This window comes from Balaenoptera musculus, chromosome X (genome assembly GCF_009873245.2).
Source record: "Balaenoptera musculus isolate JJ_BM4_2016_0621 chromosome X, mBalMus1.pri.v3, whole genome shotgun sequence".
Lineage (NCBI taxonomy): Eukaryota > Metazoa > Chordata > Mammalia > Artiodactyla > Balaenopteridae > Balaenoptera > Balaenoptera musculus.
In genome coordinates, this window is record NC_045806.1 from 11,981,778 (window position 1) to 12,221,348 (window position 239,571).

Sequence of the window (239,571 nt, forward strand, 5' to 3'; positions counted from 1 at the left end):
ACCCCCTAAGGGGAAAAATCACCCCTGGTTGAGAACCACTGGGCCAGTAGCTATTGCACTGAACAGCACGGTTCTAGAAGATGCCTGATATGTATAGGACATTTGGTTGAGAAAAGAACTGCCCACTGTCCTATACTAGGGCAGTGGTGGTCTTGTCATAAGAACAGGGAAGGTTAAAAAAAAATACAGTCAGACGTAGTCAAAGCAATGTCTTGCTTCTTTAATCTTCCTTCCCTTGTAGCAGAGATGGAGCCAGGAGAGTGATACTGGAAACTTCTGTCTCCCTCACAAGTCCCCAGGTTAGCAACAGAAAACCTACACTCGAATCTGGCTGTCTGTCCTCACTGGGGGTAATGGGACAAATTGACTTCCCTGAGTCTCAGGGTCTCACCTGGAGAAGGGGAGAGCATAGTACCCACCTGGTGGGGTTGCTGTGAGAGCTAAATTAGGTGAAGCGTAAAGTGTTCCCAGCTCAGTGCTTGGCACGTTCAACACCATAGTTATTATCTTAGCCACCCTCTTCCAGGCGGCAGGGGGCGGAGGGGTGTGGTGGAATTTTTCATGCCCTCCAACCAATAACACAAAAGTACCCAGTATGTTCCTTTACAAATAAAAATCTCCTTGAAAAAAAAAAAAAAAACTAGCCAAACTCTAATAAACCTGACTTTATTTTAAAATCCCAGTAGCCTCAACACTCGGTAACGTTTGTCTGTTGATTGTGATGCCATTCCCTTGACACATTTAAATGTGGAGGAGAAACCATTTCAGCTCCTCAGGGAGGCTGAGTCCGGTGATCTTATGATGCTGCTTGATCCCAAAGCACTTCCAAATTCTAAGGCGGCATAACTGCATCAAAGAAGGGGGACCTGGAGAAAGATGATAAGACAAGTCACCCATGGGTTTCACTGATCTAAGACTTTTCCCTTCCTTCGTTGAAAGCATACAAGCTATGACACTATTATAAGGCAATAATATGGTGCAGCTTAAGACCGTGTTCTGCTTTTTGCAGGAGGCATTTTTAGGCCATGTTCTCTCTTTTCTGGTATCTCACTGAAATGAGTTTGCTAGGTTTTGATTTAGAACAAAGACCTTCAAAGCTCAGTCTCACCAATGGAGGCTTATGGGAGCTAATTTTGGAATTACAAAAGTATGGAATTCCCAGCACTGACAAGAAAATCCATGTTTAATGCCTTTCTTCTCTTTACCTTTAAAAAAAATAAGGTCATATTTCTGGATGCAAATACTTTGATAAATTTAGCAGTTTTAAGATATTCAAATATAAGAAGCTATCAGTGAAGCATAAATGTTACCTGAAGTCATATTTATCTTGTTTTGTTCTTTTTTAACATCTTTACTGGAGTTTAATTGGAGTTTACAAAGGTGTGTTAGTTTCTGCTTTATAACAAAGTGAATCAGCTATACATATACATATATCCCCATATCCCCTCCCTCTTGCGTCTACCTCCCACCCCTCCCTATCCCACCCCTCTAGGTGGTCACAAAGCACTGAGCTGATCTCCCTGTGCTATGCAGCTGCTTCCCACTAGCTATCTATTTTACATTTGGTAGAGTATATATGTCCATGCCACTCTCTCACTTCGTCCCAGCTTACACTTCCCCCTCCCCGTGTCCTCAAGTCCATTCTCTACATCTGCATCTTTATTCCTGTCCTGCCCCTAGGTGCTTCAGAACCATTTTTTTTGTTTATTTAGATTCCATATATATGTGTTAGCATACGGTATTTGTTTTTCTCTTTCTGACTTACTTCACTCTGTATGACAGACTCTAGGTCCATCCACCTCACTACAAATAACTCAATTTCGTTTCTTTTTATGGCTGAGTAATATTCCATTGTATATATGTGCCACACCTTCTTTATCCATTCATGTGTCGATGGACACTTAGGTTGCTTCCATATCCTGGCTATTGTAAATAGAGCTGCAGTGAACATTGTGGTACATGACTCTTTTTGAATTACGGTTTTCTCAGGGTTTATGCCCAGTAGTGGGATTGCTGGGTCGTATGGTAGTTCTATTTTTAGTTTTTTAAGGAACCTCCATACTGTTCTCCATAGTGGCTGTATCAATTTACATTGCCACCAACAGTGCAAGAGGGTTCCCTTTTCTCCACACCCTCTCCAGCATTTATTGTTTGTAGATTTTTTGATGATGGCCATTCTGACCAGTGTGAGGTGATACCTCATTGTAGTTTTGATTTGCATTTCTCTAATGATTAGTGATGTTGAGCATCCTTTCATGTGTTTGTTGGCAATCCGTATATCTTCTTTGGAGAAATGTCTATTTAGGTCTTCTGCCCATTTTTGGATTGGGTTGTTTGTTTTTTTTGATATTGAGCTACATGAGCTGCTTGTAAATTTTGGAGATTAATCCTTTGTCAGTTGCTTCATTTGCAAATATTTTCTCCCATTCTGAGGGCTGTCTTTTCGTCTTGTTTATGGTTTCCTTTGCTGTGCAAAAGCTTTTAAGTTTCATTTGGTCCCATTTGTTTATTTTTGTTTTTACTTCCATTTCTCTAGGAGGTGGGTCAAAAAGGACCTTGCTGTGATTTATGTCATAGAGTGTTCTGCCTATGTTTTCCTCTAAGAGTTTTATAGTGTCTGGCCTTACATTTAGGTCTTTAATCCATTTTGAGTTTATTTTTGTGTATGGTGTTAGGGAGTGTTCTAATTTCATTCTTTTACATGTAGCTGTCCAGTTTTCCCAGCACCACTTATTGAAGAGGCTGTCTTTTCTCCACTGTATATGCTTGCCTCCTTTATCAAAGATAAGGTGACCATATGTGTGTGGGTTTATCTCTGGGCTTTCTATCCTGTTCCATTGATCTATATTTCTGTTTTTGTGCCAGTACCAAACTGTCTTGATTACTGTAGCTTTGTAATATAGTCTGAAGTCAGGGAGCCTGATTCCCCCAGCTCCATTTTTCGTTCTCAAGATTGCTTTGGCTATTCGGGGTCTTTTGTGTTTCCATACAAATTGTGAAATTTTTTGTTGTAGTTCTGTGAAAAATGCCTTTGGTAGTTTGATAGGGATTGCACTGAATCTGTAGATTGCTTTGGGTAGTAGAGTCATTTTCACAATGTTGATTCTTCCATTCCAAGAACATGGTATATCTCTCCATCTGTTTGTATCATCTTTAATTTCTTTCATCAGTGTCTTATAGTTTTCTGCATACAGGTCTTTTCATATTTGTTTTCATATTCTGCATTCAGAGTTGTCCCAGTGCTTCAACTCACAGGTGAAAAGTGAACTAGCACAAACCTTGCATAGGGATCCAGCCAAGTGTTCACATCTTAAGACAGTGATTCTCAAGGGGGGAGGGGAGTATTTTGCTCCCTAGGGACACTTGGCAATATCTAGAGCTAATTTTGTTTGTCACAACTTGCGGGGGGGGGCGGTGTTGCTATTACCATCTAGTGGGTGGATGACAAGGATGCTGCTAAACATCCTTCAGTGCACAGGACAGGATGGCCCCTGTCTGGCCCAAAATGTAAATAGTGCTGAGCTTGAAAAACCCTGTCATAGGGTAAAAAGATGGGAAATGATTTCCCATCCCCAGCCCCTGCACTAAATTGTAATGGGAATTCCCTTTTGGTTATTAAAAACTTTTTAAAAGGCAAAGCTGTATACCTTCAAGAATCCCATAAAGCAGTAGCCCTCAAGCCTGACTGGGGAGGGAGGGGCTGCGAGGGCTTTAAACTCCACCCCAGGGATGTTGCTTCAGTTACTGTCGGGTGGGCCTGTGCATCTGGCTTTTGTAAAGGCACGTGTCCCAGGTCATTGTATTGTGTGGCCAGGGTTGAGAATGCAACCAAAAGGGTACAGTGGCCTCTAACTTTGATACCAAGCAGGAACCTGTGGGGCTCCAGGGCACGAAAGCCCTTCCGTGTCCCCCATTTCTTGGTTACAGGAAATAGGCTTCATTCAGCCTCCCTGACCTTCCCTGAGTTCCAAGAAGCAGGTTCAAACCGATGCTAATTAGGGAAGGGAGGGGATAAGGAGACAAGGGAGGAACAGTCAAGAGAAACAACAGTGCAGCCTTGGGGCAGGGTCCTGGTTCCCCTCAAGGGACACACATAACAATATGTTTGAGCTGTTTTGCAGATGCTGAAGCCCCCACCAGGTGGGAGAAGTTAACTGCATGCTGACCACAAGCACGGAGACCCCAGACCAGTTGGAACCAGAAGGTTCCAAGTTCACCACCAACCAATCAGAAGAACGTCCAAGAGCTGATCACGCTCTCCTTGAACCATTACTATAAAACTCCTCACTACCCGCTCCAGGTCGGGACACAGTTTTGAGGGCATTAGCCTGCCGTGGCCCCCTTTGCCTGGCAAAGCAATAAAGCTATTCTTTTCTACTTCACCCAAAACTCTGTCTCCGAGATTTAATTCAGTGTCAGGGTACAGAGGCCGGATTCGGCTTCAATTTCCTATAGCATCACCGCAAGCTACAGGATAAACTGGGTTGCATACTTCTCAGGTGATGGAAAACAAGAGGTAGAAACAGACATATATACAAGGAAAGAAAGAAAGGAAATATTTTCAATCAGGTCCTCAGAGCACATTCAGAAGGTCCCTGTTGAAATTTAGGGCACCTTCCAGATATGTTCAATGTACTCAAGGCGTATATTAATGAAGGATTTCCCAGTGTGCTCAAAGCATTTATTAACGAGCTGCAAAAGGCATAGTGTGGGGCAACTGAACTTAATCTCCTCTCACTAAGGCACTTTGAAGGAAATTACTAATCACATGTGCTAGATACAATGTCAGGGATAAGTGCCAGTATAAAGATGAATATAACCCAGGTTGAGTTCTATTCATTTTTTTTCCTTCTGATTTTAAAAGAAATTAAAACATTTTTGCAGGCCCCTAAAAACATGGTGGACCCCACGCATTGTGCCATCTGTGCCTGCTGGAGAAATCGGCCCCATCTATAGAGATACAATTTTTTTGAAAACAAGAAATTGTCAAAGTGCGGGCAGAGTTGCCCGGGGGTGACCCCACTGCTTCTCATAAAGGGGTTTCTATTGGACTGTTCCTTGTGCCTCGGCTCGGGGAGCACAGGCCTTGTTTGGGGGACCCCAAGGCAGGCTATGGCCACAAGTACACTGGGGCAGTGGGTGTAGCAGGAAGAAGGATTCAGGGGCCACTTTACAATTCTGCCCAGAGCCCTAATTCTCAGCATGTGGGGAGAAAATAACCAGGTCACATGACATCAGAATCCTTCTGGGACTTCCCTGGTGGCACAGTGGTTAAGAATCCATCTGCCAGTGCAGGGGATACGGGTTCGAGCCCTGGTCTGGGAAGATCCCACATGCCACGGAGTAACTAACTAAGCCCGCGTGCCACAACTACTGAGCCTGTGCTCTAGAGCCCGCATGCCACAACTACTGAAGCCCACGCACCTAGAGCCTGTGCTCCACAACAAGAGAAGCCACCACAATGAGAAGCCCGTGCACCGCAACAAAGAGTAGCCCCCGCTCGCCACAACTAGAGAAAGCCCGCGCTCAGCAATGAAGACCCAACGCAGACAAAAATAAATAAATAAAATAAAATAAAAAAATAAAATAAAAAAAGAATCCTTCTGGTAGGGAAGCCTACTTCAAACTCCCACAACCCCTAAGACTCAACAAAGTCCACACTCTGGTAAAAAAAAGCAGGTCCTGAGCTGGCTGCTCTCCACCTCTAGGGACAAGTAAGAATGCAATCTGAGGGGTCTCTGCTCCCCACCCCAGCTCACCCGTGACCTCGCAGCCCAGGGAAGTGCCCCCACACCCTTGCACACTGCTCAACCCCAGTGTTTAGTGGTTTGGGTCAGGAGTGTCAGTTTTTATTTATAGAGGAGTGTGGACTCAGTGTTGATTAACTTATTATATTGGATTGGCCAAAAAGTTCATCCGGATTTTTCCATAAGATGGCACGGAAAACCCGAACGAACTTTTTGGCCAACCCAATAGTAAATGTCTTCCAATTGCTGTGCATCATGAAAGTAATACCGTGTCATACTCAATGAGTTGCATTCTTACCCCCCATCCCACAAGCCAAATGCCCAGTAGTTCAGCCCATCTGTACTGCAGTAGGACATCCTGGGGCATTGTACAACCCCAAAGACGCTTCTGCTGCATCACTCTAAAGCATGGCTTACAAATACCCTATGATATCACTTACATGTGGGATCTAAAATATGACACAAGTGAACTTATCTACGAAACAGAAACAGACTCACAGGCATAGAGAACAGCCTTGTGGTTGCCAAGGGGGAGGGGGGTGGGGGAGGGATGGATTGGGAGTTTGGGGTTAGCAGATGCAAACTAGTATATATAGAATGGATAAACAAGGTCCTACTGTAGAGCACAGGGAACTATATTCAGTATCCTGTGATAAACCATAATGGGAAAGAATATGAAAAAGAATGTATATGTATAAGTGAATCACTTTGCTGTACAGCAGAAATAAACATAACATTATAAATCAGCTATACTTCAATAAAATAAATTAAAAAAAAAATAAAGCATGTCGTACACCTGAAACTAACACAACACTGTAAATCAACTATACCCCAATAAAAATTTTTTGAAAATACAGCATGTCTTAGGTAACTTTAACATTTTTAAACAATATCTTAATTCTTTGAAAGCTGGCCTATCCCACAAATGAACATTAGATCATCCAAACAGCCTGTCTCCAACATGCCAAAGAGCAGGATGGTTATTTATTATATAACCAGTACTGTACCTTGCTGAATACTAAACTATGTCAGCTCCCCACGTTTGGTGAAGGCAGAGCACAATCTTTTTCATAAGACCCGAAGTCAGAACTCGGTAAGTACCTGCCTCCTGCTAGAGCCCACAGGAGTCTATGGATTAGGGCTTAGATTCAGGCAAAGGAGAAGCACCTTCTCTCTGCAAGAAGAGCTGGCTCAGGGGGCTCTCTGGAGGCACCAGCTCCAAGGGACGGTGGCCTTCAGCATTCCTGGCCTGGGTGTCTGCTCCAAAGTCCATGAGCAGGCAGGCCAGCTCCCCACTGGACACCCTGGCCACTGCGTGCAGAGGGGAATCCAGCCCCCGGCCTTGGTTCACGCTCGCTCCTAAACAGTCACGAGAACAACAGAGTCAGCCAAGGAGCAGAGTGCAAGCACCCCCTTCTCAAAGCACTGCACCTCAAAATTCCCTAACAAAAGGGCATCCATAGCAGGCACAGTAGTTCTCCTGAGAAAACGGGAGGTGACTTGATTCCATTTAATCATATGGGGAAAATGCCACTTGACAGTGTGACTGAATGTACCACATGAGCTCTATGACATATGAGGTTGAAAACCTCACCTTTGAGCACTCTACACAGGTGTGATACATGCGAGAAGAATCCTGGTGGCATGAAAGCTGCACATTCATTATTAATGGAGCCCAAATATTAGCCAGTACAGGCCGGAAGTGAGGCTAGACGGTGAAATCTCATCTATGGCAATTATCCACATTTACACGCCAAGCAACTGCCATGAGGTTTAAACCAGAGACTTGGGACCATGTGATCTGGACTGTGAAGGGCAGTCAATTATGGCGGCACTGCCTAGATTGGGGTGGCCAATCCCAAGATCACAGGGAAGGTGGCAAAGCCCTCCTCTTCGGGGATAAGGTAGAATTTGAGGACCATCCCCACCCAATTCCATCCTCACACTCTCAACAAATCCCTACCCCAGTCCAGATGCTGGCTCCCACTGTGATGTGTGGGGACATATGACTTTGCCTGAGCTGCTGCCCCTCTAGTAAAATGGGAATCTATGGCCAGTCAACAAATGTTAATTGAATTGTTCTTGTATTGGTCTTAGCTTTGTGAGGGATGCCAAACATGGCCCTCTCCTGACTAGGAGCTTAAAATCCACCTAGGGTAATAGAAGAAAGAGAGGGAGAGAAGGAGAGAGAGAACCAATCTCCTAATTCATGGTAATGGCTGCCAAGTGAGTAGAAGGCAATGAGAACCGTAAGAGCATTCAGCGGAGGGCAAGATTACTGGATTTCTAAAGACTAACCAGGACTCAAATAATTAAAGAGGTGATGAAGTGGTATCCCAAGTGTTGAAGAAGGGACTGGATAACAGCAGGAAGGTGAAAAAGAATGATGCGACCTACGACTTTTCAAAAATATAATATTTACAATGGACTGAAAATGGGGCAAGTTCTATTTCCAAATCAAAGAGAACTGGTGAAGGCGGCCCCAGATCTGAAGACTCAGCCCCAGTCCAGTAGCTGTGCAAGTTACTCAGGGCCTAATAATATCAATGGCCAGAGGGAGGGAGGAGAAACTAACAATCACTGAGGACCATCCTGGGAGATGTCATCATCATTATCATTATTATCACTACTCTCATTACAAGTGAGAGAACTAAAGTTGAAACAGTTTAAACTAATTCCCCACGGAAACACACTCAATGTGAACTCTGATCTTGTCCGACTCCATTGCCCGCGCTCTTTCCTCTGCTACAATAGAAAGAGCTTTCAAATACCTTTAATTTACTTTTCACTTACTTTCCTTGTTATGTTTTGCTTTTGGTTTTACCTGATTCCAGAAGCTTCTTGGCACAGGCCACCTGCAGGTTTTCACAAGCCAAATATAACGGTGTGCCCAGGTGGCTGATGTTACGGTCAACGTCGCCCCCATGAGCCACAAGAGACTCAATGCACTCCACGTGGCCTGCAGCCCAAAGTGGGAGAAAACAGTTACAGCACAAATTCTTGTAGCTAGGGAAACACCACCTGGCCCATTTTTTTTGTGTGTAAATTTTCCAACAACTTATCCAGCGACCAAAAGCTACTTCCTCTATTTAGAATAGGGAATGATCTTCAACACTGTCACCAGTTAATGGGTTGACTATAAGATGGCATCTGTAGCTCCGGGTGGAACTCCACTTGAGTTTACCAGCCACGGTAAGCAACGAACAGCCACCCACCTTTTTCAATTGTTGGTGGCTTTGTAATCAGCCTCATTACAGAAATCAAAGTGAGAGCTGAGAAGAGGTATGGAACAACAGGGACTAAAGGTGGACCTGGAGAAGAAAGGGCACAGAGGGGACCGTGGAACAGGGAAGGAAAGTTACAACCTCACCAAGGGCAGGCCCTGGGACAAACAGGCCACGGTGGGCACAGGTGAGGCTTAGAAGAAGGTGCCAAATCCAACGTGAGTGAGGCCCAGTGTGGCCAACTAGGTTTGGTGAAAGCAGAATCACTCTTCCTTGGTCTAGGACATCATACTTGAAACATTGCTCCTTTGCATTTATCTTGTTATACCATTTTAGTTCTATGTGTCCAGTGAATACGATGAGTTAACATGTCTCCTCGTGAAGAAATGCCAGTGCTTTGGGAGATAATTATAATATGGGTGGATCCAGTCAAATGGGGCTGCTGTAAAGATTATGGGAAGCCATTTTGTGAAGCCACTGCGGAAATAGCCCTCGGGGCAAGGTACGGTCATCATGACGTTGAGGAGGAGGAGAAATATCAGAGAAAAGCAAAACTTACAATTTTAGTTCTTGTCTCAGAGTTAAGAATAGCAGGAAAACTGTGACTTTATGTAAAGAATTATCCCAGATGAATAAGTTCTGGGGATCTAATGTACAGCATGGTGACTACAGTTAATAATATATATACTGTATATACTGTACTTTACATTTGCTAAGGGAGTAGATCTTAAATGTTCTCACCACAAAAAAAGGTAACTATATGAGGCAATGGATGTGTTAATTAACTTGATTATGGTTATCCTTTCACAATGTATACGTGTATCAAATTATCACACTGTACACCTTAAATATATACAATCTTATTTGTCAATTATACCTCAACAAAGCTGGGGATGGGGAGACTTACCCCAAACTGTATATAACATCTTATATTTCCAAAAATTGAAAGTTTGTTTCACTTAGCAAACTTAGGTGGCCCTGAGACAATATTCTTTAAGGCCTTAAAACAGAAGACTATAATTTGTTTTATAAAATAACTTGACTTTATGGGGTCATGGGTTCAACAACACATTCCACAAATTCTGATGGACAGTCTACTATATGCCAGGCCCTGTTCCGGAAACACAGCAGTAAGCAACATTCCAAATGTTCTAAAAGGGTGCTTCTCAAACTTACTGTGCATCAGAAATCACCTGGAGGGCTTGTTAAACAAAGCACAGATGGCTGGACCCCACCCCCAAAGTTACTGATTCACCGGGTCTGGAATGGGGCCCAAGAATCTGCATTTGCATGCCAGGTCAGGCTGACGCTTCTGGTCCCAGGATCCACACACTGAGAACAACTGCTCCGTATACCTCCTTTTCCCTCCTCCCTTCAACAGTAAGATGTCCCTTGAAGGAGTGGGTGGAAAACTTAAATTCTCAACAGATTTACCTCTCTTAGCAGCTTCGTGCATGGGGGACGCCAGATCACTCTCAGGGTGGGGACTAGCTCCGTGCTGCAGAAGCAAATTCACACAGTCCAGGCTGCCGCTGACACAAGCATTAAACAGGGGAGTATGCCAGTCTGTAGTAACACCATTCACCTAGAAAGAAAAACTCCAGCATGAAGGCGGGCAGCGGGGTATCCTGGATTCAGACCTAAGCTCCACCATTTTCAAGCTATTATTTCACTTGTCTGAGCCTTAAATTCCACAGTTACAAAATGGGGACAAAAAATAACAAATTCCCCAAAGTTGTTGTGAAAAACCGGATGAGGTATGGAACGTAATGCACCAAGAACGTTCCCAGACCAGGGATTGAACCTGTGCCCCCTGCAGTGGGAGTGTGCAGTCCTAACCACTGGACGGCCAGGAAATTCCCACTAATCACCTTATTTTAAACATGCCATCCTAGACCCATCCCACACCAATCCAATTTCCCCGCAGAAGTTAGAGTAACCTTTTAAAATTGTTAATGTATTATTTTTTTTTAATTTAAAAATATCACTTGCGGGACTTCCCTGGTGACACAGTGGTTGGGGGTCCACCTGCCAATGCAGGGGACACGGGTTCGAGCCCTGGTCCGGGAAGATCGCACATGCTGCGGAGCAACTAAGCCCGTGCGCCACAACTACTGAGCCTGCGCTCTAGAGCCCGCGAGCCACAATCACTGAGCCCGTGAGCCACAACTACTGAGCCCGCGTGCCACAACTACTGAAGCCCGCGTGCCTAGAGCCTGTGCTCCACAACAAGAGAAGCCACCGCAATGAGAAGCCCGTGCACCGCAACGAAGAGTAGCCCTCGCTCACCACAACTAGAGAAAGCCCATGCACAGCAACGAAGACCCAACACAGCCAAAAATAAATTAATAAATAAATTTAAAAACATCACTTTCATCCAAATATAGAGTGAACACAAGCCAAAGATTTTATTCAGCTCATTCATTAATGAGGGAACCAGTAAAATGGCAAGGATGGCTAAAAGGAGAATTTATATAGTCAGTCAATGCAATGCTGAAATAAATTTGCTAATAGATACAAAACTGGTTAATATCCTATAGGGCCATAAAACTATAATCGTTGGGGCTATCTTTTCTAACACTGGAAATCAGACTGAAACGTACAAGTTAACATCTAACTTCACAGTGTTTGGGCTATAATTGAATGGCAAAGAGCAAAGCCAAATGCAGATGCATTTTCCTCTATCAAGGAATTCTTTGGTGAACCTGTTAAACAAAGATACTGTGAAGACAGGGACGTCATTCTCATGCCCTATTTCCACGCAAGGCCAGGACTAGTGACGCATGAAAGATGTCCAGGGTGCAAACTTTAAGGAGACACTCGCTCCCAGGGTTACAAAAGTGCTGAACGACCCTGAGAGCGAGCAGCTCTTTAGAGTTTGCACCCTAGGCTCCTTTCTCGCCTCTGCTTAGTCCTGGCCTTGTTTCCAAGTTTGGAGTAAGTTTTCTTAACCAAAATATAAGCCTCATGATGCACTCATCTATGGCTCTCGGCTGCTCTCAGGACAAAGCCCATTTTCTTGGCATGGTCGGCAAGCTTGTTTGTGTTCTGACCCCTCTCACCTGCTCTACTCTGCTGCTATAAGGAATTATTTTTTTCAATTTTTTAAAAATTTATTTATTTTATATATTTTTGGCTGTGTTGGGTCTTCGTTACTGCACGTGGGCTTTCTCTAGTTGCAGCGAGCGCAGGCTACTCTTCGTTGCAGTGCACGGGCTTCTCATTGCGGTGGCTTCTCTAGTTGCGGAGCACGGGCTCTAGGCACGCGGGCTCAGTAGTTGTGGCACGTGGGCTCAGTAGTTGTGGCACACAGGCTCAGTAGCTGTGGCTCACAGGCTCTAGAGCGCAGGCTCAGTAGTTGTGCGCACGGGCTTAGTTGCTCCGCGGCATGTGGGATCTTCCCGGACCAGGGCTTGAACTTGTGTCCCCTGCATTGGCAGGCGGATTCTTAACTACTGCGTCACCAGGGAAGTCTCTAAGGAATGATTTGAAGGAACGATTTGAAGCCCCCACTTTCACTTCTAGGCCTTTGCGTTTATTGTTCCCAGTGGGTGGGAAGTCCATCATTTCCCCCAACCCACCGTTGAGCTGACTAACTCCAACAGGTCCTTTAGGTTTCAACTGTAACATCATTTCCTGTAGGAAGCATCTTTTGACTCCCTCTCTCCATCAGAAATAAATGGGTTAGGAACACTTCTATGTGTTCCCAACAATCCCCTTACTATTAATACTTATTACATTGTAGTAGTTTGCAAAATATGGCCACAGATTCTCTGCCCAGGATGCCTATCCCTTTGCAGAGTGGCTTAGTAACTCCTCCCATCCCAAGATGGAGACTATCTTTTCAATCCTTGGATCTGGGCTTGCCCACATGAATTGCTTTGGTCAACGGGACAGTTAACAAGTGTGATGCAAGCAGAGAGCTTGCCCTCTTTTGCTGCTCTTGGAATCCCTGCTACCATGTGAACAGGCCTGGGCCGCCTGCTGAAGGATGAGAGACCACGTAGAGGTTTTCTGTCTCCCCAGACCTCCCAGCCATCCCAGCCAAGGTCATCATGAAGTAGCCTGCCCCACCCCATCTATCAGCTAACCTCAAATGCCTCAGTAAGCCCAGCTGAGGTTAGCTGAGGCATCCAGACCACGAGAGCTGTCCAGACAGCACAGGAACTGTGAGATGAATGGCTGCTGTCTTAAGTCATTAAGTCAGGGTGGTTTGTTACACAGAAGAAACTAACAGATAAAAACAGCGTATTGTAATTGCCTGCTGTGCGGAGATACTATGCATTAAGCAAACTCATTTCCTCTCTCTTGGGCGCAGAGGCATACTACACTTGCCCGCCTCCCTGGCAGTTACACATGGCCTGCATTCTGGCCAACGGGATATGAGCAAAAGTGACATATGTCACTGCCAAGACTGGCCCTTAAGAAGCTTCCATTCACAATCCTCCGTGTCTTTTCCCCTTCTAGCCACCTGGAACGGAGCACACATGGGAGCCACTTGTTGAAGACAGCGGAGCAACAGGATGAAAGGAGCCTGCGTCCTTGAATCACCCTTGGAGAATAGCCACCCAACTGGGAACACCCACACTGGAGTCTGCGTTGAACAAGGAATAAACTTTTATTATATGAGGCTACTGAGATTTCAGGGTTTATCTTTCGAAGCAGTTAGTGTTACATGCCGCCATTTACCTGTTTATCTGGTCATCTCCTCATTTAGTTTAGAAGTTCCTGAAAACCTTTATCTAGAGTTAGGCACAAATAAATGCTCAGTACAGACTGGTTGAGAAAAGACGAGAAACCCATACAGAATTTCCTGATCAGATTTTCCCATCACTTCTGAGCAAGAGGGTACTTAAGTTAATAGAAGATCCACTGGTCCCTACTTTCAAATTCAATGATTTCGTATCTTCCTTCTCTAGAATCTCATTATGTCATCCCGATTCCCATTCTCCAAATAATAATCACACGCCTTATCCCTCTCAATCCTCACAATACCACAAAATGCGCTACATAATTTTTTTTGGTATTTTCCCTGTTTGTTTTTTTTTTTCTCATATATAGACTCTAAAGCTTACAGGCTAAGTAACTTGTCCAAGTTTCCAATGTTAGTAAATGATAGAGATGGTCTGGGACCATTATTCAGGTCTTATGGAGCCAAATGTTATGTGTTTTCTACAATATGTCACTACCTTCCAGCCACAGGAATGAAGGCAGAAATCTAACAGCTATTTATTAATAGTGACAGTCAAAGAAAATGATATAGGCTCAGACCATGACTTTCTAGCTAAAAATGCAGTATTTCATCTACCACTAAAGTAAATAAGCTTGATGGACATAATACTTTTGAAAAAAAAAAACCTTCATATTTCAAATCAGGCTAATCAAAAACGCTGGAAAGTATTCAGAAGGGATAGAAATCGTCATTTTTCAGTCATGGTGTCTAAGGTGTGATTTGAGCTGCACTTACCTGAGCTCCATGCTTTAATAAAATGTTTGCGCAGGAGGGATGACCTCCAAGACAGGCTTCATGGAGCGGGGACACACGATCTGCTGTGACGAGGTTCACAAGCCACCCCTGGAGGAGGGGAAATGGGCAGAGTAAGGGATGCAAAGCAACAGTTCTGTAGGTTTGGGTTTCAGTCATGAATTCAGTACAAGACAATTCTTTTAAAAGTTAACCTGGCTCACCTATGATAAACCATAATGGAAAAGAATATTAAAAAACGAATGTATATATATATTAATATATATATAACTGAATCACTTTGCTGTACAGCAGAAATTAACAAACACAACATTATAAATCAATTATACATCAATTAAAAAATTTACAAAAAAAGTTAATCTGGCTCATTAAAAAGAATGAAATAATGCCATTTGCAGCAACATGGATGGACCTAGAGATTAGCATACTAAGCAAAGTAAGACAGACAGAAAGTCACAAATACCATATGATACCGCTTATATATGGAATATAAAATATGATACAAATGGACTTATCTACGAAACAGAAACAGACTCACAGACATAGAGAACAGACTTGTGGCTGCCAAGGGGGAGGGGACTGAGGAAGGGATGGATTGGGAGTTTGGGATGAGCAGATGCAAACTATTATACATAGGATGGATAAACAACAAGGTTCTACTGTATAGCACAGGGAACTATAGTCAATATCCTGTGATAAACCATAATGGAAAAGAACATAAAAAAGAATGTATATATATGTGTAACGGAATCACTTTGCTGTATAGCAGAAATTAATACAATGCTGTAAATCAACTATACTTCAATTAAAAAATAAAATAAAAATAAAAACCCAACAACTTAAAAAAAGTTAACCTGGCTCAAAATCTGACAGTACACCAAGGTGTTGACAATGATGTAAAAAAACAAACAAAAAAAGGAACCGTCATACTGCTGGCGGGAGTGTAATATAATACAACCACTCAGGATAACAGTTTGACAGCATCTATTAGAGTTGATGACACACATACCTAGGACCTAGCCATGTGACTCTTGGGTGTACACACTCAAGACTGACTTTCAACTTGCTCTCACTCTCTCCTGTCCTCTCACTTATTGGCTCATTGTTTTGACGAGGGCCATGACAAGGAACTTAGGGCAGTCTCCAGGCAACAGCCAGCCAGGAATTGAGGCTTTTAGTCAAAAAACCCAGAAGGAACTGAATCTTGCCAACAGCCATGTAAGAGAGTTTGGACTGGGGTCCATCCTTAGTCAAGCCTCAAGATGCCTGAAGCTCTGGTCCACACTCTTATGACTGCAGATTCATAAGAGTCCCTGACCCAGCTAAACTGTGTCTAGATTCCTGACCCATAGACACTGGGAACTAATACACGTCTGTTACATTAAGCCGCTAAGTCCGGGATTTCTTATATACGTACAGGTATATATAAGAAATACGTATACGTATTTCTTATATACGTACAGGTATATATGAGTGCACTCCAATAGCCCTGGACTAATACAGGCCAAAACATTAGGTGAACCTCCACAGAGAGAGAGGCAGAAAGTCCCGAGGCTGAGGGGCAATTACATTCTCACTCTAGTACTCTAGGGCTGAAGAAGCAAGAAAGTGTCTGAAAGGCCCTGGGATTCTTCATCCTCTGGGAAAATGTGCTCTCCAGGAGATAGATCGTGAGCCCAATCCAAGCAAAACATCAAAGAACTCCAGGAGAGGCTCCACAGACCCCCCCTGATCTTGGAATATATTATCTATCCCTAACAGGAAGAAATCAGGTACAATAAAAGTTCTTTTCCTTAGGGCATGTCAATTAAGAGCATGGATAGTTTAATTAACATCTTGGTAATATATTATACCTTTTCTTCCCAGAATAGTTTAAATTTGCCTAAAACCATTCCAATAGATTACTTCACTCACCATCATTCCTAACATACATTCTTCTACTTCTGTGGGCATTTACGAGTCAACCCCCTAGTCATGCTGTCCTTTGGACTTTTACCCTCTGACTGGCAAGCTCATGCGTTTTGATATACACCTGGACATACACCTGAGTCTACAGGATCTCAAACCCAGAGCCTTTTTAGGTGGGTCTGCAAAGGGGTTCTGGGAGACTCAAAATCACCTGCTTAAAAGTGAGAAATTCCAATATCCTTTATACTACTTTGTCATCCCTGCTCTGCTGTGCGCAGGGAGGGATAGGACTGTATCTTCCCTTCCTTCATAACCTCAAATTCCATCTGTATTCAATAAATGCTTACTGACCCTCTGACTCGAGAAGAATTTGAGTTATAGCATTTATTCCCTTCACAAGCACTGCCCATGGACTTCACAGTGTGGCATCTGCTGTTTTATTATTGTCACTATTATTTGATTAGAGGCATCCCCTCAAAGATCTGTTCTCAAATCCTTTTTCTCCCCACTCTCAATGTTCTATATTTGTCCAATCTCTTCCCCACACACTACTAGAGTACACAAGAAATTCACAGCAAAATGTTAACTGCATTTTTCTCTGTGCGACAGATCCTGAGATGAAAGAAGACTGTCCTTTAAAGGAATTCTTTACTGTGTTCTGTTAACTGCAGTCACCACTGCCATTTCTAAATCATCATTTAGGTGCTTATACATAAATCCAGGTAGATGAAAATGTAAAAAAGGAATTATTCACAGTACAAAAGTGTTCACCACTCATTACATATTCACATTACAACGAAGTTCCTTTAAATTAAGTTACCCTTTGCAAACTGAGGACTGTATTTACAGGTACAAGTTTGACTTTAAATGAACTGTGGCAATTTGTTTGAATTATTGACAAGGCTGAATCATATACTATTATAAGGTAAATTTTAACCCATTACTTCAGAGTGGGTCCAGTCTACAGTGGGTTCTCAGTTAAAAAAATGAATAGCTTATCTTTAATTGTTCTATCATCAATTGTCTGTCCCCTAATCTCAGCCTATAGTCAGAAGCTCTTTCTGATGGGTCCTTGGGGTTGTACAATATCAGGGCACCCATGGGTGACACAGTGCTTAGTACCTGGCAACTTTCTGTCCCAGCCCCAAATCATATGCCTACCCAGGCTGAACCAACTGACTACAAGAAGCTGAGGCTTTATCCTTTGTCCTGCCCACAGTTATCACTTCCTTCTCTACACTCAGCAGAAAAGAAGATCATGAACACCTATCGTACTCACGTTCATCAGAACACATCACTTCCTTCCTACTTTACCAAGGAGGTCAAAGCCATTTGATGTGAGAACTTCTTACATTCCCTTTCTCCCCGCCCCTAAAATCTCTCTGCATTCCTCCAGTCTTCTTTTCTCCCATTGCTCCTTTCTTTGAGGAAGAAATATATGAGCGTACTCCAATAGCCCGTGACTGCACCTGGGCCCCCCCAGCTCCCGCCACACCCGTGACATTCCTTCATCCACCTTCTCACATGCGTCCCCTGCTCTCTTGAGATACACTTTCTTTTTGCTTTCAAAGTCTCCCCATCCCTCAGTCCTGACCCTCCGCCAAGCATCCATCCATGTGCTTCTTCCCTTTGCGCCCCCTCCTTTTTTTTTTTTTTTTTTGAAAATAGTCTATCCCCATTGTCTCTACTTTTACCCCTTCTCTCATTTTCTACCAACACAATCCTGCTGACACTGCTTTTAAAGACCACCAGTGACTTCCGGAAACCAGTTTGCACTGCTCTGTCCCCCACCTCCTTCCACCTCTAAATTTGCCACATGTTCATCCTGACCTCGTGAAACCTCTCCCCTGGCTTCTAAAACAGAGTTCTACCTGGAATTATTTCCGACCTCTGACTGCCTTTTTTTCTGTCTCTTTCACTAACTCTGTCCTTTTCATCCTTACATCTCCTAATGCAGGCATTTCCTCCAGGATTTGCTCTCAAATCCTTTTCTTTTTCTCTCAATACTCTTTATATATTATATATGGCTTTCAAATTTAAATCTCGGGACTTCCCTGGTGGCACAGTGGTTAAGAATCCGCCTGCCAATGCAGGGGACACGGGTTTGAGTCCTGGTCTGGGAAGATCCCACATGCCACGGAGCAACTAATCCTGTGTGCCACAACTACTGAAGCCCGTGCACCTAGAGCCCACACTCTGCAACAGGAGAAGCCACCACAATGAGAAGCCCGTGCACTGCAACAAAGACCCAATGCAGCCATAAATAAATAAATAAATAAACAAATTTATTTTAAAAAATAAAAAATCTAAATCTCCATCCCCAGTACATGTTTCTAATTCCCTGCTAAGACATAACCACCCAGAGACCCAGCTCACGACATAAATTCAGCCTTTGCCAACCAAGCTCCCCTGAAAGGAGCTCCTTGTCTTACCGGACCTGATTCTCTGAATGGCACCACTATCTTCGTTTCATACCTAGGATTAAGACCTCAGACAGAGGATAGCAGAGTGATTCCCGAGTTCAAATGCTGGCACCATCACCTAACAAGCAGTGTGACCTTGGGCCAGCTACTTCCCTCTTGAAGCCTCAATTTCCATCTGTAAAATGGGGACAATTTCACCTACCCTACAGATTGTTATGAAGACTAAAAAATGATGTATGCAAAATGCTTAGCACTCGGTAACTTCTAGGCAGTTATTAGCTGAGATTTCTTTTTATTCTTTATTACTTAGCCTTCAATGAGCTGCCACATTCTAAAGTTCTGATGTTTCAGAAGGCTCAGGATCTTTCCTAGTATCCACACCCTGATAGTGGCTTAGCTCTTTAAAGATTGCAGGGAGCAGCATAAAAAGTTTTATTCAAGAAACAGAAAAGCCAGTCCTTATCCCCTGCATGCAGTGGGACTTTACTCGGAAGGCTTATAGAGTTGTGCATTCAAATCTCCAGGGGAGCTTTAAAAAAAAAAAAGGCCGGATACCCAGGCTGCATCTCAGAGCAACTGCAGAACAATCAAAGGTAATTGACAGAGATGCAAAGGCAATTAAATAGAAAAAGGTTAGACTTTTTAGCAACAGTGCCAGAACAAAGGGACATCAATATACAACAAAAACATGAATCTTGACCAACACCTCACACCTTGTACAAAATTTAACAAAATGGATTATAGACATAAATGTAAAATGTAAAATTAGAAAACTTTTAGAAGAAAATATTTGTGACCTTGGCCATATGTGGTTTTTTTTCTGGCCTCTCTATTCTGTTTCATTCATCTATCTTATCTTCATTATCACCTGGTCTTGATTTTAGTAAGTTCTTATATTTTTGTCTCTTCCAGAATGACATACAAATGGCATCATATAGTATATAAAATCTGAGTCTGGCTTGCTTCACTTAGAATGAAGAATGTCTTTGAGATTCATTAAAAAAAAAAAAAAAAGGTAGTTGAATTCAGGCATCAGCATTTTTAGGAACCCCTACCCAATGCCAGCCCAAGGGGATCCTAATGTGCACCAAATTAAGGTCACAAAATGCCCAAGGGATGCCTTAATTGCTTCCTGCTGGCCTAACAAATTGTCATTGCTTTTTAAAAAATATATTACTACTGAAGTGCAACAGATATAAAGAAAGGTTCATAAATCCTTAATGTAAACCTCAGTGAATTATCACAAAGAAAATCTATCTGCGTAACCATTGTACAGGTAAAGGGAGAAAGAAAAAAAAATTACCAGAAACCTATGTATGTCCTACCCAAATTACTACCCACCTCTCATTGGCAAAGGCATCCAGAATACTGACTTCTAACATCATAGAACCGTTTTCCTTGGTTTTGAACGTTATATTAATTGAACCATGAAGTATGTATTTTTGTGTTTGCTCAGCTACTTTCACTTACCTGTTTTTCAGATTCATCCATTCATCCATTTTCATTGCTGTATAGGGTTCCACTGAGTAATATACCAAAATATATGTATCCATCTTACTTTTGATGGACGCTTAGGTTGTTTTCAAGGACTTTTTTTTTTGCTGTTATGAATAAGGCTGCTATGAATATACCTGTACGTGTCTTTTGATGAACACGCGTATACATATCTGTTGCATATAAACCTAGAAATGAAACTGTGGGGTTGTAGCGTAGAGATATTTTTAGCTTTAGTAGATATTCCTTAACAATTTCCCAAAGTGGTTTATACAAATTTATACTCCCACCAGCAATGTATGAGAGCTCCAGTTGCTCCACACTCTTGCTGACACTTGGTGTTTTCTGTCTTTCCAAATTTAGTCTTTCTCATGGGAGGAACTGGTAATATAATTTCTTAATCATAATTTAAATTACTCCAGTTACTATTAGCACAGTTTGATATATTTATTGAACATCTGAATATCCCCTTTTATGAAGTGCCAGTCCAAGTCTCTTGCTGATTTTTCTGTTAGGTTGCCAATCTTTTTTGTATTGATTTTAGGCTAGGAATATGAGTTCTTTGTCAGATATATATATAGCACAAATATTTTCTCATGTGTGGCTTGACTTATTGCTTTCAAAAATACTACCTTTGATGAACAAGTCCTTAACTTTAATGAAATCCAACCTATCAGTCTTTTTGTTCCTTTCCACATACTATTTCTCTTTCATGTCAAATGCCCTTCTCTTTCTCCACTGTCAAAATGGCCTTTTTAAAAAAATTCCTCGGCTTCCCTGGTGGCGCACTGGTTAAGAATCTGCCTGCCATTGCAGGGGACACGGGTTCAAGCCCTGATCTGGGAAGATCCCACATGCCGCAGAGCAACTAAGCCCGTGAGCCACAACTACTGAGCCTGCGTGCCTGGAGCCCCTGCTCCGCAACAAGAGAAGCCACCGCAAGGAGAAGCCCGCGCGCCTCAACAAAGAGTAGCCCCCGCTCGCCGCAACTAGAGAAAGCCTGTGCACAGCAATGAAGACCCAACGCAGCTAGAAATAAATAAAATAAATAATTAAAAAAAAATTCCTGAACGTACTGGTCCTACAGGAGCTTAAAAAATACCAATGCATGAAGCCTGCCCTAGGCTAAATCAGAATATCTACAGTGAAGCCCGGGTACTGTTATTTTTTTTTTAAATCTCACATTATTTTAATGTGAAGTCACGGTAAAGAATAATTAGTTACAGTTTCAGTTTCTCCCTTCTTGGACCAAGTGAGAGTTATTTTTTGCAATTTTCTTTTCTCTTTGTTATAGCCATTTGAATGTTTGGTCTTACTCCCCTTACTAAAATATGTTTGTTTAGTTTAGCAGGAGGGTTTTTCAGTATGCTTTGATTACCTGAAGCGCTATGTAGATTGTAATAAGAAAATAGATACTCCTCATTTATGAGGAGTAACTGGAGCAGGTAATTTACACAATGTCACCTTAGTTCATTCTCTCAAACTCATATAAGGTAACATAATAGATTGAATTTTTGGTCTCAATTCTTCACTCTCCTGTAGCAGTGTAATACATTCACACCCTTGCCATGACCTCATAGTTGACAAAATGTATCAATACTTCCTTGATCCTTGAATTTGGACTTGGTCATCTGACTTGCTCTGACCAATGGGGTGTTAGCAGATGTGACATAAGCAGACTGGAAGTATTCTTTCATGGTTGAGCTTGCCCTGCTATGCTTCAGCCTTTTGCCACGAGGAGAAAATTCCTCAGGTAGCTGCTGGTGAAATAAGGGTGGGAGGCGTGTGCAGCAGAGCTGTAGCCAACCCACAGCTTGGAGCCAAGCTCAGTCCAGATCAGCTGATCCAAAGTCTCATTAGCAAGAAATAAATGTTAATTGTACTATGCCACTGAGTTTGGGGTGTTTTGTTACACAGCAAGATCTGACTAATACAGGTAGGTATTCGAACACTCATTTTATAAAGGCAGAAATTGAGGTTCCAAGAAAATAACTTGCTTAAATAATGCAAAAGAGCTTAGGTAAAGACATGATTCCAGCTGATATTCAGCAAACACGTAAACACTAAACATAAATGAATATCAGTCCAATTTAATAAGGCATATATAAAAGCTGCAATGATCATTTTTCACCCTATCAAAGAAAAGTAAATGTTTCATTTTATCTGAGAAGCAGCTTAACTTCATTTAGCTAGAGTTACATGTTACTATCTGTATTTCTATTTATAAGAGGCTGCTGCTACCAAAAACAGCTTAAGATAGTGGCTTAGAGTAGTCTGAAAATCGTCTTTAGAAACTGTTTTCTCATGGGAGGATTTCTTAGTCTATATAGGTCCGTGAAATTGGAATTTTTTCAAAGCACATTTCCACGAACTACCACCTGAAATTTATCATGTCTTTTGATTGTGAATTTAGACCACAAACCACAGTAGTAACAGCAGTATATAGGACTATCACAGAGAGGAAACTCAGATATTTTTAATTACAGTACGAATATTGCAGATATCTAAAATATCTCAAAATATACATTCATCCTACTTAGAAAGTATGGTAGTAATTAGAATCATCACTAAATCTTCTTATTGAATGCATTAATAAAGAAGTTCATATATTACTATGTCACACACTTGTTTATAGAGTTCCTCTATATTGTGTTTTATGCATTTAAAACATTAGTCTGAGAAGGGGTCCGTAGACTTTGCCAGACTATCAAAGGGGTCCATGAAAGGGCCAAGAGCTTCTAACCTAAAAGGTCCATATTGCCTCTTCAGAGAACAGAACACTATGAATAAAACTTTACTGGAATTTTGAATGGCGATTGAAACTGCTTTCTTAAAAGCGCCTTTGCTTAAGTTGCCAATAATTTCAAACCATCAAAACTCAAATTAATGTGTATTTGAAATGACACCCAAGGAGCAGAGAAACTGATATCAAACTGGGCAGAGCCATTTCCACTGGAGATTCAACAGAACTGAACAAGTCTTTGAAATTATACGATGTCATATTTTAAAAGACATTTTCAAGCATTTATTTTACATGAGGGGTTTTCAACCTCTTTCAGCACTACTGACGTTCAGGGCTGGATAATGTTTTAATGTGGAGAGCCGTCCTGTGCAGTGTCAGATGTTTAATAACTTCCTTGGTCTCTAGCTACTAGATGCCAATATCACCACCACCCCACTCCATCCCTACTCCTGCTCCCAGTTGTGACAACCAAAAATGTCTCCAGACATTGTCAAATGTCCCCTTTGGGGCAAAACTGCCTCAGCTGAAAACCACTGTTTTACACGATAATTTTCAAGAACATAGTCTATTGAATAAAGTGACAGCAACTTGAATGCACTAATTTGCCCGCTATTCACTCAATAGATATTTAGTATAGAATCTATTCTGTGCGTAGAATTGTACCAAACTCTAGTATTATGCCAGCCTCCAGATAAAGAAGGACAGGATTCATCTCATTCTGCTAAAGAGGAAATTTATATCTTAATATCAGACTGTGATATCTTTTTCTCGATGTGGTGAGCAGTAGAATGTGCTTAATATTCATCGTTTTTTCCCCCAAGAAGTTACTTACCTGGCTGATGAGGTTCCTCAAAGCCAGCAGACGTCCATGAGTGGCTGCTTCATGCACAGGGGACCAATCAGACTCAGTATCTGCATGGAAAGGGCGGAGCAGGTTATATCCTGCTAATGCGCTTTAGACCCAGAGGCTCATCCTTGCCCATCAATAAGCGTCTAACCGGTCTTACTGGAGGGAGACATTGGAGTCAATCAACCAAAACTCCATCAGGACTTCAGAACTTCTCCCCTCTATAGATGCTTTTTGAACACCGTTTATTTGAAGTGTCTAGCTAAGCTAAAGAAATAACTACAGCCAGTGTCCAAAGTGAGGACAAAGTGGTAGACTGGGATGACAGATTACTGTACTTCCATTTAGACGCTGGTTTCAAAGGCAAATGGTCCATTTAGTTAAATGAGAGCTTCGCTAATTACCAGCATTAGTGCGTTAAGCGGTGGTTGCCAGTCTAGTTTCCTGCGTGAAATACAAACTCTGGCATCTCAGCAAACAGTGCCATACACTAATAGTAGTAATCATGTCATTACATACGCCATTAGGTTTGGAATCAAATCTAAACAAAACCATATTTATGGATTACCTCCTGTCCCAATATCAAGCACAAATCAGAGCTCAGTCTGACCTTGTAACAGGGACGTGATTTACCCCCAAAAGCAATGCGCCAATGTGATTAAGAGAAAGCTGTGAATTCAGACCCGCTTGACTTCTTCTGAGCTGTGGGTCCCTGGGCAGACCCCGAGCTTCAGTTTCCTTCTCTGTAAAGTCAGGACAGCAATATTCTTACCTATGGCTCAACCCCTATTAGCTACTATTATTATCCTGCCCTAACAATAACCAGAGAGTCTTGATTAGACCCCACAGTCACTGCTATTTAAAAACTAGCAAATGTATTCTCCAACCATTTGGAAAGAATACACTTTCTTAGGAAGGAAGCTTGTAAAACCCATCCCAACACGTTAAATGCTTTCCTCTCTTTCTAACTGACTGGATGCCAACTGATTGCGGTGCAGACCTGAATTTTTCTCATCTCCAGCTGCGTCTGGTTTCTAGAACAAAGGCAGGAAGTCAGAACGTGAGGAGGCTGGTCTGAGCTGCAGCTCCAGCTCTGCCTGCTCAAGTAAACACACTACACACAAACGAGGCAGGATGGTCCGATACCAGTCATGCCTTGTAAACAAACTGGTATCTCCTAAAAGCCCAGAAGACCTGGAGAACCGGGGTAAGTTTCTAAAGCCTGGCCAACGCCAGCCCATCAAGGAGGAGGCTAGAACACTTTGGACTTAACACGTGTTGGCCGACGTGGGCCTGCCACCTGGAGCTATCAGTGTCCCAGAAAATCTGTCCCAGTGAGCAAATTACCATCCTTCCAGATGGATTCATGAGGCATTGAATAGAGAAGAGCAAGCTGAATGAGCCTGCCTACACGCTGCCCATCCAAGGCTTCCCTTCTGGGCTCACCAGCATGCTCGAGGTACCTTCAGTGAAATGGCTTTTCCTAACCTCCAAAACCTGACGCTCAATAGAAAATTAGTGTCCTCACAGTATTCTCTGAGGACCCTAGTGCTTTCAGGAAAAATACTGCTGCTTCTAGGGCTTGGAGCCTACAATCCAAACAGCAGCTATGGAAGATCGATCTCCAAATTAGAATTAAAAGGACAACTGATTCTGCCCTGTTGGTGCTAAGGCACAATACCATCCACACGAAATCCTGAGTGAGAAGAGCCAAACGTTGAGAAAGGTCTTGAAAATCATGTGTGTGATGATTAAGCCATTTTTTCCTGCCAAGTGCTCAGCTGCCCAGAAATATCGCTGCCACACTCAACCTTTGTGAGAGCTACCTCAGATAATTAGAGCTGACAGCAAGGCAGGTAATGTGGGCCCTAAGTTGTAACTCTGTTTAGATTTCATAAAAGTGACGCAATTATCTTATCGAGTGTAGACCAAAATGGGCTTTGCTTTGTGTACATTCATCATGGAAACATGACTCCTTCTATTTAGAGTAAATAAAGAATTATGTACTTCTCCAAGAGAGAAAAAAAAAAAAAAAGACTACCTGAGGTTTTTGCACTCATGCATTAGGACATAGTATTTACAAAGCAGAGATGGTCTATGTCTTCGAGAAGCATAGGATATTGTCCCGGGACACGTGGTGGGCGGCTACCCATCTATCTACCAGCTTTAATGATTTATCATTCACATACTACACAATTCCCTCTTTCAAGTGTACAACTCAATGGTTTTCAGTAGATTTCACAGTTGTACATCCATCATCACAATCAATTTTAGAACATTTTCATCATCCCAGAAAGAAACCCCTTGCCCATCAGCTGTCACCCCCCCCCCATTTCCACTTCCCCCAACCCCTGGCAACCATTGATCTACTTTCCATCTCTATGGATTTGCCTATTCTGGACTTTTCACACAAATGGAATCATACAATATGTGGTCCTTCGTGACTGGCTTCTTTCACTGAGTGTAATGTTTCAAGGTTCCTCCACATTGTAGTATGTATCAGTATTTCATTCCTTTTTATGGCCAAATATTTGTATAGATAGACCAAAAAGTTCATAGACATTTGTGGCGTTTCCACTTCTTGGCTGTTATTAATAATGCTGCTCTGATTTGCGTGTACAAATTTGAGTGGATGTATGTCTTCAGTTCTCTTGGGTAGACACCTAGGAGTGGAATTGCTGTATGACATGGTAACCCAGTGTTTAGCCTTTTGAGAAACTGCCAGACTATTTTCCAAAGCAGCTGTACCACTTTATATTCCATCAGCAGTATGAGACTTCCCTTCCTAATTTAAAGCCCTTTCAGACTAGGATTTGGTGAATATATCATAGCTTACCACTACTCCAGGCCAGAAGAAAACCTTAGGTGCTTCTAAAGCCAAAAGTCATCTCAAATTTATACAAAGACTTGAGCCTCAGCTGGTCTCTGAACACTTGAGTGATTATCTAAAGACTTTAAATTGTGAAAGGTTGACATTTTTCTAGCACTGAGAGCATGAACTTTATATATAGCTCATTTAGCGAACGCCATAATTTGCAACATGGATTAATCCACACACCCTCTTTGGCTCTTGAAAACATTGACGAGATATCCAGGAGATGTTTCTCCAGGGTTTCCAGAGCCCACATCACAAGCAGGCAGTGAGCTACAAGCTCAACACATGAGCAATTAAACCCCAAAGCAGCTTTGCCTGCCTTCCTGCTGACAACTGGAGGGCAGGAAAGGGGACCTGTTCCTGCCAGAACATGGACGCTGCTCATAGAAGGAGGCTATGGATGAAGGGAAAACTCAAGGTCACATGCCCTTCTCCACTGACCCCAATGAAGTCTTTGAAACTCAAGGGCCATTATATCTATACAACACATCATCCAAGCGCTTGGTACATGTTAAGGATTCTTCTGCAGTACTTTTTGAACCAAGATCCATTGGTTGTACTGCCAAGAAACAGATGCCAAATGGGGGTCACGGGCAATGCCACAGATCCATTAGTGTAGCTCATGGTTAACATGGGGCAGGGGGCTCTCCTAAGGAAACGACCCCACAAGTCCTCCAATCGGTGCCATTCAACTTACCTTTCTTTTAAACTGAGTCTCCATCAAACCCTGCAGCACATTAGGAAGGGTGCCGTTTCATTTTTACTGAAATTTCTGGAATGAGTTTTTAAATTTCCATTATTTCAGAAGAGATTTTAAATGCACTAATTGGTACATTCTGCAAAGAGCTATTCACGAAGCTCCGAGAGCCTGCAGCAGATGCTGGGAGTAGCATCAATCTATTCCTCCTGGGAAACATTTTGCAAGGTCAAGGAGGGGAGAAGAGAGGTTGGGTTGCTCTGAGAGTGTTGGAACACTTGCTTTCAGTCTTTGGGACGTGATGGGGTGGGTTCAGTGGAGATCCTCTCCAACACTGGAAAGAGGATCTGGGTACAGTGTGCACAATTATAGTGGACCTTGGTTGGATTCCAGGACAAATCAAAAAAGGAGGAAGAGAAACAGAGGCTCACGGTCGCAAACAGACAAATAGAAAGGTCCATTGAGGCAACTGTTGGGCACATTGGTCCTGTCTACTGCAATTCTTTCTCCACTTCTAAAAATCCACCCTAAGAGAATGAAATGATTTCCTTTCCATGCCTGTTCTTGCCTGTCTTCTGTTTAAATGTGAATACTCCCTACAGGGTGGGCTCAATTTTGTGAGGAAGAAAATCTCCCTACAGGTGTGAGCCTGCAGGCAAAAACCTGAAGGAGAGACACTAAAAACAAGAATGGTGATTACCTGCTCAGTGCGATTACGGGGAGATTGTGAGTTTATCCTTCAATTTATTTTCCAAAGTTTCTCTGACTAGGTGTGAATTAGTTTCCCAGGGCTGCCATAACAAAGTACCACAATCTGGGTGGCTGAAAACAGTAGAAGTTCATTGTCTCAGAGTTCTGAAGGCTAGAAGTCTGAAATGGAGGTGTCCTCGGGGCCAGGCTCTTTCCAAAGCCTCTAGGGACGAATCCTTCCTTACCTCTGCTGGTGGTGGGTGTCCATCTTTGCTGTTTCTTGGCTTATCAGATGCATCTTTCCAATCTCTGCCTCTGTCATCGCATGGCATTCTCCCTGTGTGCCTCTTCTCCTCTTCTTATAAGAACCAGTCATTGAATTAAGGGCCCCTCCTACTCCACTAGGACCTCATCTTAACTAATTACACCTGCAATGACTCTATTTCCAATCAGGTGGCATCCTGAGGTACTGGGGGTTAGGACTTCAGCCTGTCTTTTGGGGGGGGGGGAGACACAATTCAATCCATAACAAGGTATTTTCAGGAAAAAAAAAGACATTCTTTTCCTGCTCCTGGGGCAGAAGAGTCAAGAATTAAATCTCTATAAAGAGTTGGTTGCCATCGTCATACCCTTTCCTCCCTTCCTCCGAAGAGGGAGGCAAAGAAAAGCCTGTAAGTGCAGGTGGGAGCAGCAAAGTCCCCCAAGAGCAACCACACCTGGGCCCTGGCTTGCCCCTTGCCCTGGCCCTGTGCCAGGGGATATGCTTCACCTGAGCTGAGTTTCCTGTCAGGGCCATCCGGAAACAACACTCTGAGTGTTTCACATTCCACACTTCACCAAGGGCAAGCCTCCTGAAGCATAAACAAATGCAATCCAGCTATCAGTGAGGTTCTGCCCAAGGGGCAGGACTGACACACAGTAGGGAGAGAGAGCCTCCACTTGGGTAAGGAGGGGCAGAAAGCCTGCGAGGGCTCTATGGGGTCAGTGGCTCGGCCGGGTGGAAGGAAGGATGCAGGAGTTGCGGGTCAGATGTAGAGAAGAAGGAGTTGGGAGAGCAGTAGGGTCCTGGCACCCACCCTTGTGACTTCTGCTTCTTGGAAAACTTCTCTTCCTTTAGTCCCTGTGAAATGACAGCATCTGAGTCTCTTCCTGTTTCTCTGTCCAACTTACTGGTCCTATGTCCTCAACTGGAGGCCTGTCCCAGGGCTCCATCCTTGGCTCTCATAAATCAGCCACCAGACAATGTCCCCTTCTCCAGGATTTCAGCCCAGCCCCTCTGCAGAACAGCCTGAGGTCTGATTCCCAACCCGTATTCATTCCCCAGCCGGTGTCCCACGCCATCATGCTGGGCCCTGGGCACTTTCATGTTCAAAACAGAAGTCCTTCTCCTCCCTCCCTCACTCTGCCCCCAAGCCAGCTCCCCTTCCCAACTTCTCTCTTGTCTAGCCCTCCAATCTGACATTTGAAAACTTTGCAGCTTTGGCCACCTTCTCTCCTTTAGCCCCAATATTTAATCAGGCAACATAGCTTGATTTCTCTTTCCTCTGAAATTATCACCCATATTTTCCCTTTCTCTGTCATTTCTGAAGCTTGATCCAGATGTCGGCTTCATGCAGTGGTTCTCAAAGTGTGGTCCCCAACCGGCACCATCAGCATCACCTGGGAGCTTGTTATACAGATGCCCAGGCCTCGCCCAGACCCAGCATCAGAAGGGGTGGGGCCCAGCCAGCTGCATTTTAACAATCCATCCAGGTGATGCTGATGTATCCGAGCTTGAGAAGCAGTGGATTAGTGCAAGACTATCTCGTAAATTCGCCACAATCCATCCTGAATGTGGCTATCAGATTAATTACTTACAGTCTTCATTACGGCCAAGTCTCCACTCCAGAACCAACAGTGGCTCCCAGCTGCCCGGCTCGTGAAGGCTAAACTCCTCCACTTATAGCTTCTGAAGCTTCATTTTCGGGTTCCATCTCTCCAAACTTGTTCTCACTAGACTGGCCAAGACACTGCACTCCAGTTGTGACTGTCCGCTGTATACTGGGTGGGCCAAAACTGTTCGTTTAGGTTTTTCCGTAAGATCGTGTGGAAAGGCCCGAGCGAACTTTTTGGCCAGCCCAATATATGCCTGGCCGCCGCCGCCGCCCACCCAGCCAGCCCTAACCAGGGTCGGATTAGGACCTTTAGAAGCCCTAAACGGCGAAAAGCGGCTGGCGCCCCTCTCTCAGGCGGAAATAAAAATAAACAGAAAACTACTCGGCACTAAAATAATCATGGAGAAGTCAACCACATTACTGATTCTTCCCCATATTGATTGGTTTGCTGCTTTAAAAATGTATTTATCAAATCCATTTTTTAAAGTTATATTTGGTGCCACTCTGCCTCCTGCTGCTCCAAGTTCATGCTCAATATCTCTGATGAATCCAGGTCTGCCTCTGGAGATCCAAATCCTACTCGCTGTTGAGGGCTCTGCTCATTTTACGAGCCAAAGTGGATAAACGAAGGATTAAATGAGCAGTCTTGTCTGCTCAATGAGCCAGAGAGAAGGCATTTTGTATTTTATTTCTTCTGTCTTTTCCCCCTTCAACACCTAAACAGTAGGAGAGTAGTAAGTCCTAGCTGACTGCAGGGTCCCTGCTTTTTGTCCCTTGGACCGCCAAGCGTTATGGGCAGCCTCCCAGGGTGCTGAATATAATCATCTCTCCTCTAATGCCCAGACCCATTTTTTCAGAATCCTTTCAGTCAGCAGGTACCTGCTAAGTGCTCACAGGAAATGACAGTTGCCCGGAGGCATGAGGCTCTATACATTAGCAAAGATACCACAGACAGGTGAGAATCATACCTGTACGACACTTCCCCAAAGTTTAAAAGGCTCCTTTTAAAGTGAATCAATCATTTATAAACCCAGCCCCACCCAAATGCCAAACACCTAAGACCTTTTAATAAATGTTTTAGCAATAAAGATGTTCCCATTTAGAAATAACTGTAATGTAAATGATACATTTGACCCACAAAGAATAATTCTTTGCAGCTGAAGTTTTTCCTGGAGCGTAAATGGTGATCACTGACTTGGTATGGTCCACAGGACCCTGCAGAAAGAGGTGTACACATTTTTGAACAACCGTGTGAAAGACAGATCCCAGCAAGCTGTGGACATCTGTCCAGTTACTGCCCCGTGGCCACATCTCAGATGGAGTCACTGAAATTGCCCCACCCTTTTCTCTCTTCTCTCCTAAGCACGTTAACCAACCTCCCCAGCAGGCTGACTCCACAGCCCCTAGACTCACCCCCCATCAATGGGTTGGAAAGGAGCCTGACGTCCGGAGAGTCTCCCAGCCTCGGGGGCTTGCTGCCGTTGCTGCCCCGTGGTTCACCATCCATGGTGCTCTCCTGGGCTGGGCAAGCTCCGCTTCAGTTGTTCAGGAAAAGTCCAAATTCCATGCTCCCCCAGCTCCTGGGAAATTCCAGGGCTGTGACTGGCTGAGCAGCACCGTCCTGGTCAGATGGCAAAGAACAGAACAGGGCAGGGTAATCTGAGTACTACCTGTGGTCAGACAGACACACGCACACACACTCTCTCTCTCCACCTAACTGGCTAGAGGCTGCCCAAAGCCCACAGCAGCCCCCCAGCCCCAGGTCTGCAAAGTTGCTGATGTCACGTCCTTTCCAAAACTGAGACCAATCAGGGAGGAAGCCTTGAGGTTCATCAGGAAGGAAACACAGTATGTAACTTTGGGAGAGCCCAGGGTTGGGGTGTGTGGGGGCGGGGAGGAAACCACTGGTCTGCTGCAACATTGTTCCCCCTGCTGGGATCCGGTTGTTGTTTGGGGGTTTCTTGTTGTTGAGACAAGCCCCAGAACCCAGGAGCTGAGAAAGCTGGTTTTGCTGCAGCCCTGCTGAACTGCTTGCACAGCAACTTACACAGCACGCCCTGGCCATCTGCACATGTGGTTTCAATTTTTCTGGGAGTTTCTTATAGGAAAAATTCTCTATATGTTACAAAAATGCACGTTTGGAAAGAACTTCTATTTTCTTCCTCTGACTGCCAGGGTTGCACTAAATGTCCTGCTCACCCTCCTCCAAAATAATTCAGGGTTGCTATCGCAAAAAAAAAAATGGATTGCTGGGCGGCAGGGAGCGCTGGAGGAGAGCTGCTGTCTTTCAATGATTAGTTATAAAAAGTTTTACTTTGTGAAGGTTCCGCCTATTTGCCTTTACAAAACATTTGGGGTTTTGTCTGTGTGTTTTCAGATAAACCCCGTTTCCCCGCACCACTTAGTGCTGGTTCAGGCTGATGGCCACCCACGCACTCCCCCCTCCTCCCCGCACCCAGCTCCTCTCTTCCAGGTAGAAAGGGATTTTTCTTCCCTATTCAGGAAGTCTCTGAGTTATTCTCAAGCATAGCCTGGCTATGAAATAATTACAGATTATTTTTAATGCCAAAGATACAGCCTTGGGGTTTCCCTGGTGGCGCAGTGGTTGAGAATCTGCCTGCTAATGCAGGGGACACGGGTTCGAGCCCTGGTCTGGGAAGATCCCACATGCCACGGAGCAACTAGGCCCGTGAGCCACAACTACTGAGCCTGCGCGTCTGGAGCCTGTGCTCCGCAGCAAGAGAGGCCGCGATAGTGAGAGGCCCGCGCACCGCGATGAAGAGTGGCCCCCGCTCACCGCAACTAGAGAAAGCCCTCGCACAGAAACGAAGACCCAACACAGTCAAAAATAAATAAATAAATAAATCATTCGTTTTAAAAAAAAAAAAAAGATACAGCCTTACTGTTTCGGATTTATGAAGCCTCAGTTGACCCACGTGGTAGTCACTGTTTACAGTTTGAGGAATGTCCTTCATATTTTAAAATGCATTTCCATGTACACATGTGGATACACATTTATTCCTTTACATTTTCCACATAATTGTAATTGGATTATCATATATGCTTTTTACACTTGTCTTGGAGATATTTCCATTTCGGCAGAATAGCTCTGTCCCTTTATTTACTACTGCATAGCATTCCATAAATATTTTGTGCCAAAAGTATTTCATTATTCCCCTAATGATGGAGGCAGAATGTTACCATTTTCTTTTACTACTACAAAAATACTGCAGTCCATAGATCTCTCCATATGGCTTCGTGCACATATTGAAACCAAGTCCCCCTAAAACTGAGTTCCTCCACCAAGTTTATGATTAACCTCTGTCCAAAATTGTATTCCCTTTCTTGTCCTGAACCTGTTCCCCTCAGACTGAGGGGTATCAAAGACAAGTGGGGATTCAAGCCATGTACAAGCCCCTGTGTCCCTGTCCTTTGAAGTAAAAGGCTTTTGCTTTAGTCTCCCAGGCCTCCCTGAGTCTCAAAAGACTGTCTCAAGAGTTAATGATTGGGAAATGTGAAGATGTAAAAACAAAGAATATTATAATGTTGGGTGGGGAAACTGGTAACACTTTAGACTATAAACCAGCTACCCAGCAGAATCCCTGAACTCCCAGCTCCCTAAAAGATACAGCTAAAGGTCTGACACACATGCCTAAGCTGTTTTTACAGGAAGCAGACCTGCACCAGCTGAAAACTGCTGACTGCAAGCATGTAGACCCTAGACTGGTCAAAACCTGAAGGTTGATGATGCTTGAAACTTCATCTTGATGCCAACCAATCCAAGAATTGTGCACAAGCTCATCAGGCAACCTGCAGCGCCCTCCCTCACACTGCCTTTAAAACCCCTCCCCTGAAGGCCATTGGAGAGTTTGGGTCATTTGAGCATAAGCTGCCCGTTCTCCTTGCTTGGTGCCCCGCAATAAACGCTATACTTTCCTTCACCACAACCTGGTGTCAGTAGATTGGCCTTACTGCACAGGCGAGTGGACCCAAATTTGGCTCAGTGACAATATGCAAATATTTCTGGAGGCGAGATTCCTAAGAGTGGACATGCTGGGTCCAAGTTGTGCTCATACACGCTTGATCATTTCTATGGAACTAAAGACACACACAAGAGTTGGGTACAAGTCAAACGAGAATCCCATATGAGACCAATGGATGGTCTCAATGTCGATTTCCTGGTTGTGATATTGTACTACAGTTTTTTTGTTTTTTTTTGTTTTTTTAATTTATTTTTGGCTTGTTGGGTCTTCATTACTGCGTGTGGGCTTTCTCTAGTTGTGGCGAGCGGGGGCTACTCTTCGTTGCAGTGCACAGGCTTCTCATTGCAATGGCTTCTCTTGTTGTGGAGCACAGGCTCTAGGCACGCAGGCTTCAGTAGTTGTGGCTCGCAGGCTCTAGAGCGCAGGCTCAGTAGCTGTGGCGCACAGGCTTAGCTGCCCTGTGGCATGTGGGATCTTCCCGCACCAGGCTTGAACCCATGTCCCCTGCATTGGCAGGTGGATTCTTAACCACTGTGCCACCAGGGAAGTCCTGTACTACAGTTTTGCACAAAGTTATCATTGGGGGAAACTGGGCAAAGCTATAGGAGATCTTTCTGTATTATTTCTTGCAACTGCATGTGAATCTACAATTATTAATTAATTAAGCTGTTCACTTAAAATTGAAACACTGCCAAACTGCCCTCTGGCTCTATTTGCAGAATTAACTGAGAAGGCCATAAGCATATACATTGTTCACTACTGTGTCAGGAAAGATTTGAAGAACAATGAAACTTGTATTTGGCAGAGAGTGAGAAATTTACTCCCAATGTAGACTGCTGACAAGGAGTTAAACAGAGGGGCGCAGTGGGAAAGCTAGATACCATTCCATTCTTTCTGAGAAAAATCTTCATAGTAGAGCTTCTTTATTTACTTTTCATTAAATTCCAAGAAGATAAGGTTTTTGCATATTCATATTTAACTTGATTGCCCAAAATGACAATAAAGAAGATTTCCAGGTTGTTGCCTTAGTACCTGGGAGGGAATTAATCACCATTTTATCTTCTCATTATATTTATAATGTTGATCAACACCTGTGGACATTGGAGAATGGGAACTGATTTTTTTTTTAACTATTTAACAACAGTTCTAGTCAGGAATTAGAAAACCATTACAAGGGAAGTTCATGCATTTTTAAGGATCTACATGGGGATAAAGTTGAATTACATGTATATGAGCTGGGATTATAGAGAAATAGGTTGGCTTACAAAAAGCCACAAGAGCAGAACAATCTTACCAGCTTTGAGTCAGTCTCTGTGTCTGTCTGCATGTTCAGGAAACTTGGCCCAGGTTAGGTAAGAAAAAAGAATTCTGGCCTGTAGCAGCAGTAAGGCTATAATCTTCTTTATCAGGTGCAGACTTAACACTAGCCACTGCCCCACCCCTAGATGCCCATGGCTGACATCATTCATGGATTATAAGACTTTCCTCCCGAGGCCTTGGGGAGCCTTGACAGTCACCTCCAATCAGTCAAAGTTGGCCCAGGAGCTGAAACCTCTTGTCAATCCAGCTGGCAATTTTTCTAGCACAAAACCTTTAAAAACCTAAAGGTGCACATCTCCTCTGGTCATTTGGAATGATCTGCTTTTCCTGCAAAAATCCTGAGTTGTGCTCGCCTAACTGGCTCTGCACGCTGAGCTGGCTGATGTTGTGACTTTAGAAAGCTGTCACTCATTCTTACTCCATCGACCAGCGCAGTAAGATTCAAACAAGGGTGTGTTTTTAAAAAATCTGGCATAATGCAGTATTCTTGAGGAAACAACTGGGCAAATCGAAATTGAGAGAGAGTCTCCATAACAATAGGGCTGAACTCTTCAAAAATGCCAGTGGGGTGGGGTAAAAGACAAAAGTGGTGGAGGAGCTTTCCAGATGAAAGGAGAATGAAGACACTTGATCATTAAATGTGATGATTCTTGACTGGATCCTGATTGGGGAGGACAAGACATAAAAGACATCAAAGCCACAACCATGGAAATTTGAATACAGACGTATATCGGATACTCATAGTGCATCAATGTCAAATTTCCTGCGTGTGATCGCTGCATCACCCACAGTTATGTCGAAGAAGCTGTGTTCTTAGGAGATGCTCACTGAAGTGGTCAGTGCGGAGCCGCGCGGGAGCTTGACGCAGGGGGAGAAATGCGTGCCCCTATGTACACGTTTTGCACCCAATAGAAAAAGTTAACGCAAGCCCTACAGTCAAAAAGCTTGAGTATATATAAAGCCCACATTGCCCACTCTGCTCACAAGCCATTGTCATTCCTCATAAGCCCAGCAGCCCCACATCCCAGGACCTTGGGCTGATGGGGAAGACTGTTCTCATTGCACAATTATGCAGGGTCCTAAAACAAACAAACCACAGACTGTCTTTATCAAAATTTTTGATATTTTGGTCATCAGGGGATTTTTTCCCTTAACATTTGTATTTTTTAATATTGCACTAAAATTTTTCTCCCAATGACTGCATTTTTCGGTGCCCCCTTAAATTTTTTGCCTCACTCGCTTCCTCCTAATCCTAGCCCTGGTGAAGAATGACGATGTCAACTGTTTACTCACAAATGATTCACTAAAAAAAATATGTGTATAGGTATTCATTATACATGGGCTTACTTATATACATATATATTATATAGGCGTGTGTACACACATGCATACATACATACGTGCATACACACACAAAGACATAAGCAAATGTGGCAAAATCCTATCAATTGACGAACTGAAGTGATGGATGTACAAATATTCATTGTATTATTCTTGCAATTTTTCTGTAAGCGGAAAGATTTTCAAGATATAACAATGGCAGGGGAAGAAATTAATAAATGAAAATAAAAACCTGATATACATTTTTTTTATAGGTTAAACTCATGTTGAAAAATGAAGCTGCTATTGTGAGTGTGGCCTGGGTCTTGTCCTGGTACTGACTCTGCTAAAGGAAGGAGATGATGTATTTCACATGCAAATGTCCATGCAGGAGCGGCCCCTGGCAAGGATTTGTGATGGGAGGAAATGTGAGATCCTCCAGTGAGGTCCTCCAGCCCCGAGAGCGCCCTTCCCTGACAAGGATTCATCCCTCAGGCAATGTCTCTGAAGCGTCAGCTCTCCTCTTTGTGTTAAGCGCATAAAATTGTCTCAGCAATGAGCGTTGTTACTGAAAAAAGTATTGTCTGTAAACCTCAGGTTTGTTTGACATGGCAATATTAGAAATGTCAGGGAGGAGGATTACTTTGGGAGAAATGGTTCCTTAATAAAATATGAACAAAAACTTAGAGATGTTGAATGACGTACCCAACCTTTTAAATAATTTATGGGCTTTTCAAAGAGTTGAGGTTTACATCTTCAAGTGACACAGGCAAGCTTATTTTTTTTAAATAATGGGTCAAGGCAGATGATGGATACAGTTAGATAAATGATGGATGGACAGACAGACGACAGGCAGACACATGGTATGTAGATAGATATATTAGATGTCTATATAGAGAGACAGATGGCATATGAACAGATAATATGTGGTATTTGGCTATGCAAATACTCTTCCCTTAAAATGATTCATTATATATATATTTAAAATTATTTTATACTATTATTTTAAATAGTTTTCTTAATCAGTAAATGTCACTTCTGAACATCTAAGAAATAATTCAAACATTTTAAAAGATTTATAAAAAATGAAGTTCACACTAGTATTATTTAAAATGGCAAGAAATTAGAAATAATCTAAGTATCCAACAATATGGAAATAGCTAAGAAACATGATACAGCCATTTTAAAGGGTAGTTTCAAAGGGTTTGAAACTTAGAAAATCATTACAACATACTTTGTGGGGAAAGCAGGAATCAAAAAATACTTTTATAGCAAAAATAAACAAATGAGACCCAGTCAAACTTATAAGCTTTTGCACAGCAAAGGAAACAAAACGAAAAGACAACCTACAGGATGGGAGAAAATATTTGCAAACGATGCAACCGACAAGTGCTTAATTTCCAAAATATACAAACAGCTCATACAACTCAATAATAAAAAAACAAACAACCCAATCAAAAAATGGGCAGAAGACCTCAATAGACATTTCTCCAAAGAAGACATACAGACGGCCAATAGGCAGATGAAAAGAAGCCCAACATTGCTAATTATTAGAGAAATGCAAATCAAAACTACAATGATATATCACCTCACACTAGTCAGAAGAGCCATCACCAAAATGTCTATGAACAATAAATGCTGGAGAAGATGTGGAGAAAAGGGAACCGTCCTAACACTGTCGGTGGGAATGTAAATTGGTACAGCCACTATGGAGAACAGTATGGAGGTTCCTTAAAAAACTAAAACTAGAGTTGCCATATGATCCAGCAATCCCACTCCTGGGCATATATCTGGAGAAAACTCTAATTTAAAAAGATACATGCGGGCTTCCCTGGTGGCGCAGTGGTTGAGGGTCCGCCTGCCGATGTGGGGGACATGGGTTCGGGCCCTGGTCTGGGGGGGTCCCACATGCCGCGGAGCGGCTGGGCCCGTGAGCCACAACTACTGAGCCTGCGCATCTGGAGCCTGTGCTCCGTGGCGAGAGAGGCCGTGGCAGTGAGAGGCACGCGCACCGCGATGAAGAGTGGCCACTGCTCGCCGCAACTAGAGAAGGCCCTCGTGCGGAAACGAAGACCCAACACAGCCAAAATAAAATAAATAAATAAATAATAAAAATTATTTTTAAAAAAAAAGAAAAAGATACATGCAACCCAGTGTTCACTGCAGCACTATTTACAAGAGCCAAGACATGGAAGCAACCTTAAATATCCATCGACAGATGAATGGATAAAGAAGATGTGGTACGTATATACAATGGAATACTACTCAGCCATAAAAAAAGAATGAAATAATGCCATTTGCAGCCACATGGATGGACCTAGAGGTGATCATACTAAGTGAAGAAAGACAGAGAAAGACAAATACCATATGACATCACTTGTATGTGGAATCTAAAATATGACACAAATGAACTTACGAAACAGAAAAAGACTCACAGACACAGAAAACAAACTTACGGTTACCAAAGGGGAAAGGGTGTGGGGGAGGGATAAAGTGGGAGTTTGGGATTAGCAGATACACACTACTATATATAAAATAGATAATAAACAAGGACCCACTGTATAGCCCAGGGAACTATATTCAGTATCCTGTAATAAACCATAATGGAAGAGAATCTGGGAAACAATAGACATATGTATGTATCACTGGATCACTTTGCTGTACACCAGAAACTAACACAACACTGTAAATCAATTACAGTTCAATTAAAAAAAATACTTTTGTAATAGGATTGCTATATTAAATCAGGCAAAGAAACAAACAAAAAACCATCATGATGTACTGAAAATACACTGAAAAAAGTCACTAAAACCTTAATAGTAAAAATTAAATAATAAACGTTAGATACACACATGAATAGTTCTTTTAAAATTCTGTCACCCAGCCAGGGACCTTGCCTAATCAGCTTATCTAAAATAGTGGCTCTCACCATCACTCTTTATCCTAATCTCCTTCATTTTTCTTCTTATTTCCTGACATGATGACATGTGTATGCTTATTCCTTGTTGCCTCCACTAACACATAAGCTTTTCGAGGGCAAGGACCTTGTCTTTTTCGCAGCCTCAAACCGTGTCTGGCACATAACAGATGCTGAGTAAAAATGTGTTGAATGAATGAACTGAGAAGTTACCCTAGAGCACTTCAAATATGATTGAAATTGTGAGAAATCACACCACTTTGGGAATAAAACATTCCACATCCTGTGAAAAAAATGAAATAATCTATATTAGTGCTCAGAACCCCCAAAAGCAAGCCATATAATCTCATATAAACTAGATGATTCATCTGAGGGTCTAATTCTAGCTTGATGGAATCTGGACTTGTTCGGCATCCATTCTGGATCCAGAAGGATCGGTTCTGGTGAGTGATTCACACACGCACACACCTCTACCAGAGTTCAGAGGTTCGTACAAACGAGTCATGAAATCCACAGTCCGACGTTTCAGAAAGTGGAGGCAACAGCAGGATTCTAGACAGACTGAACATCCTAGGACATCCTGGGGCTTAACACAGACTTCAGACATTCAGCAAGATGCAGGTGGACCAAAAAATTCACTCCGGAGAACACTTTGAAGATAGAAAGCCTCCAATTCCTGCATATTCTATCATATGTACTTTAATTTATCAGTATTTTCCTTTAAAGTTTCTGCCTTTGATATTATGATTAGAAAAGAGCTTCCCTTTCATGTACATTCACGAACATTTTATTCCAGTATTTTATACCATCGTTTAAAATGTTTTAACGTTTTCCAAAAACCAACATTCGTTTTTAGATGATGATGTGAAATAAGAATTTAATCTCTATCCCCCAAATAGTTAACTAATTAAGATTAACTTATGTGATATTCCAGAGTTGTGAAAATCAGAAAAGGTCCAGAACAGTATTAACAGAAATATAATGCTAGCTACATGTGTAATTTAAAATTGGATTGTAGTCACATTTAAAAAGTAAAAAGAAGTGAAATTAATTTTAATAATGAAGTGTACCTAATATAGTCAAAATATTATCGTTTCCATGTGTAGTCAACATCAACCAGGACCTCAGTAAGTGCAAGTCTCAATTAACTGTGATGGTTTATAGTATTTGGCTTTTTTATATATAAAATAAAACACAAGAAAACAAAATTTCAGCAGAGATTTATTCATGGCAGGAAAGAAAGAAAGGGGGAAGAAGGGAAGAACTAAATCAGGAACCCATCTTGGAATACTTATATTCATCCTAATCTTATCCACCCAGATTTATATGTGTCTACACGCTATTCACAATGGTGATCCTTAGATAATCGAAGATCATGAATCTTGAAAAACAGCCTATTAATTTCACCCTACTTCACAATTGTTTAAAGTTTCTTAACAACAAGAGCTAAAAACAGAAAAGTTTCTCATTGCCCCTTGGTTAAAGAGAACATTAAAGTAACCAGGAGTTTTCATTCCGCACGTGTGCCAGCCCATCAGGGATGTGCTCTAACTAGCTTAGCTCATTTGAGAGTCTAGCCGTTGGGTGTTACACTAGGGAGTCTAGCTGTTGGGTGTCTACACTAGGTACTCTGGGTACAGCAGGCAACAACCTGTTTATTTCCAAGTATCTTCCCGTGGACAGTTGGGGCTACTGGTATAGGAGGAATTTTTCCAGGGGCTCCGGCAGGTACAGTTTGTGGATGGTCTGATGACAGGTGCGACCCAAGCACTTCCGGACACACAGGCGGCACAGCTGGGAAAGAGCAGGCGGGCCTGAGGGAGGAATTAAAACACGCGGTCACAGAGGCGGTGTCAGGAGATGTGCTGGGGCCCGAGAGTTGGGCCACAGGGACCTCCTGGCTCTAGCTGCCCATGCGGCGGTGCTGGCTGGGTCCCCACTCACGCTCGGCGGGGCCCTCCATTCTCGCAAGGATCCCAGCTCAGCAGAGGATCTGGAGAAAGGATCCAACTCACTTAGACCCCATTATACCCTGAACCTCAATCTCATGGGGTCTCATGGAGTCATCGTGCCCAACCAAGGCTTTGAGTCCCGAAGGAAAGCAAACTAACCAGTGTCCAAAATATGGTTGAATAGGCTGACTGAGCATTTGGCTGGGATCCTTGTCACACAGGGGCATTTGTAATAATGCCCCATTATTTCCTTACCTGACTGTATCAATAAAGATCGATGCAAGTAGATCTATGTGATTACTGGACTATACAAAGTTTTCCTTTTCAAGAAAATCCTATTGTCACAGCGTCTAGCACCCCGTGAGAAATGGTGACGACACAGGCACATAAATAGCTGGATGACACTTGGATTGATATTGCCAAGGAGCATCCATGTGACAGAACGCTACCTGGAGGAGCAGACCATTGCCCTTCGTTAAAATCTTGGGAAGCAAGAATGCAAAGTTGTCTCTCCTGTCACACAACTAAAGCTCCTCAGAGTGACCTCTGACATAGCTGCTGTTCATCCTTCTAGAGCAAGCAGCTGTATTTATGAAGACAGAGACAGAGGAACTTGTTTAGAAGAAATATGAATCCTGGACCTGGAAACATCTTTGATGGAAGGAAACAAGAAATGTGACAACTGCTATAAACCATATTCTCAGCTAATAGTTGTTAAGTGTCCCATATTTCCAAACTGGGAGCTGGTAAGGAAGGTCCTAATTCTTCCAGTAGAGGTTCAAATCAAAGAACAATCATTAATGACACAGACTACTGGAAATAATCTAGACCCATCTTACTCAAAGTGTGACTGGCAGCATCAGTTTCACCTGGGAGCCTGGTGGCCGTGCAGCGTCTGGGACCCCACCCCAGAGCTCCTGAATCAGAATCTGCATTTTAAGGAGATCCCCAGGTGATTCATATACACATTGAAGCTTAAGAAGCACTGGTCTGGAGAGTATTCCTAAAACTATTGAACCAAACATCCCACTTGAAAGGTATACAAGACATGGGGGCACTTTCACAAAATGGAACTGGTGAGTGAAATTAAACTCTTCCTCACTAGAAATTGTTTCAGAAGATTCAGGATTGGGGCATCAAAACATTAAGAGTGCACATTGGAAACTTATGGTTACGAAAGGGGAAGAAAGGGAGGGATAAATTAGGACTGTGGGGTTAACAGATACACACTACTATATATAAAACACATAAACTACAAGGACCTACTATATAGCACAGGGACCTACACTCAATATTTTGTAATAACCTATAAGGGAAAAGAATCTGAAAAAGAATAGATATATACACATACACACAAATAATACTTATATATACATACACACACACATATATATCTGAATCACTGTGCTGTATACCTGAAACTAACATGACATTATAAATCAAGTATACTCCAATAATAAAAAAAAAAAAAGAGTGCAAGTTGGAATCCTATTTCTTGGTTAGCATCCTAGACCTACTTTTTAGTAGCCGTGTAACCTTCTGAAAGCCCATCTCTTCATGCTCCTCTTTTCCCGCTTGCAGCTGGGATAGCACCGGTTACTATAAAGTTCTCATGGCTTTAAAGTTTTGAGAATTCAGTGAGATGAATCTATGTTTCAGACCTAGCTCAGTGTCTGACACGTGGAAAGCTGAATAATTATTATTACTTTAATAGTCTCCCGAGCATACAGACGCTCAGAATAGGCTCAGATAGTGTCCTCTTTCTGTAGGGACACAGCACGGTTCTCTTTAGAATCTGGGACATGAAGCCTTGTAGACGCCACCTTCCCTCCTCTAGCATCTAGAGATGCATTAGCCCATGTGGACACGGGCGTGGGACAATGCGGAGCGCAAACCCACCTACTCGCTGAGCTGGAGAACAGGCAAACAAGTTCACCGTTTAGTCCAGTTTCTGAAAGACACACTCTGTGTCCACCCGACCATCTCTACTCAAGTATTTTTCATTTTCCCTGAATTGCCTCCAAATATTACAAAGCAGAGTTTTGGTCTGCTCAATCACGTGCTTATGCCAGGATAGACAAGACAGCCCAGCCCTTTCACCAAAGTCCTCTGATTATTTTCTTGTTAATGCAAATACAAAGCAACATACCAGTGGTATGTAAATGTCCCTTTGTTATAAGTGAAGACGCCCAGCAGACAAAATCCCATCTCTGAGATGCTAGGACTTGCCCCCTCCCACGTGCCACTCCCAATTAAAAAGACGAAAAGGAAAGGGTAAGAGAGTCTAGAGGGGAGACCGGAAGGAGTGAGGGCAAATGTGCCTGTGGAAGAGAAACGGACGCCCAGCCCTTCCTTACCTTCCCGGAGCAGGAGCGCCTGCTCCACGCCGCTTTTCAGAGCTGCCAGATCAAGCGCACTTTTGCCCTGAGCGTTTCTGCACTTGAGGTTAGCCCCATAGTCTATCAGCAGGTGGATGATTTCCACACTGTTCTGCTTCGCGGCGGCATGGAGGGGGGTGTCCAGCCACTGGCCGTGGTCAACATTGGCTCCTTAACAAAGCAGATGACCACAATTCAACACCCAAGGTTAATGGAGAAACACTACGAGCCTGCAATGTGCTAGCCGTCGATAAAGACATCTTAAACGCCACGACGTAGCTGACAAATCTTTGAAAATGTATGACTGAAGCTCAGACCCGCAGCAATGCCTACTGTTTCCAAATACTCTGATGAGAAAAGTACCTAATAAAGATATTTTTCGTCATTTTAAATGCTTTACTTGCCTTCCCACAGGAACTGTGTGACAGACAAAATTAAATCTTTGCAGCTCCTTTTACATAGAGTTAGTTTGTTTTTTGGCAAAGGACACAGCTAGGTTTATTTGGTATTTACATTATTCTGGGCTCGAAAAAAAAGTTTTCTGAATTCCTATAGGGAGTGGTAAATGATAGGGGATAAAAAAAGACAAAAAAAATCTTAGAGACAAAAATTCTTATTTAAAGGTTCTTAATACAATCTCGACCTTTATGTCAGTGGCTAAGTTTGGGGAATCTTTAACCAAATAATAGTTTCAAGACCTTTTACTTTTCCCTGGACTCTCAGTTTCTGTATATGCCTTTGAGAATTAAAAAACTAATTTAGCAGGGTTGATCTAAAGTACTCTATGACAGATGTCTGCTGTTTTTACTAGCCAGCATCTTCCTGGTAACCACACCTAGATTTCCCTCTGGGGAACCATCTCCCGTGATTCCCAGCTCATGTGTTTCCAGTGAAGCCCAACAACTGCAGTGTAGACTGAAATCTAGGCCTAAGCCAATCTGCGTATTGTATTCCCTTGGCCACCATGATTGGTTCAGAAATGGGCATGTGACTTAAAAGGAGCCAGTGAAATACAATTGGTTGTTTTCCCCGAGGATTTATGGGAAAGAGACTCTTGCTCTCCTCTTCAGACCACCAAGGAGAACCATACCAGGTAAATGGAGCCAATATCAAAAGAAGCAGAACTGAGAACTACAGACACTCATCTCTGAAGCTGTTTTAACCATTCAGATATCAAATGCTGTCAGAATTTTGTCCAGCCTGACAAGAACTTCGCCTCTGAAGCCATGGAAAACCAACGAGGTTAACTGGTTCTTCTCATGAAAAGACTTCTGGAAGTTACCTAATTCTAGAAGCTTCTTCACACAGTCTAGCCTCTGATAGGTGCAAGCCACATACAGGGGAGTTCCAAGGTGAGGCACTTCCTGGTCAATGTTAACGTTATTTGCCAGCAGAATCTCCATGCATTCTCTATTACCTGGTGGAACACAAGATAACCTCACTCAAGTAAGGGAAATATTAACTATTCACAGAATTATAAGACTGCTTATCTGGAATGGGCTTTAGAAACAACCTAGATTTTTTTTTCAGCAGAAAAAAATTTGGGAGGTGGGGGAAATCTTAGAAATCTCCAAAATAAAAAGATTAGAAAGAAGAGCATGCCCATGCACCGCCCCCCGCCCCACTGAAATTCTTCCCTGCAGCCTTGAGGTACCTCCAACCAAACGAAGCGTTCCAAGGAACACAGCTGAAATCACTCTCTATAATAAGTCACCGGATTACAGGCAGAGGCTACAAGACCCAGGGGGATAAATGACTCATGCTATTATTACCCTGAAAAGCCAGTGCTCAAATCCAAGGCCCAGCCCTGATCCATCCACCTCCATTACAAATCTCTCCTTCTCTTCCTCGCCCATGCATGTAAGATTGGGTGGATGGTCACGCCATGCACCTCCTTATTTTGGTCAACTTGTAAGACTCCTGTGAGAATTAATAAAAAGCCTCAAGTATAGAATCTATTTAACTGCACTCTCAAGTTTAGTGGCCAACAAGAACTAGATAAGTAAGCATTCTCCTTGGAGAGTTCACCCAGTGAAGAGACAGACATGATTAATTTGCAGCATATGAATGATTTGTTTGGGAGCAAATGCTTCTGAGGTATTGATGGGAGTTTTATAAAGAGTTGGTTCTTTTTTGAAGGTTTAAATGTTTCCTAAAAAAAACAAAATCTTATCATCACTGATCAGCTTAACCAACCTTTTCTTTAGAGATGACACCAAAATAAGCTTCATCTCAAGCCTGCTTGATTCATCACAAATTCTGAATTAAGCATTATTATGCATTAAAATCTACAAATAAGGCTTCCGTGAACTCCAACTATTTTACTATTGTTCACATAAGTAAATTTTATACCTCAATTATAGCATTAATCTGTCAAAGTATTGACTAAGACTGACCCCGCTTGTTCCTAGAGGTTTAAAGCTGTAAGAATCCAGAAATAATATCTAATCAGGACCTAAAACTGCCTGGTAAATTCAGTGTATCTAATAAACATTTAAAAACATAATTCCTGTCCTTTTTTTTTTTCCAGAAGAAACTGAGCCTAGCTTGAGTTAAATTTAAGTGTTCTCAGGAAGTTTTTAAAAAATGAATATATAAAAGTCAAATGATTGGCACTAATATAATGGTATCTAAAATAATGAATTTGCTATTCATCCTTCCACTCTGTGGACATTGGTCCCTCACATGTTTTTATGATACAGAAAAAAATATGTAGAGACACACGAATTCATCTGTTTATGATAAGCATGTATATACTGGAGGTATATAGATACCAAACACTCCATATATAACCATCCAAGCACTGCAGAATTACTTAATTCAAACCATTACCAACGTTCATCCATTTTTAAGTGTTTGGATGGAAATACAGATAATAGATTAATTTTTACTTCAATATCTTAAAAATTTTAAACACTTTTATACCATTTCCAAAGTAGACTATTTCCCTACAACTTAAAGGACTTACTTGAAGTTTGGGAAATAATCAGCATCAATTATTAATTAATAAATGTTTGTTAAATATGTATAGGACATCAAAACCATAGATACATTGAGATTTGGGGGTTTGTATCATTTATAGTAATCCACTGCAAAAAAAAAAAATTACCAAGTGACATGTTTAACAACCTGGAACAAATCTTTCACTATTGCCTTTTGAAATAAAGACTTTAATTCTCATTATACCAGCGAAGATCACTGTTCTACAGTGTTCTAACTTCTCCACGGTATTTCTTTTTTTTAATTAAAAAAAAATTTTTTTTTTATTTTGGCCGTGCTATGCAGTTTGCAGGATCTCAGTTCCCTGACCAGGGATTGAACCTGGGCCACAGCAGTGAAAGCCCGGAATCCTAACCACCAGACCACCAGGGAACTCCCTCCACTGTATTTCTGATCTCAATATAAGAGAATAACTCCACCGCTGGGTAACACAGAAATGTTGCTCTTTGGGTGTGACCTTTGACAAATGGCGTTGGCCTTTCAATGGCTCTTCTTGTTCATGTCTAGTCTATGCATACAGTTTTAAAATTCCTTAATTTTACTCTTTTCCATCATTTCAAAAGCAACTGAGAACACAGAAATCTAGAATCCACCTCAAGGTTTCCAATGCCATGGTTTTTACAGTTGAAACTTTTTTTCAGTAACTAATGACCTTGAGAGCTATCAGCTCATCTAGAGTATATTGCTTGTTGTGGACAGTTACCTTTAAGCCTCCATTAGAGACACTATCGGTCTGGGCTTTCAGACACTTTCATCACTTGTTTTATGGTCGTGGTTGATGTTTTATGGGCTTTGGGGCATGAACTGTTCTTTTCTAGTAAGGACAGAGACGTAAACACAGTACAGCTCGTGGAAGTTACCCCTGCACTCCTGACTCCACCAGCTGCTGCCCAAACACCAGCAAGGAGCCTCAAGCAAGGCCTGTTGGGAGACTGAGCCCAGGAAAGAGGACATCTGAGGCAGACAGCCATTCCCTGGTTCTAAGAAGAGCTGTGTCATGCCCCAGTGGTATTTCCTAAAGATTTAGGTATATTCAAGTTACTGCTGTGGGATTTCTAAGCCACACCTAGTCTACTGGTGAAGAAGATTTGGGCGATCCTTGCAAAGTAAACACTCTATGACTGATTCATGCAGATTGGAGGGAGCCCACCAATGTTCTGTGTGCGACGTGATGCCTCGTTTACCTCTCTTCACTGCCTCGTGGATGGGTGAAGCCAGGTGCACCTCGAGCTGGGCCTTGGCTCCAAACTCCAGCAGCACGTTGACGCACGCAGCGCTGCCACTGCAGCAAGCATTGAAGAGGGGCGTGGCTCCGTGAACTGTCACCCCATTGACCTAACGATGGGCAAAGAGAGAACCAGAGGGTTTGCTATTTCTTTCTCACCATCTCCAAGTGTGCATTCCTATGTATCTGCCTGGAGAAACTTCCCATGCCGGTGAATGAACGAGGGAACTCCACATCCTTACAGTATTGTGGGGGTTTTTTTAGGTACCAGTAACCTATCAACTCTCACCTATAAATATCAACAGTAGCCAAATGGGGCCAATGGGGCAGTTTTTAAGATGTACTCAGGGGTATTCTAGAGCTTCCTAGGAGCCACCAGAACATGGTCTCTGGAACAATTAGCTTGCGTTCAAATCCCAGCTCTCTCTCCTTTATGTGCTCAGAGATCCGGTTGGGATACTAACTTTCTGTGCCTGGGTTTCCTTATCTGTAAAATGAGGACCATAAAAGAATCGACCTCAGGAGGTTATCGGGCGGATGAGGTGAGTTACTATCTGGTAAACACCTAGAACGTTGCCTGGTGCCCAGTAAGCATTCAAGAGACATTTGCAACAATTATCTCCATGATCTCCATTTTCCATTCATACGGAGCCGACTCCCCGTCCCAATCATGAACAAACATGTCAGGAGCAAAAAGTACTGGAGAAACCATCTAGCCACAAATTTCCTTTCTGGTCTACTACCATCCGCAGAAACTGCATATGCCAAAAGGGAATCCTAAAGAGATCATGACCAGGTGAAATACACAAAGGAAATAGACATCAACATGGGGTCTCCAACCACCCTCAGTGCCTTCTAGGGATCTGAGGGGCAGGTGAGAACCAGCACAGCTGGGAGGCATCTTTGAGTATTAGCAACAGATTGAAAAGAACATCCTGGAACCAAGGCATTCTGGTGGGGAGGCTCCGGCAGGATTGAATGTAGGACAACGAAGGTTTGATGTCAAGCCATTCTGCCTCAACAACTAAGGACATATGCCTGTGATTATCAGGATGTTAAATTTTCTTGTTTCAGAAACAAGATCTTTCCCCACGATGCCAGGATGGCCCCCATTCAATTGGAAAGTTAAAGATGAGATGCTAAGATGGCAGAGATGGACAGGGACAAATATGTGTAAATTCATAAACTCTAAGGATTTCTAGGATGTTGTGATTAATTAGATGGGGAGACGGAAGAAACGGGATGATTCCAGGCTTGGGGCTGGGGAAACCAGGAATATGTTTCACCTGGTCTCTGAGGCTGGGAATCCAAGAGAGGAGCCGCTCCCAGAGGGAAGAACATGATAAGCACAGTTTCAGATGTACTGAGTTTGAGGCACCCACGGGACTGCCAGTTTTGAGGAATTTTCTACTGATTGATCAACTTTCTCTTATTCCTTCTCTCACTCTAATTTGAATGTTAAATAGTATTATATTTAGTGACTGTTCCCTCATAAGATTGCCAAAGACAAGGGACCACGTTGTACTCTTTGTCCCCCACAGAACCTCCCAGAGGCTCCTCTGTTTCCCACCTGTGACTCCAGTCACCTAGCTTCAAAGGAAATGGCCACCACCAAACTTTGCCCTCAAAGAAGCACTACCTAATGAAAATACGTGACCGCTATGGCATCGGGAAAATCGCTTTGCCCAAGGAAGACTTTTATATTCAGTTCTACACATAGAAACCCAACTTCCATATAAAATGCAAAGAAAAATCTTCGTCAGGCACTTAAAAACATTACAGCTCATGAAACAAAGAATACAAGGACTGAGTTCAAAAACGAAAGTAACATCAAAACAATATCTGGTGACTAAATATTAGTCCTTGAGGTTTTCAGAAGTATTAATTTCAGAATTCTATGCTGATATCTGTACTACATACAGCAGCTCAGTCACTCCTTGAAAAGGAGAGAATTTAAAAATAAGATAAAGTTCATTGTGTAGTGTTTTTCCAATGTATTATTTATTACAAGCTCATTTAGTTTGATAATTTTGCTCAACAAAAATCGTTGTGGGTGTAGCGTGTTGAATTAAGAGTGGTTTCTGATTGCTGTTCTTTTTATTTTTTTTCATATTTTTTTAAATTTAATTAAATTTTTTTGGCCGGTGCTGCGCAGCGTGCAGAACCTTCCCCGCCCAGGGGTGGAACCCGTGCCCCCTTCAGTGGAAGCACGGAGTCCTAACCACTGGTCCACCAGGGAAGTCCCCTGTTGTTCTTTTTAAATGTGTTCTTTTAAATGTTTTAAAATAAATTTTCCAAGATCAGTTTTCAAATTACTTTAGCTCAAGCTGTTTTTTTTTCAAGTTAGTATCACAGTTCTGAACGAATTCCGTAAATTACCTTATCTGAACGTTGGCACAAGGATATAGAGGCTGAAGAGAGGGGTAACCAGCAGTATCTTCCCGACCATCCAAGAATATGGGCGCCGATGGGGCCACGCCTGCGCACCCCACCGCGGGTAACAGCCTGGAAGTTGATGGGTCTTTAGATGTTAGCGGTTGCACCTGGGCAGCCAGACCCGCGGGCGGGGATGGTACTCACGTGGGCGCCGTTCTCCAATAGGGCCTTAGCGCAGGCCACGTGGCCTCCCAGGCACGCCTCGTGGAGAGAAGAGACCCGGTTAATTGTTACCAGGTTCACATTGACGCCCTACGATTTGGAGAGAAGTGGATTAAAGGCTGCATCAGCAATAAGAATAAACGGCAAGGTTGTCGGACGTGTTTGTGAAGTGTTCGCGGCCTGCGGGTACCACCTAGAGACGAGTAGAGGCCATGACTAGGGGAATCCAAACATAGCTGGGAGCCTCGGACTCATTGATTCAGCAAAAGCTCGTTCAGTATCCTGGGCCAGGCGATGTGCCAGCACCTGGGGCTTCAAAGCTTATGACATGGGTCTCTCTCCTCTAAGAGTTTAGTGGGGAGACAGAAATGGTGGCGGGAAGTGGGGTGGGGTACGGTGGGGAGGAACCCAGCCAGAATACTGCCATACTGGAAGCATGTTCACATTTTAATTGGGGACATAGGGTATCCTTGAATCTGCCTTGGGGAGTAAGAGAAAACTTTGCAAATGAGGTAGTATTTAGCTACGGCTTGAAGCATAAAAAATTTCAAACTAGGAAGGCAAAAAAAAAAAAAAAGGAATTCCCTTAAGGGGGAACAGGATATGCAAATGTAGGACGCAGAGGAGGGAACAGGATATGCAAATGTGGGACGCAGAGGAGGGAACAGATTATGCAAATGTAGGACGCAGAGGAGGGAACAGGATATGCAAATGTGGGACGCAGAGGAGGGAACAGGATATGCAAATGTGGGACGCAGAGGAGGGCGAGGCAGGGCGCGTAGGTGGATAGTTGCTATATCTCTGGATCAGAAAGAGCCCACACGTGACAGAGGCGGAGGAAAAAAGGGGAAGTGGGGGGAGGGGGAAGATGAAAGGGGACGGTAAGCTAGAGCCAGATCGTGAAAGGCCTTGGTTTCCGAACGGGGGTGGAGGTGGGGTGCATGTGTTATAGGGAATGAGGCGCCTTTCAAGTCTGTTAGTCCGTAGAAGGTCTGGAGCTAATACATAGGACGTTTTCGGAAAAGCACACTGGTAGCACCATGGAGGGCTGCTCGGAGAGGTGGGGATGTGACACTGGAGAAAGGAGCGTCATGAAGACACGGCGATGAGTCAGGCACAGGCTGATATAGGTGTGAACAGCAGTGGGTATGGGGAGCGGGTGACAGAGTCCAGGGTTGGGGGTGTTAGAAGTGCATGTGGCACAGAAGGATGACGCCCAGGCTCAAGAGTAGAAAGTAAAATAGATGGTGCTCCTAGGGTTCCTGTGCCTGAGTAGCCGTGATGCTGACTGCCAGACCTCCACCGCCTGCCGAGCTCTCCGCAGGACCAGGGTCTGGAGCCGGGGGCTCCTCCTAACGCTCCTCTTTTCCCCAGATCCGAGCGTCTCCGCCCAGTCCTACCACACTTGCCCTCCCCGTCGTGCCGTGCTGCACGTTCCTCGCCTTGGAGTCCACTTGACAGATGCCGGGCTCAGCCTAGCTGCCGGCCAACTGCATGCCCTGACTCTACAACTTGGCCCTTACCGCTTGCCCCCATGATCACCACTTTCTATCTGTGAAAGGATTTAGGTTCTGCCAGGACCCAGCCGAGCTCTGCTTTTGATTCTCTGCCTCGTAACTGACCAGCTGAAACGCTCCAAAACCTAGTGCAAGACCCTGGACCCCAAGCCCCAACCTAAGTTCCCAACCCCTCCCACCAGACCTCCATGGTGCTGGCTGCATCCCTCCTGTGGCCAGCAGCTGGGACTGCCCACTATTGCCAGTCCCATCGGCATCTTAGGGCCTGTCTGTGCCCCCTTGGTCCTGTCCATGTTTATGTCCTGAATATGACGTCATTACTCCAGAGCCGTGCCGTATATGTACAATTGGATATCTAATACAAGGGGGTTTCTTTTCCTTTTCCCATATATAATTTCATTTTAAGAAAATAAAGAAAAAATAAGAGCATTTAAAAAAATAGTCCACAAGGAATTCCCTGGCGGTCCAGTGGTTCGGACTTGGCGCTTTCACTGCCGAGGGCCCGGGGTTCAATCCCTGGTCCGGGAACTAAGGTCCTGCAAGCCCCGCGGCGTGGCCAAAAAAAAAAAAAAGTCCACAAGGTGGCAGCAGTGTGCTAAAAAAAAAACATTGATCCGATGCAAACTCTCAAGAACCCCTGGAATTGTACAAATGTAATGCTGGACAGGCCTGAAAGATCAGCTAGAGTGACTCACTGTCATTGCGGGTGAGAACATGGAGGAGCAGAGAATTCCAATTATTAAGATTTGAGGTTCCCCTGCTGTCGGTGACAGCCAGCGTGATCGTCAGAAGCTCCCAGCCCTTGGTTTAATGTTTTGCTCACAGCACACCACACTGTCTACACGTAAAATAGACTAGAAAATAAAGTAGAATAATCCATTTTTTACCAGTGTGTAAGGGTAAAAAAGTGGGGATGTACTAAGAAAAGGCTGAAGAATTCTCCATGAAGAATGTACTTTACACGTTGAAGGACACTATAGAAGCCAACATGCTTATAAAATACAGTTAAAAATAAAGAAGTGCTAAAAGCAATGTGATATCCTGGACTGGATCCTGGAAGAGAAAAAGGACCCTAGTGGGAAGATTGGTGTCGTCTCAGTAGTCTGTAGTTTAGTTAATGGTGTTGTACCAACGTTAATTTCTTATTTTTGACTAAAGTACCACGGTTATGTATGATATTAACACGAGGGGAAGTTGGGTGAAGGGTATGCTGGAACTCTGTGTACTGTCTTTGCAACTCTTCTTTAAAAGTATTATAAAATTTAAAATTTAAAATACTAATAAAAGTATTGAGGTCGGGGGCCAAGAAGAAGGAGCTGAACGCAAGACTTTTCACTGTGTACCTTTTTCTGTCATTTTAATTTGGAAACTATGTGAATATGTCACATATTAAAAATAATCAAATCAAATAACAGTTTAAGTGCTTAAAGACAGAGGAGGAGGAGGTCAGAGGAGGAGGGAAATAGATGAGGGAGATTAAGAGGTACAAACTTTTGGTTGCAAAACAAATGAGTCGCGGGCATGAAATATACAGTGTGGGGAATATAGTCAATAACTATGTAATCTCTTTGGTGACAGATAGTAACTAGACCTATCATGGTGATTATTTTGAAATGTATAGAAATATCGAATCACTATGTTGTATAACAGGAACTAACGTAGTGTTGTAGGTCAGTTATACTTCAGAAGCAAACTCATAGAAAAAGAGATCAGATTTGTGGTTACCAGAGGTCGGGGGGGGCGGGCAGTGGGGAGAACGAATTGGATGGAGGGAGTCAAAAGGTACAAACTTCCAGTAGACGATATTAGGGATGTAATACAGCATGATACAGCATGATAGATATAATTAACACGGCTGTATGTTATATATGAAAGTTAAGAGAGTAAATCCTGAGAGTTCTAATCACAAGGAAAAAATTTTTTCGATTTCTTTACTGTTATATATATACGAGACAATGGATGGTCACTAAGCTTATTGTGATAATCCTCCCATGATGTATGTAAGTCAAATCATTATGCTGTACACCTTAAACTTATACAGTGCCGTAGGCCAATTATATCTCAATAAAACTGGAAGGAAAAAAATCAAACCAAATAAAATTTTAAGTGCTTACAAATAAATAAGCAAGTGATAAAATCAAGTGCAAAGTCCATTTGATTATTACTGGCAGTACTGTTTTCCTTTTGCCTCTACTTTTCTAAGAAGTAACACAACTCATAAAGGAGAAAGAAAGAAGAGGCACACACACACACACACACACAGAGAAAAAGAGCAGTGTGTCCAGCTGTTTAAATTTAAAATAAGGAAGCCAGGTTTGGTGGTAGCTAGGATGTGGAAAAAAAGATCTAATGACTTACCTCCTCTGTACACACGTAGACTCTAAAACAAAGTAAATGGACTGTGTACACTTTCATTCACCTCACAAATATTTACTAGGCCTCTAGTCGTTATTCATGGTGCTAGGGATACAGTCATAAGTAAAAATAAATTAGCTTTAATAACTAAGACTTGAAGAAATCTTCCCAAAGGAGTAAGATTTACCCATTTGTCAACCTATTTCCATGTTTGCTTTTGGAACAGCAGATCATCAGGGTAGGCAGCCTCTAAGATGGTTCCCAGTGATCAAGATGGCTCCGGACTCCTGGTATTGGCTCACTGGTGTAATCCCCTCCCCTTGGGTATGGGCGGGATTTACTGACTCCCATCTAATGAATAGAATAGGGCAGAAGCAATCAGATGTCACCTTGGAGGCAGGTTAGGTACTGAGACTTCCTTCTTAGGCCCTTTCTCATGCTGTCTGTGGGCAGAAAACCGGCCAGCTCCGCAAGGAGGGAGAGGCAGGAGGGACAAATAGCGAGTTGGGAGAGGATGCATCCGCGTAGAATGGCTGTGCTGGGACCCAGATGGGGCCAGCAAGACCCCTGCGGCAGTCAAAGCTGATCAAGAATGACGCTTGATTATAGCACAAGCACCAAGGATCAAGGCTTTCGTTTACTCACCTGTGCAATCAAAGTTTTCAGGGCCAGTAGGCGTCCCTGAGCTGCCGCTTCATGAAGTGGAGACCGATCGGCCCAGCAATCTGAAACACACATCAAGCTCAGAGTCAAGGTCAGGAGTCTTCTCCCTCCTGCTTGTTCATGTGCCCACCCACTGTGAGAGGAGGTCTGGCGGAAGGGGAGAGGAGCTGGCACCACGCCTCAGGTTCTCCGGTCAGCCACTCTCAGGGTGACCAGCCACTGAGGATACAGTCCATGGGCGTGGACAGGGAGCACGGAGCATCTCTCTGGCTTTGGGGGGCAGTTTTCATAAGGAATACATTCCGTTCAAATAAATACTGCCCAGTGATTGAATCCGATAACTCCGAATAGGCAAAATGAAGGGCAAAGCTGGTCCATGAACTTCCCCACTTTCTTCTTTCCCCTGCCTCTCCCCCTTCACCCCTACCCTAAGACATCCTATGTGCCAGGAAGGAGACCCTAAGGGGTCAGGGAAAATGGTTTTGTTCGAAATCCCCTAGATAATTCTTTGATTTTGGTAATGAAGCCGATCTGTTATCATAATGCAGAATATTGTTTTTCAGATGACATAATCCTCCAAGAGTTTTTGGTGGGCAGTTTGAACGTGTTGGCTAAGCACGGGGCCAGTCCTGCCTCAACCACTATCTCTGCCAAAATGGGCAAGTTACTGAAATCATTTGAACCTCACTTTCCTGATCTGTAAAGTGGGGGAATAGTAATCTAGTACTTAGCAGGTTCTTTGGTCTCTAAGTAGGCCAATAAAGTATATCCATGATGTTAGGTGCTCAAGAAAAGTTATGATTAATAAGCACACATGGTAGGGTAGCGCTCTAAGGAACAGCCTTAGAACTGCCTTACAAATGTATTTTTCTTGTAATTGCTTGTCAGGAAACAAGACTAACAAGCTTAAGTGTGCATTTGAGAAGTAAGCTTCTATTAAACATGCTGAAGGGCAATCATTTGTTTTGGAAGAAAACCTACACTGGTTTGCAAAATTGGGGCATTCTTCAAATTATAACTGTGCTCTTCATACGTTGACGAGCACGTCATACAGTTTGGGTTTAACACAAAAGGCCCATCTTATCACCTTTTTCTAGGTGATCCGGATGGTGCTAAGAATTCAGGCTTTCCCATACCTACGACCTTGACAAAAACAATCCCAACAAATATGGAATTATGTAAACTTGAAGTAGTGTGTCCTCACTCACACTGATCAAGAATGACGCTTGAATTGAATTATGTAAACTTGAAGTAGTGTGTCCTCAAGGAGAGACTGAAATTTTCCAATGGATGAGAACCAGGGCTCTAAACATTTCCATAAAACCTCTTCTTACATTGAAACTCAATTTTTATCTTCTCTAACCCTCTGGGTTTTGAAAAAGGAGAAAGCTAGAATGAACTCTACAGGGTTGGATTGAAATTGGAACAATTAGAGCAACTGGTATGAAAATGTGGTTTTCAATATATGTGTGTATATGGAAAGATGGTGCCTACAGAAATATCTATGGGCTGAAGGTGGGATCTGGTGACCCATCTGGTTCTCTCTCTACAGATATATCTATATATCTCTACCTATAGACAGATATATAGATATATCTAGATAGATAGAATAGCACTGTATACTGAGAAAACCTAAGCCAGGGCTGCTTGGAGAAATGGCTGGTTCCAAGGCTGAAATGCCAGGAAAAATGTAAGATGGGCCGCAAACATCTTGCCAGAAAGTAAGGAAGTGCTCAATGAACGATGGGAAATGTCAAAAAGTACAGAAGCTGCCTTGAAGGGGCTTCCACTGGCCAAATACGGGACGATTTGAGCATGAAAATAAATCATGATTATACCCTAGCAAATAAAACAGGAATCTATAAGGCCTCACTGATACAAATGAGTATATAAACAGGGAGAAGAGAAAGCTCTTCCTCATAGTAGAACACCAATTTTAGACACATAGGAGAAATAATAGAATCGGCCTCAAATTATCTCCCCACAAAATAATTACATAGTTATCAAGGGAACAGGGGTAATTGTACAGTGGAACAAAATGGTAGGCACCACCTTACCCCGGGGATCAAAATGAACCTCAGAAGCGATGGAACCAATTGGCACAGTGTGCCATCTGTTGGAACACAATGAGCCACATCACACACTACTGGAGGGAACGCAGTGAAAAGAACACAGCGTTGCTTGGAATATTCCTGCTCAAAATGCATAGCCTGAATCTAATCGTGAGGACACCTCAAACCAACTCAAACTGAGGGATGTTCTCAAAACTAATTGCCCTGTAACCAGGTTGAAGGAGGCTGACGAGACACAACATCTAAAGGCAACATGCGCCCGGATTGGATCCTTTTGCTATCAAGGATGTTAACCGGACAGCTGGATAAACATGAATGGAGTCTGGGCAAAGAGAATTGGGAATTCTTTGTACCACTTTAGTTCCAAAATAAAAAGTGTCTATCTATCTATCTATATCTACCTATATCTATCCATCTATTAATCTATCAATCAATCTATCTATCTATCTATCTAATCACTGGTGAATTGCATACTTCTGATAGGTAGAATGCTTTTTCTAGTAAGAAAAACAGACAACAATTTTAACCTGAAAATATATTGCGTTTGTATGTCCACTTGTTCCTGAGTCAGTTAAAAGCTGATGAGTGGAGGATTTTTCAACCTCTTTGGACATTGATCATTTGCATAAGCTAGGAATAATGAGATAACTACGCCTAGAATCCTCAGTGGTCAGCCTTGGTTTTCTTCGACTACATCTCCATCCCATTCAATATGAAGTGTGCGTCAGACGTGTCGCCCTCTCGCCTCACCAGGCTTGGAGAGGGATAACAAGCACCGAGTTTGGAAGGACGGTCTTCCCCCGTGGATGGCAACTCAGCGCCCTGACCAACCGAAGAAGCAAACCCACAGCTGTGGCTTTGTTATTCTTTTGTTTTAACAATAGCCAGTCAACCGAGTCACCTGAAGGTACTCTAAGTATTTGCTTCAAACCAGGATTTAAATGGCAACTTTTGCTATTATTAACTTAGAACAGCAACGTGAAATGGCTTTATTATTTCTAAAACTTGCCTCCAAGCGGGCCGCGGTGTCCCCTTTCCTGCTGGGAAGCAGGCACCTTAACCACGATTTCCTCCTGTTTCTAGTAACTTTCTGTTACCCCTCAGCCCCCTAAGACCCACGCCATCCGTACACACGGCCTGGACAGATCTCTCAAACATCACGCTGATGAAGGCGGCCCTACACAGAAGAGGATGTGCCACATGACGCCATCTCCATAAAGCACAAAAGGGCCCGACTCACTTCGGGCGTTAGGAGTCAAAAGTACCATGAGAAGGGGCAGGGACTGACTGGAGGTGGGTGGGGTGAGGGTCATGCTGATAACGGGCAGTTTCTTGTTCTTGGGAGCTGGCACCCCATGGTGAAAACTCACCCAGCTGTCCGCTTTGGGGTTTGTGCACTTATCTGTATTTATGGCATACTTCAAGAAAGAGATTTCAAGACCACCAGTCTACTGGTCAGTCCGCTTTAAAACTGTCATCTCTGCTCCTCTGCCCACTCTCAGGGCAGGGGCTGGCCCCCTCTCCGACCGAGGAAGGGCAGCATGTTCTCACTTCCTTCTTGAGGTGCCAACAGCCCCTCTGGTGCCGTGGGGGTGGGGAGAAGCGAGAGGGATGGGGAGATGTCTCCCTAGCGGCCTGGAAGAGAAGACCAGTCCTGTGCACTCGGCCTCAACTGCATGTCTCACACCCAGTGCCTTTCCTACGCACTGGCACTTGGTCACCTCTCCTAGTGTCGCCCATCAAGGCAGCATCCTCTGATGCCCCCAACTCCCACCCCAGGCTTCCGAGGCCGAGGCAAGCGTGCAGGCCATCTTCTGATCCAGGGAGGAAGAGGGAAAGGTGGGTGGTCCTGGGCTTCTGTCTCCTCGCCACTGCTTTCCAGTTCTCTTTCTCCCTATTTGAGGAGTCAGTTTGAGAACACACCCCGTTCTGGTTTTAAGAACTACTGGTTTTTCTATCCTGCCCATCCTCCTGGTAGGTTGACTTGTGGGGGGGGGGTGCCTTCCTACATCCCCCTTATCTCTGTAAATAATATGAAATAAATCAATTGGATCGCCTTAAATGTGGAAGTCATTTCGGTTTCCCAACTGGAAACAAAGCCGCTCTCCTGGAAGTCACCTTTCCGGTCACTCTGTTTTCCAGCACTTGCTTCAAAGGACCTTGAAGGGTTTTCACACAAAACGCTTTTCCAGAAACTCTGCCACGGTGGGCTCTTCTGTTTTTCTATTCTGATTCCCAACACACAGCCTCTTGCTCTTATCATTCTTGTTTTGCAAATTGGAGCTAATTGCGAGAAATTGAGGATAAAAGTTATTTGGCGGCTAGGGAGTTTTTCCATTCCTTTCAGGAAATATGTATCTAAGATCTCCAAATAAATGAATGCTGAAGTAGCAATCAATCCTTCGCGTCTATTTTGAGTTATTTGGCACGCTGCCTGTGTCACAGGGCTGCAGGCACATTTTGAAGATTGTTTACTGTACAAATATGTTTACTTGTTCCTGATGCGGTGTATGGAAAATGTTCAAGTACATTTTCATTCCCCCCTTTGACTTTTTCTCAGAATGTGATTTATATCTCTAGTTCTCAGGCTCTCTGAATAACAATTTCACGACAATGTCTAAAACCATAGATTTCAGTAACAAAATGGGTTCAGATGGAATATGGTTGTCCGAGCTCCAAGAATTCAAGATAAAAATCAATTATTATTTTCAATTTTTTTTTTTTTTTGCAAATTTTACCCTTCCTAATTCCAACAAGTATTTGAGACGACTGGTTTATTTATTTATTTTTTTAACTGCCTGACTGGTTATTATCTCCAGCGCCCATGAAACAATCTTTATTCTCTTTATTCAAGTTCCAAAATCATATGAAGGAATATCTTCTCCTGTAGCACTTATCAAAAAAAAATAGAAAATTCAAATTTGAACCAAAATATAGGCAAGAGCCTAACAGAATTAATGATATCTTAGGTAAAATAAAGGTAAGTGGAAAAAAAACGTATTACAAGAAATTTCCCAAGGTATCAAAAGTATTATAATACAATTGCGTTAAAACGCGTACCCTCTACAACACTCAGCTCTGGCCAGGAGATGAACTACAGTCAATGAACATCTCTTTGTAATGTGTTAGAAAGAAGCTTCCTTTGAACCCACTAGGAGCTGGAGAGCTGAGCTGAAGATGACAGGTCGGGTGGCAGAGCCCCTGCTGAGTGCCGTGTGTCCCAACTTGGGAAAGCCAGCAGGCACCTGTGATAGATATATAACCACTCAGAGGATGGGTGGACCAAGGCTCGAGGAGACAAGCACCAACACTGAACAAGGCGAGGTGGAGGACCGGGCAGGAATGGACCAAAGGCGGGGAAAAAAACTGTTGACATGGGAAGGATAGAGAAAAGGAGTCAGGATGGTGAGTCAGGCAGAGGCGTGGCCAGCAAATCAAGGTCAGTCCTTTGAATTTAGAAAAACAAGGACAACTGATTTTAGGCAAAACACTTAGAATAGAACTCATTTTTTTAAAGGGTACAATAACTCCACAGTCTCTTACCTGCAATTGTAAATTTCCCCCAGTTCTGAAAACCAAGTTGGAAACAAGCTCCTTTGGCAGCAGAACACGGTCAGGGCTCAGGTTTAGCAAACTATTATTTTTAATTTGTATTTTCACTTAGTGTGAATATTGATATTTTTCACTATAGAAATATCAAAACGTTTGATTACGGGAGGAAGCTCCAGGTCCTGCTGGGAGCGCCGCGTAATATACAGTATACACGCTGCGTAATCATTCTAGTATCCCCCAGACTCCTGAATCCTAAAACATGTCTGGCCCAAGGGTTGTCAATAAGAGATTATCAACCTGCATCTACACTTTATTTTTATCAAGTTTGATGACCAAGTCACTGTACTGAATATACTTCAGTTCTGGCCAAATTAGCAAAGGTTGAAAAATCATACCCCACGTCTCTCGGGAGACACAGTGCCTGCAGAAATATCTATGGCCTGAAGGCGGGGGCCAGTGATGCATCTGGAGCTGTAGATATAAGAATATCAAGGGCCAATGACAACGTTTCAAACTTAAAAATAAATATATATTATTGACAAATTACACAAAGAAGCCGGAAAAAACTAAGTACAGCCAACCAAACATAGCTGAACTCAATTCTGATGAGTTACTTACAAAAGTAATAGTTTAAACCACAAAGAAAGTATCGAATGATGTACTCCAGAATACGAAAAAAAACTTTCCAAAAAATTTTACAGCCAAAAAAAAAAAAGATATTTAATGAGGGATGTGATGCTAGGTGCAGCTTCTAAAAGAAAAGTGCCAGGACCTATGACAGGCTAAACTCTGCCCTGGCCGAGTTTTTTACTACCTCCCCTTGTTTTTGACAACACTGATGATAGTTTACAGGAACAGAATATGCTATTGGACTCAAGAAAGTTCTGAGATTTTAGTAAATCGATGAGCTGACTTACTGATTAAATGTCACATATTTTCCCAACAAACATTTGTCTGACCAACAAGCAGCAAAGGTAATTTCTGGTTTGAGTTGAACACTTAGACAAAATTTTGTTCTTGGTTTTTAAAATGTCTAGCTATAAATATATATATATATATATATGTATATATGTATATATATATATATATATATATATATATATATAGTATCTGACTGTTATCAGTGTCAAAAGAAAAAGCGCTGTTGGAATCATGTAAAAACCACTGTTTCTGGCGTATTGTTGCCTACATTATTACAGAAAGCCTTATTTACCAAATCTGGATATACTCTCTATTATATATGTGTGTGGGTGTGTCAGTGGTGTGTAGACGTATACGCAGCCATCCTCACACACATACACATGTATATAGGAAGGAAATTAAACTGAGAAATTAACAGGCACTATTCACCCCACTGCTTCTTGTTAGTGATCACTGAAAAACACGTTTTTGACTTTAGAACACCATGCCATTTGCAATAGAACACCATGCCATTTGCAAAGTAAATGAATATTATCCTAGGAGCTTCAACAAGATATCTGAGCTAAAAAATGAGTACGCTCTATTTATGAGAATTGTATTATGGCTCCAGGTTTTGACTCTTATAAAACTTTCTTAAGAGTACTTCGTTAAGGACCACAAGGGCAGAAATAATGCACACGAGCACCAGGAGAAAACGTTTTGAACACACTCTTGCTGATGTTGACTGTCGGACTTTACTAATTTAAGCCATGAGGATGATGTATCTATGAGAACATCAAAACTGTGATGGAAACGTCTAGAAAGCCCCTGCCCCAATTTACAAATTAAATTAGAAAACAGCTTTTCAGATTATGCTTAACTTGAAATTAAGGTTACTTTAAGTTTTTTTTTTAAAGCAAGTCAAAGCGACATACCTCCCTGAAACGTGTGACAAATATAATCCCCAAAAGAAATCTCTTTCCACACTCCGAGCCTTCTGCCACTTCCCGAAACTTCGAGATTCTTCTCATTTTCCCCTGTTAATTGAAACATGCTGATGTTTTGTCTTTGGAGGTCTTATCTCTTCGGATAAGACTGCTGTTCCCTAGTGTCCTTAAAGTTGTCTGGTGTATTGGAATCACATAACATAAGTCTATTTTGAAAGAGAATTCAGGGTGCAAGGTGAAATGGATACTAGATAAAGAATGAGGTAACCCTGGAACCCCTGCGAACACTAAAAATACACGGGGAAATTCGGAACTCTGTTTATGAATAAATACTCCTCTATCCAGTGGCAGCCCCAGCAGTAACCATGATATCTGATTTATTTACTTTCGAAGCCTCTCCCTACAATTAACGTGAATCATTTCTTGAAAGAAATGGAGACTGAATCCTACACAGCAGGAGACTTTAAAACGTTTGGACCAAAGGTTGGCATTTCATATTACAATAACCTTTGTTTGCTGTGCTTTGCATGGTGCTGGGCATAAATGGATTCAGTGAAGGGTTTTTTCCTGACAGTGACAAGTGGCTAAGCAATTCGAATTGCAAATGACAGCACACACACACACACACATATACACACACACACACACACACACACACATATATATATAGCATATATATTGCTGCTTTAAATCAAATTTATTGGCCATTCCATTTCCTGGGGAAAACAGTTTTGTTAGAATGCACTGTTAACATTTGATTACAAATATTCAAGAAGATAATCCTATAAAGTAATTCTTTTGTTAGTAGAAATGAGTTTTCCCAAAATACTCTTAGAAAGCCACTAGTCTATTCACTTCTTAAATAATAACTGCTAATGAAACTACTAATTTGCAGAAAAGAAAGCTGAAAATCCTTCACAAATTGGTGCAGTCAACACCATTTGCTACTTTAAATAATAATTTTTTAAAACTACCCACTCAAAGCCAAAGTTTAAATAAAATCTGCCTTCTAGAAATATTATTCATATGAATTATCTAGGAGGTTTCTTTTAAAGTATTGGGAACAAACTCATGTATTTTTACCTGAAATTTCACCATAGATCTCTTCTGCTATCCTAGCCGCTTCTTTTCTATTTCCTTTGACGATATAGAAATGGGTTAGGAGCGCCAAGAACACTTTAATTAAAAGCTTGAAGAAAAAAAAAGTAGCAAACATTGTAATAAAAATGTTTTTAAAGCCAAAGGAAACAGGACTGTCCTCCATTTTGGCTCACACTCTGTATAGGTTCTTGGGACTGCAAAATTTCACTGAGTTATAATCGGTATCATATGACATCTATTTTAAACCTTCTAGCTCTCTGTGCTCCTGTTACGGAGAACTGAGTCTGTAGATTCTAAGCTAGCTGTGATTTGGCGACTGCATGCACTGACATTCATGGCAATGTTAAATGAACTAAAGAAACTTCCTTCAAACCAGAAACACCCAATAGTTCTAGACCTACATTCCTCAGTGTTGTTTAACAAACAGGATTCATGTCCAAAACGTTTTTATTCCTAAATCCCAGTTTTTGCTACATTATATTGGAAGGCAGGATTGGAAAGATAGAACAAACCTTTCAGATCCCATGGGGACGAAGCAAGTTATTTGAAGCTCATGAAAAGAAGTACTAATACATTCTATGCTCTTGGTGGGAAGTACCAGCCCCTGGAACGTTTCATTTTCTCTGCATTCTGAGGTTTATGGGAGATGAAGCCCAAATCTAAAATATGACCAGTTAAGAAAGATTATTTACTCTAAGGCAGTATTTAATAAAAGGCCCAGCTTGATTTAATTTTTTTCTTTTGGCTGCACCCCACGGCATGTGGGATCTTAGTTCTCCAACCAGGGATTGAACCCGTGCCCCCTGCAGTGAAAGTGTGGAGTCTTGACCACTGGACCGCCAGGGAAGCCCCTAAAAGGCCCAGCTTGGAGGTCTCTCCAGACTGGAAGCATTAGACCACTGGCTGTAATAGTTTCATCCATGACAAAGCCCTCCGGCAACATTCCTGGTCTTTTACTTCCCATTGTAGGTGTCAGTAAAGGTGGTGCCTCGTTCTGGAAAATGTGGGCTATAGTCGATCATGGAGGACTTGCAATGAAATGGATGAAGATGATCTAGGTTCTGGGTGAGGTACCCAAAGATTCTGTGAATCAGTACCTTCCCTCGCTGCACAATATTCTCTTGTAACCCTGATTCTTTGACATGCATCAGCTGGCCAATACTGGTAAAACGGATTTATGTGTAATTTTCCTCACCTGGGAAAAATAGATGAGGAAACTCTAGGTCTCCTGTTTCATTCTTGGCTGTATTAGATTTTCTAAATTTCTACAACCTATTGGAAAAGACAAGCCCAAATAAAATTATACGAGACGACTAAATCAATCTTATTTAATAAATGCTTGATGCAAAAATACGGGAGTTTCTCCTAGCACTCAGGCAAAATAGAAGGACTCCCTATGTAAGAACCGTCTCCCTGTACTCTGTGAAAAGGGTAAGGCATGAGAATCAGCCTTGAGTCACAACATACAACATACCCATTTCTGTGTATCACCACGCCATCACGAGCTTGTGCGGTTTCCATTCTCAAGGACATATATTAACATATAAGGTTACTTTACCAAGCTTAGATTACCTGGTAATTACCTGCCAATGTATGAAAATACATCAACACAGGTATTTCAGTTCTTTTCATGTCTCTTTCTCCAATTGTTCTGTAAGAAGGTGATCATTTACTCATGTCAGCCCAGTGGTGTATCTAGTATTACGTAACACTATTCAATCTTGTTTTCGCCCTAATTTTCATTTAAAACCTGGCTGTTCTTTTTGTTTTACGTACCAGAAAAGCTGGCCATGAGAAGCTCGACTTTTGTACTATTTCAGAGAGACCATCTTTAGCACGTTTGAGCACTACATTTGAGATGGGCATAAAAGGCTACTGAAGTAAGGAGTTAACTCATGGTATCTTTTAAGGAGGCGAAACCATCTAGAGCTCCAGGGTTTCTCAGCCTTGGCACTACGGCATTTTGGGCCAGATAGTTCTGTGGTGTGGGGGGCAGTCCAAAAGCATCATAGGATATTTAACAGCATCCCACTTGATGCCAGTGCCCCACCCCTATCCAGCTGGAACAAACAAATGTCTCCAGGCACTGCCAGATGTCCCCCAGGGGGCAAAATCACCACTGCCACATCCAGTTGAGAATCACTGAGCCACAACCAAATATGAAGGATAAAGGAAAATCAACTCCCCAAAGTGCTGTGAATACAAATCAAAATCTGTAGAGAACTTTAATTTTCAGAATTTCAGATTTTAAAAATCCAGCCATAGGATGATACAAGTTAACATCTATCCAGATTCTTTTGGGAATGCAGAGAAGGATAAAGAGGCCTTTAAAAATCCTTCACGAAACTAAACACAGACCTAGGATACCCTGACTGAGCCAAAAATGTTTTGGTGGAAGATAAATCAGAACATATCAACGTAGGGGACTGCTTTCCACTGCTTCCAACAAAGTGGGTGGGAGAAGCTGGGCATTGGGCTGCACCCCGCAGGCCTGCAAGCCCTATACTTGCCCAGCCTCAAGACCGAAGAGCCTAGAGTCAGCGACAGAGATATCAGTGGTTTAATAGATGGGGGATCTTACACATTTGAAGCAAGGTCCTGGAGCGACACCCCACGGCGTGCGGCAGACAGCAGCCGGCAGGATGGCGGGACATGGCAGGAGTCTTCGCTACCGAGGGAAGGGGCAGATTTACCAGTTATAGGGGAATTGACGTCAGGTGGGCTCATCAGTTACCAGGGAAACCAGCAGAGGGGCACGCCCCTCACGGCTCCTTTGATAAGTTATCAGGTGGAGATGTTCTGATCTAAAGATTAGAATAATCACTAGCTCCGGCCGGGGCAGGTATGTAGCAAGGTCAGTCATGTGAGTGGGGTGTAGGTGAAGCAGGCACTGGTCCAGCAGGGGATGTACAGAGAGCAAGAGAACAGCCATCTTGGGGGGCCTGATCATACACTGGGCTTCTGTAAGTTAAGTCAAAATTCCAATTTCTCTTAAGATGGCTTGCAAGATATAATGCATAATTATGTAGCTCACATGCACAGTACTTTACAGATGTATTTGTCTCACGCAGTGCACTGAAAAACTCTAGTGCACTGAAAAACAAGAGTTTGGATTAGGAAACAAAGGCACAATTGAACTTGCTATTCCATGAGTAAAAGAGAGAATATTGTAGAAAGAAAAGATGACAGAGTAATTCATCAACTGAAGGATATTTCCTGTTTTTCTAAAAGACCAAGCAAAACATCAAATTGCACTGAAAAAAAAAACATGCGAGGTAGGGGCTGGGGGCAGTGTTGCTCAACTAGTAAATAATATTCTGTTCTTCAAACAAGACAAACTCAAGAAAAATGTCAAAATGTCATTTTGGTCTTTATTTTTGGACATGTAGCATGTTTCCATAAATCAGTTTTACATGTGCTACTTTTTGGAACATCAAAAGAAATACAATACATTTTTCATAAATTCCTCATCACTGCAAGTTAACTTTCAAATAAATGTAAGTAGCAGGGCAGAACAATATGTTTCCACATATTGACCAGTGCAACAATGACAGTTACAATTTAGGTATTCAGGAAGCCTGAAAATTAAGATTTACTAGAACAAGCAAATTTACTTCCATTTGCTAAAGGGAAAAAAAAAGAGGAAAATATGCAAATTACATATGTTTCATGCAAGAACTTTAAATCCTATTTCCATCTGAAATAAATGGCAATTTAACAGACAATTCTGAAAAAAAAAAAGCTAAGAAACAAAAATAACATACAAGAAAAAACAGCAGTATGCCTTTAAAAAACTGCTGAACAGAATAAATTAAACCAAATGTTACAGTTTCTTGCTTTATCATGAATATTGGCACTGTTTATTTCATATTTATATAAGTCAGTTTCTATGCATAAAAATCCCAGTAAGATTTAATGGTTTGGGTCAGTCTGTTTTTCTTTAACAAAAGAACCCCTAACTTCTAGATATTAAAAATTGCACTCTTGCATTTGTGTTTCAGTACAAAACACAAATATATTTCTTATGTATCAGTGGCAACCAATTAGTAGGCATGTTAAGATACTTTTTTAAAAGAAGTTCTATGAATGTTGCCATTAAAAAAAAATCCTGTACAGAATCGCAATACTGCCAGCATCTAACTAGCACGCCCACAGTGCCTCATTCTTGTGACTTCACAGTCCTTAATCACAAAAACTTATTCTAAGGAGTTCAAAGAATTAATAAGACACACCATATGGATAATTGGGGGTTTAAAAACCCATGGCTATGGGCCACAACGATTTCAGTTAACAACATCCATCCACAAAGAGACTGTGTTCCTAAAATTTTCAGACTCAATTGGCTATAAACAAAACATTCTGGGGTCAAGACTTCTGCACACTGACAATACTTATCAGGCATCAGCTAGGCCACAAGTGAAGGGAAGTGACTTCTATCAAAGGGACAGGGTAGCAGCTGATTTTGAGATGGCACACCTTGTACATTGTGCTTGGAAAACAAGAAGGCATTGACAGAGGACTAAATTATGCACTGAGAGATGTGGAGGGTTTCTCTGCACTATCATCAACAGTGGTATCGGTCCCTAGTATTTAAAAAGCAAAAAGTATTTTCATACACACAAGCGAAGACGAAGGCTTGACCTAGGAGAATGCATCCAACAGGATCAAAGAAGAACTCGGAGTACGCCGGCGATTTTTTCCTGGCATTAAAAGCATGAGCATTTTCGGCATGGCGGATATCTTACCACTTCATGTCAAACCTGACTATGACGAAGTGAACCATCTGAGTGATCAACAAAGAGCGAATGCACCCCCCATCCCCCCCACCCCCCCCCACCCCCGGGTCCTTACCGCAGGAAGCATCTAGTTCAACGTTCTATGCGTGGTAGGTGCTTAAAACATGCTGGTCGCTGACAGCCCATTTTACTCAAGAAACCTGCTGATTATATGGAACACTTACTGAGCATACCCAATAAAAGTTTAAGAACATGACTTAAGTGTCTAATAAATGTAGTATGAACACAACTTAAAATAGTTCACAGAGTTGTTGTACTTCCCTAAACAAAACTTGCAAACATCTCGTGAATGTCTAATTAATGGTAGAACATTTAAAATTGGCCAAAAAATGCCCAGAAAACGTTTGGCCCTTCAGCACCCAAAGCTCCCAAAATATAACGTTAAAACATCTCTGCTAGAGGGATTTCAGTAGTCTGAAAAATTGCATACCTGAGTGGCTTCAATGTTCTCTCCTAAATTTTAAATAAGTGCAAGGAGTTTCTACACTCAGGAATTGCATAAGTGTTTATCTTTCCTCAAAATAAAACACGGAATGATATAGAGGTAGCATAACTTACTAAATTAACTTTAAAAAGAAAAAAAGCAAGGTTATTTTCAATAGTCTTAATAGAACTATTACAAGTGTTTAAAATCTCACAATCTAGGCTTTCTTCTACCTGGTTTTAGATACCTCATTGTTCTCGTCCACCTTTTTCCTGTAAGGATACTGATGAGTCCAGGCACCCTTTGGCCCTGTGGCATCTACTGCAACGTCGATGATAGAATCTGGAGTCACCCATCTCAGGAGAATGAGGAAGAGAAAGCTGAATACAGCCAACAAAGCAAAAATGCAGCCTGTCAAGGGGCCACAGTGAGAGACGAGTCTGTCCAGTCGTTTGTCCAGCGGTAACACAGCTTCTCCTGCCACTTGGTCGTACACCTGGCGGGAGAGAGCCGAGAATGAGCGCCGTGAGCCCCAATAAACAACGACCTGCACAGACCAGGAGCGCTTTAGAGATGTCAACAGAAGGCGCGTACATTTCACTGTTGTTACAGTGATGATGTGATGAATGAAACTGATTACACTACGTATTGCCATTTGAGTCAACACTTATGGAGTGCCTATTCTGGACAAAACACTGCGGTATGTATACCGTGTGATACAAAGATGAATCTACCACGGTTCCTGTCCCCTAGGGGATCCCCATCAATACTTAACCAACTACAAGAATTCCAAAGTCCTGAGATGCTGCAGCGGCTTTTTGGGCCACCTGTCGAGGCCATATTTACTTCAGCAGTGACTCCCCAAGCAGGGAAGAAGGACTGGCCCTTTAAGATTCCTTGACTCAACTACCATCAGAGAGTTACAATCTACTGTGCTTCTGGGTACAGAGAGGCTCCTCTTTCCACAGCCAAGTGACGCCGTGTTGCTGAGCACAGACGGGGAGAACATACAGAGACATTTCACGGATTCCAAGTAAAAGGAGCAGAAAGAGATGGGGGAAATTTCGGTAGATGGTATACGTCAAACAGTGGCAAACAAAATACAGTTTATTGCTGAGTGTTGGTAGTAGGTGGCTTGCTTTTTTAAAGTATTGCTAAGCACTAAACTCTGAAATATTAAAAAAAAAAAAACAAAGCTCCTTGAATATACTTATTTCAAACACATAAAATGGGCCGGCATTCATGTTTTTTAACTGCATTTGGGCATTACCTGTGGTCATTCTCACGTTATCAGACCTGTAAACCATCTCCTTTTGAACTCAAGAAAGTTATGACGTGCAGAGCAAGTTCTAAAGGTCAACGGCCTCTGAAAGGTACGGGTTGTTTTCATCTAGCTCCTCTACCCCGAGGACATTTGGAATACACTGTAGTCAGAATTATGTCGAGCGTTATGCTGAGACTGGCGAATTATAAATGAAAAAGTATGTTTCCAGCATGAATGCTGATTCAATTTCTTGATCAATTTTTCTAAATAGCAGTTAAACTAAGGAGTTGAAAGGGATCAAACATCCTGTATGGAACAGGTAGAATTAAAAGAGCAACTACAAACTCACCCGTGTGTCCACCTTTATTTCTAAGTCAGTTAATTTATGATCTCAAGTGACACAATAACAATTTGCTACTACGGAGAGAGTGACAGGGAGGACAATCCATTAGGGACAAGGATTAACGTTTTTTTGGAAAGTATGCTATAAATCGCCAGAGTGTAAAACTGAAAACAACACAGACGGCCTACTATTACTTTAAGCCTAACTAAAAGAAAATTTGTGGTTTTTAAAAAAACCCTAACGCGCTCCTTTAACACAAGCTGACAAATTGTCACCGTAGTTCTTTGCCCCAAACTTATTATCTACAACAGCGCAAACTTCTGAGATTTACATGACGTTGATCAAGAAGGTAAAGGCACAATTACAGAGATGTGGTCCTCAATCAGGGTGGGTTTCACCGAAAGAACCTGCCTAACCAAATATCCCTGCCCACCATTCCCATATCTCCTCTGCTCCTAAAGGGTCCAACAGTGGGCACAGGAAGATGAACCGGACAGAGCCCGAAAAGGCTCCCGGGGCGATTCTGCCACGTGCTCCCAGCAGGTAATCAGTGCTGCGCCCCAACTTCCAAAGGAAAACAAGGAAATGTACTTACTTCATACGGGTGGCGCGATTGCAAAACTTCTAGAAAGTGGCTATCTCAGAGCTATTTCAGTCAAAACTGTTTGTTAATGCAAACTTCTCATGTTTCAATGGAAACTGTGTATGACGATTTTTAGAGATAAAAAGAGTTTTGTTGCATTTCCATTCAAACCGGGGCTCACCTCAGGTACGGGAATTTACAATTTAAACCAAGTAAGAAAGCCTTTCTGCTTACTCGGCTCCATCTTGCTCTCTACTTTGGGCTAGAAACTGGTTGCTCCACTGAATACAATGAGACTATAAAGCACTACCTTCTCCACGCTCCCAACTGACTGTCTTTCTGGGTCACAATTTCTAAGAAGCACAGCGTTTCCATCCAGCTTGCTATGTGATAATAAGAGGCAGGAGGTAGACGAAGTCATGAGAGGTACTTAAACAAAGGGCACAATTGAGTAGAATAAATGAAGTCCTGACCTCGAAATAAGGAAGCATTTCCCACAACTGTACTCTCCCACCTAAGGGCATTAACCTATTTCCTGCACCTGTCCTTTTACAAATTTCCTACTGCTGCTTTTTACTTGTGATCCTATTTCCAACATTTGTCACATGCTTTTTGAATTCTAACTTACTATGTTCTCCATCAGCCCAAAGATGCAAAAATCCCTCTCCTGTAGAAAAATCACAGCAGCTAGCAAAAGTGACACGGGAGTTTTAGGAAGTAGCCTGGATTAAATATTTGTAACTTATAAAGTTGCCACAATCGGGCTAAGCAAAACCATATATTTTCTAATAGACCTATATGCTTTAGAATTATAAAGAGCCTCAAGAAAATGTCTAAGAGTAGCTCTTAATATTAGTTTTGCCTCTAATTGTTGTGACTTCTAGAAAATTTTGTAACTCCTGCATGCCCAGTTTAATGAAAGGTCTAGATGCTGCATTACTGCTATTTTCAGATGTCAAATGCAATGATTTGACTAGAAACTTAGCCTAACATATACCAGAAGTAACACAGAATTCACTTCTTTTCATTTGGAAGAGACTTCATAAACTTAAGCAATAGAGCAGAAATGGTAAACCTATATAAAAGAAGCAGGTGTGTACGTGAAACATCAAGTAAGAATTCAAGACACAATCTTCAAATACCCTTCTCTTAGCATGTGACATACTTTTTCAGTTCTCTCCGCAACATTCCTCCAGGTGTAGAAAGTCTTTACGATGTTGTGGATATTTTCTGGAGGCGGCAATGCTCCTGACTTCAGTTGGAAAACAGCTTTTTCCAATCCCTCACACAAAGATTTTACAGAAGGCTCACATAAAATGATAAGATTTTCTGGAAGTACTTCAGGAATTCCACCAACCCTGGTACTTACAACCTTAAAAAGAAAAAAAGAACATGTGATCCACCATAATTCATCTCTCAGGAAAATAAACAATACCAATTTAAAAACATATTACAGACTGCATCTGATTATTTTTCAAAATACAAATACAGAAACCCCAACAATGTAATAAGCCCTCAAAGCTTTTTACCTGTAAACCACAACTGGCTGCTTCCACAATTGCCATGCAGAATGCTTCAGTAAGGGAAGTATTAAGAAAAATATGTCCTTGAACTAAGACATTTCTAACATCTTTGTGTTCTAAGGCTCCCAAGAGACGCACTCTGATTTTTGAAACGAGAGAAAAAAGAGGGGAGTAAAAATCATGCTACAAAAGAAATACCATTTATAAGCTAAGTGTGCTACTCATATTATACTTAGATTCTTACTGCTTCTAATGTTTTCCATGTCAAAAGATTAATATCACCCAACTCTGATCTAAAAGGAAGTCATATAAAGCTGTTTGGTTAAAGCTTGTACAGCTAACATATTTCTAACTTTTGTCACACAGATCAAATTTCATCTTCTCCAAAATCAGTCTGCATTCAATGAAAATGTTAATACACTTTGATGAGTAAATGTTAAAGTGTCGTTTCTAAACAGGAAAATGTCCCTTTTAAATTGATGCTTCACATGCACACGGCTCACATGTTAACTAAGTTACCGAGGAAGAGAAATGTTCGAATCTGTACATGCAGAGCAATTTACATGATTTGGGCCGTGCTATTTAAATCACAACTCAGTATGCCTTGAGAATCTGCAAACATTTCCAATCAAATAGCTGTTTTTTTGTGCATTCTCCGGTGCCCCAACCAGTGCCCCCTAAAGTCAAATAATGTTGGGCTAACAGAAAAAAATTATGAATTCCTTAACTAGGGTTCCCCATTTTATATAATTTTTCTTAAATAGGCCTTGCATTACATTTTTACATCAAGTACATGTAGGAGAAGCAGCCCACTTAATGCAGGCATGTAGCCAAAACCAATTTTAGGTAACTGATATTTTCTCACCCAAGACAATATGGAATCCATCAATACCTGTCATGGAGCTGGTATCTTTCCCGTACTTCTTCCAAAATGACTCTCTTTGGTCCCTCTCCTCCAATTATGAAATTTAAATTGGGATATTTCTGACAGAGTTCAGGTATTATACCACTAAGCAAATCGGTCCCTGAAAACATCAAGTTGAATGTTGGAGTTATCAATAATTAACCTCAAAAAAAAATTTTATCAGAACTGAGAATCCACTCACTTCGAAAAGTAATATTAGCTATGCCTCCCTTACTTAAGTAGAGAAACAAATTCTCTTAAACCTTTCCTGGAATGGTGGAATCGTTCACAAACTGCCAGGGGTCCCCCAAGAGTTCTTGAGGATATATACACTGACACCCATGGGTACCTTACACACACCCAGTTCGTGGACTATTCTGTTTCGTTTCAACATTGTGTTCTAGGTTATTCACCTGTGTTTACACAACACCTACTGCTAAAAAATGGCATTTGAGGTAGCTTACATTTCAGTTAAAATTTTCTGCAGAGCAGGAGAGTTGACTGGAGATCTGGGTCTTGACCCAGCCTTTTTACGAGCAAACTCTTTGATAATGGGAGTTTCCTGATAAGAGAAAATGAACAGACCGATGTACCTGAAGTCCAAGGTCTCTTTCACCTACAAAATTCTACCAGCGTTATGATTCTACTTCCTACTATAGGAAAGGGCTAAGCAGCAAAATATAACTGCTGCCTCCATTTTGTTGAGAATGCAGTTTGTACAGAGGATTTTGCAGCGAACACTAGGGTATTAGCAAAATTTATAATAGTCCATCCAAATCTGCTACAGCCCACTTCCCCCGAATGACAGTGAATGAAGGTGGCAGGACCTCCAGTGCCAGATCATTACAGTCTGTAGAACAAAAGGGTGCATCTTGGTCCTTTTCTTTTTAATGAAACTTTCTTATAATATGTAAATACAACCTTAAGTAATATAAAGCAGCAAAATAAATCATGCCCTACTAGTCTGAAAGTAGCAATCCAAAGTGACAGTAGTATTGATGTTTAAGAATTTAGCTCTTTAACAAGTACAAATCATACACATTCAAAAGTAAATGTAAAATAAGCCAGTAAAAGTTTAAGAAATGCATACACACACATACACAAGAACTGCACTTCTTCTATCAATCTTCCCAAATACAGGCACATCAATTATTAAAAAGATGGTAGGAGAAATAATATATATAGGGTCATTTTTATTAAATAATTCAAAGCAGGATTTATTAAGTAAACTCTGTTAGTATTTTCAAAATATGATTGCATTAGCAAACATAAATTCACATGTGGCTTTTCTGAATTATGAAAGCTTCTCATTAAAATCTTAGCTATCTTTGTTTCAAGTTTATTACCAAGTCCATCAACTGGATTTTTAGATAAACCAGAAGGTGTCTTAATGACTTTTAACAAGTAACCTCCTATAATTCTTTCCTTCCCCTCCCTCCTTGCCCTCTCCCTTCTAATACAAAGGTTAAGAATCCATTCTTTAAATGAAAAAAAACCAAAACCCCACATATAGAGCAATAATCATAATTAGTAACAATAGCTACAATTACTGAGGGCTTACTATACCAGGCGATGGGCTTTAAATGCAGTTATTTAATTCTGACAAGTACTTTAAAAGAAACGGAACCGATTAATATTATCAATTATCTATATTATTATTCTAATAAAGGTTTTTTCTCCCCATAATAAGAAATGTTCTGGTGCCTCTAACAAGAGTCTAACACAATGAAACATACCAAAGGACTTTCAATTGCCATATTCTCACAAAATGGACAAGAAAAGCTCTGATCTGAAGTGCTTCTAAAGCACAGTCTAACAGAATCTTCTGAATCTATACCTAGGATAATGGTGGCTGGGCTGAGGGTGGAGGGAACAGGAGACCTTAACTCGAGAAGAGCTCAACTCAGGCTTGTCATCTCTGTTACTTACTGTGTAACCTGGGTGAGTTACTTACCCCCTCTGAGACTCAGTTTCTTTGTCTGTTACATGCAGATAACATCTACCCTACAGTTGCTGGGAGGGTCAAGTGAGGTACTGTACCATGTACAGGCTTTATCAACTGCAGAATATAAATGTAAGTCATCATTAGCACTAGAGCAAGAAGTGGGGCATGTCTGCACATGCACGTGAGCGCTGCTAAACCCTGCCTGAGAGCAAGACAGGCTCAACGGAAGAGGGAAGAGGCCAGGGATCCTGGGTAATAGGACTTTTGATTTATTTTCTTACTTAATACGTTCCAGTGGCCTTTGATATCTGGTCCAAATGAACACCTCCTAAAGAAATTAATTTATTAATAATTAATGGACCATTAATACAACTACTCACTTCTGGGCTACAGATGTGGCCATTCCTTCTCAGAATGTTACTTTTTGCACAGTGCCTGGCATACGGAAAGGGTTTGATAAATATTTGTTAAATGACTGAACTGAGAACAGGAAAGGCTGTACCTTCACTCTTTGGTGGTTAGCTCAGCTGGGTAAAATACCATAGTTAGTGAAGTAAAGGTAACAGGTTCAGTCTTTGAACAGGGAAGTTAATTTTGCTCTGATCCTTGGTCACGCATGCATCAAATGCTTTCTCAGCTAGCTATCTCACAAAGGTATATCATTTGGTGAAAAAACAAAATAGGCACATTTCTTAAGTTACAACAAACACATTACCAATATCCCAAGAGGGATTCAGACACAGAACGCTGCTCCATTCACATCTTCTTCAAGTAAGGAATGGAAGCACTTCATTGCCTTCACCCCCAAAAATGCAGTTCAGTAGAAGTTCTCTGACCAACCTCCGCTTAGTGGATCACCGCATGGACCAAGGCTCTCCATTCCAAAGGTAAACCATCCTGACCAAGGCCCACATCTGGATTTTAGGCCACTCCCTACTACACTGCGACACTTCTGATCCCGCCGCTGAGCTTCATGCTCACCAAGAATCAGCTGCATTTGTCCACAAATCTGTCTGATGCCAATTTTATTATACTTGTTACAGTATTTAAATAGCACATAAACGGACAAAATGAGTTTCTGTGAAACTAAGCTGAACGGTTTGAAAAATTCAATAAAGACACAGTAAAAAAAACCTTGTCAGATTAGGGGATATCCTGAACCACCGTATAAGACCAAAAACAAATGAAAAATCCAGAAGTACATTACTTCATATGCCTTTAGGTTCTCACCACGTTTAAGAGACCCAAACTGGCAACTGTTAAGTTATGCTCTTTGAAGGTGATTGTGCAAGAAAGATGATGCAGCTCAAATCAGTGGACCAGTACTCTTAAGCCTCCAGGCCTAAATCAAATTATTGGTGATTCAGTGCATGGTAATAATATTTTGAGTAAATTAAAATATTTTAAAGGGGGGGGGTTTACATATTATCTTTTTAACAATTCCCCACTCTTAGTGACAATTTTGATTGCTGGACAGGTTTTCAAACACCATCCAGAAGACCATTTATGTTTTGAATAACTGGACTGCTTCAGACTTTTAGTCAGCAAGGCTCTACAAATTCTACTGTGGCATCCATGAAGTGCTGCAGAGGCACTAGAACAATCCTCCTTGTGCACAGCAGACACATACCGAGTACAAATTGGGCTAAGTACTGTACAGGAACCATCACTGAACCTCACAAGATTACCACTGTTGCCCAAATCACACAAAAGAAAAAAATTGAGACTCAGAGGTGTCAAGTAGCTTGTCTTCGATCACACAGGAGGATGGAGCCAGGATCGGACTCTGGGCTATCTGACCCCCCTTTAGCACTTAGCTGCCAATTCATTATTAATGTCTTATCTACGATTAAAGGAAATAAGCAAGCTACAAAACAGTAATATGCAGAACAAGCGCACTGACTTTGAGTGTATGCATAAAAATGACAGGAAAGCTATAAATCAAACGTTCATTAGGGTCATCCCTGAATAATACAGTTACAGCTGATTTTAGTTTTCACCCTTGTGATTTTCTTAGTTTTCAAAATATCTGCAATGAAAAGAAAGGGTTATGTGATGGCCTGGGCCCTGTACTTCCTACTGCATGTGTATGGAAATTTTTAAAAGACCTGACCTATTAAACAACATCAGGTTATTGTTTTTCCTTTTAAGTAACTATGAAAACATCAGGGGTGGGTGGGGCTGGGGCTGGGAATAGCATTTACCACTGTTCCAGAAATTTCTTCTTTAAGATGTATAAAACATTATTAGACCCTTCTTTGCTATATTTAACACAGAAGTTGTTATAAAACCATAAAACAAAACAAAAAGCCCAACAATCATTATAACACAAATATTCAACAGCTTTCTACAAGGAAAAAAAGGCTGTGCAGTGCATTTGTAGCTATCATTTCATTACCTTTTCTGTAAACAAGTCTGCTGACAACAACAATAGTTATTACACTATCATGCCTTCTAAATGGGTCTGGAGTGAAGTCAGTAGGATCTACAGCATTAGGAATGACGGACACTATTTCAGGATTCAGTGCTGCTCTTAGCACAGTGTTTTCCTTACTAGTGTAAGAGACACAAATTATGTGGTTTGTGTCACAAAGAGACACAGTTAGAAGCTTGTTTGTAAGCACCGAGCTGACATCAGCAAATCCAAAAAGGGAATGGTCCGTGAAGACTGTCTGGAGGCCCATTGTCTTGGCGTGGAAGAGGGCATCATGGGCCATGGCAGAAAAGGAACTATGTGAATGGATTATCGTGACTCTCTCCCGAACAAATATGTACCTGAGCAATGGCAGACTGTGAAAGAGGGTCGTGGCTGTAGATTGGTTGTACATGACTTTCAGAGGCAAGTAATAGACTTTGAGGCCATTAGTGAGGTAACGGATGCCTTTGCGACTTCCATAAGCATGGGTGACAATTATGACCTTGTGCCCTCTTTCAATCAGGCATTGAGAGAGCTGGTAAATGTGGCCTTCCACGCCTCCCATATTTGGGTAGAAAAAGTCCGACACCATGCATATATTATGGGTACAGGCTCTACACGTGGAAAGACGTCCAGGGCTGACACGGGAGAGTGAAGCTGAGGGACGCTGGCCATGCCCAGCTCCTCCTCTACAGGTCATGCTGAGATGGTTCAGGCATCAGTCCTTACAGCAACCCAGTTAAGATATGTGTCCTCTAGTACCTGAAAGAGAGAGTAAACAGGATCTAAGCTCAGGATCTAACACAAAATACATTCCACACTCCAAATCCAGACATAAATATTCTTTTAATGTTAATCCGTTAGCTTTTCCCCTAGAAATAAAACAAAGCATATGATGAATTCATGCATTTGACAGCATTTACTTGCTTAGCACTTACTGTGTGTCGTACAACAAAACTAGACTCTGCAATGTCCTTATATCTTAATTTTGCTCTAAAAATACCGCTACACATAATCTTAAATAATGTTTGTTACACCAAAATATAGAATACTTTGCCATGTTAACAAACCAGTTCATTCAAATAAAACATACAGCTCTTGACAGAAAAGGTTTGCTAACCCCACTTTAAAGCTTAGCCATTGACTCAATGAATCTCATCAAGTTCTCTAGTATTAAGTCTGTGGTTTAAAATATACCTGGAGCTAGAACTGTCTTTTGAGAGCAGCTTTTTAAAGTGTCACCTGTAGCACATGCCACAGACCTTATTTTCTCCTTCCTTATTCAAGAATGGTGATAATCAAACCGTTCCCCTCATTTTCTTAAACTTTCAGTTATGTATATCTTCCCTCCATCAGTGTCCCTCCCTTCAGTTTGGAATCGAAAGATAGAAACTGAACTAGAGATGGGCTGGATGTGGGGCCATTTTCTACCTCTAAAGTAGGAAATGTTCAGCTCAGGGGTCCCCGAGATCATCAGCGCAAAAATCATCAACTCAATATTCAGTATGATTACAGATTCTTAGACATTTAAAGCTAAAGAGAATCTTGGAAAGTGAGTGAAAGTCCTTCTCAGCTTTACAAATGAGATTTCCATGCCTCCAGAAACTCAACTATACAATGGGAAGCCATCCTAAAGGTCTGAGTTTCTGATTTCACCGCAAACTCAGAAAATGCAAAGTAACAGCTTGTGCAAAGTCTATTCTCTCCAACAAAGTCATGTTTATTTTAAATATTGTCTCAGAAATACTCAATGAGTGTTTGTTGAGCTGCATTTGCTAATTACAATTCAGTATTACCAAATCATAAGATTCTTCAAGTCTGTACTTTTAAGTGGCTTCACGAACGTTTTCTTACTGTGGTTTGTCACCTAAACCCGAATTTCCAGTTCCACTCAATTTTAAAAGATGAGTGATAACGAAAACAGTGAGTAAAGCACCAAATGAAATCATTTAAAGTTCTGTCATTAACCTGCAATGTTCTGTGAGCAATGTGCCTACCACGGTATCACGCCTAACACTTTCATGGCGTAAAAGCTCAACAAAGAGCACAATCACAAAATCTTAAAATTTTAAAGTTGAAAAAAGGCTTGGAGATCTAGTGACTACCTCTCTTATTTTACAAATGAGAAGCCAGAGAAGTTGAGCGATCGGTCCAAGGTCCCCACCCAGCCACTTAAGTGGCAAATGCGAGATGGCGTAAAGTCCACGGCCACGGTCAACGAGTTCCTAGACAGTTATTATCAGCAGAGACTCCCGAGAAGCCTTTGGGTGACCCGGCGGGGGCTTGGGGTCAAGAGGACGGTGCTTCCACCCACCCGCCGAGCGCCGTTCCAGCTTCACTCGCTGAGGGGTCGCTGGGGAGCGCCAGAGCCAAGGAAGGGATGACCCCGCTCAGTCAGAGACCCCGGCGCAGTCAGGGGGGGGTCTCGCCAGGCCCAAAGGGAGGAAAACGGCCAAAGAGCGAGCAGGAGGTCGAGGCCGGGAGTCCCAGAGCCGTTCGCCCCGCCCGCCTTAGCCGACGCGGAACCGGCTACAGCTCGGCCGCCCCAGCGCACCCTCAGCCCCACTCGACTCCGGAGACCCTCGACCCCGACCTCCGAGCCTCAAGCCGGGTCGGCTTCGCCCCCTCCATCGTCGACCACGCTCCCCTGAGGGCAGCTCAGTCCCATCTGGAAGCAGCAGGGAGTACCGGCGCGGGAAGCTCAGACACGCACTTACCAGCGAGTTCCATGGCCGCCAGTGTCCGGACCTCCCGCGGCTGCAGCCGGAGTCCCGCCCCGCTGCCCCGAAGCACCAATCAGGGGCGTCCGCGCCCGAGCGCCGCACCCCCAGAACAGCCAATCACAAAGAGGCGCTGTGGTCACGTGCAGGAGTGACGCTCAGTCCCCACCTTTCAGCGCGGGGGTGTAACGTCAGCGCGCGCCTGCACAGTTGCCACTGTGGTCCGGAAGACTGGTTTTCTCTGTATTGAAAGCACTAATCCTCGGTTTAACCTTTTATATGAATTCTTAATATTGAGATTCTCTAAAAATCGGCCTTGGTCTCTTGTTACACAAGCAGCCCACCAGGACCCTTCGACGGGGTAAAACCAGTACTCCCAGCGTGCCTCGCAGCGACCCTTTGGCGCTCCTGGGAGTTGTAGTCCCGTGGTCTTCGGAGGCGAATCCGAACTCAGAAAACTCACTCCCAGGATGCACCGCACTGCTAAACGCGGGTCTTGCGGACCGTAGGGTGGGTTCGCGCCTTGGTTGTCTAGTTACAGCGTCTCTTTTCTGGAAGCTTGTCCTCTCTGGCTTCCAATTGGAGAGGCTTTTGGCTGGGAAGGCTACAGAGAGCTGGGGTCATGGTGGCGTTTTGTTTGTTATTTATTATCTGTGCCATAGCAGACCCGCCAGTTTCTTACCACTCTGGTAGGATTGCCTGATGTAGTAAAAAAAAAAATACACAAATAAAAAGTCACATCAAAGTTTTTAGTAATTTGAATTTCAAATAAACAAATATTTTTTAATATAAATACGTCCCAAATATTGGGGTCTTTACTAAAAAATTATTCGTTGTTTATCTGAAATTCAGATTTAACTGGGCATGTTTCATTCTACCTGGCAACCCCCCACTCTGGAGGAAAAAAACCTGAGGTCTGACCTGAAATATCAACTCGCATTCATACTGGTTCAGCTGGCTATGGTGGTGCTTGGCCAAGAGGCTAATGAATCACTGGAAGTGGTCTGATGGTCATCCACCCCTCACAGTGGGTACACAGGGTTCCCCAGCCGAGCAAATGCCTTCCTGAGCACCATCACCACCATCGTTACCAGCACCCATTTTAAGCCTGTAGAAAGCCTGTTCATCCCTGAAGATTTCGGCTCCTTTCTGATGCCCTACCCAAACTTCTAGAGAGAATTAAATCCTCCCTCTTTTGTATTTTGACAGCATTTTGGCCATATGCTGGTATAGCATTTATCAGGTGATATTGAATTTGTTTGCCTGTTCCCCCTCACACCGCCCTCCACCCCTGCCTTCTTCCTCAACCTGATCCTTGGAGACTTGTGTCTTCTTGGGATCTCACATGGACTTCTTTCTGAAAATTGGCATTTGTATTTGCTTGTTAAATGTCTGCCTTCCCAGCCAGGGAGTAAGCAGAAGCAGGGTCTGTTCCTGGTACTAGACATTGAATAAGTTTTAGCTGTATTAATGAATTTCTTTATTCAATGCCTGCACAATTCCTGACACGTATACCCAATTAAATGTATTGAAAAAGTTTCAAGGGGTGCGCCTTATAAAAATCACAGTGCACTGCTATAATTCAAAGAGCACTTTGGGGCTTCCTTGGTGGCGCAGTGGTTAAGAATCCGCCTGCCAATGCAGGCAACATGGGTTCGAGCCCTGGTCCGGGAAGATCCCACATGCCGCAGAGCAGCTAAGCCCATGCGCCACAACTACTGAGCCTGCACTCTAGAGCCCGCGAGCCACAACTACTGAGCCCATGTGCCACAACTACTGAAACCTGAGCGTCTAGAGCCTGTGCTCTGCAACAAGAGAAGCCACCGCAATGAGAAGCCTGCGCACCGCAACGAAGAGTAGCCCCCGCTTGCTGCAACTACAGAAAGCCAGTGTGCAGCAACGAAGACCCAATGCAGCCAAAAATAAATAAATAAATTTAAAATATATATACATATTTTTAAAAAAGAGCACTTTGGCTGTAGAATTCAAAGTGTATTAATGAGTTAACTTTAATGAATAAGGCTCAAGTGGGAATAGATACTCTGCCCTGTGTTAATATTGAAGCATCAGAGAATAAAAGTGATGAAGACTCAAGGATATTTATTCAAGCCTAATAATTTGCAGTTGGTTTCACAGATAACACCAACACTACCAGGTGGTGCAGCATTGCTTTGGTCTCTTCATCTTTGCAATAGGTATTAATAGGTATTATTAATAGGTATTAGTGTATTTCTACACTACTGTGTAGAAATCCTGGAAGGTATTGTATAAGTGAGGGTTAAGCCTTATCTATTGAACTCCTGGCTTTCCACTGCCATAGTTCTGATCACAATACACGTTTGAAATTCTACCATGAATCTTCTAAGATTCTGACGCCAATACTCCTTCAAAAAATGTATGAGCTATTTTCAAAAGAAAATAAATGTTTTCTATCTTTATCATCAAACATTTACTGAGTGCCTAGTCTATCAAAGGCTTTGTGGGGAATACAGGGAATATTAAACATAGTGTGTTTTAAAAGCTTTTCATCTTTTCTAGCTTTTATATACCTTTTACCAATGGTAAAAAGCGATCTACTTTTCTTGAAAGGTTCTTTGTATTTTAAATACTGTAGAATAGGCTGACCTTTATAAATAGATATTAATAAAGGCACCCTGTTGCCGAGTCGCTGTGGTGGAGGGGTTGACAAACCTACAGGCTCTTCCAACAAAGTCTATGGTTCCAACAAAGTCTGAAAACATTGAACATTCATCATGTTCGTCTCTGATCTAGGCACTGAACATTAAAAGGCACATAAATCATGATTCCATACATGGTTCACAATCTCACATGGGTATGAGACTCCATTTTTAGCCAGTTAAACCTTAAGGTCACCATTTAAGGCTATTTTCTAAACATCAAAAGAAAGTTGTAGCAGCAGGATGAAGCTATAAATCTGGGGATAATTCTAATTATAGTGTGCTGCCTAAATGTATGGCATCAGGGTATGCCTTTAGAGAATTTTCTTATAAACCACTAAAGTTAGACTAAAATACTTACACACAGTGCCTTCTGATTGCACTTAATAGACTCTGAGGGCAATCAGTACCAGTGGTAGTATAAAATGACCTATAAATGGAGAAGGTATAAAATAAAAGTAGATATCACCTTCCCTTGAAATTCAACTCTTTGCAAATTCATAGGTAAATTAGCTCTTGGATAATTTTGGAGTGGGAAGGCAACGAATTTGTATGGAGAACCCACTATCTATATATAAGGCACAAGGCAGGGAAAAACTGGCATGAGCTTTACCAGCAAGGAAACAAGGCAAAGTTAAGGCATATGTAAATATCTATGACAAAAGGTAGGAAGCGATAAATGCCACAAAAGAAATACAAGAAAAATACTGGGAGTTCAGACGGAAAGAGTATTTCTGGCTGCCAGCATTTAGCTCGTGGAAGTAAAGAGTGCTCATGCAACCGCTGGGAGCAAGATTATTCCAAGGACAACGTGACCAGGGTACAGAGACAGATGCTGACTGTCCAGTGAATGCTGTTGTGCAATTTCACAGCGGGAGAGAAGGGGAAGGGTTCAGCTAGGAGAAGGGTGGTATTTTCAGGGAAGGTTGGAGTAAACTGATAGAGGATCTTACTACGGAAAATGGATTTGATGCTGAGCCAGACTTCCAGCCAAGATGACATTTTCAATTAATATTTTGAGATTCCTCTCTTCTCATTGTGCTTCAAAAAGAAAAACAAGAGACATAAATGAGAAAATTCATGTTATAGCTATGATTAAAAGAAGATGCTAAATATTTCCATGTATCAGAAACAGAACCAAAGTGCAAAATGGTGATCAGAACCAAGCCACATAAGTCCTGTACTCTGCATGTGGAAGCAGGAAGACACTGACGAGGGTTCAGCTCTTGTGAAACAATAGAGACTAACAGGTCTCCATGTGTGGCTAGAGACAGGAACCAACCCTGTGGGAGACTGTTACATGGTGGCCTTCAATGAACCATTTTCCTATGTTCACACCCTTGTCTAATCCCTTCCCACATCAACTCTAGGCTTGGCCATGTGACTCACTTGGCCAATGGGACATCAGTAAATGAGATACAGCAGAAGCTTAATACGTGCTTATGCACTGAGGCATGTCCTGTTGGAAACTCTCCTCTTGAAAGCCAGTGGCTATGCTGTGAAGAAACTCAGGCAAGATACTGAATGATGAAAAGCCACCTGGAGAGAAGCCCTGGAGAATAAGAGTTCCTCTTGGGCATTCCAGTGGCAGATGAGTTCCCATTCACTGGTCACAGAATCAATACTTCACTATTTAGGCACCCACTACATGCAAGACATTGTTCCCACACTGAGGATTATGAGTAAATTAGACAAAGTCCAGCTCTTGTTGAGCAAATGACCAAATCCATTAAGCTCACAATTTTCACCCAACTCTTTCTTTCCTTAAAAGTCTTAAAATGGATTATTTGTGTCATCTCCTTTATCAAGTATCTCAGGCAGTATTTTAATCTCATCCAACTCTGACCATTATGCCATCCATTCTGTTTCCATCTCCAAAGGGTCTCCCACCACACTGCTGTAGTCACAGATTTATGATCTGTGCTGTCCTATTAATGCATTTTCTGGCCTTGTGGCTTAGATAATCAGGGACATCATGCATCGCTGGCATTTACTGTGTTTGCTTTAAGCTCTCGGGGCTTTCTCACATATTTTTATTTTGCAACACAATTTTGTGGGTTGAAAAGTTGCAGCTCACATTCCAAAGCTATTAGTATGACAAATATTCCTGTACAATGACCAGTGAACTCTAATAAGGCAATAGGCCAGTTCCGCCACCTCCACCCTAAGGACCAGCTCCATCCCAGCCGAGACCTAGCCTCAGGGATCCAAGTGCAAGTCTCTTGGTAGTTAGTGATGGTTGGGGAGAAAGCACGGGGACAGGTTTTGGAAGTGGAAAGCCAGATCTCACATAGTTTTGTCCAGAATTCCCTATAACATCTCCATCTAAACGGCAATTAGGAAGCCAGAGCCACTAACCAAAATGTGGTTTGAGTTGGTTTTAGGGCAGATCCAGGAATCCAGTATAAGCCAAGAATTTTGCTCACAGTCATGCTTCTCTTTTGGCAGATAATCCCTTTAATATGTAAAGTACATTGTATTTTTCAAATTGTTTTCATTTATGGAGTGAAATGAACAACTCTGAGATACAGGGAGATGAGATTATCACTCATGCATTTAGCCGGAGAGGAAGCTAAGGCACCATGAGGTGGCTTGGCCTCATAATGCAATTAAGTGGCAGAGCCTGTCCTTCAACTCAAGTCTTTTCTCCTTGTCTGGGATTCGACCTCTCTTTTTAAGCAGTCAAGATGAGCAAAGTGACCCTAATTGAGCAGTGTCCCTTGGACCGTCTGCTGCCCCAGCTCTCCAGGGAATTTAACCAAATACTATTGAGGAGGAGAGAGTGGTAGGAAGCGAATGAAGGGACAGAGCGAGAAGCTGAATGCTAATACATTTAAGAAACTAAGTTACCTGTGAGCCCTTTCAGAAGCCTGAGAATCAAACAGTACAACTAGAAGAAAGAAGGCCCATTGACAAAAGGGTCATGAAGTGAGGACAAAAGGGACAGTGACAGGGCAGGAGTGATGGGGCCAACGCCAGTAAGTGACGAGGCCATGGTAATGGCTGCACTGTGGGGACTGGGCCCAGGCAAGGTCAAGGTCAGCTGTGTCCCCAGGGTAGGGGCTGAGAGCCAAGGCCAGGAAGGAAGCAGAGGGCCCAGAGCCACAGGCTCTGAGAGAACTTCAGCAAAGGAGGGGAGAACTCGGGAACTGCTTAGGAACCCTGAGAGAGGAAGGGCAGGGATTTGGGACAGGATCCAACCATTCTACCATTCGGCTCCAGGAGAAACAATACAGTGTTTTGCTATGTTTATCGTTCTTTATCTCCGTGTTATTGTACTGCTCCACACGGTCTGGCCTGAGAAACTTGGGTTACACAAGTTTGATCGGGACACAGTTCCAATCGTAAAGAGGTCACAGTGTAGTGGGGAGATAACATGAATGTAACTATTTACAAAAGTGTGCAATAAATGTAATAGATTATGTGTGTATCTATCATCTATCTATCTACCTACCTACCTACCTACCTATCTATGCAAGATGCTTGGGAGAGCATCAATTTTTTTTTTTTTAACTTTGGGTTTATTTATTTATTTATTTATTTTTGGCTGTGTTGGGTCTTCGTTTCTGTGCGAGGGCTTTCTCTAGTTGCGGCAAGTGGGGGCCACTCTTCATCGCGATGCGCGGGCCTCTCACTATCGCGGCCTCTCTTGTTGCAGAGCACAGGCTCCAGACGCGCAGGCTCAGTAGTTGTGGCTCACGGGCCCAGTTGCTGCGCGGCATGTGGGATCTTCCCAGACCAGGGCTCGAACCCGTGTCCCCTGCATCGGCAGGCAGATTCTCAACCACTGCGCCACCAGGGAAGCCCTAGAGAGCATCAATTTTTAAGTTATTTGCTAAGTAACTTAGTTCTGCTAGAGCTGCTAAATTCCCTCTGTTTTTCCAAACTTTTCAGTAAATCAACACCATCAACAAGTTATTTGTGGGAGTATTTGAGTGAAAAAGCAAAGGAAAAAGGCTTGTGCTCCCTTCCTGGGTAGCTGTGGAAAAGAGAGATGAATCATGTGGCCCTGAGAACTGAGATGTGAATGAGACTGATAGTTGAATAAGTGCAGAAACGTGGAGCTGGAGGTGGCCAGAAGAAATATACACCCGCAAAGATGTCAGGGGCACCAGTGGGCTCTCCTCCATCAAGTCAAGTTCAACTGGGGGTCAAGTCAAGGTAAACTGAATCTCAAAGGAAAGACTGATGTCCAGCTGATTTGGGGGTCACATTTATTTAACCTCGTTTAGAACCTTAAACCTTCTGAGAGCTATTCTTTTCGGTTTCCCAAAAGTGGAGTCTAGTTTTATTGTGTTCATGTCTCTCCCACACCTCCCACTTCTGAATTCCTTTCTCTCTGTAAAATATTTTTTTCTTTAGCATAAAATTTAGAGCGGTAGCATATTAAATAACATGAAATTCTCTGGCTTGAATAATGTGTTTATTTTCTTTAAATACACTTAAATATGAAACAACAGACAGTAGTTTGGTAAACTCAAAACTACAAGCTGGACAGTAATCAGATAATCAGTGCTGATCATACAAATCAAAATCGGCATAAGAAAGAATCGGAATAATTCACAAGAGAGTTGCAATTAGCAAAGGACTCGAAGACTATGCAAATTGCCTCATCTGCTCTGAATAATTAATCACATGGTACCTGTCATTCCATGATGATCAAACCTTTTTCACTCTCCATTCCTTGGTGTGCAGAGCACCTTCAGTTAGAAGACATCTGTCAGAGAGCCAGGGAATCCTCAGCTGGTGTTTAATGGAAGGTCCATCTGGATTCACCATAGTACTATGTAAAACGGATTTTTTTTCTAACACCTGGAACAGTGACAGCAACTTGGCAAAGCAGCATGCTGTTTAAAACGACAGGGATGGGGGACTGGGGATCAAGGCTGAATCAAGGATTTTCTCGATCGTGAAGCCCATGGGAGGCCCTTTTCTCCTTTGGAAAGCGGCAATGCTTTGGACATGCTGGTTTTCCATTTGCACAGGTTCTCATGTGAAAGGGGCATCTGTCCTCACAGCTGTTACAAAAGAAAATAAACATGAGAATTCAGAATCAAGGACTAAATTTCAAGGAAAAACTCTGATCTGATTTGATCACGTTTTCAAAGTAAATTTTCCAGATACATATTTAAAATGTCAATATAAAATCCTGGATGGTTACCCCACATGGTTTCAAAATCTATTAAAGCACAACTGCTAACTTCTAAGCATTCTATTCATCAGTAAAATTCTTGGTATATAAATCCAATGGCATCCCCTTCCCCAAAGAAAAAAAGCAAACATGCGTGGATATATACTGAGAGAGAGATTGAGCTAAAGAGTCAGCTGATCTGAAATAATAATTGTTGAAATTTCATCAACTTTAGTTTTTGCTTAAGATCCATAAGCCAACAATAGCAGGCAGGATTTTCTTGATTTCACAATCAATCATCACTCTATATACTTATTCCATAGTTGCCAAACCTCTGTTTTACTATCAAAAAGGGGGCTTGGCACTGAACAATAAAATTGGCTTAATAAGGAATCCCACAAAATCTAAATGGTATTTACATTAAATGTCCATGGGCCAAATTTAGGCGAAAGTGCAAAAGCCATTCACCTGCAGGTGTCTGGGTGAAATATCTTGTGCTTCTGGCAGCAGCTCTCCAGAGTTTCTCTGCACTCAATGCAACTGCAGTTTTCTGGGTGCTGGATGAGATCTCTGGGACACGGCGTTTTACAGACACACTCGCAACGATCTTCATCAAACTTCATGTGTGGACCACAGAGAGCCAGCTCCTGGAGATGAGCGTGATCTAAACGGAAAAAGTGTTGGTCAAAAAATACACCTCACACCTTCCAGGCTATGGGTAGAAACAGTGATGTATTTCCTCACCGCAGATCATAATACTAATATAAAGGATACAGCAGTGACAATGAACTTTGATTCCACAGACATCTGTTGGAAAACATGATCAGCTGAGAGAGGAGGGTCTGAGAGGTTTTTGACACACTTAGCTGACCGATATCTCTTCTAGAAAATATACAAAACAACTGGATAACTACTACTCCGTGTCCAATTCTGATCATCGAGTTGAAATTCATTGCAAAAAACAGAAGAGATAGAAACTTTGGAAGAACTTGACAATGTCACCGTAGCATTCTTGAAAGGCTTGGAGGAAAGTTAAGTGTTGAGTTTCTTCCCCAAACCTGCTTCTCTCCCAGTTTGCCTCACTTAGTGAATGGTGCCATCACTCTTGACTCACCCGCCATGTTGAATCTAATTACCATGTCCACCCAGTTCTGCCTCCCTGAATTTGTTCTTTTTCATCATCACTGCCACTGCCTCAATTCAGTCAGGTACCTTGTACTTTTTGTGCAGATGACACTCACTCACTTCACCACCACAAGTTTTACCCTTTCAATCCATTCTCCACAATATCAAATGCAAATCTAATCATGTCACTCTACTGCTTTATTTATTTATTTTTTTAAATGTATTTATTTTTGGCTGCATTGGGTCTTTCGTTGCTGCGTGCGGGCTTTCTCTAGTTGCTGTGAGCGGGGGCTACTCTTCGTTGTGGTGCGCGGGCTTCTCATTGTGGTGGCTTCTCTTGTTGCGGAGCACGGGCTCTAGGCATGAGGGCTCAGTAGTTGTGGCTCGTGGGCTCTAGAGCGCAAGCTCAGTAGTTGTGGCGCACAGGTTTAGCTGCTCTGCGGCATGTGGGATCTTCCCGGACCAGGGATCAAACCCGTGTCCCCTGCATTGGCAGGCGGATTCTTAACCACTGCACCACCAGGGAAGTTCCTGCTCTACTGCTTTAATTACCTTAAAAGGTTCTCTCTTTCCCAATAAAAGTCAATTTCCCCACCAAGACATAAGAGATCCTCCATGAGCTGGACCCTATTAACCTCCCAGACTCATCTTCTGTCTCTCTCTCACGTATCCTATGCTCCTCCATACCAAACTATAGTACTTTCTGTTCTCGTGATATGTCAGGGTCTCTCAACCCCATGCTTTTCGCCTTGTCTTTTTCCCTTTGCTAGTCATCCTTTCCCCCTGATACCTTTCCCAACTTCAAATTTAGTTAAGTGCCCTTACCCTGTGCATATTTCCATTCTGTCCTTTCTGGTACTGCTTACATTTGTCTGTTTATTTCTATGTTTCCTCTGTTAATGAAAAAATCCTAAAGGTTACAGGGATCAGGTCTCATCGTTTTGGCATAAAATAGGCACTTGATAAACATTTGCTGAGTTTATTTGTTGTAATAAAAGGGTCCTGAAGCAGGCCGACATATGGAGATTCTGAAGAATCCCATCTAGCATTCCAAGACATTGGGTTAAGGCATGTGGTCTTGCCAATATCTGGCCATTAATGATATATCAAAATGGCAATCTCATGTCATCCAATCTCATAGTCTTAACTGCTCTGTGATTGATGATCTTTGAGGGCTCATGTGGAATGGGTGTTGAAAGGCTAGATCTGAGGATCCTCCATTCTGAATTGTGTGAAGAGGAAAAAGGTAAGCTTTGTAAGCCATACGCAGATGCCAGATGTCACTTTGGGGCAAGATGAGACTAGATAGAAGCTCCTAAAAGATTTCCAAGGATCACTAGGTGGCAGTAGAGATTCACTTAGAACACTTCAGGCTGTCCCAACTCCATTCTTGGAGCCGTGGTTTAGGGAAACACAGTCTACCAGGTATCTGCTGAACTTCAGCAAGGTAGTTGGCAGTGGCTGACCTCAATCCTTATAGATAAGTTGAAAGTGACAGAGAATGGATGTAGGAGAGCTGAGTGAAGCGGTAACTAGCTAAGGGTGATACCCGGATGTATTGCATATCAATTTCAATCCTAGGGAAGTTGATGATGGGATACCAAGGTGTTAGGTCCTTAGCCTTGTTCCATTTATCATTTTAAATCAATAAACTGATGGAATTTTTCCAAGTAAACTCTTGAATTTGTGGGTATCTTGAGGAATTTAAAATCCAGAATCAGGACTCCCTAATTTTTTTTTTCTTTTTTTGGTATTGTTAGTTTTCTTGTTTGTTTGTCTGTTTGTTTTTTAAAACAGTTTAGAGCAATGGCCTGAATCTAACAAGATGAAATTAAATTGGACTTGGATTCACTAACTCACATATGCTCATCCAGGGAAGAGAAGTTATTGTAGAAAAGGCAGCTGGCTTAATAGCCACATGTGTGGGAAGAAAAAGTAATTAGTGAACAGTAAGCTCAATATATGTCATCAGTTTGATGAAGCCACTGGAGAAGTGACCATGAACTTGGCCCACATTAACTGAGTTGCAGGAGATGAAAATGAGAAGTGACCAGAAGTGATCCAGGCTACCCCATGCCTCTCACTTCCATCATTGCCACAACTTCCCAAAAGGTCCCCTTCCTCCTTGCCTGCCCCAGGCCAACCCATCCTCTTGTACACTGTCACTCGGTTGATTTTGTTAAAATTCTAACTGGTGCTGTGACTGTCCACTTAAACCAGTTGAGTGGCTTCCTTTTGCGTTTAGCATCACATCCAAGCTCTGGGACACACTTTACAAGGGTCCCCTGTGAACTGCTCCGGCTTCCTCTCTCACATCTACCCAGCCCCCTCCTGTAACGTCCCCACCATGCTGACCGTCTTCCAGCAGCCTGACGCGCTGCAGTCTTTCACTTCCAGCCCTGAGCACTCATTTTTCCCTGGCTCGGAGCACTCCTCTCTTTCTCCACCACTCTTCCCGCCCTCAACACACGTGGGCACCGGCTAAGTCCCTCCCCAGGAATTACCTGCAGCAGAAAGAAGCTGCCTCATCCAAGGTTATATCCCCTCTCTGAGGCAGCCCATATCCAGTGACAAGTCCATAGGACCCAGCCCCTTTGCCTCAATCTGAGGCATCGCCCCACGGGCTGTCCCAGTTTCAGCTCCCCACAGGCTTGGCTAACGCCTCTCAGCAACTGCAACACAGTTCAACTTCTCCCTCTGCCCAGTCCTGACCCCGACCCTTCACCTTTGAAAGCAGTCCTGCATGTAAACCTCCAAAGTACAAATCTCTCTCCCAGGAGCTGCGTACCAGGGAAAGCTTGATTAGAACAGCCTTTAAGTTCTATGTATACAGCTTTCCACGATAACTTTCTTTTTTAAAAAATTTTTATTGGAGAATAGTTGATTTACAACGTTGTGTTAGTTTCAGGTGTACAGCAAAGTGAATCAGTTACACATATACCTGTATCTACTCTTTTTTAGATTCTTTTTCCATATAGGTCATTACAGAGTACTGAGTAGAGTTCCCTGTGCTATAGAGTAGGTCCTTATTAGTTATCTATTTTATATATAGTAGTGTGTATATGCCAATCCCAATCTCCCAATTTATGCCTCCTCCCCCTTCCCCCTTGGTAACCATAAGTTTGTTTTCTACATCTGTGACTCTATTTCTGTTCTGTAAATAAGTTAATTCGTACCATTTTTTGGATTCCACACAATAACTTTCTAACACAGTTTAAAAATGGGTCACATGGAGAAAGAATTAGATTGGTTTTACATGGTTCTATAGGGTAAAGCTGAACTAACAAGTTGAAGCTCTAGAGCTGGGCTGTCCAACATGCTGGCTACGGGCCAGAATGAGCATGAAATGGCAAGTGTGAATTGAGATGTGCTCTAAGTGCAAAATACACACTGGATTTCAAAGACTTAGCACAAAGAACGAAGGGTATATCCTTGATAAATTTTATATTGCTTGCATGTTGAAATGAGAGTATTTTTATATTTTAGATTAAGTAAAACATTAAAATTAATTTCATCTGTTTCTTTTAACCTTTTTAAGGTGAGTACTATAAAATGTAAGTTGCATATGTGACTCTCACTGTAATTCCATTGGACAGCACTCTTCTAGACAGAGAGAGAGACAGATTCAGGTTCAATATAGTTTATCAGCAACAAGAGTGTGCCCGGTGTAACTGGGATGTATTTTCTAGCAGAGGATGGCTGAAGACTTGGTGGGAAGGATGTACATGACATTCAAGATTGGCATGGGCATTTACAGAGTTACTGTATGACCCAGCAATCCCACTCCTGGGCATATATCCAGAAAAGACGAAAACTCTAATTTGAAAAGGTACATGCACCCCAATGTTAGCACTACTTACAATAGCCAAGACATGGAAGCAACCTAAATGTCCATCAACAGAGGAGTGGATAAAGAAGATGTGGTACATATATACAATGGAATACTATTCAGTCATAAAAGAGAATGAAAGAATGCCATTTACAGCAACATGGATGGACCCAGAGATTATCATACTCAGTGAAGTAAGTCAGAGAAAGACAAATATCATATGATATCACTTATATGTGGAATCTAAAAAAATGATACAAATGAACTTATTTACAAAACAGAAATAGACTCACAGACATAGAAAACAAACTTACGGTTACCAAAAGGAAAGGGGGGAGAGGATAAATTAGGAGTTTGGGATTAACATATACACACTACTATATATAAAATAGATAACCAACAAGGACTTACTGTATAGCACAGGGAACTATATTCAATAACTTATAATGGAAAATAATCTGAAAAGAATATATATATAAAACTGAATCACTTTGCTCTACACCTGAAACATTGTAAGTCAACTAGACTTCAATTTTAAGAAAAGATCTGCATGGGCATTTAAACTACATGAACTTTAAGATTCCCTCAAACCCTGCGTTGAGCTTTCATGAAAACACTTGGAAGCTGAGAGACAGAAGCATAGGGAATAGCTTGTTATTTACAGTTTCTAGGACAGATTCCTTAGAGCTTAATCCTTACTAATCTTGCTTGTAGATCATAGTTGGAAACAAGCAAGGTTCAAATTGCATGATTCCTTGCGATCTTTACAGTGGAATCATGTCAAGTTCTCTCAGAAGTCAATAAAAAGTGGATTCACTTTCGGCCAGATGTTCATAATCAAAAATCAGAGCATTGTGAGTTATGTGCAGTGACGAGAGCCTAGCTCAGCTGGTTCCCAACTCCCCTGAGCCCAATAGCCGTGTTTTGCTTTTACTTTGCCCTCGTTTCAGAAGAAGTCTTCTCTTATTCCCCATTTTTTTCAAATTATTGGCATGTTTTCACATGACACAGTTGAAAGAAACCAACACGTCCAAAATGACCTTACGTTCCTGTAGGACTTTTATATAAATAACTTAGTAAAATGTGGTTGACTCGTGTTTCATTCTGAAGTGGCTTTCATTAAAGGTTATCATTCCCTTTCAAATTCAATGTTTTGGGATGCTCGAATCATTTGGGTCTTTAAGATGAAAAAGCAGAATGATGCATTGGTAGACTTACTGTATAATTACAGCACAGAGGTCTCTGGACTCTCACTGCTTCTATCACTCTTACCTGTGTGTCTAGAAAGTTACTAGACATTTTGGTGTGTCCATTTTGTAATTGTAAAAAAAAAAGGGATACTAATCATACATTATAGGATTATTGGGAGGATTAAATGAGTTGATACATATAAAAGGCTTACAAGATCGCTTGGTCAATAAATACTAGTTGCTATTGTTGTTATTATTATTATTACTATTATCATTTCACCACTGCTATGATTACCTTCCATTCCGGCGAGTGGATTCTCCTCCTGTAAAACACATTTACATTTGTTGCTGTCCCAGAGCATGTCAATAGGACAGAGTTTCTTGGAATGGGAACAGCTAGGAGGAGAAAACAATAAATCAGATTTTAAAGCTTTCAAGGGTAATCATACTTTTGGAACATTTTTTTTAAAATGTTGACTACATTTCCGAGTGGAGAATAGTGAAGATTTTTAAGGAGCTTAATTCATATTTATGAACAGCATGTTATTAGATAGTAATTCTGTAATTACAAATATTCTCTGTGGAAACGTTTGGAAACCAAACTGTAATTTTGGAAAGGTATAATCTTTTTAAGAGGATTGGTGTTAAAAACTATGTAAATTAGCTGTCAACAGAGCTTATTTACCCCAAGTGAATAGTGTTCTAACATCGCTCCTAAGCATTATCGTCTGTAAAACGGAGATAAGAACATTGGCCAGGACAGCAGGAAAATCTTGAGGATAAATGTTCCTTTATTATGAGCTTTCTTTTCTACTTGGCACTCACACAGTGCGTTTACTCCTTTACTTTTGCAAGATCTAAGTATCCAACTTAATTACTTTATATTTTTATTCAATAGTTGTGATTTGCCCTTTGTTTCTCTGTAGTAAATTCTTTTTCCCCAAATCAATGATCCTTACCTTTGATTTCAGAACACCTGAGGGTGTCATAATTTGTCTCATAAAGAATCACAAAATACTCACAAGAAAATGTCTAGTCAAATTAAATTTAAGTCATTTTTCATTTAAAATAATATTTCCCATTTGGTCAACTTAAGAGGAAGGCTTAAAAAATCGCCAGAATCAGATGCACATGGTTGTGCCACTCCCCAGTGACTCCAGGAGCCTTCTTTCCCCCTCCTAACTTCGGGACTTAAATATGTAGACAGCCTGAAATGGGTTTTATCTAATGCTTGTTCTGGAATGAGGGAACAGATGCCAAATTTGAGTCTGGAGTAGAGTTTTACACCTGCATCAGACTATGCATATTAAGAACAAACGTGCCCACAGCTTGACATGCTGAGTTCATAACCACTGAACTTTCTGATCCTACTGCAATATACATGTAACACCTCATAAAAAATATACTTGCCAAACAGTTATTACCCGTAGATCTGGGTTAGAACCTAAAAGACAAAGAGCTTGAAGAGAGAGCGATGACTCTGTAATTAATGAACTATTCTCCACACACAGCTTTAGCCAAGGCAAGAACAAGCATAAGGAAGTATAAGAAATGCTTACCGATCTTCTTCTGGGATCTGGATGGATCTTCTAATAATCGAGTACGGATGGCGGGGAGCTGTTGGCAAGCACTTACAACCTGTATGGTTGGCAACTTTAACAGGCACTAATTCAGGTACTGATGTCAAAGGTACTGATATCTCAAAGAGCTAGAGCAGAGAAAGAGAACTATAATACATATTTTAAAAAATAAGAATAATTTCTACAGTCTGCATTTTTGCCTTTGTCCCTTACGGTAACGACTTTAGCAAAGTCGTCCATTAAGAATAGAGCTAATATGCAAACTATTATATATAGGATGGATAAACAACAAGGTCTTACTGTATAGCACAGGAAACTATATTCAATGACCTGTAATAAACCATAATGGAAAAGAACATGAAGAAGAATATATATGTGTATAACTGAGTCACTTTGCTGTACAACCGAAATTAACACAACATTGTAAATCAGCTATACTTCAATAAAATTAAAAAAAAAAAACAGAACTAATAAGGCTAAGGGCTGGCATGATGGAAAGAATTCTGGGCTGGGTGTCAGAAGACCAGGGCCTTAACCAACTTTATCAAGTATTTAAGTTTTGTCAAATCTCTTAAAATTTTGGTGTCCCTAGAATGCTTGTAAAATGGTGACCTTGTAAAATGGTAACCTTGTAAAATATTCCCTGCTCCTGCTTTAAGTCTGACTGTGAATTGTAAGGATTAAATGAAATTATAGCTATGAAGTTTCCTTGCAACCATGGTGAACAGATTATTGTTCAAAACGATTTACTTATCTCTTCCCATGCCATCTCCATTGGAGGAATATAGTTTTCTGTTCCTTGACTTTGGACTTGGCCATGTGACTTGCTTTGGTTGACAGGACATTAGCAGACATGACACAAGCACAGACTTGAACTGTGCGTGCATGCATTTGCTCCAGCCATGTGAAGAGCATGATGTGGCAGGCTTGCTGGTCTAAGGGATACGAGACACAGGGACCAGACCTGGACTCAACCTGCAGCTTGCCACCAAGCCCAACTGAGCCCACTCTAAACTAAATGAATCTCAGATATATGAATGAGAAAAAGCCATCGTTGTTTGAAGCCACTAAGTTTTAGCGTGTTTATTATGCAGCATTATATAGTAATAACTGACTGATACAAGACCATCATGCCCAAACAATGATAGGTAACATGAATATTATCATTCTACGTTTCTATATGCTAGCCCCTGTTGTAAGCACTTTTATATTAATTCATTTACCCTTATAACAACATTATAGGGAGGGTTTTTTAAATTACCCCCCTCCAACTCTACAGGTGAAGAAACAGATGTACAGAGAGGTTCTATAACTTGCCTAAGGCCATATAACTATTGATTGGAAGAGTGGGGATTTGAACCCAGGCAGTCTACTCTAGAGCTAGAGGGGATACTCTTAAGAATATGCCTCATTACTTTTTTTTTTTTTTTCCTCATTACTTTTTGGAATGAAATTGCTGTGACCAGAAGAAGCAAGATGGGATCTCCGCAAGTAAAATTTACTTGCTGAGAATATCAGTTACTTTGTTTCTAGAGAGGCTCTCTGATGTATGGATGCGTTTCAACTTGATTTTAATGCTCTGTCCATTCAATCAGCATTCCATGTAGTCCTTACTACATAGAGTCTTCATTTATTCACTTAGTTTCTAAGATGTATTTCACTGAACAGTCCATAACTTTGGGATGAGAGGTAGTTTTTCTTTTTAAAAAAACCACTATTACAATGTTCAAATATGCATATTTGGAAAGAAAAACTGCTGTACATTTACACTTAAGCACATTCTTTAAAACTACTCATTTGTTGAGGACAGCAGTCAAAATAAAGTACTCAATTATCTATTATTAAGTGGAAGCAATCCATTAAAGTTGTGTTTAGCCTGACCTTTTCATATGTAATGGCACTTCCATGAGTCTAAGTAAGAGGGTGTTTTTAGAGTGTTTATTTTGCATGAACTCCATCTTCTTGCGAAATTTTTCAGCTATACTCTAGGGTATAACACGGTCATGAACTAAAGCCTCTTACGTTATGCAAGCTGTTTCCACTGACAGTTGATGCTTAGCCATACTTATGTCATTTTTTTCCCTGATTGTCAAACAGCAGAGGTCAGAATTTTTACAAGTTCCAAGATTCTCTAAAAGAATTTAGAAAAAGAAACTCTTCAGTTTAAGGGATATTTTAAGTAGGGGGGAAAAATTAAGGATAAGTTAACCTAGTACCAAACAAATCAGGATTCCATTCTTTCCATCCAATTAAGATAATTACCTAACATGGGTATATTCAGTGCATAGGTAATTTTATTGTGCTACCTCTTTTCACAATCATGAGGCTAGACGGTAGAGGCAAATGTGACAATTCAATGAATATACCAATATGCGTGAGGAATTTGCGACACAGAACCAAAAGGAATGTAGTTTGACTTACAGCTTTTTAATGTTTTGCTAAGTTTGTTATTACTGCTCTACTATGCCACGTCTATTACATTTCACAACAATATGGTAGCGACAGAAACAAAAACTTATCTACTGAGCAAGGGGAATTTTATAAGATGAAGAGGGAAGAATTATTTCTTTCATGGGGACTGGAGGATTATTTTCAAAGGTCTTTTGTGCTAGATATTTTCCATTTGCGCCTCCGGAGACGCCATCCTCTTTCCTTCCTTCCCCACTGGGCTGTATCCCAGGATGCTGACCTCCACGGAATGGATCTACAGGCCCCCTTGCCCCCCACCCCCTTGCCGGGCTAAGGGTTGGCAGTGGCCGCCCCTCCTCCAGCCAGTCCTGCAGCCCGCGTCTCCATTTCCTCTCGGTTCCCATAACCGCTCCATCCTCTTGCCTCTTCAGTCTAAGGGTGGGAAAAGCTCCCCCTTTCTGCCAGCTCTGGGTACTTCACCAGCCCTTTCTCCTTCCCCCACCCTTCACTGAACTCTTCTCAGTCACGCCATGTGAACAACACGGAACCTAATGAATACACAAGTCAGTGTGTATATCTTTGTTCCTTTAAACGTCTGTTCTAGTAACTTCCATATGATTTTCTGATCCTTGACATTATAGCATCAGAGAGACAGCAACTGACAAGGGTTCAGGCTTTGGAGTCACCTGGATTTGAATCCCAGCTCTGCCATAAGCTACCTCTCTGAGCCTCCATTTCCTCATCTATAAAGGAAGATGATAAGCTACCCATTTAGCTTATCTCAGGGTTAAATGAGATGACACACATAAAGCGTTGAGACAGCGCTTGGCGATCGGCTGAGCTGTAGCCGTCGACGCTACCGGCGTCAGGGCTCCGGAGAGGGCTGATGTCCTCATACCTGTTTGGAAACGTACGAGGTGCTGCTGTTGACACACACGAGGCTCTCTTCGTTGCAGCAGCCGCCACACCGGAACACGTTCACGCAGGGGGGCTTGAAGAACGAGTCAGCGCTTCTCCCCAGCTCACTGGCCACCTCCACGCACGTCTCTCGAGGGCTGCACTGCGTCCTTTGCCATTCCTCATCTATAACTGCGGAGAGGCAGCTCGTTGGGCCGGCAGGACAAAGGGCCCTGACATGCCCACGTGTGCCAGGGGTACACTCAACACCGTCATTCTCACACGTGCAGCGCTTGGGGATTTCACTAGATGGGTATTTGGGGTCAGTCCTTTAACCAAGGATTGTGTGCAGAAAATTTACAACCAATATCTGCGTTCCTTCCCATTTATACGATCCCTTCGTAGACTCTAATTCTACTTTCCGTTGGTGCTGAACACCATGTTCTGGATATAACTACATCGGGTACATCTGGAGAAGCCTGCTAATAAGGAAGTAAATGGATGCACAGAAAGCAATGACATGTAAGCATTATTTATTAAGCAATTTACAGGACACAGCTGGATAGCACTGCTTCTCCTTGAAGCCAGGTGTGGGTAGGTTTTAGCACCATTAACAAATACGTTTCGGGAATTCCCTGGCGGTCCGGTGGTTAGGACTCCATGCTTTCACTGCCGAGGGTGCAGGTTCAATCCCTGGTTGGGGAACTTAAGATCCCACAAGCCGTGCAGTGCAGCCAAAAAAATAAAAAATAAAATTAAAGAAAAAAGAAGTATCTTTTTATTGGTTGCTTAACTAACTATATATGGCAAACTCATGAATGAAAAGTTAAGTGGAACTAATCTTTCCTCAAGTCAGAGTGTTCTCATTTGCAAATGCCCGATACTGATGTTTCTATCAAATGATGAAATAAGCTGGTTCATTTTTTTTTAAATAAAATTATTTATTTATTTATTTTTGGCTGCTTTGGGTCTTCATTGCTGCGCGTGGGCTTTCTCTAGTTGTGGTGAGCGGGGGCTACTCTTCGTTGCGGTGCGCAGGCCTTTCACCACGTTGGCCTCTCTTGTTGCAGAGCTCAGGCTCTAGGCGCACGGGCTTCAGTAGTTGTGGCACGCGGGCTCAGTAGTTGTGGCTCATGGGGTCTAGAGCACAGGCTCAGTAGTTGTGGTGCACAGGCTTAGCTGCTCCACGGCCCGTGGGATCCTCCCGGACCAGGGCTCGAACCCGTGTCCCCTGCATTGGCAGGCGGACTCCTAACCACTGCACCACCAGGGAAGCCCAAGCTGGTTCATTTTGATGAAAGGAGCAATATTCTGGCCTTTCTAGCTAATTTGTGGGAAACAAGAAAAAGAAACAAGCCTCGGGGAATCAAAAAAGATTACATACATTCTTGTAAAACATACTCGACTTTCTCTCAAAGTTTATTTTTTTTTAATTAGATTTTGATGCTTTGATACTTAATGTTGCATAGCCTTTCTATGGACGTTTTTGGGAAATGATTCAATTTTATGATAAAGACAATATTTAAAGACTTTCTTTTAGTTTGCCATGGAATTGTAGAGTTGATTATACACTGGGGTGGAGGGGAGTGGTGAAAACCCTTAGTGGTTGGCAGCTTCTAATCTGACCCTCCATCACGCCCACCTCCTGGTGTTCACACCCTGTGTAATCCCCTCCTCTGCGGGTGGGCTGGACCTAGTGACCCGAATGTTATGAAGAGAATACAGCAAGCGTGATGGGATGGCACTGCCATGATTAGGTTAACAAAGACTGATTTCCATCTTGCTAGCAATCAGCATCTCTCGCTGGCACTCTTTTGCCTTCTCAGCTTGCAGGCTTGGATGAAGCAAGCCATCATGTTGGAAAGGCCCACATGGCAGGGGACTGAGGGTGGCCTCTACCTAACTGCCAGTGTGGAGCTGGGACCCTCAGTCCAACGGCCTGTCTGGAAGTGAATCCTGCCAACAACCTCTGAGTGAACTTGGAGGCACATCCAGCCCCAACTGAACCTTGAGATGCTGCCTGTGACCCAAGTTGACACCGTGACTGCAGCCTCTGGAGAGACCCTGAAGGAGAGATACCAATTGAGGCTATGTCTGCAATTCTGACCCACCGAAACTGTGTGATAAAAAAATGTTGTCTGAAGCAGCTAAGTTTTGGGGTAATGTGTTACAGTGATAGATAAACTCTTCTCCATTTTTACCCCATCTTCAAAAATTTGTAATTGGTCTCTGCCCAGATTCTGAAGTCCTGTATATGTGAACATGTTTCTACCAGAAGGGATAGAGAAAACTTCTATCTGGAGGATACAGATAAAATATTATTGTTGCAGATCTGACGCTAGTCTCTAAATTATTCTCTTAAAACATCTTTTCCACAGCCTTTTTCCTTTTCCGCCCATTAATCTCAGATTTCCTCATATGTTGCTTTCTTCAATCACTGAAAACACAAAATACGTTTGGCTGGCTGAAAAGCACTGCATATACTACACAATTTACCTAAACTCTGTTTTTTCATCATAAAATCTTCGAGTCCAAGAAACCGTTTAAAATGTCTGATTATGAATATTTATATACAGGGTCTGAAGGTTGTAAACATGAGAGATAAATTACCCAATTAGGTACTATTTAATTCACTATTATTAATCATAAATCCTTGAAAAAACAAGTAATCAAGTTATACAAACATTCCTTGTTTAAAATGCTATTTAAATGTTGCTTTCCATTTTCTTTTTTATAAAACTAAGTTTTCAAAGTCAGAGCATTGTGTGTAACTATGACCAATGACACTGAGCAAAGGCTTCATACCTCTACTTTCATTACTACTGCCCAGCAGGACTGCTCTTCCTCAGGGAATTACCCTGAAATCCATGAGGGAGAGTTATAACAAATTATAACAAATTATAATTGGGATACCACACCGATTTGATTATTTGCTGCTTCTAACTTACTAAGTAACTTTAGATGATCCCGCCCCTCCCATGTAACAAGAGACATTTCAGAGTTGGCAAATTCCATATTATTTATGTTTTTAAAAAATATTTTTGAAAAATTTTTATGGTTTCCTCCTTAGAAAATGTCAATTTCGACATGAATGCCTTTTTAAAATCACCTCCTCTTGGTTTTATGGTAACGCTTCTCTATCTCCATCTTCACAGAGCATCTCCAGGCTTGCCTCAGGCCTTCAAACAGGTAATCTGGTTAAGGCCCTGAATCTCCAGATGAGGTCTGATCCCTTTACTTTCATGAAGTCCTTGCTAATTCACCACACAGAAACAACTAGAGCTTCAGACCTCTGGCTAAATTGGGTTCTAGGCCATGGTTCCAACCATCTCAACTCATTTAGACACAGTCATACAGATGCGCACCAAGCGTCCTCTTCACTCCCGGGCTCTGGTGCTACTAAGGTATTGATCCCACCTATGCACAGCCTTCCCGGCAGCCAACAATATCGTCCTTTTACAAACGGAAGAAAATAAAGATAACTCTACAGAGAAAGAAAAGAATAATTTTGGCTGAGCAGTCAATTTAAATTATGTAATAGCTACAATCTGATACCAGGTAATCATATGTTAATCAAATCTAAAATGCTAAATCATCAATGCCACAGTGGTTTCTTGTGCTGTTTTGACACATCATCAAAAAAGTTAAATGCCTAATTGGAGGCCGCACAACTGTATTTGGCAAGCATGTCATTCATTATAGGACAGTACATACAGACAATAGTTTACTTATAAAGATCCTCCAAACCTTACTAGGGAAGAGTCATTCTCTTTAGTTCAAATCATGTTATTTTCTAGCCCAGCGTCTGGATTCTTTTGTCTAGAGACTTTCCCCCTCAGTTATTCTCCTAGTAATACCAATATGCATTATTCCAACTCAGCTTCTAAATTGTACTTTTCATTTTCACTTTAAAAAAAAAAAATCACAGGGGCTTCCCTGGTGGCGCAGTGGTTGAGAATCTGCCTGCCAATGCAGGGGACACGGGTTCGAGCCCTGGTCCGGGAAGATCCCACATGCCGCGGAGCAACTAGGCCCGTGAGCCACAATTACTGAGCCTGCGCGTCTGGAGCCTGTGCTCCGCAGCAAGAGAGGCCGCGACAGTGAAAGGCCCGCGCACCGCGATGAAGAGCGGCCCCCGCTCGCCGCAATTAGAGAAAGCCCTCGCACAGAAACGAAGACCCAACACAGCCAAAATAAATAAATAAAATTAATTTTTAAAAAAATCACAGAATTTTGAAGACATGAAAAAGCTATACCTAATCTATTGGTTTTTATCCATGTATGTATGGCCGTAGAATGCTCCTTATTAATGAATACCCAGGTTGTTTTATTTTTTAAGCAAACTCAATTATTTTTTTTCTATTAAGAACAGGCTTTCTGGGTTTCTTTTGCCCTCACATCTCTGAGTTAAATATATTTCCATATTGGGAAGTGTTACTTGGTGTTGAATTTTGATCTCAAAATCATATTGGGTATATTTCTCTGTGGAGTAAACACAGGAAACCAGGACTCTCCACTAACACTGAAGCTATGAAATCAAAGACCCCCTTGTTTTTTTTCCCAGACACGTGCCCGCCCTACTCAAACTTTTAGAAGTTGGCGCATTTGTTACTATCTGATAAAGAGTAAGAATTGGCCTCCGCATGCACACACCTACCTTTTAGCGTCTCAATGTCATAGAAAGTGGCCGCAAACCTGGTGGACCGATGGGATGCTGAGCGAGAGTCCGCGCTGGTGAGACTTTTGAGCTTCAGTCGGCATCTCCACAGCTTCCAGTCCTCGAAGTGGGTGATCTGCAGTAGTTCCTCCAAACCCGAAGCCGCCCTAATCTGCTGCTCAGATTGTTCTAACATTGACCGGGATGCCCGCTTAAAGCGAAACAAAACAAACAGAAAAACTGGCTTACAGGCAACTTACTCAAGTTCTAGTTTGTCTTGATAATATTCATTGCTAACACTTACAAGTGTAAGTAGAGCTAAAAAGAAATTAGATTATTCAAGTGGACACCAGTACCTAGGAAAAATGACATCTAGTAGTTCTGATTCACATTCTGTTCATTTATGATTGATGGAATGACTTATTCCCCCTGGGTTCTCAGAACACTTAAAGACAGTATCGTAGTGGGTTGAATGGTGGACATTTAAATGACATGTCCACGTCCTAGCCCCCAGAAGCTGCAAATATGACTTTGTTTTGGAAAAGGATCTTTGTAGATGTAATGAAGTTAAGGATCCTGACATGAGGTCATCCTGGATTATCTGGGTGGACCTTAAATACAAAGATAAGCATCCTTATAAAAGACAGACGAGGGAAGACACAGACACAGAGGAGAAGGATTTGTGAAGCCGGAGGCAGAGACTAAAGTAACGCAGCCACAAGCCAGGGGTCGTCTGAAGCCACCACAAGCTGGAAGACTCAAGGAATGATTCTTTCCGAGAGCCGATGGAGGGAGGATGGCCCTGCTGACACCTTGATTTTGCAACTGGATTCCAGAACTGCGAGAGAATAAATTTCTGTTGTCTTCGCCATCAAGTCTGTGGTAATTCAGTATGGCAGCCACAGGAAACTAATACAGATTTTAAAATCACACTATTTTGTGCAGGAGCCAATGACAATTGTTTTCATCTGTTATTTGAGACACTGACCCACAAAGTCTTGGGGACCCTGCCTACAGTCACACAAGAAGGAAAGATTTTAAGAACCTGATAATCTGAATTTGCTGACTTCTAACCCTCTGAACTTTTTTTTCCTTTTTAAACCTGTTTACTATTCCAAAGACATGATTATTTTTTCTGAAAAAATACACTTCTAGAGCTTATGTTGAAAATTTCCTTTCCACACAGTTGCATGAACTGTATTGACTGATACAACCCATGGATTTATGAGGAAAAAAAAGACTTGGCTGATAAAAGATTCTCAGTATGCAGTCGAATTGTTCAAAATTAGGGACTTGGTTATATAAATAATGATATATGCATACAATGAATACTATGTGATCGTCAAAATCAATGATGTAGATGTATACTGGGACAGAAGGAATTGAGTCCTCCCTGGAATGTGCTGGAGACATAATAAGGTAGTCTGTCTATGGTTAGGGACGTGGATTTTCTCCTGCTGAGCCTGTGGTTACTGAGTTTATGTTCTGCTGTGTGGTTTGCATATGCATGCTGAGGACGTGTTTTTTAGAGCTGGGGTGAGGGAGGCGAGGGAGGGAAGAAACAGTGTGGCTGCAGGATGGTGCTGAGACAGGAAGGTGGAGCGAGAGGTGAATGTCAGCTACCTGACAGGGGGAGGGGCAGTGGGGGAAAACGGAGATGAGCAAATGGCACTTCCATCTGGACACTGGGTGGTGTGATGTATATCCTCCTCCACTGCCCCTCAAAAACTTTAGTTAAAATCTGTATCATTTAGCAGTGTTTTGGGAGTGGGATTTTTTTTTCTTTTTTAAAAATTTTTATTGGAGTATAGTTGCTTTACAATGTTGTGTTAGTTTCTGCTGTACAGCAAAGTGAATCAGGTATACGTATACATATATCCCCTCTTTTTTGGATTTCCTTCCTATTTAGGTCACCACAGAGCACTGAGTAGAGTTCCCTGTGCTATACAGTAGGTTCTCATGAGTCATCTATTTTATACATAGTAGTGTATGTATGTCAATCCCAATCTCCCAATTCATCCCAACCCCCTTTCTCCCCTTGGTGTCCATACGCTTGTTCTCTACGTCTGTGTCTCTATTTCTGCTTTGCAAATAAGTTCATCTATATCATTTTTCTAGATTCCACATATATTGTTAATATACGATACTTGTTTTTCTCTTTCTGACTTACTTCACTCTGTATGACAGTCTCCAGGTCCATTCACGTCTCTGCAAATGGCATAATTTTGTTCCTTTTTATGGCTGAGTAATATTCCATTGTATACATGTACATCTTCTTTATCCATTCCTCTGTTGGGGATTTTTTTTTTTAAGCTATGATGATGGATACCAAGAGTTGTCCAAAAGTGGGTGTTCAAAAGAGCAAGTGTGGTCCCAGTCATGTATGATACAGTTATGATATCTCTTTAAAAATTATGTGTGTGTAATGTACATTATATATACATATATATAATTAACTATGGTTAATCATATGTATCAAATTAAATATATATGTAATATCTGGAGGAATATACATGAAAATATAAACAATGGTTAATTTTCTAGATCAACGGTTGTCAAACTACAGCCCCCTGGCATAATTTAGTCTGCTGCCTGCCTGTCTTTATAAATAAAGTTTTACTGGAACACAGCCATGTCCATTTACTTACATATTGTCTACAGCTGCTTTTATTCTAGAATGGGAGAGTTGAGAAGTTGCAATAGAGACCTTCATAGCAGTTTCAATCTGAGGCCACCTGTCCTTTTTTTTAACAATTCCTTAATGTTCTCAGTTATTGTATTTTTCATTATTCCAAGTATTATATTGTCTCTATTCTCTTCTTTGAAACATTTATCAGACATGTATTGGAGCCTTTTAATGATCTTACATGTGCTTTCATATTTATCTATTTTTTCCTCTTCATGTTTTTAATGTGACAGGTAATTTAATTGGTTCCTCTTCCCAATCACCAATTCTCCAATCGTGTGAGTCTAGAGTTTAAGTTTTTAATTTCAATTACCATATTTCTAATGTCAAATATTTCTACTTTATTCTCCTTCCCATCTGCATTTTGTTTCATTTCTGTACGGTTTTCCTAATTTGTCATTTTTGTTTCATGAATATTAGTCCTTTATCTCTTTGAGGGTTGTAAATAGACTTAAGTATTCAAATTGTTTTATATTTTAACTTCATATATATGAGTTGTATCCCGATTACTCATTTTATTGGCTGTCTTTCTCAGTAATCATTACCTCTATGTGCTTTGGAATTTTGTTTAGTAGTTTCATCTTCATTGGGAGATTCGTTTTTTCTTTCTTCATTTAAAGGTCTGTGGTTGCATCCCCTGACACTCAGGGCCCTGGGTCCAGAATCTTACTGAGTATTTATGACTCAGGGATCAGCTCAGCTCAAGCCCTGCCTTGTCCTCTGGCTCAGGTGAAGCAGCTTCATAGAAGACACAGCTCCAGGCAGCCAAGAGCAGTAACCGTTCATCTCTCATGGATCTGATGGATTGCACTCATGGAGCCCATTACCCACTGGAACTGAACTCTTGGTGGCCTTCACCTTCCAGAAGAGTCCATCAGTTCTGCAGCTTCAGCTTCATGGTTTTTTAAAAAAATTATTTTTCTTGAGATACAATTGACAGCGTGGTATAGGTTTAAGGTATACGACATATTGATTTCTTCAGCTTCATGTTTTTGGTACCATTTCTGCAAATGTTTGCCATTTGCAGATGTTTACCATCCTGTGATCAATTTTACATTTTATTGATCATTGCTATGGACTACAAACCATCTCAAAACATGAATGTAGAAGGTCATCTTGCTTGGAAGTCCAGATGTGAATGTGAATGTGTGTGTGTACATGTGTGCATGTTTTAATAAAGGTGGGAAAATCTTGAACATGTTTATGACCTGAGGGAAAGAACCAACAGAGAGGAAGAAACGGAACATATGCATGAGAAAGCAGGGACCTAGAGGGGTTGGTGTGACATAAGTTCCAGAGATAGGTAGACAGAAGATGAATGAATGAGAGGGTCTGAAAGAGGAGGCTCATAGAGATGATGCGGGTCTGTAAGTAGCAGGACTGCTTGGGACCTATGATTTCTCACTTCTTTGAGAAGTCTGAATCAAGGCAAGTTTCTGGGAGCAAGGGCTGGAGGAAGCTTGAAGAGCATATATAGGGTTTGGGGAACAGGCACTGAATTTCAGGAGCGTGCCACAGCTGCTTCATCTAAGAAATTTGGGGATGAAATTGAATAACTGCCAATCTCTCCAGCGACTCAAATTCAATGATGTGCCATCAAGGCTCGTTTTTCAATAGTTTCTCTTTCCATGATTATTCATTCCCTCTTCTCATTGGACGCGAAAACGACTTCATATTCAATCCACTCTGCGAAATAAAATTTTGTTACAACACTGCTTCCCCATCAAAATAATGAAAACAATCAAATAGCTTTCTGTATGTTTTAAAAATTGTACTCTACTGAGAGGATTTTTATTTACTGAGGCAAATCCATAAATACGGAATGATAAGGCTTCATAGCTCTTACAGGTTTCAATTCAATCTGAGAAATATTTTTACACTATCCAACCATGAGAGCTCAGAGGGAAATAAACCTCTGGATTGAATTTAAGCCATTGAATGGCTCATACGACTTACCTCATCATAAAAAATGAAGTGTTTACTCAAGTACAAGTTATTTAAGCATACTTTAAGTCTCATAATTTAAAACCTAGTTTGAAATAACTGAGAAATTGCCAACAGTTTATTTTGCTCTTACAAGTGGAGGTATTGAAAATTTGGAATAAGCAGAAACCTGACAGCCAATTCATCGCAAGGGTGGGCGTATGTTTACAAAGGGTCAAGAATAGCTGTTTGTTTCCAAGAGGCTTTCTGCACTAGTTGATTTCTGTATAATTAACTTTACCTACTTGAGCAAGACAAACATTAAAATTAGAAAGCGTAAGTATAGGTCCCAGTACATATTTAAACCATGGATTTCAACGGTTTTAACTACCAAACGTTTGCCAAGTAAGTTGCTCCTAATTTCTTCCTATATTCTAATGGAAGTGCTAATCAAAACTAAAATAATTAGAAAGTACTCAGCAAAAGGAAGTGAGGCAGGGTTACCAGGTCTCTGCTTTTTGTTACAGCAACATCTTTTTATATGTCTGTGGAATGAATCCAAGACTGTTAGTAATTTCCCTCCTAAATAACAAATCATTCTCTGATGTCTTGGCTACCACAAGCCAGTTTCCAAATTGTGAGGTTTAAGGTCTTTGTAACAAGATTTTACCATTATTTCAATGCATACTGCTTCCTGAGGTACAGAATGAAGGGTAGTCACTTTCTCTTTAGTTAATTTCTAAGTTCACATGGCGTTCTCCCCGAGGAAGCATGAGCATCTCCATAGCTCAGGCCCAGACAGTCATCTACACCAAGTGTGACTAAGATATTTGGAAAGGTATGGTGCTGGGTTTGGAGGAGGACTTTGCAAGTATCCACGCTGTGGGGAAATCAAAGGCCTTCTGTACTCCTAATAATTTGAGCTCTCAATTTCCATGCCCTCTTCCTCCAAAAAATATCTAGTCAAGGAACACATTCAAAGAGTGAACAAAGGCATAATTTGGGGATATCAAGGAGCCTCACTGAAAAAAACAGCAGGATGTTGACTTTGGTGGCGGCACAGAGCAGGTTTGAGAGTGGGAGGGCTGGCAAATAAGACTAGGAAGAGAGGTTGGTGCAGTGGGGTACCACTTCACATCCACTACGATGGCCACAGTCAAGAAGACAACATCAAGTGTTGATGGGACTGTGAAATGGTGCTGTCGCTTTGGCAAAGAGTTCAGCAGTTCTTTAAAAAGTTAAACATCAACTCACCATACAGTCAACCAATTCCGCTCCTAAGGATTACCCAAGAGACAGAAAATCGATTATTGGCTGCCCGGGGCTGGGAGTGGGAATGAAGGTTAATTGTAAAAGGGCACAAGTGATCTTATACGGAAGATGGCTGCACCACTCAGTGGGTTTACTAAACACCACTGAATTTTACTTCCAACAGGTAAATGGGCAAATTTTACAGTATGTAACTTGTATGACAATATAGTTGTTTAAAACAAAAAAAAGAGGAAGATTGGAAGCTTAAAGGCCAGGCTACTTATTTCGGAGGCAATGGAAAATATCAGACAGTTGAACAATGGGATGTCACTGGACACCCATTTCATTGGTTTGCTCTTTTGTTCATTTCTTCTTTTTTTAAAAATTAATTAATTTATTTACTTTTGGCTGAGTTGGGGCTTCGTTGCTGCGCGCGGGCTTCCTCTAGTTGCGGCGAGCGGGGGCTACTCTTCGTTGCGGTGCCCGGGCTTCTCATTGCGGTGGCTTCTCTTGTTGAGGAGCACAGGCTCTAGGCGCGTGGGCTCAGCAGTTGTGGCTCGCGGGCTCTAGAGCACAGGCTCAATAGCTGTGGCGTGTGGGCTTAGTTGCTCCACGGCATGTGGGATCTTCCCGGACCAGGGCCCGAACCCGTGTCCCCTGCATTGGCAGGCGGATTCTTAACCACTGCACCACCAGGGAAGTCCTGTTCATTTCTTCTTGCTTTGGCCTTAGTCCATGCTGTTCCCTCTGCTGGGAATGCCCTCTACTCTGTCTAGCCAAACCTTTCTCAGCCAGGTGTTACCTGCATAGGGAAGCCTCCCCCACTACTCCCACCCTTGCCTAGGTCTGATCTGTCAGTCACATGGATTCCGAGCTCCCCATCCTTCTCCCCAGCGCTTACCACCACTGACGCTAATGAATTATTTGTGTCATTACTTACTTAATGCTTGTCTTCCCCACTGGGTCGTTCAGGACCACTGGAGTAGTAATGATATGTTTTATTCAGATAGCAATAGTAAGAGCTATAAATTAGGAGGTTGGGATTAACATATACACACTACTATATATAAAATAGATAACCAACAAGGACCTACTGTATAGCACAGGGAACTCTACTCAATATTTTGTAATAACCTATAAAGGAAAAGAATTTTAAAAAGAATATATATACATAGGGGCTTCCCTGGTGGTCCAGTAGCTAAGGCTCCACGCTCCCAATGCAGGGGGCCCGGGTTTGATCCCTGGTCAGGGAACTAGATGCCACAGGCCACAACCAAGAGTTCGTACACCACAGCTAAAAGATTCCGCACGCCGCAATGAAGATCCTGTGTGCTGCAACCAAGACCTGGTGCAGCCAAATGAATAAATAAGTAAATAAATATTTTAAAATAAGTAAAAGAAATAATATATATACACATATATGTATATATACGTATATATATAACTGGATCACTTTGCTGTACACCTGAAACTAACACATTATAAATCAACTACACTTAAATTAAAAAAATAGTAAGAGCTAAATATTTAATATTTATTAAATGTATGAATAAATAAATTCATCAAATGCTATAGAAAATTTAACCCTGAGATTATTCACTTATTCAAACTGCATCACTTATTTTTCAAGGATCTTCCTCTGAGTATCCTCCTTCCAGGTCCAAATCAAATGCCACTTTTTCCATGAAGCTTTCTAAGAAGTCCCTAACTTAGACTATATTTTTAACGAGCACATTGCATTTCCCTTACTATACTGTGATCTCCTTGAGGGTAGATCCTCCTAGAGGGTCAGGTTCATCTTTTTATATAATAAGTACTTAATGCATATCTGAAGAAGGAATTTATGAGTAATAAATATAATACATACACGCATTTGAAAAAGAGTCATCAGGCCCAGGTTTGTGTGGTCTGTTTAATCTTTTTTATAGAGCGATGCTTCTCAAAACTTCCTGTGCATACCAATCACCTGGCAATCTTGCCAGGATGCAGATTCTGATGGAGTAGGTTTGGGGTGAGACCTAGGATGGTGCATTTTTAACAAGCGCCCAGGTGATGGTGATACTGTTGGTTGGCTGGCCACACTTTGAGAAGTAAGGGTTTGTAGCAGAGGTTCTCAACCTTGGCTTCACCTTGAACCTGCCTGGGAAGAAGCCTCACAGAAACACTGATGCTTGGATCCCATCCTCAGAGATTCTCATTTTCTGGTTCTGGGCTACAGCTTTGCCATGAGGATTTTGAAAAACTTCGTAAGTGGTTGCTAGTCTTAGGACAAGCTGGGTGAGAGACATACAGGCTATTCTCTCCGCTAGCTTTGCAACTTCTCTGTAAATCTAAAATTATTTCAAAATAAAGTTTCTTTAAAAAATCTTTCCAAGTGATTTGAATGAGAAACACTCATCTTGGGGATGGTGCATGCTGGTTTAAGTTCAAAGGCCTGGGTGAGTGCCTGAGCCCCATACAAGCCCATTGAGTGGGGAATAAACGGTAGATGTATGCTGAGAAATAGTCTTATTCTTTAAACCCCTCTGAGTTATACCGTGGATTCAAAACACTTGGATGAGTATCTTGCTGAACTGGATTTTCTAAGCCTTTTCTTAACTCAAGTCACCGGATTGATTGTTTGTGGCCCACTTCCCAATCTGTATGACTTTTTCAAGATTGAAGACCAACAAAACTGTTTTCCAGGCTAAACAGCACGAGGAGAGCAGCTGCCTTATGTGAGACCATCCTAGATGACAGGAAAAATATTCCCAAGGAGCCAAAACAACGCATTTCTCCCAAACAGAATTAAAAATAATAGGTACTGCTTTAACTTACTGGGATTTAATTGGGAATAGTAAATTCTAATCCTTTCACATGGCAGTCTAGAAAATATTTGAAGGCACATAGAAATTAGGACATAAACACAATGCCAAGGGGAAGGGGCGTGGCTTGGGAGTACATGGCGGAGATCCATCCTGCCTCTGAGCTGTCAGAAGTTACGAGTTGCAAAAAGCTGTTCTTGGGTCATTCCAGTCCTTTGCCCTTAAGAATCCTCCTGTTCTAGATACAAAAAAGGAGACCAGCTTTGCAAAATTCCCCACTGGACCTCTCGAGAACTGTGGGTCGATGTTTCCAAGCCTTTCAAAACTGATGATTCTATTCTGTCAAACTGTTGGCAATGTGTCTTCAGGAAGTTTAGTGATAAGGGGGTGGGGTGAAGAGAATTTGTATATCTGGAAGATCCAGAACCTTCAAAGTGTGCGGTGGACGGAACACATTTCACACAACGTTCCCTAGATTTGCTTAGGGATTTACAAGTGTTGCCTGGGGAACCAGTCCTTTGATTACTGGGCCCTGGAATTCAGGAAACCACAGTCAGCAATTTGTTTCCCTTTGCAGTGGGTCTAGGGAGTGGATCATGTTGCAACACAAATAATTCCATGCTCCCTCTACCTCTTAGCAACTTCTGTTTCACTGGAAATGCATTTTGCATTTCATCTTTAGCTGGATGTTTAAGGCTGAGCCCAAACCACCAACTTTTCCCTGGTTTGGGATCCAAGTTGTACCGCCACGTTCCCACCTGTCCACAGACGCCGTTCCCCCACCCGCTTCCCCTTTCTCACTCCCCCACCTGTCAAGGAACCCGTGCAGGCCATGTTAGACTTGCGAGGCCAAACTGAAGTTTTGTGCCTTTGCGTCTTGTAACTCTCAAGTGGAAATTACATCCCCCGAAAGGAAGCTTTGCCCGATACTGGAAACCACTCTGTGGTCTGGACAGACGGCTGATTGGTGCGGGAAGAGCATGGATGAGAATTGTCCAAAACTGGCTTTGAGTGGTAGAGCATTCTGGGAAATGTGTTGGCAGTTTCTTATAAAGTTCAACAGACACTCACCATATGACCCAGCAGTCCCACTCCTGAGAGTTTACCCTTGATAAGCGAGGACTTAGGTTCACTCGAAAACCTTGACGTGAATGTTTGTATCAATACTAGCTTTCTTCGTAAGAACTAAAAACCTGGAAACAACTGTCATGTCATTCAATATGTGAATGGTTGCTTAGGCAAACCGTGCCACGTCCATCCCATGGAATACAACTCAGCTGTAAAAAGGAATGAGTGGCTGGTACGCCCAGCAACTTGGGTGGATCGCAAAGGCATGGGGAGTGAAAGACGCCAATCTCAAAAGGTTACTGACTGTATGACTCCATTAATAACATTCTCGAAAAACCAGAAAGACAGTGATGGAGAACAGGGCAGAGGTTGCCAGAGGCTGGGAGGAGGGTGTGACTATAAATGGGTAGCATAAAGGAATGTTTTTTCTGTATCCTGATTATGGTGGTGGTCACAGAAATCTCTGTGTTAAAATTCACAGAACTGCACATCAAATGGGAAAAATGATAATTTTACCATATAGTAACTTTAAAAAAATAAAGTAAGCTGGCTTTGAATCCAGGCACTGCTCCCTTTTAGCTATTTGACCGTGGGCCAATTATTTAATTTCCTTAAGCCCTGGTTTCCTCATTTCAGAAGGCAATGCTAACAATATCTCATAGAGCTGATGTGGAGATGACCCAAGGTCATACACGGGAAAGGGTCAGATATAGGGGAGGCATCCAATAATGTTCATTTCCGTTCCTTCCTCTCTCAGGGGTGGGGCATCTGGTCCTGGGTTGGGGTTTAGAGGTGCTTTATGGCTTTGATTTCCCTTAGCAACCAGAAAGGTGAGTTTGAGAAGAGCAAGATAGAACAACTCCAAGCATGGTAAATAAAAGTTAAAAAGAGAAAACCTTTTCCAGGGTAAATCAAGGACAAACTTTCTCTTTTTCTTCTTCTTTTTTTTAAACATTTCTTGCAGGTATTTTCAGATGAAAGGCCAACTTAAAAGTGTCTACCCAAGCTTTACATACGTCTTTATAGGTGGGTGAGGGAAAACCACCCACTTCTTCAACCTCTGTGTTTTGTCATTAGGGTCCAGCCATCCCCAGAACAGATGGTACCTAATAGTATGGGCCGTACCAACTGAGGGCAGGGAGGAGAACACACGTTTGCTGATAATGATTCACATGGAGCCAACCGAGGGCCTGGTCCTGCTGCTATGAAATCCAGAAACCTGGCCATTTGCGGGCCCTCACACTATTGGTGGCTCTTTTACTCAGGCAGTTCTATGTTTAAATGTGTATATATGAGAAACTCAGGGTGTTGAGTTAATCTTAAGACTAAGGAAAGGAATTAGAGATGCAGAGAAAGTGTGTGTGCGTGTGCATTTGTGCAAGTGTGTGTGCACAGCTGTCTGGGTATTTTAAGGGGATACTAGATGGCTAGGATGTCTGGGACCTCCACACGCTCCAATTTGGTGAATACTGTGGGTGGGTTTCTCCCCAGCCAAATTGTCTAGCATGTGGGGAGAGGTCTATGCCTGCCTTTACATGTTTTAAATCCGTGCTCCACTCAAATGCCTCTGCTCCTGTTGGATGCATCTATGCTTAGAACATGTGGGGACAGATGAGTGAGGGATGGGCTCGAGCGGCAAAACTCTAAAAGGATGTTCTGAATAACCCCAGGAGAATATATTCCTAAGGTCTGTTAGTCTTTTTTCTTAATTTATTTATTTTTATTTTTATTTATTTTTGGCTGTGTTGGGTCTTTGTTGCTGCGTGCGGGCTTGCTCACGGGCTCAAGAGCACAGGCTCAGTAGTTGTGGCACACGGGATTAGCTGCACCGCGGCATGTGGGATCTTCCCGGACCAGGGCTTGAACCCGTGTCCCCTGCATTGGCAGGCGGACTCTCAACCACTGCGCCACCAGGGAAGTAAGCCCCTGATACAGTCTCTTTATCACTGATCTGAAAGATCAAGGGCCCAATGTCTAAGGAAACCATCCAAAGCCTTTATGGTAATTAGGTTATTGTTAAAAACAATTCCACAGCCTCCATGCCTCCACCCGTCCTCTCCCTGCCCAAGACAGGAGTGTATTTCTCAGCCCCATTGATGTTGGGCCACGTGGCCTGCTTTGATCGATGGGATATTATGACATGATGCAAGCAGAGGACTGAAATGTATTTATGACCGCACAGCCCTCCTATGTTTCCACCATCACCGGAAGCACCTGCCCCTGCTGGCTCACTGATCCGAGGCAGATGAGAGTCACGTGGAGCAGACCCATACTCAACCTATGGCTCCAGCCTTGATCCTCTGCCTTCCAGCTGACCAACAGTAACGTCAGTGAAAATAGGTTATCGATGTTTTGAGCCACTGGAATTTGGACTGGATTGTCACACTGCATTATTGTTGTAATAGTTAACTGCTACAGCCCTATCTCAGCCTAAGTGTAACACAATCCATTGGGTGGACAGAGGATCTTTATGCCAAACCTCATCCTCTTTTTTACAAGGCAGCCCTGCCGTGCCACTGGCAGTCAGCCCAGAACGCCCGTTTTCACCTTTCTTCCTAAAGATGCAGTGGTCCCATGCCAACATCCACTGCTCTCTTCTTCCTCACCCATAACCATTGCATTGTCTAAGATGCGCAATGATCCACAGTCTTGCTGTGAGAGTATCGTTATGAACCAAGTTATGAACTGTTCTTTTCGGAGGGTCTCTTATATAGGATGAACTCAGGGTATTCCTTCAATCAAAATCACACTCTTCCTAACTCCCTCCAAAATGGAACAGTAAGTAACAACAAAACCTTTGCCATAGCAACATTCGACACATGTCATTTTCTTTCTCCAGAAATGATTTTAGGCAAACCTAGATTTCAGGAAAGCAATACTTGTCTCAAAGATGTGAGTGGTATAATTATTTAGATGACAATGAATGACAAAAAAGAGACTCATTAAAATTTTCATTATTACTTAAAGTTTCAGGCATTAAAACTATCCTTCTCACAGGCCAAGCTGAGCTCCTTGGCTGCTGGTTAAGATATGCAAACAACTGAGACATGTTTATTTTATAAACATGTCATTTCCACTCATGTGCCCGGCACATGGTGGACATTCCACAAATGTTCACTGAACTGAATGTACAGCTTTCCTTTTCCCAAGAAAAAGGAGCCTCGTGAGCAGCAGAAAGAAACCCGAGGGTCTTCCTTCCATGACTCTACCCCAGTGTCCAACCACACTCACCTCCCATCTCAATGGTAAGTTCAGAAACATTTAGAAGTGACCAAAGTTGTGTGTACTATAGTCATTAATACTATTCACCAAAGAGTTCCAGCCTTCTACCTTCTGAGCACATGGAAGGCTTGCACTTCCTGGCCCCTGGTGGTTGGATGGGGCAGGGGGTCAAGGGGCTGTGCCCGGAAGTGATGTGTGTCACTTCCAGGCCAGAGAATTTAACTGCCAGGGTGAGGCTCTCCAGGGCTCTCCTCCCCTCTGTCATGGTGACTAATGGCATTCAAGATGGGGATGCCCAGCCAGCTTCATCCTGATGTGGAGCTCACCCTGGACAAACCAGGAGGGTCACGTGGTACAGGCAATAACTACACCTTCTGTTGTTTAGGAGCCACCAAGAGATATGGAGTGTGTTTGTTATCACAGCAGATCCTGGCCTAGCCTGACTGATTGAGTGTCTGTCCAGAGTACTCTGCCATAATTTACCACATCTTCACAAATCACGTGGTGCAGGATGAAAACACAGCACTTTTCAAGGATCTCAAAGATGAAGGAAATCATCCAGGTGTCCAAGTTTTATCCATATCTGCTGTGTGGCCAGATGCTGCTTTGCCATCTCTTTCTGTGACCACCAAGCTGGAAAAATGGGCTAAGGTGACTTCCTTCTATAACTGGCTCCTAGAAGTAAACACCTTCTAGGATAGCTTATGGCTGAAAAAATACTGCAGGATTCTTTGATACCTCCAGCCAAATCCTCTCTAATCTCCACAGGAAAATAGCACAGGGTGAATATACTGCCTGGGTATCTCAAAGCCTAGACGCCTAGCCCATCAGTCAATAACAAATACTTTTTTAGTATCCATTCTATTCCACCTTTGCACTAGGTGATTGGGAAGCTGAAGTAAACAAGACAACGAAAAGTCCCTGTCCTCAAAAAGCTTTCATGCTAGTGGAGGGTGACAAAGCAATAAACCTATATATACACAAGCAAATAAAAAATGTCAGGTACTGATACGTCCCATGAATAGGATAAAATAGTGTAATGATACAGATCAGGGTTGGCCAACTCTGACCTGTGGGCCAAATCCAGCCTGCGGCCTCTTTTTATATGGTCTGTGGTCTAAGAAATCCTTCCTACAATTTTAAATGGTTGCAACAAATGGAAAGAAGACTATTTCGTGATGCATGAAAATGATGCACAATTCAAATTTCAGTGTGCATGAAGTTTTCCTGGAACGCAGCCACACTCTACGTGATCTGCCCTGGCTACTTCTCCAAACTCCGGAAGTGCGGCTCTGGCCTCCGCTCTCCCTACTGCAGCCACACTGGCCCCTCCGCACGGCCACTGCAAAAAGTGGCCTCTGCCTCCCTCACTTCCTCCAGGGCTCTGCACAAAGGAAACGGAATCAGAGAGGTCTCCCCCCCACCCATCCCTCTGTGTCTCCGCCCCCTTCTTGATTCTCTTCATGGCACTTTTCACCCGCCACACGTGGAATATGAGTTCCATGAGAGTTGAAACACTGCCTTATTTCCTGCTGCATCCGACACAGTATGTGCTCAATAAATAAACAAATGAATTGTCACACGTTGGGAAGTGCTAAGGAGAGGCAAGGGAGAGCCTTTAGGAACAGGACATCACAACCAGTCAAGACTTTCATGATGCAGGGGGGCCTCAGAGTGGCTTTGCTTTATAATGTCCTAGTATCTTGGTACAGACTATAAGATCTAGTGGTAAGACAGAGAGAAAAGAGGACTTCTGGACTTCCCTGGTGGCGCAGTGGTTAAGAATCCGCTTGCCAATGCAGGGGACACAGGTTCGAGCCCTGGTCCGGGAAGATCCCACATGCCGCGGAGCAACTAAGCCCGTGAGCCACAACTACTGAGCCTGCACTCTAGAGCCCACGAGCCACAACTACTGAAGCCTGCACGCCTAGAGCCCGCGCTCCGCAACAAGAGAAGCCACTGCACCGCAATGAAAAGTAGCCCCCGCTCGCCGCAACCAGAGAAAGCCCGCGCACAGCAACGAAGACCCAATGCAGCCAAAAATAAATAATAAATTAAATAAATAAATTTATATAAATTTTTAAAAAAGGGGACTTCCCACCATAAAAGCAACCTAAGAAGAAATACGGAGATTGGGATTGACATGTACATACTGCTATATTTAAAACAGATAACCAACAAGGACCTACTGTATAGCACAGTGAACTCTGTTCAATATTATGTAATGACCTAAGTGGAAAAAGAATTTGAAAAAGAATAGATATATGTATATGTATAACTGAATCACTTTGCTGTACACCTGAAACTAACACATTGTTAATCATCTATTCTCCAATATAAAATAAAAAGTTTAAAAAAAAAAGAAATGTCTCATCTCACCTCATCTCAATCATTTTCCCAATTGTGGATAGTTTCCCGCCCTCTCTGTTAATCTCAAGTGGTGGGAAAGAGCTGAGCTTAGAAATGTGCTCAGAAACAATTTACTGTCATTTGTGTCCCTCTTCCTCTAGTACCTCTAGGCCACTGTGGTAATGATAAAGGTGCCTGGGAGTTCCAGATGGTCCTACGTTACATTCTACATGGAAACATCCGTGTGTCCAAATACTGCATTTTCATTCCATAAATTGTCTTTATAAGACTGTCCGAAGAGCAGTTCCTTAATGAAACTCGCTCAACATGCAGCTTTAATGTGATTTTTTTTCTAGAGCTTTTAGGGGTCTATACTAAAGGCTAATCCGCCAAGTCCAAATCAGGTGGTTGTTTTTTTTGGCCACACCACGCGGCCTGTGAGATCTTAGCTCCCTGACCAGGGAGTGAACCTGGGCCTTGGGCAGTGAGAGCGCGGAGTCCTAACCACTGGACCTCCAGGGAATTCCCCAAATCAAGGGTTGTAAATTAAAAAATAAGTCATACAAGGAAGTACTATATTCAAGCTATAAGATACAGAGGGTCCTACTGTATCCTGAATAGCAATAATAGGCTAAAGTGATATAAAAGCTTCAACCACCAGTTAAGGATAGAAAAGACCTGTCTACAGAAGCATGTAATGCAACACATTTACCTATAAGGCCATAAATGAAGAAGAAATTAATGGAAAACATTTCAAATGTATTTTGTGCCAAGGATGGTGCCTGATATGAAAGTGGGCACGAGCTCGTTGGGCCATCTGACTAGCAACGAAGTCAATGGACTTCCCTGTGCACGACTGTAGGGAGAGCAGTGGGGGCGGGTCTGCTTCCTGGAATTAAATATGGAAGGTGCATCTTAGTCCTTGTTATTCAATCCCCTTTAGAGACAATTTCAGGAGAAGGCAAGTGACACAAAGGTTATGAAGTCTCGTGAGCCATGTGGCTTCTCATGATACTTAGAGGTGTCCCACATTCCTGTGGATCTTGGATTTATTCCAGTCTCTGGCCGAGTTTGAATGACTCCACCACTCAGCAGTAGTCTTCCACCAGTGAAGTTATGAAAGAGGGGGCTAAAAGGTCGTGTGGGGAAGAAGGAAACAAATTCCGTCAGAGAAGAGTGGGGCAAACCTACCAGGACCCGGAATTAATCCTTTGTCACTCTCCTGGTATGTCTACATCAGTGACTTTGAAAAGATTTATGGTGATGGCTTCCCCTAGTGACTTAAGGGGGTGCCAAGATTCCTGGTGACAAGCAATGCTTATCAAATACACCAGAAACAGTGCTGGCCAGAAGGTCAATGTGAACAACAGGACAGTGAGGTTGCAGGTATTTATTTATCAAATGCCCAGAATGTCTACACTATTGTACTCAGGGCTGTCACATACAGACGTGAGACTATGTGCATGGAGCATCCTAGAGTTGTGCAGTGCACGCTCTGTGCAACTGTATATGACTACCCCAACATATATAAAAGCTGGAGAAAACAGACACAGAAATAAATCCCATATCTAGGTGGTTAATCTGATTATACTAGTGAGCCAGAAAGAGGCACTGGGTTAATCTTATTTCTAGAAGAAAACACATGCTGCTTAGATTGAAAAACTTAGCAGCTAAACAGTATGCACAGTAGATTTGAGTTGAGATTTTCCAACAGATTTATCTCAGTTCACAAATTCCATGCACTACTGACCCCAAACAGCTGTCCTAAGTACAGCTGGCAAGACTAATGAAATCAGGATGCCTTACACTCAAATGGCATTGAGAGCAATTGTGCAGGGTATTGGTAGCCTTTTGCATGGTTACTGCAGAAAAAAAAAATGTTCACAGACTCGTGTAACTGTACTAGAGGCACTGCTAGTCTAAGCTGAAAAAATAGGAGAATGTTCAAGGCTAGAAAGTGACCACTGTGGGGGAAGGGCAACCTAGCGATAGAATTGGCATCGTTGCCACCCTTTTGGGAAAAGAGGTGGTTAGAAGAGGGGAGGGTGGAGAGAAGAACACGCTCACAGACCTACCACCAAGGAGGACCCTGGACACGTCTTATAATAAATGAAACATTTTTATCTCAAAAAGCACAAAATACATTCATATCCCAGTGTCCAAACTATTACCATCTTGAATATGCTTTCACACTCAATTTTGATTTAAACAAGAAGTACATTAACATTAAGAAACACATTTCTTCTTGGATTTTTCTCTTAAGAGAAAGTTACGGGGGAAAAGAAAATGTATAATAACCAATATGATATACCTCCTTAGCCCTCACCACCCACTCGTAACTACGCCCGAACTTCTGTTTAACTGTACGCACGCCTTTCCTTCGCATCGGAAAGATTTAATTGAGCCAGGGGTTGGGTGGACTTAAAAACAGCTGAACAGCCTGAAAAGCCTTACTTACTTCAAACAAGTCTGCTTTTTTTCCTCCTGTCCCCTAGGCTCAAAATGAGATTCCCTTTTACCTGCGATCTGGCATTGAGATCCCACATCCAGGCTGTTGGCAATGAAGTGGAGCTGAACGACAGTGATCTCTCTCGTGTCCGTTTGGAATTTGGAAAGTTAGAAAGGTGTCGCTTGCTGGGCAAGGTGACTCTCTACCCCTAACACAGAGTTCAACCTTCGCAGAAATACTGTGTATCTCCTTCTGTAGTGTAAGTACATCTGTGCTTTATACATAAGAGTAAGACGTTTTCACCCCCAAGGACCAATTTTCCCCTGTTGGGGGCGATATCACCCTTGTTGAAAATGCATTTCCTAACGACAGCTACAAAAACTCAAGTCCACTTTGATTGTTCACGGCCAGAAATTCCAAAATCAATAATGATTTAGCACCACTTCAGTCAAAACAATTATATCTGAATCATTTTCAAAATCAAAAGCTGAGAAAAACAGTATAGTCTATGAAATACAATAAAACTGGGCGAAATAGTGCTCAGTCAGTAACATACCAGTTAAGTTTTTTTCATTACTCTCAGTTCATTGGGCTTTATCTGATGCTTGCTCATAGAATCAAAGATTTGATTATGGTTGAGTTTTACACACGTTTCAAAAAGCAAAGGACCAAAACGACTTCAGAGAAAAGATTTTTCTAGATGGTGGCAATGGGTAATTTGGAAAACCAGATAGAAAACATCTGTAGAAAGCATGGCAGTTTTCGATTTACAGAAGAAATTAACTAACTAAACTAACTAAATAAAGGAACGTTTGCTCAAGCTCACAGATGACCTGAAAATAAACAGCCCACAAAGTTATGTGTCATAAAAACAAGTCAATGCTTCATGAGAAAATCACTGTGGTACAGCAGAAAGTAACACAACATTGTAAATCAATATGTTTCAAATAAAAAAAATCACTGTGCCATCTGCACATACAGTTGAGGGGGAACTTTCATGTCCTATTACATCTCCAAAAGCCCCCACCCCCAGCGTTTTGAAAAACTCATGGCAAGAATCTTAGTAAGCCTAGGAAACAGAATACTCATTAACAAGTACAGAATATATCCTGCCCACTACGAGGAGTGTTCTGCATTTTTATATTGTCTCAAAAATAGTGGCGGCAAAGAAAGAACATCCTCTGTATAAGCCAACTTAAAAATCTGCATCACATGAAAAATTGAGCCCACCTACCTTCACTGGTCCATGTTCATAACTGGAGCCCTGCACCAACTGCAGAGAAGACATCATGAAAATATTCACCACTGCCCACTGCCTGTACATTTTGAATATTCTAATATCCACTGATTACCAAGCAGTTGACCTCAGGCAGCTAGAGCAAACTGGTTCAAAAGGCATTCTCCAGAAGGAAAGTTCGAAACCCCAGGAGTTCACAGGGAAAAACAAATAATCAGTTGTGATCAAAATCAATTAGTCAAGGTACGTTTCTGCACAATCTTATGGGGGGGAGAGAAATGAAAAAAAGTTTAAATGTTCACATGCTCCAAAAATAATCAGGAAGTGGACATGTCTTCTACTTGAAATGAGAAAGCCTCTAAATCCATTTCATTTCCAGCAAACTAAAAAAAAAAAAATCTTCCCCCACTATGCCCCAGGTTCAAGTTGTTTTAGAAGGAGGTGGTTTGGCCACCAATGTTTGCAGCTACAGAAGGCTGGGACCCAGTTGTGGATTCAAACTTTTTTCACAACCCTCATTGAAGCTTGCAGGAGCATGTGTCTTAAATCTGACACAGATTTTGGCAGAAAAAGCAGGGAAGTCTTGGCCGTAATCCTGTCGTGTCCCTACCAATAGCAGGGCAGTTTTGAAAACTGACTGAAACGCTCAGAACTGCTGTTACTTTACCCACGCAGATAACCTGTAACATGAAACCCCAGCACAAAGGCATCGAAATTGCGTTGCTCAGAAAGAGACCTCAGATGCTCACGCATCTCCATCAGTGACACACAGAAAGTAATCAAACGTGCTTTAAAAAACACACAGGCACGAAGACGACAAAATATCCACATGCCCATGAAAAGGAAAATATACACAAAATAATTTTTTTAACAGAAGTAACTTAGATTGAAATGAAGAACAGTGATTTTTAAAGAAGCAACAATTAGGTTTATTTGCTTGGGCCAGGGAATATCTCACAGACATTGCTGTAGAAAACATGTCATCACTTGAGTGTGGAATTCTTTAGAAGCACTGGCGAAGTCAGCTTTGGAAATTGGATGCATTGAATGGGTGGATGCCACAAAGGGCAAAATTCTAGAAGGCAGCCAGACCTGCCCTTGTGCTTGTCACTAGTTTCCAATCTTTGATTTCCAGGTTTTGGCTCTTTCAAAGCCGTTTTTCGCGTTTCTGAAATCAAGAATGGCCTGAGAAATCTCTTCATCTGTGTTCATCACAAATGGACCTAGAGCAGAAAGAAACATTCAGAAAGTTCTGGGTGACGAGAATATTTTCTTCTACCACGAAAATGGTATGTATTTCTGTAGTTCTTAATTTGAAACAAACTCAGGCATATCTGAACAGCAGGTTATTTTTGCAGCATCCAATCTCCGAGGACTGTAATACAAGTTTCTTGACTACGATTGTGTATGATTATAAAGACCAAACTTCAGATAAACAAATGCAATTATATCTCACTCATCCATTGCACGCTGTCATCAGCAATGGCAATCTCTTTATTCAAAACATTCTTAGGTTTGGTTCTATTACAACCATTTTTGTAGCTGTTAGTTCTTTTTATCTTTATTTTTTTATTGAGGTATAAATGACGTATAACATTATATTCGTTTCAGGTGAACAATATAATGATTCAATATTTGTATATATTGGGGAATGATCGTCACAATAGGTCTAGTTAACATCTGTCACTATACATAGGTACAGAAGTTTTTTTTCTTGTGATGAGAACTTTTAAGATTTACTGTAGTTGTCAGTTGCACTAGCATTGGCTAATGTCAAGAATTTAACTGATTTGATTTTTAAAATTGGCAAATCTCGTCAGTGTTGGTATCTCCACAATATATGAGGCTGTGTCCTTGCATGAGGGGTCTAAGTCATTTTTGACCATTAGTAGCATCTCACTGACAATAAAAAGGAGATTATAAAAATTTCAAGTCAAGAAAGCATCACATTTTGGATTCTCTAGGGGTCAGTGCACTTTTCCTGTAAAGGGCCAGACAGTATATATTTTAGATTTTGTGGGTCAAACGGTGTCTGTCTCAACTACTCAACTCTTCTACTGAAGCGCAAAAGCAGCCACAGACAATATAGAAGTGACTAGGGATGGCTGTGTTCCAATAAAACTTCATTTACAAAAACATGCAGTGGACAAATTTGGCCCATGGTCACAGCCTAATTCCTAGGTCTGAACTTGGCTTTTGCTAGAAGTGTAGAAGAAGTCCTCCCCTAATCGACCAGGAGGCAAAATGTCTGTCTCTTCCCTCTCTTCACATACTGTAGGAGCATCCACCTGTTGGATAAACGAGGCCAGCTCTTAAATGGCATTGGCAGTGTCTTGAAAGCGGTTGACAGATTTGTCCATTCGGTCAGTATATTTCTTCCCCCAGTCTTCAGAGGTGCCGTCAGGAACCTTTTACGAAGTGCTTCCTCTAAGAGGCTTTCTCTGAGAGACCTGGGTTAAAATATAACTTAAAACTTGGAATAACACAGGCAAACTTCTTAACTACTGTTGGCATATCAGCACAGATTCGGCACTCACTTTAGCGCTTGAGAAGGAAGACCCAGTATCACATGCTTTGATGATGGAATTGTTTAAGGGTAACTGAGAAACAAGACACAGGAAGCTGTGGGTAGAGCAAGGAAGTCAGTCCTGGATATTCTGACATGAAGGCGCTGGAGACAATCAGATAGCTTCCTGGCAGAGGTGCTCGGTACATTGTTGGAAACAGGGGTCTGGGGCTCAAAAGAGAAATTTCACCTGGAGATGGAGATGTGGACTGTACTAGGTAGGAAAGAATGAGAGAGCCCGCATATGCAAAAAAAATAGTAAATCCAAGAGGGCATCCTGGAAAAGCCACCTTTTTAAAGGACGCAGAGAGGAAAGGGAGATGGAACAGAGAAAATGAGAACAGGTACTGGGCCGAGGACTGACTTCCTGCACGTGATAATTTTGCTATAGATGAGACTTGCGGAGCACCCCTCCCCCCCCTCAATTACTTTTCTGTACAAACAGTACACTTCCGGGCTTCCATCTTGACACTTCTCTGGGGTATTCTGCTGTGATTCTCAAATCATAATGTGCACATAAATCACGTGGGAATCTTATTAAAATGCATATTCTGAGTCAGGAGGTCTGGAGTGGGGTCTGAAACTCTGCACTTCTAACTATCTCTCCAGTGAAGCCAATGTTGCTGGCCCATGGACCACCTTGAGAAACAAGGGGAGCGTTGGAAGTGTGAGCCCTCCAAAGCCACGGTGAGGAAGCTCATCTCCTCAAATCCTCAAGAAGAAGAAGAAAACTGAAACCAGAAAGTGTATGTTTTTGTTTTTCTTCTGTTCTTTTTTTTGGGGGGGGGTAATATATAACTAAATTAATTAAATTTTTTTTTGAAATTGAGGTATAACTGACATACAGCATTATATTAGCTTCCGGTGTACAACATAATGATTTTGTATTTGTATATATTGGGAAATGATCACCACAGTAAGTCTAGTTAACATCTGTCACCATACACAGTTACAGAATCTTTTTTCTTGTGATGAGGACTTTTAAGATCTATTCTCTTAGCAACTTTCAAATATGCACTACAGTGTTATTGACTATCGTCACCATGCTGTACATTACTTCCCCCAGAAAGCGTGTTTCTTAATTGAACAAGAAAATTATTTGCTAGTTATCAATAATCCCACAAATCCTCTTTTAAACTACACTTTTCATCCCTTCTCTAATTAAAGCTTTAAACTCCCTCCCTCTCCTGTAATAAAAATGGTGTGAGTTGAATCTCTCATTGTGTAGAAACTTCCTATAGTGGAGAGAGCACAAGACAAGGGTTTAGGAGACTAGGATTCAAATCCCAGCTCCACCACTAACAATTACTTCCCAGCAGAGAAGCCACAGGGCAGAGCAAGGGGCAAGCGGGCACGGTGAGAGGCGGAAGGGCAGGGTGGTCAGAAACCAGACAGCCTGAGGGTGAATCCAGCTATGTGGCCAACGAACCTCTGCACCTCCGCTTCCTCATCCATAAAGTGGGGATGAGAGTACCTATCTTGTCAGGTTGTTTTTAAGCTTAAATGAATTAACATTTGGAAAGCACTCTGACCAATCCTAGTAGACAGTAAATGCTACCGAGGTATCTGTTATGTAAATAAGGGGAACATCTGGATTCCGTTTTCCTCAACAACTAGTACTGGTTCCCAAATAGTCAAGAGATGGCTGTGGTAGTCTTCAAACATGCACAGGTAAAAGGAAAACTTAAACGTCTGGGTTTGAAAGAGTTAGCAAAATAAAATAAATAAATAAAACAAACAAGCAGAATGCTTTGCCTCTCATTAGATTAGGTTTCAGGGGCCATCTCTATGTTGTCTGGTTAATACAAATTTGTGTGTGCTGGCACACCCAGTGTCCGCAAGTTCTAAGCCTCTGGGAGAAGATTCACAGGAGATGAATGTCGCCTATTGTAGGTGGAGTCTTGGTTTCCATCACTGATGCAGAGGACATCGCTTAACTGAAAAGGTTTCCATCCCACACATCTTTTTCCCACCTAAATTCTAGCTGCTATTAATAAAGATGATGACCCTACTCAATCTGTCTGCAGGCTTCTTCCAGAAGAACAAACTATTTCAGGGCTGTTCAACCGAAAGAAAATGAGAACTATGAACCTTTGGAGTGGAAATCAGAAGTCTGCAAAATGGAGTCAAACGCTATGGGCTAGGTGGAGTATAATTTAATGCTTTTCCCTTAAGCTACTAATAAAACAAAAAAGACTATTTTAAAAATAATCAGTGTTCTATAGACCAGATAGATCTAACTGATATTTACAGAACATTCCACCCAAAAGTGGCAGAATACACTTTCTTCTCAAGTGCACATGGAGCATTCTCCAGGACAGATCACACCTTGGGTCACAAATCAAGCCTCGGAAAATTTAAGAAAATTGAAATCGTATCAAGCATGTTTTCTGACCACAATGCTATGAGAATGGAAATCAACTACAGGATAAAAAACTGAAAAAAAAAAAAAATACATGGAGGCTAAACAGTGTGCTACTAAATAACCAAGGGATCACTGAAGAAATCAAAGAAGAAATTAAAAAATACATAGAAACAAATGCCAACAAAAACACGATGACCCAAAACCTATGGGACACAGCAAAAGCAGTTCTAAGAGGGAAGTTTAGAGCAGTACAATCCTACCTCAAGAAACAAGAAAAATCTCAAATAAACAACCTAACCCTACACTTAAAACAACTAGAGGAAGAGGAACATATGTATATGTATAGCTGATTCACTTTGTTATAAAGCAGAAACTAACACACCACTGTAAAGCAACTATACTCCAATAAAGATGTTAAATTAATTAATTAATTAAACGGTACAACTAAAAAAAAAAAATGAACAAAGAAAACCCAAACGCAGTAGAAGGAAATAAATCATAAAGATCAGAGCAGAAAAAAATGAAACAGAAATGAAGAAAATAATAGCAAAGATCAATAAGACTAAAAGCTGGTTCTTTGAGAAGATAAACAAAATTGATAAACCCGTAGCCAGACTCACCAAGAAAAATAAAATTTCAATAAAATTAGAAATGAAAAAGGAGAAATCACAACTGACACTGCAGAAATACAAAGGATTATAAGAGACTACTACAAACAACTATATGCCAATAAAATGGACAACCACGAAGAAATGGACAAATTCTTGGAAAGGTACAATTTTCCAAGACTGAACCAGGAAGAATTAGAAAATATAAACAGACCTATCACAAGTAATGGAATTGAAACCGTAATTAAAAATCTTCTAACAAACAAAAGCCCAGGACCAGTTGGTTTCACAGGCAAATTCTATCAAACATTTAGAGAAGAGCTAACACCCATCCTTCTCAAACTCTTCCAAAAAATTGCAGAGGGAAGAACACTCCCAAATTCATTCTATGAAGCCACTGTCACCCTGATACCAAAACCAGAAAAAGATATCACAAAAAAAGAAAATTATAGACCAATATCACTGATGAACAAAGATGCAAAAATCCTGAACAAAATACTAGCAAACAGAATCCAACAGCACATTAAAAGGATCATACACCATGAACAAGTGGGATTTATCCCAGGGATGCAAGGATTCTTCAATATATGCAAATCAATCAATGTGATACAAAACATTAACAAATTAAGGAATAAAAACCATATGATCATCTCAATAGATGCAGAAAAAGCTTGTGACAAAATTCAACACCGATTTATGATTAAAAAAACTCTCCAGAAAATGGGCATAGAGGGAACCTACCTCAATATAATAAAGGTCATATATGACAAACCCACAGCAAGCATCATACTCAATGGTGAAAAACTGAAAGCATCTCCACTAGGATCAGGAACAAGACAAGGATGTCCACTCTCACCACTCCTATTCAACATAGTTTTGGAAGTCCTAGCCACGGCAGTCAGAGAAGAAAAAGAAATAAAAGGAATACAAATTGGAAAAGAAGAAGTAAAACTGTCACTATTTGCCAATGACATGATATTCTACATGGAAAATCCTAAAGATGCCACCAGAAAACTACTAGAACTAATCAATGAATTTGGTAAAGTTGCAGGATACAAAATTAATGCACAGAAATCGCTGGCATTCCTATACACCAACAACGAAAAAACAGAAAGAGAAATTAAAGAAACACTCCATTTACCACTGCAACAAAAAGAATAAAATACCTAAGAATAAACCTGCCTAAGGAGGCAAAAGACTTGTACTCAGAAAACTATAAAACACTGATGAAAGAAATCAAAGATGACATAAACAGACGGAGAAATATACCATGTTCTTGGATTGGAAGAATCAATATTGTGAAAATGACTATACTACCCAAAGCAATCTACAGATTCAATGCAATCCTTATGAAACTACCAATGGCATTCTTCACAGAATTAGAACAAAAAATCTTACAATTCGTATGGAAACACAAAAGACCCCGAATAGCCAAAGCAATCTTGAGAAAGAAAAACGGAGCTGGAGGAATCAGGCTCCCCGACTTCAAACTATACCACAAAGGTACAGTAATCAAGACAGTATGGTACTGGCACAAAAACAGAAATATAGATCAGTGGTACAGGATAGAATGCCCTGATATAAACCCATGCACATATGGTCACCTAATTTACAACAAAGGAGGCAAGAACATACAATGGAGAAAAGACAACCTCTTCAATAAGTGGTGCTGGGAAAACTGGACAGCTACATGTAAAAGAATGAAATCAGAACAGTACCTAACACCATACACAAAAATAAACTCCAAATGGATTAGAGACTTAAATATAAGACCAGACACTATAAAACTTTTAGGGGAAAACCTAGGAAAACCACTCTTTGACATAAACCATGGCAAGATCTTTTTTGACCCACCTCCTGGAGTAACAGAAATAAAAACAAAAATAAGCAAATGGGACTTAATTAAACTTAAAAGCTTTTGCACAGCAAAGGGAACCATAAACAAGACAAAAAGACAACCCTCAGAATGGGAGAAAATATTTGCAAATGAAACAAATGAGACAAAGGATTAATCTCCAAAATGTACAAACAGCTCATGGAGCTCTATATCAAAAAAACAAATAATCCAGTTAAAAAATGGGCAGAAGACCTCAATAGACATTTCACCAAGGAAGACATACAGATGGCCAAGAGGCACATGAAAAGATGCTCAACATCACTAATTATTAGAGAAATGCAAATCAAAACTACAATGAGGTATCACCTCACGCCAGTCAGAATGGCCATTATCAAAAAAGCTAGAAACAATAAATGCTGGAAAGGCTGTGGAGAAAAGGGAACACTCCTACACTGTTGGTGGGAGTGTAAATTGATACAACCACTATGGAAAACAGTATGGAAGTTCCTTAAAAAACTAAAAATAGGACTGCCATATGACCCAGCAATCCCACTACTGGGCATATACCCTGAGAAAACCATAATTCAAAAAGAGACATGCACCACAATGTTCATTGCAGCACTATTTACAATAGCCAGGACATGGAAGCAACCTAAATGTCCACCGACAGATGAATGGATAAAGAAGATGTGGCACAGATATACAATGGAATATTTCTCAGCCATAAAAAGAAACGAAATTGAGTTATTTGTAGTGAGGTGGATGGACCTAGAGTCTGTCATACAGAGTGAAGTAAGTCAGAAAGAGAAAAACAAATACCATGTGGTTACACATATATATGGAATCTAAAAAAAAAAAATGGTACTGAAGAACCTAGTTGCAAGGCAGGAATAAAGATTTAGACATAGAGAATGGACTTGAGGACATGGGTGGGAGGGGGAAGCTGGGGCGAAGTGAGAGTAGCATCGACATATACACACTACCGACTGTAAAATGGTTGGTGGGAAGCAGCAGCATAGCACAGGGAGATCAGCTCGGTGCTTTGTGACCACCTAGAGGGGTGGGATGGGGAGAATGGGAGGGAGACGCAAGAGGGAGAGGATATGGGGACACGTGTATGCATATGGCTGATTTGCTTTGTTGTGCAACAGAAACTAATATGGTATTGTGAAGCAATTATACTCCAATAAAGTTCTATTAAAAATAATAAATAAATAAAATAAAAATAATCAGTGTTCTTTAAATTTATGATCAGCCGGGGTTTTTTTTCTGAAATCACTGTGCATACCTGTAAGCAAGGCAAGGTAGTGTAATGGGATTTTAATGCATGTTAAATTTAATAATCAGATAAGCGGACATACACTATGTTTTGTAGCATTTATCTAAGTAATAGGTTGGGTTCTAGGTGCTTTTAGATGTTCCTCATTCAATCAAACAACAGTATTTTGAGGAAGTCAAGACAAAGAATTGAAGTGACTATTATGAGTCCTTATTCCAGGATTTTCTGCCTCCAAGTACAGTTATCTCTATTGTTTTGTTTTTATTGACGTATAGTTGATTTACAATGTTGTGTTAATTCTGCTGTACAGCAAAGTGATTCAGTTATACATATATATATACATACATACATGTATATTCTTTTCCATTATGGTCTATTATAGAATATTGAACATAGTTCGCTGTGCTATACACTAAGACCTTGTTGTTTACCTGTTTTATATCTTTGGGTTTTTTTCTTTTATTTTCTTGGCTGTGCCATGCAGCTTCCGGGATCTTAGTTCCCCGACCAGGGATTGAACTCGGGGCCATGACAGTGAAAGCGCCGAGTCCTAACCACTGGACCACCAGGGAAGTCCCTCTATTTGTTTTTTAAAATAAACTAAGAGTGACTCAAATATTTTAGAAACTTCCAAAGAAATATTCCTAAGAGGTCCCCATTTTTCACTAAAAATACAATAGACTACAAGGACAGTATTGAAATCACTGTTATTTATGGGAATTCCCTGGCAGTCCAGTGGTTAGGACTCGGTGCTTTCACTGCCCTGGGCCTGGGTTCAATCTCTGGGAACTAAGATCCTGCAAGTAGTGCAGCGCGGCCAAAAAAAAAAAAAAAAGAAAGAAAGAAAGAAATCACTGTTATTTTTGGTAAAGATAAAAACGATATTCAAGTCCCCAGTAGACCACAAAATCTTTTTTTAAGTTGAAATTCCCTATGACACTATGTAAAAAACACTATTTTTGTTTTCCCCACAGTTCAAACCTCAATGTCCTACATGTGGTAGATACTCAAGAAATGTTTCCTTAAAAGAAAGAGAATGAATGTAGAAATGAAAACCATGTATATATTTTCCTTTTACAATGGAGAAATGAAACAAAATCCTCAACTTTGTAGATGGAGAGAGGACAAAAATCCAGCTTTCTTCCTGGTGACCCTATATATGTACACTACTTTCAAAGAAAAGGAAAACCAACCAAAGAAATCGCCATCATTTGGGGCTTACCATGTTGGACAACTGGTTCTCTTAATGGCTCCCCAGCTATCAGGATGAAGTGGCTTCTCTCAGGATCCTAAAGTCAAGAAAAAGACCATCAAACAATAATCAGCCTTATTTTTGAATGTCTGATTAGGAATGATTTGAAGTTGACATTCGGGCCAAAGGGATGATGTCCCTAATTCTAAAGATAAATTCCAGAAATATTTTCTGTGCAACGCACGATATGGAAATGCTTATTCTTTAAGATGTTTAGTAGCAATCAGAACTCAAGAATATGTCCCGAACACCAAAATAATAACCTTCTCTAATAAAGAAGGAGAATTTAAATTAAGATTTTTCTTTAACTAGAAACATCTTTATGACAAACTATGTAATTGACTTGGCCTATAATAGAGCTTATAAATTTCCTGCTAAAAATTTAATTTTTAAAAGGGAAGATTATTTATGCAAATCCAAAAGTAACATTTTATTACTTTTGACATTACTATTAATGTAAAATATGCCCCAGAAATGTTGCACTAAATGGAGCCTTGGGCTTCCCTGTTGGCGCAGTGGTTGAGTCTGCCTGCCAATGCAGGGGACACGGGTTCGAGCCTTGGTCTGGGAAGATCCCACATGCCGCGGAGCAACTAGGCCCGTGAGCCACAACTACTGAGCCTGCGCGTCTGGAGCCTGTGCTCCGCAACAGGAGGGGCCGCGATAGTGAGAGGCCCGCACACCGCGATGAAGAGTGGCCCCCGCTTGCCACAACTAGAGAAAGCCCTTGCGCAGAAACGAAGACCCAACACAGCCAAAAATAAATAAATAAATAAATAAAGTTATAAAATAAAATAAATGGAACCTTACAAAAACATCCTAGGGGGCTTCCCTGGTGGCGCAGTGGTTAAAAATCTGCCTGCCAATGCAGGGGACACGGGTTTGAGCCCTGGTCTGGGAAGATCCCACATGCCGCGGAGCAACTAAGCCCGTGTGCCACAACTACTGAGCCTGCGCTCTAGAGCCCCCGAGCCACAACTACTGAGCCCACGTGCCACAACTACTGAAGCCCGCGTGCCTAGAGCCCGTGCTCTGAGAAGCCACCGCAGTGAGAAGCCTGCGGACTGCAACGAAGAGTAGCCCTCGCTCGCCACAACTAGAGAAACCCTGCGCGCAGCAATGAAGACCCAATGCAGCCAAAAATAAACAAAAAAATAAATAAATTTATTTAAAAAAGAATCCCAGAGATACCTGCTCAGGTAAATTTCTCTCCAAAAGTGTCCTATTGTGTTAAAGTCTCTAAAAGTTTTTGTTCAGAATTAAGATTAGGTTTTTTTCCCTGAAACTGAAAAAAAAAATTAATTATTAAATCCAGTGCTAGTGTGGATGCAGGGAAAGATACACTTTTCTATACATCATTTGGGAGATTTTAAGTGGGTGCTGTAATCCTTCTAAAGAGCACTTTGACAATATGACTTCAAGCCCTCCTATCGCTGATGTCCTCTGACCCAGTAATGCCACAGAAACCAGCAGAAGAACCTCCCATCACACTTGTGATAATATAAATATGTGATAATACATTATATGCTCCTACTCATACAAAGCTCTTTAATTAGAAATAATTATAATGTTACTAGTACCAGAAGATTTATCACTGAATTCAATTAACATGAAGCATATGAAGAACGAAGTTTTTAATCTTCCATGTAGTTAGAAATATTTGTATCTTACAGAACCGACATTTATTTCTCCTTCTGCCTCTAACTTTAAACAATTAAAAGGGAATTTAGGGTCGAATGGTTTCTGCAAAAGTCTTAATTTACTCCCTACAGTCCCAGGGCTGTGCATTTAGTACATCCACCCAGTGGATGCTTTAATCATTTCTTCATGTTTAAAAAACATCTGTTTAACCATTCCCAGGCCTGTATTTATTTACACATCACCTTATGTATCCATAACCCAATTTGCTGTCAAAATATGCCAATGTGAACTCAGCTGAAAATCAAAGAGTAAGCTAAAAAGGCTTCTGCTAATTCAAATTTTAAAAACAGATGTCATAAACCCCATACACTAAAGTTTAGTCTTTTAACCTTAGTACAGACCCTCACTCAGTCTCCACTTATTCTCACATTATACACAACGTTAATAATTAAGCTTTGCGGTTATCAGATCAATGAGATTCAAAGCTAGAAGACAGGAAAGCACTACTATACAGCAATACAAGGAAATGGACAGCTTAACATCAATTATGGAAATTAAACACACACCAAAAAAACTATGAAAAACAGGTACAGAAGCTTAAAAATTAGTCTAGGACCACTTACTGTAGTAGCCAGCAGGCCCTAAAGACATCGTCACACTTTATAGCTCAGGACAGTAATTAATATACATGCTGATGAGCCAGTGTTATGAGTAAGTTAAATTGCGCATACTACTATGCAATAGCCCAATAGTCCCCAAGAAAGGGGAAGGTTTCTACCTAAGGGCTTTGAAGAGGTGGAATTTCAGTGCGAATCAAATGACATATTCAAGAAAAGTATCTTAGAAAAATAGTTCTGATCGCTGGTGCTACATCATTTATAATTTAATCTGAGGGAAGACATCACTAAAAAGTGTTTCGAGGTGTTTGGTTTTGGAGGGGATACACACTTGAGTTCTAGGGTCAGGAGGCAGAGGAGAAAGGGTCGGGGGTCACGAGAGAAGGGGAAAGGAAAGGCCTACCTCCTTGTGCCACGGGTGTGCGACTCCTCAGAATATAAGTTTCTTAATTCATAAGATGCGTCTTTTGTGAGTGACAAACGTGTCCTACAGTTTACACAGTTTGGAATAATAATAGTGTTCAAAATACAAGTTTTGCTCCTTTTGATATTACTCAAATCAAATGATGACTTTCATTTATAAGTCAGACAGTAGGATAAAAGGACACTTGCATTTGGTCTGAAATGAAAAATGATTCAACTGCTGGGTACTGAGTTGTTTGGGAGTTGGGCTTTCCATTTCAGAAAGCTGAAGGTTGGAAGTAAGCCAGAAACAGAAAAACAAATATCGTATAATATTGCTTATATGTGGAATCTAGAAAAATGATACAGATGAACTTATTTGCAAAGCAGAAATAGAGACACAGACATAGAGAACAAACGTATGGATACCAAGGGGGAAAGGGGGGTGGGATGAATTGGGAGATTGGGATTGACATATATACACTACTATGTATAAAACTGATAAATAAGAACCTACTGTATAGCACAGGGAACTCTACTCAGTGCTCTGTAGTAACCTAAATGGGAAAAGAATTTTAAAAAGAGTTGGATATAAGTATATGTATAACTGATTCACTTTGCTGTACACCTGAAACTAACTCAACATTGTAAAGCAACTATACTCCAATAAAAATTAAAAAAAAAAAAAAAAGAAAGAAAGAAAGCTGAAGGCTGGTCCAAGCTTCTCTGAATGATTTTTTTTACAAAATTAACCTCTGCCTGGCCCCTTCTCCTCTAACCTAAGCCAGATGTTTTGGGTCTTCTTCTTTTTTCTTAAGTGCATCCTTTTTCCTCCCTTAACTAGCCTTCTTCGGTGAAAGCTGATCATCTTTCTGGATATTCAGTAGAGTGCTTTTGTGGCTCCAAGTCCCGAATGCTGCTATCTTGAAAAGTCCTCCTCTATGGCGACCTTGGGTACAGTGTCAAATGATGAAAATCAGGCCAAAGCAAAGAGAAAGAAAGACTTGTTTAAGATCATGAGTCCCTGTGTGGATCTAAGTCAGTGCCCTGTTAGGTTCTGATGAAGAGACCCTCACACAAAGGCAACAGAAGTTCACTTACTGCTTCATGGACAGTTGCCCCAACTGAAACTCACGATCTCTTGGGGCCCAGACCATGTCTTTCACTTTGGCACACATTCTCAGAGTTCCTAGTTTCGAGTCAGGCCCTTCTGGGTTTACGTAATAATTTACTTTTACAAATTGCTCTTTGTTATTCCATAAATACTGGCAAGATATGTCTTGAGTTCCACTGACACCAACAATAAATGATTGAAGCCCAGATGAAGGCGCTAGGATTTATTTAAGGTGTTGATAACTTCTACACTGTAAGTATGTACTCAGAGTTTGTTTGATTAATCAGAAATACAAAGCTTGAGATGGCAGTGGGACTCCAAGAAGGAAACTAAGGGCATACTTCTGCATCAGGAACATTTATTATGGTGAAATATTACCTGAAAACATTATCAGAAAGAAACTGAGCTTTAACAGGACTTATGCATGTAATTGTTCTTACTAGACTTCACTGTTTATACTTCTTAGGCCAATTGAAAGAGAAAACAGTGAACTGTTAGCAGTTTTTGAAGATTAATGGTTTATTTTATTATGAATTTTTACACATCAGCAAAAAGTTGTCTCTAGGTTTAAAAGGGTGTTTTAGTTGTCTTTCGATCTTTATTTTAATCAAATATTAATCTGTATTAGTTTAATGAATTCCCCATGAATGGTGCCAGTTAAAGAGTATCCTTATTCTCAAGTATGGTTTTGATGGCAGTCAATGAGGAACTGATTGTCTACCTTGACAAACTGCAAGTAAGTTTGCTAATCCACGAGGCTTAAGACTTTCTCAATAGGACGCTAGTATAAACAGGAGTTTTAAGCTGAGATCAAGTCTCCACATCAAATCCCTGTGCTCCTGACCATGGAGCCATCTTGGCAACCAGGGTACCAACTGTGGGCCAAAGCAGCACAGGGAGCTTTAACGCTTGAGACAGAGGTTGTTCCAGGGTGACCATTACAGTCCAGGCTTAAATGTCCAGAGGAGCCCAGGGTTGATCCCCATCTCTAAGAACAATGAAAAAGTTAAGGCCATCCTGAAGGCACTGCTGGGGTTTAGGCTTCCTCTAAGAAGTCAGAGAGTCTGGCTTAAAGACTCTTCAATCTAGCATAAACCAAGCCCCCTGCAGTTGCTACCCACCATGGAAGACTTCAGAATACAGTCACAAAAGACAATCCACACTCTGAGTGAAAAAGGTAGGGGTCCCTGCAGCCTAAAATGCGCTGGTCTAAGATGAGTCAAATGCTAAAATGGAGCAGGGAAACCTGGGGAGAGAAAAGATATGATCTATCGATACATCAACTCTTCCCTGCCCTCCTCGCCTGCCCTGGAGGACTGGCCATTCTAGAGGAAACTGCCCAGGCTCCTGAGCCACCAGGAAGACAGGCATGATGGTGAAGACACAGAGTAAGAAGCAGAGAAAGGGCAGGGAGAGCAGTGCCAGAGGGAAGCTGGGGACTATATGTCAACTCCTCATTCCTGCCCACAACTCCATGCACATGGGAATAAGGGAGAACTGGGAAGGCACAGCTTCCTTCTTTAATCCTCAGGGTAAGTCTAGTTCCAAGTGAAGATACCCCTGGCCTGGAGCCCGAGTGAATTAGGGTCCTTTAGGGCCTTTGTAGAAACTCATGTGCCCTAAACCTTGGGGCCTAAGGTATAAATCCTCATTAGGTAACATGTACGTGGCATGACTACCTGTCACATCAGGTGTTTAGATCAGTGACCTTTCCAGCTACCATCATTGGGCACCCACTATGTACCAGACCAGGGATTAGCAAACTTGTCCTTGTAAAGAGCCAGGGAATAAAGATTTTAGGCTTTGTGGGCCATCCAGTCTCTGTTGCAACCACGTAGCTCTACACTGTGGTGTGAAAGCATCCACAGACAAACGGAAATGAATGGGTGTAGCTGGGGTTCAATAACCCTTTAGAAAAAGTTTAAATCTAGCCTGTTGGGCATAAAGTACTGACCCCCAGGGCTAGATGTGGCCTAGACCGCTGACCTACGTCATCTCACACAGTCCATCTGACAGCCCCACGCAGTTAGCACTGTTATTTCAACTCTGCAGAAAAAGAAACTCTCAGGGGTGTTGAGAACTGTGTCCAAAGTCACGTGGCTAGTGAGTGGTTCACACCGTCACAGGCTCCTCCTGTTGTATCTAAGGGGACTTTCTACCCTTCACGGATGTACGTGATACGTGCCCATTTAAAGGTTAGTTTTTCGGAATAAATTTTTTCACAGAACTCTTTCTAACGTCTTGATGGCTCAGGCTACACTTATACACAGTCAAAATCACAGAAGGGCACACAACAGAACCACGCCCCTGGGGCCAAGGAACTGATGGTTTCAGTCAACTCTTTTCCATCCTGCTGCCTCTCTCTTTCTGGACCCCCTCACCACTTCTTGCTAGTGCTCTGCTTCAGCTTCCAAATCCTTATCACCTGCAATGTGCCCTCTGCTATAGTATAGGAAGGACTGAGATTGTCAAGTTAAACCAGATCATGTCACAGACTAATCTGCTGTCAGTAGGGTCTGGTCTACATATAGCTTCCATGCCTCTTTCATGCACTGGGTGAAAACAGACGAAATCGCCATTTTTGTAGGTCAGAAGTGGCAGTTCCATACAGTTCGACCTAATTATAGTGAGCACAGACCCTGAGATACGCATTTCCTCTGGAGCTCATGGGGTTTTGCTTTGCCTTACTTCACTGCTCCTGGAGGTGTTGCAGAGGATTAAAGCGGCAGTAGGGGAGCTGTCAGCAAAGTGGGTTAAGATATAATCATCCCTCACATCCACTGCATTCTACCGCACCAGGGCCGGGGGGCTGGCAGTCAGGCAGATGGCCCCTCTGCCAGCCACCTGCACGCCAACTTAGTTTTCATCCCTACTTTTCAAAATTCATCTTTGCAGGAGCTTCTGCACAACTATCTCTTCAATTCTCCTTATGAGAATGTCACAAAGTGGCCAGATGGGTTTAATAGGCTCACAAGACGGTGAGCGAGTAGTCCAAGGGAATAAAGGAAGGAACACAAGGAAGAAACCTGGCAACCTGGATTAAAAAAAGCTCCTCGGACTCCTAAAATATCAGAAACTTTACTTAAAAAGCAAGGACTCAACACAAAAGGACCACGAAATGGATCACATGTTCCTCTCAGTTCAACATGGGGCTGACTTTCAGAGGGCTCCATGGGCATATGTGTGTAGATCTATATTTATACCCCTAAAGGGCTGATCCATTTTCACTTATGCTAACGATAAAATCAATCAATTGTATAAAGAAAGAAAAAGTGAGAGACAAGGAAGAACTGCCTTCAGATTCAAATTTCTAGGGGTAAACAATACGGACCTTCAATGATCCCTAAAGATGAGGAATCAGTGTAGATAAAACCTTAAAATAAACCAGTAGAAATAACAGAAGTTAATGAAAGGGGTTGATAAACTTGTGGCATAGTTTCTTTCCCGGAGGAAGAGAAAAAATTTTCCACGTACACAGGAGATTTCGGCATTTTCCTGGAAACTAGCAGAAAGTACAAGTTAAGAAAATTAAAGCAACCTAAGCGTCCATCAACAGATGAATGAATAAAGAAGATGCAGTACATATATACAATGGAATATTACTCAGCCATAAAGAAGAACGAAAGTTTGCCATTTGCAGCAACATGGATGGACTTGGAGGGCATTATGCTAAGTGAAGTAAGTCAGAGAAAGACAAATACTGTATGATATCACTTATATGTGGAATCTAAAATATACAACAAACTAGTGACAAAAAAGAAGCAGACTCACAGATACAGAGAACAACTAGTGGTTACCAGTGCTGGGGGAGGGGCAATATAGGGGTGACGGATTAGGAGGTACAAACCACTGGGTGTGAGGTAGGCTCAAAGGTGTATTATACAACACAGGAAATATAGCCAATATTTTGTAATAACTGTTAATGGAAAGTAACCTTTAAAAATTACATTAAAATTTTTAAATGCAAAAAAAATTTTGGAAAAAAGAGAATTAAAGATTTTTAATACTTAACCTTGTTCTCCACCTGGACACTGTCACCTTCCCCCAGCACGGCTGTGTGATGAGGTTCTATTTTTTGTTGTGTGTCATCAGGTCCTACAAAAAAGATGACCCACTTAATTTAGTCCTCATGGTAGTACATTTCTCATACAATTACAAACTTGGTTAACTGCACGGCACCATAATATGAATTTCAAGTTCAGAAACAACCAACTTAAGAATCTCCTGAAATCTCTTGTTGATGGTATTTGCAATTATTAAAGTCCGAAACTGGCTGCTTTCCAATGTAGAAAAGGACAAGGAAGTGAATCCTGTATTATGTTTCCACTTACACTTTCAATGTCATGCCTAATAGGTTAATTAATAAGCAAAGTCCTTGGCATTACATGCTAATAAGAGTGTTTCCTTGGGTCAATTATAAACCTCAAAAGATTTAAGCATGCTTAGGAAAATTAGTAAATTCCATCATTAATTCCTTTCAACAAGTATTTATTGAACACCTACAACTAACCGCCCAGCACTGTGAGAAAATGCAAAGACATGCAAAGCCGATTCCTCACATACAAATAACTCAAAATCTCACTGAGAGAAACTAAACATATATTCATAAAACAGAGACTAATTCAACTGGAAAATAGGTAAGTCGGAGAGCTAGTGAACAACAGCTATGGAACTATGTACAAGGCCCTCTGCTAAATGCTGCAGGAGTGGGGAGGTTTCAGGATGGATATATTTCCATCCCTTCTATATTAAGGCTCACAGATGAAACAGAAAAAAATAATACAAATGAAATTGTGTGTTAAAGGCAACAAGAAAGGAATAAACAAAGTTCAAAGAGAGAACAGGGCCTGCAGAGCTCTGCAGGATCAGATAGACCGATAAAAGGCAAAGCTAGGATGAAGGGTGCTCTAGACAAGAGGACAGACTGTGCAAAGGTGAGGGGCTGGCAATGTGCAGGGCATGCCCGGGTGAACCTTCTATCATTGCTGGAACATTCTGCTGGGAGGAATGACGGCAATGCACACTTGCTTCAGGTCAAGGGAAGACATGAAGGCCATGCTTATCCATATAAAATGGAGGACCTCTGAGGAAAGGGTGTGTGTGGGAAATGGTTAGATCTGTGTCTTGGAGAAATAACTGAAAGCAGAGCACAGAATAAACTGGAGAGGGCAAGACTGAAGTTAGGATGACCTGTTAGGAGTTTATTGTAACAGTCTCAGTGGAAATGAATTCCAGTCTGAACTGCGAGAGTGGACACAGAAAGATAGGGATGGGTTTGAGAGGTGGAGTTGAGAAAGAAAGATTGGGCAACCATGGGAGAGAGAAGAGCCGAAGAACACGATTCTCCCTAGGAGCAGCATAATGCAGCGGCCTGAACGGCCACAGGAGGTGGCAGGTGGGACGCGGCTGGGCCTTTCAGCTGACTGAAAACCAGACACGTGCACAGACAACAGAGAGAAGACTGCAGGCAGGCTGAGAAGCCCGTAACGATGTCTGCATGACATTCTGGACTATAAAAAAAAAGGGCATTCACCTGACATGATACAGCTAAAGCTGAATAATCAACATGGAAGCACTTATTTAAGCGAAAACAGTAGCTTGAGGAATTACCATATAAACATAATTTGTGAATTTTGTGAATACTGACTGGAGTTCAAACAGTCATATTTTCTAGAGAAGGCCTCTCTTTCACCTCCACTTTGGAGATAACCTACATGAAGCAGCAGGGTTCATTCTGATGCTTGCAAACGTGAAACAGGATTCTAACAGAGGACTTCTTAACCTGGAGCCAATGTGTTCCCAAGGGGTCCATGGATAGAATTCAGAGCAATCATGGACTTGCAAGGGAGACAAATGACATCTTTATTTTCACGAACACCTAACTGAAATGTGGCCTTTCTTTCAGTCATGACTGCAGCCAGAAAACCACAGCAGTATTAGCTAGACCAATGATTTTGTTTCCAGTAGAAATCACGGATATTTTCATATCACATTAGCATTGTAAAGATCTCAAAATAAGTTTATGTTAATCACTACTTAACAATTTGAAGTAGACCTGCTTCTGGATCATGTTATTTCAAATGTCATCAGAGAAGCACACATGGAACTGTATCACAGACTTGTTCTTTTAACCTTTTAATGACACCATTGAATTAAAAAAAAAAAAACATTGTTCAGAGGTGGGGCCTTGGCAAATGTCAAAAGGGTTCATGGCACAAAAAGTTTAGGAACTTCTGTCTCAGAGGCAGTGGTGTGCTAGTTAATGTTTACCAACCGGCTTTCGGGGACAAGGGGAAAAACAAACCTGATTTGTACTGTGTGCCAATTTCCATGGTTTAAATGCTCCCGCCGCTGTAGCCAATTTCAAGCTACCAATCTGAAGCCTGGGAAGAGGTACACAACCTGCTCCTGCGAGCTGCCAAGAGCGAGCCCCAGCACATCACTGAAGGTTTCTTCTCCCCCAAGGATTTAGGTTAACAGATGTCACGGCAGTGAATGATAGAACTCCGCTGATTTTCCACTCATGCAAGGATGTGGCCATAAAAAGAGGGGTCTCGGAGTCTAAGAATAATCTCATTTAGATTGGGGTAATATTTTAAACTGTGATATAAAGCAGCATTTTATTAAGTGTGCTTTACTGAGATTCCCTGGGAGCAATGAACCATGTCTTTATCTTCAATGAATTCATATGTAACACCCATTACCCACGTGGTCTACCCCTGACCCCTAATTTTATCATGTAGGATGTTTTATGATACAGAGACCAAAATGGTTTATAAAGCCCCTTCACTATGTTTTAATGGAGTGAGCTGGCAAGAGGCAGCTCTCAAAAATAATGCTGAACTGGGATTTCTCTGCACCTCCTATCAGGGTAGCTTGCTCGACTGCCGTTCATTGGTCTATGAGAAAATCTTAATTTAGAAACAGAGTTCATGCTTCCCTAAGAGCTCTCATTCTAATTTTATACGGAATGCAATTTCCGCTCATTCTACTTGCTGATCTAGGAGAGGAATCACAGTATTGATTCTGAAGAGGCCATTTGAAATGCTCCACCATAAGGCAAACCCTTTTTATAGACACTGGAAAGTCAGGTTTTTAAGATTAATCATTCTAAGTGTACCTTTAGCTTCTGTATTATTTTATAAAATGTTTAAAGCAGGATCACAGAAAGCAAAGATTGATTCCATCTTCATGTCATTTCTATGCTGTTTCACCCATCTGGTTATCTCCTGAACCTAAAATACGTCTCAAAGAAAATATATTTTATTAGTTCTGACTACTTTCAATTATAAATCGAGCCAAATCAGATAATAAATAGTTTCCATTGGGAAGCTTTGCCAAGAATGTTAAATCTAACAGTGCAGTTAAAGAAAATTTAACTGAAAACAATTGAATTGCAAATATTTTTGTTTGCGTAAACAGTCATAAAAGGGCAAAATACTTTAAAACATTTTAAAGTTAGTGCTGCATCTTCAGTGTGTGGTTTATTGCTGCGAAACTTCTCCCCATACACAAGATTTCCTTTTTCTTCTTCTCTTCCCATTTACCCTCTGTTCCGTACATTCTGGTACTTCTATCACAGATTTTGATATCATCAATTTTGTATGTACGGTTGAAGCCTTCTTATCTGATGCAATCCGGATCATTAATTGAAAAAGATTAAGCTGCCTCCAACATTTTACTTTAAATTAAATTGTAAATGTGCATCCATTTGCCAATTTTTAGAAATTGGACTGAAGCACACTGCCTTTCTTTATAAAGCATACCATAGTGCACCACTGAAATCCTTCTAGATCATCACAGTTTCCCCTAATCTTTTACTGTCATCTCTACCATACTAATTCGAAGAGTTTTCTTTAGCAATGTACTTTTACAAAGCATTTGACTTTGGTTGCTCTAGAAATACAAACTCTCTTTTCAAGCTTATTTCGTTAATTTAAATATTATTTAATTAAATCGCATAATTGCAATCATTGGTGCAACTGGCATAAACAGATTAGAGAACAATCACACCTGCCTTTAAGTCCACTTCAACTTGCCAGGGGGAGTAGCAGGGGGCAGGTGGACCAGGGGAGCCGATCATCCTGGGGGTTCAGGCACCTCATTCAACGTATTCCGCATGAAATGAGGCGCGCTGCTTAGTCCAGTTCATTTTGGGTAAGTGGAGGTCAACTCGGAGGGCTCCTAGTGTGTTTCCCCACCTTTATTGAGATCCAGGGGCTGTGTCATACTTTTTAATACCCCCCAGAACCAGAAGCAAAGGGCAGAGCACAAGTGAGCATGAATAATTACTTATTCAAATAAGTTTGAAACATTTTACTACCCACATAAACCAGTTAGTTGTCATCTCAATAACCACAAATATTTTTAGATTTCTAAATATAATTTCTAAGCCCCAACAGTATATTTGATACTGGTTCTTCTAGGGGACTGGCATCCAAGCTGATAAACTGTCCCAAGCTTCAGGGACACAGGATATAAACTCCGGTAACCTGTTGATCTCTGTGTTGATATGTAATGTCATTTTCATCTCAGCTGCAGGGAAGGGGTTTAGAGCTAATATCCTTGGGATCTACTGGTTTTCTGACCATGTTGTTTTATTTTCTTTTTTTGTTTTTAAATCATATACTGCACAAGATTTCAGCTGGGGGCTGGTCAAAGGACTTGTTGACTCAGTAAAAGACTGCTGTCAAAGATCTCTCTCCTGCACAATTTTTAAAGCTACTATTCAACAGTCAGAAGGCTTGAAAAAAACCACAATGTATCAAAAATTAGGAAGATCCTGGAAAACCATAAAACATCTCTAAGTACTCTTAAATAAGGAAGTACCAATTCTATTTGTCTTATTTTAGTTCTGTTAATTCCTTCTCTTCTTCAGGGTGCCCTTAGTGGGCAATTACATGACTTCACTATACTGACCATGAACTTTAAAATATCTAACTTAGACAACTAGCTAATGTCCAGCATTTTCTAACGTTCAAAACTCCACCTGTCCTTACAAAAGTAAATCTACTGATGTCCATCTTTTAAGTACTTCCTGCATCAATTAATATTTTTTTTAATTTATTATTTATTTGGCTGCACCGGTCTTAGCTGTGGCACGTGGGATCTTCATTGCCGCACGCGGGATCTTCACTGTGGCACGCGGGATCTTTTTTTTTTTAGTTGTGGCATGTGGGATCTAGTTCCCTGACCAGGAATCGAACCCAGGCCCCCTGCACTGGGAGCATGGAGTCTTAACCACTGGACCACCAGGGAAGCCCCAATTAATATTTTTAACAGTCATCCTAATCTCCACTTATGGAATCTCCCCAGACTACTTTCTCAAGCCAAACTGCAGTCTCTTTATTCCAGCCCCATACATTAAGTACATACTTATAACATCTATTTCAACAGAATGGAGGTACATGACATTTAAGACAACTACTTGCTTATCAGTTCCTGCCATCTGTGGTTGCCTGCTGCCATCCTGGTTTTATAAGCAAGATAAAATTGAGGCAATACAGTCAGAGAGCATTTTTTGGATTCTCTCTATAGATTTATAGGTCAGTACACATTCAATAGCTATTTCTGCTTTGTTGTTTCTTTTTTTCTGGTGATTTGCTCTTGCCCTTTTGTTTTTCTCATTAATATCTCTGTTAGGGGGTGAAGAGGAGGAAGGGAAGGAGATGAAATTCAAATGAGGTCACCTGGCCAGCTATTCGTTGGCTGAAGCAGATTCCCAAGAGGGCAGTTTCGCGAGCTAGATTCTCTCCATGGTCCACTTTACCCTGGACAGATGCAAGTTTGCTCCAACACTACAGACCGTGACCCCATTTCCTGCCAGATGTTTTGCACTTGTGGCTCATGGTCATGAGAGGTGACCAGGCCAGTGAATAGAGATGACTCAGGAAAATCCTGCCTCACCTCGAGAAAAACAAGTGGATGTATAAGTCATTCTTACCCCTCGAACCACTGACCTTTTCACTTGTTAAATTCTTGGACTAAAGGTCTGTCAGGAAACAAGGCTGTAACTACTGATTCAAACAGGGTTCGAAGATTATTTGTTAATCTTTCTCCCCTTCAACCTCTACAATGCCATTTAAACTGAAGGGGTTCAGAATGAGACTCCCCAAGATGTGCCGCTTTGGCACGCAGATTGTTTTGAGCTGAAGACAGTCAAGGCCCAAAAGACTCAAGAAGAGCTTCCAACCACTCTCTTAACTGCCTTAAAGAATTTAGATAAGGGGCCTGGTTCAAAGGGAGAGCTATTACCAGAGATAACTTTCTTCTGAATGACCTACCTGGCTGGCAGGGCAAACATCTAATTACCAAACATCTGCTCTTCTTATCATCCTGTGAATTACTCTCCTCCCCTTTGAAGCCTCAGGTTCCTATCTCATTCTTTAGCTCAGGATGGCATCTGCCCAACTTGCCCTTGGGTCTCATATTTTATGGGACCCCTGTACCTATGTAATTAAGTTTGTTTTTCTCCTGTTAACCTGTCTTATGTCAATCTAACTCATGGCCCAGCCAAAAAGAACCTAGAACAGTAGAGGAAAAAATTTTCCTTGCCTATAAAACCAAAATCAAATGTGAGCTTTTGTAGAGCCCACAAGCTAAGAAAGGTTTTTATGTTTTCAAAAGGCTAAAAAAAATCCCAAGAGTAGTAGTTCATGACACATGAAAAATATATGAAATTCACATTTCAGTGGCCATAAATCAAGTTTTATTGGAACAACCATCCCAATTATTTATGTATCACCTGTGACTGCTTTTGTGCTACAAAGGCAGGAAGGAGTCACTGCAACCGAAACTGTATGGCCCGCAATGATGAAGGTAGTTGCTACCTGGCCCTTTACAGAAAACTTGCTGACCCTGTCCTTTCTCATTCTACACATTTCTGGTATCCTCAGCACCTCAGAATCCATGTGCTTTATTACTTTCCATTTGTGCAGATTATTTATTTCTCTTGAAATCCTAAGTCAGGGGTGCTACCTCCATAAAAATGGCTTTTACTCCATTTTAGAAAGTATTATGTGATAACCAAGATTTTCAAAAGATCATAAAAACAAATGACGCTTCATCCCTTCCAGATGGTTAATATAGTTTAATGTGTGTGCCCAAGGACTTGTGATACCACTACTAAATTGTTTTCACACTTTCTCAAATGCTGAAATAAATGAATTTTGCTTCTGAATCATAATTGAAATGCTAATCAATGAAAGAGGAACTAAGCCCATTTCTATGGTATAAAATCAAAATACACGAGCTTGTGGTACCACTATTTTTCAGAAGATTAATTTCAGGCAATTGAACTGCCCTTCTGGAGACTATAAAGAATGGTTTAAATGGCTTCGGGTGTAGCCTGCAAGCCCTGAGCAGACAGTATCAGTGAGCCAGCTGTCTGGGGCTGGGAGCGTGGGGCAAGGACGTAGCCGTGCTAGGGCAGCAAGCTCATTGCTGAGGAGGCTCTGCTACAGGCTGGGGTAGAGAGCTCCAACCACAGAGGGCCTCAGGAATGGGATTCTTGGCCTGCACCTGGGAGCGGCCAGCTGCTCGGCTCCATCCCCCTCACCCCATCCACAGCACCATCACTGTTCAAGAGGGGCAGGGAAGGGGAGAAGCGACGCTGGTTCTCCTACTGTAGGTTTTCCCAGAAGCACTGCCTGAGGTGCATATTTGAGTCCAGGGAGTTTATCTTGGAGGCAGTCCCAGGAAACACCAGTCCAGGAATTGGGAAAGTCAGACAGGAAAGGGAAGGCAGACAATGAAGGATGTGTTACCAAGGACGCTCACATGGGTAGCTTGAACATAACGCCTCCAGGAGACTCTAGGAAAAGGCCTCACACACAGGCCTCAGCGTTATCCCACCTGAGGGGCAAGGCAGCTTCCTTAGCACTTTCATCCTGCCCTGATTGGGGCAGAGTAGCCTTCCCAGGATTCAGAGAAAGCCTCAGGCCAAGAAACACAGGTACTACTGGCAGTTGGAAGTCGGTCAGTGGGCCCTGAGGAGCTAAGGCCCAGTGGGTGTGGGGAGGGCACCAATGGCATCTGCTACAGCAGTTTTCTGACAAACCTACAGCGACCTTTCCTGGCCTCCATGCTGCTTCTAGGAGGATGCGGAGAGTGGGAGTAGATGCAGGCAGGAGCCAGCCTACTCTACAAGCTCCACTCTCCCACCGCTCCTGGCTCTTGTACCGCTGGGCTGGCTAAAGGGTTTAGACTGGAAAAGACAAGTTAGATGGTGTGGTTCCTGTGTTGTCATCGTACAAAGGATATGGGGTGGGGCACAGGGAGTGGAATTGACAAGCCCTTGGTTCTGGTCCCAGGTCTACCAATGCATAATTCTGGCAAGTTTAATAACTTTCTCTAGACTTTACATACCTCATCTATAAAACGAGAGTTGACTGGGTCTCAAACATCCCTTCTAGACTAGACTCAACAAGTGACACATACACAACCCCTTAGAATAAAAGAAAACCGACTTCGAGGTTTCTCAGAAGCACCTGGGACTGCAAATTCACCTCCTTCCACCTCCCAGGAGATAGACTCCTGCTCCCCTTGCAGCCCATTAAAGCTCCATCCCTTTATCAGTATGGGGCTTGCCAACATCCTAGCAAGCTGTCAACCCACATAATTGCGCCTGGACCTTACATTTGCACACAGGCCACAGTAAAATGGCTGCTATCATGTCTGGTGTTCCTATTCTCCTCCCTCACTGAATATACTGGAAGCTGAGAGGTGCCCTGCCCTGGGGGTACCAGGATGTACCAGGATGTACAGGGGGCTGGTGCCGAACAGGAGGAAACATAGTATTCAATTACACGAAAGGTTTCATCTTACCTTTCCTTCCTGGCAGTGGTTTAAATGATATTGCAATTGAGCCCAAAGCGACAGACTGATCACTTACCAATATACACATTTCCAGATATGGTATAAATGAAGCTTGTCCACCCTGAAAAGGGACCAGCGACATTAAAAGGTTAGTGTCCATAATGCCAAAAGGAACAAAGAGATAACAATATCAAATATTTAATACTCTACATATGACATACAAATATATAAACTTATATTAAGTTACAGATACAAAAGGTTTGAAGATGAAATCTTTTAGATATATATACATTTTAAAACTTAAGTGCTGTAAACAGTTTTAAACACAGTCCCACATGCACGCGTTCACACACAAACACACACACACCCCAAAACCTAAACGACTTGGCCTCAAGTATTCAAGAGCCACCCAAGTAGACAGTGTGCTATTCACTGGCTATATATCTATATGCCAACAGCTGTACTAACAAACAAGCTGTTCCTTCCAGGTCGAACATCATGTTAATAACTACAACACACCAGTCTGGCTTATCTTCAGTTCCTTGGGCCTCCAAACAGTTTTTGTGTTTGTTTTTGGCTGTGTTGCGTCTTCGCTGCGGTGCGTGGGCTTCTCATTGTGGTGGCTTCTCTTGTTGCGGAGCACGGGCTCTAGGCGCGCGGGCTTCAGTAGTTGTGGCTGGCTCGCAGGCCCTAGAGCACACAGGCTTCAGTAGTTGCAGCACGTGGGCTCAGTAGTTGTGGCTCGCGGGCACCAGAGCACAGGCTCCTTAGATGTGGCGCACGGGCTTAGCCGCTCCGCGGCATGTGGGATCTTCCCGGACCAGGGCTTGAACCTGTGTCTCCTGCATTGGCAGGTGGATTCTTAACCACTGCGCCACCAGGGAAGTCCCCTCCAAACAGTTTTAAGTGACAACCCGCTATCTGCCCTCTTGGAATGAGCACTGGATTTCCACGGATATTTATGTATTGTCCCTATGGCCCAGAGGAGATGCTGCAGTGCCACTGAGAGACATGAATGTAGGAGTAGCCAGCTCAAAACAGAATCAGAACATCACTCCATGTGCCTTTGGGAGAAAACAAGATCTGCGAAGGGAATGCGGGGCCGAGTCCAAGGTACAAGGGCAGGACCCAGACTGGAGTCTGTGAGAGAGTCAACGTGGTGGCAGAGTAAACAAAACCACGGCAGGCATGGAAGAATCACAGAGGACAAAGTAGACTCTAGGGATGTGGCTGTGCTGGCAGGTGGGTTGAAAAGTGCAAGAGAGGCCCACGTGATAAGGCATGACTGATCAAACTTAACATAAACTGAGTCTGCTTCGGAAAGCCTGAAGGATGGCAAAACAAAGACAAGACACTCGGGTGGATGCCAGACGATATTTTTTTCATCCTCCTATTTCACACTTTTTCCTCCCCGAGATTTTACGAGAATGAGTGTAAGGGCTCTGGAATTAAGTCTATCTGCTCAGAGCACACTCGCTCTTTTGCTCCCTTACTGACCCACTGGCTCAGTCTTCTGAGCTCGGCCTCCCATCATCCAGTGACCAGCTACCACTCAGGTGTACTTGTTGTGGGTGGAGACAGAAAGACGAAGGCACAGCCAGGGGTCTTCACATTGTCCAATTTGCGGGGAGGGAGGTTCGTGCTAGATGCTGAAAACACATGCTAACTGTTCCCAGCCCATAAATATCATTAGCAATTCGGTATTTGTGTTTTCAGTTTCTTTTCTCTTTTATGTACTATATATTATTTGCTTAAAAACTAGAACTCAGTGTTCTATTTTGGATACCTTTCCAAAACACAGAGAAATAACTCATCCTTGGGAAAGACTGCAAAGCATTCCATTGCAAGGACGTGTTGTGATTGACATAATCGATCCTCTCCTCATGGTTGAAAGGTATTAAAAAATTAATGGTTTCCAAGTTTGACAGAACCTCAAAGCTCTCAATTGTTCAAGTGGGGTTTTATTTGGAATCATTTTGATTGTTCTAATCTCATTTCTCCTCCACCCCCTTTGCTTCATTCCTACTCACCCTTCAAGCAGAAAACTAGTCTACACATAATTGCCACGGTCTGTTTTCTTTCTCTTTTTATCTTTTTAAATCTTTTATCCAGAAGGACCAAACATTTGCTTAAAGGAATGGCCAACTCAATGTATTATGTGCATTCACCTATTGTTACTCCTTGCAAAAGTCTTCCATTAGGATACAGGCTCCACCTTCACCATTAATAACACAATTCATGCTACCGGCTAGAAGGCACAGAGTGTTACAGGGAATAAAATAGGAAAAGAGGGCAATTTCCTTTTTTCCTTCTTTTTATCATGTTGTCTATCTGCACTTGCTTCTATTAAACTAGTTTAATTCCCACTAAGCATTTTTTCTTAAAGCTATAGCAAAACAAGAGCCAAATCACGTGAATGCTTACTATATGTTTATGAACTACCACATTTTTTTGGAATTCCTTCTCTGCCAAGAGCAGGATTGTATCATCAAAGAGTTCTCTTGTGAGATTTTCAGGTCCTTCTCATCTTTCTTTGTTCCCCTATCTTTCCTCCCACTTTTCTGTCCTGCACCAGGAATGGACACCATCCTGGCGTATTTATTTCTGTCTGAGGTCACAGGCCCTGCAACTGTGGTCTCCAAGCTACTGGCTCTTCACAGCTGGGAAGCTCTTTCCCCTCCCTCCCTCAGTCAATGACAACGAACAGGAGTTGGGTTGAAGGTCACATTTACCCCTGGTCCTGTAGCTTGGTTTAATCGGCAACACATTTATGTCAGCCCTCCTTCAGTCCAACAGAAGACGTGGAAAACTTTTCTTTTAAACATGTAAATCATTTTCTGTGGCATTTGCTCTCATTTCCAGGGAGGTTCCCAATTCTTGCAAACATCCCTAGTGAGAGCGTTTCTTGGCCTACATTCCTTGCCTTAACCCAGCTCATTTTCCTTCCCCCTCAGTCTTAAGTTCATTATCTCAAAGAACTTTCCAATGGCTGCTTATACATGTATGTGTAGAGAAAGTAGAAAAACATGACTTGGTGGCACGCCAAATCCATGACAAAGGTCAGCTCTGGGTTTGGAAGGGGAGAGGGGAACAGGGCTAAGGAGAGAAGAAACCTCTACCCAAACTCTGGGTCACACCAGATGCCACACCTCAAAGCAGTGCTGGTTCCTAAGAGCCTCCCCCCAGATAGCTCTGCATTCAGCTTGGGTAGGCAGCTCACTCACCATGGACCTCATGCCTGGCCTCCTGGACAGGAGGCAGACCCACCGGGTCTTCCCTTCCCCCTCCTCATTCCACCAAATTATTTCTTAATTTTTCCTTTGAAATAATTTCAGACATACAGAAAAGTTACAAAAATAGTATAATTACCGTACACCACTCACCCAGATTCTCCAAAAGCTAACCTGTTATCACATATGCTTTAACATTCTCTCTAGAAATATACATCATTCTTTTTTTTCTGAAATATTTGCGAGTAATCTTGGAGACATGATACCCCTTTACCTTGAAATAATTTCCTAAAAACAAGGATATTTTCCAACGTAACCCTAGTGCACTTATAAAAATTATGAAATTAATACAACATCAGTTAAAAAATTATGACCATTAATACAATACTATTAGCTATGTACAGATATTCAAATTGAGCTAGTTGTCTCAGTAATGCTTTTTAGGGCAAAAAGAAAAAAACATGTCTAGGCCAGGATGGAATCCAGGTTCACATGCGGCATTTAGTTGTCATGCCTAATCTCCTTTCATCTGAAATAGTTCCTCAGTCATTTTCTTCATTAAAAGTACAGACCCATTATTTTGTAGAATGTCCCTCAGTTTGGGTTTGTCTGATGTGTCCTCATCATTAGACCACATTCTTTGTTAATCCCTTTCCCTCTCAACTTTAGAGACTGGTTTTTGTTTATTTTCAATACTTTAGTATTTTAGTTCAGAAGAGCACAAAGGATGAAACAATGAACATAGACATTGGCATATTTATTTCATATCTTTCTTCTCTTTTACAGATAAAATCACATAGGTGAGAGAAACAGCCCCTAACTGGTTGCCTCCAATCAGTTTTCTACAGCCAGAGAATGTGACTTCGTTGCAGGAGAAGGGGGCACGAGAGAATGGTCACGCCCCAGGTCTCATCCGAGTCCCTGGGACGGGCTGCCAAGTGAGGGTCCTTGGCTTCACAAAGGAAAGAATTCAAGAGGGAGCTGAAGTAGAGTGAAAGCAGATTTATTCAGGGAGATGTGTGCTCCATAGACAGAGTGCGGTCCATCTCAGAAGGCAAGAGAGGCCTCTAGGGTATGGGGTGGTTAGATTTTATGGGCTGGGTAATATAGGCTAACGAGTGGGAGGAGTATTCCAGCTAATTTGGGGAAGGGGCGGGGATTTCCAGGAATTGGGCCACGGCCCATTTTTCTGGCCTTTTATGGTCCACCTCGGAATTGTCACGGCAACTGTGGGTGTGTCATTAACATGCTAACGTATTACAATGAGCGAATGATGAGGCTCAAGGTCTACAGGAAGTCAAACCTTCTGCCATCTTGGGCCTAGTAGATTCCAACCAGTTTTCGTTGTACATATCTGCTTCGATTGTCCCATCTCTCTCTCTCTCACTCTGACTCCCATCTCCCTCTTTCATTTATACAGATCCTTATGATTACATCAGCCCACTTGGATTACCCAGGCTAATCTCCCCATCTCAAGATCCTTAACTTAACCACACCTGCAGCATCCCCTATACCATGTAAGGTAACACATTCAAAGGTTCCAGGATTAGGACGTGGACATCTTCGTGGGGCCATTATTCTGCTTACCACAGAATAATGCGATAAGCTATATGTTCTCTAAAGAAATTTTGTTGACTGATGTACATATACTCTAAAGAAAAGTTAAAACTTGAGGGAAGCAAAATTAAGTTTTCCGATACCATAACAATCCTCCATTTTTTAACATTCCAGATCATGCTTTTAAATGCCAAGTAGCAGGGATACTGTGAAGGAAGATGGAGAAAACAAACAGAGTGCTTGTTGAGGGTCCAACTTTGATGCAGTCAGTCAGAAGACAAAGGGGACAGGAGGACCAGAAGGCACAAGTTTCTTGGCAAAGATTGATATTTTCCTAGAAATACAGATTTACTTCCTTCTCAATGAATGATAACACACAGTGTTATCTGTATATCAGTTTGCAGCAAGGGAAATCAGACTGCTTTGCAAGAGATGGTAAAAGTCACTGCAAAAAAACAAAAAACAAAAAACACAACTACTTATTCTTATTTTAGCCAAGAACCAACAGGAAAAATGTGAGAGGAATCTGGTACTCAACAGATTGGATTCTTTGTAAGTGATGCACCATCTAGCTCAATTCCTGATATCAAGTGCCTTCCAAATCATCACTGCATGAAACATCTGTTTTCTGCAAGATTAGCACAACCCTACAGAAACGTGCCTTGCCCGAAGGAAATAAAGAGATGGTAAAAATCGATTCCAATATTATTTATGGGATGGAATTCAGATAAAACCTGTCTGACTCATGAGAAATGTTTCCAGTCTCCCTTAACTGGATGTCCCTTGGGACATATGCTTTTTCCTGGTGTCAGAAATGGGATGGTAGCAGTGTATGCCTCTATTTCTATCCCTTTAGTTTGGTAATGATGCAACAAAGTCAACATTAGTTACATTGCAAAGCTTATGCCAAAAGCCAAACATAACCCAGACATCCACTTCAAATCCCTTTACCATGAGTAGCAAAACAATCAAAATATTATCAACAAAACATGATCAGGACCCAGCCAATGGGCTACACATTTCAAGGAATATTTGATGCAACAAAGCACTCAAATAAAATGAATTTAGACAGTCCTTGAACTTTATACTGGAATTTGACCTTGGAAAGGCGGTTAAAAAAAAAAAAAAGACAAAAGGTGAGCTTGACTTGAATGGTTTGATAATAAAATTTGTACAGTATAATTTTACTAGCCAATATGCTGGGTTACAGGCAGCCAGTGCTATTGAGTCTGTAAATAATAAGTGCTTTATAATACCTGAATTAATTGTTTGTCTGGCACTGGACAGGGAAGCCTCAAACGTCAGACTTGTCACCTAACGCAATGAAGCCATGTATGACTGTATAACGGGGGGTGAGGGCACGGGAGGGGGGAGAACACACGGTAACTGGAAGTGACATATTGGAAAAGAAAGGTTCTTCTGCATAACTGGGTTTATAACAGACTTGTTTAAAGTGGGTTTACAGCGACTCAGTGATATACATGCATTTCTAAGCTACTTGTTTTTGTATGCATTCCAAAACATTTTTGAAAACAAATCTCAGGTTTAAAATTCATAATGACAAAATAATCTAGAAGTACAGCTCTGTAAACTGACAGATACACATTCTCTTATGAGGCAATATATAGGGTGGCAGCGGAGTGCAGAGTCAAAATTAACATGAACCACACACGCAAGTGTTGGTGGGGTCATGGAGAAAGTGCAGACCAGTGTGCAGTAGCCAAGCGCAGGGAACAAAGGGAGCACCCGCTGACAGGGAAGAGCTAAATGCATCGTAGTCAACCCATGGCGTAGAACGTCGCCGTTCAACCAAGCCATACGAGCAGACTCGGAGGAATTTCCATGAGGTATTGTCTGGTCACAAAAGCAAGATGCAAAAAACATATTTCTGGTATGATTCCATTTTAGTAAAACAAGGACAAAATAACCCTGTATGTGTGTGTATTTACATGCACATATATGAAAGCGGAGAAGAGTAAGTGTTGAGAAAAACATTGTAAGATCTAATTCAAGGATATATCTGGCATCTACTCCAGATCTGGGATATACAGGGAGGATACTGCTATGGGTGGATGAGGGAGGGAAAGGGTTTAGAGGAAAACAAACTCGAAAGTAAAAGAAAAACCCACAGCACTAAATCTTCAAGCACACGTGCTATCACATTTATTGTTATAAAAATTACGCATGAAGGTAGGCATATGCATTCATGTAAAAAATCTTTCTGTACTTAAAAATAGCCAGAATGAAAAAATCCAAAGAAGAAAAGAATGGGTCCGAGGTTGATGCCTAATGACCTCAGGGGTGGCCATTTTTAAAAATAAAACTGGCCTTAAACACTTGGCAGTTTTCTAACTGTTCTTTGGATTTAAACGACGACTTAAAAGTAAATCCTCCATAACAAAAGCTGTACCTCAATCAAGAATGCACTTGTTCATAACTAACACAGATTGGATTGCCCTCCAGGAACTCTGTGAGTCGAAGGTGGCCCAGAAGTCAGGAGACCTGGGTAAATGTCCTGCCGTGTCCAGCGAGTCCTCATGTGGCCTTGAGCAAGTAGCGCATCTGTTGGGTCTCAGCGTTCACAATGATAAAATGAGGGGCGGCCCCAACGGTTCAGCCCTAACATTCTATGAATTCCTCCTGATTTTCTTAACTTGAAAAGCTCAAGCAGTATTTGCTAATTTAAACGTAATTAAACGTAAACAAGGTTCATAGAACTTTGTGTTGAGGTTCAGAAACAAGTCCATTCCAGAGAAGGCAGCCCCTTGTGTTTTTTTTTTCCCCCTGAAATGATCACTAAACTGCAGAGCCCATCATACCTTTAGGAATAGGGTGGGAATGCTTTGCTCCTTGGCCCAATTTGAAGTCCAAATATAAAGTTGGTGTGTAAGTGTAAATCTTGGACTGAAAAGAAAAAGGAAATCATCAGCATCTTTCCAAGAATAAGGTTCATCTTTACTTCAGCTGGACCCTCTGTCATGGGCCTGGAGTCTGGATCCATTAACATATACAATTCCTCCTTGGGAGATGCCGTTAAAGCGGGGAGGATGGGCGGCCAATATAGCCCCCTTCTGAGGGTCTAGTCTAAAAGTTAGCCCTCCTAGCTTGACAAGCTAATTTCCAGATGACAGCTGTCTCCCTACAGCCCTTTCTCAAATATGATCCAATGTCAATAGTTTACTGCCTAATAGCTGCTCCAACTTTCTCACTTCTACCCTTCTACTGAATATGGTAGGTTAATGCACATCAAATGCATGTTTCTTCCCCAGGTCTCAATAAAGCCATGTCTATTTTGAAATTCAAAGAGAGCAGCCTGTAAATATTTTTATTTGTTCTAACTTGGCCCTCTTGCATAAACAGGTGGTCCAACGCTGCTGGCCTGAAAAAGCCACAGCTCAAAATGTAAGAAAGACCCACTTTTGCAGGATTTTCCATTGTAAACAGTGGCTTTGATTCGATCAACAGTTAAGCAGAGTTTGTAATTCAATATAATACCATTCTGAATCATTGGCACAGACCAAAATCTGAGGGATTATCACTGTTGCCATAAACTTTATGATGTTTCATTGTTTATCACAAAGTCCCCGTGGTTCTGTTCTACTTATTTTTTGTAACTTAAAAAACACACAGAGATGAAAAAGTACATAACGCCAGATTTGGCAAGGATGTGGAGTAACTGGAACCTTCATACGCTGCTGGTGGGACTGTCACTTGATGTAAACACTTGAGAAAACTGTTTGGCAGTACGTAGTACAGATGAATATATGCATAATCTATGACCCAGCATTCCAACTCAATAGGCGTATCCCCAACAGACATGTCCACCTAAAGACATGTACTCAAATCTTGAGAGTGACACTGTCAGCAATAGCCCCAAGCTGGAAATATTCCCAATGTCTTTAATGACAGAACGGATAAATGAACTGTAATATATACAAGGGACTACAATACAGCAAGGAGAATGAACGAACCCAGCTATATGCAACAACTCAGATGAATCTCACAAGCACAATGTTGAACAAACGAAGGCAGACACAGATTGTATAACATATGATTCCATTTCTATAAAGTTCAAAACAAGGCAAAACTAATCTATCGTATCAGAAGTCAGAAAAGTGGTTACCTTGGGAAGGTTAGTAACTGAACGGGGTTTAAAAGGGGGCTTCTGGAGCCTGGCAATGTTGTTTCTTGATTTCACGGATGAGTTCACTTGGTGAAAATCCTCTGAGCTGTACACGATTTGTGTACTTTTCTGTGTATATGTTATATTTTAACAAAAAGCTTACACTCATTAAAAACACGCATGTGTAAATAGACCACAAAAGAAAATCCAGAGCCCAGAATTATTTACTATCCTTGATAAAGGCATCATTTTGCAGCGAATAACTATGTAAACTCCCTGAGGACATGGACATATCTGCCCTTTTCACCCGGGGCCAATGCACAGGGCTTGTCACATAGTAGGTGTTGAATAAATATTTACCGAATGATGTTTCATAATGGAAAATCTCATGTATAATAACAAATTTATTTACAGTATACATAGCATACTCATCAGTTGCTTTACCAACACGTAGCAAAATGCCTCTCTTCACGACAAGTGATTAGGTATGGCCCAAGTGTATGTCTGTACTTTAAGTTTTAGAATAGAGAATTGTAAATAATGCTATCAGAAGATTGTTCCCTTTCCTGTAAAAGTCTCATGTATTGAAGCTTTGGGCTTTAAGTGGTCTGGTACGTGGTTTTATGTGGCTTAGGAGGACAAGCTGCATCTACACAGCTCCAAAAGCTGGAAAGGCAAATTCCCCTGTGCATACATAAATGAAAGCAGAAAGACCTGTGACACCAAGGGCAAGCTGAGGCCAAAGATTCCCAATCAATCTGAAGAGCTTGGAACACACATGAAACAAGGGCAGCACCCGCGGGATGCAGGGTCTGATCCTCTAGCATCATGAGGTGCGTAAGGCACCATCTGGAAAGGATCTGCTTTTGCCTGATGAAGACTTCTAAAATTACTTCTTAAAAGATCAAGGGGAAACTTCACTTAGTATCGGATGACTCCTCTTCCTGGGCAATATTTTGCTCTCTTCCAGAAAAAGAAGGTTCAAGCATCTTTCCCAACCTCTGCCTCCGGGGCTGCTGCAGTATCCCTGCCTACAGCGAGGACATGAATCAAAAAGAGGCTCTTGGTTTAACTTTTATTAGAATTCTCCCAGAATGTGGTCATAAAAATCATTCCAACCTGGAAACCGGAGCCTCTGATGCTGGTATTGCTTTTCCTGCTGACTAGCAAAGCCTTTATCTTCTTCGGGGCTTAGTTCACTCAATCTGAAAATCTGGTGTTGGGACTTCACTGATGCTGAAGTGTATTTCTGGTTCTGAAATCTGGAGTCAGAAAATTTTAATGTCTTCCTCCACTTTTTAATATTTTAAATTCCCTTCTGATTTCTCAGACTAGAGCTGTAGAGAAGTGAGAACGTGGCTGGGGCGAGGGAGGGCCACGAGGGCTGTGGGGAGTGAGTAGGGGGCTGCTGGCTCACCGCACTACTCTTGCCCTCAACCTCGGCCATCAGCTTTGCCCTCCTGGTGAGCTCTTCTTTTCTTCCCGCCTCTAGCTTCTCAACCTAATCCATATTGTCCCCAAAACAGTAACCTCTCTCTCTAATGCTGCGAGGACACAGCTATGTGTATGCACACAGACACAGAATTCTGTACTTACGTATTCGTTTACAAAATTATAAACAAACCAACGAGAGACATTATAAAGCCACAAATATATCCTACTGCCTTACAGTGTGAAAAGGGCTACAGGGAAATTTGAAATTCATTTTGAAGGTGTTTTTCACAACATCTATAGCCAAAAACAGAATTCTGATTCTACTCTCCTTTTTGTACTGAAAATCAGATCATTGACGGTTTCAATATAACACGTCTTGAATAATCAACTACCCAAAACCTATATGTACATTATTCTATTTCAGTTAATCCATCCTGAGATAAAATTCAATTTGAAAGCTGTTCCCATGAGTGTGTGTATACATATATGTATGGATATATATACACACACACAGTTTTTGAAAAGCAGATAGGTATTGCTTTTTAAAATTTTGATCTTCCTTGGTACTGCTGGAATAGCAAATGTAAATTCTGTTCATTTAACTCAAAGATGATAATGCCAGTCTCAAATGCACTTTGAGCAAACCTGGACTTAATTTTTCCATCACACACACTGCTGCTTTGCAACTATAAAGAAATATCGCCATTAGGCACACTCTTTCCTGAGTTCTGTTTTGTTTCTTTTCATGTATATTATTAAACTATTAATAGACCCTCAAAATAGAATGAAAATTTAATTAAGCAAATCATTCTTTTTTGCTCTCAATCTATTTCCACAGGATTAAAATAAACTGGTCCAAGGCAACCTAGAATAAAACATTTCTCTATAAATCTGTTTCAGCACGTACCAAACTAATGCACCTGAATTCCATCAGTGAAATTACTTTCTTTTTCCTTTTTGGTCCTGATTAATACTGCCTGCACAGGTACTAAAATCCCAAGCTATTCCTCTTTTGTCTTTCTTCTCATTTCTTAATTCCCTGTTCAAAGCATTTGGGAAACTTATCTTTAAAGGTTTTAGTCTGTATTTTAAAAGCCCAATGGCTTAAAATCTTACAGTTCAAATACCATGTAAGCAAGGCTTCTAGAAGTGAAGTAACAGAACTCTTTATGAGACATGAAGGGTAAATTTTGGCTAACCTCTAACAACAGGGGTGCTACCAAATCCAGACAAGCCCTGTCTCTTTATAAATATGTCAGAATTAAACCCTAAATGAGTCTAAGACACCACTCCAATAATGACCACAAAACAAGCAAGACAAAAAAACAAGGTCTACGAAACCACTTCCTTCTGAACCTGAACTACCTTCATCTTCTATCCTTCAAAGACCTCCCACTTCCCCTGGCTTTTGGTATGATACCCGTGTTAAGCTGGTTTCCTTCCTCTGCTTTTACTCTTAAATGTGATCTTAATTAGAAGATGAAATCACTTCCACATGGAAGCTATGTGGCTTAGTACGTCTTCCCAAGAAAAAGAAGAGTGCTATGTTGCTTGCTACGTATAAGCATGGTAAAGAAAAGAAAGTATCTTTCATCTTGCCACTGCTCCTTTCAGATAACTGCCACCCATTTATCCCTGAATGCTGCAATTTTGCCACCATGCTGGCCTTCCCTAAAAGCACGGGGCAGCAATTTGTTACATGTCAGAGCTGTAATAAATACTTTCACATCTTTTTGAGAACTATTTCGAAAACCCTTGATGATTCAGTGATTTATTCAGGAAATGCACTTGAATTCTCAATCTTACTAGACGTTGCTTAAGCAAATTACTCTAAGGTAACAAGTGCAAATCCTCAGTATTTTATAAAAGAAAGAAACAGTGCGTATACCTATTCCTGGACCCTTACTCTCATGTTGGATCATCCCCCTAACGTTGGGCATTTCGTTTTACAGTTGTTCTTTGTTTTTTTGCATCACTGTTAACTTTTGATGAACATCTTTGCACATAAAATTTTGACCACATTTCTATTTTTTTCCTTCACAGTGAAATTGTACATCTAAAAGTCTAGACATTTTAATAGGGCTCTTGAGATATCTACAGGTTTATGGCCAAACGCAATGTGGCTAAAAGTGCGCTAGCTGGTCAACACGATGACGTGACTGAACAGCAATTTTCCTGAACAAGTCTACTGCTAGTCATTGGCTTTTCTGGTCTCCGTAATTTTGCTATACCACAGGGCCGTTTTCCAACTCATTAGGTGCTCCAAATAGTGGCTTTTTTTCATTCATCTGATCTCTTATTGTTAGAAAGTTAACTCATTCCAATAAATTCCCTGTTGTTACACATTAAAATTTTTTTCCCCAATACATCCTTGTCCAAAAATAGAAGAGAGGGATTAATTGCTGGGAAAAAAAAAAGAAAAGGAAAAGAAAAAACATACCTGGAAATGCCTGAAAAAACAGACAAAAAGAAAAAAAATCAGGAAAAAACTTAACCTAAAAAAAAGTCTAAAGGCACAACCTCCACAGTACAGATACCAATATTTGAACAACCAGTGTCTAGCAGCATCTGTTTTTGAACAAAAAGATCAGTTCTACCAATTGTTACACTAACTGAAATGCTTTCATCCAAACTGTTTTTGGTCAAATCAGTTGGTAATTACCTGTAAAAAGTGCCCATCTCATCAAATAAGTGACCATCTTATCTTTTTTTAATCTTAGCTTATTTAAGAAGCAGAAATTGATATCTCGTAACTCTTTTAATTTGACTATTAGTTTGGGTGATATTATTTTAACAAGTGCTACTAAATATTATTAACATAAGAATAACAATAACTAAATATATTGAGGGCTTAGTATATACCAGGCACGATTCTTTTTTTTTTTTTTTTTAATTTATTTGTTTATTTTATTTTTGGCTGGGTTGGGTCTTTGTCGCTGCACGCGGGCTTTTCTCTAGTTGCGGCGAGCGGGGGGCTCCTCTTGTGGTGCGCGGGTTTCTCATTGAGGTGGCTTCTCTTGTTGCAGAGCACGGGCTCTAGGCACGTGGGTTTCAGTAGTTGCAGCACGTGGGCTCAGTAGTTGTGGCTCGCGGCTCTAGAGCGCAGGCTCAGTAGTTGTGGCGCACGGGCTTAGTTGCTCCGCAGCGTGTGCGGTCTTCCTGGACCAGGGCTTGAACCCGTGTCCCCTGCACTGGCAGGCGGATTCTTAACCACTGTGCCACCAGGGAAGCCCCAGGCACTATTCTGTATGCTTGAGGTGTATTAATTTAGCCGCTTGTATTTCCCTTTTTATAAAATATCTGCTCATTAACCTATTTATGTTTTCATTCATTACTTAGCTGCCTCATTTAAGAAATACCGACTGAGAGTCTGTAGTGTGCTAGTCATTGGATATGTATATCGGTGGATAACAGATCTGCTCAGCCTTTGTGGTTTACTTCCTAGTAAGGAAGACAGCTTAACAAATTAAATATAAAATTACACATGCCATAAATGAAATAAATAGGGCAGAGGGGAGAAAATAAAATGGGGGAGGAATGGAAGGCCTCGAATGAGAAGAGTTGGGGGTAAGAGGTTTCTGGGCAGAGAAGGGAGCACAGCATGTGCAAAGGCCTTGAGGCAGTGAAGAGTCTGGAGGATCTGGACACTGACAGGAGAGCCACGTGCAGACAGGAGGAGGAGGAGGCTGCAGAGAATGGCATGAGATGAGTTTAGAGAGTTAGAAAAGACCCAGGCAGGATTTCTTTAAAGTACAATGGGAACACATTGATCCAATTTTTACCATAAAGAGATGTCTTGAGCTGCTACGTGGAGAGCTGGAAGGGAGTAAATAAGAGAGGGGAGACCCCTGAAGAGGCTGCTGCAGTGGGCCTGGCCAAGGCTGGGCAAGGGATGGGAGAGAAGTAGATTTCAAATGTATTTCAGACTAGATGTAGGTAGGGGAGGAGATGGAATAAGGATGACCGCCATGTTTCCACTCTGAGCAGTGAGTGATGGTGCCATTCACTCATTCAGACGGAGAAGACTGGAAGGGAAACGAGTTTGTGTGTGTTTGCTGTCAAGGCAGGTGGGGGTAGGGGAACAAGACTTCAACTTTTGCCATTTTAACTTTGACGTGCCTGGGAACCATGCAAACAGAGATGGCAAGTAGGCAGCTGAATGTATGAGTCCACACAGAGCTCAGAGGTGAGGCCTGTGCTATAAATAGAAATGTGGGAGTCGTTTGAAAGTGGGAGACATTTGAAACTTACCAAGAGAATAAATCTTAAAAATCCTCATCACACACACAAAATTCTGTAATTATGTATTGTGATGGATGTTAGCTAGGCTTACTGTGTATTGTGGTGATTATTTCACAATATAGACAAATATCAAACCACTATGTTGTACACCTGAAACTAACATAATGTTACATATAAATTACAATCCGATAAAAATATAAAATAAATGTGGGAGTTGTAAGACTATAAATGGTATCTAAGTCCATGGGATGGGTGAGATCATCCAGGGAGACAACATTCAATGAGAGAGAAGAGGACTCAGGACTGAGATCCAGGGAAGCTGGGTGTTTAGGGGTCTAGTAGAGGAAATGGCACCTACCTGAGAAGTGAAACTGAGAAGGAGCAAAGAGCACCCAGAGACACAAGAATGTACTGTCTCAGAGGCCAAAGAAAGCAAAGACAGTGTGGAGAAGGAGGAAGCATGCAACCCATGGAAAGGAAGGAAAACAAAGACCTCTGGGTTTGGCCACATGGAGTAGTGACTCAGTGCACTGATGCGGGTGGCTGCCAGGTAGAGAGCCTCGACGAGGTGGGGAAGTGGAGAGAACACAGGCCGACAAATCTTCTGTGAAGTGTGACTCAGAGAGGGAGCAGAGAACCGCGGGGTGTGGGGTTAAGGGAGTTTGATGCTTCTCTTATCAATTTATATGAGAGGGTTTCTTAAAAATAAATTAAAGCTATTTGTCCTTAATACTATTTGTTGGAAAAATCTTGTTTTGGCCTTTCATTTCATTTATGGCATTTCTGACATGGATTAGATCTATCCAGCTTTTCCTTCCAATGCTTTTAAACTTCGAAAGTCTTTCCCAAGCAAAGATCATGTTAAATGTTTGCCTGTCTTTTTCTAGTTCAAATTTTTTAACATTTAATTCTTTGATCTACGTCAAATTTATTTTCCTATGAGGGATGGGATCATGAGCAAAACTGGTTTCTTTTTATGAATGTTTAACCAATTGTCCCAGTTGACTTATTCTTCTCTTTTCCCCAGCTGATGACCGTCTTCTGTATCGCTAAGTTCGCACCTATACTTGGGTCTATTTCGGGTAGGTTCTCTTTCTGCCAATCACAAAAAAGAGGCTCAGTGGAAAAAACTTCACTGACGAGCTCAGGAGACTCAACTAAGAGACGACGATCTACTCCATAGGAGTTCTGGGCATCAGCCAGGCCATGGCCCATGGGGCTTCCCAACCTCATCTTCCTGCCACCACTTTCCTGCTCTCACAGACCCATTCTCTCCACCACTTACACCTCTGTACACACTCAAGAAACTCACTGCCAGATCCATGGTCCCAGTGTGGAGAACCATACCTTCCCCTTTCTTTGGGAGATCTTACGATTTGAGGAAATGAAAAGTAGATTTACCACATTATTTGAAGCCAACTTCCAACTCTTGTTGTTGACAATAGGCTAATGCTCTTCAACCAAAGGGTAAATGTCTTCTGTCTCCAATCCAAAGCACTCTGATTTCTGAATTCTTGATTATTTTAAAGAATTCTGATAAGGAGCGGCGGAGATTAGTTTCCATCCTCAGTGCCAAAGGTATTACAGGAAGGATTAAAACCCTGTAATCACATTTTGACATATACATGAAGTGCTACCCAAAGAGAAGACAAGAAACTCTTGGGCAAAATGCCAATGACTCTGTATAGGGTGAGAGCTAGAGAGGGCCAGACCACATTTTTAACTTCTATCAGCCATAAAGGATTGCGGAAAATCTTGACCATCAAGCTGTCCAGCTGACCAGGAATTGTGGACATAGCCAAATTATTCTATAGTCTAGTCTCGAGAGTATCCTTTTTCAAGAAGCATTTTAATCAATAGTAACACTTGAGTCCCTCTCTTCTCACCTTGTATTTGGGGGACAGGTAGTGAGAAGAGAAGAGCTAAGGGGGAAGGGAATAAAGATGCTGACAGGACTCATGGGCCTGAAATTTAATCAGAGACATGTTAACTGTGAAAGTAAGACTTTGATTTCTTCACCCTTTGAGTCAGCATCCTTGCCTGAAATTGGGTTACAGATGTTCAAATTTTTTTTGGAAAATTAAAACCAGAGAAAGAACAAATGCCCATCCCTTATATGAATAATCCATCCATAATCCTACAAAGGCAACAGTACAATGAACTCACAAATGACCCCCAAATATGCCAACTGGGAGCCTTCTTATCGTTTATCTCCCATCCATGGGTAATGTTTTTCAAGGCTGAGTCAGTAAATCTATTAACAGATGCTAGAATATTCCTTACAGGGCTTTATAACACTTTTAATCTCTATTAGTTACACTTGGTATTTACTAAGGGGCTTTAAGAGTTCTTGTAAGAAAGTGCATCGACATGGGAGACTATTTGGCAAAGACAAGATTTCACAGGGCTCTGGGGACAGACGATCGTGTAGACATGAACCTTCAATTTCACGTCTAAGGGGGAATCTGTTATAGCACAAGGCTTCTCCTATGTGATTGTTTGCAGGATGTTCTGACGTAGTCGAGGCATCTGAAGACAAGTGGCTGAAGGTACCCTTTTGGTGTAGAAAGAGACGGAGGTTCATTCTGAAGCTTTCTTCCATAAAAATGAGCTAAGGCATTCCCAAACTGGAGACAGACATACTTGGCAAGTTTATGTACAAGGGCTGAACAGTGTGATAAGGCAGGGCTACTGTGCACATCAAATGGGACAAAACTCAGGAGACCTGAGTTTCGGTCTGGGTTCTTTCCACAAAGAGATGTGTGACCTTTGGCCCAGCTGAGTTGCCGCGTTCTCATCTACAATGTGGCGGAGGTGGAGAGCTGCTCTCTCACGTCTCCTGCTGCCTGACATTCTGATTCAAATCATGTCAGAAGAAAAAGGGAGAGTAGGTCTTGCCTGGCTGGAAAAGCATCTCATACTATCAGGAATTCCAGATTCTTGCTTTCCTAAGAACTTCACTCACATCTTAAGAGCTCATAACAGCAATGGAAGAGGTGAATGAATGGAAAGCTTCCTGTCCAGCTGTTATATAAGTGGGCCTGAGGTGGCCCCTGTGTATGAAGTAAAAATGGCACCCATCTTGTTTACTTCTTCACAGCAAGCTAGGACCTTTAGCTCAAAGCCCGCTGGAGCCCAACTCAAATTCTCACACATCCAATCGCTTTAAATATACTCCAAAGAAACACATTTTTAGCCACTTAGAGCCTACCTACTTTACATACCCTGTGGAACTGCCCCCAACATGTGCCGCAAATAAGGACGAACCCTACAGCTACAAAAGACCCCGCACTGCAGTTGCCTTTTGGAGCTCTCTGACCCAGAGAGTCTCCACCCTGTTGCTGAGTGACATCACCTAAACACGTAAGCCCCCTCTCCAATTCCTCTGACTCCCCAGGGAGCTCCCTCATCCTAGTCCCCTTCTGGGTGGTGGCCTTGCGCCACTGTCTCTGGAAGGTCTCTGACCATACTGGACTCCCTTCTCATGCCACCCCGTCCAAGCACCACCCAAACAGAGCCTGCGTGTTACTGCCTCTCAGGAACCTGTCTCTTCCTTGATCAACCCCCAGGACCCCAAACTTACTACACCAGGCCATCTGACTGAAGTAAGTATACAAATAGGCTCCAAAAGTATCAAATATGGACCTCCCTTCTACCCAGAAATAAGAAGAGTGTAAGTTCCCTGCTACTCAGCAACAATTCTGAGAAACTGAAGAGTTGACAAGTCTGCTGAAGGGCTGGAGACCTAGGGAAGGGTTGGTACTTATCCCCCATCCAGGGCAGGGGATTGTTCATGAATTCCTGGGTGAGGAGGAAGGGGTCAGCTCCTTAGCAAAATGACTGATGGGTCAAGAATTCCCTCTTCAACGTCCATCTCTCCTCTTAGGCCCTCTCTGTCTTTAAAGTTTCCATGGGAAAGAAACCCGCTCTCAGCAGAAAATCTCATTTCTATTGGGTTGTGCTGAACTGGTAAGGACCTGTGTAGGCTTGTGGTTAAGAGCACAGAGTCAGGGGCCAGACATCCAGTTAGAAGGCCAGCTCTGTCACTCACTAGATGCATAACCCCGGGCAAGTTGCTCATCTCGCGATGCCTCAGTTCTCTCCCTCATCAGGCTGTCGTGAGAATTTGACTGGACACGTTTTATGTGCCTCCTCAGAGTCTCTCAGCTTCCCTGGCTTCTGAGGCCTCGGCCACTTACGGAGACCCCTGGGTGCCATGGCTGTTGCCGCCTCGGCCCCTCCTGGCTGACTGTCAAGTTCTGAATGGCTTCCGTCACCCCCCCAGAGTGGTGGGAGCTACAGTAGCTCCAGAGCCTGGCCTGACAGACCTCCACGCCCAGACAGGAGTGAAGATCCGAGCCGCCACATGTGGTGTGTGGCCTCCTCAGAGGCTGCCGCAGGGGGCTGGTGACACAGCCCAGAAGGGCAGGGAATTAGCGTCCACAGGCAGACTTTCTTCCCCTTTCTTCCTTCGTTAGAAAGTCCTGAGCCACAGCTTTCCGAACAGGCCTCCTGTGCCACCAAACATCTGTCTTGCTTCCCCTCTCCCTCACTCTCACTGCCCTGGGGTGCACGTGAGACCTGCCTTAGGCTCTGTTTTCCAGAGAACCCAAGTGAAATCACGAGTAAAAGAACTGATACAGGTAAAGCACTCAGAACTTCACTGTCCAATACAGTTGCCACTACCCATATGTAACTACGGAGCACAGGAAATGTGGCGAGTGTGAATTGAGATGTGCTGTGAGTGTAAAAAAAAAAAAAAAAGACACAGTGGATTTTAAAGACTTGGTACAAAAAATATTAAAAATCTCATTATAATTTTATATTGATTATATATTGAAATGATAATATTTTGGATAATTGGCTAAAGTATATTATTAAAATTAATTTCAGCTGTTTGTTTTTACTTTTTGAGTGTGTCTACTGAAAATTTTAAATGACATACGGGTTCCATTATATTTTCTTTTTTTTTTTAATTAATTAATTAATTAATTAATTAATTTTTTTTTATGGCTGTGTTGGGTCTTCGTTTCTGCGCGAGGGCTCTCTCTAGTTGTGGCAAGCGGGGGCCACTCTTCATCGTGGTGCGCGGGCCTCTCACTATCGCGGCCTCTCTTGTTGCAGAGCACAGGCTCCAGACGCGCAGGCTCAGCAATTGTGGCTCACGGGCCCAGCTGCTCCGCAGCATGTGGGATCCTCCCAGACCAGGGCTCGAACCCGTGTCCCCTGCATTGGCAGGCAGATTCTCAACCACTGCGCCACCAGGGAAGCCCCTCCATTATATTTTCATTGGACAGCTCTGACTTAGAATTTAGTACCTTGTAAGTCTACAAAAGATGTCAGCCATTTTCATTTCTCATCCCAAGAAATTCTAGAGATTTGCTGTCAGTAAAGTCTAATGATAAAAAGGGAATGTGGGAGCAGAAAGGGAGACAGATAAGGGAAAGGGAACAAATATTTATGAATTATACTTTGTTGCTAGGCACATTATATATCATGCACTATGCATTATTCTCCCTATTCAGCAGATGAGGAAATAAAGGCGCAAAAATAAATTTTCCTAAGGCCACAGAGGTATTAAACAACAGAGCTGAAATGTGGACCCGGGTCTGCTGGACTCCACAGTCCATGTTCTTTTCCATCTATAGTACTGTCAAAGGATTGACTTTCTAATGGTACAGTTTAGATAATGTAAGTGAAATTTTTTTGGCATGGGTGAGGGCATCCTAGAATCCCTTAAATCACCCACACAGGAGATCACCTACACTAAAAAAGTTAAAAGCTGCTGCTGGACACAAATCAATCAATCTCACTCTCTCTCTCACACACACACACACACACACACACACACACACACACACACACACACACACACACACACACACACACACACACACACACACACACACACACACACACACACACACACACACACACACACACCCCTGCCGTGGGTACATGGGAATGAAGTGATCATACACCACGGTCTATGGCACGTGGTCACAGACACCCATGAAAGCCCCTCATTTTGTATTTTTTCTCCACCATCCTCTGCCTCAATCCCATTCCCCCATTGGCTCTCAGTCAAGCATACATAATGAACATTCTTCCAACCTACCCTCTGTATGTTTATTTAGAAAGACAGGTGGCCTTAAAAAATAAAGTGGTATTGTGTGCAAAACTGCTTTCTTGTTCTTATTTATTTCACATTATTTCCTAAGATCTAATAAAACAGCTATAAGTAAACATAATCCATTCCTTCTAGCAGCTGTACCATATTCCATAATACGTAACCACCATATTGTACTTATCTTTTCCCTAAGTGGTCGCCACCTACATCATCTCTGACTCCTTTCTACCACCCATGATGCTGGGATGACCACCATCATATGTCTACTTGGTGAAGCTTTGCTGGAGTAAATATCTATGAGTGGAATGGCTGGGGCACACCCTATATGCAGCGCTAGCTTCACCAAGTAATGCCGGCTTGCGCTCCACAAGGAATACAGTTACGCTCGCCTGCCACGCAGGAAGTTTCTATTTCCTCCTATCCTTCCCAGCACTTGATAATACCCAACTTCCTGATTTTTGTCAACTTAAAACGTATCAAGTGGTAGTTTATTAGAATTCACGCTTCTCTGTGTATTGGTCAGAAGAATACCTCTTCATATTCTTCTTAGCCTTCAACAGTTGGGTGGAAGATATTCTAAAGACCTGGTGTCTGGAGTTGCCACCAATACAAGCAACTAAATTTCAAGAAGGCACAAATGTCTCACCTCAAAGGATGGAGGACTATGGATACATGCTTTGTTCTCCCAACTATGTTAATGTTCTGGCCTCACCGCGTACATTGATTTTCTGCAGATGTAACTGCTCTAGGGCTCGGAGATTTGCTTGTACAACAAAATCTCATGGAACCAGGGCTGGTATTGCAATAAATGTGTGTCCTATTATCTTTGGGGATATTTTTTAAGTGAGACAAATGAGAACTGGGGTAGAATGAATTCCAGTTTGGCAGTCCTGATGGAGCCACATCCAATCCAGGGGAGGCAACCCAGGATACTGCGCTTATAGAGAAAAAGAAAATCCATATTCTACCCAAGCAAAGCAGAATTTAAATTGGGTGAGGACACTTTGGAATTTTATTTAGAATAAAATTTTTAATTATAATTTCTTTTGACTTGGTTTATAAAGGCAACGAGTTTTAGATCAGAACCTTACTTTCTTCTTAGAGATTTGATGATGGAGAGCATAGAGATTTGATCTGTTAGAGATCAATCTCTTAGAGATCTGAACTGTTCAAATTTGGGATATTTTGACATTTAGATATTTCTTACGCTATCACTTGGGCTTCTCACACACCTCTCAAACTGGCTGGATATATTTCTGACAGGGAAATAGGATAGGGAGTCCATGTGCAGCCTAGAATATGAATGTTCCTTAGTGTTAATTTAATGAAAATACTCTCTGTAACCATTTCAGAACTTTCTGGTTAGTCAAATTTATCCTAGAGAGCAGAAGTCAAGTTTTGGTGGGAGGACGTCCAAGCCGATAAATTTCTCCTCTCCTTCCCTGAGGGGGGCAGTCACTGCTAAGTATCAAATCCAGTAGGTTAAAAGAATACAGTGGGAGCCTCCAGACCCCTCCCTAATGTCCCCCCAGGAGGCAGCAACGCCAGCTGCTCTTTGCCTTCCTTACTCATCCCTGGGAGTGGAGGGGAGAAGGAAGGATGGGATCCTGTTGGTGAGGGTAATTTGAGGAACTGAACATGCTCAGCTCACACCCTTCTGGGCTTTTTCCTTTTTTCTCTATCGCTTCTTCTGCCACGAGGTAATAAACCTTCCTCTGAAAAGGATGCCTACGACTGTCCCGCTCTGCCTAGACACGTTTAACGAAGCGGGGGAAGTATTAAGAAGACCCAAAGGTCTCAAGACACAAGCCATGCTCGCTTATCCAGATTTTACTGGTAATAAAGATGATATTTGGATCCCCACCTGGCCAACTTCTCTGAGTCTACCTCTCATTTCATTCTGAGCTTGGGAGGGGAAGAAGGACTATATCTTCTGGTCTCCTCCTGCACCTCAACTCCCTACATCTGACTTCTATCCAATTCTAAGTCCCCTGCTGCTTTTGTATGGTTGATGGACTCTGTCGGCTAAAACCTATGAAAACATTTAATCACAGTCACCAGGAACTCTCACTCAAAACTTCTTTTGGACTGATCAGTAACAGATGGCCTTAAATCAGTATCTGATGCTGGGAAAATCCACCAGCCAAGCCTCGGTAGTTACTCAGAGACACTCAAAGTCCCCAAGGCAGACAAAGACGTGGATGGGTACTGACTGCTGACAAGCGGAGCAGCTGCAGCCAGGCATGGAAGCTGCTAGGGATAAGAATCCGGCCAGGAGGACTCAACTGGCAGAAACTCTTAACTGGTGGTGGTGATGGGGCGATGGGGTTGGGGAGGAGGGGCGGTCTACAAGAAAACACTCTGGTGGAGAACGGGCGGAAATCAACACAAATCAATGCTAAAGGAACCAAGGTGGAGTAGAAAAGGTGTTGGGCTATTTTTCTTCTTCCTTTTCACAGCCCAGCTCTCCCTCTCTCTGGTGGATGGCTTGTTGCAATCAGAGAACAGCAGAAGGGGAAGGGGATGCCAGCATTGTTCCTAGAGCCTAGAAAGGTGAGGAAAACTGACCCAGGCAGGTGTCTGAAGGTGCTGGGAAAGAAAGGCCCTGTTCTGAGTTTCAAAATGGTTGCCTTTAAAAGGAAGCATTTAAATTTCTCCAATTGCTATTTATAGTTGGACCAGGAAAAGAAAATTTGGGGCCATCATGGTTTCCTTCCATAATGTTAAAAATGATCATCTACATGAAAGCAAAGAGAGCAAGGGGGGCTTCATGAGGGGCTTCAGGTTTCATGAAAAAGAGGCAAGTTATCATTATTTTATTCGTCAATGAACCTGGCGCTTAATCAACCCATGTTGCGTTCCAAATGGAACCACTCTAGTCTCCACATGGGTGACCCCTTCAGACAGTGACGTGAGAGCTGTACCTTTGGAATTTTGCACAGTTTTGGTTTGAGTCATGCAGAGAGGGAGAGAAAAGGCAGAGGAGGCAGAAGAGCAATGACACCAGGAGAAACATCATCAGTATAGTCATGATTTTTTTAAAGACACAAGAGAATGAAATTGACAAGTTAAAAAAAAAAAAGAGAGAGAGAGAGAGAAAATACCAAATTACCACCAAAGTTTTACATGGTAAAGATGATTAACAATTTTCATGCTTAAAACAATGGACATACGTTTTGAAGGCCTCCTAAAAGTATTGAGTTATTCCACTGGACACTCTGACACCTATGAACAGAATTGCTTTCACTCATGCTGTCTCCATCACACTGTCTAGACTCTTTCCATCCTTCTTCGCCAGGCCAGTTTGCTCCTAGATTCGGGCCTGCTTCTCCTGACGCTTCCGGACTGGGCTGAGCCTCCCATGTGTTCTGCCCTCCCCTAACCCCGCCATGTTTACTAGCCCAGTGACTCAGCAGAGTATACCCGTGTTACCAGTGCATGTGTCTGTTCCTCTGATGGTGCACTTCCAGCTCTCTGACTTTTTTCCTCTTTTTCCCTTACATCTTCACAGAGTCTTGCACATAGGTATCCCTCAGTACACATCTGCTGAGCTCAACTGAACTACAGTGGCATAAATACCTTCCTGGAAAATCCTCCCAGTTCCCCAATGGCCAGTGTGGGAGTCCTTCCAGGAATGGCTGGCTCTGACAATGCCCTCATCTCGTCTTACTAAGGGTACACTCAGCAGCCTGTGGCCGGCAATGGATGGTGAAAAGGGCTTCCTGAGGTCGGAAGGTCACAACATGCTCCCCCTTTACAGTCATCCGATCCATGATTTAGAGCCCATTAGAGTTGAAAATTTTTAATTCTTATCTCTCTTGGAGTACCTATACCTGACCACAGGAGAATTCTTAATGAAGCTTCAAGTAATCAGAATTCTACCTAACACCAAATTTACTCATCACATTTTAGTGTGAGTTTGGTCAAACTGTTCAAAAGCCACATGATCCCAAAGATTTGTGCTTCGGGCAAAATAAAGTATGGTGTTCGTAGCTCTCAACAGTGTAGTTCTTTATATGCCAGTACCAGTTTTTAAAATACCAATATCCACTTCATTTATATCCACAGGAGCTCAGTTTTTAATGCAATAAGCAAGAGCCTCTGAAGCTCTCTGAAACTGTCCTGTGTTTTCTCACTGTGGTTAGAAAAAATCTGTTATGTGTTCCTGGGGAAAGACTTCTTATATCCTAAAAGGACAAGCCTTGACAGTCACAGAAGTGATTATAATGATATGTAAAGTGTCCGCTCACCTTTACTGAAGGTGATACCTTGCTTTTTATAGCTTTCATTATGCTCTTAGTCCAAATCCGCTGCTAATTTGTAACCCTGATTAGTAATGGCCAACGATGTATGAATGAGTCGGGATGTAACTTCTGGTTTAAAAGTGCACTTATCCAATCTTCATTTACTGGCAGAAGAGGGCTCGTCGACCCCACTGGAATGTTCTTCCTAGGTGATTAGGTCGGCAGGGACATCTTGAAGGAATAAGAACATCTGGCACCCTTCGTGCGCACCAAGAATGGTATTTCTGGGGTGAGCAGGCTGCCCTGGGCAAGAACAGCCTTCTGTAGAGCTGATGTGAGCAGATCCTGACCACTGTTTATTTGAACATTCCTAACTGCAAATGAAGTGCCAACTACGGCTCCCAACTCAGGACAAGGACAAGCTCTTTGGTGTCTTCCTATTTAGTGAACAAGACTAACAGACCTAACTGTGCCTGGTCTCACACTCAATCAGAACCAAGATTTGCACTTGTCTGTGCAACGAGGCTGATCATTCGCTCGGGCTACCCAGCCTGTGATGGGGCGGGTCCTATAGAATGAACTGCTTTGTGAAATTCGAGATGAGACAGGGCTGCACACAGCACCCCACCTAACCTTACCCTCAAACTATGCTACTGAAAAACCCTGGGAGAGAGAGGGATGCAGGAATTTATATACAACCAAGGTCAGCCTTAGGTAAAATCCAGGAGTAGACAAACTTGGCCTTGGGTCTCCCTCCTCCCCAGTACTCTGCATCATCTCCTTTTACGCTGTCACAGCCCCACTAGCATCTGGTTGCTTCTGCTTGCCTACGCAGCCCCCCATCATGATCCCCAAAGAACCAGTGCACCCCTACTACCCAAGCCTTTTGTATAAGCCATTACAACACATGACCCCTGTCCCCATCTCTCTTCTTTGTTTCCTTTCCTACCTCCATCCACACAAGGAAAATTACTTCTCCATCTTCCGGACCACCACGGAAGTTTTACACAACCGCTGTTTTAGCATTTTTTTGTATCACATACTTCTAATGTTGGCCCGTTTCTCCCCGCCCCCGCCCGCCCCCGGCTAGACTGTGACCTTATTTGAGGACAGAGGCTGTATTTTATTCACATCGTATCTCTAGGGCTCTGCACACTGTACCCACAGCAAGTATCTAATGACTGAATGAAAAGAGCTCATAGAGAAATTGGACGCGTGAATCAAATGATAATTGTCAGTCCAAAGATCTCATGGATGGTGAAGACAGGATGGCTTTGTGGATCTAGGGCAGCTGAGAAGGCTTCACTAAAGAGAGGGGACTGGGTTGGACCTTGGTGATGACTAGCAAGGAGACGCAGATGGTGAATTCCTCGGCTCCACATTTCTACAGGACTTCGCACTTGACAATAACTTTTCCTCCAACTGCTCTGTTTCCCTCTTGCCCTGTGTCAGAGGGAGACCAGCAGGCTCTCTGCCTTGTGTGATATTTCCTTTCCTCTCTCCCCACACCCACCCATTAAAATACATTTATTCAAAATCTGAAAAGGGAAATTCAGCCTGAATTCGTTTGGGTGATTGTGAATTTCTTAGGAGGGACTTTTTTAAAGCATTCCTCATAGCATTTAATTAAACATGGACCATAAAAGAAAAATCAATGGAAATAAAACCCAGTGGAAAATGACACTGTTGTCAGAAAGAAAGATAAAATTGCATCATTAAAAATCTTGAATTCCTAAAATGATCAAATTATATTAGGTTTCCAGAAACTGCCTCTTAGAGACAATGGCCATCCATTAAAAAATGTTTAGTATTTAATATAACATTGAATCCTACACTATTTTTCTAAGCTCTTTTATATTTGTACCTATTTTTCTTACACTGAAAAATCTTGATTCCTAAAAATGTTAACAAACTTACTCATTTGTTTTATTTCATAATATGTACAAAACTGTTTTAAAATTGTAATGCCAACATTAACAATACAAACACAAAATGAAGTTTAAAATTTTATGTTTTTGCCTTTAGAATATATCCCACTCAAACTGTACAGTCAGAGAACTATGTTTAAAAGCCCTTGAAATGAATATTTTCTCTGTGTGGTTATGTTGCTGAGATCTTTACACAGATTTTTAGGTTCTTCATTTGTTTCCGTTCGGTTTTCATTTTAAGGTTTGGGGGTTCTTTTCCTTTTCTGGTTTTAAATATGTAAACATTTACATCTTTCAAAATTAAAAATAAGAAGACATAGTGAGAGAAGTCCCAGGTCCATCCTTATCCCCCTCCATCCCGAAGGGAATGTTTTTTTAAATATCCAGTTTTTAAATCTATCACAGAGCGCTCTGATTTATAAATAAAAACAATTAACAGAGAGGCCTTTGGAAGAGAGGATTCCTTTCTGACCAGGTGCTGTTTTCCCCCTGCTTGCTCTCGGGGCCAGCTGAAGCCCGTTACCCGAGCTCCCTTTGTCAGAAACCCACGGCTCCACTCGAAACCTCTGCCACTGGGAGACTAGCCGTTATTCTTTTTCGAGCTAGCCTCATGAACCTGCTGCAATACTTCAAAGGAAAAACAAGTGCCTGTGCTACCTGCTTTCAAGATTTATTGTTTTTTAAATGCTACCTTGAGAAGTTGGTCTTCTGGGCTTGGGAAGGAAAGAGAGGCCTCCTGTGGGAGGGGGCCAGCTTTCCCCACATCCCCAAGTGAACAGAAGCCAGCTCAGAAAGGCCAGGGAAATGGCAGGGGGAGCGGGGGAGCTGAGAATCTGGGGCCAACTGTAAAGTCGGCAAGGTCCAGTTCACATTGCCAGATCCAATTTTTAAAAATTCAAATTGCCCCTGAAAGAGCAAAATGGGTACAATGTAAAAATGTTCTAAGTTCACTGTCCAGTGTTATTGCCAAAAACCCACTGCCATTTGGACATGCTATAAGAGCATTTCCTCGAAAGCCACATAAACTACATATTTTTTAATCAAATTAAGGTAGGGGGATACTGACAAAATTCTATATTGATGATAAAGTGTTTCAAATGACATCCTGCCCTTGGAGTTTCCCGGATGAAAACAAAAGCTGGGAAATGTGGTACAGGCAGCTGTTTCTCTAGTTCTGGTGTAGGAAAAGGCATGTGTGGGTACCAACGGCCTGCCACAGCCTGGAGACACCCCCAGCTCTCCGAATCGGAGGTGACAATCACAGGCTTGGCTACAAATCACATGCCAGCCCACAACCAACACAGGCTGATTAGTGGGCACGTTGGGTTTTGGCGCAAGGCACACGAGGTCTCCCAATGCCTGCTGGAGCTAAATCGGGGCCAAGAAGGGGGACGGCCCACAGGGACGCATTGAAAGCCAATATGTCCGCTACTACAGATCAAGCCACGCCCTGAAACCCACAGGAAAGATGCTACCAAAGACAAGGAGACACCTGTCTGTGGACCCCCAAAGGGAACCACGAACCTCCAAACCTCTGCTCAGTGATTGGTGTCACTGCTTGAATTTAAGAAACCTGCAAGGAACAATCTGGGTCTTGCAAAACAGCTCAGTATTCATATTTAAAGAAAAAAAATCAATCTGGTTTTTATTTCCCTGCTTCCGAATCCCTTGAATAGTTTATTTCATTTGAAAATGGAAATTAGCTAATTTCATTGTTCTCTCAACTTTTTAGTTAGCTTGTATTAAGCTTATTGCAGTCATTCTTAATCCCTATATTGTCGATCTTATTACTTCACCCTACTTTCTCTTATTCCAGCATTCATTTACATTTTAACGATTTCACTTATCCACCCAGCAAATATTTACTGATTGCCTTGTATGTATCAGCCACTGTTTCAGGTGCTGGGGGCACAGTGGTAAACAAGATCTGAGCAAATTACATGAGATGCTTGGCAAACTCTTTTGGAAAGTGAATTTTTAAAATTTTGGTTATCCAATACATGAATATACAGTCTGCTCATCAGAAGGAAGCTTCTTCTTGTTATGCCTGTGGGACACATGAACACTGCACAAAGCTTCTGCAAAGAAGTAAAAGTAGGACTTCCCTGGTGGCACAGTGGTTAAGAATCCGCCTGCCAATGCAGGGGACACGGGTTCGAGCCCTGGTCTGGGAAGATCCCACATGCCGCGGAGCAGCTAAGCCCGTGTGCCACAACTACTGAGCCTGCGCTGTACAGCCCGTGCGCCACAACTACTGAGCCCGCGTGCCGCAACTACTGAGCCCACGTGCTACAACTACTGAAGCCGGTGTGCCTAGAGCCTGTGCTCCGCAACAAGAGAAGCCACCGCAATGAGAAGCCCGCGCACCGCAACGAAGAGTAGCCCCCGCTCACCAAAACTAGAGAAAGCCCGCGCGCAGCAACGAAGACCCAATGCAGCCAAAAATAAAATAAATAAAATAATTTTAAAAAAAAAAAGTAAAGGTAGCAACCACTTATAGAGGGCTTACTCGACGCCAGGGATTGTTCTAAGTTCTTTACCCATACTAACCAAGTTAATCCTCCCAATGACCCTCTGGGTCATTATAATTATCTCCATTTTACAGATGAGAAAACTGAGGCCCAGCAAGCTTACATGAGTTCTCTAAAGGCAGTCAGTGGTGGAGCTGGCCTTGAACTCAGCAGTCTGGCTCAAGATAGCCTTTTTCTGACCCCGGCGGGGCTGAGGCCTCCTTAAGGTTTGCTTCTGACATAATGTAATTTAAAACAGCAGGAGGCAAGAAGAGGCGTTTGTTGGGAAAAGAATCATGTTGCAGAGAGAACTGGCAATAAATATTCCTGATTGGCTGCCTGATAAGGATGGAATGGGGTTTGGAGAATTTCATACTCTCATGAAATAAACATGTGATTTTTGACCTTCCAGAAGTGACAGAAACTATTCAAAGTATCCCATTTTTATATTTTCCCCCTTTCAGCCTTCACTTTAGACTGTGCTGTCCTGGCGGAATCTTGCTCACAATTGGCTGTGGCTTCCCAAGGGCTAAAGAAATGCCCAGACACATATAACCTGGGAAATAGGGACACATCTACCTTTGGGAACATCAAAGGTCAGTCGTGCTGCTTGCAAAAGCTTATAGCGTTCTGCACAAAACCCCCCTCACTGCAGAAAGGTTGAAGATTTGCCAAAAGCCACAGAATTGGACCTTAACATCTCCTATAGGTACCTAATCAAACTGGCCCTCCTGATAAGTAAACTCTCATGTCTCGAATCCCAGGAACCTCACACAGATTACAAACCGCGGTCCCCAGACCACAGCAACATCATCACCTGGGAGCCGGACAGAAATGGAGACCCTCAGGCCTCACCCAGACCTGCTGGATCAGAATCTGCATTTTAACAAGAGCCCCAAGTAATCCATGTGAATATTAAAACTGGAGAAGCGCTGGAATGGTCACTAATTCCATTTTCTAGCTATTTAAGGCGCTGGGAGGGGAGCTGTTGGTGACTATTGGTTATAAACACATCAATCTCTTGAAAGGTATATTCTCAGCCTCACCTCGTGATTTAACTTGAAACTATCTTCCTGATGCAATACAATCTTCAGTTTGTTTTTATGGTAGATTTAGACTTTTTACAATCCAATCATTCCTGTGTGAGCAGATATTAAGGCTTCAGATGTGCAAAACTACGTTTCTTATGAGACCCAGAAAGAAATGGTCAAGAGCCCCCCGTGTGTACGATGACTCACACTGGTGTCCTTTCTTCAGAGCAGGTTAATTACCTTTCCCAAATCCCAGCAAGTCCCTTTAGCATAGACCACAAACATAAATCTCAGCCCAGCTCCTGCCCAAGTTAACACAAAGTAATCAAAATAATAATAATAACAGCTACCATTCGTGTGGTGCTTACAACACGTCTGATGCTGTTTTGACAACTTAAAGTGTAAAAAAAGTCACTTAATCCTCACAGCAACCGTATTTTACACATGAGGACAATGAAGCACAGAGAGGTTCAATGGTCTGCCCGAAGCCACACAGCTAGTTCACGGTGGGGATTCTAATCCAGGCCAGCTGTCTCCAGAGTCCACACTGGTAACCACAGCACCACATGGCCTCTCAGAGTCCAAATTAATGCTGCCCAGGCTTCCAAGAGTCCCTTATTCAAATGCTCTCATAATAAAGACAGATCGGGCTTCCCTGGTGGCACAGTGGTTAAGAATCCGCCTGCCAGTACAGGAGACACGGGTTCGAGCCCTGGTCCGGGAAGATCCCACATGCCGCGGAGCAACTAAGCCCGCGCACCACGACTACTGAGCCTGCGCTCTAGAGCCTGTGAACCACAACTTCTGAGCCCGCATGCCACAACTACTGAAGCCTGCCCGCCTAGAGCCCGAGCTCCGCAACAAGAGAAGCCACCGCAATGAGAAGCCCGTGCACCACAACGAAGAGTAGCCCCCGCTCACCACAACTAGAGAAAAGTCCGCGTGCAGCAGCGAAGACCCAATGCAGCCAAAAGTAAATATAATTAATTAATTAATTACAAAATAAAGACTGATCACTTATTTAGGAGAATGTAATTCACTTCAGAGGTTTTAGTTGACAAAAAGAGAAAGAGAGGCTGGCAGCTACTAAGACATTATTTCACTAAGTTAAAACATTATTACGTCTGGTTTCTAATTCTTAGTTGGGATTGCAAGAGCACGTGGTCTGCTGCTTGGAAGTGCTTTAAAATGTCCTTCTGCCTGTAATTGGTACCAGCTCTGACATTAAAACTGCACTGTATTTTCTATAAATGAGAAGCAGTTGTAAATGTTAAGGATTCATGATATTGCTGGCTTTGATTATGCATTAAATCAGTGGTCTAATTTCTCTTTTTAGCTGCAGATAACTCAACTCTTTTTGTAAGTGAAATCTTAAAGACAATACCAATACATGTGACTGGGTAAAGCCTTGGGCTTTGGTTGAAGTGGAGAGAAGGAAATCTCTTGACCTTTACCATCTGCCTCAGTATCCCAAGAAGGCCCGTCCCTAGAGCCCTAGAGTCCTGAAAACACAGAATGAAAAACGCCATGGGCAACACAGTGAGCCGCCTCTCCTCTGCACCAATTCAGCTCTCCTTAGACCCTCCCTGCCTGACTCTATACACAAGGTGAGGTCCTCTGCCTTATACCTGAAAGACCTCACAGGACCTGTATTCTCCCCTGTGAAGCTGAAGAGAAGGAAACTCGACGCACAGTTGAAAAGCGCACTACCCAATGCTTGGCAAAACACGAATGGGTCACAGAAACACAATGAAGGGTGACGTTTCCAACTGCAAAGTAACATGGAGGCCTGCCAGGGCGTAGATAGCAGTCAGCTATATATGCTTATTAGCGAGTGAATTTTGATATTTTTTTCTTCCATCGTTTCTGTTTGCACTGGAAGCAAAGCAGAATAACACACACTCCTAGGCACAGTACAGGAAAAGAACTGTGGGTTACGGTGCAGGAAATACAAAAACCAGTTAAGTCCTAACCAGTAATCATGACCAGCCTCTTAACCATGAAATGCATCCCACTGCCTGGCCCTCATCCCTGTGGGTGCATATAAACAAAATTTAAATTTACATAAATTAGTATTTAAAATAGTTTTAAGTGCTGTTTGCACGAAGAGAATGGCAAAATGGTTCCCAATATATTGATACCATTCAACAACAGGTAACAGACAACAGGTAGCACGTGTGGAACTGGAGGTGGGGGGGCCCTCCCAGATCCCCCCTTCCCATCCCTTTTAACCATTTCCTTGCCATCCACCCCAAACTCAATGGCCATAAGTAATGGCTTGGGGTATGGGAGTACGAAAGCCCAGCTCCCTTGCCTGGGGTGGGTCGGGACAACTCAGAGGCAGACTGATCCTCCCGAGTCCCCGTCCTCTTTTGGACTTTGCCTGAGATGACACCCTTGCTTGGCTACCTTCCCTTCCCTGTCTGGGTTCCTTTTCCTGTGCCCCTAGGGACACTTCCTTTTCCTGCGCCCCTCGGGACACTTCCTTTAAAAGCACTCGCACAGGAGTGCCCTTCTCTGGGTCTGCCACTGGGAAACCCCGCCTAAGACACCACACTACCGAGCTCACTACCAGGAACCTGGGCTCCAGACAAGCAGTTCTGGTGTGCAATTAACACAGTACTGGCCATACCCTTTTCCTACCAAAATCTGTTCACAAAGTTTAGCCAAAATTGATCTTATTTGATTAAAAGGTGGGACCTGGAACCGAAATATCATAAAGTCTCAGTTAAGAAGAATGTACAGGGCGTGGCGTGTATGGATTAAATACATGTTCAAGTTAATTTTTTTAAAAACCTTTCTATGATGTAGTAGTGTGCTGTCCTTACTAAGTTGAGCGTAAATAATTTAAATCAGTCTTCGGGGAGTGGAGTCAGTTTTGGTTTTTGTTTCTTAAACGAGGCACTCTAAAACTGCACTATAAACAAAAGGAAATAGGCTCAATCCGCACACATGTTAAGATGAATCTTGAAAACTGCTTTTTTACCAAATTCTTTACATGAGCTTGCTTTCCTGTAATTTTCCTAACTCTAAAGGTTTGCACGTGGCAAAAAAAATTCTGGGTTCCCTTAGGTTGCATTTATTCTGACACCTTTGAAGCAAGTCCATCCCATGGGACTTGAACCGTGACAAACCCGGTGAGAGTTGTCGACCCAGAGGGGGCCAGCCTCGTGCTGCTGCATACCTCAGCTTTCACAAACACACCACAGCGCGGCTTACCTTGACTCCCAGGGCTTCTCCAGAAATGACAGCAACGGTCACGCCCTCCTTACTGGGTTTAGGGATTTCGTTGCTTTTCAGTTCCTGATACCGAGGCTCCACCATCTTCTGTGGGCTCCTCAAATTAACCCACAGTTGTAGGCCGTGGACTGGCTCCTCTGAGCAAGGCATCTCGGCGTGCACGATGCCCCGGCCCGCGGTCATCCACTGCAAACACCAGACCGAAAAGAAGGAAGTGTGACCCGCCCTCTAATGAGTCCACAGGTGGGATGATTACCACCTGGTAATTAAGTCAGGCACCTTACAAGTGCTGCTTTCCGAGGAATAACAAAACGACAGAGACAACTGCTGGGGGCCTTTCCAGTTTTCCAAACACATCCCATGCTTCCACGTGTGCGATCAAATCATCAGCTCTGGAATTCACACAAACGGAAGAACCCCCTCTTTGGCATCCCTGAGTCTTAGATTGCGCCCCTAGATGGGGAGTTGTGGGCAGAGAGTAAACTGAGAAGTGCTCTCGGGAGACGCATCTTAACAAGTGAAGAAAGCAGGATTGGGCTGGGGGAGAAGCCAATCACCAATGCAGTTATTATACAACGGAGGCCTTAGCCGAGCCAACAGGGAGCTCTGGAGTCGGATGAAACTTCAGAATTGTCCCAAATTGAGGCTTTCCTATCCCCACATCAGCAAACCCTTGACTGTGGGCCACCGTGCAGTAGCGAGCACAACCTTGGGAGGGGCAGTTACCGGGGCAGAGGGCAGTGCCCAGGGCGGGATGCAGCTGAGAGCCATCAACAGCTGGTATTCGCAGCAGCCGGAGGACACGAGGTGGGCCTACAGGTACCTGTGGAGGCCCACGGGACCCACCACACCATAGGCGGCTGACTTCAACAGTGGGAACGGAGCCCTCACCGCTTGGAGGAAGTTACTGCCTCCGCTGTTGTGCAGACTTTTCAAGCATTCATTTATTTCTTTACTAAGAGCACATGAGGGGCCAGCCCCAGATGCCAACCTTGGGATCTGGGGATAAAGGGATAGAACACGATAGGTAGGTTTCTTGCCCGTCTCAGCTTGGGTTCTCCCACAGAAGATCCTGAGACAAGGGCTCGAGTGCAGGGAGTGTATCTGGAAAGTGGTACAGAAAGCACAAGTAGGGAAGAGTAGGAAGGGTGAGCCAGGCAAGGGAGAAAGCCACAAAGGGGGGTTAACGAGCAGGTTACACCTGTGGGCACCTGGGGCTCAATCCCACTGGGAACCATGCCGAGGCACATTAGAATTGATGCATGGAGGGTGGAAGAATCCACTTCCGGGGTCACAAGCAGTCAAAGCTACACTTTACATTCTGCTCTGGGGACAGGTTACTGTTGACTTTTGGCCACGACTCTTTGCCCTTTTGCTTTTCTGCCTCTCAATCTCCTGTTCACTGAAACACCACGATTCAAATATTTGCAGATGTCATCCCCCAAAATATGTAAATGATCCCAGAAAGTACCTGTATAGAGTCCACACTTATAAAAACTGGCAAAGATGACCCAAGCACTTCCTGGGGATTTTAACTGTAACACGTCTCAGACAGGACTAGGATGGTGGCCGGGTTTGGGTCATGCTCTTTAAGTGACAACACCTACCCCTGCAAATGGACTGGAAGATAAATAGAAAATTGTCTCAAAGGCAACGGAGAGATCTAGAAAGATGAGGACGGAAACTGGCGCAGTGAATGTGGCAGCAACTGGGACATCATGAGTGACCGTGACCTGAACAGCTTCAGGAAAGGTTTGGGGGGCAGTGCTGAGAGGCCAACCTTGATTTCAGTGAGTGGAGGATGGGACAGAAGAGAAGGAAGCCGAGACAGTGACTTGTGATTACTCTTTTCAGAAACATCAGGAAAAGCCCTACGTGGGAGCTAAAAACTGATTGTGAGGGCCCAGGGAAGCACGAGAGAGGAATACAAGGGACCCGTGCAGGTTTCCAGGCGGAGTGCAAGAAGACATAGAAAGGGACAAGTCCAAGATGTAACAGACAGAGCAGGGGATGCGGGAAGCTACCAGAAGTGGGTGGGACGGAGCAGCCACACCCAAAGACTATGAAACCATCAGCCATTCCTCATCTGGGCCATACCTGCAGGTCTCCTGGGTTCAACTGACCAGTGTGTCCACAGAAGTCTTCATGGGCCATGCTGCCCCCTTCCAGGAGGTAAGATACCTTCGGGGAAAAAAAAAAAACAGAAGAAAAAGTAGGTGTTGGAGGGCTGTGAAGAGTTGTTCACTTTTTTTTTTTTTAATTATTTTATTTATTTATTTATTTTTGGCTGTGTTGGGTCTTCGTTTCTGTGTGAGGGCTTTCTCTAGTTGCTGCAAGCGGGGGCCACTCTTCATCGCGGTGCGCGGGCCTCTCACTGTCACGGCCCCTCTTGTAGCGGAGCACCAGCTCCAGATGCACAGGCTCAGTAGTTGTGGCTCACGGGCCCAGTTGCTCCGTGGCATGTGGGATCTTCCCAGACCAGGGCTCGAACCTATGTCCCCAGCATTGGCAGGCAGATTCTCAACCACTGCGCCACCAGGGAAGCCCCGAGTTGTTCACTTTTTCCACTGAAAATGTGCTGACCAAAGTGTCAGGAGCAACTAAGATGGTTGAGCGAGCTGAGGGGATGAACCTCAGTGACAGGGCCACGCTAGCCCGGGCAACATCTTTGAGAGAATTTCAAGTGGGAGCCCCTTCCTCTGGGCAGATGCAGCCCTGAGCAAGCAGAGCTCCCAGCTGGGTGAGAGGGGCCGCCACTCATACCCTCAGCCTGCCGGGCCGAGGCCCTGCCACGGTGGGTCCCAGAGCCCAGGGTGAGAGAGGCAGCTCCTGTTGAAACAGCAGGAGCCTTGTTACCAAGGCCACGTTCACCCAGGTGTGTGGGACGACAGATCTCAGGCCTCCACACCTTCCTCTACAGGCTGATGGGAGAAATCCAAAGGACGTGTCTTTCCAACACCAGGCACACACACCCATGACGTGCTCAATAAATGCTGGCGAGATATGTCAAATGAATTCATAGAAATTAAAGTCAACTTTTCCAGAGGCAACTCCGTACTAAATCTAAAAGCATTGTCCGTGTTGAAATTCTGTGTTGTCCGTCACGGTAGCCACTAGCCACAAGTGGCTACGTTTAAAATAATTAAACAAAATAAAAAATTCAGCTGCACGAAATCTCTTGCATTTCTATACACTAATGACGAAAAATCTGAAAGTAAAATTAAGAAAACACTCCCGTTTACCATTGCAACAAAAAGAATAAAATATCTAGGGATAAACCTACCTAAGGAGACAAAAGACCTGTATGCAGAAAATTATAAGACACTGATGAAAGAAAGTAAAGATGATACAAATAGATGGAGAGATATATCATGTTCTTGGATTGGAAGAATCAACATTGTGAAAATGACTCTACTACCCAAAGCAATCTACAGATTCAATGCAATCCCTATCAAACTACCACTGGCATTTTTCACAGAACTAGAACAAAAAATTTCACAATTTGTATGGAAACACAAAAGACCCCGAATAGCCAAAGCAATCTTGAGAACGAAAAGTGGAGCTGGAGGAATCAGGCTCCCTGACTTCAGACTATACTACAAAGCTACAGTAATCAAGACAGTTTGGTACTGGCACAAAAACAGAAATATAGATCAATGGAACAGGATAGAAAGCCCAGAGATAAACCCACGCACATATGGTCACCTTATCTTTGATAAAGGAGGCAAGCATATACAGTGGAGAAAAGACAGCCTCTTCAATAAGTGGTGCTGGGAAAATTAGACAGGTACATGTAAAAGTATGAAATTAGAACACTCCCTGACACCATACACAAAAATAAACTCAAAATGGATTAAAGACCTAAGTGTAAGGCCGGACACTATCAAACTCTTAGAGGAAAACATAGGCAGAGCACTCTATGACGTAAATCACAGCAAGATTCTTTTTGACCCAGCTCCTAGAGAAATGGAAATAAAAACACAAATGGACAAATGGGACCTAATGAAACTTAAAAGCTTTTGCACAGCAAAGGAAACCATAAACAAAACCAAAAGACAACCATCAGAATGGGAGAAAATATTTGCAAATGAGGCAACTGACAAGGGATTAATCTCCGGGATTTACAGGCAGCTCATGCAGCTCAATAACAAAAAAACAAACAACCCAATCCAAAAATGGGCAGAAGACCTAAATAGACATTTCTCCAAAGAAGAGATACAGATTGCCAACAAACACATGAAAGAATGCTCAACATCATTAATCATTAGAGAAAGGCAAATCAAAACTACAATGAAATATCATCTCACACAGGTCAGAATGGCCATCATCAAAAAATCTAGAAACAATAAATGCTGGAGAGGGTGTGGAGGAAAGGGAACACTCTTGCACTGTTGGTGGGAATGTAAATTGATGCAGCCACTATGGAGAACAGTATGGAGGTTCCTTAAAAAACTACAAATGGAACTACCGTACGACCCAGCGATCCCACTACTGGGCATATACCCTGAGAAAACCATAATTCAAAAAGAGTCATGTACCAAAATGTTCATTGCAGCTCTATTTGCAATAGCCGGGACATGGAAGCAACCTAAGTGTCCACCATCGGATGAATGGATAAGGAGGATGTGGCACATATATACAGCGGAATATTACTCAGCCATAAAAAGAAATGAAATGGAGGTATTTGTAATGAGGTGGATGGAGTTGGAGTCTATCATACAGAGTGGAGTAGGTCAGAAAGAGAAAAACAAATACAGTGTGCTAGCACATATATATGGAATCTAAGGGAAAAAAAAAGGCCATGAAGAACCTAGTGGCAGGACGGGAATAAAGACACAGACCTACTAGAGGGTGGACTTGGGGATATGGGGAGGGGAGGAGTAAGATGTGACAGGGTGAGAGAGTGTCATGGACATATATACACTACCAAATGTAAAATAGATAGCTAGTGGGAAGCAGCCGCATAGCGCAGGGAGATCAACTCGGTGCTTTGTGACCACCTGGAGGGGTGGGATGGGGAGGGTGGGAGGGAGGGAGATGCAAGAGGAAAGAGATATGGGAACATATGTATATGTATAACTGATTCACTTTGCTGTAAAGCAGAAACTAACGCACCATTGTAAAGCAATTATACTTCAATAAAGATGTTAAAAAAAAAAAAAAATTCAGCTGCACTAGTCACATTTTGCAGGTTCAACAGCCCCATGTGCCTAGTGGCCACCACAGTGGACAGCGCAGATTATAACGCATTTCCATCTTTAAAGAAAGTTCTATTTGACGACACTGATCTTGGTAAATAAATCTGAGTATCGGCAGCCATCTATGGTAGGCATTCTGTGCAGGGAGCAAAACCTTCCTGGGAGCGTCTGCAATCACAGTACCTCTCGGCAGAATGAAATACCACCGATTCTAAACAGCACTAGAAAATCGAGCCCTTCTTATTTCATGATTTCACTAAACGGAAAAATCAAGCAGCTCTAAAATTCTCATTTTAAAAACGATTGTGATTATCCTAACTAACAAAAATGAAAAAGACACCCAACTACTTAGCATTTTAAACTACCCCAGGGACATGGTAACATCTAAAATGAAGATTTAACACTGAAAGCTTAAAACGCCATTTGTACATTGGTGCTGGGGTCCTCTCTGTACCACTCTATTTAGATTCGACTTTCCATTTTGCTCATTTTGTACACACTTATGAAATTCATCTGTAATGCCAACAAGAAATACCAATCAGCCACAACAGTTCTGAAAGGTGTCTGCAAAACATGTTTACTGGCAAACCACGCGTGGCTCCCCGCCTCAGGCTTATGGGTGACAACTCCGATCATTTGCATCATTGGATGAAGTTTTCATATTCTAGCTATCCAAATGCTTTCTTTAAAGCGTAATGTGTTTATCCGTTTTAACCTTGGAAACTGTACTTCAAAACTCTCTTTAACCATTATTAAAAGAGCAAACCAGAAAATGCAGTCTGCAATTAAAATCCCAACATCTCTTGTAATTATGTAAGCCAGATCTAATTTTTGCTCAAAGACTCATTCCACCAAATATAACAATTTAAGTCACTACTTAAAAAGAGTAAATAATACTTTTTAAGCAACAAATCACAAATCTCTAAAACCACAAAAAAAGAGTAGAAATATTATATTTCAACAGGAAAGAAAAACAAAAAAAATATACCCAAGAGGTAAGAGAAGAGAAAATATCTATGAAGGTTTCAGCATATATATCAGATACTACTGTTTTACACAAATAAGATTATTTCCTCCTCCATACAAGAACACATTATATACGTCTAGGCCAGACTGTTTTTGCAGTCTATGTTTTTGCTGTATCCTAAGGCATAAAAAGTAGATCTAACTAATCTTTTTTAATATGAAAATTCAAAAAGTTGTTTCATAACCTATAAGTGGCAATGGGTTTCTGATCATTTTCCTATACATTTGTGTATTTAGGAACTAGCCAAAAGATTATCAATTCATAGATGTAAAACTTACAACAGAATAATTTTTAAATAATAAAGATTTATGAATTCATTGAACAAATAGTCATTGAGGTCTTCCAATGGAAACGACACAGAAAATATCAATAATTGTTTTCATGAAGCTCATATTCTCATGCAGAAGAGAGTAATTGGGAATAAAATATGGAGTAAGGGTCCTGCTGGGTAAGTACAGGGTCGTGTGAGGAGCACAGGAAGGGTTTAGCTCACACTTGGGTGCCAGATAAAGCTTCTCGGAGGAAGTGAGTCCTAAGGAGGGAAGGGAGTAAGCCAGGCAAAAAAAGATGGCAGTGAAGGTGGGCCAGGAGTGTGTTTCAGGCACATGTGAAGACCAAGAAGTGAGAGAGATCATGACTCACTCAAAGAACACGAATGGCAAGAGATAAGAGACGAGAGAGACGAGAAGGGGCCACAAAACAAAACCAAGCATAGCACTAACACTAGATTCAGCCATGACCTCAGTCTCCTATATCAATGTGACCCCTGCTCCATCAGCAGGGCAGGACCTTCCACACAGCGTCAGGGAAAACCTCCGCTGCCCTTGGTGATATCTCCCTCCCCATGGAGGGTACTCCATTAACACTCCTCAACTCTTGCTGTATCTCACCCACCCCTCCATAGTGGGAAGGAAACAGCTTGATCTCATTGGTGGACTTGAAAGAAGCAGCTGCGCTCACATAGCTGAACCCTGTTTCTCCTCTTCCTCTTTGGGAATCGGCCTGCCACAGAAGGTCAGGGTCCTCTTCCGCTCTTTGCCTCTGTGAGAAGGGCCAGCCCCCATGGCAGTGGCCTGCAGGGCTGCAGCACAGTCAGTGAGGTCTGAGTAGAGTCTGCCAGGTGCTGTATTCAGAAGCCCAGCTGCCTGCAGATATAAGCCACATTTGACAGTATCAGCTTTATTGGAAATAAAGATCTATTTTTGTCTGCTATCTTTCTTACTCTTTCATCTCAACTGGTTCGGAATTCAGGCCAGGAAAGCAGGCCATCGTTTATTCTGCCTCTTCACGTTCCCAACTCAGGGCAATTTAAGACCTGGTACTGTCATGCTCTTGAAATCTTATACTGCAGCCTTATAAACAACCCACCTCTTCTGGAGCAAATGTTATTGAGTGCTGGATCTTGAAACCAAGTATTTGTAGGGCACTTACTACAGCGCAAATCAAGCTGGCTGACACGAGGACTCTTCGTGTGTCATCCTGCAGAACAATGTCACTGAGGTATACTGTGTACAGAATGGCCTTGGTAGCAACCTTTATCCCAGCAAGTGACAGGCAGATGGAGGGTGTAGATTGTGGTGAATTTTATGTGTCAACTTGGCTAGGCTAAGGCGTGCCCAGATAGCTGGTAAAACGTTATTTCTGGGTGTGTCTGTGAAGGTGTTTCTGGATGAGATTAGCATTTGAATCAGCAGACTGAGGAAAGAAGATCCACCATCACCAGTTGTGGGTGGGCACCATCCAATCTGTTGAGGGCTCGAATAGAACAAAAAGCTGGAGGAAGGATGACCTGTTGCTCTCTCTTCTTCAGCTGGGACGACAATCTTCTCCTGCCCTCAGACATCAAAGCTCCTGGTTCTTAGCCTTCGGATTCTGGGCCTCGGTCTGAATTATACCGCCAGCTTTCCTGGTTCGCCAGCTGGTAGACGGTAGACTGTGACATTTCCCCACCTTCCTTAATCACACGAGCCAATTCCTATAATAAATCTCCTCTTACACAATCTCTATATATCCAATTGGTTCTGTTTCTCTGGAGAACCCTGACTAGATTTTAAGTCTAAAACCCCCTCCTGGAAACTTGCTATCGTAATGGCAACAGTACAACATTGGCACGGGAACAAAGGAGATCCATTTGTAGGGGAAATTAACATATAATGACAGCAATTTCAAATCAGTGGGGCAAGGATGCCTTTTCCAATAAACGGTATTGGAACAAGTGACTGACCATATGAGATATGACTAAAAGATGTTCACAACCTAAAAGTTGAGAGCTATATTGTATTCGGCGGGCACACTAAGGACCTCAAGCCCGTGAAGCAGCATCTCAAGTAAACCTGAGAAACTGCTCCGAGGCGGCGAAGGGAGAGGCAGGATACATAGGAGTTTTGCAACAAAGGGCAGGTAGTCTGAACGTCGAAAGATTACTGTTAATTAAAGAAAACCAGTTATCTCAAGTTAAGGAATTTAGCGCTTTTTTATGTATGGGAAGATGCAAGAGTCTGGGCTCACTGAACTCCTTCCTTTGATATGCACCTCAGCTCTCTGGGGCCAGGATCCTGTGTTTTCACATCCTGGGTTTCCTCAGGGCTCACCGCGGGGAGTGGCTGCAGCCTGATGGCTGCTAGATGGCAGGTATTCTTCCCTTCCTGAGTTCCCTCAGGGCTCACCCGCTCACCAAGGCAGCGGCTGCAATCCCTGAGGACTGTGACGTCCTTTGTTTACAGATATGGCAGGAAGTATTTTATTTCTCAGAGAAAAGAGAGTAAGCCCCCACTACATGCAGAAACGTGTTCCAAATGGATTAAGGATTTTAAAAATACACTTAGAAGATTTAAATCTAAGGAGACAACAAGAATCCAAAATGTCTGCACAAATCTATCTCAGCAATGTTTATTATGATGGCAAAAAGACAGGAACAATCTGGACGATGGGTTAATAGGGTACATTTAGCTAAATAATGGTACAGCCATACAAGGGGATATTATTATGCACCTGTTAAAAAGTGATACAGATCTTTACTCACTGACACAGAAAAGCAAAATATTATTTAATCAAAAAAGCAGGCTACAGAACAGCAATTGTATTTAAAGGGTCAAAGGCAATGATGCATTTAAATGGGTTCATTCAAATAAAACTGTAGCCAGTCATGCTGTGTACCCGTGTAAGTGCCTGGATGGACACATGTCAAAATGTGAACAAAGGTCATCTCCAAAGGGTGGAAATGCAAGTACGTTTTATTATCTGCTTTCTTTTCTGCTGGTCTACGTTTTCTGCAATGAGTAGTTTACTTTTTTACAATGGAAACTTTTTTTATTTTGGGAAAATAAAAAGACGTTGCCACTAATCAGTGAATGAAAGTAAGTGATATGCTTTATTGTGCATAGATGCTGGTGAATATTGGTTCCCTGGGTGGGTAAACTGGGGCTGGAAGGAAGGCAATAAGACATAAGGCAAAACACTAAGAATCAGAATAACTCCCTATTACCTGTGAGGACCACATAGCTGGCTCTGACTTTAATATGCTGCTAGATGGGAAAGATCTGGAATTCTTATAGAGGGCACTCATGCCAAAATAAGAATTAAGCACTTAGGACTCCATACAAAGCTTAAGAATTTCAGAGGACAAATTAAAAGCTTCCAAATTTCATACAACCAGCCAAACTACACTGAGCAGTGTCTAGAATTGCTTTCCTTTTCCTGTTATTCATGTACTTTTAATTAAAATAACTGCATAATAAAGGCAAATTTCTTTCTGTTTGGGCTGAAGCTCCCCTTCGGCTTCTCAAAGGAGTGTCTTTCAAATCATGTTCTTTCCCTCCCCCAAGATCTTTCAATTATCCAAGCCTAGGGACTTTCAAGTTGTTAATCATCTAAAAATATGTCAGGCAACTTTCAAAAGTAAATTGTCGAGAACATGAGTCATTTAAAGATGAAAATTTACATGGATATCAAAAGAGATATTTTTGTTTGTTTGGGTTTTTTTTTTTTTTTTTGCAAATTTTATTTTAGGGAGCAGTTCCAACACTGTTTGTAAAAGACTGAGGAGACCATTATTGCCCCCTTTTTCCCCTACGTTTGCGGTGTGGATGTCCTCTTTTCTCTGGCAATACACAAGTAAACAGCATCTCCCCTATCCTAAATAAAATCTGAATTACGGAAGTCTGGCCAACGACGCTTTACTGAGTCCGTAATGCCTACCTTTTACTACTTAAAGCATAAAACACGCTTTTAGCCTTTGGGGAAATAATAATCAGAAACCGAGGAAATTTTATTTACTATCTTTTATTTATTTATTTATTTTTGCTAAGTGCTGTAAATGTTACACTGAGACCTTAAGGATAAATTAACGTCTGCAGAGGATTAAAAAAAAACAAACCTCAGGCAGTACTTTGAGAACTGACATGATCCAGATGATTTTTTAGGACATTACATAATCGCAAACACCTGGAGAATTGCCGTGGGTGGTTGACGGGATTGGGAGTGTTATGTTTAAACTTGAGACTTGCATGTGTCTAATTAAGTAAGAAATCTGTAATTTGAAACAGGTGTTTTCTTAACGGACTTGACCTGCTTCCTGGTCCTGCTGCATCCTTCCTCCTCCTGGTCCTAAACTTTCCACGGGTCTTTACTAAATATTTGTGCTTCCTTGTCAGTTCTTATTTGTTTGTGTGTTTGTTTGTATTTGGAAAGAGAAAGACACAAACCCACAACAGTAATGAAAGTAAAGCATCACCTGCAATATGAAGTTTAGAGAAGGTGTACTTCAAGGAGCTATAAATGAATCCTGAAGAATTACAGCACCAAACAGAGTTTGTTGTTTCTGGTTGGTATTTAGGAAGAAGAGTGTCATGACCTCATTCCCTGTTACAGATGCAAAACGCATTCTTTAAAAGAAAAAGATTATATTATAGATTAAACTCTGTTTTCTTTTAATTTCCATTTGCTCTAAAATGGTGCCCTTTTCTCTATTGGTAGCTGAGTAGGAAAAAGAGAAAAACAAAACAAAAACACGGGTTGAGGTCATGGCTGATGAGAGAGGCCGGCAAGGAACATCTTGCGTAACCGAAGCGGCTAACCGGTCTTCAAGGACAGAAACAGCATGTTTGAATCCATACAATTCAGGACCCGACTTATTTTACAAAAATGTCTTAATTTCTTGAGCAATCACTGAGAAACCTGGAAATTCACACCCTGCCCCCAAGTTGGCTCATCCAATCACGACCCCACAAAAACACCTTCACAAGTGCCAGAAGGTGGTTTGCACAAAAGAGGAAAAGAGAAGCAACATGGTTTAGGTATTCAGCCAAGGGGCAAACCCGAACTTTTAACGCTCTGCCACAACCCCCGGAGACGCCCCCTGCTGGCGAAGCCCTGCCTCAGGAGCCACTCGGGCACTGGAGCCTGGGTGGGAACCTGGGCTTTGCCACTTATTTACCAGGTGTGAGATGTGGGGTGAAGTCCTTAACTTCTCGGAGGCTCAGTTTCTTCACTTACAACAGGGACCTAGGCAATGAACTCACCGAGCATGGTGAGGGCTAACCCAGGTGATGTGTGCAAAGCACATAGCAAGTGTTCAGTAAGTTCTAGAATCAGCACACATACGTTTGCCACATTCCTCGAGCAGAGATCCTGTTCATGGGTCCTCCCTCTGGTCCTCACTGGAGCTTCCTGGAATGATTTCCCCCGATATTCTCATGGTTTGCGTCCTCACTTCGTTCAGGCCTCTGCTCAAATATCACTGCCTAGGGACTTCCCTGGCGGTCCAGCGGTTAAGACTTAGCCTTCCAATGCAGGGGGTGCGGATTCGATCCCTGGTCAGGGAGCTAAGATCCCACATGCCTCACGGCCAAAAAACCAAAACATAAAACAGAAGCAATACTGTAACAAATTCAATAAAGACTTTAAAAATGACCCACATCAAAAAAAAAAAATGTCACTGCCTAAGAGAGGCCACCCCCAACCAGGTCATATAATTGGTCAATCTATTCTCAATCCTCCTACTCTGTTTCTTCTTCCTAGCTTTTTCATGAAGGGCACTGTATTATATAATTATTTGGTTATTCATTTATTGTCTGTCTTCCCTAAGAAAATGCAACCTCCCTGAAGGCTAGAACATATAGCTGGCACTGAAGATGGATGGATGGATGGATGGATGGATGGATGGAAGGAAGGAAGGAAGGAAGGAAGGAAGGGCAGCATCTTGTATTTGCATAGCATTTCAGCACTTAAAAAGCATATGATCCTGGGAATATATTATCACCTACACGATACTGATGAAAACATGGTGGCTTAGTGTGATTAAGTTTACACCATTAATAGTAGCAGAGGAAGGACTTAACATTTTCTGTCTCTGAGAATAAAACTATTTTCACTCTCGCACAGTGTCCCACAAATGCCGGCGCCATCTTGGCAGTAACACAGGTGCTGTGAGCACCGCGCCCGCCTTGGAGGAGACAGCTGGTGGGAGCTGCAAGAGGAGCCAGGGCTGCCAACTGCGAGGGCTTTAGGCAACCTGGCACCTCTGGCAAAGAAAGGGTCCTTGCTGTTGTACACAAAGCTGAAAACAGGCCTTGGGATTCCCAGGTGAAGTGGAGAAGAGGCTGATGGACAGGCAGCCCCATGATCCCGCGATGAGGGGATCATGGGATCCTTCTCTGGTGTGGACGTTGACAAGTTCTACCCAACAACATCTAACTACAGAGCAATGAACAAGTGACTTGAAAGCAATTTTCCTTTTCTATTTTTCTGTTGCTCCCCTCACAAAAGTCTCCCAAATTTACTAATTTTCCTTTCATCCTGAATAAAATTTCAGACATGCACATCGAGGTTCTATGATGATCACATTCCCAAATCTACTCAGGCTGAACTGCAAACTTCCTGAGAATCTTCCAGCTGCTTCTAGAACCCCAGATTCAGACATGCCCTTCCTCTTCAAACTCCACTCAGGATTCAACCCTTTGGGGGAATCTCTTCAGACAAACTACCCCTGGCTCCCCATGTCGTCAGGCCAGCCTCTTAACTGATACCACTTACATCTTGTAAAACTGTGGTCAAAGCGTTCACGTCCATTGTTTCATTTCCCATGTTATACTGAAGGGGCTTCTAGGGAATGGTGTGCCAGCTTCTAGAATTACCCCAATTTCCCACATACAAAAGCACTATGTCTGTACCCAGCGGGAAAGTGGGTAGTTCGAAGCATTGTTGCTTAAGAGTGCCCTCTGCTGATCCTTATGATGCGTGCTCACTGTTTTTCTAAAATCAGTTCTCGCCAAACCAGGGAGCTGTCTGGCTAAAAGATCCACCGATGACTAAGTATGTCTTCCAGCCCGAGCGCGTTGTCTCTGCTCAAAGACCACGTGTCCATGGGGCAGGCTGCCCTCTATTCATCAAGGGAGGGGCTGTGTTGTGGTGTAGAAGTGAGTTTTCCTCTAGTTAAAAGCTGTCAAGGCCGACACCCAAGAAAGAAGGGCCTGAAACGCTCCTCCGCATACATGGTCCTAGGCAGGCTTGGGGCTCACAGGGCTCTTACAGAGACAGAGTTAAGGGAATCATGTCGATTTCCCTCTTGTTTTAATATTTTGTTCAAATTTCATTATAATAATATTTAACTTAATTAAGCAGCTGACACCTTTTGGTGGGTGATTTCTTATTATTCCTGATTCAATTCATTGTAAGGATCTAATTTCTGAATGTTTCAGTGAATGTGTTCATTGCACTTGATGTTACTGGGCCACAGTTCTCGGGATTTTGGACTTCAAGAAGCAATAAAACATTTTATAATAAGGGGGTGTGATACAGGGATGCCAATTTTTGTCTTTCTTTTGTCTTTTTAAATAATCCTTTAATCTTGGAATATTTTTTAATCATCTCTTTTTCTTTTTATTTCATTTCAGCCTGCACAAGAGAAAATGTCATCACAAACTCATAAACGGGAAGTTAGAAAGCACCCAAGGGGAACACAATGATTATCCCTTCCCCACCTTCAGGGAGCTACTGGTAACTCCAGCAGGGAGGACACTACTAAAACATGTAGCTAAGAGAAGCGAATGTTGCAGAGAAGTACAATTAGTCCCACTGGACACAGAAGAAAGATTAATCCTGATGAGGATGAATCTAGAGGAATGGGGGAGTAACTCATGGAGAAGGCAGCCCCCCAGCTGGTCCCTAAAGGACTGAAATATTGGGGAAAAGCTGGGGTGGGTGGGCCAAAACGGTATAGAGAAGAAGGAAAAGAATCTTTAGGTTGTAATAAAAGGTCATAAGCAACTAAAGCACCATTTTGTTAATTATCATGTTATTCCTAATCATGAATGGTCTCCTTGTGGCTACAAGAAGTTAAATGACTGGTCCTTAAATATCCCGGCAGTCAACCAACCCAATCCATTTCCTCATTATACCGGAAGTTCTGAGGAGAAGTGAGAGCATTACTTTGCACTTATGGGCAGGAAAATCCAGGTCCCTGAACCACGAGAGCAGTGGGTCCCACACTAAGTAACAGAAGGAGTATGAGGTGTTCACAGTTTGAGGATCTGTGCCACCTGTGCAACCTCACTTCAAATGCTATGAACGTGTCTATGTATTGAAACACTATCAGATGTACAGAATGGGAACTTTGTTCCAGGAGTGGGAGCATGGAAGAGTGGACCGGTGTGGGCCTGGGATCAGAGGGGCCCGCCTGCCTTGTACGGGCCGTGAGCTTGACAAGTCACCACTTCTCTGGCCTCTGTTTCCTCATCTGTAAAATGGGGGGTGGGCATGTGTGCTAACAATTCCTGCTTTTCAGGGTTGCTGTGAGGTTTAGAGCTAAAGTAGACAAAGCATGTGAAGCCTCTCATAAAACATTAGGTATTTTAGGTATTTTACCTAAACATATTAGGTAGCTAATATGTTAATATTAGGTAGCTAATATTAGGTAGCTAATATTACTGCGTGGCAAATTTCCTTTGCATTTACTCCTGTATGTTCAGGCATTTCATTTGAAAAAGAGTGTATTGACGGGTCACTCTGAAGAAGCTTTGCTAATAGTGCTGAACATTTGGAAGAAGCTTTTTGTCATGTAATGATCTATGTTAATTTATTTTAGACTTATTTTTAGTCTCACTTAGGAAGCATTACTTTATATTTGGTAACATTAAAGAATGTTTAATGACTAGTATATAGTCTTTATTACATCCCCCTCCAATTTGTCTACTTAAGAACTCTGGGAATGTAGTCTCTCAGACACGAATGGTTTCTGTTTGTGATTGGAATCGGGTGGGCGAGTGGGGCAGAGGGAGAAATTGGTTGGGAATATATTTCGACTACTTTCAAAGAATATTTCCATTGAACTGCTTCTTTCCCTCAAATGACCTATGCTGGGAGCTGTCCTGGGCACCGCAGGGCATTCAGCGGCATTCCTAGCCTCTACCCACTAGATGGCAGTAGCACCCTCCAGTTGGTATAACCAGCATGGTCTCCGGACATTGCCACAAGACCCTGTGCAGACAAAATCACCCCCAGTTGAGAACCACTGACACAGTCTAAAAGCCAGACTTTTAGACTAAAGATGGTTCTAATTTCAAAAAGACTGCATTAACTTGGGAGTTTTAGGATATAAATATTGGTCATTCATTCGTAACTAGAGATAGAGCTTGGCTTTGCAGGCCTTCCCCAATGATGGCCCAACCTACAGCTTTAGATCCCGCCCCACCGTACACATCCAATTTTTATGTCCGACTCAACTACTCCCCGTTTCTAGTTTAGCCCCGTACCATGTCCTCTACTTTTTCCTCTGCTGTTCAGTCAGTCATATCTAACTTACTCCTGAAGGTTTTACTAAATGGCCAAGTCTTCCCTGAAACCCTCCCAGACTTGTTAGAAGTGCTAGCTTCTCCCTCAGAATGCAAAACTTCACCAGCTGGACCTCTCTTGTTCCTCCTTAATCATTTTCTAACTTTCTTACAAACTGGAAGTCCTCTGCCCCCACTTGTAAACTCATGCACACGCATCCGCATGCACACATACACACACACACAATTTAAATTTCCTTCCGGACAGGGAACACGTTGAGGAGGAGAAAGTTATGTTTTTTAATTTGAAGCACTTTTAAATTTCGTTGGCACCCTTAATGGTGCACAAATGTTTCCTAGAGGAAGCTGCCCCTAGATCATACCCCACCCCCCTTCCACTCTGGCATATGTTATTAACTTGTCTGGTTGACTGGAACAGAACACAAACGAGGTCGATTTTATGTGGAGAAGGCAGACCCAAGACGAAGGCCTCAGCAAGAGTTCCTGGAGAGCAAGTGAGTGCCAGGACCTTCATCGACCGTGAGAGCGCTGTTTATCTTCAAATATGGCGTGTGAAGAGGGAATTTTGAAAATATATTTTAAATAACCAATACACATGGTCCAAATTCTAATGGTACAAAGAGAAAAAGAGGGTTAGAGTGAAAATTAACTCTTTCCCACTCTCCCCCATCACCCAGTAACCTTCCCTGGAAGGTACATTATCAGCTTCTTGGGTGTCCTTTGAGAGAGAATCTAGGCATTCCCAAGAATCAAAGTATGAGTGGAAACAACCCGAACGTCCATCAAGAGATGACTGGATAAACAAAATGTGACACAGCCGTACAGTGGTTATTAGCCATAAAAGGGAATAAGGTTCTGACACAGGCTACAACATGGATGAAGCCTGAAAAGATTATGCTCAGTGAGAGAAGCCAGTCACAAAAGACCACATACTGTATGATTCCGTTTATATGAAGTGTCCGGAATAGGCAAATCCATAGAAACACAAAGTTTCAGAGGTTGTCAGCGGTTGGGGGACGTGGTAATGCGGATTAACTGCTAATGGGTGATGGCTTTCTTTTGGGGGGTGATGAAAATGTCTGGAATCAGTGGTGATACTTGCACAATCTTATGAATATACTAAAAACCACTAAATTTTCAAAAAAGCTTTGTGAATATATATTTTTACCTGTTGTTATATGTTTTCTCTCTAAGCACCATCTTCTTTCGGTATTGTTACATGAATTCTGTAATTTTGTTTTCTTTGCATCAGTGTAATCTGTGGAAGTCATCATTCGTTCAGATAGTCCACCTTCCCCACAATAAATAATAAACCATTTTTGGGAAAGAACAAAGGTACAGTCTTTGCTCTTTATACAAATCCCACATTATGCCATAACAATTTTGTACCTTGCCTCTGTCACTTTCCAACTATCATGGAGATTATTCCTTATCAGGACCTATGAAGCTGTGACATTCTTCTACCAGCTGGGTAGTATGTCATTATATGCACACATGTATGTGAACCATAGTTCTCAACTGGGGGCAATGTGGTGGCCTCCCTGCCCAAAGCGGACAACTGGCAATAATACCTGGAGACACTTTTTCTTGTCGCCACTGGAGGTAACGGGGTGCTATCGGCAGCCGGTGAGGAGGGGACGGGATGCAGCTGAACATCCTACAATGCACAGACCCCCGCAGCAAAGAATGATCCACCCAAAATGTCAACAGCGCCACGGGTGAGAAACCTCGATTTAAACAGACCATGATTCATGAAAATTTAAGTTATTTATAATATCTGCTTTTATAAGTAATGTTGCATAATATTCCACCTTCCAGACATACAAAAATTTCCTTACATATAATCTCCACATATATAACCATTTCCTTTTTATTTTGGATACTTACTCTGTTACTTTTTTTCTTTTTTTGACTTTTTAATATTGCACTGGAAGAAACATTTGTATAACAAGCCTCTGTTCTTATGTTGTTTTTGTGTTTTTCAGGAAATTATTAGATTCCTAGAAGTAGGATAATTGGATTAAAGGAGAAAAACTTTTTGCCCTGGAATTATAAGGGGTCTTATTGCTATTATGAATGGGACTGCCCCCCCCATTATATCTGGCTATTGCCTTTGGGCAGGAAAGTGGGTGATTTTTGCATAGTTATTTTCTATCCAGCCATTTAGTAAGAGGTTTTGGTTGATGTTCTTAGCATGGTGGTGCCGAGAGGTGTCCTGGGGGTGAGGGTGGCTTTAGCTTCCTTCCTATAATCTGTTAGTGTCACCCCCAATCCACGCCAAATAAATGTATACGCTAAAATCCACATGCTGCAGTGTAACCGTAACTTTAGAACAAGTCCTGTGCCCTCCATCGTCCTCCAATCACATCACCACCCAAAGCTGGACGCAGCCACGGTGGGGTTTCCTTTTATTAGCATATTACCTACAAATAAATAATTTGTCCTCCTCCTTTCCAATAGCTCTCTTATTAATAGCGTCAAAGCTTCCAGAACCATATTCAATCGTGATGGTGCTGGTAGACATTCTCATCTTTTTCTCACAGTGACAGGAACATGTCAATACCTCCATGTCAGAGATGAGAGAGGATGTTCCGTGAACAATAGTCTTTCTGATGTTCAGAAAATATCCTTCTTTCCTAGTTTTCCTAGAGTATTTTTTTTTCTTTCCAGAATAGATTTTTTTAAACGTTATGTTTTTGTAATTAAATTTATTTACTTATTCATTTTTGGCTGTGTTGGGTCTTCTTTGCTTTGCACAGGCTTTCTCTAGTTGTGGCGAGCGGGGGCTACTCTTCATTGCGGTGCATGAGCTTCTCATTGCGGTGGCTTCTCTTGTTGTGGAGCACGGGCTCTAAGCGCGCAGGCTTCAGTAGTTGTGGCACGTGGGTTCAGTAGTTGTGGCGCACAGGCTCTAGCGCGCAGGCTCAGTAGTTGTGGCGCACAGGCTTAGTTGCTCCGCGGCCTGTGGGATCTTCCTGGACCAGGGCTCAAACCCGTGTCCCCTGCATTGGCAGGCGGATTCTTAACCACTGCGCCACCAGGGAAGTCCCTCCAGAATGGATTTTGAATTCAATCAAGCTTTTTTTTTCCCCAGCTTTGATTCAACGATGGTATGGTTTGGGTTTGAAAGTGCAATGCAAATTAGAAAAAACAGGCCGCGTGGGAGACGGGAGGTTTGGGTCCAGTTGTAAGTTTTAGGTGTGAATCAACAGAACCCTACCCTTCCTCTAGAGGTATTGTTCAGAGGTTGCATGCAAACGCTGCTGGCTGCCAACCAGTAAACATTAGTCTGGCTTTTCTGATGGGCACACCCTTGGAAACAGAGCGGGTTTGTTCTCCTGAACAAAATCAAAGAACCTGCTGAGGCTTGTGGTGAAAAACTTGATAAAACATTTCTAAGCCCAACTAAGGACAGAATGGACCAGACCATCCTAAAACATTCCTGAGAAGCAGGCAGGACGGTTACTCCTAACCATTCTTCAATTGAAGCAGGAATGATCAACCAGGTTGGTTTCCCCAGGACAGAGGGGTTCCTAGGAACACGGGGCCTTTCAGTGCTAAAACCTGGAAAGTCCTGAGGCTATAATTTAAAGGATGATTTTGAAAGGTACAAAATGGTAGGTGAAGGGTTCATCAACAGTGTGTGAAATTGAAGCACTTCTCTTTCAGGCAAAACTAAATTGGGGCAGGGCGTGGATTAAAAAGGAAGAGTGTTGCGCATTTCTTCACATGGTTCTTTGTTCTGAGCATACAGAGTTGCCCTAAACAAATCAAGGTATCAGGCCTGACCAGAAATAGGTAACTGCAAAATCATTCCACCCTTTACCACTTGGCCTTTCAAAACAATGCTCCCCGGAGTCCAAACTACAGGCAGGAAATTCTGCGTGCATTTTCCCCTTTGTCTTGGGACCACCAGCTGTGCCTCCTCCAGGGCCTTCCTTCTTCCTCAACTTTTATGCAAGTTTTTAACAGAATGTATTTCGCTATCTAAACCGAAGAGTTAAGTTTTAGAAAATGATTAGCCATTAACTCAGTAAAATCAGGTTCTTGTTCTTAGCTCATAGAGTTATAATATTTCTTGGATAAAGAAGATGTGGTACATATATACAACGGAATACTACTCAGCCATAAAAAGGAATGAAATAATGCCATTCGCAGTAACATGGATGGACCTAGAGATTATCATACTAAGTGAAGTAAGTCAGGAAGAGAAAGATGAATACCATATGATATCACTTATATGTGGAATCTAAAATATGACACAAATGAACTTATCTATGAAACAGAAACAGACTCAGAGACATAGAGAACAGACTTGTGGCTGCCAAGAGGGAGGGGAGGTGGGAGAGGGATGGATTGGGAGTTTGGGGTTAGCAGATGCAAACTAGTATATATAGGATGGATAAACAACAAGGTCCTATTGTATAGCACAGGGACTATATTCAATATCCTGTGATAAACCATAATGGAAGAGAATATGAAAAAGTATATATATATAAAACTGAATCACTTTGCTGTACAGCAGAAATTAACACAACATTGTAAATCAACTATACTTCAATTAAAAAAATAATAATATTTCTGGTTTGGAGGGTCATCTAGATAAGTGATTCCTAGGTTGAGTTGGCACCTGAGATTCCAGGTGATACCACTGCTGGTTCACGGATCACACCTGAGGTAATAATAATTTTGCAGGAAAATATTCTCCACATTTCTTTGATCATGTATCAGTATTAGTTTAAAAAAATGTGAGCAGGGACTAAACAACATATATTTAGTTCTATTTTATATTCATGTGTTAGTCCAGCATAATTTCAGTTTTCTTTAAAAATATAAACATGAGCTCTAATATTTTATTTCAGCACAGCACTGACTCATCTCGCACAAAACCTATTTTGAGGACCATTGATCTTGATAACATACCCATTATGTTAACATGCAATGCATGCTTGTATTTCTCCAGGCATAAGAAAATCACTGATCCAGGGGACCTATTCCATCTTTGCATAAGGAATTGTTAAAAAGGTCTTCCTTCTATCGGGTTGTACCTATGCTTTGTATCTAAAGGTCTACCTTTGGGGGCGTGCAAAACAAGCCAAATCCTTGTTAACACTATTTCAACTCCTATCACTGAAAAGGGCCTGATTTCCTTAATATGCAAAGAGCATTTATAAAGCAATAAGAATAATACCACCAACCCAACAGAACAAAATAGGCCAAGAATATAAACATGTATGGTAAAAAGATGTTTAAAAATGAAAAGAAGGGCTTCCCTGGTGGCACAGTTGTTAAGAATCCGCCTGCCAATGCAGGGAACACGGGTTCAAGCCCTGGTCCGGGAAGATCCCACAGGCCATGGAGCAACTAAGCCCGTGCGCCACACCTACTGAGCCTGTGCTCTAGAGCCCGTGAGCCACAACTACTGAGCCCACAGGCCACAACTACAGAAGCTCACATGCCTAGAGCCTGTGCTCCACAACAAGAGAAGCCACTGCAATGAGAAGCCCATGCACCGCAATGAAGAGTAGCCCCCGCTCACCACAACTAGAGAAAGCCCACGCGCAGCAACGAAGACCCAATGCAGCCAAAAATGAATGAAAAGATAACCAACCTTGCTCAGATAAGAAAAATTCAAATTAAAACTGATGAAGCATTATTTTTCACTTGTCAAAATGGCAAAGATAGGGCTTCACTGGTGGCACAGTGGTTGAGAATCTGCCTGCCAATGCAGGGGACACGAGTTCGAGCCCTGGTCTGGGAAGATCCCACGTGCCGCGGAGCAACTGGGCCCGTGAGCCACAATTACTGAGCCTGCGCGTCTGGAGCCTGTGCTCCGCAACCAGAGAGGCTGCGATAGTGAGAGGCCCGCGCACCGCGATGAAGAGTGGCCCCCGCTTGCCGCAACCGGGAAAGCCCTCGCACAGAAATGAAGACCCAACACAGCCATAAATAAATAAAATTTTAAAAAATTTTTTAAAAAATGGCAAAGGTAAAGAAAAGTTGGGTAAATATATTGTGTTGGTGATGCTGTAGGAAAACAAGTACCCTCATACATTGCTCTGGTAATGTCAACTGGTACAATTTCATGGCAGATGCTTAATGAAGCCATCAAAGATTAATCTTTTTTTAAATATTGGGAAAATGTTAACAGTACAATGTTAGGGGAAAAAAAAGACACAAAACATATACAGCATACCAGAAAAAAAAGTACTGGAAGAAAATACGCCAAAACAATAGCAATGCCTATTTCTGGATGGTAAGATAACAGGTGATTCTAACTCTGTTCTTTATACTAATTAGCATTTTCAAAATTTACAACAAGCCTGTAGAGAATGCTCCAGGGAGGAGGTGAGGAGAGCCTAGAAGTGGACCTGGTTTTGAACTGCAGACTATTAAAGTTCACAGTAAGAGACAGCTGAGTCCTTACCTTACCTACACTCCTGGGGGAAACTGGTACAGTCGATTCTAGTTATTTACAGTAGTGATGTTCTATAAAGTTGCCATGATCACTGAATGAGCCAACACTGAACCTCTGCTCCTGAGGAAATACAGGGTTGCGTTCCTGCAAGCCTCAAGTCACAACCAAGAATCAATACGTAACCTCCTGTTATGTGTGCTTCTGTTTAAAGACACCTTACTGAATATGTGTCGCTGATTCATTAACACTGAACTCACGGCCAGCAGCAGCGTAACTCAGGCCTGAAGGAAGCGTCTCTAACACACGTATTTTCTCCATAAGGCCCCTCACAGCCTTCTTGCCCTTAGGAACACTGGACAGCACTTCAGCACTATGCCTGGGGTGGGGGAGGCATTTAAAACAGCGAGATCACCAACAAAAAGCACAAAAATGTGGCACTAAATAGACCTCAAGAAGGACACTTGTTTGCAGTATGAGAGCTGAAACAAGAAGGCAGAGCATCGTCTTGATCACCCTCAGCTGAGAGCATGTGCACATTGGGCTGCTCTGCGCATGCCCGCCAATGACGGCGCAAGCACCACAGTTACAAATACATTTAGTGAGGAGGTGAATTCACGAATATAGAATCTACAGATGATGAGGATTGGCTATAGTTACAATTACACTTTTCAGGAAAATGCTTACTCAAAAGTAAAGAGCCAAAAATCGATATTCTACAGCTGGACCCCTTCCCAGAGTAGTTTAACATTGAGCACTGTACAATTTATAAATTGTAACTTAGAAAGGAAATTAGGGACTTCCCTGGAGCAGGTTTGATCCCTGGTCAGGGAACTAAGACCCCGCATGCAGCGTGGTGTGGCAAAAAAAAAAAAAAGAAAGGAAATTAAATTTTCTTTCAATAATGGAAAGGAAAGCAATGTGTTTCACCATTCATTTTATTTAATATATTTGTCATCTTCAGCAGAAGCCATCTCTTTTTATTATTCAATTAAATTCAGCCAGGAGTGACTGAGAATCTCCACCAGGAGAACATGGAGACAGGCGGGATGATCTGAGCTGAAGAAACTTACAGTCCTCTTGGGTGTGGGAGGGGGAGGTTGAGGCAATTCCTCATTTTAATACAAAACAGAATATGATCAAGGCCACCATAAAGATCTAACATGTATGAGTGGAAAAATCTAATGCTACGGGGGCCAAATGAAGGAGAAAGGGTATCCTCTCGGGACTGTCTGGAAAACATGATGGAGACAGTAATATCTGAAAAGATCTTGAAGGATTAGTAAAATGGTAGCTGGAGCTGTGGGATGGAGTGGTGAGAATGTCCTGATACCAGAAGCAGAAGAGCATAGTAGGGAGACCTGTTCCAGAAGCCGAGTCAGAACTCAGCATGAGTGTAGGCGAGGTGAAAGGCATGCCTTCCATTACTGCTGTAAAGCAAGGCACAGTGGCCCCGAAGTGGTCACAGAGAAGAGAACCGGAAGGCAAATGGCTAAGTGACAAATGGAAACCGGTCCAACGACCTTAATCCTTCAAACTGTTTCCAGAAGCTTCTAGGCTTATTCTATTTTCACACTGCAGAGGTTAACTCTTTACTTGTCCACATCTTTTACATCCTTAACTAAACCCCATACTGGAGGCAAGCAGGGGTCATGCCTCATTCTTCATTAGCCTCCCTTCCTCTGCCTCTGCCCAGTTTCCCCAACACACAAACACACACATCCCAACATACAGAAGATCACCTGACACCATGCTTCATGTCGCCAGACATCAATAAATATTTACTCATTCAGTAATGGACTTGACAAACACACTAAGCCCTAGTCTGTTCCCTTAGAATACAGGTTTTCCTCAGGGAGCAGGTGACTGAACTTTGTTGGGAACTGTCCCTGCATCTTCCCCACAGTATCTGTGTGTGTGGAGAATGGGAATCTTTGAAAGGGCCCCAATATTATATTACACATTCTTATTTTCTCATTGAACTAAAACTGAAAATAAGTGTTCAGCAGAATCTGTATAAACTTTACAGTTAAATTTGTAAATGTATATATCTGGCCTTAAAATTCTAATTTTTAGGCCACATTCTGTTTCGGCCCCTTGATTCTATAATTCCTTAGAACTGAGTCAAATACTAATAGTGTTCTTGGATTGTATTTTGGGGTTTAAAATATTATACTACATGAGACTAAACATTTCTGAAAATTCTTGAAGAGAAGCAGGTTTTTATATAAAAGTATTTTAATCACATCTTAGATTGTTTCTCCTACCTCCAATAAATTATTTTAATTATATAAATATTTTAAGAAGCCAATTCTTGCCTTTTTTAACTGCTCAGACAGGAATATATCCAGTGGCACAAATTCAAATGAATTCAAAGAAGATTAAAAACAGTAAATATTTAAATTTGAATATATTTCATGTAAAATAGATATTACAATTCTGTTAACAACCAGTCTATAGCCAGGAACTTATAAATTAATTTTTGCCTATTATTCATTGCTCTTAAATTTGAATTTTCTATTAGAAGTGATTACTAATTTTAAGAACAGAGGTAAATTTTAAAATACACAATTTTGCGGTCAAATTCTTTTACTTACTGTTTCAAAACCTCGGTGCGGGTGATCAGGAAATCCACCTGGTCTACCGCCTTTAAATTCATCAAACAATAAAAATGGATCCAGATGTTTTAACTGAAAAAAAAAAAAATCCAGCAGATTAGATGTGCCTTTTAAGCCACGCTACTCGGGGCTACATTCAAGAAGAGATCTAGCAAACCTAATTAAAAATGATTTGGCTAATGAGCAACTTTTTGCAATGCTAGTTGCTTTCAGGAAAGAACTCCTCACACACACACACACACACACACACACGGATTCACTAAGTTAAACAGCTGACATTTTATGAGAAGTGGACAAACAATTCATGATTGTCTAAGATCTAAATAGTCAAGCACAATTGAGATACAGTCTATATATAAACAGATTCATCACAGGGGAACAGACTAGAACATCAGTTACTGTGCTGTGATGATAAATGCTCTGGAGAAAGACAACACATAGGAGCGTAGGGTGGGATCAGGGAAGGTTCTACCAGGGAGGTGTCACTTGAGCTGGGTCTTGAAGTACATGTAGAAGTTAATCAAGAAGTGGGAGAAGGAAGAATATTCTAAATGAAAGAGCAGAGAAGCAGCTTGGCAAACTTGAAACACTGCGAGGAAACTACTCTACTGAAGCAAAAGATGCACATGGAATTATGATGAGAGATGGGCTGAGGATACAGGCCAAATCTTAAAGGAGTTTGGGTTTTATCCTGAAGGTGATGGGTTTTCATCAGGTTGACACGATCAAATCTAGAAAGACCACCCTAGCATACATGTGGAAGATGGTCTGGAAAAGGATGAGACGTGAGGCAAAGAATATTCAGAAGGTGATTTCAACAGTCCAGGCAAGGACAAAGGCCAGGACTAAGGCAATGGCAGTAGTGATGGAGAATGGGAAAAAGGAAGAGCATTAGATCCCTCCCAAATTTCTAGCTATGGGGCCTGGGAGGACGGTTGGGCCATCCAGAAGCACAAGAAACATAACAGAAGAAGCAGCCTTGAAGTAGCCATGGTGACTTCATTCTAGGTCATGTTGAGTTTGAGATATGTATATAAATATTTATATAAATAGAACTATGAATATTCAGTGTCCAGTATATTGTGCAAAAGCTAAATGGCAACTGAAGATAAATCTTGAGCCCAAATTAGACGTAGAAACAGATCTGGCTGTCATCAGCATATCTTTATGTTCATCTTGGTTATCCTTGGCCATTTGTTAGTCTACACAAATTTTAGAAAACTTAAAAACATATACAAACAAAAATGTTGGACTTTTGATTGGACTTGCCTTGAATCTATGGATCAATTTGGGAAGAAATGACATTTATATAATATTGGGTTTTCCTACTCATAAACATGGTTATCTCCATTTATTCAGGTCTTTGAAAATGTCTTTCAATAGGATTTATAATTTTCTCCATACAGATTTTGCATATATTAAATATTTTTTTCTAACTAACATACTTCCATAGCATTGTAAATAGTATTTTCATTGAGATATAATTGACATATAATATTATATTAGTTTCAGATGTAGAAGGTAATGATTTGATATTTGTAAATACTGCAAAATGATCACCACACTAAGTCTAATTACCATCTGTCACTATAAAAAGGTACCCTCTTGGCAACTTTCAAATATGCACTACCATAATCTGTTGAGTTTCTATGTACTAACAACAAACTATTAGAAAGAAAAATTAAAAAAACAATCCCATTTACAATTGCATCAAAAAGAATAAAATTCCTAGGAATAAATTATCCAAGGAGGTAAAAGACCTGTACACTAAAAACTATAAGACATTGATGAAAGAAAGTGCAGATGACACAAATAAAAGGAAATACATTCTGTGCTCATTCTGTGCTTCTTCCTGGAAGAATTAATATTGTTAAAATGCTCATATTACCCAAAGCATTCAACACAATCCCTATTAAAATAACCAATAACATTCTTCATAGAAATAGAACAAACAATCCTAAAGTGTGTACAGAACCACACAAGACCCTGAATAGAACCAAGCTGGAGGCATCACGCTCCCTGATTTCAAACTATATTACAAAGCTACAGGAATGTAAATAGCATTTTTAACTAATGTTTTTGAACAGTTTGCTGCTGGGGATTAAAAATGTGAATAGAAGGACTTCCCTGGCGGTCAGTCGTTAAGACTCCATGCTTTCACTGCAGGGGGCACGGGTTCAATCCCTGGTCGGGGAACTAAGACCCTGCAAGCCACGCCGGTGCAGCCAAAAAATGTTAAAAAAAAAGAAACGTGAATAGAAAGGCGATTTTGAACACTGCTAAGCTCTTCTTAATTTTAATAATTCATCTGTAGCTTCTTTTGGGTTTTCTTTGCAGACATTCATATCACCAATATATTTATCAATAAGCATTTGGCCAATAGTTCAAAGTATTTTTTGCTTGCATTAGATTAAAGCTGAGGCAGGCTGCCGTTTCTCTGGGTTTTGCTGGGCCAGGCTGGCCTCTACATGTCTTCTCATTCTGGGTCCCAAGATGAAACAGTGGCCACTCTCTAGGACGTGCTGTTCTCATAGCCAAGGGCAGGAGCCAATGGTGCACAATCCCAGTTACATGTCCCATTGGTCAAAGCACGTGACGTGGTCAAGCCCAAAGGCAGACAGGAGGGCACTTAAACCCGCCCTGTGGGACTCATGGGTAACGCACCCAAAAGTGGGTGGGAGTGTATAATCTATTACAGGGAGGGAGTGAATATTTGGGAGTAATATTCCAACCAACAGCCATCAGCAAATAACTGTTTTCCCCCCTTCATTTTCAACCCTTATACTTTCTATTTCTTTTTCTGTCTTCTTGCAAGCTGGCCCCTCTACAAGGATGCTGAGTAGAATAGATGGTAATAGGCAACCTTGCCTAGTCCCTAATGTTACACAGATTGCTTTTTAAAGTTTCACTGGTAAGCAGGTTGTTTAATGTGGGTTTTCTGTAGATTCCTGTCATAAGGTTAAGGAATTTCCCTTTTATTTCTAGTTTACTGATCTTTTCTTTAGCATAAATGGATGCTGAATTCTAGTGAATGCGCTTTCTGCACTGACTGAGACATTATATATTTTTTCTCCTTTAATCTCTTAGTGTTGGTAAGTTATATAAATAGATTTTCTAACATTAAACCAAATTTGCTTTCTTCAGACAATCCAAACTTGGTCATGACATAATACCTTTTTATACATTGCTGTATTTGGTTGGTTAATATTTTGCTTATGAGTCCTGCAAAAGTTTCTAAATGAGATGTAATTATCCCTTCATTTGCTGTCCTTGCCTGGTCTTGATAGCAAGGTAACGTGACTTCATAACGTGATTTGAGGACTCCCTGGAGCTTCGTCTCTTGGAGAGTTTGTGTATTAGTGGAATTATCTGTACCTTAAACATTTGGTAAAATTTGTCTGTAAAATCTGGACCTGTTGCTTTGTAATAAACTTTCAAAATACTGATTCAATTACCCTACTGACTATGAAACTGTTCAGATTTCCTATTTTTTCTTTCTTTCTCATTGTTTTTAGACTCTAAGAATTGCTCTAACTTCCTGTCAGCTCAGCTAATTAATTTTTAGGTTATTTATTTGTTTGTTTGCTTCTTTGTTTCAGGGTATCTACTCTGTCCTATTGCTAGAAATGAAGGTACCAAACCCTCTCTGTCTCTTGTCTCGACTCTCTTATTTTCACTTTCTGTGGAAAAAATATGCATACACACTTGCACACACATTATGTATATACATACATATAACACATATAGCACATACACACACACGCACACAAATTCAACAAGTTACTACAAGTTTTTTAGCCTAATCAAGTCTCAATTTCTTCACTTTAAAGTATGGGCTGTAAGCCATATAAAGCTGGGCCACTTTGTAACCCATCTTAGCCCAGTGTTCCATCCAGTCCAATATTTAAAAGTAACTGGAAAACAATTCAAATATCTATTGAATTCTCTCAAAAATGCCAAAAGGGGCTTCGACTTAAAGATTTGTTTCACATCAGCCCTCCTCCTCTCCAATAAATGTCTGCAATATTTCCATCATCTCTCACTCTAACCCTTCAGATCTCCTCCAACCATCTGGAGACAGCTCTTCCCTTTTCTCCTTCTCCCCCTCATCTTCTGAATTTACTCTTCTCTCTCCCACCAGTAATTCTCTGCCCTTTCCAGTGAAAATCAGATCTCAGATCCTCTCGGTCTCATCCTGTCTCTCATAATTCCATTTCAGCTCAGTGAAAGCCCAGGAATGGAACTGGGGTTGGGAGGAGGAGAGGCTGAGAATTCTCATACCTTATTATACACTGCTTCTTCTCACAGGATCATACACAGCATGAAGGCCTGGAAACAATGAATGGAGGACACCTGGTCCAGTGCCTGAAGCAGGGCAGGTTCTACATAGTTGGGTGGTACCTGTCACATTGTACCAGTTCCATAAATCTCTGAGACACAACTACTTGCCAAACAAAGGGTCTCGAGCCTCAAGATGGCTTTTTACTTCTACATTATTGTGGTTCTATGGTATTAAAATGTGGGTGAAGATGAGATCAAGAGATGTGTATTGCTTCTTGGGATCAGTTTCCTATGAGCAAATATGTCCTGCTGTTAACTAAATCATGAAAAGAAGAGGTTCCCTCTTTCCAGTACTACCCTCATCACCATCTGCCAGTTAGAGACCAGTAGGTATTCATCGTTTGGCAAGTCCTATTTGTGATATCTGGGTCGCATATCCAATCCTTCTGTCACCAGTCCTTGACTTATGGACACACACAAAAAGAAAGGCAGCACAAGAAGCCTGCAGAAGCCAGGGGGCTGGATGCGGTGAAAGTCAGAGGGATGAACTGTTTATCCGGCTAAAGGATGGGGCACGTCTGTAAGAGACACTCTTCCTCCGATAAGCAAGAGTATCTGCATCAGACTATTGTCCTAAAGTGTTATCTGCAGGCTAGGTATTAGCCCTCATCAAAGTTCCTCACATTCTCTAAACATTCAGCATGTATCCAAGAACATCTTACAGAGACACCTCTTATCTGCAAGACAAGCTCTGAGATATATAAGAACTATGATTTTTTTAAATGTCTTGACTTGGGCCCCAACTCATTAAACTGATGATCTTTCAAAGTTTTTGAACGATATGAGAATTTCCTTTCCTTCAAACAGTTCCAAATCCTTTAGCTGCCACTTTCAGTTGGCAGCTTCCAAGCTATTTCTTTTGATCTCTTGAGAAGGCCAGTTGAAACCTGTGGCCACCACCCCTCCGGCCTGTGGCGTTCCTTTAACAAAGCTCCAGCAGTCTGGCATTTTATTGAAATCAGAAAGCACTGGAAGTAACTGCCAGGAATATCAGTTCCTCGTGGACAGGGCCAACGTTATGCTTTTCTGTGATGCTCCACTGAATCTAGAATAATTCTGTGCACACAGAAGGTACTCCACCAACATCCCAAGTGATACTTGTGCTAGGTCCCTAGCTTCCCTTGTAGGTAGGTGTGGTCATATGACCGAATCTGGCTAATGCGAGGAACGCAGAAGTTGCTGAGTGGGACTTTTAGGGAAATCTCTTATAAAAGGAGACAGACAGCTGGCGTATATTGTTTTGCCTTTCCCCTCTTCCTCCTTTCTGCACCCAAGGGCAAATGGTTGCTATTGCTCTGACAGCGTCTTGGACCATAACGTGATACAATAAGAATGCAGTAAGAAGGATGAACTAAGATAGAATGAGCATGGGTCTCTGCTAAGTGTGGAGCTTCCAGGCCCACCCTGGACCACCTACTTTTGGATTTTCAAAAGAGGAACACAAATCCTTACATACATAAACCACTGGTTTGGAAGGATGCTTTCCGTTATACACAACTGAGCCTAATCGAACTGATATAAGGGCAATAATGCCTGTTTTTTAAATTATTTTTTCTTCTTTTAAATTATTGTCTCAGGAGAGGACCCCCCCGACCCTCCCAACACCTGACAGAAGGCCAGGCTACGTCAAGATAATATGGCAGCAGAAAAAGGCAGGGGCCCCTCAAAGGTAGACTCCAACACCTCAGACTACCCCCTGGGCCTAACTCAGCCTCTAGACTGGAGCCTGAGGGTAACGATGAGAAGGTAGAAGGAAACTGCCAACACGTAGTCCAGACTGAGGTCTAAATATGGCCTTGAGTGGACCTCCTCTACCTTGACTCAAGGCCTAGAGACACTGCTACTGGAGAGCGCCATCTACAGGTCCTGCATCAACTAGGACCAAGGTGGTTTGATATTAAGAAACTCTTATAATTTTAACTGTGATAATGGGATTATAGTTATATTTTTAAAGTAAAAACTGAAATATTTCTGAATGAAATGAAATGATTCACTTCAAAATACTTCGATGGAAGAAATGGATGGGGACCAAGATTGGAAACAAGATTGCCCATGAGTTGATCACTGTGGATGCTGGGTACCTGGAGAGTCATTATACTATTTTCTACTTTTCTACGTTAGAAATTCTTCCTAATAAAAAACATATACAGGCATACCTTGTTTTATTGCACTTAGAGGTATTGCGCTTTGCAAGTACTGTGTTTTTTACAAATTGAAGGTTTGTGGCAGCCCTGCGTCAAGTGTCTATCGGTGCCATTTTTCCAACAGCGTTTGCTCACTTTGTGTCTCTGTGTCACATTTTGGTAATTCTCACAATATTTCACACTTTTCCACTGTTATTCTATGCGTTATGGTGATCTGTGATCAGTGATTTTTGACGTTACCACTACAACTCGCTGAAGGCTCAGATAACAGTTCGCATTTTTTAGCAATAAAGTATTTTTTTAATTAAGGTGTGTACGTTGTTTTTTTGGACACAATGCTATTGCACACTTAATAGACTATACTGTAGTTTAAACATAAGTAATTTCTATATGCACTGAGAAACCAAGATAATCATGTGACCTGCTTTACTGCAATATTCGCTTTATTGCAGTGGCCTGGAACTGAACCCACAACATCTCTGAGGTGTCACTGCATGACAGTGGTCCAAGGAAAATCGCATCAGCAAGGACTGTCTGGTGGAAGGGGAAGTGGGGCATAGAGGCAAATGCAGGTGACCGGTGGGTTTCCCTCCTGCTGGAAGCACAGAGGAACCACCCACCAACATCATGCTATGCAATCATTTCAATTCCAGCTTGGCTGTCCCGGCCCATACACAATTTTAATGGAAGGTGCCAGCCAGCCCAACTCCATCTTGTTTACCATTCATCACCGAAAGAGCACTGTGAATTCCTCCACCTCCGCATTTACAGTCACAGGGAACGTGTCACCTAGGGCCACTAACATCAAACACTGTTGTAAATTCTACACTAAAATAGCTCTGGGCTCCAGGTTTTTTATGAGATTTTATTTTCTACTGATAGAGCCTTGGTGCAAAAAGTTTGAAAAGTAACCACCTTGAAGTGAGAGTGATGTTTTCCTTCTCTGCTGATGGGAGGGTTGGGGTCCATCTTTCTGGCAAGCTGGCAGTGTGTGGAGTGCTAACAAATAGGGTAACAATCTAAATGGTCAAATGCAGGGCCAGCATCATCAAAAAGTCTACAAATAATAAATGCTGGAGAGGGTGTGAAGAAAAGGGAACCCTCCTACACTGTTGCTAGGAATGTAAGTTGGTGCAGCTACTGTGGAAAACAGTATGGAGGTTCCTCAAAAAACTAAAAGCAGAGTTGCCAGATGATCCTGCAATCCCACTCCTGGGCATATACCCGGACAAAACTATAATTCGAAAAGATACATGCACCCCTGTGTTCATAGCAGCACTATTCCCAATAGCCAGGACATGGAAACAGCCTAAATGTCCCTCAACAGATGAATGGATAAAGATGTGGTACATACATACAATGGAATACTACTCAGCCATTAAAAAGAATGAAATAATGCCATTTGCAGCAACATGGATGGACCTAGAGATGATCATACTAAGTGAAGTAAATCAGACAGAGAAAGACAAATATCATATGATACCACTTACACGTGGAATCTAAAATATGACACAAATGAACCTGTCTATGAAATAGAAACAGAATCACAGACATATTTAACAGACTGGTGGTTGCCAAGGGGGAGGAGGTCGGGGTTAGCAGATGTAAGCTTTTATATATACGGAATGGATAAACAACAAGGTCCTACAACATAGCACAGGGAACTATATTCAATATCCTATGATAAACCATAATGGAAAAGAATATAAAAAAAGAATATATATATATATATATGTATGTATAACTGAATCACTTTGCTGTACAGCAGTAATTAACACATTGTAAAGCAACTATACTTCAATAAAAATTTTTTTAAAAATTAAAAAATAAAAAATGTAGGGCCAGGAGTAAGAGAATAATGATATGCTCATACACTGGAATATGTCATAACTATTTAAATGGTGTTTATGAAGAATTTATAATAACACGGGAAGTGCTTTTGCTACCCTCTTAAATGAAAAACTAAGGACACAAAATTGTTTATTCTGTACAACTAAAATATTTAACTATACACAGACAAAATGAAACACCCTTTGTCTTAACAGTGATTAAACCAGAGTGATAGCATTAGGAATGATTCCTATCCATTTATTTTTCTTTAGGGTAGAGGCACACCTGGGGCATGGTAGATCCTTTGCATTAGTAAAATGCAGAGGTCTTTAAAGCATAGGTTTTCAGCCAGGGACTCTTAACTGGGAACCATGGATAGAATTCGGGTAAACTTGGCTGGGGAAAAAAAACAAACACACACACACACACATTTTTATTTTCACTAACCTCTAACTGGAAATTTTTTTCTTCTGAATTTTTTTTGTAGTAAAACAAACATAACGTGAAATTTACCATCTTAACCATTTATAAGTATACAGTTTAGTGGCATTAAGTACATTCACACTGGTGCCCGACAAGTCACCACTACCCAGCTCCAAACTAAAATGTAACATTGCCTTTAATTATGGATGTAGTCAAAGAACCGCAGTAATTTACCAGGATCTGTGACTTTGCCACCAATAGAAATCAAAGCTCTTTTCATATCACATCACAGCTGTCGCAGGTATACCGAACTATTGTTCATGCCCCTCACAGCTGTGAAATTAGGTAGTCATGAGAACTGCCACCAGATCTCCTTATCAAATGTCACTAGAGTTGTTATTTAGGTTACTAGATTACAAATTTGTTTTGTAATATTTTGCTAACCATATTTCAATACAAAGGTTTTCCGTTGTATATAATCCCATAGCTAAGCCCCACCCCACAGAGCCCCCAAGGCCTTTTCCAGCCCTGTGAGTCCTGGGCATTGGCCCCGCCCACCACCCAAACCTCACCCTTGCTTAGGCCCCACTCTCCACAGCTAAGGCCTTCCCCCCACCCTGCCTTTTTTTTTTTTTCTTTTCCCTCCTCCTCTTTTTTACTATTGTGGTACTGACGTACCTTCCGGTTGCTGATTCATCTATATTTTTATTTTTACATTCTTTCTAACATATCTGTTAGCTTCCTAGTCTAATTTTATTTTTTAATTTGTCATTGTTCTTTTTTTGCTGCCCCACGCAGCTTGTGGGATCTTGATTCGCAAGCCCGGGGTCGGGCAGAAGCTCCTGCAGTGGGAGCTCCGAGTCCGAACCACTGGACTAACAGAGAACCTCAGACCCCAGGGAATATTCATCGGAGTGAGGCCTCACAGAGTTCCTCATCTCAGCACCAGACCCAGCTCTACCTAATAGCCTACAAACTCCAGTGTGGAAAGCATCAGGCCAAACAACTAGTAAAACAGGAACACAATGCCACTCATTAAAAAAAAAAAAATGAGATAGCAAAAAAATATGTCACAGATGAAGGAGCAAGGTAAAAACCTGCAAGACCAAATAAATGAAGAAGAAATAGGCAATCTACCTGAAAAAGAATTCACAGTAATGATAGTAAAGATGATCCAGAATCTCGGAAACAGAATGGAAGCACAGACTGAGAAAATAAATGTTTAACAAAGGTCTAGAAGAATTAAAGAACAAACAAACAGAGATGAACAACACAATAACCGAAATGAAAAACACACTAGAAGGAATCAATAACAGAATAACAGAGGCAGAAGAACGAATAAGTGAGCTGGAAGACAAAATGGTGGAAATAACTGCTGAGGAGCAGAATAAAGAAAAAAGAATGAAAAGAATTGAAGACAATCTCAGAGACCTCTGGGACAACATTAAACGCACCAACATTCGAATTATAGGGGTCCCAGAAGAAGAAGAGAAACAGAAAGGGACTGAGAAAATATTTGAAGAGATTATAGTTGAAAACTTCCCTAACATGGGGAAGGAAATAGTCAATCAAGTCCAGGAAGTGCAGAGAATCCCATACAGAATAAATTCAAGGAGAAACACGCCAAGACACATATTAATCAAACTATCAAAAATTAAATACAAAGAAAAAATATTAAAAGCAGCAAGGGAAGAGCAACAAATAACATACAAGGGAATCCCCATAAGGTTAACAGCTAATCTTTCAGCAGAAACTCTGCAAGCCAGAAGAGAGTGGCAAGACATATTTAAAGTGATGAAAAACCTACAACCAAGAATACTCCACCCAGCAAGGATCTTTCAGAGTCGATGGAGAAGTCAAAAGCTTTTCAGACAAACAAAAGCTAAGAGAATTCAGCACCACCAAACCAGCTTTACAACAAATGCTAAAGAAACTTCTCTAAGCTGGAAACATAAGAGAAGAAAAAGACCCACAAAAACAAACCAAAAACAATTAAGAAAATGGTAACAGGAACATACATATCGATAATAACCTTGAATGTAAATGGTTTAAATGCCCCAACCAAAAGACACAGACTGGCTGAATGGATACAAAAACAAGACCCATATATACGCTGTCTACAAGAGACCCACTTCAGACCTAGGGACACATACAAACCGAAAGTGAAGGGATGGAAAAAGATATTCCATGCAAATGGAAATCAAAAGAAAGCTGGGGTAGCAATACTCATATCAGATAAAATAGACTTTAAAATAAAGACTGTTACAAGAGACAAAGAAGGACACTACATAATGATCAAGGGATCAATCCAAGAAGAAGATATAACAATTATAAATGTTTATGCACCCAACATAGGAGCACCTTAATACATAAGGCAAATGCTAACAACCATGAAAGGAGAAATTGACAGTAACAAAATAATAGTAGGGGACTTTAACACCCCACTTACGCCAATGGACAGATCATCCAAACAGAAAATAAATAAGGAAACACAAGCTTTAAATGACACAAAAGACCAGACAGATCTAATTGAAAATTATACAACATTCCACCAAAAGTGGCAGAATACACTTTATTCTCAAGTGCACATGGAACATTCTCCAGGAGAGATCACATCTTGGGTCACAAAGCAAGCCTCGGAAAATTTAAGAAAATTGAAATCGTATCAAGCATCTTTTCTGACCACAACGCTATGAGATTGGAAATCAATTACAGGAAAAAAACTGTAAAAAACACAAATACAAGGAGGCTAAACAATACGTTACTAAATAACCAAGAGATCACTGAAGAAATCAAAGGGGAAATCAAAAAATACCTAGAGACAAATGACAATGAAAACACGACAATCCAAAACCTATGGGATGCAGCAAAAGCAGTTCTAAGAAGGAAGTTTATAGCAATACAAGCCTACCTCAAGAAACAAGAAAAATCTTAAATAAACAATCTAACGTTACACCTAAAGGAGCTAGAGAAGAAGAATAAACAAAACCCAAAGTTAGTACAAGGAAAGAAATCATAAAGATCAGAGCAGAAATAAATAAAATGAAAACAAAGAAAACAATAGCAAAGATCAATAAACCTAAAAGTTGGTTCTTTGAGAAGATACACAAAATTGATAAACCATTAGCCAGACTCATCATGAAGAAGAGGGAGAGGACTCAAATGAATAAAATTAGAAATTAAAAAGGAGAAGTTACAACAGACATGGCAGAAATACAGAGCATCCTAAGAGACTACTACCAGCAACTCTATGCCAATAAAATGGACAACCTGGAAGAAATGGACAAATTCGTAGAAAGCTATAACCTTCCAAGACTGAACCAGGAAGAAATAGAAAATATGAACAGACCAATCACAAGAAAGAAATCGAAACTGTGATTAAAAATCTTCCAACAAACAAAAGTCCAGGACCAGATGGCTTCACAGGTAAATTCTCTCAAACATTTAGAGAAAAGCTAACACCCATCCTTCTCAAACTCTTCCAAAAAATTGCAGAGGAAGGAACACTCCCAAACTCATTCTATGAGGCCACCATCACCCTGATACCAACCAGACAAAGATACCACAAAAAAAGAAAATTACAGACCAATATCACTCATGAATATAGATGCAAAAATCCTCAACAAAATACTAGCAAACAGAATCCAACAACACATTAAAAGGATCATACACCATGATCAAGTGGGATTTATCCCAGGGATGCAAGGATTCTTCAATGTACGCAAATCAATCAATGTGATACACCATATTAACAAATTGAAGAATAAAAACCGTATCATCATCTCAATAGATGCAGAAAAAGCTTTTGACAAAATTCAACACCCATTTATGATAAAAACTCTCCAGAAAGTGGGCATAGAGGGAACCTACCTCAACATAATAAAGGCCATATACGACAAACCCACAGCAAACATCATTCTCAATGGTGAAAAACTGAAAACATTTCCTCTAAGATCAGGAACAAGACAAGGATGTCCACTCTCACCACTATTATTCAACACAATTTTGGAAGTCCTAGCCACAGCAATCAGAGAAGAAAAATAAATAAAAGGGATGCAATTTGGAAAAGAAGAAGTAAAACTGTCACTGTTTGCAGATGATATACTATACATAGAGAATCCTAAAGATGCCACCAGAAAACTACTAGAGCTAATCAATGTATTTGGTAAAGTTGCAGGATACAAAATTAAAGCACAGAAACCTCTTGCATTCCTATACACTAATGATGAAAAACCTGAAAGAGAAATTAAGGAAACACTCCCATTTACCACTGCAACAAAAAGAATAAAATACCTAGGAATAAACCTCCCTAGGGAGACAAAAGACCTGTATTCAGAAAACTATAAGACACTGATGAACGAAATTAAAGATGATATAAACAGATGGAGAGATAGACCATGTTCCTGGACTGGAAGAATCAATATTGTATGTTGACTATAATAAAATGACTACACTACCCAAAGCAATCTACAGATTCAATGCAATCCCTATCAAATTACCAATGGCATTTTTTAGAGAACTAGAACAAAAAATCTTAAAATTTGTATGGAGACACAAAAGACCCCAAATAGCCAAAGCAGTCTTGAGGGGAAAAAACAGTGCTGGAGGAATCAGACTCCCTGACTTCAGACTATACTACAAAGCTACAGTAATCAAGACAATATGGTACTGGCACAACAACAGAAATATAGATCAATGGAAAAGGATAGAAAGCCCAGAGATAAACCCACGCACCTATGGTCAACTAATCTATGATGAAGGAGGCAAGGATACACAATGGAGAAAAGACAGTCTCTTCAATAAGTGGTGCTGGGAAAACTGGACAGCTACATGTAAAAGAATGAAATTAGAACACTCCCTAACACCATACAGAAAAATAAACTCAAAATGGATTAAAGACCTAAATTTAAGACTGGACACTATAAAACTCTTAGAGGAAAACATAGGAAGAACACTCTTTCACATAAATCACAGCAAGATCCTTTTTGATCCACCTCCTAGAGTAACAGAAATAAAAACAAACAAATGGGACGTAATTAAACTTCAAAGCTTTTGCACAGCAAAGGAAAACATAAGACAAAAAGACAACCCTCAGAATGGGAGAGAATATTTGCAAATGAAACAACAAAGGATTAATCTCCAAAATATACAAACAGCTCATGGAGCTAGCTCAGTATCAAAAAAACAAACAATCCAGTTAAAAAATGGGTGTAAGACCTAAATAGACATTTCACCAAGGAAGACTTAGAGATGGCCAAGAGGCACATGAAAAGGTGCTTGCTCATCATCACTAATTTTTAGAGAAATGCAAATCAAAACTACAATGAGGTATCACCTCACGCAGGTCAGAATGGTCATTATCAAAAAAGCTAGAAACAATAAATGCTGGAAAGGGTGTGGAGAAAAGGGAACCCTCCTACACTGCTGGTGGGAATGTAAATTGATACAACCACTATGGAAAACAGTATGGAGGTTCCTTAGAAAACTAAAAATAGAACTACCATACGACCCAGCAATCCCACTACTGGGCATATACCCTGAGAAAACCATAATTCAAAAAGAGTCATGTACCACAATGTTCATTGCAGCTCCATTTACAATAGCCAGGACATGGAACCAACCTAAATGTCCATCGACAGATGAATGGATAAAGAAGATGTGGCACATATATACAATGGAATATTACTCAACCATTAAAAGAAATGAAACTGAGTTATTTGTAGTGAGGTGGATGGACCTAGAGTCTGTCATACAGAGTGAAGTAAATCAGCAAAACAAATACCATATGCTAACACATATATATGGAATCTAAAAAATGAAAAAAATGGTACTGATGAACCTAGTTGCAGGGCAGGAATAAAGAGGTAGACATAGAGAATGGACTTGAGGACACGGGGTGGGAAGGCGAAGCTGGGGTGAAGTGAGAGTAGCATCGACGTATATACACTACCGAATATAAAATAGTTGGCTGGTGGGAAGCAGCAGCACAGCACAGGGAGATCGGCTCTGTGCTTTGCGATGACCTAGAGGGGTGGGATAGGGAGGGTGGGAGGGAGGCTCACGAGGGAGGGGATATGGGGACGTGTGTATGCATATGGCTGATTCGCTTTGTTGTGCAACAGAAACTAACACAGTACTGTGAAGCAATTATACTCCAATAAAGATGTATTTTAAAATAAATAAATAAAAGTAAAAAACATTTTTCTGAGAAGGAATGGATAAAACATTATTCTGAGAATGAACTGATGGTTTTCAGCAGACCTCCAAAGGGGTTCACAAGACCAGAAAAATTGAGAACTCCTCAACAGATGTGTTTCTGACAGATGGAGTAATTAAAGTATTAGCTACCCTCAACATACAATAATGGGTTTACTGACGGGTATTCCAATTCCCCTGTTGGCGATGTGGCCTAGTATAAAATGACACCACGCCCATCTGCATCTTCCCAACATCCACTGTGCATTTAGCCCTTAGAATAATCCTGTTTGCGTGTGTCCCTTCGAAAAACAATGTTTGACAGACCTCAAGAGACGTTCTCAGATGAATAGGAACTTAATGGTGGGAAGAGTATGAGAATATCAGAGCAGAATTTAAGAAGAGACACAGGGCTTCCCTGGTGGCGCAGTGGTTGAGAATCTGCCTGCCAATGCAGGGGACACGGGTTCGAGCCCTGGTCTGGGAAGATCCCACGTGCCGCGGAGCAACCAAGCCCGTGAGCCACAACTACTGAGCCTGCGCGTCTGGAGCCTGTGCTCCGCAACAAGAGAGGCCGCGATAGTGAGAGGCCCGCGCACCGCGATGAAGAGTGGCCCCCGCTCGCCACAACTAGAGAAAGCCCTCGCACAGAAACAAAGACCCAACACAGCCATAAATAAATAAATAAATAAATTTAAAAAATAAAAAAAAAAAGAGGAACAAACCAGCCTCACTTTTCAAAAAGAATCCATTTCCCTAATATACTTCTTCCTTTATTCAAAAATATTTTTTGGAAGATGAGTTCAGCATCACTAATTAGGGAAATGCAAATCAAAACCACACTGAGATATCACCTCACATGTATTAGGAAGGCTATTATCAAAAAGACAAGAAATGACAGTGTTGGTGAGTGTGTGGAGAAAAGGGAACCCTCGTGCACTGTTGGTGGGAATGTAAACTGGTGCAGCCACTATAGAAAACAGTATGGAAGTTCCTCAAAATATTAAAAGTATAACTACCATACGATCCAGCAATTCCACTTCTGGGTATTTATCCAAAGAAAACGAAAACACTAACTTGACAAGCTGTATGCACCCCCTTGTTCATTGCAGCATCATTTACAATAATCAAGACATAGAAACAACCTAGGTGTCCACCGACAGATGAATGGATAAAGAAAACGTGGTGTAAATATACAACGGAATATTATTCAACTACAAAAAAGAATGAAATCTTGCTGTTTGCAACAACATGGATGGACCTTGAGGGCATTCTGCTGAATGAAATAAGTCAGAGAGGGAAACACAAATACTGTATGATCTCACTTATATGTGGAAACTAAAAACAAACAAGCTCACAGATACAGAGAACAGATTGGTGGTTGCCAGACGTGGGGGTGGGGTGAGCAAAGTGGATGAAGGGGGTCAAAAGGTACAAACTTTAACTTACAAAATAAATGAGTCATGAGGATGGAATGTACAGCATGGTGACTATAGTTAACACTGTACTGCATATTTGAAAGTTGCTAAGAGAGTAGATCTTAAAAGTTCTCATCACAAGAAAAATAATTATGTATGATGACAGAAGTTAACTAGACTTGTGATCACTTTGCAATATATACAAATACTGAATCATTGTGTTGTACACCTGAAACTAATGTTATACGTCGATTATACCTCAATAGAAAGAAATCTGTTTTTGGAATCTGGTGCTGGGCTCTGTATTCCTCGGACTATAACCGCCATTTGATGACCTTTCTACGCGTATAAGATTTTCTTTTCCGCAAGTCCCATGTCTCCCATAATTTTCAAATAAAACTGCTCTCTAATGTGCAAAGATGTCTGCCTCACCTACAATCACCTTCTCTGAGGGAAGCCCCCACTTACCTCCCACCAAGAGGTCCATAAAGTTGGGTCTCAGGGGTGTCTCTAAGAATTCAGATCCCTGGCAATGGCTGACTGGTCCAGGGTAGAGACCTGACCCAAGCCGAGCCAGTTGGATTCTCTCTCCTGGGAATTTGGGATGGGGTCCCAGTGTCTCTCCTTGGTGCTTTGACCTGTGGGCATGTAAACCCGGGGGTATCAGGTGGGTGTGTCTGGTGATGTGCACACAGAGGCTGACAGATAAACCCAGGATGGGACGTGGGTCTGCAGAGAGGGGCACAGATGTTTCAGCTCAGGACCACTGGATCTATATTACAGAAACCCCCTTGAGACTGGGGCTGCTCTGGGGAGGACCCCAACTGCTAAGTTTAGAGTTGGTTCCTAAGGCACCCCACAGGGCAGCTCGCGATCGTCTCACGCCCTCTCTTCCCAAGTGTATCCTCAGGGTCCCACCAGTCCTTTCTGCAAAAAAGCAGGAAACAGCCACCCAACCAGCCAGCGTACCTCAGGTCTGCCGATGCTTCTGCGGACCCGCGCTCCAACCCCTTCCGACTGCTCCCGGCTGAGTAGTGAGAGGGTAACCTTTTTGGACCACGCCATGTCCAAGGCTAAAAAGAGAGTGTTCTGAGGCTGAGCTGTAGAGGACGGAGGGCAAGAGGAGGAACAACAAAACACAGAAATCATCAAGGAGGGACCACTCAAGGACTATAAAATATAGGATAGGAAATTCACACCTGCCCCAAGTATTAACAGCTACAATTTTTAAATTGCTTACTCTGCACAAGACCTGAGCTAGGTGCTTTAAATCAACCATAATGATGGTGAACGCGTGGGAGTACTAACTAGGTTCCCAGCACCCTACTAATGATTTACAATGTTTATCGGGTGTAGTCCTACGACCACCTTTGACAAGGGTTAGTAATAACAGCTCCGTTGGGCATTCACTAAGGACCTCTAATGCGCACTTTATCTGCTTTACATGATTGAAATCCCTCGACCTCCCCCCTACCCCGCGCTGCCCCATGACGGAGGTGCTACCATGAGCTGAGAGAGATCTGTGTGGCGACACGGAGAAAAACCAAGAGGTCTGGGACTCTCACCTGAACATGCCGAAGACCTTGACACTGAAAGGGATCTTTGAGGGTCATCAAATTCAAAGACCCATCTATCCCTGAAGCTCAGGGTCAACTTAAGTAGCAAGAAATCTTGGAGCTTTCACGTGAAGTAGAGCACAGGAAACTCATGGAGGAGGTGCCCTTGACAGTGCTTTCCATATTTCGGCACCCAACCACAGCCCCAATCCAAAAGTGTTTCCTCTTTGTGGGTCGAAAGCCTACTCAACGGCATATCACGAAACAAGTATAATCAATCCCCTTTCCACTTCAAATGCTTGCATACAATACCCGCAACTCCTAACGCTCTTCTTCAAACGTATAATCCTTTCCTTCAAAGATTCCCACTCAAACCAAGAGAGATGCTGCAGCGAGAAGCATACTCTGGAGCCACACAGCCTGGGTCTGCAGCCCAAGTTCACCAACGTACCAGCTGTGTGACCTGAGGCCAATTGCTAAACCTCTCTGTTCCTCAGTTCTTCCACCTGCGAAATAGGAGTAATAAGACTGCCTACCGCAAAGGAGTGTAGTCAGCGCCCTAAGAACGTGAGCTGCCGCTACTCTGAGCGCTGTGCGCGGCAAAGCCCTCCAGGAAGTCAAGCAAGGCTCACTCTAAATGTGCCCTCCCCGAGGCAGGAAATCAATAAATATTTATTGGGTGCTGGGCCGTGGGGTACCTGAAATGAGCTCAATCCTCCACGCTGTACAGAACTGTCATCACCTACCTACAAGCATCTTGAAAGTATTGATATTTTACGCCCCGCCCCCCCCCCCAATTTGGACTATTTCTGGGTCTTTCCAGACTCCTACAATTAAATTCTATGCATGTGAACCACTGATGAGGTACTTACCAGATCGCAGTGGTCTGCAGAAAGAAAAGTTGTCTGCCACTTGCACCCCACTGCAGAGGACTACTTAAGCATCTCTGGCCATCTGCCTAGGAGATTCCCCTGGGAGTCTGAGGCGGGCCAGAGAGGGCGGGGTCCTGCTAACTGATCGCCGGCACCCGCCCGGCCCTGCGGGCGCCCTGTAGTCCCTCCCGGTGAGGGCGGCTGCTGCAGCCCGTGCGGCGGGGGAGGCGTGGGGAAGGTGGGCTCGAAGGGCGCCGCGCAGCTGCCTCACCGTGACTCAGCACTTCGCTGCCGGCGGCCGCAGGGAGGCGGGAGGCGGGAGTGTGTGGGTCTCTGGGGCCCTGGGGGGGGGGCGATACTCCTTGATTGACAGTCCGCCGCCGCGCGGATCCTCTCGCTCCGCCCCCCGCCGCTCCCCCGCCCCCGCCTGCCCTCGATGCCCCCCGCCCGCCCCCTAGAGCTGCGCGCTGGGCCCTGGGAGCGGGAGTTGGACCTGGCAGGTGTTCTGTTCAGGGCGAAGGTCCCAACTGGACCTTCTAGGACACCTGTCTCTACCTGGAGTCCGCTGATCACGCAATCCGAGGAGCTCGGCGGCATGGGTTTGAATCCTGCCTCCACCACTTCTAGCTGTGTGGCCTTGGGCAGGTGGCTCAGCCTCTCTGTGCCTCCGGTTCCTCCATTGTAAAATGGGCATGGTGACAATACAATACAACCTGATGGGGCTGTGATGAGAATGAAATGAGCTGGGCAGGTGCTAAGCATTACACAACTGTTGGCTACATAAATAAGTTGCTTGCTGCTCTCTCCTTGCAAAGGGGTGAGGGAATTGGAGAGTGTTCCCAGGGGAGTGCGGAGTTGCAGAAGCCTCCGCGGGTTTCTGTTCTGTAAACACCAGAAAGCTCACTGCCTGGTTTTGAAGGAGGAAAGAAAGTGCTGAATAGTAAATGTTTTCGATTTTGCACGTGTTCTCTGTGGCTACCAAGCCAGTTGGCCTTTGTAGCAACAGAACAGCCAGAGACAACAGGTAAATAAATGGGTGTGGCTGTGTTTCAATAAAACTTTAATTATGGCTACTGACATTTGAATTTCATGTAATTTTCACTTGTCATGAACTGTTATTCTCCTTTTGGTTTTTTAGTTCAAGTACTTACAAGTGTAAAAACCACTGTTAGCTCGCAGGCTCTAAAAAAACGAGGTAGTGGGCCAGACTTGGCTGCAGGCCTAGTTTGCAGACCCCTGCTTTAAGACAACAGTCCGTAGAGGAAGAAGGACTTTCCCCCTGATGCCTTATATGTCAGTGGGGCTCAAGTCCCCCCTTCCCACTTTACTTCGATGAGTCAAAGCTAAATGAGAGGGCCCCCCTGGTGGCGCAGTGGTTAAGAATCTGCCCACCAATGCAGGGGACACGGGTTCGAGCCCTGGTCCAGGAAAACCCCACATGCCGCGGAGCAACTAAGCCCGTGCGCCACAACTGCTGAGCCTGCGCTCTAGAGCCGGCGAGCCACAACTACTGGCCCATGCAGCTAGAGCCTGAGCTCCGCAACAAGAGAAGCCACCGCAGTGAGAAGCCTGCGCACAGCAACGAAGAGTAGCCCCCGCTTGCCGCAAATAGAGAAAGCCCGCGCACAGCAACGAAGACCCAATGCGGCCAAAAATAAATAAATAAATAGTTTTTAAAAAGCTAATGAGATAATACACGTGAACATTAAAAGTGCCATGAAATAATATTGTTGCTCATCATCATTCTACTTACGACTGCAGCTGTCTCCAAAGAAAATAGAAGCGTGGGCTCTCTGTCTGGCACTTGGCAGAACTTGGTAAATACTTCTGCCTTCCCTACCAAAAAGTTCAATGTTTAGCCAATTGCCTGAGACTGAAACTCAAGCTATCACTATTCCACCTTGAAATCTTGTGGATTCTGCTCCTATTATCTCTTAAGTAGCAATATATCCAGTGCTTCCCATTTTGACTGCTACCATCCATCTTCTCTGATAGCCAAGCCATTCTCCACATCACAGGGAAATGGAATAACCGCCTAAAACCTTCATTGCCCTCAAGAGAAGGAGCTGTGATGTCTTTAACCCAGCCTCGCCCTCAGCATGCTGACACTTGCTCGAGGATGGACACCACACACACAGCAGCCTCTCTTTCCATTATGCTCAACTTCTTTAGGCTCTCGAATGTGCATTCACTCTCTTGTCAGCTTGCTGTGCCTCTGCCTGGAACTTTCTTTCTCCTTGATCTGGCCTATTGCCATTCATCTTTCAGCTCTCAGTTTCCACATCACTCCCTCTAGGAAGCGTTGCCTGTCTGTTCCCTCAAGTCTGGGTGAGAAGTTTGACTTGGCAGTCATCACGACTACACACTGTTGACCAGAGTCATCGTTTCTCTTCCTTTGGAAGATTCTATTTTCCTAAGATGGCTCCAACAGTATCTCCCATATACACTTGTCTTCTTCTTCAATGTGACCTTGACACTCCCCCCATCACAAGTGGAGTTTACTTCTCTTCCTCTTAAGTCTAGGCAGGGCCTTTGGCTGCTCTGACTGATGGAATACGGTGGAAGGGGCAGTGTGCCACTTCTGGGCGTGGCTCTGAAATGGCCTGCCAGCTTCTGCTTCCTGCCTTTGGGAAGCCAGCTACCAGGTAGGAAGAGTGAGGACTCTGAGACCAGCTTTCTGGGAGAAGCCCACGCCATGTGGAGGAGAGGTCCTGCAGGAAGAAACGCCATGTGAGGAAGGAGACAGAGGCCAAGGACACTGTGGCACCAGACATACAGACAAACAAGCCATCTGGGAAGTGGCTCCTCCAGGCCCAGCTGCCCCAGCTGACGCCACATGGCTAAGACATGAACACCCAACTGTGTGCTTCCCAACTTCCAGACCCACATACTTGTGAGCAGATAAACATGGTTATTTCAAGCCACTCAGTTTCCAGGTCATTTGTTTCATGATAATAGATAACTGGAAAATATGCTTTTATGCAAGAAAACAGATGAGATGGATTTTCAAAGCTCTTTGGCCTAAAAAAAAAAACTCTTACAAATATTTACTCTTTTACTTTGAGAACATAAACAAAATTGATAAACCATTAGCCAGACTCATCAAGAAAAAAAGGGAGAAGACTCAAATCAATAGAATTAGAAATGAAAAAGGAGAAGTAACAACTGACACTGCAGAAATACAAAGGATCATGAGCGATTACCACAAGCAACTATATGACAATAAAATGGACAACTTGGAAGAAATGGACAAATTCTTAGAAAACCACAACCTTCCGAGACCGAACCAGGAAGAAATAGAAAATATAAACAGACCAATCACAAGCACTGAAATTGAAACTGTGATTAAAAATCTTCCAACAAACAAAAGCCCAGGACCAGATGGCTTCACAGGCGAATTCTATCAAACATTTAGAGAAGAGCTAACACCTATCCTTCTCAAACTCTTCCAAAATATTGCAAAGGGAGGAACACTCCCCAACTCATTCTACGAGGCCACCATCACCCTGATACCAAAACCAGACAAAGATGTCACAAAGAAAGAAAACTACAGGCCAATATCACTGATGAACATAGATGCAAAAATCCTCAACAAAATACTAGCAAACAGAATCCAACAGCACATTAAAAGGATCATACACCATGATCAAGTGGGATTTATCCCAGGGATGCAAGGATTCTTCAGTACACGTAAATCAATCAATGTGGTAAACCATATTAACAAATCGAAGAATAAAAACCATATGATCATCTCAATAGATGCAGAAAAAGCTTTTGACAAAATTCAACACCCATTTATGATAAAAACGCTCCAGAAAGTGGGCATAGAGGGAACCTACCTCAACATAATAAAGGCCATATACGACAAACCCACAGCAAACATCATTCTCAACGGTGAAAAACTGAAAGCATTTCCTCTGAGATCAGGAACAAGACAAGGATGTCCACTCTCACCACTATTATTCAACATAGTTTTGGAAGTTTTAGCCACAGCAATCAGAGAAGAAAAAGAAAGAAAAGGAATCTAAATCGGAAAACAAGAAGTAAAGCTGTCACTGTTTGCAGATGACATGATACTATACATAGAGAATCCTAAAGATGCTACCAGAAAAGTACTAGAGCTAATCAATGAATTTGGTAAAGTAGCAGGATACAAAATTAATGCACAGAAATCTCTTGCATTCCTATATACTAATGATGAAAAATCTGAAAGAGAAATTAAGGAAACACTCCCATTTACCACTGCAACAAAAAGAATAAAATACCTAGGAATAAACCTACCTAAGGAGACAAAACACCTGTATGCAGAAAACTATAAGACACTGATGAAAGAAATTAAAGATGATACAAGCGGAGAGATATACCATGTTCTTGGATTGGAAGAATCAACATTGTGAAAATGACTATACTTCCCAAAGCAATCTACAGATTCAGTGCAATCCCTATCAAACTACCAAAGGCATTTTTCACAGAACTAGAACAAAAAATTTCACAATCTGTATGGAAACACAGAAGACCCTGAATAGCCAAAGCAATCTTGAGAAAGAAAAACGTAGCTGGAGGAGTCAGGTTCCCTGACTTCAGACTATACTACAAAGCTACAGTAATCAAGACAGTATGGTACTGGCACAAAAACAGAAATATAGATCAATGGTACAGGATAGAAAGCCCAGAGATAAACCCATGCACATATGGGCACCTAATTTATGACAAAGGAGGCAAGAACATACAATGGAGAAAAGACAGCCTCTTCAATAAGTGGTGCTGGGAAAACTGGACAGCTATACGTAAAAGAATGAAATTAGAACACTACCTAACACCATACACAAAAATAAACTCAAAATGGATTAAAGACCTAAATGTAAGGCCAGACACTATCAAACTCTTAGAGGAAAACATAGGCAGAACACTCCATGACATAAATCACAGCAAGATCCTTTTTGACCCACCTCCTAGAGAAATGGAAATAAAAACAAAAATAAACAAATGGGACCTAATGAAACTTAAAAGCTTTTGCACAGCAAAGGAAAACATAAACAAGACGAAAAGACAACCCTCAGAATGGGAGAAAATATTTGCAAATGAAGCAACTGACAAAGGATTAACCTCCAAAATTTACAAGCAGCTCATGTAGCTCAATATCAAAAAAACAAACAACCCAATCCAAAAATGGGCAGAAGACCTAAATAGACATTTCTCCAAAGAAGATATACAGATTGCCAACAAACACATGAAAGGATGCTCAACATCACTAATCATTAGAGAAATGCAAATCAAAACTACAATGAGGTATCATCTCACACCAGTCAGAATGGCCATCATCAAAAACTCTACAAACAATAAATGCTGGAGAGGGTGTGGAGAAAAGGGAACCCTCTTGCACTGTTGGTGGGAATGTAAATTGATACAGCCACTATGGAGAACAGTATGGAGGCTCCTTAAAATACTAAAAATAGAACTACCATACGACCCAGCAATCCCACTACTGGGCATATACCCTGAGAAAACCATAATTCAAAAAGGGTCATGCGCCACAGTGTTAACTGCAGCACTATTTACAATAGCCAGGACATGGAAGCAACCTAAGTGTCCATCGACAGATGAATGGATAAAGAAGATGTGGCACATATATACAATGGAATATTACTCAGCCATAAAAAGAAACGAAATTGAGTTATTTGTAGTGAGGTGCATGGACCTAGAGTCTGTCATACAGAGTGAAGTAAGTCAGAAAGAGAAAAACAAATATCTTATGCTAACACAAATATTTGGAATCTAAAGAACAAAAAAAGTTTGAAGAACCTAGGGGCAGGACAGGAATAAAGACTCAGACGTAGAGAATGGGCTTGAGGACACGGGGAGGGGGAAGGGTAAGCTGGGACGAAGTGAGAGAGTGGCATGGACATATATACACTACCCAATGTAAAATAGATAGGTAGTGGGAAGCAGCCGCATAGCACAGGGAGATCAGCTCGGTGCTTTGTGACCACCTAGAGGGGCGGGATAGGGAGGGTGGGAGGGAGGGAGACACAAGAGGGAAGAGATATGTGGATATATGTATATGTAGAGCTGATCCACTCTGTTATAAAGCAGAGACTAACACACCATTGTAAAGCAATTATACTCCAATAAAGATGTTAAAAAAAAATTTTACCCTTTCAGAAAGCGGATCTGTTCATTTAAGTGTTAGTAGCAAGGCGAGCAGCCATCCAGTAAGATAAAAATTTATTAAACTAGACTTGACAGATGAAATGTTGCGTCCCACTGGCCAGAGCAGTAACCTCTGAAGCACAGGTGTCCTGAAAGTTTCCTCTGTTACATGTAGCATTTAGAAGGACAGCTTCCTAATACAAGAAAACAGGAGAGAATGGCATCGCTGTGCATTTTTACCCACTTCTATATTGGACTTGCCATACTCTTGAGGATGCTTTCAGCTTATCACCTTTTCAGAACCTTCCCTGGGACTCAGAATCCCCTCCACCTCTGAAACTGAAACAGGCAGAAGAGCTTCCCTTCCTTCTTGACTTTGGGAAGCCAGTCATGGGGAGAAGCTAAGTCCAAGGGCGTGCATTGTCAGGGTAAGGCAGGGAAGTCTGTTTGTGGGCTGCTGCAGAAAAAAAGGGAAAAAAAGAGCAGACCTGAAAAGCTAGAAGACTTAAAATGAGGAAAAACAAAGGTGGGGGGCAAATTTTTACAAAGGGAATATGCAGCATGTAATGTTTCACTGTAACAAGGCTGGCTTTTGAGATGAGAAATGTGACTTCATACATGGAGATTTGAGTGCTTTTCACACTGTCATTTGCCATCCAGTTGGAGATGCTAAATAGGCAGCTGGATATATGAGCGTGTAGATACGCCATCAATCGCTCAGTGATTCCCAGTAACACCGTTATCCTTGAAGACACTCATGTTATCAACATATTTTATGTGACCTGTTTTCCTTTCTCATTCCAAAATTTTATTTTCTTCTCCTGGATGACTGACTGACTTTCTTCTCAAAAATATACTTTATAGAAATATATGGACATCTTATACATTTCATCATTTGCAATTTTTTTTCTCCTTCAAGCAGTCAACTCAAAAAATCTTTCTTAAAAAAAAATCTTTCTTGCAGATTGATCAGGTTTCGGTAATTTGCCTCCCAGGGCATGGTAACTGCTGTTCATAAAATGACAGATATCTTTAGAATATTCCATATTAGGGATTCAGACTCTCTGGACCCAGGAAATGTCTCCAAGTAAGGGACTGATTATTTTGTAAACATTCATTTATGAAGGGCATTAATGTGCTTGTGGTCGAGGACATCCAAAAATATCCAGAAAAGATGTGTATACGTGACTCCTGTTTCCACCCTCGTGAGAGCAATCTGCATGGATGTGGTCTGGTCCATCGGCCAGGGTTCTGACCCAGAGGCTACATGTGATCAACCAGTGCATGAAACACGTAATTGTCTTTCCCATGGGTTTTTGGCAGCGTGCCAGAAAAGAATAGCTTATGACCCTCTCTTTTGAGCCACAGAACTTTCCTAGAATTCATCACATGCAAAACATGCTCAGCCCTGAAAGGCCGATTCATCTCTGAACCAGGGAAATGGAGAAATGTAGGTGAATGATACTTACCTCAGTTATCCTGATAACCTTTCTCAGTTTTCAGCTTGTGTAAGACTGTGTCTTCTGGCCAAATGAAGGCTGCTTTCAAGATCACAGGGTCGGAGTTAAATTAAAAGGCTAAAAAACAAATATCGTACATTAACGCATATATGCGGAATCTAGAAAAATGTCACAGATGAACCTATTTGCAGGGTAGGAATAGAAAGGCAGACGTAGAGAACAGACGTATGGACACAGGGTGGGAAGGGGAGGGTGGGATGAATTGGGAGATTAGGTTTGACATAAATACATTACCATGTGTAAAATAGCTAGCTAGTGGGAACCTGCTGTATAGCACAGGGAGCTCAGCTCGGTGCTCTGTGATGGCCTAGATGGGTGGGATGGGGTGTGGGGTGGGAGGGAGGTCCAAGAGGGAGGGGATATAGATATACATATAGCTGATTCACTTCATTGTACAGCAGAAACTAATACAATATTGTAAAGCAATTATACTCCAATAAAAAGAAAATAACTAAAAATAAATAAAATAAAAGGCTAATTTGAATTATCCTCCAGTTGATGTCATGTACTCTGAGGTGTTCACGTATGAAGTCCACTGATGTCTGTGACTTACTTTGAATGCAGCAAATAATAACAGTAATAGTAGTAATACCAATAAGGGGGACTGATGGATGGATAGAGGGTGGATAAACAGATAGATGACAAAGCAGATATAATAAAATGTAATTGTAGAATCTAGTGCTGTTTGGGTGTTCACCATACTTTTTAAAAACTTTTCTGTATTTTGAAATTATTCATAATAAAGTTTTGGGAAAAAATCATTTGAATCGAAGTGGGAATCGTAGCTGGAAGGGCTCCATAAAGATCTCCCCTTTGCCTACTTCCTTTGCTTCCAACTGGCACCTTGTACACAATACAGTTCAGTGAAGATCTATTGAATTGAGCTGTTGAGCTAAATTCCAAGCTACTAGGTCACTTCCACAGCTGGCAGGATTCTTCTAGAGCATGAGTTGGCAAATTTTTTCTATGTAGGCCAGACAGTAAATATTTGAGACTTTGTGGGCATATGGCCTCTGTCGCAACGACTCAACTCTGCTGCTGGAGAAGGGCAGCCTCACCCAATACGTGAACGGATGACCGTGGCTGCACTCCAATAAATCTTATTTCTCAAAACAGGTGGTGGAAATAGTTTGCCAACCCCATCTAGACCTCAAATCCTTACCTTCCACTAGAAAACAGGAGTGAAATTGATAAAATGCCAACAGTCTGTGTAAAGATTTCATGGATGTCGGGAAAGGGCACAACAAAACCACACAACAGGGAATTCCCTGGCGGTCCCTCACGGCCAAGGGCCAAGGTCTGATCCCTGGTCAGGGAACTAAGATCCCATAAGCCGTGCAGCATGGCCAAAAAAAAAAAGAAAAAAGAAAAACAAACAAACAAACAAAAAACAAACCTTTCTGTGTCCACCCTCACCCTCCACTCACAATCTCCTTTCGTGAAGAAAAACCTCAGGTTCCACCATTGAACCTGAGGTTTAATATGCAAGCATCCTTAGGAGAGATGACACATTCATCTTTGATTCCAGTAAGTGTAAACTATTCACATCAGATCCCAACCTCCAAGTAGATTATTTCAGCACCAGGAGACATGAGAGCAGGAGGTGACGGAGTGACGCCTCCAGTGAAGAGATCCCCATGAAAAAAGCTCAGGCTGCAGAGAGAAGCTATCAGAGCCCTTGTGGGCTTACCCCTCAGGGAGGAGAGACAGATATTAAAGGTAATAAATAACTAAATTATGTAGTCAGTTTTAAGGTGTTAGGTGCTATGAAAAAAATAAAAAGTAGAGCAGAGTAAGGGAGATTGGGAGTGCTGGGTGGAGCGAGGTGTGGTAGTAACAAGATGGTCTAGGTAGGGCTCATTAGGAAGATGCCATTTGAAGCAGAGCCTGGAGATGAGGAAACAAACCAGTCAGATGTCTGTGATGGTTTGCCAAGTAAAGGAAACAGCCTGGGCAAAGGCCCTGGGGCAGGTGGTGCTCAGAATATTGTAGGAGTGGCAATGTGAGGTAGAAGAATCATAAGATGATGTTAGAGACAGTACTAGGGGACCAGAAGAGGGGGAACCATTGGAGAGTTCAGACGGGAGGAGTGGCCAGCTTTGACTTACACGTGAAAGCATCATTCTGGCTAGTCAGTGGAGAACAGACAGCAGGCGGCAAGTGTGGAAGCAGGAAGAGCAGGCAGGAGGCGAGCACAATATTCCAGATGACGGATGGTGGCAACTTAGACCAGTAGGTAGCAGTAGAGGTGGTGAAAAGTGGCCAAATTTGGGATATATTTTGACAATATGGCTAACCATATTTCGTGATGGATCAGATGCTGGGTGTGAAAGAAGGGTAAAAGTCAAGGGTGATTCCACATTCTTTGGCCTGAGCAACTGGAAGGCTACATTTGCTCTTCGCTGAGAAGGAAAGCCTGTAGGAGGAGCTGGTTTGTGGGGTTAGTCGGGAGGTCACCTTTGGACATGTTACGTTTGGCATGGTTATTAGCTATTCCAAGTATAGATGGACAAACTGACAGTCGAATACAAGTCAGGAATTCAGGGGAGAGGACCTGGCTGAAATTTGGAACGATAAGTATATAGATGGTGTTTAAAGCCATGAGTCAAATGAATATTTTAAACTAAGAGAAAAATAGACGTCACTCGAAGCCAGAAGAAACACAGACAGACACATTCTCTCTCCCTCCCTCTCCCTCTCCCTCTCCCTCTCCCTCTCTCTCTCTCTCTCTCTCTCACACACACACACACACACACACAATGGATCCTATCAGGTTCTTTCTTGTTCTAAAAATGTAAGCACTACTGCTCCCAACTGAACAAGCTTGTTTACATCGTGAAGCCAAATCACCCCATGCTGCAGCCCTGCACAAACTTGTTGCGTGCTAAAAGCTCACGCAGAGAAGCTCAGAGAAAATTCCAATGGGTCTCCCTGGGTAGAGGTGACAACGCAGACCATAATTCAAGCAAATTAAATCACATAATGGAAATAGCAGGTTGCCACAACAAGTTAGAATTGGACTGAAGACATGGAAAATACAGAGCCCAAGAAAAGTTCCGGAGAAGTCACAGAGGAAGTGAATGAATACAATAAATACATAAATCTGGGACATTTTGACTCAGAGGAAACCACTCCTCCCAGCTGCCCTTGAGTGTTTCAAGCCCCAAGAAGGGATGAGAATCCCAAGAGATCGTGCCTAGGTGTTTTCAGCGTTCTGCCACGTCCTCCTCTCCTCCCCTAAACTGACTTTTTATTCTAGAATTGATCTTCAGCCATGCTACCATGTTTAAACAGCAGAGTAAATACAAATCGCCATGTGGGAAAGGTAGTGAATTAGCAGAGTGTAGAATTAATTTATTTGGCCAAGTTGCTTTGCCACTGTCACTCTGCTTCACCATCAATTTCTCGAATGACTGCCTACTTGATTCCTAGAGGATGGAGACCTATGTGGAATCCACCAGTGATTTATTTGCTATCAGGGTGTAATTTCTCCTCTTTTGAATTGTTCTGAAGGACTCTGTCGTTCCCCAAATTCCAGTTTCAAATAGAAATATTTATTTTTCAGACACTCTACTGTAATTAAATCTTTACTTGTAGTCCTTCCTCCACTGGACAGAAGCCTCCTGAAGATGTGGGCTGCCGCCGTTCTGTTTACTGCTGTGTCTCTAGACCTCCTAACAGAATGCTTGGTAGATGGTAGGTTCTCAGTAAGACTGAATGAATGAATAGAAATGATGCTCAGCAAGAGGGAAGAGATATGGGAACATATGTATATGTATAACTGATTCACTTTGTTATAAAGCAGAAACTAACACACCATTGTAAAGCAATTATACTCCAATAAAGATGTTAAAAAAAAAAGAAATGATGCTCATCCTGTGTCCACTCAAAAGAATACCTCTGTGAAAGTCAGTGGCTTCACCATCCTCTGCCCACCCAAGATTTCATCACAACACAGACGTTTACAAATAAGTTAAAGTAGCCAACAATTTATAAGCTAATACAGTGTGTCAATGCATGCCAAAAGGATGATTAATTTTCTCAGCCATCCATAGCTGAGCCTAAAATAAGTCATTAGACTTATTACAGATTGCATACAGTCAGTGTGCACTGGAGAAGACGGTAGAATGAATAAAGCCATGATATTGTGACTCACAGACATAGAAAACAAACTTATGGTTACCCTAGGGGAAAGGGGGGGAGGGATAAATTAGGAGTTTGGGATGAACAGATACACACTACTGTATATAAGACAGATAAACAACAAGGACCTACTGTATAGCACAGGGAACTATATTCAATATCCTGTAATAAACCATAATGGAAAAGAATTGGAAAAAGAATATATATGTATGTATGTATAACTGAATCACTTTGTTGTACACCTGAAACTAACACAACATTGTAAATCAAGCATACTTCAATAAAAAACTTTTTTAATAAAAAATAAAATTTAAAAGTTGTGATGTCATAAATCATTAGAGTGATCATCATAAATCAGTCAAGATAATCACATTCTTTCACTGCACTCTTGGTGCATGGTACGTGAGCCAAACCCATCTCTCTTCCATTTCTGGATTTCTTAATTTAAGCTGTGGAAATGTGCTCCTTTTCCATCATTTGATCGTCCTTCTCTCTCATATCCTCTCTGACCTCCCTCGGTCCAGTGTTGAGTTGAAGTTTTCATTGCTTATTCTCTG

The 239,571-nt window shown here is 42.0% G+C and overlaps 5 protein-coding genes across 21 annotated transcripts; all 5 read right to left on the bottom strand.

Moving 5' to 3' along the window:
- Positions 1-224: 224 nt before the first annotated feature.
- ASB9 (ankyrin repeat and SOCS box containing 9) lies at positions 225-31,769 on the bottom strand. Of its 5 annotated transcripts, none has more exons than XM_036839156.1 (7): positions 31,421-31,767; positions 23,857-23,936; positions 14,439-14,546; positions 10,406-10,556; positions 8,572-8,706; positions 6,915-7,106; positions 225-866 (listed from the first exon to the last, which is right to left on the bottom strand). In XM_036839156.1, the coding sequence occupies exons 1-7, from the start codon at positions 31,512-31,514 to the stop codon at positions 742-744; spliced, it is 885 nt and encodes a 294-aa protein (XP_036695051.1). In that variant the 5' UTR covers positions 31,515-31,767; the 3' UTR covers positions 225-741. The 5 variants fall into 5 exon arrangements, with proteins under 5 accessions (XP_036695051.1, XP_036695053.1, XP_036695054.1 ...); XM_036839157.1 differs by having other exon boundaries at positions 753-866; positions 6,849-7,106; XM_036839158.1 differs by lacking the exon at positions 14,439-14,546 and having other exon boundaries at positions 31,421-31,769.
- An 8,981-nt stretch (positions 31,770-40,750) lies between these two features.
- ASB11 (ankyrin repeat and SOCS box containing 11) lies at positions 40,751-64,002 on the bottom strand. Of its 3 annotated transcripts, none has more exons than XM_036839062.1 (7): positions 63,790-64,002; positions 55,218-55,297; positions 50,683-50,790; positions 48,062-48,212; positions 45,160-45,294; positions 43,857-44,048; positions 40,751-41,361 (listed from the first exon to the last, which is right to left on the bottom strand). In XM_036839062.1, the coding sequence occupies exons 1-7, from the start codon at positions 63,968-63,970 to the stop codon at positions 41,237-41,239; spliced, it is 972 nt and encodes a 323-aa protein (XP_036694957.1). In that variant the 5' UTR covers positions 63,971-64,002; the 3' UTR covers positions 40,751-41,236. The 3 variants fall into 3 exon arrangements, with proteins under 3 accessions (XP_036694957.1, XP_036694958.1, XP_036694959.1); XM_036839063.1 differs by lacking the exon at positions 63,790-64,002 and adding an exon at positions 62,695-62,889; XM_036839064.1 differs by lacking the exon at positions 63,790-64,002 and adding an exon at positions 61,255-61,326.
- A 3,156-nt stretch (positions 64,003-67,158) lies between these two features.
- On the bottom strand, positions 67,159-80,758 carry PIGA (phosphatidylinositol glycan anchor biosynthesis class A). 5 transcript variants are annotated; one of them, XM_036840291.1, is made up of 8 exons: positions 80,723-80,758; positions 77,988-78,767; positions 73,633-73,765; positions 72,747-72,879; positions 72,383-72,589; positions 69,275-69,523; positions 68,659-68,743; positions 67,159-68,567 (listed from the first exon to the last, which is right to left on the bottom strand). In XM_036840291.1, exons 2-7 carry the CDS (start codon positions 78,703-78,705, stop codon positions 68,735-68,737), a joined length of 1,449 nt encoding a protein of 482 aa, XP_036696186.1. In that variant the 5' UTR covers positions 78,706-78,767; positions 80,723-80,758; the 3' UTR covers positions 67,159-68,567; positions 68,659-68,734. The 5 variants fall into 5 exon arrangements, with proteins under 5 accessions (XP_036696186.1, XP_036696185.1, XP_036696183.1 ...); XM_036840290.1 differs by having other exon boundaries at positions 68,659-68,746; XM_036840288.1 differs by having other exon boundaries at positions 68,659-69,523.
- A 7,077-nt stretch (positions 80,759-87,835) lies between these two features.
- Positions 87,836-123,677, bottom strand: VEGFD (vascular endothelial growth factor D). Its single transcript, XM_036840462.1, has 7 exons — positions 123,208-123,677; positions 104,222-104,432; positions 99,566-99,756; positions 96,238-96,386; positions 94,974-95,074; positions 89,003-89,198; positions 87,836-88,421 (listed from the first exon to the last, which is right to left on the bottom strand). The coding sequence occupies exons 1-7, from the start codon at positions 123,295-123,297 to the stop codon at positions 88,295-88,297; spliced, it is 1,065 nt and encodes a 354-aa protein (XP_036696357.1). The 5' UTR covers positions 123,298-123,677; the 3' UTR covers positions 87,836-88,294.
- A 444-nt stretch (positions 123,678-124,121) lies between these two features.
- PIR (pirin) lies at positions 124,122-227,851 on the bottom strand. Of its 7 annotated transcripts, XR_005018384.1 has the most exons (13): positions 227,202-227,511; positions 225,743-225,873; positions 208,402-208,494; positions 185,474-185,557; positions 183,356-183,562; positions 157,314-157,398; positions 149,784-149,828; positions 140,904-140,986; positions 136,557-137,879; positions 136,295-136,334; positions 134,309-134,402; positions 133,088-133,154; positions 124,411-124,433 (listed from the first exon to the last, which is right to left on the bottom strand). XR_005018384.1 is itself a non-coding variant. In XM_036840465.1 (10 exons), the coding sequence occupies exons 2-10, from the start codon at positions 225,836-225,838 to the stop codon at positions 124,321-124,323; spliced, it is 873 nt and encodes a 290-aa protein (XP_036696360.1). In that variant the 5' UTR covers positions 225,839-225,873; positions 227,757-227,851; the 3' UTR covers positions 124,122-124,320. The 7 variants fall into 7 exon arrangements, 4 of the variants coding, with proteins under 4 accessions (XP_036696360.1, XP_036696359.1, XP_036696361.1 ...); XR_005018386.1 differs by lacking the exon at positions 136,557-137,879 and having other exon boundaries at positions 227,202-227,509; XR_005018385.1 differs by lacking the exons at positions 124,411-124,433; positions 134,309-134,402 and having other exon boundaries at positions 133,128-133,154.
- Between the last annotated feature and the right edge of the window lie 11,720 nt (positions 227,852-239,571).

What these genes read in the sequence shown, in the direction of transcription:
- ASB11 (XM_036839062.1), bottom strand. Translation starts at nt 63,970, where the DNA reads ATGGAGGACAGTCCTGTTTCCTTTGGCTTTAAAAACATTTTTATTACA. An exon ending in CCACGAGGCAGTGAAGAGAG is followed by an intron (nt 45,295 to 48,061) that starts GTAAACGAGGCA and finishes GTGTTCCACCAG; the next exon opens with GTAATAGAGAATGCATGGAG. An exon ending in GAAGAAGCTTCTAGAATTAG is followed by an intron (nt 44,049 to 45,159) that starts GTAACTTCCAGA and finishes TGCTTTGTTAAG; the next exon opens with GAGCCAATGTTGACCACGGC.
- VEGFD (XM_036840462.1), bottom strand. Translation starts at nt 123,297, where the DNA reads ATGTACAGGCAGTGGGCAGTGGTGAATATTTTCATGATGTCTTCTCTG. An exon ending in CAGATCCCAGAAGAAGATCG is followed by an intron (nt 95,075 to 96,237) that starts GTAAGCATTTCT and finishes TTCTCCTCCTAG; the next exon opens with CTGTTCCCATTCCAAGAAAC. An exon ending in TCCACTCGCCGGAATGGAAG is followed by an intron (nt 89,199 to 94,973) that starts GTAATCATAGCA and finishes TTTTCCGTTTAG; the next exon opens with ATCACGCTCATCTCCAGGAG.
- PIGA (XM_036840288.1), bottom strand. Translation starts at nt 78,705, where the DNA reads ATGACCTGTAGAGGAGGAGCTGGGCATGGCCAGCGTCCCTCAGCTTCA. An exon ending in CAGACTTGTTTACAGAAAAG is followed by an intron (nt 73,766 to 77,987) that starts GTAATGAAATGA and finishes TGATGTTTTCAG; the next exon opens with GGACCGATTTGCTTAGTGGT. An exon ending in CAGCCAGTTGTGGTTTACAG is followed by an intron (nt 72,590 to 72,746) that starts GTAAAAAGCTTT and finishes TTTCTTTTTAAG; the next exon opens with GTTGTAAGTACCAGGGTTGG.
- PIR (XM_036840465.1), bottom strand. Translation starts at nt 225,838, where the DNA reads ATGGCGTGGTCCAAAAAGGTTACCCTCTCACTACTCAGCCGGGAGCAG. An exon ending in CGCACCGAGGTTTTGAAACA is followed by an intron (nt 185,558 to 208,401) that starts GTAAGTAAAAGA and finishes TTTTCCCCGAAG; the next exon opens with GTATCTTACCTCCTGGAAGG. An exon ending in TTCCCACCCTATTCCTAAAG is followed by an intron (nt 149,829 to 157,313) that starts GTATGATGGGCT and finishes GTCCCTTTTCAG; the next exon opens with GGTGGACAAGCTTCATTTAT.
- ASB9 (XM_036839156.1), bottom strand. Translation starts at nt 31,514, where the DNA reads ATGGATGGTGAACCACGGGGCAGCAACGGCAGCAAGCCCCCGAGGCTG. An exon ending in TTCCAACCCATTGATGGGGG is followed by an intron (nt 23,937 to 31,420) that starts GTGAGTCTAGGG and finishes CTTTCCATGCAG; the next exon opens with ATACTGAGTCTGATTGGTCC. An exon ending in TGAGGAACCTCATCAGCCAG is followed by an intron (nt 14,547 to 23,856) that starts GTAAGTAACTTC and finishes CCCCTCCTCCAG; the next exon opens with GGGTGGCTTGTGAACCTCGT.